Source organism: Salmo salar, chromosome 16, assembly GCF_965601325.2.
Source record: "Salmo salar chromosome 16, fSalSal1, whole genome shotgun sequence".
Taxonomy (NCBI): domain Eukaryota; kingdom Metazoa; phylum Chordata; class Actinopteri; order Salmoniformes; family Salmonidae; genus Salmo; species Salmo salar.
In genome coordinates, this window is record NC_138306.1 from 5,017,239 (window position 1) to 5,302,500 (window position 285,262).

The 285,262-nt window shown below is 42.6% G+C and overlaps 7 protein-coding genes and 1 long non-coding RNA gene across 21 annotated transcripts; 3 read left to right on the forward strand and 5 right to left on the reverse strand.

Annotated features, from left to right (window-relative positions):
- Positions 1-3,301: 3,301 nt before the first annotated feature.
- On the forward strand, positions 3,302-10,016 carry LOC106573148 (putative cartilage matrix-associated protein). The gene is made up of 5 exons (XM_014147860.3): positions 3,302-3,423; positions 3,671-3,739; positions 4,010-4,105; positions 6,661-6,759; positions 8,138-10,016. Exons 1-5 carry the CDS (start codon positions 3,372-3,374, stop codon positions 8,233-8,235), a joined length of 414 nt encoding a protein of 137 aa, XP_014003335.1. The 5' UTR covers positions 3,302-3,371; the 3' UTR covers positions 8,236-10,016.
- Positions 10,017-13,962: 3,946 nt separating this feature from the next.
- LOC106573059 (calcium/calmodulin-dependent protein kinase type 1D) lies at positions 13,963-66,255 on the reverse strand. 2 transcript variants are annotated; one of them, XM_014147711.3, is made up of 11 exons: positions 65,710-66,249; positions 30,258-30,389; positions 23,335-23,409; positions 22,368-22,506; positions 22,168-22,294; positions 21,103-21,178; positions 19,903-20,015; positions 19,314-19,392; positions 17,608-17,695; positions 17,167-17,332; positions 13,963-16,952 (listed from the first exon to the last, which is right to left on the reverse strand). In XM_014147711.3, the coding sequence occupies exons 1-11, from the start codon at positions 65,805-65,807 to the stop codon at positions 16,780-16,782; spliced, it is 1,266 nt and encodes a 421-aa protein (XP_014003186.1). In that variant the 5' UTR covers positions 65,808-66,249; the 3' UTR covers positions 13,963-16,779. The 2 variants fall into 2 exon arrangements, with proteins under 2 accessions (XP_014003186.1, XP_014003187.1); XM_014147712.3 differs by lacking the exon at positions 30,258-30,389 and having other exon boundaries at positions 65,710-66,255.
- A 10,471-nt stretch (positions 66,256-76,726) lies between these two features.
- Positions 76,727-100,233, reverse strand: LOC106573060 (2-oxoadipate dehydrogenase complex component E1). The gene is made up of 18 exons (XM_014147713.3): positions 99,949-100,233; positions 97,645-97,797; positions 86,481-86,692; positions 85,957-86,151; positions 85,368-85,637; positions 82,843-83,014; positions 82,524-82,722; positions 82,085-82,244; positions 81,674-81,826; positions 81,312-81,396; positions 80,866-81,005; positions 80,485-80,635; positions 79,983-80,089; positions 79,575-79,739; positions 79,191-79,273; positions 78,776-78,942; positions 78,216-78,301; positions 76,727-77,414 (listed from the first exon to the last, which is right to left on the reverse strand). Exons 1-18 carry the CDS (start codon positions 100,124-100,126, stop codon positions 77,310-77,312), a joined length of 2,781 nt encoding a protein of 926 aa, XP_014003188.1. The 5' UTR covers positions 100,127-100,233; the 3' UTR covers positions 76,727-77,309.
- A 7,031-nt stretch (positions 100,234-107,264) lies between these two features.
- Positions 107,265-179,376, reverse strand: LOC106573061 (CUGBP Elav-like family member 2). 11 transcript variants are annotated; one of them, XM_045696865.2, is made up of 15 exons: positions 179,169-179,376; positions 146,161-146,360; positions 138,485-138,567; positions 130,356-130,404; positions 129,453-129,587; positions 124,940-125,019; positions 119,537-119,698; positions 119,062-119,125; positions 118,443-118,568; positions 117,935-118,075; positions 117,339-117,515; positions 116,973-116,990; positions 116,334-116,477; positions 114,560-114,734; positions 107,265-113,472 (listed from the first exon to the last, which is right to left on the reverse strand). In XM_045696865.2, exons 1-14 carry the CDS (start codon positions 179,288-179,290, stop codon positions 114,607-114,609), a joined length of 1,629 nt encoding a protein of 542 aa, XP_045552821.1. In that variant the 5' UTR covers positions 179,291-179,376; the 3' UTR covers positions 107,265-113,472; positions 114,560-114,606. The 11 variants fall into 11 exon arrangements, with proteins under 11 accessions (XP_045552821.1, XP_045552818.1, XP_045552819.1 ...); XM_045696862.2 differs by having other exon boundaries at positions 117,920-118,075; XM_045696863.2 differs by having other exon boundaries at positions 117,935-118,078.
- On the forward strand, positions 174,132-180,655 carry LOC106573062 (uncharacterized). The gene is made up of 4 exons (XR_001321251.3): positions 174,132-174,264; positions 178,719-178,862; positions 179,051-179,298; positions 179,454-180,655. It is a non-coding gene; the product is annotated as an uncharacterized LOC106573062 (long non-coding RNA).
- A 7,301-nt stretch (positions 180,656-187,956) lies between these two features.
- Positions 187,957-200,757, reverse strand: LOC106573064 (transcription initiation factor TFIID subunit 3). The gene is made up of 7 exons (XM_014147730.3): positions 200,404-200,757; positions 199,067-199,318; positions 193,877-195,774; positions 193,706-193,788; positions 191,798-192,026; positions 189,323-189,429; positions 187,957-189,087 (listed from the first exon to the last, which is right to left on the reverse strand). Exons 1-7 carry the CDS (start codon positions 200,567-200,569, stop codon positions 188,973-188,975), a joined length of 2,850 nt encoding a protein of 949 aa, XP_014003205.1. The 5' UTR covers positions 200,570-200,757; the 3' UTR covers positions 187,957-188,972.
- Positions 200,758-200,782: 25 nt separating this feature from the next.
- On the forward strand, positions 200,783-210,923 carry LOC106573065 (rab GDP dissociation inhibitor beta). The gene is made up of 11 exons (XM_014147731.3): positions 200,783-200,985; positions 201,472-201,579; positions 202,000-202,099; positions 202,615-202,749; positions 205,612-205,810; positions 206,346-206,477; positions 206,708-206,807; positions 207,028-207,199; positions 207,519-207,663; positions 209,380-209,434; positions 210,389-210,923. The coding sequence occupies exons 1-11, from the start codon at positions 200,941-200,943 to the stop codon at positions 210,542-210,544; spliced, it is 1,347 nt and encodes a 448-aa protein (XP_014003206.1). The 5' UTR covers positions 200,783-200,940; the 3' UTR covers positions 210,545-210,923.
- Positions 210,924-210,972: 49 nt separating this feature from the next.
- On the reverse strand, positions 210,973-243,347 carry tasor2 (transcription activation suppressor family member 2). Of its 3 annotated transcripts, none has more exons than XM_014147727.3 (22): positions 242,828-243,347; positions 240,907-241,055; positions 240,499-240,594; positions 240,190-240,262; positions 231,384-231,475; positions 230,988-231,125; positions 230,511-230,644; positions 230,370-230,386; positions 230,108-230,207; positions 229,798-229,892; positions 224,268-224,371; positions 223,999-224,071; positions 223,833-223,904; positions 220,790-223,672; positions 219,349-220,186; positions 217,657-217,819; positions 213,363-217,235; positions 213,033-213,158; positions 212,743-212,896; positions 212,392-212,497; positions 212,060-212,241; positions 210,973-211,884 (listed from the first exon to the last, which is right to left on the reverse strand). In XM_014147727.3, exons 1-22 carry the CDS (start codon positions 242,853-242,855, stop codon positions 211,784-211,786), a joined length of 9,597 nt encoding a protein of 3,198 aa, XP_014003202.3. In that variant the 5' UTR covers positions 242,856-243,347; the 3' UTR covers positions 210,973-211,783. The 3 variants fall into 3 exon arrangements, with proteins under 3 accessions (XP_014003202.3, XP_014003201.3, XP_014003203.3); XM_014147726.3 differs by having other exon boundaries at positions 217,339-217,819; XM_014147728.3 differs by having other exon boundaries at positions 217,339-217,819; positions 219,349-219,676; positions 242,828-243,343.
- Between the last annotated feature and the right edge of the window lie 41,915 nt (positions 243,348-285,262).

Genomic DNA, 285,262 nt, shown 5'->3' on the forward strand with positions numbered 1-285,262 from the left:
AAGGTCCCCAAGAACACAATGGCCTCAATGAACACAAAACCAACAAGACTCTTCCTATAGCTGGCTTCCCGGACAAACTGAGCAATCGGGGGAGAAGGGCCTTGGTCAGGGAGATGACCAAGAACCCTCTGACAGAGCTCCAGAGTTCCTCTGTGGAGATGGGAGAACCTTCCAGAAGGGCAACCATCTCTGCAGCATTCCACCAATCAGGCCTTTATGGTAGTGTGGCCAGACGGAAGCAACTCCTCAGTAAAAGGCACATGACAGCCTGCTTGGAGTTTGCCAAAAGGCACTTAAAGGATTCTCAGACCATGATAAACAAGATTCTCTGGTCTGAAGAAACCAAGATGGAACTCTTTGGCCTGAATGCCAAGTGTCAAGTCAGGAGGAATCCTGACACCATCCCTACGGTGAAGCATGGTGGTGGCAGCATCATTAGTCCATAGAAATGCAATGAATAACAGATTCATACATGGAAAAACAGATGGTAAAAATAAATAAAAAATAAGTTTGCTTTGAAGTGTCTGTCCTATATCTGAGAGATCTAAGAAAGATCAGAAAATGATTTATATATATTTTTTTACACATATTTAACCGCTCTTTTAAGGCACTAAACTACTTCCATACAGTATATATTGTACTTCCATTTTTTTTTGAAACTGGTACCGGACTACCTTCAGACGAGTCTTGTGTGGCTTGTGGGCTTCCTAGAGCCAAACAACCGACATGTACAGTACGTGTTCGTGAGAGTCTTAGTGAGTAGCCCAAACTGTTCGGACGCTACAGACAAGTTGGCAGCTCGGTGGTACCGACATCGACGGATTCAGACAGAGCCCATGAAAAAAAATCCAGATATCTCTAGTTTAAATAGACAGATTTAGATGAAGATTTTTGTAGTACGCTAACTTGATTTCCACAGAGGCGCGGACATTGATTCTGGTTGGTTTATTAACACATTAAATCAGGTGTGCTAGCTCTGGAACGGCTAAGGTCCCCTGAGGAGAGAATTAAAAACCACTGACTGATTTAGTCAAACATTCTCAAATGACTCAAGGCCATATGTGAGTCTTTCACAATACACCGTCACTGGCCATAGTCATATGTAACATGTAACAGCATAACACAACAGATTAGATCAACTGGAATGACTCTCTGACTCACGGTTGCAAAAAAAGAGCTGTGCGAAACCACGCCCCCAGAATATGCTCATGAGCCACTGCCCTTACATTTGAATTATCACTAGAAGAGGAAAGAACCCTTTTTTGAACTGCAAAGAGCCGTTGAAGTGCTCAAATGGTTCTTTGGGTCAATATGGTTCACACATAGAAGCATCACCCTTCTCAAAGAACCCTTGAGGAACCCTCATTCTTTTGTGTGCATAGAGATGATATGGAGTTGTGTTTACTCAGCTAATGTGATATAATCCTAGCCACTAACATAATACCCACTAGTTTGATTTACAGGTTTTTCATCTCTATTTATTTGGACAATATTTATTTATTCTATCTATTTGGCACAACGTCTATTTGGGGCTTTCTTGATAAGCTTTAGAGTATAAGCAGAGTATTGGGCACATGCTTTTCCTTATAAATCCCAACTTTGTAGGAAAATAGCAGTCCATCTGTGTGTGAGATAGAGAGGGATGTTTTTTGTGCTCTATGTTGATGTACAGTAAGTCTGTACACCAGAATCTCCTTACCACTAGGTTGCTGTTATTCTCACCACAGAAAATACACACACACACACACACACACACACACACACACACACACACACACACACACACACACACACACACACACACACACACACACACACACACACACACACACACACACACACACACAAAATATCCTTCCTCCCTTTCCTCCAACTTACTTTGGACCCCTGGGAGATAATAATCCATAAAGTCCCTCCACCCTGGATAGCCTAGCATACTTCTCTCTCTCAAATATGTACACATTCACTCCGACCTGTGTCGAGCCAGCTATTCCGTGGAAAAACTCAAGCAAACAAAAGTCTGCATACTTTCCTGATGGAGTTTCTGCTGAGCAAAGAGGGCGGCCTTGTTAAAGGGGCCAGCTCTGTTCCATCTGGATGGAGAGATCTGGCAGTGTGCTTCATAATGCTTCATAATCAACAGGTGTAGACTAACAGTGAAATGACGGACCCTTTCAAACAATGCAGACAGAAAAAATTGAAAAATAATAGAAAGATAACACGAGGAATAAATACACAATGAGGTACGATAACTTGGTTATGTACACAGGGTACCAGTACCAAGTCGATGTGCAGGGGTACGAGGTAATTGAGGTAGATATATATTGTACATATGGTTCTGTCTGGATGGAGAGATTTGGTGGGAGGCAACACAGGCAAGTCAGTGCCCTAAAAATCAGTTTTGTCATTTGCTTTCCAGGACTGGGAATTGCCGTGTTGTAGTAGTTGCAAGTCATCCATTCCTTTCCTGTCTGATAGGCGTAAACATAAAAAATATACTCTAACTGTCGGTAAATCTCTGGTGTACAGCTGTATCCTGGAGTCCTGCCCAGCAATGAGCCAAAATTACACATTTGTCAACGTCAAACCCAATCAAAGTTTTACAGCTCTCCCTTAAATATGTTATGGAGCATTATGTTGAGTGGAATGATGTACAGCACAACCTCGGGTAAGACTTTGCTGCAGGTATACATTATGAAGCTGTAATATTGCAACGTAATACCTGTGGCATGAATGACCTCTCATTGAGTCCTTCCCATTTGAAATCTCTAAATGATGTCACAGGCAACTAAAAGGAGCCCCCAGAGCATGTGCTCATGAGCCTGTGCCATCTGAGACAAGGTGAAAGGTCATCTGGACCATTACCATATATTGTGTAAGTCCAGCTCCAAAGGTTAAGGGTCGGGGGTATATTACTTTTGAGGGTTTTCAGATCAAACTGTTTAATTACTTGAAAAACTGAAATGAAGTGGCTTATGTGAGGAAACCTTGATGTTTTTGTGGCGCTGCTTCGATGGTTGCCATGGATCCTCTTCCCCTCCCTGACCAACGGTTTGTCAAAGCCTCTGAAATTCCATCCAGCTGATCTTCTCCCAGGCCCCCAGCCCCCCATCCAGGGTGCCATCTGCTCTCTTTTAACCTCTGTTTCTCTCTCTCTTTCTCTCTTACTCACCTTCTTCCTCTCTCTCTATTTCTCTCTTACTCGCCTCCTTCCCCCCCGCCCTCTCTCTCTCTCTTTCTCTCTTACTCACCTCCTTCGTCTCTCTCTCTCTATTTCTCTCTTACTCGCCTCCCCCCCACCCTCTCTCTCTCTCTCTCTAACCTCACTCACCTCTCTCCTATCCCTCAACGGCTCAGACACAGCTCTCAAGATGTCCTGGTCGCATGCAACCTTTCTTGTCGCTGTGCTCCTGTCACTGTCCTGTGAGTGAGTCTGCCTGCAGGGGGACTGTATTGTCAGGAAATAATATATATTTACGAGATGTGAATGAATACTTGAGGAGGATGGTGCATGTCATATTTTCTGTGATATCGCTAGAGAAACTTAGAGTGCATTCTGAGGGCAGCGTGACTCTGTTACTAGTGATAGTGGTATGGGAACATTGTGATAGAGAGCTCAACGCTGATCTGATGTTTTGTCCTATCATCATGTACCTCTGAACCCCTGCAGTATCTCAGGAGGTAGACAATGCAGCTGTCCCCGATGATAAGGGCACTACCAAGGCAACCGACCCGAGAGGTAAGCAGCACGACCTTCACTGAACCCTCTTAATCTTCTGCAGCACATACAACCTAATTTGTTGGTGCTGGCTGGGACTTCTAACCTTACTGAACTCCCTCTTTTTTTGCCTGCTGTTAAATCTACCCTCCTCTCATCTTTTATGCGATTGTAACAGAATGGAAATGTTTTGTTGTCTTTGTTTTCCCCGATCTGGGAGCAAACTCACCCCCCTCTGCATACCAACACAACGGCTCTCAACTCAGTCTTTTCTTTATCTTTTCTTCTCAGGTCCACTGAGGGAGATCTTCATACCCGAGGCCGATGCAGCAAACTTCTTCAGACGCCGCAGCAGAAGAGCTGCCAAGTCTCAGGACGAAATTGACGGTGATTGAAGCTTTCTCTGTTTGGATCTCTTTTAGGATCTCCTTTATGTTGCTTGGATGTTTTTGGGGATGTTTTTCCACCAATGGTCAGTGGTGAACTGGCAATGGATGGTGTGGTGTTGCGTGCTTCTGTCTGTGGATGCCTGAATGAAGCATAGCTTGTGTGTGTAGCATAGATGGATGGTTTGGTCCCACATCTCTAGATCGATCAATACATTTTAAGGTCAGCTGAACGTTTTGGTTGCAGAGGTAGCCTACTACTGCATTATGCCAGAGTTTATAATACTGGATGGAGTTTATATTGCTGCAATTGAATACAGCAATGGCTTAAGTCCCAGTGTTTTATCTGTCTTTGCAATGATTCGGTCCGGCGTGGCTCAGTTGGTAGAGCAACAGCAGGGTTGTGAGTTTGATTCCCATGTGGGACCAGTATGAACAAATATGAAAATGTATGCACTCACTACTGTAAGTTGCTCTGGATAAAAATGTAAAATGATTCAGCTGAATAGGTAATGTTATGACACTGAGTGAATACTGTTATGGCTGGACTGAGCTGGAGAATAGTATTTTTACTGTGAGAAGGCTGGCCGGCGACTGGCAGCTGCAAAGCCTAGAGCCCTGGACACCTCAGGTGCTATACCCTTGCCAGACCGCCTCAGACCAGAGTTGTGTTCAGTAGGGCAGACTGTAGCAAAATGTTTTGCAACAGAAAACCAAACCCAGTGTTCTCATTGGACAAGTTTAGATATGGTACCTCTCCATTTCAAAAGTTTTCTCCCCACTGAACATGACCCAGCTGTAAACGGTAGCATATTGGAGGCTGCCGCAGGAGCCACAGGGTAGCATGGAGCATTTAGCTTCTCTCCCCCTTTTATCCTACTCATCTAAAACTGAGGAGTAGACAAAAATCTCCACTTTCACAAAGTACATGTATTATGCAGGGAAAGGTGATACTTACTATAGTCAGTTGCAAAACTGAATGCATTTTCCGCAACCGCTCAATCAGAGAGGTGCGGGAAACTGCCTTAATTGACATCATCAAGGTCGGGGGAGAAGTTGTTCAAGGGCAGAACAGCAGATTTTTCCACTTTAGGGATTTGAACAAGCAACCTTTCAGTTACTGTCCCAACGCTCTAACCATTACGACATGAGAGGAGACCTTGTGAAAGTTCCCATAAGTGAGATGTTTGATCGTTCTCTTTAACTACTCAGTTGACGGCCAGGGGAGAGTTTGGCTGGAGAAAGAGAGCCGTTGAGAGGCGAGTTACTTAATACATAAACCCAAGACAAGTTGAAGTGTTAGCTGAAAAAAAGTTCGAGCTAGAGAAGAGAAAGAGTGAGATGGAGTGATGTTTGTATCCAGTCTGGGTATGGAGAGAGCAGTTAGAAGTTAAGTGTGGAATGTGCCAACACACAGGCACAGTAGAGGGAGGGGGGTCAGAGAGATGGACAGAGTGAGAGGAAAATGTGTACTTTTTGAAAGCCACTTTGGCAGCCACATGTTGACATTACTAAGTCATATGAGAAAATGTGGATAAACCTAGTGTGTGTGTGTACATCTACATTGCTTGCTGTTTGTGGTTTTAGGCTTGTGTTTCTGTATAAGCACATCTTTATACATTTATTTGATTGTGTGTGTGTGTGTGTGTTTGGTTTTACTATCCTTGTGGGGATCAGAATTCCCCACAAGGATTGTAAAACTAGGAAAATACGGTCAAGCGTGGACATTACACCGGTCCCCACAAGGAACAAGGCTGTTTTAAGCTTCGGGGTTAGGGTTAGAGGTCAGGAGTTAAGGTAAGGGAAATTAGGATTTGTAATGGGAATCAATTGTTTGGTCCCCACAAGGATAGTATAACAAATGTGTGTGTGTGAGTTTGTGTCATCTGTGTGACCACTGAGTGGTTACAGTGAGGTTAAGCTCTGTTTCCAGGTAGGTATAATCAACATCAGTGTGACTTTCACCTGTATTCAAATGGGTGAACCTGGTTGACTTTGGGCTTTTAGGTGGCGAGGTTATGCCAGGTAGAAGTGAGTGGGCGGGTCATATACTTTATGACAGGAGTTAGGAGCATGTCACTCATGTGCCCTGTCACGTTATCCTCTCGATGTGTAAATACGTGACTTGCATACAGTGCAGTATCCCAATGATTGACATAACCCTTGGTTGATGATATTGGTGGTCACCTTTTTGAGTTTTATTTACACTGGGTCATTAGTTCACAGCTCCCTGACCACCGACCTGCGAAGGAACGCTGCAAGCTTTACAATTTCAACTCTCCATCTGATCGCTTTTCCATTTAGTTATTTACCTGACTGACCTGAATTCCCAAAATAAAATTCCAAAGGGAGTCGTTGTGCAGGCAAAGACCTGTCCCATGGAACAACAATGAAGAAAAGGTCAGAGGTCAGGTGTCAGGACTAGGAGAGGAATCCATGGCCCAAACCCAGCGTCTGCCTGTACTCTGCAGAGATCCAATCCTACGTAATGTTGTTGGTGCAGTTTGACCGCAAGTGATACAATTGAATTGACTTCCTTTTTCTCCTCCCCTATAGCTGAACAGAGGCAGGTGCTGGCTGCAGATAAGCGGAAGAGAGAGAACCATGAGGAACAGAGGAATGAGTTTGAGAACTACGCTGAGGAGGAGCATGACGGTATAATAATACAGTGTTCAAAACATTAGGAACACCTGTCCTTTCCATAATAATAATTTATTCAATTTCTGTAGCGCTTTTCAAAATCACAAAGCGCGTCATACAAAAACAAGCAATACATCATCATGAGTAGCCTAACTATAGTTAGGTTAACCCAATATAGGCCAAGTCTTTTGAGTTCATGCATCCTCCAAAGATAGAGAGGGACAGTTCATCATGCCTTGAGAAGAAGAATGTGGTCAGGGAGATGGTTGATGAAGAAGGGTCTAGTGACGATCTTATAGAGGGTTGCTCTGGGAACCAGCCTGATTCATGTAGCTACTGGACTTCTCCTCCTTCATAATGTATGTCACCCACTTGAGTGATGCCTCGACAGCTCTGGGCTCTAGAAAGCTCACCACACATAGTTCAGAGTAGTAGCCAGTTGTCCTCACTATGAGCCCTCTGCCTCAGCACTGCATTCCTCTACTGCATCTCCCATTCCTCTCAAGCTTCAGGTGACTCTTCAATTGATGCATTCAAAAGATCAGGAACCAGCAGCCAAGTGAAACAAAAAAAGCTGATAGTGTCCAGATGCATCATTCGAACAATTAGCCAGCTAGTTAGCTAGCCAAGCCAAAAAGAGTTGACCTGCCAGTCCATCTGCAAATCTGTGGATCAAAACCACCACAAACATGCAATAAAAATCAATGTTTTCAAAAACAAAACAGCTGATAAAAAACCAGTACATATTTACAGGAACTCTTTGCTTAGGCTGCTACTAGGGCGCCATGGCAACTACCATGATATAGACTGACCAGGTGAATCCATGTGAAAGCTATGATCCCTTATTGTTGAATCCACTTCAATCAGTGTAGATGAAGGGGGGGGGGGGACAGGTTAAAGAAGGATTTTTAAGCCTTGAGACAGTTGAGACATGGATTGTGTATGTGGCGCTGCTGGGTTTTTCCACGCTCAACAGTTTCCTATGTGTACCAAGAATGGTCCACAACCCAAAGGACATCCAGCCAATTTGACACAACTGTGGGAAGCATTGAAGTCAACATCCCTGTGGAACGCTTGACACCTAGTAGAGTCCATGCCCCGACGAACTGAGGCTGTTCTGAGGGCAAAAAGGGGTGCAACTCAATATTAGGAAGACGTTCCTAATGTTTTGTACACAGTGTATAATACCCTAATATACAGTATAAACAATAACAGGTTATTTTGTATTCTACTCCTGTAACAGTTTCTCTTTATTATTGGTGTATAATCAGAGCACAGTATGGCAGTAGGAAGGTAGCCTATGTGTATCAGTGAATTGATCCAGTAACACTTCTTCCAGTAGCATGATCCGTCTACCCTCTTCATCCCCTCCCATACTTACCTCTGACCTTAGAGCAAGACGAGAGGACACGGGAGAGCACCGAGCAGTGGCGAGAGTTCCACTATGACGGCCTGCATCCCCCCCAGGAGTACAACCGCCAGTCTACCTGAGACATCACCGCCCTACTGGAGAACAGTGGTATTACAGCAGGCAGGACCCAGAGGGCTACGGCCCCTACTATAGACATACCTCTACCTGTAAAATGTCACTTTTTATAATGTAATGTACGCTTCCAAAAATACTTTGGAAAGACTTTAGGTAGGTGTTCTCTTTTAGATCTGCCTTATAAATAATATTTTTAAAGAAACAAATTAATGTTATTCTTCTGTACTGGTTTGAACGTTTGCATGCGTGTTGCATTTTCACACGCTGTGTGACTATACAATGATGTAGATTTGAACATGTTTATACTTACATACAGTTGAAGTCGGAAGTTTACATACACTTAGGTTGGAGTCATTAAAACTAGTTTTTCAACCACTCCACAAATTTCTTGTTAACAAACTATAGTTTTGGCAAGTTGGTTAGGATGTCTACTTTGAGCATGACACAAGTGATCTTTCCAACAATTGTTTACAGACGGATTATTTCACTTAATCACAATTCCAGTGGGTCAGAAGTTTACATACACAAAGTTGACTGTGCCTTTAAACAGCTTGGAATATTCCAGAAAATGATGTCATGGCTTTAGAAGCTTCTGATTGACTCAAATGATGTCAATTGGCCTATTGCAGGTGTACCTGTGGATGTATTTCAAGGCCTACCGTCAAACTCATTGCCTCTTCGCTTGACATCATGGGAAAATCAAAATAAATCAGCCAAGACCTCAGAAAAAGAATTGTAGACCTCCACAAGTCTGGTTCATCCTTGGGAGAAATTTCCAAACGCCTGAAGGTACCACGTTCATCTGTACAAACAATAGTACGCAAGTATAAACACCATGGGACCACGCAGCCGTCATACCGCTCAGGAAGGAGACGCGTTCTGTCTCCTAGAGATGAACGTACTTTGGTGTGAAAAGTGCAAATCAATCCCAGAACAACAGCAAAGGACCTTGTGAAGATGATGGAGGAAACAGGAACAAAAGTATATATATCCACAGTAAAACGAGTCCTATATCGACATAACCTGAAAGGCCGCTCAGCAAGGAAGAAGCCACTGCTCCAAAACCACCATAAAAGAGGCAGACTACGGTTTGCAACTGCACATGGGGACAAAGATCATATTTTTTTGAGAAATGTCCTCTGGTCTGATGAAAGAAAAATAGATCTGTTTGGCCATAATGACCATAATGACCAGGAAAATGGGGGAGGCTTGCAAGCCGAAGAACACCATCCCAACCGTGAAGCACGGGGGTGGCAGCATCATGTTGTGGGGTTGCTTTGCTGCAGGAGGGACTGGTGCACTTCACAAAATAGATAGCATCATGAAGAAGGGAAATTATGTGGATATATTGAAACAACATCTCAAGACATCAGTCAGGAAGTTAAAGCTTGATCGCAAATGAGTTTTCCAAATGGACAATGACCCCAAGCATACTTCCAAAGTTGTGGCAAAATGGCTTAAGGACAACAAAGTCAAGGTATTGGAGTGGCCATCACAAAGCCCTGACCTCAATCCTATAGAAAATTTGTGGGCAGACCTGAAAAAGTGTGTGCGAGCAAGGAGGCCTACAAACCTGACTCAGTTACACCAGCTTTGTCAGGAGGAATGGGCCAAAATTCACCCAACTTATTGTGAGAAGCTTGTGGAAGGCTACCCGAAATGTTTGACCACAGTTAAACAATTTAAAGGCAATGCTACCAAATACTAATTGAGTGTATGTAAACTTCTGATCCACTGGGAATGTGATCAAAGAAATAAAAACTGAAATAAATTATTCTCTCAACTATTATTCTGACATGTCACATTCTTTCAATAAAGTGATCGTAAGACAGGGAATTTTTAGTAGGATTAAATGTCAGGAATTGTGAAAAACTGAGTTTAAATGTATTTGGCTAAGGTGTATGTAAACTTCCGACTTCAACTGTGTGTGTGTAATTTTATATATATATATATACACTGCTCAAAAAAATAAAGGGAACACTAAAATAACACATCCTAGATCTGAATGAATGAAATAATCTTATTAAAACCTTTTTTCTTTACATAGTTGAATGTGCTGACAACAAAGTCACACAAAAATAATCAATGGAAATCCAATTTATCAACCCATGGAGGTCTGGATTTGGAGTCACACTCAAAATTAATGTGGAAAACCACACTACAGGCTGATCCAACTTTGATGTAATGTCCTTAAAACAAGTCAAAATGAGGCTCAGTAGTGTGTGTGTGGCCTCCACGTGCCTGTATGACCTCCCTACAACACCTGGGCATGCTCCTGATGAGGTGGCGGATGGTCTCCTGAGGGATCTCCTCCCAGACCTGGACTAAAGCATCCGCCAACTCCTGGACAGTCTGTGGTGCAACGTGGCGTTGGTGGATGGAGCGAGACATGATGTCCCAGATGTGCTCAATTGGATTCAGGTCTGGGGAACGGGCGGGCCAGTCCATAGCATCAATGCCTTCCTCTTGCAGGAACTGCTGACACACTCCAGCCACATGAGGTCTAGCATTGTCTTGCATTAGGAGGAACCCAGGGCCAACCGCACCAGCAGATGGTCTCACAAGGGCTCTGAGGATCTCATCTCGGTACCTAATGGCAGTCAGGCTACCTCTAGCGAGCACATGGAGGGCTGTGCGGCCCCCCAAAGAAATGCCACCCCACACCATGACTGACCCACCGCCAAACCAGTCATGCTGGAGGATGTTGCAGGCAGCAGAACGTTCTCCACGGCGTCTCCAGACTCTGTCACGTCTGTCACATGTGCTCAGTGTGAACCTGCTTCATCTGTGAAGAGCACAGGGCGCCAGTGGCGAATTTGCCAATCTTGGTGTTCTCTGGCAAATGCCAAACGTACTGCACGGTGTTGGGCTGTAAGCACAACCCCCACCTGTGGATGTCGGGCCCTCATACCACCCTCATGGAGTCTGTTTCTGACCGTTTGAGCAGACACATGCACATTTGTGGCCTGCTGGAGGTCATTTTGCAGGGCACTGGCAGTGTTCCTCCTGCTCCTCCTTGCACAAAGACAGAGGTAGCGGTCCTGCTGCTGGGCTTTTGCCCTCCTACCGCCTCCTCCACGTCTCCTGATGTACTGGCCTGTCTCCTGGTAGCGCCTCCATGCTCTGGACACTACGCTGACAGACACAGCAAACCTTCTTGCCACAGCTCGCATTGATGTGCCATCCTGGATGAGCTGCACTACCTGAGCCACTTGTGTGGGTTGTAGACTCCGTCTCATGCTACCACTAGAGTGAAAGCACCGCCAGCATTCAAAAGTGACCAAAACATCAGCCAGGAAGCATAAGAACTGAGAAGTGGTTTGTGGTCACCACCTGCCGAACCACTCCTTTATTGGGGGTGTCTTGCTAATTGCCTATAATTTCCACCTGTTGTCTATTCCATTTGCACAACAGCATGTGAAATGTATTGCCAATCAGTGTTGCTTCCTAAGTGGACAGTTTGATTTCACAGAAGTGTGATTGACTTGGAGTTACATTGTGTTGTTTAAGTGTTCCCTTTATTTTTTGAGCAGTATATATATATATATATATATACTATATATATATACACATACATACACATATATACACATACATACACACACACCGTACCAGTCAAAAGTTGACACACCTACTTATTCCAGGGTTTTTCTTTATTTTTACTATTTTCTACATTGTAGAATAATAGTGAAGACAAAACTATGAAAAAGCACATATAATTGAGATTCTTCAAAGTAGCCACCCTTTGCCTTGACAGCTTTGCATGCTCTTGGCATTCTCTCAACCAGCATCATGAGGTAGTCACCTGGAATGCATTTCAATTAACAGGTGTGCGTTGTTAAAAGTTAATTTGTGGAATTTCTTTCCTTCTTAATGTGTTTGAGACAATCAGTTGTGTTGTAACAAGGTATACAGAAGACAGCCCTATTTGGTAAAAGACCAAGACCATATTACGGCAAGAACAGCTCAAATAAGCAAAGAGAAAGGACAGTCCATAATTACTTTAAGATATGAAGGTCAGTCAACACGGAACATTTCAAGAACTTTGAAAGTTTCTTCAAGTGCAGTCGCAAAAACCATCAAGCACTATGATGAAACTGGCTCTCATAAGGACCACCACACGGAAGGAAGACCCAGAGTAACCTCTGCTGCAGAGGATAAGTTAAGAGTTACCAGCCTCAGAAATCGGCAATTAACTGCTCCTCAGATTGCAGCCAAAATAAATGCTTCACAGAGTTCAAATATCAGACATCTCAACATCAACTGTTTAGAGGAGACTGCGTGAATCAGGCCTTCATGATTGAATTGCTGCAAAGAAACCACTACTAATGGACACCAATAAGACGACTTGCTTAGGCCAAAAAAACACGAGCAATGGAAATTAGAGCGGTGGAAATCTGTCCATTGGTCTGATGAGTCCAAATTGGTGATTTTTGGTTCCAACCGCTCTGTCTTTGTGAGATGCAGAGTAGGTGAATAGATGATCTCCGCATGTGTGGTTCCCACCATGAAGCATGGAGGAGGAGGTGTGATGGTGCGTTGCTGGTGACACTGTAGGGTATTTATTTAGAATTCAAGGCACACTTAACCAGTACGGCTACCACAGCATTCTGCAGCAATACGCCATCCCATCTGGTTTGCGCTTAGTGGGACTAACATTTATTTTTCAACAGGACAATGACCCAAAACACACCTCCAGGCTGTGTAAGGGCTATTTGACCAAGGAGAGTGATGGAGTGCTGCAACAGATGACCTGGCCCCAACAATCACCCGACCTAAACCCGATTGAGATGGTTTGGGATGAGTTGGACCGCAGAGGGAAGGAAAAGCAGACAACAAGTGCTCAGCATATGTGGGAACTCCTTCAAGACTGTTGGGAAGCATTCCAGGTGACTACCTCATGAACCTGGTTGAGAGAATGCAAAGAGCGTGCAAAGCTGTCCTCAAGGCGGCTACTTTGAAGAATCTCAAATATAAAATAAATGTTGATTTGTATAACACTTTTTTGGTTACTACATGATTCCATATGTGATTCATAGTTTTGATGTCTTCACTATTATTCTACAATGTAGAAAATAGTCAAAAAAAAAAAGAAAAACCCTTGAATGAGTATGTGTGTCCAAACTTTGGACTGGTACTGTACACACACACACACGTAGTACAACACCAACTCATTCAAGGGTTTTCTTTATTTTCACTATTTTCAACATTGTAGAATAGTGATGAGATCACTATGAAATAACACATATGGAATCATGTAGTAACCAAAAAAGTGTTAAACAAATCCAAATATATTTGAGATTTAACACTTTTTTGGTTACTACATGATTCCATGTGTTATTTCATAGTTTTGATGTCTTCACTACTATTCTACAATGTAGAAAACAGTAAAAAAGAAAAACCCTTCAATGAGTAGGTGTTCTAAAACTTTTGACTAGTACTGTATATACAGGTGTAATATTTCTGTTTTATAGTCACTCCTTTGCAATAGCACTCCACAGTAAGCCTCCTGGAGTTAAGTATATTCTTACTTTTTATTTTTATTTTATTCAAGAGTTAGTCATTTTGTAGTCCAATTTGTCACAACCTATATACAGTATATCTCAAACAAAGTGCTTTTCATACATGCTTGTGTAAAGCTTTATATTTCGTGCTTTGTATCATGCTGTTTTTGAAGAGAACATACAGTATTTGTAACGTAGAAAATCAATAAACACTACAATCCAAGCAAATATGGTTACTGAGATTTATATCTAAAAAGGACAAGAGGATCTACATCTTCATGAACATATATCTATACTCATAGTTTACTGCCCCTGAGAAGTAGTTTTTCAAGTCCTTTACATCAACATTGCACATTGAGATCTACAATCCAAAGTGACATTGTGCTCAACATTGAAACTTACTAATTTCAAGCTTTTAAATTGCATCCAGGGTTGGGGTCAATACCATTTAAATAAAGTCAATTCAGAAAGTAAACTGAAACTCTTATGTTCCTGAATTGAAATTAAATTGACATCAACCCTGGTTTCATCCATGTTGAACAGTGAAATATTAAGCAGTGGTATCACAGGTAAAACACTTGCTAGACAGATTTCCCTTCCTCCTTGCAGTGTGAACACCATTCGTTTTGGGAGAGAGGAGCGAAGACAGAGAGTGAGGACAGTGAGAGAGACAGCAACTGGCTGCTAAATTCAAAGGACGGGTATGAAAGTACACTGACCAAACAGTGTGTGAGCACTTCTGGGAACTGCCAGCGCCTGGGGGGGGGAAGCAAAGCAGCACAGCTAACTAAAGTTGGCTATACTACACAGGCTTCTACAAAATTATTCTGCAATGGCGCATTGATTATCAAATGACTTCAATCTTTATTTCTTAGTTTGTCATATGTGTTTAAATGTAACTCTATTGCAGTGGTCATTGTTATAATACGCATTATTTCAGTCTCATCCCAATTTGTCTTTAAACAACGCCCCAAAAATGGGATATATCAAACTGACCATTCCATGTAAGGTTCATCCCCACAAAACATTTAACTATGAGCTGAACTGTCCTGATGGCACGTAAGAATATGCAAAGCTTCCTTTAGTCAATACATGCATCATCATAAACTTGAACCTCAGCATCATAACTGAGGTTTCATTTCATCAAATTGTCAAAGTATCTCCCTGAGAACAGGTCACAAAGCGATGTTGTACACGGCATCCTTATGCTAAGGATGGCATCACAGTTACATCACAATTATTCATAAGTAACAACTATACATTTTAACCTATTATTGACAACATATTGTACCGTTTATACATTACAACGTAAAAGTCTAGTACACATTTACAATTTTTTTTGTAAGTAAAGTTCTTACAAGAGTCAGAATAAGAAAATAAATAATTCAATACCTTTCAAAACAGGAAAAGTGTACAATGAATGCATAACTGTCACAACCGTCACAACTGAACGTCAAAACTGCTCTTGCCAGTTGTCTCACACGACTAAAGCACTTCATTCACAGGTGTGTGCATGATTCTGCAGATAGATGTGTTTCTCGGACATTTTATATCCAGAAAACATAAAGCAAATATACATAACCGCCATGTCCTACAGTTGGGAATAATGAACCAGCGATTTAAATCAACCTTAAATGCAGCTAAAAATTAAAACTAGAAATTAGGATAATAAGTCATCACTATTTTAGCCTTGAATGCTGTTTCAGTTTCATAAAACTAACTCCACACAATGGTTTCCCACAGTTTCAGGGTGCAATTTTGAACACAAGGCATAGAGGGCGTGATGCCCCTGACACTCACAGTCTCAGAATTACAGCAGTCTCAATAACAAAGACTAATAAAAACATGGTGAGTTCCCATAGTGTCGAGGTCCCAAAAACAAAAAACGGAGGATAAGAAAACGTAATAATTCCATGCGGCAGCATTCAAAAATAAACACATTCATTGAACCAGCGCTGTTGCTGATTTTACAGGAGATAAGCATCGAAAACGTGACCAGCGGTTGGGAAATCAAGTAGTAAAGTGTCTGTAGCTCATTTTGAGAAAAAATGTTTAAACGAATAGAATGACAGTAAAACAGTTAGGCTATTTGTTTGCTGGGTAGTTAACAGAAATTCTCTACGATTGTGTTTATTTTCCACTTTGATGGCAAACTTTCTGTACCGCTAACATTCACTTCCAGTCATTTTCGCTCCAGCGCTGGTCCAATGAATTTGTTTATATTCGAACGCATCTGCATGGAATTATTACGTTGTCTTAACCTTCTCCATCTTCAACCTAGCATAGTGTGGCCTCATAACGCCACCAATGTCCCATACAAAACAGGTCTTCTTGTCTTCTGGAGGACAGTCTTACAACACGGCATGAAGTGGAATGACAAAGATGCCGGTATTCATTTCAGGAACCAGGCTCATTTTAATTTTACAGTACAATATTTTAATGTCCGTGTTCATATTTTAGAGTGAACATTCTATAAGAGGTGAACATTTTCTGTTGCAATTACTCCGTACCGAGTGCACCAACCCAATTTAAACACTGGGAAACTGGCCCGAAAAAATGAAACCCTATGGTCAGTAGACAGAGAGAGACAGAGACAGAGACAGAGGAGCAGAGACAGAGAGACAGAGAGACAGAGAGAGAGAGAGAGAGAGAGAGAGAGAGAGAGAGAGAGAGACAGTGGTCCTCCTCATCTCTTCACCACCAGACCTGTGGTCCGTTAGGAAGTAGAACGTTCAAATAGGAATGTATCATGTAGAACAGATATGATTGTCTGTTTGATAGAATAGGAACTGTGAGCCCTCTTCATTTTATTTCACATCTCTGAATACACTTACTGTGGCTGGGTACAGACAGAGTGCTACCCTGAGAACGCAGTAAGTGCTGAGCCATGGTAAATAGAAGGGGTCCTCAAGTCCTCAATCCCAACAGCTGATAATGGGCGGGATGGGCAGACTAGGAGAGAAATTCTGGAATTCTGAGGGGCCGAATTAGAATCCCAACTCAAAGCTCTGTGGTCTCCCAACTGACCTCCCGCGGAACCTGACGTCATTTAGTCCCCATGTGGATGGTGGTGACTGTGGAGGGGCGTGGCCGGGGTGGCTCCACTGCTGCAGCTGGAGCCACAACCTGGTGTTCTGCCTGTGGTTCCCCTCTGATGCTGCCAGGGGCACTGCAGGCTGCAGTGGAGAGAGGCAGAGTGGGCAGAGGTTGTGGAGGACCTGAGGGGAGAAGAGCACTAGAATCACTGAAGCCTACAGTTAATAGAAAACAATTACTGAAACAGAATTGGGAGTAAATTATCCTTCCTGAATATGGAATTGCACTACAATATAAGTCAACGGGAACCAATCGATTAAAAAGTTAGACAGGCTTGGTAGATCCAAAGTACCAGACTAAACCGGTAAAGTAACGCAAAGGCGTCATTCAAGTCACCGTCTTTGCGTGAGAGGGTGGCACAGTCTACAGACATGCTCTTGGCCAGCATAGAGTTCGGTCCCTGTTGGTCAAAGCTCATACTGCTGCCAAAGCTACTGTTCAGACTGCTGCCCAGCTGCAAGCGCCTCATATGACGAATCACTGCCGTGGCGTTAAACGCTTGCTGTGGAGGAAACGGAGAGAGAGAAGGAGGGAGAGGAGGCAGGTAAGGAGAGATAGCGAGAACAGGCATGCAAAATAGGAAGGATAACTAAATGACAGTAAACATGTTTATGTTGGACACAATTTAAAATGTGTAAATTGGTACTTTTTGCATGCTTGGGTGTTTAATATCGATGTATTATTTAATACATTTCATGTGGGATGGGCCACAGGGGGTGACAGAACCCCCCCCCCCCCCCCAAAAAAAAATGAGAGAAGAGTAAATTGTGTACCCACCCTCCATTTGCTTTTGGCAAAATTTTTCCTCATCTGCCGACTGACTGATTCATGGATGTTCTTGCAGAGAGCCGTGTCCCCAGCAATCCTGAAATACAAAATCTGTTTATTGGTTAAAAAGTATTGATAATGAACATGTAGTGTGCAAAAGTTTTTCTTTTAACATGGTTAAAATTCCTGGCCTGGGTACCTATCCAGCTTGGAGCTGGTGATAGGATGTATACTGACCAGTCTCACGTTATATAATACCCACCTGTTACAATCACCCTTTGTGAGTTTATATAAACTCTATCAAGCCACCTGCCCAAGCCACAATAGGCCCAAAGACGCAACGGCTCGATTGCAACGGACAGGCATAATTTAACCTGCTCCTGCAGGTTACCACTGCATTTCTTAAAATGTAACTAACATGAGATGACGTGCACCTGCGGCTAAACTAAGCTTGATTGCAACAAAAAAAACCACAAGGATAAACCAGCAGATCAGTTGATCTCTCGTTGTTTACCTACCGTATGAAGTGATTATGATACCAGACAGCTAGTCTAGATTCTCTATTTCAAATATCGACCTATCAGGAGCATTGGAATATGTAAGGCTGATGAATGTAAAAATACTTGTAGTAGGCCTATATTTCATTCAAACATTTCACCTTAAATGGCAAAACAATATAATATATGCCAATCGAATTAACTTTAGACTACATTTTCCTTAGAATTTATTATTATTTTTTTTTTTATTTACTTGATTTAGTTACACATTTCAAATAAGGACTGTCCAGGGATATTTTACCCCCAATCTTGATAGGAAATGACCATACCAGACAATTTTATTTTAAAGACAGTTGTACTTAATGGACTATATAAATTGGAAACAAATAAAATAATGAGTAGGCTGCACCGTCAACATTCGTTTTCCGTTTCGTACAGTGTCGGGTCAACTGCCATAGTAGATTTGCCGTGGTAAAGGAGGAAATGCTTTATTTCAGTTGTACCGAATGATTGTCAAATATAGAAATCATCCTTAGTCTGCTCATAAAGTAGGACTAAGTTGTTCCAATGATAATACCAACCAGAGGGCAAAATTGTCTTGGAAATGTAGTCATGACTAAAAGACAACCACGACATCCCCGTTAGGGAGAGGTAAATCGCTGGCCAATGTTGGTTGCAGTTGAGATCAGCTGTGTGCGTGATTTTAGCACGTATTGATGGTTTAATGAGACATCTGCTGGTAATAAGCTGGTGTCTTTCGATGGTTACAATTTTGTATATTTTGCATCCGTGGGTCTCTGTCTCCCCAACCCCAGTCTGTCTCAGACCAGCAGAGAAGAGAGTTTAGGAGGCAGGGAGGGAGTCAGGGTGACGGATGACAGTGGGAGGACATGCATGGCACTGCTCTAAGTAACACCTGCATCATCCAGACATCCTCTATCTGCGTCAGCTTTCACCACGGTGCATTGTTCCCTTTGATTGTTCGGTCCCAATTCGCTTACCACCCCTTCCCATTTTTCCTAACACTTTGATGTTCACACATCGGTAAGGTGGAAGAGATACGAGGAGGCTTTATCACTACACGGACTCTACCTACCCAGACCCTTCAGATCTGCAAACATCAAAAGGGTTAGGGCCAAGAGAAGGGGGGATGGAGTAAATTGGGACCAGCAGCTGTATGACGGCGCTCAGTCAGTATGGTGGCAATCAGACGCTCACCAGGGGTGGACTAGAGCCTGGTCACAGGTGAATCTCTTCTCTGGATCTTTCTCCATCAGAGAGCTGATGAACTCTTTGGCTGTATGTGGAAGAGAGGAAGATACAAACAATCTCACTCATGGGACTGTATACCATGTGCCATTAATTCAAGATAGCATTACACACAAACAATTGTATACGTGCACACACATACATATACAAGCCTGGCTATGTCTTACTAGACTTGTGTAGACTTTTTGGGAACCAACAATTGATTCCCATTCAAAATCTTATTTTCCCTAACCCCTTAACCTAGTCCTTACCCTAACCCCTAAACCTAACCGTAAAAATCTCCATTTTACAAGTGTCCTCACTTCACTGAATTTGAGTTGGTTTACTATTCTTGTGAAGACGTTTGGTACTGGATCCCGTGTGGCTCAGTTGGTAGAGCACGGTCCCTGCAATACCAATGTGGTGGGTTCAATTCCCACAGGGGACAAGTATGAAAATGTATGCACTCACTACTTTAAGTAGCTCTGGGTAAGAGCGTCGGCAAAATGACTAAAATGTAAAATGTGCACGCGTACGGATGCAAACACACACAGCTCACCTGAATCCGATATATCGTCCCAATAGGGTGCATCAAACTCATAGTCTGCCTTGAGTATCTGCTCAAACAACTTCGAGTCATTCTCGTCATAGAATGGAGGGTAACCGCACAACCTTGGGGACAGATAACATATACATCGTCTACAGAAATGATTCATACCCTTGACTTATTCCACATTGTGTTGTGTTACAGCCCGAATTCAAAATTGATCAAATATTTATTTCTTTACATTTACATAAGTATTCACACCTTGTAGCCAATACATGTTAGAATCACCTTTGGCAACGAATACAGCTGTGAGTCTTTCTGGGTGAGTCTAAGAGCTTTGAACACCTGGATTGTACAATATTTGCACATTATTCTTTAAAAAATGATTTAAGCTCTGTCAAGCTGGTTGTTGATCCTTGCTAGACAGCCATTTTGAAGTCTTGCCATATATTTTCAAGCCGATTTAGGTCAAAACTGTAACTAAGCCACTCGGGAACATTCACTGTCTTCTTGGTAAGCAACTCCAGTGTAGGTTTGGTCTTGTGTTTTAGGTTATTGTCCTGTTGAAAGGTGAAGTTGACTCCCAGTGTCTGTTAAAGAGTGGTACTCAGTGATGTGTTTTGTTGGATTCACCCCAAACATAACGCTTTGTATTCAGGACATGAAGTTCATTTCTTTGCTGCAGTTTTACTTTAATGCTTTATTGCAAACAGGATGCATGTTTTGGACTATTTGTTATTCTGTACAGGCTTCCTTCTTTTTCACTGTCATTTAGGTTAGTATTGTGAAGTAACTTCAATGTTGTTGATCCATCCTCAGTTCTCTACTATCACAGCCATTCAACTCTGTAATTGTTTTACCTCTCTGGTCTTTGTGGTTGAATCAGTGTCTGAAATTCACTGCACGACCTTACAGATAATTGTATGTGTGGGGTACAGAGATGAGGTAGTCATTCAAAAATCATGTTAAACACTATTATTGCACACAGAGTGAGTCCATGCAACTTATTATGTGACTTGTTATGCACATTTTTACTCCTGAATGTATTTAGGCTTGCCTTAACAAAGAGGTTGAATACATATCGACAAGACATTTCAGCTTTTTATTAATTTGTAAAAATATCTAAAAACACATCATGTCACTTTGACATTATGGGGTATTGTGTCTAGGCCAGTGACACAAAAAAAAAAAAAAAAATTATGAGGTACTTACAGAATGTAAGCGATGACTCCGATAGACCAGCAGTCCACTGCTTTGCTGTAGGGCTTCTGAGCCAGAACCTCTGGGGCTGTGGAGAACATCATAAGGTTCAGAGGGAGATTTAGAACATTGAGGCCTTGCCTTACAATCCCTGTGTTGAGCTTGAACTGACACTAGCAAAGTGTGTTCCAAACATACTTGTGTGGATAGGAAATAAGGCTTCTTCCAGATTAACCTCTAAGTAAACAAGGACACAATAGAAGTAAGGGAGAACCAAAGCTCTGTTGCCATATGTTCTTAAGGAGTGTTTTTCAGAAACCACCCACTACTTCACCACTGTATATACTAAACTCATATTCATTTTGTTTGGGTGAGGTTTCCTCCGGTCAAATTAGGTGAATTATGTTTAGGTTAACCCAGAAATCAAGATATGTTTAGATTATGTCACTACGGCAGACTTCCTTATGTCATGTCTTCCTTCCATTTTACCTAATGAAACCCATAGCAGGTTGTACTGTCACACGTTACACTATATCTCAACTAACCCGTTAAGGGCGATAAACTGGAACAAGGCTCAAGATTCAAGGCCTGTTCATTTCATGTTCATGAATGTTGCATTTTACCTAATGAAACCCATTGTGGGTGGTAACCGTAAAAAATAAAAAGTCTATACTTTACTCCAGCATACCCATTACGGGCGGTAACTATAGAAACAAGGTAGCTTTATTCTCATCAGGGGAATTCAGCAAAACACGGTTGCTATATTCACGTCAGGGGAATTTAGTGAAGTGTCATCCTATTTGCAACACACCTGTTATTGCATTTCCACTTCCTTTCGTGTGTGTTGCACTTGCATTCAGTAGTGTCTATGAGTCACATGATTATGAAGGCATAAATGAAAGCATGTATACTTTCTGTTGCATTTCCGTAGTTTTGTCTTTGTGATGTACTTGTCTATTCACATGATGTATTAGGTCATGTTTCATGTTTGGTGTGGACCCCAGGAAGAGTAGCTGCTGCTTTGGCAGTAGCTAATATGGATCCTAACAGCCCAGAGGGTAGAGAGAACAGCCTCACCCACATATCCTGGTGTCCCACAGGCAGTGGCCATCACGTCTCCTGTCCCCTCCATCTTAGACAGACCAAAGTCACTGATCATGATCTTGGCCTCATCACGGGGGTTGTAGTAAAGCAGGTTCTCTGGCTGAGAAAAGAAACAATCAGTATTGGGGAATAAGAGATTTGAGCTCCGTGTATGTGTGTGTCTCACTCAGTACCTTGAGGTCTCTGTGTACGATGCCCATAGCATGGAGGTAGTTGACAGCATCAAGCACCTGTTTAATGAGCCTGCTGGCGTCCATCTCTGTGTAGAAACCCTTCTCTACGATGCGGTCAAACAACTCCCCACCAGACACCCTGAGACAGAGACAGAGGTTTAGTCAATCTAACCCAAGCGTAACCCTAGCTTCATGTCTATATCCGGGTTCAACTTCAACCCTAACCCTGGCTTCATGTCCAGTTCCTGGTTCAACCCTAGCCTCAACCACAACCCTAACCCTTTACGATGCAGTCAAAACACCTTCCGTCCAGATACTCGGAGGAGATTGAGGACTGAATTAACCTAACCCTCACTTAGGGCTGGTTTCCCCAGATACTTAAAACACATGTAACCCTAATGAAACTTCGTGTCGAAATGTTGGGGAATAAATGATTGCGTCGGAGCTAGCGTGCAGCTTTATCTTTTCTTTCAAAGTTTTCAGACACTTCATCTTAGTCCTGAATGAAAAGGCTATTTCAATAGAGATTCTCCATTGATCATGCCTTTCTTAAAATCTGTCAAGGCTAAATCCATGTCTGGGAAACTGACCCTAGAGACTCCTTATTTAATTAGTCTTTCGCCAGACTGTGTTCGCTACAGTGTTACAACCATGACACAAAAGAAACATAGAAGCAACTCTTTGGGAATGCTTACATCCATACAGGTTGCTTTTGTATAGCCGAGGCCAAAACGCACCTCGATAGCCCTTGAACGCTTTACTGCAGCAAAACATGAGACGTTATCACAGTGATTGATTTGGACCAGTGGCTCACACGGATACAGAGTACCGGCACATCCTGTTTTCTACTGCGCAAGTACAGACACCTCTTCTAGAAATATGAACACCGGTCCTGCATTATCAGAAAGACAGACAGACATATACAAGATGCAGACAGACAAAATGGTGGTTGAGGTACTGTACTCACAACTGCATGATGAGGTATAGGTGGTTGGAGCTCTCATAGATGTCCTCCAAAGCCACAATGTTCTCATGTTTTATCCTGAAGAGGGGAAACAGTATATTTAATTGACTCACCGTTCTGCTAACCTCTGATAATTTCAATGCACAGCACAATAAAGCCCAATTTCCTCACCAAATAGTTTTATTTATTACATTCATCACCACAAAGCAATGTCAGTCCCAAACAGCACCATATTCCCTACAGTGCACTACTTTTGACCAGAGTCCCATTTGAAACGCAGCTCTTTTCATGTTAAATTGCTTTGAATCATCAAGTGTTTTCAATATTCTTTCTGTTCTCAATAGGCCATAGAAAAAAATCTGTGTGTGAGCGTGGGTGAAAAGTGTGTGTGTGTGTGTGTGTCTGGTGACAAGGCAGACAATGAACTTGTTGAAACCTCTACTTCAGTGTTTCACCAGCAGCAAGGAGAAATGTCTGAATCCCAAATTGCACCCTATTCCCCATATTGTGCCCTACTTTTGACCAGAGCCCATTGAGCTACATAGGGAATAGGGTGCTATTTGAGACACACAGAAAGAAAGTCCCTCTGCTCAGAGTTCTAACTAATCATAGGGTGTCCACCCACTCTGCCCATAGTGGGTAGAAAATGGACTTGGCGATGAAATTTCACTTCCTTATGTTATAAAACACACTTTACCAAGACAAATATGATAATTCATGTTCTGAATCATTGAGTGGGGTCTTTGTCTGACATTTAATTAACATTTTATCCAAAAAGTCAGATTTCGTAACCTAATACATCCCATAATAAGCAACGAGCTCTGTTGATAGCAATGCAGGTTTCTCGTAACAACTTCAGTCGATTTTACATTTTGTGGTCGTTGTCTTTAAATTTGTTTCCGCGGGTCGCAAAAGACAAAATCTGTGTGACACGAGCTGAAGTCAATGTAAAAGGCTTTGAAAATAGAAAGCTTAGTATGCGCTCAGAAATGTTAGAAAAACTGGAATTTTAAATAATTCTGAAAAGTGCATACAGTACTAAAATATGAAAACACTACATGTCATCTCAAAAATCGATATCCATCTTACCTCTAAATTGTTTTATGTCCTACAGATTAGAGAAGAAATATGAGAAGTTTATTTAAATCACTCAAAATTATGGCAAAGCATATTCTGTAGGAGGGGTTAATATGAATTTCTAATATTTCACAAGATTTATATGAATCGAGTCATGAACATATAGACTTTGAAATTAACATTTGGTTGCTCCCTTCCTATAGACAGAAACTCAAACAGGAAGTACCCGTGCTAAGACTATTCAACGCTGGTCTGACCAATCGGAATCCACTCTTCAAGAAAGTTTTGATCACGTGGACAGGGATATGTTCCGTGTAGCCTCCAAGAACAACATAGACAAATACACGGATACGGTGACTGAGTTTATCAGGAAGTGTATAGGAGATGTTGTTCCCACTGTGACTATTAAAACCTACCCTAACCAGAAACCGTGGATAGATGGCAGCATTCGCGCAAAACTGAAAGTGCGAACCACCGCATTTAACCATGGCAAGGTGACTGGGAATATGGCTGAATACAAACGGTGTAGTTATTCCCTCCGTAAGGCAATCAAACAGGCACAATGTCAGTATAGAGACAAAGTAGTCGCAATTCAACGGCTCAGATATGAGACGTATATGGCAGAGTCTACAGATAGTAACGAAATACAAAAGGAAAACCAGCCACATCACGGACACCGACGTCTTGCTTCCAGACAAGTTAAACGCCTTCTTCGCCCACTGTGAGGATAACACAGTGCCACAGACGCGGCCTGCTACCAAGGACTGTGGGCTCTCCTCCTTCATGGCTGATGTGAGCAAGACATTTAAGCGTGTTAACCCTCGCAAGGCTGCCGGCCCAGACGGCATCCCTAGCCGCGTCCTCAGAGCATGCGCATACCAGCTGGCTGGAATGTTTACAGACATATTCAATCTCTCCCTATCCCAGTCTGCTGTCCCCACATACTTCAAGATGCTCACCATTGTTTCTGTACCCAAGAAAGCAAAGGTAACTTAACTAAATGACTATTGCCCCGTAGCACTCACTTCTGTCATCATGAAGTGCTTTGAGAGACTAGTCAAGGATCATATCACCTCTACCTTACCTGACACCCTAGACCCATTTCAATTTGCTTACCACCCCAATAGATCCACAGATGATGCAATCACCATCACACTGCACTGTGCTCTATCCCATCTGTACAAGAGGAATACCTATGTAAGAATGCTGTTCATTGACAATAGCTCAGCATTCAACACCATAGTACCCTCCAAGCTCATTTAGCTCGAGGCCCTGGGTCTGAACTCCACCCTGTGCAACTGGGTCCTGGACTTCCTGACAGGCTACTCTCAGGAGGTGAAAGTAGGAAACAAACCTCCACTTCGCTGATTCTCAACACTGGGGCCCCACAAGGGTGCGTGCTCAGCCCCCTCCTGTACTCCTTGTTCACCCATGACTGCGTGGCCACGCAAGCCTTCAACTCATTTATCAAGTTTGCGGACGGCAACAATAGGCCTGATTACCAACAATAACGAGACAGGCTACAGGGAGGAGGTGAGGGCTCTGGGAGTGTGGTGCCAGGAAAATAACCTTTCACTCAACGTCACCAAAACAAAGGAGCTGATCGTGGACTTCAGGAAACAGCAGAGGGAACACCCCCCTATTGTCATCGACGGGACCGCAGTGGAGAAGGTGGAAAGCTTCAGCGGCGTACACATCACTGACACATTGAAATGGTCCACTCACACAGACAGTGTAGCGAAGAAGGCGCAACAGCGCCTCTTCCACCTCAGGAGGCTGAAGAAATTTGTCATAGCACCTTAAACCCTCATAGATGTACAATTGTGAGCATCCTGTCAGGCTTTATCACCTCCTGGTACAGCAACTGCACCGCCCGCAACCGCAGTGTTCTCCAGACACATCACCGGGGGAAAACGACCTGCCCTCCAGGACACCTACAGCACCCGATGTCACAAGAAGGGCAAAAAAGATAATTAAGGACATCAACCACCCGAGCCACTGTCTGTTCACCCCGCTATCATCCAGAAGGTGAGGTCAGTACAGGTTGGGACCGAGAGACTGAAAAACAGCTTCTATCTCAAGGCCATCAGACTGTTAAATAGCCATTACTAGCACAGAGGCTGCTGCCCTAAATACATCGACTTGAAATCACTGGCCACTTTAATAATGGAACACTAGTCACTTTAATAATGTTTACATATTTTGCATTACTCATCTCATTTGTATATACTATCTTAGTCTATGCCGCTCTGACATTGCTTGTCCAAATATTTATATATTCTTAGTTCCATTCTTTTAGATTTGTGTGTATTGTTGTGAAATGGTTAGATATTTCTTGTTAGATATTACTGCACTGTTGGAGCTAGAAACACAAGCATTTCACTACACCCGCAATAACATCTGTTTAACACGTGTACGTGACCAATACAATTTTGATTTGATTTATAGGATATTCCCTCCATCGCGACACTGCTGCCCAGTTGAAGAGCTTGTGATCTCCATGCAGCACCACAGCACCATTCGCCTTCAGAAAAGCCCCCCCTCAGCCTCAGAAGATGCCCTTCTGGAGGCATGCAGCCATTGTCATTATACCCCAATGTAGGCCTATTTGCCTACTAGCCAAATAAAGCACAAAACATGCATGATGCGTGCAACTCGTTAATTCAACATATTTGAATATTTAATTAATCCTTCGTTCAGTTCAGTTCAGTCAGTCAGTCATTTGTTTGAGTTGCAATAGGAACTAAATCAAAGAGAATAGAACATTCTCACCAGTTTGTTTATTGAAAAGTTCTTTAGCCCATCACTTTAATAATTCAACGTTTGATTTAGGCATATCCAAATAAAAAAAAATGGCCTTCAACTTGTAGGCATTGCAATTTAGGCTATCATTTTGGGTACTGGTATCATGCAGAATCATTTTAGAACTCTATTTGTGTTTTCATTATATGGCTCGCGTTAAAAAGAGACCCTAGCTCACAGGTTTCTAAATACATCCTCTAAATGTTAAACAAAAATTGTTGAAGAAGCACATGCAGTGGCTGATCGGGAAAACAGATCTGGCAATAAAAATAAGCTATAGATGGTCTTGACCATTTGGTACCCCTTGGCTATTTCGCTCAGGACAGGTTATAGCCAAGACTTAATATTTTGTTTTGTCTCATTTATTGAAATGGATACATGGCCTCTGCGCGATGGGGCTGTGCAATGAAAATGGCTATAACAAGCCTACATACAGAGTGGAATTCATTAATAAAACAATCAAAATGCCTAATACAAGGCCTAGAGTCCGTTCTCCCAAATACAGGAAAAAGTGCGGTCACATGATCACCATAATAGCCCCACGCGGCTATAAGAACAAATGATGCAATTATATGGCCATTAAATAACACAACAGCATGGTATATTTAGATAGTAAATATGATTTAGGCTTACTCTGCTATCTATTTTGCAGTGCAGGTGGTTATTCTAGACAAGGCTCTTCTGTGTCTTTACCATTCTCACACAAGTCATTTGCTGAAGGCCCAAGCCTATACTACGCCATCTACTGGTGTAACGTAGTTATTGAATGCGGTTCTAAAACAAGCTCTAGACTTTTAATTTGCAAATTAAACCGGAAGCTGCAAAGCAACTCTAATGTCTGGGCAAGAGTTGCTTGATTAACTAGCTAACTTCAACTAGCTACGTTCAGTTCCTGTCCTTTGCAGATTGCACATTACTGAATAAAGTTTGTCCGCATAAAAAAGATCTGTCACCGAGTAAAGGGAGAAGTAAAGTAAGAATTGAACATGTAAATATTCATTAATAGTTGTAACATAGATCTGTAAACGTACAAAACCCTATTTCAAAGTTTACGTTTTATGTTTCTTGCATGGTTTTTCTCACGATCCTAATGATATGTACGTTCAACCTTTTGACAGGTATTTCGCTCCATACCTACAGCTGAAGTCGGAAGTTTACATACACCTTAGTCAAATACATTTAAAAACTCAGTTTTTCACAATTCCTGACATTTAATCCTAGTAAAAATGCCCTGTCTTAGGCCAGTTAGGATCACCACTTTATTTTAAGAATGTGAAATGTCAGAATAATAGTTGAGAGAATGATTTATTTCAGCTTTTATTTCTTTCATCACATTCCTAGTAGGTCAGAAGTTTACATACACTCAATTAGTATTTGGTAGCATCGCCTTTAAATTGTTTAACTTGGGTCAAACGTTTCGGGTAGCCTTCCACAAGCTTCCCACAATAAGTTGGGTGAATTTTGGCCCATTCCTCCTGACAGAGCTGGTGTAACTGAGTCAGGTTTTTAGGCCTCCTTGCTCGCACACACTTTTTCAGTTCTGCCAATACATTTTCTGTAGGATTGAGGTCAGGGCTTTGTGATGGCCACTCCAATACCTTGACTTTGTTGTCCTTAAGCCATTTTGCCACAACTTTGGAAGTATGCTTGGGGTCATTGTCCATTTGGAAAACCCATTTGCAACCAAGCTTTAACTTCCTGACTGATGTCTTGAGATGTTGCTTCAATATATCCACATAATGTTCCTACCTCATGATGACATCTATTTTGTGAAGTGCACTAGTCCCTCCTGCAGCAAAGCACCCTCACAACATGATGCTGCCACCCCTGTGCTTCACGGTTGGGATGGTGTTCTTCGGCTTGCAAGCCTCCCCCTTTTTCCTCCAAACATAACGATGGTCATTATGGCCAAACAGTTCTATTTTTCTTTCATCAGACCAGAGGACATTTCTCCAAAAAGTACGATCTTTGTCTCGATGTGCAGTTGCAAACCGTAGTCTGGCGTTTTTAATGGTGGTTTTGGAGCAGTGGCTTCTTCCTTGCTGAGCGGCCTTTCAGGTTATGTCGATATAGGACTCGTTTTACTGTGGATATAGATACTTTTGTACCTGTTTCCTCCAGCATCTTCACAAGGTCCTTTGCTGTTGTTCTGGGATTGATTTGCACTTTTCGTACCAAAGTACATTCATCTCTAGGAAACAAAACGTGTCTCCTTCCTGTGAGGTATGACGGCTGCGTGGTCCCATGGTGTTTATACTTGCGTACTATTGTTTGTACAGATGAATGTGGTACATTCAGGCATTTGGAAAGTGTATGTAACCTTTCGACTTCAACTGTATACTATGTACCTGGTTTAGAGTAGTTAGTGAGGTAACTTTGGTCAACTCCGGATAACCGAGTGGGAAAAAAGGTGCTTATGCATTGATAAACACACTAAAGGTGGCATCAACAATAAGTAACACCATTGCCTGCTGAATTTGTATTTTGATGTCGGCACAAATGATAATGTGGCACTGAATCGCCCATGGATTGGTGTTTCAGTATTGTCTCAATGAAGAGTCCGGCATTCAACATGCACACGCAGTTACAAGCCTGCGAGAGAGTGGCAGGCGGATGAGCAATATCCACCGTCGTAATATGGATGAAGCCTGAGCTAGAATGTGAAGCTAACTGAAGCTGGTTTGCTTAAGAAAACCCTGAGTAAATCTAGCTTGCATTGTAGTATACCACTCTGGTGTCCAAGCAACAAGGTGTGGGTGATCAGAACACTAAAACACCATGGAAAAGAGATAAAATGACGGGCCTCCTTCAGAGAGACAGGTGGGTGAATGACGGGCAGGAGGAGTGTATGTGTGCTGACGTCGGTGACCTGAACAGTGAAACCTGTTAAACTACACTGCTGCTTCAGGGTCATTAGATAAAGGAGCAAGAGAAACAAGCACTGGTGAGAAGGAAGAGAGAAAGCCAGGATGGCGGAGTCGAAGGATGGCAGCCGTAACCAAGCAACTACTCCCCCCTTGATCGCCCTCAGGGCGCCCGGTACCTACTTCCTAAGCACGGCGATTTCATTCTCAATGCTGGTCTCTTTTCCCTTCAGTGCTTTCTTTGGGATGCACTTCACTGCAACCATCTTCCCTGTGGCCTTCTCTCTGGCCATGATCACCTCAGAGAACGCACCACTGTGGAAACAAAGGGAAAGGGAGATAAAGATGGGGGGGGGGAGAGAAAGGGGTAGTGTTAAAATGGCGCCAGAAGAAATAGCAGCAGTTTTACGGGCACCCAACCAATTGTGCTATTATGTGTTTTTTTCACGTTATTTGTAACTTATTTTGTACATAACGTTTCTGCAACTGTATCTTACGGCAAAAAAAGAGCTTCTGGATATCAGGACAGCGATCACTTCCTCGGATTAGACAAAATATTTTTTCTTCAACAAGGAGGAAGCACAGGACATTCTCCAAACACCTGACAGGGCCAACATCCCCGTTATTTGCAATAGGAGGAGACGCAGGTATAGAGTACACGGAGCGGGATGCCTGGTGAGGTCCCGCAGGAGGCGAGTGGGAAAGCTGCCGTTACCGTCAATATTACTCGCCAACGCGCAATCATTGGACAATAAACTAGACGAGGTACGATCACGAATATCCTACCAAAGGGACATCAAAAACTGTAATATCCTATGTTTCACGGAATCGTGGCTGAATGACGACATGGGTATTCAGCTAGCGGGATACACGCTGCACCGGCAAGATAGAACAGCACACTCCGGTAAGACGAGGGGGAGGGGGCGGTCTGTGCATATTTGTAAACAATAGCTGGTGCATGAAATCTAAGGAAGTGTCTAGATTTTGCTCACCTCAAGTAGAGTATATTGTGATAAATTGCAGGCCACACTACTTGCCTAGAGAGTTCTCAGCTATACTTTTTGTGGCTGTTTATTTACCACCACAATCAGATGCCGGCACTAAGACCGCACTCAGTCAGCATGTACTCTGTATAAGGAAATAAGCAAACAGGAAACCACTCACCCAGAGGCGGCGCTCCTAGTGGCCAGAGACTTTAATGCAGGGAAACAAATCAGTTCTTCCAAATTTCTCTCAACATGTTAAATGTGCAACCAGAGGGGGGAAACAAATTCTAGATCACCTGTACTCCACACACAGAGATGCGTACAGGCAACATTCGCACTGAGCTAAAGGGTAGAGCTGCCGCTTTCAAGGTGCGGGACTCTAACCCGGAAGCTTACAAGAAATCCTGCTATGCCCTGCGACGAATCATCAAACAGGAAAAACATCAATACAGGGATAAGATTGAATCATACTACAACGGCTCCGATGCTTGTCTTATGTGGCAGGGCTTGCAAACTATTACAGACTATAAAGGGAAGCACAGCCGCGAGCTGCCCAGTGACACGAGCCTCCCAGACGAGCTAAATCACTTCTATGCTCGCGTCGAGGCAAGCAACACTGAGGCATGCATGAGAGCATCAGCTGTTCCGGACGACTGTGTGATCACGCTCTCCGTAGCCGACGTGAGTAAGACCTTTAAACAGGTCAACATACACAAGGCTGCGGGGCCAGACGGATTACAAGGACGTGTGCTCTGGGCATGTGCTGACCAACTGGCAGGTGTCTTCACTGACATTTCAACCTGTCCCTTATTGAGACTGTAATACCAACATGTTTCAAGCAGACCACCATAGTCCCTGTGTCCAAAAACACAAAGGCAACCTGCCTAAACGACTAGACCCACAGCACTCACGTCCGTAGCCACGAAGTGCTTTGAAAGGCGGGTAATGGCACACATCAACACCATTATCCCAGAAACCCTAGACCCACTCCAATTTGAATACTGCCCAAACAGATCCACAGATGATGCAATCTCTATTGCACTCCACACTGCCCTTTCCCACCTGGACAAAAGGAACACTTACGTGAGAATGCTATTCATTGACTACAGCTCAGCGTTCAACACCATAGCTTAGTGATGAGCTTTGAGGGTACTAAGGATCCTGGGACTAAACACCTCCCTCTGCAACTGGATCCTGGACTTCCTGACGGGTGGTGAGGATAGGTAGCAACACATCTGCCACGCTGATCCTCAACACTGGAGCCCCCCATGGGTGCGTGCTCAGTCCCCTCCTGTACTCCCTGTTCACCCACGACTGCATGGACAGGTACGACTCCAACACCATCATTAAGTTTGCAGATGACACAACAGTGGTAGGCCTGATCACCGACAAGACAGCCTATAGGGAGGAGGTCAGAGACCTGTCCGGGTGGTGCCAGAATAACAACCTATCCCGCAACATAACCAAGACTAAGGAGATGATTGTGGACTACAGGAAAAGGAGGACTGAGCACGCCCCCATTCTCATCGACGGGTCTGGAGTGGAGCAGGTTGAGAGCTTCAAGTTCCTTGGCGTCCACATCAGCAACAAATTAGAATGGTTCAAACACACCAAGACGGTCATGAAGAGGGCACGACAAAGCCTATTTCCCCTCAGGAAACGAAGAAGATTTGGCATGGGTCCTGATATCCTCAAAGGTTCTACAGCTGCAACATCGAGAACATCCTGACTGTTTGCATCACTGCCTGGAACGGCAATTGCTCGACCTCCGACAGCAAGGCACTACAGAGGGTAGTGCGTACGGCCCAGTACATCACTGGGGCTAAGCTGCCTGCCATCCAGGACCTCTACACCAGGCGGTGTCAGAGGAAGGCCCTAAATATTGTCAAAGACCCCAGCCATAGACTGTTCTCTCTACTACCGCATGGCAAGCGGTACCGGAGTGCCAAGTCTAGGACAAAAAGGCTCCTCAACAGTTTTTACCCCCAAGCCATAAGACTCCTGAACAGGTAATCAAATGGCTACCCGGACTATTTGCAAATTGTGCCCCCCCCCCCAACCCCTTTTTTACGCTGCTGCTACTCTCTGTTTATCATATATGAATAGTCACTTTAACTACACATTCATGTACATACTACCTCAATTGGCCCTACCAATCAGTGCTCCCGCACGTTGACTAACCGGGCTATCTGCATTGTGTCCCGGGACCCACCACCCACCAACCCCTCTTTTACGTTACTGTTACTCTCTGTTCATCATATATGCATAGTCACTTTAACCATATCTACATGTACATACTTCCTCAATCAGCCTGACTAACTGGTGTCTGTATATAGCCTCGCTACTGTATATAGCCTAGCTACTGTTATTTTTCACTGTTGTTTTCATTTCTTTACTTACCTATTGTTCACCTAATACCTTTTTTGCACTATTGGATAGAGCCTGTAAGTAAGCATTTCAGTGTAAGGTCTACACCTGTTGTATTCGGCACACGTGACAAATGAACTTTGATTTGATAGAGACGGAGGTGGTAGAGAGAGGAAATGAAAGAGAGAGTACCTTGGTCAACTTTGGACTGTTCTGGAGGATCATGCCATTGCCCCGACTCCCCAGCTACCCTCTGGACGTCCCACATCTGCTGCCAAGTCACCACACCTTAACTCCCTCTGATAATCACCGTTCCTCTGGTATAAAGTAGCTTGTGTTTCCGTAGTGTTTGTTCAGTGTGTGGTGGCATGGGGCAGCCCAAGTCCCTTGTTGGGCGTCCCTCACTCTTAAGTAAGTGCCCTTTATGTGTATGGAGAATTGTACAATGCTAACGTTCTAGCCTGTATGTTTATTGCCAATCAGACCGTTTATGATGCTATACTTTCCTTAGAATACTTCCTATGTGGCCTTGTATATCCTGTTCCATAGGTATTGCGAAATGTCCTTTGTTTGGTTAGCATGCAACCTCCTATCATAATTTGTATCACAAACTTACCTACCAGCCTTACAAGCCATGTCCTTGTGCTGTGCCTTCTAAAGCTAGTTAATAAAAACCCTGAATTGATCGTGTAGCCAGCTTCCTCCATTATCTCTCCTCTCCTTCCCACTCTGGCTAGCCCTTTCTCCCGCCTATACTCGCGCTTACTTACTATATTCCCTTTACTTTTGTGTAATTTTCTTCTGTGTTCCCTGCTCTTTAACCACACAACAGAAATAAGTGCCTGAATGTTAGTCATTATCATACACAGATACACCCCTATCCACCACCATCCCTTCACACACACAGAGCAACCTCCGTGGCACTGCTGTTTTTAAATCCTTGGCTCTTGTCGAGGGTCTATTATAGGGATGGACCACTGGCTGTATGCCAGCGGCTCAATACCTCCCCACCCCACCGCAAAAAGACGGGGTCTCAACTTATTGAGAGTAGAATTGTAGAATACACCAGGAGCAATGTGGAAATGTGCATCAGCAGTTTATTTTATGTCAGTCACTGAGTCACTCAATTAGCCCACGTCAGCATTATTTACATTTTATTATTGGAAAGTCTAGCCAGCTATATAAACTTGTAATCATGGTCGAATTAGCAACCGTGGGGCTCCCATTGATTTTGTGACTCACACTCACTAAGATATGTTTAAAAACGGCAAGTATTCCTCTCCACCCTGTGGAGAAATGTGTGTAGAATGGCAGGAAATTCGTTAGAAAACCCAAAAGGCAAGTGCTGACTGACTTCATATGTGGGTATGAATGTGTGTATGCAGACCTGCGAGCCACTGTGTGTGTGTGTGTGTGTGTGTGTGTGTGAGAAAGGTGTTTCGTGCATGTCTTTACCAGAGCATTGTATAGTTTGCACTATGCTACAGTCAGAGTGAAAGGAACACAATGATTAAAACCACAGGAAGCTTGGAGGGGATGTTACAACGCACAGAAGCAAGCGTTCACCACACACACACACACAGTTAGAAAATGGTTGCTGCAGTGCATTCTACCTTCACCTCACACAGGGTGAGCCAACATCATTTCCTGCTGGTAACTACACGGCAGAACGCCGCAGAGACTTTTGTCTCTCTGCCACTACATGACACACACACGGTACATGATACACAATAGGGGCTCCCACAATATAGGCAACTCATTATGGGTGGAAGTTGGGACGCATCTTTTCTTGAGGTTAAAAGAAAACATTTGTGCGTACACACAGTCAGACGAGAGAGCGTCTACGTAAAAAAAAAAAAAAGAATAATTACTTGACACCTTATGTGACCGACTCTACCCTGTTAGACTATAATCCAAGGTGTGAGCTGGAACATAAGCGCAGCATTAATTGAGGAGAAAAGCTTCATCTAAATTTGGCTCGAGTAAAACTCCTTTCAATCCATTAGTGGATTTAAAAATGACAGCGTGGCTCCACGAACTGGCTTTGACCCAGTGTCACAATCTAGTGTGTTATCAGTGTGTGTATGTCGTAGACTAGTTTGCTTTGACCTTGAGCGCTTTACTGCCATGAATACACTGACTCTCTTTTGCTCTGCTTTCGTGGAATAAGTGGCTGATTAGCTCCTAGTCGGTTACCTCAAAAGGTCCTTCCAGAGTGAATAGGCACTTCCCTCTGTGAGCCACACTTGCAGGATAAGAAATCCTGTCTGAGACCTGAAGACTTATGTTGGCTTCCCGAGCTAATGCCTGCCTAGGCTTTAGCGGAGTGGCCTAACCCAGTCTTGTGACACACGAGATCCCGTTTCAAACCACAGTTGGGTCACATTGCTGTGTACGACTTGAGACCAGGCTAAGATGCTAGCTAAGCTGACTAATGGGTATTCCTTCTCTGTGAAACCCATTCCACAGCTGCTGCTGTATGCAATAAGCCTGTATCAAGACACCCAACCCATCCAGTACTCTGAGGCTCAGGGCACTCAAAGATGAAAAGCACTTGCACATTCTAAGATTCTTTTAGCGAGGAAATGTTTAAATGTAACTTTAGAGAAAGAAAAACCTGAGACGGGTGCAGTGTGATGGTTTTTCTTTTCTCTAAAGAGCACGGGGGCACTAGCATAATAAACCATTGGCAATTATGTGAATATAGAGTGAGTTTATGTAAATGTTAAAAAGTGTGGAGTGGTTTTGGGGGTCACGGGGGCCGAGCTAGGCTAGAGTTGGTGTGTGTGTGTGTGTGAGAGAGCGCGTGCCCTCGTCATGGCCTGTGCCGCTGCTGTAGATTCTGAGTCAGAGTAAATCACAGAGAATCATGTTGTGTAAGACGCATTACTGCTCCACTTATGTCATCTATTGGATGGAAAGTCACTGCTAGCTAGGCTAGATAATCCAGATGGGGTAGAGCATGTACTGGTCTAATGGAATTAGAATTCCCTTTAGGGGTTGAGTTCATGGTCATCGTTCAGCTGCAGAACAGTCGACGGACCACAACCTTGCTTAAGTACCGTCACTGGCGTCCTTGTCCCGTCAGGACTATTCCGTTACCAATACACAGTGTCCTATGCCAACATTCACCAAAACAAGCAACGTCTAAGGCGTATAATATGTCATGTCTCTCCGGTAGAAAATGACAAACCGACTCAAAGCGGCTATAATTTAGTCAGGATCACAAGGAGACGATAACGATATTATAAGCGGACATGCATGCTTATGACAGGTCTTACAATGTATTATAACTGAATCATAACAGCTGCAGGCTAAAGTGTTGCCAAAATTCCCTCAAAGTGGTGATTACTGCCATACTGTCTTGCAGCTACATCGATACTAGGGGAATGTCAAAGTTGGAATCCATTGCGGTGAAACTGCCATGTCCGTTTGCGATATTACATCAACAGACAATACTTCAAGCAACGAACACTGTTTTATTCCCTTGGACAGTACTGCACGTGCGTCACAACAGCAGAGTATGTACTATGAACATTTTATTTTACTACGTCGCTAGATGCTCATCTCCTTTTCAAAAACAATATAACAAAATGCGCCTGGGGCAACCAGTGGCACCTACGTGTTGGTCTACATGCTGTTATGAGCTCTCATGAATTGAACCCAACACTGTAGGCTACACTACAGTGTTATGCCAACATTCACCAAGACAAGCAAAAGGCCCCATCTGATCATAAGACAGCTGATTGACTTTGTATTTACAGAAAACAGAGAGTACTTGAGACTGGCAATGTGACAAAGGTTTTCATAAGCGTGTCAATATACAACGTGGATCAGATTATGATCACTTTAAAACAGGCATTATACATACTGTACAGCAAATTCTGTTTCGCAAAATGTTGCCTCTATAAATCCTGAGAATAAAGTAACATTCTCTCATACTGATAATTACTAACACAACTTCTGTCCAGTGTCTGCTACTGCATCAACACGGGACGTTAGGCCTACATGTTGTTGTTATGAGCACTGGCTAGGGCCTGGGGTTGCTTTCCTGGAATGTAAGCTCTGTGCTCGGCTCGCCAGACTCTTGATTAAATGAGGGAAATAATCATTCTAATCTTTCTTTCCTGGAGGTTAGTTCGGCTGAGGGGAGAGAGAGAGAGAGAGAGAGAGACAGGGAGAGACAGAGACAGAGACAGAGACAGAGAGAGAGAGAGAGAGAGAGAGAGAGAGGGAGGACAGGCGAGAGAGAGAGGGGGCGGGCGAGAGAGAGAGGGGGCGGGCGAGAGAGAGGGAGGGAGGGAGGGCGAGAGAGAGAGGGAGGAGGGCGAGAGAGTGAGGAGGGCAAAAGAGAGAGAGGGCGAAAGAGAGACAGGGAGGGAGGGCGGGTGAGAGGGAGGGCGGGCGAGAGAAGGGCGGGCGAGAGAGAGGGAGGGCGAGAGAGAGGGAGGGAGAGAGGGAGGGAGAGAGAGAGAGAGGGCGAGAGAGAGAGAGGGCGAGAGAGAGAGAGAGAGGGAGGGAGGGCGGGCGAGAGGGAGGGCGGGCGAGAGAAGGGCGGGCGAGAGAAGGGCAGGCGAGAGAGAGGGAGGGAGAGAGAGAGAGAGGGCGAGAGAGAGAGAGAGAGGGAGGGAGGGCGGGCGAGAGAGGGTGGGCGAGAGAGAGAGGGAGGGAGAGAGAGAGGGAGGGAGAGAGAGAGAGAGGGCGAGAGAGAGAGAGGGCGAGAGAGAGAGAGAGAGGGAGGGAGGGCGGGCGAGAGGGAGGGCGGGCGAGAGAAGGGCGGGCGAGAGAAGGGCAGGCGAGAGAGAGGGAGGGAGAGAGAGAGAGAGGGCGAGAGAGAGAGAGAGAGGGAGGGAGGGCGGGCGAGAGAGGGTGGGCGAGAGAGAGAGGGAGGGTGGGCGAGAGAGGGAGGGAGGGTGGGCGAGAGAGAGAGGGAGGGAGGGCGAGAGAGAGGGAGGGTGGACGAGAGAGAGAGGGAGGGTGGGCGAGCGAGAGAGAGGGAGGGAGGGCGTGCGAGAGGGCGGGCGAGAAAGGGGGAGGGCGAGAGAGAGAGCGAGAGAGAGGGCGAGAGAGAGAGGGTGGGCGAGAGAGAGAGGGAGGGCGAGAGAGAGGGAGGGAGGGCGGGCGAGAGAGAGAGAGGGAGGGAGGGAGGGAGGGCGGGCGAGAGAGAGAGGGAGGGAGGGCGGGCGAGAGAGAGAGGGAGGGAGGGCGGGCGAGAGAGAGGAGGGAGGGAGGGAGGGCGGGCGAGAGAGAGGAGGGAGGGAGGGAGGGCGGGCGAGAGAGAGGAGGGAGGGAGGGAGGGTGTGCGAGAGAGAGGAGGGAGGGAGGGTGTGCGAGAGAGAGGGAGGGAGGGAGGGTGTGCGAGAGAGAGGGAGGGAGGGAGGGAGGGTGTGCGAGAGAGAGGGAGGGAGGGAGGGAGGGTGTGCGAGAGAGAGGGAGGGAGGGAGGGAGGGTGTGCGAGAGAGAGGGAGGGAGGGAGGGAGGGTGTGCGAGAGAGAGGGAGGGAGGGAGGGAGGGTGTGCGAGAGAGAGGGAGGGAGGGAGGGAGGGTGTGCGAGAGAGAGGGAGGGAGGGAGGGAGGGTGTGCGAGAGAGAGGGAGGGAGGGAGGGTGTGCGAGAGAGAGGGAGGGAGGGTGTGCGAGAGAGAGGGAGGGAGGGTGTGCGAGAGAGAGGGAGGGAGGGTGTGCGAGAGAGAGGGAGGGAGGGTGTGCGAGAGAGAGGGAGGGAGGGTGTGCGAGAGAGAGGGAGGGAGGGTGTGCGAGAGAGAGGGAGGGAGGGTGGGCGAGAGAGAGAGGAAGGGAGGGTGGGCGAGAGAGAGAGGGAGGGAGGGTGTGCGAGAGAGAGGGAGGGAGGGAGGGTGTGCGAGAGAGAGAGGAAGGGAGGGTGTGCGAGAGAGAGAGGAAGGGAGGGTGGGCGAGAGAGAGAGGAAGGGAGGGCGAGAGAGAGGGAGGGCGAGAGAGAAGGAGGGAGAGAGAGAAGGAGGGAGGGAGGGAGGGTGTGCGAGAGAGGGAGGGAGGGTGTGCGAGAGAGGGAGGGAGGGTGTGCGAGAGAGGGAGGGAGGGTGTGCGAGAGAGAGAGGCAGGGTGTGCGAGAGAGAGAGAGAGGGAGGGAGGGTGTGCGAGAGAGAGAGGGAGGGAGGGAGGGAGGGTGTGCGAGAGAGGGAGGGAGGGAGGGAGGGAGGGAGGGTGTGCGAGAGAGAGAGGGAGGGAGGGAGGGTGTGCGAGAGAGAGAGGGAGGGAGGGAGGGTGTGCGAGAGAGAGAGGGAGGGAGGGAGGGAGGGTGTGCGAGAGAGAGAGGGAGGGAGGGAGGGAGGGTGTGCGAGAGAGAGAGGGAGGGAGGGAGGGTGTGCGAGAGAGAGAGGGAGGGAGGGAGGGTGTGAGAGAGAGAGGGAGGGTGTGAGAGAGAGAGAGGGAGGGAGGCAGGGTGTGCGAGAGAGAGAGGGAGGGAGGGAGGGTGTGCGAGAGAGAGAGGGAGGGAGGGAGGGTGTGCGAGAGAGAGAGGGAGGGAGGGTGTGCGAGAGAGAGGGAGGGAGGGTGTGCGAGAGAGAGAGGGAGGGAGGGTGTGCGAGAGAGAGAGGGAGGGAGGGTGTGCGAGAGAGAGAGGGAGGGAGGGTGTGCGAGAGAGAGAGGGAGGGAGGGTGTGCGAGAGAGAGAGAGGGAGGGAGGGTGTGCGAGAGAGAGAGAGGGAGGGAGGGTGTGCGAGAGAGGGAGGGAGGGTGTGCGAGAGAGGGAGGGAGGGTGTGCGAGAGAGAGAGGGAGGGTGTGCGAGAGAGAGAGAGAGAGAGGGAGGGAGGCAGGGTGTGCGAGAGAGAGAGAGAGGGAGGGAGGGAGGGTGTGCGAGAGAGAGAGGGAGGGAGGGTGTGCGAGGGAGGGAGGGTGTGCGAGAGAGAGAGGGAGGGAGGGAGGGTGTGCGAGAGAGAGAGGGAGGGAGGGAGGGTGTGCGAGAGAGAGAGGGAGGGAGGGAGGGTGTGCGAGAGAGAGAGGGAGGGAGGGAGGGTGTGCGAGAGAGAGAGGGAGGGAGGGAGGGTGTGCGAGAGAGAGAGGGAGGGAGGGAGGGTGTGCGAGAGAGAGAGGGAGGGAGGGAGGGAGGGTGTGCGAGAGAGATGGAGGGAGGGAGGGAGGGAGGGAGGGAGGGTGTGCGAGAGAGAGATGGAGGGAGGGAGGGAGGGAGGGAGGGAGGGAGGGAGGGAGGGAGGGAGGGAGTGCGAGAGAGAGAGGGAGGGAGGGAGGGAGGGAGGGAGGGAGGGTGTGCGAGAGAGAGAGGGAGGGAGGGAGGGAGTGCGAGAGAGAGAGAGAGAGAGAGGGAGGGAGGCAGGGTGTGCGAGAGAGAGAGGGAGGGAGGGAGGGTGTGAGAGAGAGAGGGAGGGAGGGAGGGTGTGCGAGAGAGAGAGGGAGGGAGGGTGTGCGAGAGAGAGAGAGAGAGAGGGAGGGAGGCAGGGTGTGCGAGAGAGAGAGAGAGGGAGGGAGGGAGGGTGTGCGAGAGAGAGAGGGAGGGAGGGAGGGTGTGCGAGGGAGGGAGGGAGGGTGTGCGAGAGAGAGAGGGAGGGAGGGTGTGCGAGAGAGAGAGGGAGGGAGGGAGGGAGGGAGGGAGGGTGTGCGAGAGAGAGAGGGAGGGAGGGAGGGTGTGCGAGAGAGAGAGGGAGGGAGGGAGGGAGGGTGTGCGAGAGAGAGAGGGAGGGAGGGAGGGTGTGCGAGAGAGAGAGGGAGGGAGGGAGGGTGTGCGAGAGAGAGAGGGAGGGAGGGAGGGTGTGCGAGAGAGAGAGGGAGGGAGGGAGGGTGTGCGAGAGAGAGAGGGAGGGAGGGAGGGTGTGCGAGAGAGAGAGAGGGAGGGAGGGAGGGTGTGCGAGAGAGAGAGGGAGGGAGGCAGGGTGTGCGAGAGAGAGAGGGAGGGAGGGAGGGAGGGTGTGCGAGAGAGAGAGGGAGGGAGGGAGGGAGGGTGTGCGAGAGAGAGAGGGAGGGAGGGAGGGTGTGCGAGAGAGAGAGAGAGGGAGGGAGGGTGTGCGAGAGAGAGAGAGAGAGGGAGGGAGGGTGTGCGAGAGAGAGGGAGGGAGGGTGTGCGAGAGAGAGAGGGAGGGAGGGAGGGTGTGCGAGAGAGAGGAAGGGAGGGTGGGCGAGAGAGAGGAAGGGAGGGTGGGCGAGTGAGAGAGAGAGCGGGAGGGCAAGAGAGACAGAGAGACGGGGGCGAGAGAGCGGGCAAGAAAGAGACTGAAACTCACCAAAATCTATTCTAAAGATTGCGGCTAAGCCTGAAATTCCATGTAAGTGTCCGACTGTTACTGTTTTGATACGGGCAATTACTGCCCACTCTGCTCTCTCCTCAGATATAAACTGTCCCTCTGCTCTCTCCTCAGATAGATAACTGTCCCTCTGCTCTCTCCTCAGATAGATAACTGCCCACTCTGCTCTCTCCTCAGATAGATAACTGTCCCTCTGCTCTCTCCTCAGATATAAACTGTCCCTCTGCTCTCTCCTCAGATATAAACTGTCCCTCTGCTCTCTCCTCAGATAGATAACTGTCCCTCTGCTCTCTCCTCAGATATAAACTGTCCCTCTGCTCTCTCCTCAGATATAAACTGTCCCTCTGCTCTCTCCTCAGATATAAACTGTCCCTCTGCTCTCTCCTCAGATATAAACTGTCCCTCTGCTCTCTCCTCAGATATAAACTGTCCCTCTGCTCTCTCCTCAGATATAAACTGTCCCTCTGCTCTCTCCTCAGATATAAACTGTCCCTCTGCTCTCTCCTCAGATATAAACTGTCCCTCTGCTCTCTCCTCAGATAGATAACTGTCCCTCTGCTCTCTCCTCAGATAGATAACTGTCCCTCTGCTCTCTCCTCAGATATAAACTGTCCCTCTGCTCTCTCCTCAGATAGATAACTGTCCCTCTGCTCTCTCCTCAGATATAAACTGTCCCTCTGCTCTCTCCTCAGATATAAACTGTCCCTCTGCTCTCTCCTCAGATAGATAACTGTCCCTCTGCTCTCTCCTCAGATAGATAACTGTCCCTCTGCTCTCTCCTCAGATAGATAACTGTCCCTCTGCTCTCTCCTCAGATAGATAACTGTCCCTCTGCTCTCTCCACAGATAGATAACTGTCCCTCTGCTCTCTCCACAGATAGATAACTGTCCCTCTGCTCTCTCCACAGATAGATAACTGTCCCTCTGCTCTCTCCACAGATAGATAACTGTCCCTCTGCTCTCTCTGGCACACGCCAACCCCCTGCAGCTGTACTGGGGCTTTAGAGGGCTCTGTGGGGCTGTGGTGAAGACAAATGGGCAGTCTTCAATAATGGCTATGTACTGAAGGATACATTTTAAATGCGATTTGAATGGTTTGTCATTACAATAAATAACCTATTAAATAGCGTCTTAACCTTTCAATACGATAAACTAACATTTGTTGCATAAACTAATTTATTTTCTATTCTTAATTCAAATCTGCTGCTGATGGATCTGTCTGAGCTGGGCCTCTCTGAGCTGGGCCTCTCTGAGCTGGATCTGTCTGAGATGGGCCTCTCTGAGCTGGGCCTCTCTGAGCTGGATCTGTCTGAGCTGGGCCTGACTGAGCTGGGCCTGACTGAGCTGGGCCTGACTGAGCTGGGCCTGACTGAGCTGTGTGTGTGTACAGTGCATTGGGAAAGTATTCAGACCCCTTGACTTATTTCACATTGTTACGTTACAGCCTTAATCTAAAATAGATTAAATAGTTTTTCCCCCCTCATCAATCTACACGCAATACCCCATAATGATGAAGCAAAAGCAGGTTTTTAGATTGAAAATAAAAAAACAGAAATGTCACATTGACATAAGTATTCAGACCCTTTACTCAGTGCTTTGTTGAAGCAACTTTGGCAGCGATTACAGCCTCGAGTCTTCTTGGGTATGACGCTACAAGCTTGGCACACCTGTATTTGGGGAGTTTCTCCCATTCTTCTCTGTCATGTGCCTTTTACTGGGGAGTGGCTTCCGGCTGGTCACTCTACCATAAAAGGCCTGATTGGTGAAGTGCTGCAGAGATGGTTGTCCTTCTGGAAGGTTCTCCCATTGCCACAGAGGAACTCTAGAGCTCTGAGCTCACCTCCCTGACCAAGGCCCTTCTCCAGTTTGGCCAGGCGGCCAGCTCTAGGAAGAGTCTTGGTGGTTTCAACCTTCTTCCACTTAAGAATGATGGAGGCCACTGTGCTCTTGGGACCTGTCGTGGAAAATTGCAAGATTATGTTATAATGGTTGTTTTATTCGACAGAATAGAGTATTCTGTTAACTATTGCGTGTGTTAACTCTACTGAGGATGGGCCTCTATGAGATAACACTGACGGAGGATTTATGATGTCTTTGGGTGATAAAACCTAAAGAGCATTTGAGAGAACATGAGCTAATGGTTCTGTTCTATACCGTACCAGGAACGAGATTAGAACCTCGTCTTAGGGACCAAACTGAACGGTAATTTATAGCGAATGCTATCTGGCTAAAGGATACTCCTTTCTCAATTCTAAAGTCCATTTGTGAACTGTTCCTAAGATCTGTGGTTCGTCATGTATGTTGAGAGGGGTGTATCTTGGCTATAAAAGATCTTTGTACTTTTCTGTTGTCACTTTTCAATGGCGCATCATTGAAAGTCAAGTGCTTTTGCAAAGCTCTTATTATTAGAGATGTAGTTTAAGTATAACTCTGACTGGTGTGTGAAGTTTGTAACTCTCCTCATTTGGTAATGCAGAAATTAGCCACCACAGACCTTCAATGCTGCAGAACTTTTTGGTAACCTTCACCAGATCTGTGCCTTGGCCCAATCCTGTCTCGGCGCGCTACGGACAATTCCTTTGACCTCATGGCTTGGTTTTTACTCTGACATGCACTGTCAACTGTGGGACCTTATATAGACAGGTATGTGCCTTTCCAAATCATGTCCAATCAATTGAATTTACCACAGGGGGACTCCAATCAAATTGTAGAAACATCTCAAGGATGATCTATGGAAACAAGATGCACCTGAGCTGCATTTCAAGTCTCATAGCAAAGGGTCTGAATACTTATGTAAATCATGTATTTGTTTTTATTTTTATACATTTGCAAAAATGTCTAAAAAACTGTTTTTGCTTTGTCATTATGGGGTATTGTGTGTAGATTGATGAGAGGAAAAAAAACTATAATCAATTTTAGAGTAAGTCTGTAACATAAAATGTGACTCATTTCAGGAAACTAGGCGTATGTCACAAGTCTACTTCACAGAGAGCCATTTGAACACTTTTTAAATAAAATAGTTTTGGGGGGCAGAAATGCCCCCAAAAACTGGAACATGTGAATTCTGGAACATGTGAATTTTCATGTGTCTTAATAACAAACTTGTATGCCATCTGTAAATACAAATACAATTATTAAATTAAGAACCTTGTTGGTTTAGTCACAGAAAAAAACAGCTACCTTCCCGGTAGCCATGATTGGCTGAGATAATGAGTGGGCTGGACATGCCGAGAGAAGAGTTCAGATCGGTCTGCCATGTAGCATGCTTCTATTTATAATGAGCTGGTCAGTATGTGTATGTAATCCTTTATAAATACAGCTTTTTTTTTTTAAGATATGATGTAGTAGAAATGCATAAGTGTTGCTCTCCACTTTCTGGAGGACCGAGTTTTGAAATCAGTGGAATTAGAGTATGATAGCTAAAGTGATAAAAACTCTGCAAATATGCAGCGGAGTCGAAAAGAGAACAGACCGAAGGCTGGTGTTGTATAAAACACCTGTCTCTGGATTACATCTTCAAACTCAGGGCAACCATAGCATCCGTGACAGAGGGAGAAGCGTCCATCCATGTGTACGGTAAGAGAGTCTAGCAATGCATTGCAATACATTCAGATAGACATTTCTAATTTTGTCAGAAAGTCATTCTCATTTCAAGTTCAAGTTTACTGTTAGCTAGCTAGTTAACGTTAGCTGGCTGGATAGCTAGCTAACCTTAAGTGTATGATCTGTGTAGTAACATTTTTATCTCAGGTCCATTTGCATTGCTAGTTATAGCCTAATGTTAGCTAGCTTACATTGAACCTGGTTAGTTAGCTACCTGCAGATTCATGCAAGGTAGTAACGAGTTGGGGTGATGCTTCATTGTTTAGCTAGCTAGCTACATACATGTCTTAACAAATGACTCCACTATGCAAGTAACTATTTCAATAGAATGTTTGTGTTGTCACTGTGACAGTTGTTGCTAGACGTAGCTGGTAAATTCGCTTTGGTTATCTACTCCGATTTCAGAGCACTCGTCTTTGTGTGCCAGAGCGCAGAATAACTGACAAATTTACAAATGCTCAACACCCGTTGAATATGGCCGGTGTCAGTAAACGTTGGCAAAAAAGCGCAATTAAATTTGCCAGCAGCACAGTTGCAGTCAGCAACGCTTTGGATAACATGAAAACATCCTAACCAGCTCTGCTAGGACGAGTAAAATGGTCAGATTGAGCTGTTCTCTCATTTGTGTCTGGAAGAAGCTAGCAAGCTAGCCAATGTTAGTCAGTTAGCTTGACTGCTGCTGTTAGGTCAGAACGCTCGGATCAACGCTACTCCTTGGCCAGAGCGTCAAGTGTGCTCTATGAGCGCTCTGAGAGCGGAACACTCGGAATTCACCAAAGGCAAATCTGACAAACGCACTGAGTTTACGAACACCCAGAACACACTGGCACTCCAGATTAAATGTACGAACACACCCGTAGTATATACCAGACTTTAGGTCTTGAAATCTTTGGTTGCTTAGTACATAGCCTCACATGTGAATCCTTAAAGAGATGGGTGGGGTTAAAGCGTAAGAGGGTGTGAACGATGCGGAATGGGTGTACTCAAAGAAGAGCTCTCCAGTAGGTACCAAAACACTCAAGGGTCATTTTCTCAAAAGTGAGGTTACATGTTTATCAACTTTCAAAGCAGAATTACTATCCCCATTGTTCCTCAACTGTAGTGCATGATATACCATTTTCTAGCAGTCTCTTTACTTTTATCCATTGTAAAAAACATTGGATATTTTGCCTCAAGACCGAATCGAGACGGTCGGTCACAAATGTGGAAAAAGTCAAGGGGCCTGAATACTTTCCGAATGTACTGTAAATTATGTGTATGTATTATGCAGGCATCTGATCTGAGCCATAAGGGAGACTAAGCATCTACAATATCAGATTGGGGGGCTGCAATGTAGCCTATTTGAAAATCACCATCATGTTTAGAAATCACCATCACCCACTAATAAAACTTGTCATTTTTGCAGATTAAGTGTTTGAGCCAGTCATGTATCAATATTTATCATTTACGAATTAGGTATCACATAGCCAATGAATATGTAGCACAAGTTTGGATTTCACCCCTCTCAAAATGAAACGGTTTTGACCGTTTGAAAAAATGGTGACCTTATTTTCTTCTCCCACATTGGCCATGCAGTGCGCCACGTAAAAGTGATTCTGCATTATGAATTTATCAAATTTACCCCGTATATCTAAAAATGACAATATAGACTGATTGTTTAAAGCAAAACTACCAAAACTGATGGTGAATCTTAACAATTGAAATATAATCTATTGGAAACACTGTTCAGCAAGTATAGCCAAATGAGAGTTGTTTCTGGTAGCTTACTTTTATTCCGGGAAAACAATTTTCAACAGCCCATAGATACCAATAACCTAGCAAATTACATAGCGTCTTCAGAAAGTATTCATAACCCTTGACTTATTCCATATAATATTGTTGTGTTACAGCCTGAATTCAAAATTGATTAAATATATATTTTTCCTCGCCTATCTACACACAATAGCCCATAATGACAGTGAAAACGTATTTTTAGAAATGTTTGCAAATTTACTGAAAATGAAATACAGAAAACTAATTTACGAGTCAATATATGTTACAATCCCCCTTGGCAGCGATTACAGCTGTGTGTAACTAGGCCACTCAGGAACATTAAATGTTGTACAGTATATTTGCCGTTGTATTTTAGATTATTGCCCTGCTGAAAGGTGAATTTGTCTTCCAGTGTCTGTTGGAAAGCAGACTGATAAACCAGGTTTTCCTCTGGGGCTTTGCCTGTGCTTAGCTCTTTTCCATTTATTTTCATCCTAAAAGAACTCCCTAGTCCATGCCGATGACAAGGATACCCATAACGTGATGCAGCCACTCTGTCATTTAGGTTAGTATTGTGGAGTAACTACAATGTTGTTGATCCATCCTCAGTTGTTTTCTGCCATCACAGCCATTAAACTTTGTAAGTGTTTTAAAGTCACCATTGACCTCATGGGGAAATCCCTGAGCGGTTTCCTTCTACTCCGGCAACGAAGTTAGGAAGGATGCCTGTATCTTTGAAGTGACTGGGTGTATTGATACACCATCCAAAGTGTAATTATAAATTCATCATGCTCAAAGGGATATTAAATGTCAGCTTTTTGGGTTTTTTACCCATCTACCAATAGGTGCTCTTTTTTGCGAGGCATTGAAAAACCTCCCTTGTCTTTGTAGTTGAATCAGTGTCTGAAATCCCCTGCTTAACTGAGGGACCTTATTCATAAAGGGACCTTAGTCATTCATAAATCATGTTAAACACTATTATTGCACCCAGAGTCCATGCAACGTATGTGACTTGAGCAAACGTTTACTCCTGAACTTATTTAGGCTTGCCATAACAAAAGGGGTTGAATAACTTGACTCAAGACATTCCAGCTTTTTACTTTGAATTCATTTGTAGAACATTTCTAGAAACATAATTAGACTTTGACATTATGGTATATTGTGTGCAGGCCAGTGAAACAAAATCCCAATTTAACACAAAATGTGAAGAATATAAAAGTCATGGGGTGTGAATACTTTCTGAAGGCACTTTAGGTTGTGAACTAAGACAGCCTAATATCACACAAACCATTTTAGCATTCGAATGCTGAACGTGTTGCTCAGATGAGCAAGATCAGGAACAGGCCACCTACCACACATTGGTCAGTACGCGAAGCTGGCACAGTACGCAGTTTGACTAGGTTACTGATATTTCCCAGGTGGTTGGGCATGACTGTCAAGACAGTTACATTCTTAGTTTGACCATGAAGGAGAGGACACATCAGTTGTACAAAAAATGATATTTGTGGAAGGTAGAAACAAAGAAATAGGAGCAAAACATTTGTGAATGTGTGTATCGTAACGTTTGAATACATTTTCTGACCAATGCATGCTACATTTGGATCCGTTTGGGGTCCTCGTACCGATGCAGTCATATCTTAAACATTTGAATCGTATGGGTGAATCGTTACATCCCTACTTTTAACTAGACCCATCTTTCCAGACCCAAACCAGCTCCCCTTAATATATCCTGTACTACAATCACGTCTGGGCGTAGTTATAAAGCATCTCAGAGCAGGAGTGCTGATCTAGGATCAGGTGAAGAAGTCCTATGAATACAGGACCTGATTCAAGTAATCAGGGATTAAACAAATGCATGAGGAGGCAGAGACACTTCAGCACCCACATACGGACACACACACACACACACACCTAAAGGGTCCCCATCATCATACCAATTTCCTAGCTGCAGCTCAACTCAATCCCCTCACCCCCAAAGGGCCAGCCACTCGTTTGAGGACCGACTGTGTGTCACACACACACACACACACACACACACACACACACACACACACACACACACACACACACACACACACACACACACACTTTACTCCACAGAACCATTTTACTCCACAATCCCTCATTGCCTGCCTGAAAGGAGACTAGCTACACTTCAGCACTTACCATGAAAATAGGACTGGCTAAAGGAACGCAGTAAGAGAAACCCCTTTAAAGTGGTATTAATGCTACAGAGCAGCCCAGTTACAGTGAATATGGTTATGGTGATCATTCACTTATAGTGATCTAATTGTCCTGCACAGCTGTGATAAGTAAGAGAGGAAGGCACTGTATAAGTATTTGTTTGTTTTTGGTATTAAATGCATCTCTGACATCATCATTGAGAGCATCATTGAGTGCGAGCGAGAGCGAGATGCCGGCCAGGCAGCAGATCTGACTGACTGATGTCGACAGGATCAGTGCGTGGGTAAAATCACTGGGGAAGCCAAGCCAGAACAAAAGCCTTATTACAACCCGTGTGTTCTATAACAACTTGTATATTCTTATTACAACCCATGTGTTCTATAACAACCTGTGTATTCATATTACAACCTATGTGTTCTGTTATTACAACCTATGTGTTCATTTGTTCTATAACCTGTTAGTTCATATACCTTGCCACTGTGATATATAGGCCTAAGGTCGAGACAATAATACACAGTGGCATAATAAATTCAACCACACCTTTGTTTCATCATAAAACCGTCCACAACGCATATTGGATGTAAAAAACAGTTACATAACCTACAGCATGATCAAGCAAGTTAGTGTTTCCGACATTTTCGGACCACTAAACAACTATTGATTAGAACCACAGAGTTACAGCAAGTTGTAAAGAAAACAGGAGCTGCCTCCACTATTCCAGCAACATTTCAACGTCATCAAATCACCTATGCCTAGTCTAATTGTTTTTAGTATCTTTCAGTTGTCACTTTATTAGTAAAGTGACAACTAAAAGATCGTTTTTACTATTTATTCCAATCAACATAAGTTAAATATCATGTGGCTGTCCATGGTTCGGATTTCGTGTGCGCACGTGCGCGTTCATGCAAGTATAAAAAACATGTTTACTCAGCCTACTTGTAGAGAAACGCCAATGCCAACCTCTATTTCATGTTGACGAAACGGTCTATGACTGTCATACAGTACACGCTTTTAGTTGTTGTTGTCCTAGGCTACCTGGCTAAAATGCTTGCTCACGAGCCTGACTTCCTTTCATGGGCAACAAAAAGCCAGCTAGTTAACATTAGCCTACTACATCTAGCTACATGTTGAACTTCCATCCTCTCAGCCCAGGGGCACAATGTATGAATTTATGGTTGGATCAGAATCATTGGCCAGTACGGAGAATTAAGTAGAAACACAAATCAGTCTCTCCATCCATGACTAATTTGGGAAAGGGACAATTTTAGCTAGCTAGCTAGCCACCAGAGAACAACGACAATGAGATGCAACAACTCAAGTTTTTTCTGTGTATGGCGTTTTGTTTTTGATGTGATTGGTGTGAAGCCAAATCCAAACAGGACCATTCACAGTTGCACTCACTCAGTTAAGCTCAATGCTGATTGGCTATTATTTTATACTTTATCAAGGGAGGCCAAATGCTCGCTGGCTTCCCTTGCATTCAATGCTACGGGCGGAAACAATGTCACTCTTTTTGACCAGACACCATCAGGTAGATGGGCTACATATACAGAGACAAAGGGGTGCTGTTTACTTGCTTGGATACTTTCTCCGGTGAGATACATTCAGTTTTTTGCGAACTGAAGGAAAATTGTAAATTTTTTGGGGACGCGTGGTGTCCCTTGGCATCCATGAATACATGCCACTGGATGTTGATAGAGATGGACTAGGCTACAGTGACAAAGCAGACCTCATTAGGCAACAACCTGGGTGACTAACAGCATGACCGCAACACCATTCCAGGGGTAGATACGGGTTGCGTCCCAAATAGCACCCTACATCAAGGGTCTCCAACCTTTTCTTGATCAAAAGGAGTTGAGAAATTAAGTTTCTCTTTTCTACTGTAGGTATGTAATTAAAAATGAATTTATTCTGTTGTTGCTAGTGATTAATATTGTTCACACACACAGTACAAAAAAATAAATGCAACAATTTCAAAGATTTTACTGTGTTAAGGAAATCAATTGAAATAAATTAATTAGGCTCTAATCTATGGATTTCACATGAGTACAGATATGCATCTACCTTGAAAAAAAAGATATCTTACAAAAAAGTAGGGGAGTGGATCAGAAAACGAATCAGTATCTTGTGCGACCACAATTTGCCTCATGCAGCGCAACACATCTCATTGGCATAGAGTTGATCAGGCTGTTGATTGTGGCCTGTTGAATGTTGTCCCATTGTGCGAAGTTTCAGGATATTGGTGGGAACTGGAACACACCGTTGTACATGTCGATCCAGGGCATCCCAAACATGCTCAACGGGTGACATGTCTGGTAAGTATGCAGGCCATGGGAGAACTGGGACATTTTCAGCTTCCAGGAATGTGTACAAATCCTTTCGACATGGGGCAGTGCATTATCATGCTGAAACACGAGGTGATGGCGGCAGATGAATGGCCATCGATAAAATGCAATTGTGTTTGTTGTCCGTAGCTTATGCCTGCCCATACCATAACCCACCCACAAACATGGGGCACTGTTAACCTGTTAGGGCTAGGGGGCAGTTTTGACACGGCCGGATAAAAAACGTACCCGATTTAATCTGGTTACTACTCCTGCCCAGTAACTAGAATATGCATATAATTATTGGCTTTGGATAGAAAACACCCTAAAGTTTCTAAAACTGTTTGAATGGTGTCTGTGAGTATAACAGAACTCATATGGCAGGCAAAAACCTGAGAAGATTGCAAACAGGAAGCGCCCTCTCTGACAAGTTGTTGTTCATCTTGGCTCTTTTTATTGAAGACTGAGGATCTTTGCCGTAACGTGACATTTCCTACGGCTCCCATAGGCTCTCAGAACCCGGGAAAAAGCTGAATGATATCGAGGCAGCCTCTGGCTGAAACACATTATCGCGTTTGGATAGTGGCTGGTCAGAGTACTCTGAGACTCACGCTCGTGCACGAGGGCACGAGATGTATTTATTTTCTCTCTCTTTGTACGTATACAGGCTTTCCCGGTCAGAATAGTATCGCTTTTTGACGAGAAAAATGGCATAAAAATTGATTTTAAACAGCGGTTGACATGCTTCGAAGTACGGTAATGGAATATTTAGAAATGTTTTGTCACGAAATGCGCCATGCTCGCCACCCTTATTTACCCTTTCGGATAGTGTCTTGAACGCACGAACAAAACGCCGCTGTTTGGATATAACAATGGATTATTTGGGACCAAACCAACATTTGTTATTGAAGTAGCAGTCCTGGGAGTGCATTCTGACGAAGAACACCAAAGGTAATCAAACTTTTCTAATAGTAAATCAGAGTTTGGTGAAGGCTAAACTTGCTGGGTGTCTAAATAGCTAGCCCTGTGATGCCGGGCTATCTACTGAGAATATTGCAAAATGTTCTTTCACCGAAAAGCTATTTTAAAATCGGACATATCGAGTGCATAGAGGAGTTCTGTATCTATAATTCTTAAAATAATTGTTATGCTTTTTGTGAACGTTTATCGTGAGTAATTTAGTAAATTCACCGGCAGTGTTCGGTGGGAATGCTAGTCACATGCTAGTCACATGCTAATGTAAAAAGCTGGTTTTTGATATAAATATGAACTTGATTGAACAAAACATGCATGTATTGTATATCATAATGTCCTAGGGTTGTCATCTAATGAAGATCATCAAAGGTTAGTGCTGCATTTAGCTGTGGTTTGGGTTTATGTGACATTATATGCTAGCTTGAAAAATGGGTGTTTGATTATTTCTGGCTGGGTACTCTGCTGACATAATCTAATGTTTTGCTTTCGTTGTAAAGCCTTTTTGAAATCGGACAGTGTGGTTAGATTAACGAGAGTCTTGTCTTTAAAATGGTGTAAAATAGTCATATGTTTGAAAAATTGAAGTTTTTGCATTTTTGAGGTATTTGAATAATGCGCCACGGGATTACACTGGCTGTTGAGTAGGTGGGACGCAAGCGTCCCACCTAGCCCATAGAGGTTAACAATGTTGACCGCACGCCCATACACGCTGTCTGCCACCTGCCCGGTACAGTTGTGTGATCACGCTCTCCGTAGCCGATGTGAGCAAGACCTTTAAACAGGTCAACATTCACAAGGCCAGACAGATTACCAGGACGTGTGTTCCGAGCATGCGCGGACCAACTGGCAAGTGTCTTCACTGACATTTTCAACCTGTCCCTGACTGAGTCTGTAATACCAACATGTTTCAAGCAGATCACCATAGTCCCTGTGCCCAAGAACACAAAGGTGACCTGCCTAAATGACTACAGACCCGTAGCACTCACGTCTGTAGCCATGAAGTGCTTTGAAAGGCCGGCCATGGCTCACATCAACACCATTATCGCAGAAACCCTAGACCCACTCCAATTTGCATACTGCCCCAACAGATCCACAGATGATGCACTCCACACTGCCCTTTCCCACAAGGACAAAAGGAACACTTAAGTGAGAATGCTATTCATTGACTACATCTCAGCGATCAACACCATAGTACCCTCAAAGGATCCTGGGACTAAACACCTCCCTCTGCAACTGGATCCTGGACTTCCTGACGGGCTGCCCCCAGGTGGTAAGGTTAGGGAACAACATCCGCCACGCTGATCCTCAACACGGGGGCCCCTCAGGGGTGCGTGCTCAGTCCCCTCCTGTACTCCCTGTTCACTCATGACTGCACGGCCAGGCACGACTCCAACACCATCATCATGTTTGCCGATAACACAAGTGGGAGGCCTGATCACCGACAACGATGAGACAGCCTATAGGGAGGTCAGAGACCTGGTCGTGTGGTGCCAGGACAACAACTTCTCCCTCAACATGATCAAGACAAAAGAGATGATTGTGGACTATAGGAAAAGGAGGACCGAGCACGCCGCCATTCTCATTGATGGGGCTGTAGTGGAACAGGTTGAGAGCTTCAAGTTCCTTGGTGTCAGCATCACCAACAAACTATCATGGTCCAAACACACAGACGTTGTGAATAGGGCACAACAAAATCTATTCCCCCTCTCGATGACTCAGCTGTTTCTACAGCTGCACCATCGAGAGCATCCTGACTGGTTGTATCACCACCTGGTATGGCAACTGCTCGGCCTCCGACCGCAAGGCACTACAGAGGGTAGTGCGTAAGGCCCAGTACATCACTGGGGCGAAGCGTCCTGCCATCCAGGACCTCTATATCAGGCGGCGTCAGAGGAAGGCCCCAAGACTCCAGGCACCCTAGTCATAGACTGTTCTCTCTGCTACCGCATGGCAAGCGGTACCGGAGCACCAAGTCGAGGTCCAAAAGGCTTAACAGCTTCAATCCCCAAGCCATAATATTCCTGAACAGCTAATCAAAGGGCTACCCAGACCCCTCTTTTTCACTGCTGCTACTACTCTGTTTGTAATCTATGCAGTCACTTTAACTCTACAGACATGTACATAATTACCTTAATTACCTCAACTAACCGGTGCCCTCGCACATTGACTCTGTACCGGTACCCCCGTATATAGCCTCACTTGTTATTTTACTGCTGCTGTTTAATTATTTGTTACTTTTTTCTTAAAGCATGGATGGTTAAGGGCTTGTAAGTATTTGGCCGCATGTGACAAATACAATTTGATTTGATACCTGGAATTCATCCATGGGCACACTTCCCCAGAATGCCAGTGACCATCGAAGATGAGCATTTGCCCACTGAAGTCGGTTACTGCAGTCAGGTTAAGTCAGGCTAAGACCCTGGTGACGATGATGAGCAAACACACAGTTTCATCAGCTGTCCGGGTGGCTGGTCTCAGATGATCCTGCAGGTGAAGAAGCCCGGAGGTGGAGGTCCTGGGCTGGTGTGGTTACACATGGTCTGCGTTTGTGAGGCCGGTTGGACGTACTGACAAATTCTCTAAAACGACGTTGGACGCAGCTTATGGTAGAGAAATAAAACATTCAATTATCTGGCAATAGCTCTGGTGGGCATTCCTGCAGTCAGCATGCCAATTGCACACTCCCCCAAAATTGAGCCATCTGTAGCATTGTGTTGTGTGACAAAACTGCACATTTTTGGGAGGCCTTTTGTCCCCAGCACAAGGTGCACGTGTGTAATGAACATGCCATTTAATCAGCTTCTTGATATGCCACACCTGTCAGGAGGATTCATTATATTGTCAAAGTAGAAATTCTCTAACAGGGATGTAAACAAATTTGTGCACAAGATTTGAGAGAAGCTTTATGTACATATGGAACATTTCTAGGATATTTTATTTCAGCTCATGAAACATGGGACCAATACTTTACATGTTACACTTATTTTTGTTCAGTAATAAATAAATATATATATCTCATTCAAAGAGCATACATCAGATGTTTGTTTAACACAACTTTAATTCTATTGTATTCAAATCTATGCTTATCCATCCTTCTGCTTGTATTGAGAAACAAAATGGATTACACCTGCCTGCCAAACATTCTATTGCGCTTTAGTAAAGGAATAATATTAAAGTAAATGTCAGGGACCGTGGATCAATATCAGAATCTCCCTCTCATAGCTATGCATTGTTGAAGGGTAACAGGTAAAGACTATGGCCTCATCCAAAAGCAGCCCTATAACCCATAAAGACTTCACCTCGATTCTTAAAGGGTTGAATAGGTATAAGCAATATGGTGGTAGTTCCACAATTCCCTCTGGTAAGCTAGTTGGAATTTCTGGGGAAGCCTGAAATGAAGGAGGGGAAGGAAGAGGGGTAAGAGAAGAGAATCTGGGTCTCTTCCTGTCCCTCACTCCTTTGATCAGTCTATTCTTAGTTCCCAAGCAAAGGGTCTAGGCTGAATGAGGGATTGGGAAGAGGAGAAGAGAAGACAGCGCTGTGTATGTGGGTGCTATAGCTGCAAGGGCTGGCTCACCCTGAGTGACCCGCCTACGACACGAGCTCAGCAGGCAGCTGGCTGACTGAACACACCACACCGCACACCTGCCGTCTCTGCTTATACACAACACAGCAGGAGCCCCAACCAAGGCCTCTGCTGTGTTGGCATGGGAATGTGTGCGTGGGTGTGGAAAAAAAAAAGTTTCACAGAACAAAACTGAGCACGACCGAGCTACTGCAGATATAGGTGGGCAGACAGGCAGAGGCATGGTGAGCTGTTATGTAGAGATGACTGGTTTTCAACCTATCGACTGTTTAGACAGCGACTCATCACGACGACATTCACAGGTAACAATAAAAAGAACAGATGAGGGCATCGTAACCTCCTGCCGTTACGATCGCCCACTCCGTGAATACACCGTGAGCCTTTTCAACTGTACTTATATGACTGTGAAACATTACTTCTTAACTGTATAGTACATTGTGTGTCTTATGTGCTCCTGGAAGCACAACGAATTTCCCTGCCAGGACAATATAGTTGGATGGAACGGAGTGAATGACTTAAGGTCTCTTGGTGCGACCCAATCAATGCGACTGAGCATTGATGTTTTCAATAGTGACAACTAGGCCTTTCCTTTCTTTTTCCAAGCTTGCACCCCATCTCATAGCTATGCATTGTTGAAGGGCAACAGGTGGAGGTTATGGCCTCATCCTGAAGCAACCCTACGCCTTTCACCTAGATCTTAAAATAGGTATGAGCAATATTGTTTCAATTTAACTAGGCAAGTCAGTTAAGAATTTGTTCTTGTGCTAATATAGTGCTAGTTCCACATTTACCTCTGATAGGCTAGTTGGAATTTCTGCCATATTGCTTATACCTAATAACCAATCCGTTCTGATGTAAATGTGTCTATGGGCTAGTGGGTAAATTCTAGGGTCGGGGGAAGGGGTTTAAGGTTATTCAGTCAGGGAGACCTAAAGTGTATGAGTGAGAAGAGATGATCCCTATTGGACACTGATGGGAAAGCCCGAAGTGGAGGAAGGGAAGGAAGAAGAGGAGAAGAGATAATCTACATCTCTGTCCCTGTCACCTCCCTATATCAGTCTATTCTTAATCCCCAAGCAAAGCGTCTAGGCTGAGCGCTGAACAAGGGGTCGGGAGGAGGAGGGGAAAAGACAGCGCTGTGTGTGTGTGTGTGTGTATGTGTGTGCTAAACCTGCCAGGGTTGGCTCACCCCGAGTGACCCGCCTGCTGTCAGCCTGTGACAGCAGCTCAGCAGGCAGCAAGCTCACTGAATACAACACACCACACACCCCTGCTGTCTCTGCTTATACACAACACAGCAGGAGTCCCAACCAGGGCCTCTGCTGTGCTGACATGGGACAGTGTGTGTGTGTGTGTAGAAAAAAAGTTCTACAACAGAACAAAACTGAGCACGACCGAGCTACTGCAGACATTGGTGGGCAGACAGGCAGAGGCATTTATTTTAACCTTTTCTTCTTCTTTTCTTTTTTTTAATCTAGGCACTTTTGGCTACTGGCCTAACACTCTAACCACAAGGCTACCTGCCGCCCCCAGGCATGGTGGGCTGTTATGTAGAGATGACTGGTTTTCAACCTACAGACTGTTTAGACAGTGACTCATTTAAAAAATATATATATATATATATATATATATATATATATATATATATATGTATATTTCACCTTTATTTAACCAGGTAGGCCAGTTGAGAACAAGTTCTCATTTACAACTGCGACCTGGCCAAGATAAAGCAAAGCAGTGCGACAAAAACAAGAGTTAAACAAATGTACAGTCAATAACAAAATAAAATTTGAAAAATCTATGTACAGCGTGTGCAAATGTAGAAGAGTAGGGAGGTAGGCAATATATATGCCATGGAGGCGAAAATAATTACAATCCAGCATTAATACTGGAGTGATAGATGTGCAGATGATGATGTGCAAGTAGAGATACTGGGGTGCAAAAGAGCAAGATGGTAAGTAATAATATGGGGATGAGATAGTTGGGTGTGCTATTTACAGATTGGCTGTGTACAGGTACAGTGATCGGTAAGCTGCTCTGACAGCTGATGCTTAAAGTTAGAGAGGGAGATATAAGACTCCAGCTTCAGAGATTTTTGCAATTCGTTTCAGTCATTGGCAGCAGAGAACAGGAAGGAAAGGCGGCCAAATGAAGTGTTGGCTTTGGGGATGACCAGTAAAATATACCTGCTGGAGTGCGTGCTACGTGTGGGTGTTAAGGTGACCAGTGAGCTGAGATAAGGTGGGGCTTTACCTAGCAAAGACTTATAGATGACCTGGAGCCAGTGGGTTTGGCGACTAATATGTAGCGAGGGCCAGCCAACGAGAGCATACAGGTCGCAGTGGTGGGTAGTATATGGGGCTTTGGTGACAAAACGGATGGCACCGTGATAGACTGCATCCGATTTTTGAGTAGAGTGTTGGAGGCTATTTTGTAAATGACATCGCCGAAGTCAAGGATCGGTAGGATAGTCAGTTTTACAAGGGTATGTTTGGCAGCATGAGTGAAGGAGGCTTTGTTGTGAAATAGGATGCCGATTCTAGATTTAATTTTGGATTGGAGATGCTTAATGTGAGTCTGGAAGGAGAGTCTAACCAGACACCTAGGCATTTGTAGTTGTCCACATATTCTAAGTCAGAACCGTCCAAAGTAGTGATGCTAATCGGGAGGGCGGGTGCTGGCAGCAATCAGTTGAAGGGCATGCATTTAGTTTTACTTGCATTTAAAAGCAGTTGGAGGCCACGGAAGGAGTGTTGTATGGCATTGAAGCTCGTTTGGAGGTTAGTTAACACAGTGTCCAAAGAAGAGCCAGATGTATACAGAATGGTGTCGTCTGCATAGAGGTGGATCAGAGAATCACCAGCAGCAAGAGGGACATCATTGATATACACAGAGAAAAGAGTCGGCCCGAGAATTGAACCCTGTGGCACCCCCATAGAGACTGCCAGAGGTCCTGACAACAGGCCCTCCGATTGACACACTGAACTCGTGAGAAGTCGTTGGTGAAGCAGGCTAGGCAGTCATTTGAGAAACCAAGGCTATTGAGTATGCCGATAAGAATGCGGTGATTGACAGAGTCGAAAGCTTTGGCCAGGTCGATGAAGACGGCTGCACAGTAATGTCTCTTATCGATGGCAGTTATATCGTTTTGGACCTTGAGCGTGGCTGAGGTGCACCCATGACCAGCTCTGAAACCAGATTGCATAGTGGAGAAGGTACGGTGGGATTTGAAATGGTCATTGATCTGTTTGTTCACTTGGCTTTCGAAGACTTTAGAAAGGCAGGGCAGGATGGATATAGGTCTGTAAACAGTTTGGGTTCAGAGTGTCTCCTCCTTTGAAGAGGGCGATGACCGCGGCAGCGTTCCAATCTTTAGGGATCTCAGACGATACGAAAGAGGTTGAACAGGCTAGTAATAGGGGTTGCAACAATTTTGGCGGATAATTTTAGAAAGAGAGGGTCCAGATCGACTAGCCCAGTTGATTTGTAGGGATCCAGATTTTAGAACATCAGCTGTCTGGATGTGGGTGAAGGAGGGGGGGGGGGGGGGGGGGGTGGCAGCCAGGTGGAAAGCATGGCCAGCCGAAGAAAAATGCTTATTGAAATGCTCGATTATCGTAGATTTATCGGTGGTGACAGTGTATCCTAGCCTCAGTGCAGTGGGCAGCTGGGAGCTGGTCTTATTCTACATGGACTTTACAGTGTCCCAAAACTTGTTGGAATTTGTGTTACAAGATGCAAGTTTCTGTTTGTAAAAGCTAGCCTTAGCTTTCCTAACTGACTGTGAATATTGGTTCCTAAACTCATGACGACATTCACAGGTAACAATAAAAGAACAGATGAGGGCATCGTAACCTTCTGCCGTTACGATCGCCCACTCCTTGAATACAACGGGAGCCTGCAAGGAAATATAGTTGAATGGAATGGAGTGAATTACGTAAGATCTCTTAGTGTGACCCAAGTCGGGGGTTACAATCACACTAAAGCCATGTGTTCAAATCAAGAGGCTGATGGGAACATTGATCTCTCCTCCCTGATGGTAATGAGAGGCACAGCCTGTACCTCAGGAGGACAGGGTCGAACACAGATCCATTAGGGGACATGAAGGGCTTTCACGCTGCACGTTCTTTCTTAGCCCTGGGCTAAGCCAAAAAGTGTGCAGACAATGGGACTTAGCCTAAGAGATGTAGCATATTGAGAATGATCTTAGACTCTCAACAACCAATAGGCTATGCCGTGATGAAGGGATTGCTGTGTGTGTCATCACTCCAAATAGCCAGGAAGTAAACAGATTCCAATTCCATTTTTATTTCAGTTTATTTCCTGAATTGACTGAATCAAAATGGAATTGACCCTAATCCTGATCCCCATATTGTCCAAGTTTACACAGCTGAAAGGAGACCAGCATTGCCAGTTTACTGAAGCTAAGAGTGGCCTACTTTTCCAGCTTGACACCGTTCTCCAAGGGGCTGGCCAAAAACAGCCCCCGAGAATTCCCTTCTCTGACACAGGCTTCCTACAATACCCGATCAAATTACATTCTCCCCAAAAGAAGGAGTGCTGATGCCTGTGTCGCTGCTTAGATTGAAGGAATTAAATAGTACATAGCTTATCAATTCAACCTCTATCAAACATGTTGACAGATTTTTACTTCAAGTTCAAAACGCACAAAAAAAACGAGTTAGTCATTGGACAGGGAGCCGAACCAAATCAAGCTTTATTTATACAGCACATTTCAGGCATGAAATGCAACGCAATGTGCTTTACAGCAAAAATTTAAATAAAAGCTGAAATATTTAATACACAAACAAAAGATAAAACAAAAAGAATGGCAAACTGAACTACTAATGAGCACCCTAAGGAAAAGCAAATCTAAAAAGAGGTTTTAAGTTATTTTTTAAATATGTTCCCAGTTTCAGCCCCCTCAGGTTATTTGGCAGGTTATTCCAGAAGCTGGGGGCATAATAACTAAAGACTGCCTCTCCATGCCTCTTGGTCCTAGGCTTTGGGATAGTTAAAAGGCCAGTACCAGAGGACCTGAGGGACCTACTGGGTACATAACTTAAAAACATGTCTGACATGTGTTGGATTGCACAATCTTGGATTGATTTGAAAACCAATACAAGAATCTTAAAATGAATTCTAAAACTCAGCCAGTGCAGAGACCTTCAAACCAGTGAAATATGTGTTCTCCGTCTGGTCTTGGTCAGTACCCGTGCTGCAGCATTCTGTATGTTTTGCAGTTGAACAATGGCTTTCTTGGGTAGGCCAGACAGGAGAGCATTACAGTAGTCAAGCCCGCTTGTAATAAAAGTGCGGATTAGTCTCTCTGTATCAGCCTGAGAGAGAAACGGCCGCACCTTGGCAATGTTCCTCAGGTGGTAAAAAGCTATTTTGATCACATTCCTAATGTGTGATTTGAAATTTAGTTCAGAATCTAAAATAACACCTGGTGTTTTATCTTTGCCTGTGAATTAAAAAGTGTGGCTAGATTATCACTCTGTGCTTTGGCTCCAAAAACAAGAAACACCTACAGTATGCATGTAACACCCAGGCCATTGATGACAATCTTGAAGAGGGAGAGAATCTTTTGAAGAACTGTCTTCCAGTCTTCCATTTGAGGAATATGCCCTTCAAAGTGAGTACTAACATGCTCCCTGTGTGCATCATAACTCATCCACAGCAGAGCAGGCATCAAGTCAAGCAGCACTAACTGTAGGGCAGAAATAAACTCTGGTAGAATGTGTCTGCACTGAAAAAGTATAGTAGTTCAAGCATGAGAGAATATGTTGTGAGAATAACAGAACTGTGAGCAGAACTTTTGTCCCAACTACAACAAACAGTACTAATGGGATGAAACCCATCCCCATATGTGTGTATTTTTCCTTTCCCAGTTCAAAGGTCAGTCTAGCTTTAATAAAAGCCTCTTCAGCACCTCCAATGTTTTGAGCTTTTGTAGACTTCTGACCTGTGTGACAGTAATGAGTGATTTACGTTGAGGAGTAAAATAGGCATTTTTTTGGTTGCTTGCTCATTTTTATTTTGACCTTTTTTGGAAGTACATAACGGACGTAAATGAAGATTTTTGCTGAGCAAAACTTCATAATTAGTGAGTAATAAGTATTTTGACATAACGCTTGCAAAGCTGTCTAATGGGAGTTTGAATCGGAGCTTCCTGGGCGTTAGACAGGAGACACGTCATACTCATCTTCCACATCCTGAACACACAGATTCCGGGGAACTGAACACCAGAGATCTGAAGTGATTTATTTACGCAGAGCTGGTATTTAAATATCACCATCATATTTGAAAGTATGTGAACACCCCTTCAAATTAGTGGATTTGGCCATTACAGCCACACTCGTTGCTGACAGGTGTATAAAATCAAGCACACAGACATGCAATCTCCACAGAGAAACATTGGCAGTAGAATGGCCTTAATGAAAAGCTCAGTGACTTTCAACGTTGCACCGTCATAGGATGCCACCTTTCCAACAAGTCAGTTTGTCAAATTTCTGCCCTGTTAGAGCTGCACCAGTCAACTGTAAGTGCTGTTATTGTAAAGTGGAAACGTCTAGGAGAAACAACGGCTCAGCTGTGAAGTGGTAGGCCACAGAACAGGACAGCTGAAGCGCGTAGTGCCCTGTGCACAAAGCGAGGTCTATTTAGAAATGAATGGTTTGTCGAGATTGGTGTGGAAGAACTTCACTGGCCTGCACAGAGCGCTGACCTCAACCCCATCGAACACCTTTGGGATGAATTGGCACGCCGACTGCGAGCCAGGCCTAATCTCACAACATCAGTGCCCGACCTCACTAATGATCTTGTGGCTGAATGGAAGCAAGTCCCTGCAGCAATGTTCCAACATCTAGTGGAAAGCCTTTCCAGAACAGTGGAGGTTGTTAGAGCAGCAAAGGGGGGACCAACTCCATATTAATGACCATGATTTTGGAATGAGCAAGACTTTTGGTTATATATATAACCAAAAGTGTGTGTATATGTATATATATATACACACACACACAAGGTTCTGACTTAAGAATGTCAGCATTCAAAAGAAAAAAGCCTTTCATTAGGCAAAACCTGTCTTAACCAATAAGCACAGGTGGGTGGCTCAGATACAGCCTCCCTTTGAGTTACCAAAAGGTGAACTAACTAGAACATCCCCAAACACATCCCCAAACACTTAAATACATTTGGCAACACCTATTCTTGGCACCCAGGCCAGGTATATGTATGCATGCTACAGTGCGTGCATTCACACAACATTAAACATGGAGAAACCAGACACATGCTCCCCAAACAAAGACTACGAAGAAATTGACAGTAAACTGGTAAATGTAATTAAATTAACAAGTTCATCACAATTGTTGCGCAGTTTTGAGCTCTCCAAAAAATGTTTCCACTCGGAGAATGAAAATGGTAGGAATGTACTATATTTAATGAATGATCAAAACGACCATAACCCAACAATTGACACAATTAAACAAATAGCGCGCACGAATTGGAGTGAGTTCGAATAAAGTGGAGAGAGACGTGCCTACAGCGCATCTTCGCCACACAACCCCTACCCTTATTCTGATCGCCATTTTAAATTGTTTGAAACAACTTCCTCACACATAAGCAGTAACCTCATACATTGTCAGTCATTTTCCCCCTTCAACTGAAATCATTACGGTTCAGTATTTCTAACCGCTTCCCTTAAAAACGAACCCAAACTAATGGACATGTGACAGCAAGGCAGAATGGCACATTCCAAATGAGCACTGGGTATCATCATCATACATATTGACCAACATGGTATGTTCATTTGGTGAATGTAGATTGGTGGAGCAAATAAAGTATCATCATAGCATTTTCCCCAGGGCAGATGAAGACTTTGCCCAGGCCCTAAACACTGTCCACTAACCTTTTGGCGATGCGGGGGGCATAAACTTCCCTGCATGGGCCTTTGTTGAAGCAGGTAAGGGAACATTCTCTGCCTAATGATGCACAGTGGACACGGGATGTCTCCAGAGCCCCCAGCAGTGACAACTTCCATGCCACACCCAGGAACATTTTGCGGTACAGTTATTTTCTCTCCAAGACCGGGGAAAGGGTCAGAGCACACAGCTCGGTCATAATCAATTCAGTGTCAGTCAGTAACTAGGTTTCCATCCAATTGGCCACAGATTTTCATGCGAATATTCAAAAATCTCCATAAATCAGTGTGATGACGTAGTGCACAAAATGCCCTTTTTTTCTTACGTTTTTATGTACCTAATAAAAAGTTGTTTCCATTACATTTTCAACTCTGATAGTTTGTCACCAAAACTGTTGCGTTAAAATACCGACCAGCTCAATTCAGTCTTATGTAGCAAAATTTGAAATTGTTATTTATTCTTTTTTTTTACATTTTTTTTTTTACATTGGATAAAAGTATATCATACACTACAGTTGAGGAACAATGGGAAAGTAATTCTGCTTTGAAAGTCAATATAGATAGATGTTTTTTGGAGCCAACCTTTCAATCATTTGACCTTTTATTATATAGGGACAAACTAAAACTGAAGGGGGCACAGGTTTGAACTGAGGGTGCTAAGCCCCCTTCAACCCCCCTCTTGAAGCCGGGTACAGTCTGGTCTTTCCCCTGCATGTAGGTGAAATTAGCCACTTAAAGTTTTCAGGCCAAGTGATCATAATCTTCTGGCAACTAAAAAAAATACCCCTGACTTGCCCAATGGGCAAGTGCCTTTCGTGCACAGGAGGCTGCTAAGGGAAGAATGGCTCATAATAATGGCCGGAACGGAACCAATGGAATGGCATCAAACACCTGGAGACCATGTGTGTGATGTATTTGATACAATTCCACTCATCAAGCCCTTTCTCCCCAATTAAGGTCCTACTAACCTCCTGTGCTTTCTGTTATCATACATGAAATACAGCATAGACGTGATCATAAATCAGCACAAGTATTACAATCTTCTGCATATATTCAATGTTATCCAGTCTGACCAGACAAGAACTTAAGTCAATGCATTTAATAAACAGGTGCTGCCATATTTCGGCTTATAGACTCAATTTGATGTACACGAATAAAGAAAAGCTCAAGAGAATCTATTCTGTAATCCAGGTGCATTGAGTTGAGGCACCACCTTGGGCAAGCGCCATAACCTACCAGAACTAATCTCTGACCAAAATAACCTTCCATGCTATGAGAGATAAATTGAGATAACGTCGTATTATACAGGGTCGTGTCCGATTATCCATCAAACACCTGCCACCATAGAATAGACCGATTATTGACCGTTTTCGCACGTGCTGTCGAATTGTTGCATCCAGAAAGTAACTTTCGATTTCAGAAACATTTGTAGGAAATCATAAAGCGTTAATTAACATTTGTAAAAAAAATATTGCAGGTAGGCTGGCTATTGGTTATCACAGGCCATATCGTTTATACGTCGTTGACAACAGTGGAAATCCGACTAGTTCATCTAAATGTGCAACGGAACACGATGACAATTGCATTTCCGCTACGGTTACATTGTATTATTGTCTTGTCTGTCAAGTAAACCGAGTCGAAGACAAAAGTTTAAGTGTGAACACCCTCGGTTCTAGAACGGAGTAGGATAAACCACATTACTCACGTCCCAAGGACTTCTTTGAACTCGAATACATGCTTGATATCATCGACATTCTTCTTCCAAGATCCATCCCCGCCCGACTCTCCGTTCTCCTTCGCCATGTCGCCACCAGGGAAGACCGAAGTGATTAGATTCACCGTTTTCCCACCTCCTTGTGCTGACCCAGTGAGGAAATACGGCCCCGACTTAAATTCGTGACTGATATCACAGAGTTTCTGTCTGAGTGTCGCCCAATTCTACCGCGCATCGCTCAGCCAATCCATACAACAGGTCTCCTACGGTAGCCCTACCACCAAATCACACGTAGCAGTCTACCTGCACGTTATCAGACTAGCCTCATCTTGACGGAATTCAACGGGAGCTTCCTCGTTGTTCTGTCTCCTTTTGGTTTGGAACAATTAATTCTACCTCTTCAGATTCTGTTTAGGCAATGCTACTTGATCGAAAGATGACTCCGGTCGGCGGAGTTGATCGGTGCGTGTATGTGAACTGAACCGCTATTCTAGTGAGTCACGCTGCCTGCTGACCGCCCCCCTTGTTGTTATACCAATAAGGGGGAGTGGGAGGCTGCTCTCCTCTATTGTCCATGTAGCCGACAGAGTGCGTGGGGATGAGGATAGGTAGGCTACGAGTGAACGATTGGTGTTCGCATTGCACCAAATCCATGACCCACTGACTTGCCTAGTTAAATAAAAGATTAAATAAAACAAAAACAAATTGTAGTACGTAATGGCTATAGTTGACATGCAAGTGGGCTTTTCCATGAATACAACTATGGTGACAGTGAACTATGTGAAGTCCTTCTAACAACATGATTACTCTGATCCAACCTACATGGCCTCAACTAAGCCAAAAGGTGTGTACGTTTTCTGCATGTACACTATATGCATGTGCCTGGTCGATGTTATCACATTCAGCAGTCATCCTTCTCTAATATATCATTATGAGACAGATACTTTTTATTTCCCCAAAGCAAAAGGGACATCGCCATTGCTGTTAGCTGAGATGATTATATAGAAAACCAGTTAAATCTGTTAATTAAAGTGTCAGAGATTCTGAAGGAAGTGCAATTGGTCTTCTGGTCATTGCAATGTGTTAATGAGATGGTGGCGCCTCACCGGTCTGTCTCACTGGGACAGACTGGTTCATCTCGGAGCAGAGCACTGAAGATCACATCCTTAAGCTTTAGGCCTGACCGCTGCACACAGTTTAATAGCCAAACAGAGAGATCAGGATGGCCGAATAAGGCTACCACAAAAAGCTTCTTTCTCTAAATTTTTGCACAAATGTATTTACATCCCTGTAAGTGAGCGTTTCTCCATTCCCAAGATATTCGATTCACATTACATGTGTGGCATATCAAGAAGCTGATTAAACAGCATGATCAGGTGTACCTTGTGCTGGGGACAAAGGCCAAGCTAAAATGTGCAGTTTTGTCATAACACAATGCCACAGATGTCTTAAGTTGAGGGAGTGTGCAATTGGCATGCTGACTGCAGGAATGTCCAGCAGAGCTGTTGCCAGAAAATGTAATGTTCATTTTTAGGGATGCACGATATAACGGAATCGGCTGATATTAGCTAAAAATGGCAACATCGGCTCAATGTCTAGTTTAACGCCGACGTGCAAAACCAATGTCAAGGCTGACGTGCATACCTGTATAACGTAGGTAGATGACGTAATGACGGCACGAAAAATACAGCGCTGCACGTGCAAAACACAGCATTCCTAACCTAGCCCACAATGTCTGCTGTGTGGATATATTTAAGTTTCAAAAGGAAGATAACAAAAAAGGCCATATGCAAAGTTATTCTGCTATTATTTCCCGAGGAGAGAAAGTGAAATTAGTGAAAGTGAAATTGTTCAATACCACAAACCTAATTACTCATTTGAAAGTGCATCACCCCCAGACGTTCAGCAACTACTTAGAACAAAAGCAGAAAAAAAACTAGGCGCACACTTCCAACAACTACACAAGTTCAAGTCGAGCAGTCATTTGAAAGAAAAATACAATTTCAGTGAGACACCTCAAAGGCGAAATCCATTAACGCCAAGATAATGGAATTCATTGCCCTTGACAATCAACTGTTCTCTGTCGTGGAGGATGTTGGCTTTCGCCGACTGGTCGAGTACCTCAAGCCCCTGTACACACTACCAAGTAGGCTCTATTTTTCAGATGTTACCCGACAGAAGTTACACAGTATAGTTGAAACGCACATCCATGAGCTACTTGTTATGGGAGTCACTGCTATTAGCTTCACGACTGACATTTGGACCAGCGAACAGCCCCATGAGCATGCAGAGTCTGACAGCACAGTGGGTCGACAAGGATTTCGTACTGAGGAACGCTGTATTGCATGCTCAAGAATGTGCTGGTTCTCATACCGCTGCTGCCATTTCAATGGCATTTGAGAACATGTTTGAAACTGGGAAAATCCCCAAGAACAAAGTACATGCTGTGCTACGTGATAATGCACGTAACATGACAAAGGCTTTGGAAAAATGCGGACTCGCCAATTTGCCATGCATGGCACACACGCTGCAAATGGCTGTGAACGAAGGTGTTTTGGCCCCAACGTAGCATATCTGACACAGTGGCAACAGGTAGGAAGATAGTGGGTCATTTTAAACACTAGCTTACAAGCAATACAGGAGCAGCTTGGAGTGAAAAGGAAAAGGCTTAAGCAAGACGTTTCCACCAGATGGAACAGTACTTTTTACATGATGGAGAGCCTGCTGGAACAAAAACGAGTGCTTGGCGTGTACACAGCTGACTAGGAGTTACCTGCAACAATCAGTACAAACCAGTGGATTCTCATTGGAAACATGAACACACCCCTAGCTCCAACTGACTCGAGAAACTGACTCAACTGCGTCTGCAGCAGACGTGATACCCTCTGTCAAGACATTGAAACGCCTGCTCAACAAAACTGCCGACAGACCGTGGGGTTAAAACTTGCAAAAGAACTCCACTAGAGGATTCGTTGGCAGTCTCTCTGAGCCTCTACAGTGTCGCCACCATGCTCGATGCTAGGTACAAGGACCACTACTTTGATGCAGACAAGAAATGTTAGATGCAGACAAGAAATGTTAGATGTTTACGTGAAATGTTAGACAGCTGGACATGATGGAAAACGGACACACTGACAGTGCGCAACGAGGAAGAAAGACCACGGACAGACAGAGCTGAAACTTCACTGCTTGATGTGTATGATGAAATCCTGGTTGAGAAAGAACAGCGAAACAGCACAGCAAGTAAGTGAAAGAAATAGGTTGATTATGTTTTACTGGTAATGGGGACATGCATAAATGCCAACAAAATACTTTTTTGGTCAGTGTATGTACAGTTGAAGCCAGAAGTTTACATAAACTAGTTTTAATGACTTCAACCTAAGTTTTTCAACCACTCCACAAATGTCTTGTTAACAAACTATAGTTTTGGCAAGTCGGTTAGGACATCTACTTTGTGCATGACACAAGTAATTTTACCAACAATTGTTTACAGACAGATTATTTCAGTTATAATTCACTGTATGAAACTACCCAGTTCTTCCATGGACTTCATACTGTTAGGTTATAAATATCAGAGTAAGAAATTGACTGACACTATGAAAGCTCCAACCAAGTTTATTCACCCATTGGGTCAACACAGCTGCATAAGACAAAAACTATTTCCACCAGTTGTAATAAACTCAGCAAAAAAAAGAAACGGCCCTTTTTCAGGACCCTGTCTTTCAAAGAGAATTCATAAAAATCCAAATAACTTCACAGATCTTCATTGTAAAGGGTTTAAACACTGTTTCCCATGCTTGTTCAATGAACCATAAACAATTAATGAACATGCACCTGTGGAACGGTCGTTAAGACACTAACAGCTTACAGACGGTAGGCAATTAAGGTCACAGTTATGAAAACTTAGCACACTAAAGAGGCCTTTCTACTGACTCTGAAAAACACCATAAGAAAGATGCCCAGGGTCCCTGCTCACATGCGTGAACGTGCCTTAGGTATGCTGCAAGGAGACATGAGGACTGCAGATGTGGCCAGGGCAATAAATTGCAATGTCCATACTGTGAGACGCCTAAGACAGCACTACAGGGAGACAGGACGGACAGCTGATCGTCCTCACAGTGGCAGACCACGTGTAACAACACCTGCACAGGATCGGTACATCCGAACATCTGCGGGACAGGTACAGGATGGCAACAACTGCCCGAGTTACACCAGGAACGCACAATCCCTCCATCAGTGCTCAGACTGTCCACAATAGGCTGAGAGAGGCTGGACTGAGGGCTTGTAGACCTGTTGTAAGGCAGGTCCTCACCAGACATCTCCATCAACAACGTCGCCTATGGGCACAAACCCACCGTCGCTGGACCAGACAGGACTGGCAAAAAGTGCTCTTCACTGACAAGTCACGGTTTTGTCTCAGCAGGGGTGATGGTCGGATTTGCGTTTATCGTCAAAGGAATGAGTGTTACACCGAGGCCTCTACTCTGGAGCGGGATCGATTTGGAGGTGGAGGGTCCGTCATGGTCTGGGGCGGTGTGTCACAGCATCATCGGACTGAGCTTGTTGTCATTGCAGGTAATCTCAACGCTGTGCGTTACAGGGAAGACATCCTCCTCCCTTATGTGTTACCCTTCCTGCAGGCTCATACTGACATGATCCTTCAGCATGACAATGCCACCAGCCATACTGCTCATTCTGTGTGTGATTTCCTGCAAGACAGGAATGTCAGTATTCTGCCATGGCCAGCGAAGAGCCCAGATCTCAACTCCATTGAGCATGTCTGGGGACCTTTTGGATCAGAGGGTGAGGGCTAGAGCCATTCCCCACAGAAATGTCTGGGAACTTGTAAGTGCCTTGGTGGAAGAGTGGGGTAACATCTCACAGCAAGAACTGGCTAATCTGATGCAGTCCATGAGGAGGAAATGCACTGCAGTACTTAATGTAGCTGGTGGCCACACCAGATACTGACTGTTACTTTTGATTTTGACCCCCCCCAATTGTTCTGGGACACATTATTCCATTTCTGTTAGTCACATGTCTGTGGAACTTGTTCAGTTTGTGTTTCAGTTGTTGAATCTTATGTTCATACAAATATTTATACATTAAGTTGGCTGAAAATAAACACATTTGACAGTGAGATAACTTTTTTTTTTGCTGAGTTTATACATCTCCTCCTCTCTAAACATTACATCTTTATTGCTAGGCAGGAACTTAAGCGATACGTGCAATAAACTGTTCCTTCTCCCTTAATGTGACCTGACCTCGACCCCCGTTTCCTCACTAATCCACAGCTCTCCACCCTTATCGGTGCCTGCCAACATGTGATCGTCTTCCCTGCGCTCACTACATTCCAAGCTTAATTGCTTCTACCGTATACATTCCTCCTACAGATACCCATTAAATTCTGGTGTATAAACCAGACTATGGCACTCCTCATGTCTCTAGTATAAAGATGAACAATATTTAAAGTTTAGAAATCCAAACCCATCAATACTCACCAGACATGTCATCCATTGAGCTTGTTTGGGATGCTCTGGGTTGACAGCATGTTCCAGTTCCCGCCAATATCCAGAAACTTCGCAAAGCCATTGAAGAGGAGTGGGACAACATTCCACAGGTCACAATCAACAGCCTGATCAACTCTATGCAAAGGAGATGTCGCACTGCATCAGGCAAATATTGGTCACACCAAATACTGACTGGTTTTCTGATCCACACCCCACTTTCTTTTTTTACAGGTACCTGTGACCCAGTCATGTGAAATCCATAGCTTTGGGCCCAATTAATTTATTTGAATTGACTGATTTCCTTATATGAACTGTAACTCAGTAAAATCTTTGAAATTGTTGCCTTTATATTTTTGTTCAGTTTATATGAAAAAAGGAGACGCGCGATGCAGGTGTGAATGGCTTTAAAGACAAACAAAAAGGTGAAAATATAGTTTATTTATTTGAGAAGATTGAATGTTGCCATTTCATTATACTGTTGTACAGTGCATTCAGAAAGTATTCAAACCCCTTGACTTTCCACATTTTGCTACGTTACAGCCTTATTCTAAAATGGATGAAAAAATATTACCCTCATCAATCTAGACACACAATATGGCATAACGACAAAACAAAAACAAGTTGACATTTTTGCAAATGTATTAAATTAAAAAACTGATGACATTTATTTAAGTATTCAGATCCTTTACTCAGTACTTTGTTTAAACACCGTTGGCAGCGATTACAGCCTCGAGTCTTCTTGGGTATGACGCTACAAGCTTGGCACACCTGTATTTGGGGAGTTTCTCCCATTTTTCTGAGCAGATCCTCTCAAGCTTTGTCAGGTTGGATGGGGACTATTTTCACGTCTCTCCAGAGGATGTTCGATCAGGTTCAAGTCTGGGCCACTCAAGGACATTCAGAGTCTTTTCCCGAAGCCACTCCTGCATTATCTTGGCTGTGCGCTTAGGGTTGTTGTCCTGTTGGAAATCAAATTGTATTGGTCACATACACATGGTTAGCAGATGTTTTTGCGAGTGTAGCGAAATGCATGTGCTTCTAGTTCCGACAGTGCAGCAATATCTAACATGTAATCTAACAATTCCAAACAACTACCTAATACACGCAAATCTAAGTAAAGGAATAAGAATATATACATAAATATATGGATGAGCAATGACAGAGCGGCATAGGCAAGATGCAATAGATGGTATAAAATACAGAATATACATATGAGATGAGTAATGCAAGATATGGTGAACCTTCGCCGCAGTCTGAGGTCCTGAGTGCTCTGGAGCAGGTTCTTATCAAGGATCTCTGTACTTTGCTCCGTTCATCTTTCCACGATCCTGACTAGTCTCCAAGTCCCTGCTGCTGAAAAGTATCCCTGCAGCGTGATGCTGCCACCACTATTCTTCACCGTAGGGATGGTGCCAGGTTTCCTCCAGAAGTGACACTTGGCATTCAGGCCAAAGAGTTCAATCTTGGTTTCATGAGACCAGATAATCTTGTTTCCTATGGTCTGAGTGAACTTTCAGTGCCTTTTCGCAAACTCCAAGCGGACTGTCATGTGCCTTTTACTGATCAGTGGCTTCCGTATGGCCACTCTACCATAAAGGCCTGATTGGTGGAGTGCTGCAGAGATGGTTGTCCTTCTGGAAGATTCTCCCATCACCAGATGAACTCTGGAACTCTGTCAGAGTGACCATCGGGTTCTTGGTTACCTCCCTGACCAAGACCCTTCTCCCCCGATTGCTCAGTTTGGCCGGGCAGCCAGCTCTAGGAAGAGTCTTGGTGATTCCAAACTTCTTTGATTTAAGAATGATGGAGGCCACTGTGTTCTTGGGACCTTTAATGTTTTGGTACCCATTCCCAGACCTGTGCCTCGACACAATCCTGTCTCGGAGCGCTACGGACAATTCCTTCGACCTCATGGCTTGGTTTTTCCTCTGACATGCATGGTCAACTGTGGGACCTTATATAGACAGGTGTGTGCCTTTCCAAATCATGTCCAATCAATTGAATTTACCACAGGTGGACTCCAATCAAGTTGTAGAAACATGTCATGGATGATCAATGGAAACAGGATGCACCTGAGCTCAATTTCAAGTCTCATAGCAAAGGGTCTGAATACTTATGTAAATTAGGTATTTCTAAACCAGTTTTCGCTCTGTCATTATGGGGTATTGTGTGCAGATTAATGAGGCATTATTAACAATATTTGGACTGATGTTGAGGATGAAAGTTAAACAGTAAAAACTATAGCACATCATTAAGAGAACACTAAAGAATTCCTCAGCCCCCAACCTGAGCCAATCTTCTACTTTGAAGAAAAAAGATGATAAACTAGATGATAGGTCATTGAAATGAAATCATAATACTCTGATGTGTGGCTACATATGAGCAACTAAAAGTGCCTTCATAATACGATCATGTTATAAACTTAGTGTCTAAGGCAGGGGTGTCAAACTCATTTTGTGCCGGGGTCCGCATTTGGTCCTCAATGAGGTCTGGAGGGCCACACTGAAAATGTATTACATTCAGCGATGTCGTGGTAACAAAAAAAGTTGGTGGGTAAACTCTGTTCGCCAGTCACGGTGAAGGAAGTAAGGCTCCCAACACGTTCAATGCATTTTTCCGCAAAAGGTGGGTATGCCGATGATCATTTCTACAGTTTTGATTTGGTTTTAGTCATTTGAAAGAATATTGAGTTCATCTTCGTCCCCCCCCCCCAAAAAAAAATGATATACACAGTGGGGAGAACAAGTATTTGATACACTGCCGATTTTGCAGGTTTTCCTACTTACAAAGCATGTAGAGGTCTGTAATTTTTATCATAGGTACACTTCAACTGTGAGAGACGGAATCTAAAACAAAAATCCAGAAAATCACATTGTATGATTTTTAAGTAATTAATTTGCATTTTATTGCATGACATAAGTATTTGATCACCTACCAACCAGTAAGAATTCCGGCTCTCACAGACCTGTTAGTTTTTCTTTAAGAAGCCCTCCTGTTCTCCACTCATTACCTGTATTAACTGCACCTGTTTGAACTCGTTACCTGTATAACAGGACACCTGTCCACACACTCAAACAGACTCCAACCTCTCCACAATGACCAAGACCAGAGAGCTGTGTAAGGACATCAGGGATAAAATTGTAGACCTGCACAAGGCTGGGATGGGCTACAGGACAATAGGCAAGCAGCTTGGTGAGAAGGCAACAACTGTTGGCGCAATTATTAGAAAATGGAAGAAGTTCAAGATGACGGTCCATCACTCTCGGTCTGGGGCTCCATGCAAGATCTCACCTCGTGGGGCATCAATGATCATGAGGAAGGTGAGGGATCAGCCCAGAACTACACGGCAGGACCTGGTCAATGACCTGAAGAGAGCTGGGACCACAGTCTCAAAGAAAACCATTAGTAACACACTACGCCGTCAGGGATTAAAATCCTGCAGCGCACGCAATGTCCCCCTGCTCAAGCCAGCGCATGTCCAGGCCCGTCTGAAGTTTGCCAATGACCATCTGGATGATCCAGAGGAGGAATGGGAGAAGGTCATGTGGTCTGATGAGACAAAAATAGAGCTTTTTGGTCTAAACTCCACTCGCCATGTTTGGAGGAAGAAGAAGGATGAGTACAACCCCAAGAACACCATCCCAACCGTGAAGCATGGAGGTGGAAACATTCTTTGGGGATGCTTTTCTGCAAAGGGGACAGGACGACTGCACCGTATTGAGGGGAGGATGGATGGGGCCATGTATCGCGAGATCTTGGCCAACAACCTCCTTCCCTCAGTAAGAGCATTGAAGATGGGTCGTGTCTGGGTCTTCCAGCATGACAATGACCCGAAACACACAGCCAGGGTAACTAAGGAGTGGCTCCGTAAGAAGCATCTCAAGGTCCTGGAGTGGCCTAGCTAGTCTCCAGACCTGAACCCAATAGAAAATCTTTGGAGGGAGCTGAAAGTCCGTATTGCCCAGCGACAGCCCCCAAACCTGAAGGATCTGGAGAAGGTCTGTATGGAGGAGTGGGCAAAAATCCCTGCTGCAGTGTGTGCAAACCTGGTCAAGAACTACAGGAAACGTATGATCTCTGTAATTGCAAAGGTTTCTGTACCAAATATTAAGTTCTGCTTTTCTGATGTATCAAATACTTATGCCATGCAATAAAATGCAAATTATTTACTTAAAAATCATACAATGTGATTTTCTGGATTTTTGTTTTAGATTCCGTCTCTCACAGTTGAAGTGTACCTAAATAAAAATGACAGACCTCTACATGCTTTGTAAGTAGGAAAACCTGCATAATCGGCAGTGTATCAAATACTTGTTCTCCCCACTGTATGATTTAGTAATTTTTTTGTATTCTTTTACTCAAACCACCCACGGGCCATATGTTTGACACCCCTGGCCTTGATTTAAACTTAAACATACTTTGGTTGCGCTCTCTCTCAGTACCCTGATACGGCCCCATATCTACACTGAACAAAAATATAAACGCAACATGTAATGTATTGGTCCCATTTTTCATGAGCTGAAATAAAAGACCCCCGAAATTTTCCATACACACAAAAAGCTTATTTTGCTCATATTTTGAACAGAAATATGTTTACATCCCTGTTAGTGAGTGTTTCTCCTTTGACAAGATATTCCACACCTGTCAAGAGGGATGGATTATCAAGAAGCTGACTAAACAGCATGATCATTACACAGATGCACCTTGTGCTGGGGACAAAAAAGCCACTCAAATGTGCAGTTTTGTTACATTACACAATGCCACAGATGTATCAAGTTGAGGGAGCGAGCAATTGGAATGCTATCTGCAGGAATGTCCATCATAGTTGTTGCCAGAATTGAGTGTTAATTTCTCTACCATAACCCTACGTCGTTTTAGAGAATTTGGCATTACGTCCAAACTGCCTCACAACCACTTGTATGGTATCGTGTGGGGGCGGTTTGCTGATGTGAACAGAGTGCCCCATGGTGCCTGTGGTGTTTTGGTATGGGGCAGGCATAAACTACGGACAACAAACACAATTGCATTTTATCGATGGCAATTAGAATGCAGAGATGGTGACGAGATCCTGAGGCCCATTGTTGTGCCATTCATCTGCCGCCATCACCTCATGTTTCAGCATGATAATGCACGGCCCCATGTCGCAAGCACGGATCTGTACACAATTCCTGGAAGCTGAAAATGTCCCAGTTGTTCCATGACCTGCATACGCACCAGACATGTCAGCCATTGAGCCTGTTTGGTGCTCTGGATCGACTTGTACACCAGTGTGTTCCAGTTCCAGCCAATATCCAGAAACTTCGTACAGCCATTGAAGAGGAGTGGGACAACATTCTACAGGCCTGATCAACTCTATGTGAAGGAGATGTCACGCTGCATGAGGCACATGGAGGTCACAACAGATAATGACTGGTTCTCTGTCCCATGCCCCTACTTTTTAAAAAAAGTTATTTGTGACCAACAGCTGCATATCATATTCCCAGTCATATGAAATCCATAGATTAGGGCCTAATGAATTTATTTCAATTGACTGATTTCCTTATACGAACTGTAACTCTGTAAAATCTTTGAAATTCTTGCATGTTGCGTTTATATTTTTGTTTCAGTATAGTAAATTGAATGCAATCACATTGCATGTGAAATTAACTTTTGCATAAAGTTAAAAATTCAATATTACAATAGAAATGAACACTCAGGGGAATATTGAGTTGCTTTACGATGCAATCTCAGACCATTTACATCACATTGTTTTTAGACAGCTACAGCTCCATTTAATAATGCTCGATAAAACAGCCCTTACAAACCATCAAACAGTCTTGTTCCACTCAGTACCTGAAGCCCCCTGCACAATGAAGAAGCAGTCTTTAGCACCTGTGTTTTTGAGAACATTTAAACATACAGGAAGAAAAGAGATCCTGGACTCTATTGTTTCATCTCACCAATTCATAGAAAGTTGAGTGAAACAGAGATAAATTCAGCCTGGAGGTCCAGGCTAGAGAAGAGATGTAATCTGGTTTTACTGGAGCAGGGAGGGTCCATCCATTTTGGGGCCCTGCAGGAGCAGCCATCTTGGGGCCCAGTGGCTCAAGAGGAGAAGGTGGCAGTGAGGATGGCCTCGTTCTGCTGGTGGTGGAGCGTTCCGATGCCCACAGCCGGGGCGGGCAGAGTAGGCCGACTCACCAACCGGAGCTGGAGGAAGAGTAGATGGAGGAAGAGTAGATGGAAGGGTAAATGAAAATGGTCGGTTAATTATTATTATTATTTTTTAAATCAAACCCAGTCAAATATACACAGAGTACAAAACATTGGGAACACCTTCCAAATATTGAGTTGCACCCCCTTTTGCCCTCAGAACAGCCTCAATTCGTCAGAGAATGGACTCTACATGGTGTCGAAAGCTATCCACAGGGATGCTGGCCCATGTTGACTCCAATGCTTCCCACAGTTGGGTCAAGTTGGCTGGATGTTCTTTGGGTGGTGGACCATTCTGGATACACACGGGAAACTGTTGAGCGTGAAAAACCCAGCTGCGTTGCATTTCTTAACTCACTCAAACAGGTGCGCCTGGCACCTACTACTATACCCCGTTCAAAGCCACTTGCCCATTCACCCTCAATGGCACACATACACAAATCATGTGTCAATTGTTAAAAATCCTTCTTTAACCGGTCTCTTCCCCTTCATGTACACGGATTGAAGTGGATTTAACAGTTGACATCAATAAGCACTCATAGCTTACCTGGATTCACCTAGTCAGTCTCATGGAAAGAGCATGTTTTGCACACTTAGTTTATTGTGCATGTTTGAGATCCACTACATTGACGTCGGACTGTGCAGAATCACTGACCTACAAATCACCTTGCATTCCAAATAACTACTCATTATCTGATCAAAATGAGCAATTCTGAGCCTCGCCTTGCTTGCTCAAACTGATCCCCTCAAACACATAAACAGTATTTCTCTGATCATTCAGACAGGGGCAGGACTCACCTTGCACCCCAGCTGCTTCTCAAACCTAGGGGCCACGAAGGACCAGGGGCCCATGTTCTGGGGCTCCTCCTGGCTCCAGACAAACTCTGTATGGGACACAAACACATGAAGATTACATTAAAAAATGATCTTGAAGATGGCAAAATACTAGGGATGGGGACAGTTAATCAAATATCTGACAAAATGTAATGATATTATTCGAATAGTAAAATCATTTCAAATGCCCATCCCTACCAAATACAGTTCACAAAATGATTTATTGATCCGATGCTGCGGCACAATCTCTGGTAAGCAGTGTTGAACAGTAAGAGCCTAATCCTGGAATAAAAAGCATGCTAAATGGAGAATCTCCAATGAAATAGCTTTTTAAACCAGGGTTAATGTATGTCTGGGAAACAGGCCTATAGTGTCTGTGGTAAGAAGTGAAGACCAGTGCAGGCCAGGCCAGGGGTCACTTATATACATTTGTTGTTGGTGTTCTTGGATAAAAGCGACTGCAAAGTGGCGTTTTAGATATTAGATGTTTGAGGAAAATAGTGGCCAGGTCAGGTATAGCCTACCTTTGGCGTTGGTATACTTGGTGAGCTCCTGCTGCAGGGCTTCCAGAGGGAAGGGACACAGCTCCTCCAGTCTGATCAGTGCTGTGGTCTGAGTGGCTGCGGATGCCTCCCTCTGCTTCAACAGGGCATAGTAGTGCTTCCCTGAACACAGCACCACCCGCTGGACACTACAGGGATAGCAGGAAAGGACAGTTAAAGCAGTTGGGTACATACTGTAATGGGTTGGGTCGATTGCATTTGAATTCAGCCAACCCTGTAAGGTGCAACATGTACAGATGTATTTACACTTTACTATTTGATCTCGTAAATAAAGTCCAAGAAAGTGACACCGTAACAAATGACAACATTTTTAAATGAGATACACTTATCAACCGGAAGCAGAAGAGCGGGTGTAATGTTGTGGATACTTCTTTACCTGGCTGGAGTGACTGAGGTGTCACCAATCACAGGTTTGAAAGAGGTTCCAGGAGCCATGTCAGCCAAACTGGATGTTGCCCCCTACAGGTAGAGACAGGAACTCATCAACTCAAGTCACCAAATATCACCATAAACATGTTCACAGTATCCCTGTTTGAATACCTTAAAATTAACCCTTTCTTTCCTTGAGGAAATCATTGATATGACATGGTAAGATTGGTGGAAGCAATGCAGTGAAAACAATGCCTTCACCTAACCACTCACTCACCTACAGATCAGTGATTACCTGAAGAGGGGGAGGAAGGATGCATTTTAAAAGGTATTCAAAACAAGCCCATTTAACTCTAATGGCTTGTATTAGATGTGTTATTGAGTAGCTTACAGAGAATCGGAGCAGAGTCTTGGGCCCGGCAACGATGAGTGGCTTGCGGAAGTTGCGTATCATCTGTCGTCTCAGCAGGTGGAAGTACTGTGCTGGAGTCGTAGGGTTGACCATGCCCATGTTGACATTGTCACCATCCACCCCCTCCTCCTTACTGTCACACAGCTGGGAGAAAGAGATTTAGACACAGATACAATAAATATTACAAGAGACAGTGAGAGTAGACAGCGGTATACAGTAGCTATAACAGAGGTAATTCTATCTGGTATTTGTAGAGGTATTTGTTTCCAAAGAGTTCTTAAAAGTCTGTTCTCCTCATTTCTCACTGCCACAAAATGCAGAGGAGAAGATCAGAGGTTCCCCGCTCCTTTAAAATTGTTTCCATGTGATTTGTGTTCCCCTATTCACCTGTAGGAACCTCTCCATGCGGCAGGAGGAGTGTTCCGGTCCTGCTCCGTCGTAACCATGGGGAAGCAGGATCACCATTCCACACTGCAGCAGCCACTTAGCCTCGCCTGGGAGAGACACATTTCAAATCAACACCTAGTGGAACCAGAATGTGGCGTCTAACGTTTATGAAGGCTTTATGAATGCTCCATAGAGCTTTTATATTAAAGTGTAGATTGTGTTCTACTGGGACCCATGATTTACTGATCATGTTGACCAAATATCCAGTTTAATCTTAAATGTATACTAAACAAATGTGTTGGCTCCATTCCATGTATCCCCTTCCCCCTAGCCCTTGTTAACCTGTGTTCACAGAACTGAAAGGACTTGATAGGTGTTCGCCAGGGGCTAGAAGGAAACTGGTTTATGATATTCAACTATCTGCAACCTCAAATGAGGTGACCTAAAAATAGCCCTTGGCTGACTTCAGAAAGTTATTGACCAGAGTATCGGCATTCATTACCTCCAGAGAGGAAGGTGTCGAATATGATTTGAGCTCCGTTGAAGAAGTCTCCAAACTGAGCCTCCCAGATAGGCAGTAGTTTAGGCTGGGCGATGGCCATGCCATACTCAAAGCCCAGCACGGCCTCCTCAGACAGGGCACTGTTGCACACCTAGAACACACACACACAGAACACGGCGTATCACAGGTGGGTGTCGAAGACACTCTTATACAACTTAGAAGTACAGCAAGTAAACAAGTCATGAGGTCCAAGTCTCCAGTGAGTAAAAAGCGTTGAATCTCAAGTCCCAAGTCGTGCATTGTAAGTGCAAGTCGAGTCCCAAGTTATTTTGTATCAAGTCTCATAGTTTTTTTCTCTCGTTGCAATAAGTCATTATTTACCTCCATGAATCCTTTCTGTTCAGGGTCTATGTGATTGAGGGGAATGTACATGTCATCTGTGTCTTGGCAAACTATCATGGCATGTCTCTGACTGAAGGTGCCCCTACCAACATCCTGTCCACTGATACGAATGTTGAACCCTTCAAAACAAATGAAAAACAAAACACATTCTTACAGCCAGAGACATGAGAATTACATATAGAAATGAGTATACATTTGTAAGTATTGACATAGTATGGTAATAACAGGCCTGGAAAACACAAATCTAACAAGCAATTTCTGTAAAAAAAATGTTATCTATGAAGATCAATCCCTTTTCACATTACCATGCAAACCCTTACCAAATTGTGCTGCCTAGGATACTCTAGCAACTAAAGTGGATGCAGAACCAGGCCAGCTCAGTACAGCTTGGTTTGGCTCAGTAGTGTAAAAAGCCGTTGACTGACCTTGGCAGAGCAGAGAGCCAAACGCCATGGCCTCCGCAGTGGACCAATCCAGATTAGTTCCCTTCTCCACCTTCGCACGGCGACCCTGAGAGAACAGAACAGATCTGTTTTCATTGAGCTTCAGAGAGTCTTTAAAACAAGGGGGAAAACAACAAAGCCCTTTATCCCTTTTCCCCCAGAGTCAGATGAACTTGTGGATACCATTGTCTCTGAAATCTCGAACTATCCCTTTAACTCAACACCTAGCAAACTTGTAGAGGTTGAGATCTGTTGGCGTAATGGCTAATGTGTTGGGTTGACAGTCGGTGGACCTGGGTTCCTCCCCCGAATTAGCTACACACATCTCCTGTAATTGTTATTACCGCCACATGCATCTTCCCAAGGTGGCTGTGTAGCTGGACCTCGTCGGGTATCTCCACAGACTTAGCCCCTACATACTGCAGCAGGGCGACAGGCACCCCCGTGTCCCAGTGGGTGACTCTGGCCTGGGGCTCCTCCAGACCTCCCCAGCGCCCCTGTAACAACAACAACAACTTTATAAGTCCATTTGTTACAGCAAAGAATGGAAATCTGCCTTCTGTTAGTTTCTCAACACACCAAAAAGCACTCCTCACCAGACCTAGGAACAAACATTTTGAGCGTTCGCTTGAGTCTGCCTGTAGTGCCAGATGGGTGGGGTTTGCACTTTTGCAACTATTAAAGTTGATTCCATTGTGCCAGGTAAACTCAATCAAGCCCAGCTAAAGTATGTGAAATGAGTGCACCTCACAGACCTGCAGGTTGGTGGGTGGTGGGCTGTATAGGGTCATGTTGGCCAGCTTGTCGTTCAGCATGCCGTAGTGGGCTGTCCTGATGGCACCACACTCCTCCTCGGTCATCAGGCCCTCTGAGATCAGCTGGTCAGCGTAGGAGTCTGGGATGCTCTTCCTGGAGCTGGGGGGGGGATGAGAAGTGGGTAGGATGTCATGGTTAGTTTTTTGTTGTTATTTCGGCATTGTTCTGTAATCAAGGGTATATCAACGGCAAATAACGTAAAGCAAATATACAATTGTAGGTAAACAATATTTTATTTTGTTCATGGTTGTGGGGAAGTGTTTCCCATTCAATACAATTGAGGTAGTTTCTGGACAATATTTCTGTCCATTTAGTGGACCCATTTTGGCTCAAGATTAGCCAGAGAGGGAAGAGTATAGCAAATATACCCGAACTCACCGGATAATCTTGTACATGGCAGGGTTAGTGAAACCAGGTTCGTCCAGCTCGTTGTGTCCCCACCGTCTGTAGCAGAGCAGGTCCAGGATGACATCCTTCCTGAAGCGTCTCTGATACTCTACCGCCAAACGTGTGGCACGCACCACCTCCTCCGTATCATCACCATTCACATGGACCACCGCACAGCCCACCATCTTACCTGGAGAGGGGAGAACACACACATGGTGAGATGGAGTATTGAAATTCCCATAAAAAAATGGATTGGTGATTATAATTCCCATAAAGATCTATTATAGTTAAAGCGATAGATTTCACATACCAACATCACTGCAGTATAAAGACGATCTCCCTCTCGCAGATGGAGTGGTATAACCCACTTGGTTGTTTACAATGAGGTGGATGCTCCCACCGACTCTGAAGTGGGGGAGTAGTGAAATGGTGAATGTCTCTGGAACAATCCCTTGACCAGAGAATGAGGCATCCCCATGGACCTGAGAAAAGTAAGGAGAGTTTCCACAATGATCACCAGGCTTGAAATTCAGAAAATATCTTGACATCAACAATGGATAATGCCATTATGACCCTATAAACTGTACTTCAGCGTAATAATCCCTTCCTACTATCCCTCTCTTTTACATATTGTAATACACGTACAAGACAAATTCACGAGAGGGCAATTAACCTGTTGAGGTGTAGGGGGCAGTATTTTCACGGCCGGATGAAAAACGTACCCAAATTAAACAGGTTACTACTCTGGCCCAGAAACTAGAATATGCATATTATTAGTAGATTCGGATAGAAAACACTCTGAAGTTTCTAAAACTGTTTGAATGGTGTCTGTGAGTATAACAGAACTCATATGGCTGGCAAAAACCTGAGAAAAATCCAACCAGGAAGTGGAAAGTCTGAGAATTGTAGTTCTTTTGATTCTCTATCAAAACTACAGCGTCTGTGGGGTCACGTTGCACTTCCTAAGGCTTCCATTGGCTGTCAACAGCCTTCAGAAAGTTCTTTCAGCATTCTCCTGTCACTGGGCAGAATATAGGAGCTCAGTCACTGAGTGGACTGCCTGGAGACAAAGGGATTGGATATGCACGATCCCGCGAGCGCGCCGTTCCTTCTTTTTCTTCTTGAATGAATACGCTATTGTCCGGTTGGAATATTATCGCAATTTTACGTTAAAAATACCATAAAGATTGATTTTAAACAGCGTTTGACATGCTTCTAAGTACGGTAATGGAACATTGACTTTTCGTCTCTGGTACCGCACTCGCGCGTTATGCCTTTGGATAGTGCTCTGTACGCACGAACAAAACGGAGGTATTTGGACATAAATATGGATTATTTCGAACAAAAACAACATTTCTTGTGGAAGTAGCAGTCCTGGGAGTGCATTCTGACGAAGATCAGCAAAGGTAAGAGAATATTTATAATACTAATTCTAAGTTTAGGTGACCCCGAACTTGGCGGGTGTCTGTATAGCTTGCTGTGATTGCGAGCTATGTACTCAGAATATTGAAAAATGTTCTTTCTCCGTAAAGCTATTTTAAAATCTGACACAGCGGTTGCATCCAGGAGTAGTCCATCTATAATTCTTTAAAAAATTGTTAAATATTTTGTCAACGTTTATGATGAGTATTTTTGTAAATTGATGTGCACATTCACCGGACGTTTTGGTGGGAATACATTTTCTGAACATCACGCGCCAATGTAAAAATGCTGTTTTTGGATATAAATATGGACTTTATCGAACAAAACATACATGTATTGTGTAACATAATGTCTTAGGAGTGTCATCTGATGAAGATCGTCAAAGGTTAGTGCTTCATTTAGCTGTGTTTTGGGTTTTTGTGACACATGTCCTTGCTTGGAAAATGGCTGTGTGATTATTTTTGTCTATGTACTCTCCTAACATAATCTAATGTTTTGCTTTCGCTGTAAAGCCTTTTTGAAATCGGACAATGTGGTTACGTCAAGGAGAAGTGCATCTTTAAAATGGTGTAAAATAGTTGTATGTTTGAGAGATTTGAATTATGACATTTTGTTGTTTTGAATTTGCCACCCTGATATTTCACTGGCTGTGTTCCGCAGGTGGGACGCTAGCGTCACACGTAGCCCATAGAAGTTAAGTATACTATTCTATAGCAGTGTTACTCAGTGAATGTGTTTCTAGTTCAGGAGTGTCAAACACATTGGCCTGAGGGCCAAGCTGCAAATTATGGGGGAAGCAGGGGGGGCTCAGCTCCCCTAAATTAGACGTTAGCTCCCCTAAATGCAACAGCAGCTTAATTAAATAGTACCCACCAAACACCAGTCTCAACGTCAACAGTGAAGAGGCGACTCCGGGACGCTGGCCTTCTAGGCAGAATTCCTCCGTCTAGTGTCTGTGCTCTTTTGCCCATCTTTTTTCTTTTTTTGGCCAGTCTGAGATATGGCTTTTTCTTTGCAAATCTGCCTAGAAGGCCAGCATCCCGGAGTCACCTCTTCACTGTTGACATTGAGACTGGTGTTTTGCGGGTACTATATAACGAAGCTGCCAGTTTCTCAAACTAGACACTAATGTACTTGTCCTCTTGCTCAGTTGTGCACCAGGTCCTCCTACTCGTCTTTCTATTCTGGTTAGAGCCACAACTGGCCCAGCATTGTCTGGGTTAGGGGAGGGTTTGGCCATCATTGTAAACTAAGAATTTGTTCTTAACTGAGTTGCCTAGTTAAATAAACGATATATACATACACACACACACACACACATATATATATACACACACACACACACACACACACACATATATATATATATATACACACACATACATACATACATACATACATACACACACACACCTGGAGACATACGACTTTATTCCCAGGCTGTGCGTTCTCGTCTGGTGAGTAGTCTCCCTCCTGTTTGAGCTGCTGCCGGGCCCTGGTCTTCCCCTGGGTGACTGGGTTGATGGCCTCCAGGTGGGAGGGGTTGGGCAGCATGGTCACTTTGAGGAGGTGGGCAGCACCGAAATCCAGCTCTACAGAGGTGGTGAGGTGGGAGAGGACGTCACCGATGGAGGGAGAGTCCGCTGGGAACTCACTGAGGCCACACATCTTACGGAACATCAGCTGGAGGTGGGGGGGAGAGGCACATGAAACAAATAAATGTTATACTGGGGTTCCATATTTCACTTTTACCTCTCCCAAAACCTGTTCACCTCAGTAAGAAAAACAACAACAAAATTCAAGGTCCATCCACAGAAACTTTTTACAGTCACTTTCTGATAAGGTAACCCTGGATTCTCTCTTATCTTTACACTGCATAGCGCATTGCAGCTGACAATTACATGGAGTTTATTGGTAATCCCCAGTTAAGTGTGGTTAATTCAGGTAAACATTACAGCCATGAATTTGACCTGGAAGTGATCGATAGTGTCTGAACCCTGACCTCTGGTGGGAACTGCAGCAGCCCCGTGAGGAGGTTGAGTCGCCCGCGATGAGGCATCCCCATGACAATGTCCGTCACCCCACTGTGGGCCAACAGGCGGAACATCTCATAGAACACTCCCATCATGCTCTCTGCTCCCTCACCACCGTAACGCTTCACTGTGGAAAACTTGTTTGCCAGGAAATTGTCAAACTCCTGAGGTAACAAGATGAAACCGGTCATTTCAGGTTATTGTAAAAAGAGAATGTGTTCTCAATGACTTATCTGGTTAAATAAAAGCAAAATACATAAATAAGTCAGCAAGATCAGTCGTTCTTGGAAATATGAAAAAAAATGTAATTAACATTGATAAAACCAATACCATCACATTCTCGCTGATAAGATAATGACTTTATTCCCACAGAAAAATGTTAAACAAGATGCCAATTACTGTTAGATAAGATACACATTTTTCATTAATTAGGCTATGAAAAGGTAATTCGGCTGTAATACTGTGTGACGACGTCGACCTTTCACCCACCCACCTGTGACTCCAGCATGAGTTTGGCCAACTTCTTCCTTTCCTCCGCCGTAAATGTCTCCTTCTTTAACTCCTCGAAGCGGTCGGCGAACCACTCCCTTTCCTCCAGACTGGTCAACTGACTGGTCTCTATGGAAATGCGGCCACAGTAGGCCTCCTCCAGGTAAGCAAGCACCTCCTCCACTGACGCCTCAGCCTTACCAAAGTGACGCAGTCCTGGAGAAGAAAGGAATTTATGTAGGAGAGTGTGAATTTCAGGTCAGTTGAAAAATAGCACGTTTGTTTAGGAGGACCTGGTTGGTTGCAAATGTGTTGCAGTATGGGACCTGCTAGTCTGCCTGCAGGACAAAAAAACAGGTGTGAACACAGACTAAAGACCAAGAGCTCTGATAGTCTGACAGGATGAGGCGTGTGTGTGTGGGACATAAGGAATTATCTCCATGAATGGGTATCATAGGAACCCTCAAATCAATCAAATGTATTTACCATCTAAATCATATCCACCAAGTCACATGTACTTTCATTTGATTGATCTACTCATTTGTGAGTGATGATAGTAATGACTGAGGTATGAGATACTGTTGACTGTCATTGAAAATGCCTCATCCCTGGAGGCACCATCCACTCTAACCGAGTGCCTGTGTTAAACGCATGTGCTGTGAGTGAGTCACCACACAAATTAGCAGTTTGGGGCATTTAAAGGCAATGATTTCCTTAAAACCTTTATTGGTGCCATACCATTGCAATGGGTGGTTTAGCAATTCAAATGTTCGGTTTTACATTGACTTAAAAGGGTAGGAGGCATGAGTTTTTACTCACCAAAGTAACAACACAGTGTGGTCAAAGACTTAGTAATTTGTAGTCACATTCTGGTTACCTACAACTACAAAAGTAGGTATGTTTTGGGTTTTTTACATATTTATTCACTTATTTACAGATATCTTCTAAACTACCCGTAGCGCACTATTTCTTAACGTCATATGGAGAATCTACTCTGCGTTAGCTATCTTGAGCTGGCTAACGTTAGCCACTAGCCATGCAAACAGAGTGCTGGCAGTGGTGAGCTAAAAGAATTGTCCACCACACGGTTCAGTTGTCAGAGAATTGAGCGCTAAATGCATCTGGGCATTGCATGCATATACAGGGCCTTCAGAAAGTATTCACACCCCTTGACTTATTGCAAATTTTGTTGTGTTACAGACTGAACTCATTTTCCTCACCCATCTACACACACAACACCCCATAATGACAAAGTGAAAACTTTAGATATTTTTGCTAAATTATTAAAAATTAAATACAGAAATATCTGATTTACATTAAAAAAAAAAAACTTATTTCACCTTTATTTACCAGGTAGGCTAGTTGAGAACAAGTTCTCATTTACAACTGCGACCTGGCCAAGATAAAGCAAAGAGTTCGACACATACAACAACAGTTACACATGGACTAAACAAACATACAGTCAATAATACAGTAGAAAAAGTCTATATACAGTGTATGCAAATGAGGTAGGATAAGCGAGGTAAGGCAATAAATAGGCCATGGTATAGCAAATATAGCAATTAAAGACTGGAATGGTAGATGTGCAGAAGATGAGTGTGCAAGTAGAGATACTGGAGTGCAAAGGAGCAAGAGAAATAAATACAGTATGGGGATGAGGTAGTTGGATGGGCTATTTACGGATGGGCTATGTACAGGTGCAGTGATCTGTAAACTGCTCTGACAGCTGGTGCTTAAAGCTAGTGAGGGAGATAAGATTTTTGCAGTTCGTTCCAGTCATTGGCAGCAGAGAACTGGAAGGAAAGGCGGCCAAAGGAAGAATTGGCTTTGGGGGTGACCAGTGAGATATACCTGCTGGATGGCATGCTACGGGTGGGTACTGCTATGGTGACCAGTGAGCTGAGATAAGGCGGGGCTTTACCTAGCAGAGACTTGTAGATAACCTGGAACCAGTGGGTTTGGCGACGAGTATGAAGCAAGGGCCAGCCAACGAGAGCATACAGGTCGCAGTGGTGGGTAGTATATGGGGCTTTGGTGACAAAACGGATGGCACTGTGATAGACTGCATCCAATTTTTGAGTAGAGTGTTGGAGGCTATTTTGTAAATGACATCGCCGAATTCGAGGATCAGTAGGATGGTCAGTTTTACGAGGGTATGTTTGGCAGCATGAGTGAAGGATGCTTTGTTGTGAAATAGGAAGCCGATTCTAGATTTAATTTTGGATTGGAGATGCTTAATTTGAGTCTGGAAGGAGAGTTTACAGTCTAACCAGACACCTAGGTATTTGTAGTTGTCCACATATTCTAAGTCAGAACCGTCCTGAGTAGTGATGCTGGACGGGAGGGCAGGTGCGGGCAGCGATCGGTTGAAGAACATGCATTTAGTTTTAATTGCATTTAAGAGCAGTTGGTCGCCATGGAAGGAGAGTTGTATGGCATTGAAGCTCGTCTGGAGGGTAGTTAACAGTGTCCAAAGAAGGGCCAGAAGTATACAGAATTGTGTCGTCTGCGTAGAGGTGGATCAGAGAATCACCAGCAGCAAGAGCAACATCATTGATGTATACAGAGAAAAGAGTCGGCCTGAGAATTGAACCCTCTCTCACCCCCATAGAGACTGCCAGAGGTCCGGACAACAGGCCCTCTGATTTGACACACTGAACTCCGTCTGCGAAGTAGTTGATGAACCAGGCAAGGCAGTCATTTGAGAAACCAAGCCTGTTGAGTCGAAAGCCTTGGCCAGGTCGATAAAGACGGCTGCACAGTAATGTCTCCTATCGATGGCGGTTATGATATCGTTTAGGACCTTGAGCGTGGCTGAGGTGCACCCATGACCAGCTCGGAAACCAGATTGCATAGCGGAGAAGGTACGGTGGTATTCGAAATGGTCGGTAATCTGTTAGTTAACTTGGCTTTTGAAGACCTTAGAAAGGCACGGTAGGATAGATATAGGTCTGTAGCAGTTTGGATTTAGAGTGTCTCCCCCTTTGAAGAGGGGGATGACCGCGGCAGCTTTCCAATCTTTGGGAATCTCAGACGATACAAAAGAGGTTGAACAGGCTAGTAATAGGGGTTTCAACAATTTTGGCAGATAATTTTAAAAAGAGAGGGTCCAGATTTTCTAGCCCAGCTGATTTGTAAGGGGTCCATATTTTGCAGCTCTTTCAGAACGTCAGCTATCTGGATTTGGGTGAAGGAGAAATGGGGGAGGCTTAGGCGAGTTGCTGTGGTGGGTGAAGGGCTGTTGACCGGGGTAGGGGTGGCCAGGTGGAAAGCATGGCCAGCCGTAGAAAAATGCTTATTGAAATTCTCAATTATAGTGGATTTATCGGTGGTGACAGTGTTTCCTAGCCTCAGTGCAGTGGGAGGAGGTGCTCTTATTCTCCATGGACTTTAGTGTCGCAGAACGTTATTGACTTTGTGCTACAGGATGCAAATTTCTGTTAGGAAAGCTAAGGCTATCTTTTTCAAACTGCCTATGTATATTTGTTCCTAACTTCCCTGAAAAGTTGCAAATCACGGGGACTATTCGATGCTAATGCAGAACGCCACATGATGTTTTTGTGCTGGTCAAGGGCAGTCACATCTGGAGAGAACCAAAAGCTATATCTGTTCCTGGTTCAATTTTTTTGGAATGGGGCATGCTTATTTAAAATGGTGAGGAAAGCACTTTTAAAGAATTACCAGGCATCCTTTACTGACAGGATGAGGTCAATATCCTTCCAGGATACCCGGGCCAGGTTGATTAGAAAGGCCTGCTCGCTGAAGTGTATTAGGGAGAGTTTGACAGTGATGAGGGGTGGTCGTTTGACCGCAGACCCATTACGGATGCAGGCAATGATCACTGAGATCTTGGTTGAAAACAGCAGAGGTGTATTTGGAGGGCAAGTTGGTTAAGATGATATCTATGAGGGTGCCCGTGTTGACGGATGTTGTTGTTGTACCTGGTGGGTTCATTGATCATTTGAGTGAGATTGAGGGCATCAAGCTTAGATTGTAGGATGACCTGGGTGTTAAGCATGTCCCGGTTTAAGTCACCTAGCAGCACGAGCTCTGAAGATAGATGGGCAATCAATTCACATATGGTGTCCAGGGCACAGCTGGGGGCAGAGAATGGTCTATAGCAAGTGGCAATGGTGAGAGACTTGTTTCTGGAAAGGTGGATTTTTAAAAGTAGAAGCTCAAATTATTTGGGTACAGACCTGGATAGTAAGACAGAACTCTGCAGTAGATTGCAACACCGCCCCCTTTGGCAGTTCTATCTTGTCGGAAAATGTTATTGTTAGGGATGGAAATTTCAGGATTTTTGGTGGCCTTCCTAAACTAGGATTCAGACATGGCTAGGACATCCGGGTTGGCAGAGTGTGCTAAAGCAGTGAATAAAACAAACTTAGAGAGGAGGCTTCTAATGTTAACATGCATGAAACTAAAGCTTTTATGGTTACAGAAGTCAACAAATGAAAGCACCTGGGGAATAGGAGTGGAGCTAGGCACTTCAGGGCCTGGATTAACCTCTACATCACCAGAGGAACAAATGGGGAGCAGGATAAGGATACGGCTAAAGGCTATAAGAACTGGTCGTCTAGTACGTTCGGAACAGAGTGTAAAAGGAGCAGGTTTCTGGGTGCAATAGAATAGATCCAAGGCATAATGAACAGACAAAGATATGGTAGGATGTGAGTACATTGGAGGTAAACCTAAGCATTGAGTAATGATGAGAGAGATATCGTCTCTACTGACATTTAAACCAGGTGATGTCACGGCTTATGTGGGAGGTGGAACTAAATGGTTGGTTAAGGCATATTGAGCAGGGCTAGAGGCTCTACAGTGAAATAAGACAATCACTAACCAGGACAGTAATGGACAAGGCATATTGATATTAGGGAGAGGCATGCGTAGCCGAGTGATCATAGGGGTCCAGTGAGTGGTTGGGCTGGCTGGAGACACGGCGATTCAGACAGCTAGCAGGAGGGACGTCGCGATGGAGGAAAGTCTGTTTTAGCCTCCTCGTGCGGTTATGTCGATAGACCAATCGTGATGGATTAGTAGTGTTCCGAGTAGCAGAGGGGTCCAAGTCCAATTGGCAAAAATAGGTATAGTGGCCCAAGAAATTGGCCGATGGATCTATTCAGCTAACAGTCCAATATGCTCTTGACAGCTAGCGGGCCGCGGCTAGCAGCTGGGCATTCAGGGGACATCGCAACGGAGGGACCTGTTGGAAAAAAAACCCTCAGGGAGATTACATCGGTTGTCCAGTCGTGATGGATAAGCAGAGCTTCGTTGAGTAAAAGGGGCCCAGGCCAATTGGCAAAAATAGGTATAGTGGCCCGAGAAATTGGCCAATGGGCCTGTTAGCTAACAGTCCAATATGCTCTGGACAGCTAGCGGGCCGCGGCTAGCAGATGGGCATTTCAGGGGACGTCGCGAAGTAGGAGCCAGTTGAGTAACCCCTCGAGCAGATTACATCGGTAGTCCAGTCATGAAAGATCTGCGGGGTTACACAGTCGTCCGGAACATCTTGTGCTCTTATGCATAGTTCAGTGTTGCTTTCCTCGAAGCGAGCATAGAATGAATTTAGCTTATCTGGTAGGCTCGTGTCACTGGGTTCCCTTTGTAATCCGTGATAGTTTGCAAGTCCTGCCACATCCGACTAGTGTCACCGCCGGCATAGTAGGATGCGATCCTAGTCCTGTATTGACGTCTTTACTGTTTGATGGCTCGTCTGAGGTCGTAGCAGGGTTTCTTATAAGCGTCCGGATTAGTGTCCTGCTCCTTCAAACTGGCAGCTCTAGCCTTTGGGTCAGTGCGGATGGCATCTGGTTTGGACATGTACTTATGGTCACTGTGGGGATGACATTGTTGATGCACTTACTGTATTAATGAAGCCGGTGATTGATGTGGTAAACTCCTCAATTGGATTAATCCCAGAACATATTCCAGTCTGTGCTAGCGAAACAGTCCTGTAGCTTAGCACCCGCTTCACCGGACCACATCCACAGGTACTTCCTGTTTGAGTTTTTGCTTGTAAGCAGGAATCAGGAGGATAGAGTTATGATCAGATTTGACTAATGGAGGGCAAGTGAGAGCTTTGTATGTGTCTCTGTGTGTGGAGTAAAGGTGATCTAAAGTTGTCACCTCTAGTTACACAGGTGACATGGTGGTAAAAATGAGGCAAGATGGATTTCAGTTTCCCTGCATTAAAATCACCGGCCGTGTCCGGATGTGCATTTCCTTGCTTGCACGGCGCGTTGAGTGTGGTCTCAGTGCCACCATCGGTTTGTGGTGGTAAATATTCAGCTATGAAAAATATAGATAAACTATACTTAACAAAAATATAAAAATGCAACGTGCAACAATTTCAAAGATTTTACTGTTACAGTTCATAAGGAAATCAGTCAATTTACATTAATTCATTAGGCCCTAATCTATGAATTTCACATGACTGGGAATACAAATATGCATCTGTTGATCACAGATATCTTCAAAAAAAGGTAGGGGCGTGGATCAGAAAACCAGTCAGTATCTGGTGTGACCACCATTTGCCTCATGCAGCACGACACATTTCCTTTGCATAGAGTTGATCAGGCTGTTGATTGCGGCCTTTGAAATACTGTCTGTGCAAAGTTGCTGGATATTGGCGGGAATTGGAACACGCTGTCGTACACGTCAATCCAGAGCATCCCAAACGTGCTCAATGGCTGACATGCCTGGTGAGTATGCAGAACTAGGACATTTTCAGCTTCCAGGAATTGTGTACAGATCCTTGCGACATGGGGCTGTGCATCATCATGCTGAACCATGAGGATCTCGTCACAGTATCTCTGTGCATTCAAATTGCCATCGATAACATGCAATTGTGTTAACTAAGCTTTTTGTGCGAATGGAAAATTTGGGACCAATACTTGACATGTTGCGTTCCAATTTTTGTTCAGTATAGTCCACAGCTTATCATGAAGTAGTCTAACAGAGATTGCACGCCAGCTGTTGTTACCAAAGAGACACACACCTACCCCCTTAACATTACCCAGCTAGTACCAGTCAAAAGTTTGGACACATACTCATTCAAGGCTTTCTCTTTATTTTTACTATTTTCTACATTGTAAAATAATAATGAAGACATCAAAATTATGAAATAACACATATGGAATCATGTAGTAACCAAAAAGTGTTAAAGAAATCAAAATATATATTATATTTGAGATTCTTCAAAGTAGACACCCTTTGCCTTAATGACAGCTTTGCATGCTCTTGGCATTGTCTCAAACAGCTTCATGAGGTAGTCACCTGGAATGCATTTAAATTAACAGGTCTGCCTTTTTAAAAGTTATTCTGTGGAATTTATTTCCTTCTTAATGCGTTTGAGCCAATCAGTTATGTTGTGACAAGGTACAGTAGGGGTGGTATACATAAGATAGCCCTATTTGGTAAAAGACCAAGTACATATTATGGCAAGAACAACTCAAATATGCAGAGAGAAACGACAGTCCATCATTACCTTAATCTTACATCTAGATGTTCCGCTAGCGGAACGCCTCGCCAATATCCAATGATAGAGCGTGGCGCGAATTACAAACTCCTCAAAAATCCCAAAACTTCCATTTTTCAAACAAATGACTATTTTACACCATTTTAAAGACAAGACTCTCCTTTATCTAACCACATTGTCTGATTTCAAAAAGGCTTTACAACGAAAGCAAAACATTAGATTATGTCAGCAGAGTACCCAGCCAGAAATAATCAGACACCCATTTTTCAAGCTAGCATATAATGTCACAAAAACCAAAACCACAGCTAAATGCAGCACTAACCTTTGATGATCCTCATCAGATGACACTCCTAGGACATTGTTATACAATACATGCATGTTTTGTTCAATCAAGTTCATATTTATATTTAAAACCAGCTTTTTACATTAGCATGTGACGTTCAGAACTAGCATACCCACCGCAAACTTCCGGTGAATTTACTAAATTACTCACGATAAATGTTGACAAAAAACATAACAATTAATTTAAGAATTATAGATACAGAACTCCTTTATGCAATCGCGGTGGCCGATTTTAAAATAGCTTTTCGGTGAAAGCACATTTTTCAATATTCTGAGTAGATAGCCCGGCCATCATGGCTAGCTATTTTGACACCCACCAAGTTTGGCACTCACCAAACTGAAAAATTGGATTACCTTTGCAGTTCTTCGTCAGAATGCACTCCCAGGACTTCTACTTCAACACCCAATGTTGTTTTGGTTCCAAATAATCCATAGTTATATCCAAATAGCGGCGTTTTGTTCTTGCGTTCAAGACACTATCCGAAGGGTGACGCGCCCGGCGCGTCTCGTGACAAAAAATGTCAAAATATTCCATTACCGTACTTCGAAGCATGTCAAACGCTGTTTAAAATCAATTTTCATGCGATTTTTCTCATAAAATAGCGATAATATTCCGACCGGGAGACGTTGTATCCGTTCAAACACTGAAAGAAGAAAATGGTGTCTTCACATGCACGCACGCGCGCACCCGTGTCATTGTTCTCAGATTGACCACTTTCCAAATCCCCTACTGTTTTTTGCCCAGGGACTGCAGAGTCATCATTCCCCGTTCTGGCGCCTTCTGAGAGCCTATGGGAGCCTTAGAAAATGTCACGTTACAGCAGAGATCCTCTATTTTCCATAAAGAGGCTATAGAAGGACAAGAAATGGTCAGAGAGGGCACTTCCTGTATGGAATCTTCTCAGGTTTTGGCCTGCCATATGAAACTTTAGGGTGTTTTCTATCCAAATCAAACAATTATATGCATATTCTAGTTTATGGGCTGCTCTTTTACGGGCTCCTAACCAAGTGTGCTAACAAAGTACTAGCGAATTCTCAATGTGTACGCTAGCTAAATGCTAACAAGCGCAAGGAACAAACAAATCTCAAGGACAGACACCCCAGATCATGAAGTCATACAACTATCTCAAAAGGTTTGCTTCAAGCGCAAAACAGACAGCAAGGATATTGATCCCGGAGTGGATTGATTGTCTCTGCTGTAACCAAGAAGATTGCTCTTCCAAGCTAGCCACTTAGCAAACCAAATGCATAGCTAGAATTTATTTTGGCACATCTTAGATAATTAAACTTATAAGATAATAGCCTTGCAAACATTAGTAGTGAATTTCAAGTGTAAATTGATCCCCCTCTCTTGTGATGCACAATAGTGGGTTGTCAAGCCACAAAAGCTTTCGTTTTCTCCGTGTGCTCTTTGTAAACAAACAAACAATGTGACTGGCTCAATCAGCTTTGGGGAACGGCTTCATAATGAAAAAATTATACAACAGGCGAAATAAAGAACGTGATCTGCTTTATTAACCTAGTGCACAAATATATTTATTTGAAAAACAAGCTAAAATAGTTTGTGGTATTGACGTTATTAAAAAGTATTGACGGTATTGAAAATCATACTGTGGGTATTTCTAAATGTGACTAGTTTCAGGAAACTAGGCGCATGTTGCATGTCACTACTTTACAGGAGAGGCATTTGAACATAAACATTTTTATTTTTTTTTATCAGAAAATGCATTTTGGCAGAAATTCCTTCTGGAACATCTGACCCTTTCATGTGCCTTAATAACAAACTTGTGGGCCTCCCGAGTGGCGCAGTGGTCTAAGACCACTAGAGACCCTGGGTCGAGTCCAGGCTCTGTCGCAGCCGGCCGCGACCAGGAGACCCATGGGGCGGCACACAATTGGCCCAGCGTCATCGGGGTTAGGGGAGGGTTTGGCCGGCTGGGATGTCCTTGTCCCATCACGCTCTAGCGACTCCTGTGGCGGGCCGGTCATGTGCACGCTGGCACGGTCGCAGGTATACAGTGTTTCCTCCAACACATTTTTATAAAGAAATAAAATAAATTGTACTCCATCTGAAAATACAATTGTTAAATTACAAGCCTAGTTGGTTTAGCCACGGAAAAGGACAGGAACCTTCCCGCTAGTCATGATTGGCTGAGATAGATGGGCTGGACATACCGAGAGATGAGTTCGAATTGGTCTACCATATAGCATGCTTCTGTCTATAACATGACATGCTCAGTATGTGTAGGTAATCCTTTCTCACAATATCACGAAGAACTGCAAAAGTGTTGCTAATGCACGCCACTTTCTGGAGGACCGAGTTTTGAAATCAATGGAATGCCCGGTGGAAGCAGAGTATGATAGCTAAGGAGATGGAGTAAAATCTGGTGTTTGATTGCAAATAGTCGAAGAGAGAACACACCAGAAGGCTGTTGTATAAAACCCCTGTCTCCGGATTACATCTTCAAACTAAGGGCAACCATGGCATTCATGACAGAGAGGGAAAAGCATTCATCCATGTATACGGGTAAGAGAGTCTACCTAGCTACATTTTCAGATATTATACATTTCTAATTTTGTCAGAAAGTCATTTTCATTGCAAGTTAAAGCATACTGTTAGGTACGTAGCAACGTTGGCTGGCTGACTCGCTAGCTAACGTTACATGTATGACGTGTGAAGTAATATTATTTGCATCTTAGAAAGCAATTTGCTTTGCTAGTTATAGCCTAATGTTAGCTAGCTAGCTAACTTAGAATCTAGTTAGTTAGCTTTAGCTACCTGCAGATTCATGCATGGTAGTTAAGTTATGAGTTGGGGTTATGGTTCATTGTTTAGCCAGCTAGCTAAATGTCTAAATAAAAGACTCCACTATGCAAGTACCGTTTACAACTTTTGTATCCTGTGCATGTGACAAATAAACATTGATTTTATTTGATATAGTGTGCGTTTACCAGAGATGGTAATGTGAAGAACATGACCTGCACCAAAATCAAATTAGGATATAACGCTAGGCCAACGAGAGTGTCCAATTCCTAAAATTCTCCGGTAGAATGCCCTGCTTTTATTTCATCACTCACACAACCATAAGCTATTTTCTGTAATTAGCCCTCCATTAACTTTGCCAGGTAACTTAATGTATCTTTAGTATTATGCCCATTAAAAAAAAAAGTTTGTGCACAGGAGGTTCAACGCTCCCTGTAAAAAAAAATCAATAATTGTTCAGCTGTGCACTTCTTTATTGCCAAATTTGTTATATGCAACGTTTTTGGAACACATTCTAAGGAACATTATTGAGAATAATACCATCCTCATATGAATCTCCCAATAGACCACATAGCCTACCAGATGTGTTGAGGGGTCCTTGTACAGCCCCAGTCAACATGTTGATCTCTGGCACAGTGTCCTCCACAGGGTCCTCTGGCAGTAGAGGGTTAATTTTAGCAGCCTTGTGTCCATGTGCTCGGTATGCCTCCACCAGGCGCATGAGACCATGATCTGTGTAAACAGAACAGCCTTTTTAATGTAAAATTGATGTGAAAACTGATGTATTTAAATGAATTCATCTATTATTATTGTAAAATGTGGGGGAAAAGTCAATAAAGATTCAAAAATAACATTAAAATAAGACATGGGGTAGGAGGATATACCTCTAGGCTATGAAAAATGTTAGTCTACAGTTAAATGCAAATTAAAGCAAGTAGTAAAAGTATATGATATGCAGTGACAATAAGGAATATAAGAACAACACTTAATCTCTTCTGCAATTACAATAGGTGAATTGATAGGCCTACAATCAATTATAAATGTAGAATTCACTTTGTGCAAAGGATGCTTAGTTGTTAATAGTCTTAAGTCTTGCTTAGTTGTTTTCCCCATTGAGAAAGACAATGATTTGAGTTTAATGTTCATTATCTGCAAAACATGAGCTGTGTTCGAATACCCATACTAACATACTACATACTATTACTTCATTTTAGTATACAGTAAACGAACGGTATCGTTTCAGTTGAGCATACTAGAGCTTCGCATGTCTACTGGAAGTTGATGTTGTTGTTATGCAACCTCTTGCTAACTTGTTTGCATAACAAATGACTAGCTAAAAATTGTACGATTTTGTGTGTGTTCATCAATTCAATCTGGAGTGCCAGATTGCGCTCTGGGCGTTCGTATATCCAGAGCATGGTCAGATTGTCTGCTCGTAAATTCAGAGCGTGAGTAGGGTTGATCCGAGCATTCAACGGCAGTCAAGCACCCAAACTAACTGGCTAACGTTTTGCTAGCTACTTCCAGAAACAAATGAGAGAACATGTCATAATTAGTAAAAGTTATGAATTTGTATCCTCTCGTCGGACTTCGGCTGCATATTTTCCACCATTTTCTTCCAATTTGAAAAGTTATGAAGCCACGCCCATTTTCTGAAGAACGTATTACATGGAACCCAAACCGGCTGCGCGGGTGCGCCATCGTGCATAACTGTATTTTGTCCCCCCACACCAAACGCGATCACGACACGCAGGTTAAAATATCAAAACAAACTCTGAACCAATTGCATTAATTTGGGGACAGGTTGAAAAGCATTGAACATTTATGGCAATTTAGCTAGCTAGCTTTCACTTGCTAGCTAATTTGTCCTGGGATATAAACATTAAGTTGTTATTTTACCTGAAATGCACAAGGTCCTCTACTCCGACAATTAATCCACACATAAAACGGTCAATCGAATTGTTTCTAGTCATCTCTCCTCGTGCAGGGCTTTTTCCTTCTCTTGACTTAATATTGCAGTTGGCAACTTTCATAAATTAGGTGCATTACCGCCACTGACCTTGTTCTCTTTCAGTCACCCACATGGGTATAACCAATGAGGAGATGGCACATGCATACCTGCTTCTATAAACCAATGAGGAGATGGGAGAGGCAGGAGTTGCAGAACTGACATCTATTTTAGCCCTTAGCAACGCAGACGCTCGTTGGCACACGAGCAGTGTGGGTTAATTTTAATTGAATAACATAGATTTCGAAATTTATTTTGCAACGCTCGCGTTGCGTAGTCAGCCTGTTATGGGTCCTAAAAGCACGGAAACAGCGTCCACTGCATGTATTTTTATTTTTCATTAAACAATAACATGCAAAACACAAAAAAAACATCCTGAGGAATTACCAAGAAATAAGCGAGAGATCAACAAAGAAATTATACAAATCCACATTATATCAAGTCAAATACAGACATGTAGCGAATTTGACATTTTGCTTTATAAATGTAAAACATTTATGATGCTTCTAAATAGTTTTCCAAATCAGATAAACATTTTCAAAGGGGTCTTTTTCTTCATAAATGTTGATTTGTTTATGAAACATTTTCCTAATAAGAAGAGATTTATTACATACTGACAGTCAATTATGGAATCAGTGTAGTAAAATAATATGTAAAACTTGGATATTTCAATGGTGGTATGTATTTTGTTGCAAAGATTTTGTTTTACATCAGTCCACTTCATGAATACTTCGTATTTTGACGAATTTAGTACGATATCAGGTAACTTTTGGCATACTAACTATATCATACTATGCCCAATTAGCATACTATATCCTCAATTCACGTCACAAATAATACGGTTAGTATGAGTATTTGAACAGAGCTCTACTGACCTTGATTGAGTGTAGCGATATGGTCACTCTGCAACTTCGGGTCCCCCTCGATTTGTTTGGGTCGGTAACCGTAGACTCCTTTTTCGGTGTGATATAGACAATCGACGACCGGGCGCGCGACACTCAGAGGAACTTTGCTGACGCAGTGCAAGTTTTTCAAGAATAGTAGCACTGACATGATTTAAAATTAATTAAACAGGTCAACACTAGTTAGAAGCTTACACACACTACAGAACGTCAGCCATACTGCTTGACAAAGATGGGAGGTGACACCCCACTGCAAGCTGATTGGTTGAGCCGTTGGAGTACTTCATTATGCCTATTCTGTTGCAAAACGTGTCTTGAACGGAAGCTAACGGAGCGAAACGGGGAGGGAAACTACCCGATTTTGTCCAATAGGAGCTCTCGTTTTCGTTGCAAAACGAAACTGTTTGGACTTATAATTAGGCCCACGGTATGGTTTTGAAACTGTGGCATGGTCGTGCATCAAACGGATGGCATTATCCATCCAAAGTACATGAAGGGAGTTCGATTAGAATGGACTGGGATAAAACCGGTCTATTGCCATGTTCAAGTGATAATCGGAACTAGGAAACTGACATTTCCGACTTGCTATCGGGTTGTGATTATACACGTCCCGCGTTACCAGTTAGTATGTCGGACATTTCAATGACCTAGTTCTGACTAGCACAAGAACGTGTCATATGGCCCGGCACGTCACCGGGCAAGAACCTGGCTCAAATCGAGCATATGTCAACAAAACAGTGTGATGACTCTTTAAGAAACCCAAGGCATGTATTTTCTATAAACTATAATATAATAATGTATTATGTTACAATGTTCAAAGTAGTTTAGGTAAAGCGATAGGCTATATGCGTTTTTATAATAATAAAGAAAAGCAAACTTAAATGACCTTCGCTTGAAAAACGAAAAAAAAGCTGTAATTTTACAAGCTAAACTTTCACTTTTACTTGAGTCATTTTCTATTAAGGTGTCTTTACTTTACTTATGTATGACAATTGTGTACGCTCCAGTGCGCACATAGTTGTTTTCCATTGCGTTTTCTTGATATGCATCAGTTCCAGCTTATTAATATGTTTTATGAAAAAAGAAATCTGTCAACGATTTTGACGTTTTTGCCGAGGAGATATTAGTCACGCAATTTTAAATCTAAGATGTTTGGTGCAGTAGCTTTCTCAATAAAAAAATGTGCATGAAAACGAGTCATCTCGTTTAATGACAACAAATACTTTATTTAAGAATCCCTACTGTTGACCAATCACCGACGAAAGGGCGTAGACTTCGTCTACTTACTTCCGCTTGCCTCGAGAAAAAATGTCGTGTGCCGAATGGCCGAAAAAAAACGAACATAGTACAAAACGAACAATAAAGTCACAAAATGTCGACATATGAACGAACTCTTTCTTCTGGGAAGCATGCGACGCCAATACCCGCAGTTTTCATGCAAAATTGGGCTTCTTTGGAAACGATGTCGCAGGTGAAAATGTATTGGTTTCGGGTTTTTTAGGCTATTTCTAAATTGCACCTCGCACGCCATGGCATTTCTATAAAAAAATATTGAAATATATATATATATATTTAACTGTGGCCTGCTGCTAACTGTCAGGCAGTGAGGAAAGATGTTGAGGAGTAAGCGAGTGAGAAGAAAAATATAACTTTTTACCAGTTGTAGGAAGGTTATTTAGATAGGTGTCTCCATAATGTCAATTTCCAAACTTTTTTCATAAAACATATTAATACGCTGGAACTGATGCATATCAAGAAAACGCAATGGAAAACAACTATGTGCGCACTGGCGCGTACACAATTGTCATACTTAAGTAAAGTAAAGACACCTTAATAGAAAATGACTCAAGTAAAAGTGAAAATCACCCAGTAAAATACTACTTAAGTAAAAGTATTTGGCTTTAAATATATTTAACTAACTTAAGTACTTTTGGGTGCCAGGGAAAATGTATGTAGTAAAAAGTGCATTATTTTCTATAGGAATGTAGTGAAGTAAAGGTTGTCGAAAAAATAAATAGTAAAGTAAGGTACAGATACCCCCCAAAACTACTTAAGTAGTACTTGAAAGTATTTTTACTTAAATACTTTACCCCACTGTATATATATATTATTAATATTTAATTGAGTGATTGAAATTATAACCCCATCCTCAGTAGCCAATACAACTCTCCTGTCAGATTTATCTATAGTTATGAATATGCACACAGGATTTATTTACAATCAAACCTGGTTCGAGCCCTGAATGCTGATTGGCTGAAATCCGTGGTAAATCAAACCATATACCATAGGTATGACAAAACATGACTTTTTGCTGTTCTAATTACGTTGGTAACCAGTTTATAATAGCATTAAGGCACCCAGGGGTTTTGCGGTAAATGGCCAACATACCACGACTAACCGCTGTATCCATGCACTCTGCGTTGCGTGAAGCTTAAGAACAGCCTTTATCCGTGGTATATTGGCCATATACCATACCATCTGTACCTTATTGCTTAATCATAGTTAAATTGACATCCATTGATGGAAAATGATCTGGTGAGTTTAATAAGGGCGAATAATCTTTTCTCTTGCCACATTCAAATTCCTTTATTACACCATGTCATAGCTTGCAATAATTATTATTTTGAGGAAACCCAAATTTAGCTTCTAACTTTATTACAAGTTACTATGATATCCCTTATTACTTGGCTTGATACGGTTATGGAAAAAGGGTTTATTGTATAGATATGACCAATGGAAATTTTAGCATGTAAATCTTGGTGGGGGGGGGAAATAAAAAAGTGGGATGCATGCCAGCAAAGCCACTACACAACACAACACTAAACAATACAGATAATTGCACTATAACAGTGACAAACAGTGCCCACAAACTGTTAGGGCCTACTTAAAGCTGTCCCAACAGCAGTCCCAACATCTTACCACTGCTACACCTGGCTATCAGCTGAGCCTTGTCTGGCAGCGAAACAGTTTATTCAGCCTTAAAAAACATAGCTAATATGTCTGACTTGCTTAAACAAATGTGGTTTCTACTGACAATTGAGATGTACAAACTATGGCATAAGGGGGGGACAAGTGGATAAGAGGCAATCCATAATTTTGATTAAGACATTAATGAGCGAGCTAGGATGGACGTAGTCAATATAACTATATGTTTAGCACTTTCGAAATGTACATCGACAGAATTCAGAACATGGGCCGTTCTTACAGTATTCTCCCTGTACACCAAGTCAGAATCGTAGGATAAATAAAGGGGGCATATAAGCAGACAATGAAAGCTCTTACAATATTAGATGATTACATTTCTCTAAAACAGGTTATAGGCTACATGTGCACCACCAAGTCGGAACGGTAGGCGAAGTTAAGAGGGGTAAATAGACCAAATTATTAGGGTGAGGCACATAGGCTACTAACATCTTACTACACAACATACACTTAGTATTACTTTCTTAGCTACAGTATACTGTACATATCTCCCTGGCATATTACATAATTTATGCAGCAGCATACAATACATTTTTGGACTCACCTTGTTGTGCTGTGCTCACTTGAACAGGAAGGTGGCGCTGCGGTCCTTTGTGGGCAAATTTTGTCATCAAAGTCTGGCATTCAATGGATTTATGGTGCTTCAAAACAAATGGGAACTCTGAAAAAAACAAGATCGAATCATGATGATGTCATTGATCTTCAGGTCGTAGCTCTAGAAAGAGGCCGGATTTACAATTCTGAGTTGGAGTATTTTCACAGTCAGCGCTCACTTATTCCCAACTTCCCAGTTGTCTTGAACTCACTGAAGTCAAGTTTTCGCCGGTTACGAGTTCATAGTTGTTTTGAGCATGGCACATATCATGCTTCATTGACAGCATGGTCAATGTTGAATGTTTATCATTTAAAATTTGGAAAAGAGCCACTTAATCCCAGATTTGGGTCCACACAGCCACTCCACTGAATAGCAGGCTAGTGATTGCTTTGCAATGCTTGCAGTTAGCCGCTGATTCCTTCCAAACCACTCATTGTAGAATTTGCGATTTCCAACTTGTTGTGTAATGTTTATGTCCAATGGCCGATGAGCACTGATACGTTTTATCTATAATTTCTCTTCATATGACAAGGATTAAAAAGGATTTGTCAGTAGATTGTAGACTTGATTCATGATGATGACTTCTAGCTAAGATTTTGAAAGTATGATGTTGACATGATCAGTCCAATCAAAGCTACTGTACATATAATGTGTTTTGACGTAATTTTATCTGTGGCCAATGACATTGAGCCTTACATTTTCTAATGTAACTCTATGGCAGCACCCAAGGGGATAGAATTTTCTAGCTCTACCCTTAGACTTGGCGGTGACCTAGGGTCCCCATGAGTGACAGAACACTGAGCCAATCACGGCGCAACACTCCGCATTTTCTGCTGGCTTGCCCCACCACCACAGAAAGCACTGAGCTAAACTGAAACACCTGCATTTTGGAGCTGCCTTACTCAAGAAAACAAAAAAGAGACCATGTTTGTATGCAGCTTTATTAACTCAATGATATATATATATATATATATATATATATTTACATTGTTTGCAAACATGTATTAAAGCCAAAGTAACATGCAAGAAATGTGAGTCTCAAAACAGTGGTGACCCTTCACCCCCCTGAATGACGGGTCGCCACTGTGAAAAGAAAATTGGGTGAGTTTTCAGGTCTTTTGTGTCTGTTTTGAGTGATAATTGGGCTATAATTTTATTGACCTGGCAACCCTGTATACCCGGCTAATTCCCCCAGATTTAGGGTGACCACATGGCCCGGATTGTGCGGGACAGTAAAGCGTTTTGGCGCTTTGTCCCTCAACCTAACAATTATGTCCCGCATTTTATCAATAAATTAAAACACAACCAATTTGGAAAAAAGGTTGATTTGTTCAGTATTTCAGTCAGACTTCGTATTCATTTTCATTTTATGAGAATTGACATTCCAACGTATATTTTGCAGTCACGTTGCATTTATGACAATATATTATATAAGGATGTGGCGCTGGTGATGTTAAGCATTTCTCCAATCATTGTTGAGATCTCATATTCTGCGCAGCTCAAGAAACGTAGGCCAATGTCATACCAATCACATTTGTCAAATCCTGTTAGGCTCAATTCCAGCTAAACTTGGAGAGGACAGTTAACTACCAGTAATTTCAAAACGTGTACGTCTAATGAAGAGCTCTCCATAACATTCTCCAGACCAACCAGAAATGTTTCATTGGCCACATATTCCCAGATTTTCATAAAACAGCCACACAAGTGGTCTCTCGTTTCTAGATCCCCAAATTTTGCAGGAGGCATAAAAAGAGTAGGTTACGTGTGCTTTAATATTCATGTGTTGGCTACACTATACTTCGAATGTCCCTCAAAATCTTCCCATTGTCCAGTGGTGGAAAGTACTTAAGTAGTACTTTAAGTATTTTATTTAAGTCGTTTTGGGGGGGGGGGGGGGGGGGGGGGGATCTGTACTTCACTATTTATATTTTTGTTCACTTTTACTTCACTACATTCCTAAAGAAAATAATGTGCATCTTTCTCCATACATTTTCGCTGACACCCAAAAGTACTCATTACATTTTGAAAGGAAAATTGTCAAATTCACACACGTATCAAGAGAACATCCCTGGTCATCCCTACGGCCTCTGATCTGGCAGACTCACTAAACACAAATGCTTCGTTTGTAAATTATGTCAGTGTTGGAGCATGCCCCTGGCTATCTGTAGATAAAAACAAACAAGAAAATGTTGCCGTCTGGTTTGCTTAATATAAGGAGTTTTAAACTTTTACGTTTACTTTTGATACTTAAGTCTATTTAAAACCAAATACTTTAAAACTTTTACTCAAGTAGTATTTTACTTGGTGACTTTCACTTGAGTCATATCTTTACTGTTACTCAAGTATGACAATTGAGAGCTTTTTTACACCACTGCAGTTGTCCCGCATTTGTGTATTTTAAATGTGGTTACTCTACCTAACCAGGTTCACCAGGGGTATAGGTCCGTGGCATTAATCGAATCCCACATGTGACTCGATAGCTTCATGTTGAATATATCAAGGGGCATTTGTAGTCTGTAGAGTGTAGTGTATAACTTTCACGTTCGTGCTTATCACATATGATTTACCGCCTAGATTATGCGCAACACGTGTCTCCGTCGTGCACGTCCATTTTGCCCAAGGCCACTTTCGCATGCAGTCACGGACATGCGCGTAGACGCAAGCACATATTGCAGTAATAGGACCACAGTAGAAACGCAGATATTTGGCCAGCAATGCCCTTTTTATGATTGAATGTATGGGAAAAGTGTATTGGTTATACATTTAACCAGAATGAAAATGCTTTGAAACAACCTCAAATTACTCCGATTTGAGGTAGTTTCAGTTTTGCATGTTCTGTTCTAAAAGACTGACGATGATTAGACCTACCCCCTCAGAAATGCACTATATAACGCATTGATAAGTCAAGTAATTAGAAACGATACTTTTTATAATTATGAAAAACAATGAGCGTCTGGGTTTTCTACGCGATAACAGATCAACTGGTCCTCTTATTCAGTAGCATGTCGTTATGATTCTTGCATCAATTAATACTGTATATGAAATGTAGTTACACTAGTGAGCACTAGATGGTGCCACTGCAGCTTATTTTGCCTCAGTCTTTCTAAGCAGAGTCCAATGATGTATAAACACAATAACCTTTTTCAATAGTGTGGCAAAGGGTACTTCAGCTGTTCCTGGCCATCAGTAGTACTTACACTGATGTTCTTGCAGTTCAGTTGCTAGTAAACATCTTGACACCAAGACATTTGGTGGCATCCTCAGAACCGGTCCCAAATCTGAACCTGCAGTGTTAGAATGCAATGTTCCTTTTCAGACAGAGTACTTACGCTACCGGTGGTGCTTCTTTTGATCAAAATCAGAACACAAAACGAATCACACACTCACAACCTGCAAAACACTAATGTGTATATAGGCTTCTGTATATTAGACAATTAATATACTAGTAAACCTTTCATCCATAAACTATAGCAGCTTCTTTCATTACAACCCCCAAATCCATGGTATGCAATTAGGCTACTGTATATTAGAAAATCAATATACCAATAACCTCAAATTATATCAGCTATTGATTGCTTGAAAGAAAATAAATAAGCAAAGAGAACGACAATGGAGAGAAACAAGTTAGGGAGACAGACACTGGGGAGTTTGTAAATGTCTTCACAACACTGGACAGGTACTGGGACTACACAACAGACAAAGACACATTCAATATTAGGGGAAAATGGTTTAATTTTGGAGACAGAGGCAAAGAAACACCACACATGAACAAACATTTACCAAATAAAACATCGACTTGGCTTTCCAACTACACACCACTCATTCTATGGTAAAAACAGAAAAATCTAACGACACAGGTAAAAAGCAAAAAGCCCAGAACTAAAACAACAAATAATTAACTTTCTATTAAACTAATACATTTATTTATCCATCCACACAAGTTGCCTATAATCAATCCGGATGGTCATTTATAATAACCATGTGGACAGAGCACAATACTACTAACATGAAACTTACCACAATTTTAGAGGACCCCCCCCCCCCCCCAAAAAAAGTGAATAACAAAGTGAGGAACATGTAGAGAGCAAGTTAATGAAATCAAAATTAAGGTTATTTTAAGAAATAAAACATACTACCAAAACTGTTCTCATTGACGACCACCAAGAAGCCTAACTCAGGACCCACATTCAAGGCGAGGCCTTATAGAGAGGCCAGACATTTTTTTCCAATATAGATTTTTTTCTTTAATTATTTCCAATATAAAAAAGCTTCACTGGTACAAAATACATATCAACAACCAGTATTGTAGAAATTGGAAAGAGCCTGTTTTTGTCATTTTGTTATTTTCAAATCCCACCCAAGTTTTAAAAAAGTTTGTTAATTAAAACAGAAAATCACTACTGTAATAATGCTTTACAGATCAGATAACATCAAGATGCACCGCGACTTTGGTTTTTCTCAAGACAACACAAACATCTATCAAATCATTTATGTGGAGAAGAACATGAACAAAGAATTCATATCAATTATTAATCAGACAATAAAAAATGGTACAGAACGAGGACAGATAGATTGTTGACCAAGACAATATCTAAGAGACGCAAAGCTACCACATACTTTGTCAAATAGCACTTCAGAGTATGAGAGAGCAGTGAGCAGTGACAGAAATACTGAGACGACATCCAATATGGCACCCTATTCCCCATGGGCCCTGGTCAAAAGTAGTGCACTATGTAGGGAGTAGGGTGCCATTTGGAACGCAATCCAAAAATGGTGGTTGTGACAGAAGCCCCCGAAGTGAGTCTCAAGTTCCTATACCCTGACCCATGTGTGATTTTATATTGTGCTTATATTTCAACATTTTCAGTAACACTTCTTTTTACAATAGTTTTAGAACTAACTACCTGTTATAATCAATTCAATATTAACTAACATTAGTTATCAGTTTGTTGTAGCCTACATACTAAATCATTTTTTGAAAACTGTCAAAGACAAATCAATGTTTATAATATGGCACACTTCCCAGGTTTTGGTTGATGCAAAAAATGATATTTCTATTATAATCAATAAATCAAAATACAACCACTACCATTTTGCCCAATAACAAGCATTCATAATATACATAATCTGTGACCGTACCTTAAAGTACTCAACTCTGTCACTCACCAACAAGGGGATTTTATCTTCGAAAGTGTCGGGTTTTTCTTGTATAATAATTTTAAAAAATGACTTGCCAATGTGTTAAAATTCACACATCACATTACATTTGAACCAATAACTTGACACAAAGTGGGGGGAAAAACAGAGGGTGATTTAGCCTTAATGACACACTGGTATCAATATAATAACAAGCATGCCAAAATAAAAAATAAAAGAGCGTGACCTAACTTCAGCAATCTCTAATAATAACAACCTTGGCCTAATAGTATCTGTGTAGGCAGTTTCTAGACATAATATGGCACTTTGATTATTGTATTTGGATATAAAAACACACTGCAAAAAGCACATGCTCCATCATATTGAACGCAAAATATTGTTTTATTAGTAGTACCTTGGTAGTTCTGGGAAGTGCCACCAACCCATGCTTCAAAGACAAAAAGATTAGCAAAAAAGTGAACATTTCCCCTAACATTTCTGCTAATAACTGACATAAACCACTCCCATTCAACAAACAAAACTCTAAACTCCTCTCAACAAGTGCTGCTAGAACTCCCAAGCTAAAACTGGTGCCATCTGTGGTGATAAAAAAAAAATAAAGTGTTTAAAATGGCAACAATTGTGCATTTTGTGTCTTGTTAATCCCAAATCTGTTGCGAAAGACACCTTACGCAGTGCTTGCATCTTCCACACAGAGCTGAATCTCAAACACAAAGGACCCTGAGTTGACAACCCTTGTTTAGAACCATTTGGGTCGTAGTCATTAGGGCACACCGTAGCAAAACGTTTTGCAACGGAAAATGAAAACAAGCCGATCTTATTGGGCAAGTTCAGATAGTCTCCCATGCTCGATTCTGTTTTGTGCCTAGTGAATACGACCCCGGTACACATTTTTCTTTTTGGGGAACCTTTCTTTGGGGGGGCTGAATGTAAATGATTTGAGCTGACCCATCAGCTTCGCAGTTCAACTGACAGAAAGTAGGCTAGTCCATTATCACCCCTATAAAAGACACACTTCTGTTTGGAGTAGTAAACTTTATGCTGAACCATGGAATGCTTTTGTAAACCAACACTGTTTTGGTGGGGGTGAGTTGAGCAGTGTTAACACATAGATACTGTGCGTAAGTTTTGAATAGAAAATAGCTTTTTTAATGTGTGATAAACTAATATCTTATCACCAACAAAGAAATTCAATGTGTGTGTGAGTGACCAAATAAAAATTCTCGCTCACGTTCAGGGGCTCCGAGTGTTTTTTACTGTCACAAAACAAAGTGTGTGTGTGTGTGTGTGAAAATGGGCACCTTCACATATTGTAAGAACTTAAAATACTGTGTGTGTGAGTTTGACACATGGGCACTTTAAACAAAAAAGCATTCTCTGTCTTCTGTGTTAAGAGACATTATATTTCGATACGAGGCATCTACACTAAACAAAAACTGAAACATCCATTTATCAAATAAATTCTCATCAAGAAGAAATTCACCAAAAATTCTCAAGTACCTTAAGTAAGAATTTAATACTAAGTTTTAATCGTTGTCTTTTTTTAAAGTAGGAAAAAACAAAAACAAATTCAGTCTATATACTCCCCAAGATGACAATGACAATCTATTAACTGATGTGTCCAAAAAAAGCTAATAATCCATAAAGGAATTCTGACAATACAGTGACTTCAGAAAGTATTCACACCCCTTTGACTTTTTCCACATTTTGTTTTGTTACAGCTTGAATTTCAAATATAGATTTTCTTGGTCCATGGCCTACCCACAATACCCCATAATGTCAAAGTGGAATAACGTTATTCGAAATTGACAAATTAATAAAAACATTTTTTTTTTTAAATCTGAGTATTCAACCCTTTTGTTATGGCAAGTATAAATAAGTTCATAAAATAAGTTGCATGGACTCAGGGTGCAAAAGTGTTTAACATGAATTTTGAATGGCTCTCTCTGTACCCCACACATACAATTATCTGTAAGGTCCCTCAATTGAGCAGTGAAGTACAAACACAGATTCAGCACAAAGACCAGGGAGATTTTCCAATGCCTCGCAAAGAAGGGCACCTATTGGTAGATGGGGCAAAAAAAACAGACATTGAATATCCCTTTGAGCATGGTGAAGTTATTAATTACACATTGTATGGTATATCAATACACCCAGACACCACAACTCAGTTGCCGGAGAGGAAGGAAACCGCTCAGGGATTTTCCCATGAGGCCAATGGTGACTTTAAAACAGTTAATGGCTGTGATAGGAGAAAACTGTAGTTACGCAACAATACTAACCTACTAATTGATAGAGTGAAAAGGAAGCCTGTACAGAAAAATAAATATATTCCAAAACATGCATAATGTTTGCAACAAGGCACTAAATTAATACTGAAAAAAATTAGCAAAGCAATTCACAAAGTAAATCATTAAGGACTGAGGAGTTTTTCAGGATAAAAAAAAAAGACAGAATGGAGCTAAACACAGGCTAAATCCTAGAGGATAACCTGGTTCAGTCTGCTTTCCACCAGACACTGGCCGATGAATTCACCTTTCAACCTCACACACAATGCCAAATCTACACTGGAGTTGCTTACCAAGAAGACAGTGAATGTTTCGGAGTGGCCAAGTTACAGTTTTGACTTAAATCTACGGTAAGACCTGAAAATGGTTGTCTAGCAATGATCAACAACCAATTTGACAGAGCTTGAATTTTTTTTTTTTTAAGAACAAATGGTCAAATTTGCATGCTTCAGTTAGGCTGGCACCTAGCCGAACTCGGCTAGCCTAGTTAAATGACCTTCACTTGAAAAACGAGAAAGAAGCGGAAATAGTACGGTTAGTCTATTTTGAGACGCCGTAGTCAGTATACACTTCCTCAGTAAGAATTCATCTAAGATAACTCAAGAAATCTGTAATTCATTTTGATGAAGATTTATTTTAGTCGGGCAATTTTACATCTAAGTTGTTTCGTGCAGTATTTTTCAATTAAAACATTTGCATGAAAACAAGTAGTCTCTTGTTGAATGACAAAGACTTTATTAAAGAATCCCTACTGTTGACCAATCACCAAAAAAATCATCACAGAAGTCCAAACGAACAAAAACGTCACAAAATGTCGTCATAATATATTCAAACTCCACTGAACTGTTTCAGCTGGGAAGCATGCGGACACCTTTACCCAGAAAGACTCACAGCTGTAATCGCTGTCAAAGGTGCTTCTACAAAGTATTGAATCGGGTGCAAATACTTATTTAAATTATATATTTTTGTATTTAAATTTGTCAATAATTTGTGCCAAAATTTCTGAAACCATGTTTTCACAGTCACTTTATGGGACATTGTGTGTAGATGAGTGAGGGGAGAAAAATCTAGTCATCCATTGTGAATTCAGACTAACAAAATGTGGAATAAGTCAAGGGGTATGAATACTTTCTGAAGGCACTGTACATGTAAGTTAAGTAGGAATTACATCACCACTCGTAATGACATTTATTTTTCGAAAGGTTGTGTTGATCGAGCAAACATTTTTTTTATTTTTTTTATCCTCTTTAAAAACTTGAAACACTTAGACCCTAGCAGATGACATTACAACATAATCTACAAAATAACCCCAAAGTTAACCTAAACTTCTATAGATTCAATGGTATAAAATATAGGTAATCTAAGTGTGCATTTAAACCACAGATTGTCTATTTGTGAATCAGTTCTAAAAAGTTCATGTAGGTAGTCATAGCAAATCTACCTTTTAATTGTGCCGTAAATATTTTTTGGGGGAATAAAGAATAAAGCTAAATAGGTAAATAAACTGTTATATTTTCATTAATGAAAACCAAGTCACCAACAGCCTTAGCGAGAAAATTGAAAATCTTTACAATGCCTTCTTGAATATTAAATGTGAAAAACCTTAACAACGCTCTGAGGGGCATTCTGGTTGATAATCAGACTTGTTTTCAAAATTGTTTTGCTAGTCGAGTGGTCTTAGGGTGCCGAAATGGCACCCTTTTCCCTACATAGTGCACTACACTTTTGACTAGAGCTCTGGCGGCGAATAACAATCTGTGCACTAAATAGGGAATAGGGTGTCATTTCAGACACAGCCTTATAGTATGTTGTTTCAGAAGCCAGCATATTGCTAATGGCACAAAGTAGCACCGTGCTGTGCTAGTCCCTGTATTAAAACTTTCAAGTGAACTTTAGACCGAGAGAAGAGGTTAAAAGAAACAACATAAAAACAAGCAAATTACAAAATGTAAAAAGAAAGAATAAACTATCCCACAGGCTTTTAAAACAATGTTTTTTTCTGCATTTGCTAAATAGTCTCTTAAATGAAATAAGCGCAGGTAAGATTTCACATTGATTTTGCTTGTCCTCCCTCCCTTCCCTCCCATTACATTTATACAGAAAAACTAGAGAAAAATGAAGTTACATGCGAAAGAAATTGGACTTATCCAAAATGGCAGCCTATTCCCTATATAGTGCAGCACCTAGCACTGATCAAAAAGGCTTTGGTCAGAAGTAGTGCACTATACAGGGTGCCATTTTGGATACAACCAATCAGGTTGAGCTATGGTCAAATTTCATATGTCAAAGGTCAGTGGGGGGGGGGTGTGGTCAGGTAGCCTATTGGTCAGGCGAGCTTTAGCGAGACATCAGAGACAACAATGGTGGGAGGATGATGAGGAGTAGCCGGGAGGAAGAGGAGGAGTTTTGGGTTGGCTTTCAACACCATGAGGACATGCTAGGCTAACGATGAGCAAACAGGCATGGAGATTTTTTCTAAAAAAGGGAAGAAAAAACACGAAAGGAGAGAGGTAGAGAGAGCGAGAGAGAGAGACAGAGAGAGACAGAGACAGAGAGGGAGAAAGAAGTTAGCCACAGCACAATAACCTTTCAACCATGAGGCACCAACAACGACAAACAATGCCAATCACCACATATAACATAATGACAATTGGGGATGTTTCCCCACACACACACACACAAAACAATACAAACAATACAGTTTGATACAGGAAATGACATCATCAGATTAGGAAATTACATCACTAGACGTATGTTAGACAGTCAGACATGCACATACACTTGGCACTCAAAGTGATCCATCTCTAACCAGTCAGTCCCTTCAGGAGAGACATGGATGGATGGAATGATTGGAAGAAGTTAATTATGAAAAGAAGTGAGCAGAGGTAGCCCTAGCAGCTTGGCATTGCTTGGTTCTAAGAAAGAAAAAGAATGAGAGATGGAAGCAGAGAGAAAAAGCGAAAGGGCTTCACATATTAAGAGGTGACAGATCAATGCAACAGACTGAAGCCCAAGAGCTCTGATAGTCTGACAGGATGAGGTGTGTCTGAGCCTTAGTCAACCTGTCCATTTTAAACCTAGTAAGTAGATACAATGAAATGGTACAGAAATAATCAAATCTGGTGCTCCCTCTTTTATATCACAACACAAAATACCATTTTGAACACTGGCTCTAGTGATAGCTATAAATAATCATAAATTAACACACTTTATACCACTCTTAAAAATGACATGATGAAACTGTAAAAGGAATGGATGCAGTAACAATAGACATGTAAAGAACGTAACAGTTTTAAGATAATAAGACCCCAGTGGAGTGAGTCTGAATGACACCCACGATAGTAGTACGGCGCCCCTGGAGCCAATTAGGGTTAAGTGCCTTGCTCAAGGGCACATCGGCAGATTTATGACATTATCGGCTTGGGTATTCCAACCAGCGACCTTTCGGTTACTGGCCCAACACTCTAACCTCTAGGCTACCTGCCACCCTATTAATTAAGTCTCTGCTGTGGTGATCAGATGGCCTTGGCTTTAGTCGTAGGTTGGGTAGACTTAGACTTACCCTTGTAATGCTAACATAGAGCCTGGGGAAAAAGGCCCTGGGTAAGATCAGTAGGGTTTGCTGTCGTTCTTAGAGCGCTTCAGCTGCACCTTGAGCCTCTTCATGCCGATCTGGAAGCCGTTCATGGCCTGGATGGCGGCCTGTGCCGACACCGGATTGTCGTAGCTGACAAACCCTGAGGAATGGAGGAAGGAAATTAGGGCTAGTGACATACCAAACTCAAAACAATGAGGAAAAAAAAAAAAAGTCTTCAGAGATTTCCATGACATACCAGGGGGCTGTGATCAATGAGTTAGATAACAGTCCTAAATATTCCTAATCTTTTCCAGAAATATAGACTTCAAATCGGAACGGTATCATTGGTTTGACAACCAGCAACCCTATTTAATAAAGAAAATCAAGCGATATGACTGTTTGTCAAAATGTACAGTGCATTCAGAAAGTTCAGACCCCTTGCCTTTTCCACATTTTATTAAGCTAAAACCTTATTCTAAAATGGATTAAATACTACTTTTTCCTCATTAATCTACACACAATACCCCATAATAACAAAGCAAAAAACAGGTTTAGAAATGTTTGCAAATGCATAAAATAAATACCTTATTTCCACAAGTATTCAGACCCTTTGCTATGAGACTCGAAATTGGGCTCCGATGCATCCTGTTTCCATTGTTCTTCCTTGAGATGTTTCTACCAAGCCATGAGGTCAAAATAATTGTCCGTAGAGCTCCGAGACAGGATTGTGTCGAGGCACAGATTTTGGGAAGGGTACCCCAAAAAAATTCTGCAGCTTGAATGTCTCCAAGAACACAGTGGCCTCTATCATTCTTAAATGGAACAAGATTGGAACCACCAAGACTCTTCCTAGAGCTGGCTGCCCAGCCAAACTGAGCAATCAGGGGAGAAGGGCCTTGGTCAGGGAGGTGGCCAAGAACCCCATGGTCACTCTGACAGAGCCTCAGAGGTCCTCTGTGGGGATGGGAGAACCTTCCGGAAGGACAACCATCTCTGCAGCACTCCACCAATCAGGCTTATATGGTAGAGTGGCTCAGTAAAAGGCACATGACAGTCCGCTTGGAGTTTGCCAAAAGGCACCTAAACAAGATTCTCTGGTCTGATGAAACCAAGATGGAACTCTCCTGCTCCAGAGTGCTCAGGACCTTAGACTGTGGTGAAGGTTCACCTTCCAACAGGACAAAGACCCTAAGCACACAGCCAAGTCAACACAGGAGTGGCTCCGGGACTCTGAATGTCCTTGAGTGGCCCAGACAGAGCCCGATCTAACATCTCTGGAGAGACCTGAAAATAGCTGTGAAGGGACACTCCCGATCCAACCTGACAGAGCTTGAGAGGATCTGCAGAGAAGAATGGGAGAAACTCCCCAAATACTGGTGTGCCAAGCTTGTAGCGTCATACCCAAGAAGACTTGAGGCTGTAATCACTGCCAAAGGTGCTTCAACAAAGTACTGAGTAAAAGTTCTGAATACTTATGTAAATGTAATTTCAGTTTATTTTTATTTTTATAAATGAGCAAAAATGTCTAAAAAACAGTTTTGCTTTGTCATTATGAGATATTGTGTGTAGATTGATGAGGGGAAAAAAACGATTTAATACATTTTAGAATAAGGCTGTAACGTAACAAAATGTGGAAAAAGTCAAGGGGTCTGAATACTTTCCGAATGCTCTGTAGCTGGTTAATGATCCTGCTTTCTACCCCAGCGGCCATTGAGCCAGTTATTTCTCATGTTTGGAGGCAGCAGACTAGACTACATACCGAAGCACTTGCTCAGATTGGTCTGTTTGTCGATGAAGACTTTGGCAGAGACGACACTTCCAAAAGGCATGAACATCTGAAGGACATCCTGGTCTCCAAACTCCTGGGGCAGGTGGTAAATGAACAGGTTGGCTCCCTCAGGACCTGAGGGAGAGAAAGCGGAAAGAGCAAGAGGGGAGAGGATCGCAGGGGAGGAGAGAGGGGTGGAGAGGAGAAGAGGAGAGGTAGAGAGGAGACAGATCAAGAGACCGATCAAGAAACAGAATCATGTGGCATGATGCACAGCTGTGGCCATCAGACTGACATGGGTTCAAAATTGTATTTGAAATCTTTCCAATACTCAATCTGTGCTTGATTGCACTCGCCTGGAACCAATGGAATAGTCCCAAGAGCACCAAAGCCTGCCAATCTGGCACTCGAGGGCCCTGGAGTGAAGTTCCCCTTAGGTGCAGATCTAGGATCAGCTTCTCCCCTCCCCCAATCCTAACCACTGCAAAGCTGACCAAAGATCAGCTTCCAGGCCGGGGCAACTCACCTTATTCCCACTAGTGGCAGGCTCAAGCAAATGCTCAAAGTATTTGAAAGAAAACCAATACTACCTGACCCCACGTTGTGGTTAGTGTGTGGACTGAGACTCACCCTCCCTCTGGCTCCCGGCTGAAGGAGCAATGAAGGAGAGGAGAGGACGGAGGTTTAGATTTGTTTTTTGAGAAAGAGAGATACTGGTACTAAGTAAATATGTGACACTGTGCCCTATGGGTTAGTCGATTATTTTCTTTTAATGTCATACATATTTTACTTGCAAAGCCCATTTGGGCTTACAAGAAACTAGTTGAGACACACATGGCCAAAACATTTATATTTACATTACATTTTGGTAATTTAGCAGACTTACAGTCAATGCATTCCACTTAAGGTAGCTAGGTAAGGCAACTATATATCACAATCAATGTAAGTTAACAAGACAACATTTGCAGCCTAACTGGTGTGTGGACTGAGACTCACCCTCCTTCTGGCTCCCGCCGGCTGCTCCCTGCAGTAGGGACTGGCTGTAGAGGGAAGGCAGAGCGGAGGCCGTGTACTGCTGCATCCCTGAGTAGGCCTGAGTCAGTGCGTCCATGGAACTCGCCCCCGAGCCGTTCGCCATCGAGGCCCCCAGTCCTCCGTTCATAGCCGCCATTCCTAACACAGTAGACGTAAAGATATCATTTATTTTGTCAATTCAAAAATACACATTACATCCATGCAACTGGATACAGCAGCCAGCAGAAAGTCCTCGACACCTAAAGTTCTCTCTACCATACAGACTGGCATACATTTGAGATTAAAATGACACTAGTCTAGCCCTATACTAAATAGCTATTTCAATGGATATTCTCCTAAGCATGCTTTTTAGTCCAAACCAGGCAATGTATCCGTAAAACCAGCCCTTAATCCAACATTTGACAATCATGAATGTGGACTACCATACAGGTAAAGAAGCTTGAACATCAACAGAATTAAGGTATGATTTTTGAAAGGCCGAAAACAAAAAAAAAGGCTGAAGAAAAGGTAGTAAAAGTCATTGTTTTTAGTGCAGTACTCACGGTTGGAGTACTCACCGCTGACACCCCCAGTGAGGGCGTTGAGGTTGTTGAGACCCATGGAGGCCCCCGTCAGGCCCCCGCCGAGGCCCTGGGTCAGGCCCAGAGAGGCCAGGGTGTTCATGGCTGCACCAGCGCTGGAGCCTACCGTCTGGCCTGCTGCTGGGGAGGAGAGGGGTCAGAGGTTACCATCAGGTGCCGTTTAAACCTAGCAAAGACGTGGTATAATGGAGTAGATAGAGCAGGCCAAGCAACTGAATAAGAAGCAGGTGCACTCATAGGTGTTTTTGTTTTTTTTGGGACACATAATCTTAGTCCTGGACTAAAAAGCAAGTTCAATGGGGAATCTCCATCAAAAAGTTTATAGTCCAGGACTATGTTTAATCTGTGTCGTAAGATTAAGCGCCGTGGATTTTTTGGTGAGCAGCACATTTTTTATAGAGCGAAAAATGAAGGGAGAAACTAACATTGGCCTCAGACTGCTAGATTACCTGGACTATAGAGAGAGAAACTGGGCTATAGTTACCTGAGTTATAGAGATTACCAAGAGCGCCGTTGGCTGACAAGGCATTGGAGCCGCCGCCTGAGTTCTGGGCTGCAGAGGCAGCAGCAGCTAACGTGGCCAGGTTCTGCAGCTGCAGCTGGTTCACACCTGGAAGAGGTGAGTGAGAGAGAGATTGTTTTATTTCAACTTTATTTATTCAGGTATGTCAATTAAGAACAGATGCTTATTTGCAATGACAACCAAGAGGGGGGAAATGGAGCTGCATTAGCCGTTCTTATGGGAGACCAGAAGAGCGGAATCATCCGCATACAGAAAGAAATGGCAAAAACAAGAAGACTTCGTAGCATTGACATATAAACAGGAAAAGAAGTGGCCCTGGCACACTGCCTTGAGGCACTGCACCGGTTCTTGATTTTCACCCCTATAAATTAGTCCCCAGCAGACTTGTGTCTCCTAGAATAGCTCCTCTGATTAATGTTCCAATCTTACTCAACGGTAATGTGATTTTAGTGGTTGTGAAACTATGTGGGAGTAAAGCATCGTGACGGAAGGCTGTTTACATGAACAGTTGTATGTTTATCAGAGTGGGTTTGAGTTGTGGAGGACGGGAACAGGGACAGGAAAAAAATGAGTGACTCACCTCCTAGCCTCTGCATGCCACCAAAATTACTCTGGTTACCGGTAGATGTCGCCTGTTGGAGCAACTGTAAAAGAAAGAGAGAGTTCTAGAACAGAGTAAAGGAGACTTGTGCTCTTTCCAAATAATTTTTGTCTTTCCTTGATTCCCCACGTCCTCTCTCCTCGCCTTCTTTTTCAAAACTCATTGAAGGTCCGCGGGTAGGGACCTTCTCAAATGCGGTTTGAGAAAAAGGCGAGGAACCTCTCTTCCAATGTAGAGACAGAGGGGAGGCGACAAGGACCCGAGAAAAACTAATTGAGAAAGAGTATGACTTCTCAGAATGTCATGCTTTCCCAACAATGATAAACACGCATGTAGCCTATATTTATGAATATGTATCTCAATGGTTTCAACTTACTGCCAGGTACTGTGCTGTGAGGCCACCCAGCCCTGCCAGGTTACTGTGGCGTACTATGGTGTATTAAAGTGTACTTACTGCCAAGTACTGTGGGGTGAGGCCTCCCAGCCCTGCCAGGTTTCCCCAGGTGGAGGCGCTGTTGAGCTGCTGCATCTGTTGGGCCATCTGCTGCTGCAGACGCCGCTGCTCTTTGTCCCTCTGAGTGTCCGCAAACTTACACACCATGGGAGAGGAGCAGCCCTGTAGTGGGGGAGGGGGAGGAACGAGAGTTAGATTTCACACACACTATCAGAAAACACAGACACTATCATAACAGTCGAATCTGCAGGGCCATTTTTCAGGAATACCCATTGTGGAGGGTATACTATGCCCTGTGGTAATCTGGGAAATGTATTTCTTTAAGTGTTGCATTCAAAATAGGAAATAAACAATTAGAACATTGTCATGCGCGACTAAGCCAGGCTACATTCCACAGACAGAACCAGGAAGGGATAATGTTTAGACAGAAACAAAAAGACAGACAGTTACACTTTATAACACTGGAGGGTATGGCTCAAAAGGAGGATTGGGGCGGGGGGCGGTTGGGAGGGACTGAGGCTGAGGAGAGTCAACGCAAAATACACACACAAAGACAGATGGGAGGGACATAACAGAAACATATAAAACAGAGACAGTCAAACAAGGAAGGACGTGTATGCCAAGTCAAGACATAACGAGATAAGACATTTAGCTACAAAAAAAAACATACATAGGATAGCACTGTATTCCGCTGTAACAAACAGACAAGCCAGATATTGACATATCACTAGACAGACCAGACGTAATGTGGTATCAATGTTGTGAATTGGAGAGAGCCGGACAAGGGGAACAGGCTTGACAGGGAATTACTTTCTACACTAGTAGAACCTCCCATAGCATCAGGGAGATACAGTAAAGACTAATACACTAGTAGAACCTCCCATAGCATCAGGGGGATACAGTAAAGACTAATACACTAGTAGCACCTCCCATAGCATCAGGGGGATACAGTAAAGACTAATACACTAGTAGCACCTCCCATAGCATCAGGGAGATACAGTAAAGACTAATACACTAGTAGAACCTCCCATAGCATCAGGGAGATACAGTAAAGACTAATACACTAGTAGAACCTCCCATAGCATCAGGGAGATACAGTAAAGACTAATACACTAGTAGCACCTCCCATAGCATCAGGGGGATACAGTAAAGACTAATACACTAGTAGAACCTCCCATAGCATCAGGGAGATACAGTAAAGACTAATACACTAGTAGAACCTCCCATAGCATCAGGGAGATACAGTAAAGACTAATACACTAGTAGAACCTCCCATAGCATCAGGGAGATACAGTAAAGACTAATACACTAGTAGAACCTCCCATAGCATCAGGGGGATACAGTAAAGACTAATACACTAGTAGAACCTCCCATAGCATCAGGGAGATACAGTAAAGACTAATACACTAGTAGAACCTCCCATAGCATCAGGGAGATACAGTAAAGACTAATACACTAGTAGCACCTCCCATAGCATCAGGGGGATACAGTAAAGACTAATACACTAGTAGCACCTCATCAGGGGGATACAGTAAAGACTAATACACTAGTAGCACCTCATCAGGGGGATACAGTAAAGACTAATACACTAGTAGAACCTCCCATAGCATCAGGGGGATACAGTAAAGACTAATACACTAGTAGAACCTCCCATAGCATCAGGGAGATACAGTAAAGACTAATACACTAGTAGAACCTCCCATAGCATCAGGGAGATACAGTAAAGACTAATACACTAGTAGCACCTCCCATAGCATCAGGGAGATACAGTAAAGACTAATACACTAGTAGAACCTCCCATAGCATCAGGGAGATACAGTAAAGACTAATACACTAGTAGAACCTCCCATAGCATCAGGGGGATACAGTAAAGACTAATACACTAGTAGAACCTCCCATAGCATCAGGGGGATACAGTAAAGACTAATACACTAGTAGAACCTCCCATAGCATCAGGGAGATACAGTAAAGACTAATACACTAGTAGAACCTCCCATAGCATCAGGGAGATACAGTAAAGACTAATACACTAGTAGCACCTCCCATAGCATCAGGGGGATACAGTAAAGACTAATACACTAGTAGAACCTCCCATAGCATCAGGGAGATACAGTAAAGACTAATACACTAGTAGCACCTCCCATAGCATCAGGGAGATACAGTAAAGACTAATACACTAGTAGAACCTCCCATAGCATCAGGGAGATACAGTAAAGACTAATACACTAGTAGAACCTCCCATAGCATCAGGGGGATACAGTAAAGACTAATACACTAGTAGAACCTCCCATAGCATCAGGGAGATACAGTAAAGACTAATACACTAGTAGAACCTCCCATAGCATCAGGGAGATACAGTAAAGACTAATACACTAGTAGAACCTCCCATAGCATCAGGGAGATACAGTAAAGACTAATACACTAGTAGAACCTCCCATAGCATCAGGGAGATACAGTAAAGACTAATACACTAGTAGAACCTCCCATAGCATCAGGGAGATACAGTAAAGACTAATACACTAGTAGAACCTCCCATAGCATCAGGGAGATACAGTAAAGACTAATACACTAGTAGAACCTCCCATAGCATCAGGGGGATACAGTAAAGACTAATACACTAGTAGAACCTCCCATAGCATCAGGGAGATACAGTAAAGACTAATACACTAGTAGCACCTCCCATAGCATCAGGGGGATACAGTAAAGACTAATACACTAGTACTGACTGTAAAGGGTGTAGTAGGGTTGCCAAATTCCCAGAAACTTTCCCCAAATCTCCAGGTTTTCCAGAAATCGCCATCGGAGGATTCCCGGATTCAGGAGAAGCAGAAAAGGAATACTCCAACAGGGATTTCTGGAAATGTCTCCAATTGCAACCCTAAAATGGTGCCATCACTACTGGGACCTACTTCTAAATTCCGAGGCCCAGAGCTGAGCTAGTTTTATTCTGTGGTTCCTAATTAGGGATTGGTTGGCTGCTTCCCCAGGGAGCCTCTGACCTGTTAGCAGTCTCATTACTCTCGCTCCAGTTCCTGAGCACTGAACTGATTCAACGGGAATACCAGCCCAGTTTTGAAGAGACTTAGTGGGACAGTTACTCTTATACAGCACACGCATGCCTACAGTACATCTCAGTTAATGCCTAAACGATAGTGGAGAATCGAGGCTGCCTGATCTACAACGTTGTGAAAGGACCCACTAAGACAGTTGCTCTAATACTGTAGCCTTTATCTCTGTTCACTTCAAGTCTATTCAATATAATGAGTGGAGTAATGATTTACTATGCAGGTTAAACATGGGTAAATAAATACTTTGTAATGCAAGAGGTTATACAGTTGCTCTAATATAGGACTATATCTCAGTTAATGTATATTGAATATAGTAGTCTATGCTTTACTATGTAGGCTAAACAACATGGGTAAATATTTTGTAATGTAAGGTTTAACACATTGCCGGGCGCGTTGCCGCTTTGCAACTGGCACGTCACAAATAAATAAAATTAGTGGGATATTATTGAGTCATTAGGCTTCTGCTAAAATATAGATTCGAAAATATGTTTCTCTCCATGGGTGCCCTCTTAAAGCTCCAATATCTAACTTCTTGGACGACCCGACTAAATTCACATAGAAATGTGAGTTCTAGATCCGTCAATCATTGAAAGCAAGTCTAAGAAGCGGTATATCTGTTGTATGTGCGCTAATTCTATGCTTCCCATTACAAATATTGATATAACAACCATCATACCAAAGTAAACTTGGAGTCACGCGATTACAAGTTGTGTGGTCCTCCCTCTACAACTCGTCGGGAAAGCATGTAGTTTATTAGGCTACAGATGAAATAAGTTATGATGAACTTCACAGGCTGGCGAAAGTGCAATGTGATTAGCTTGATGCTCCTCTCCAATAAATATTGATGGTCTTATTCTGGTGACATGATGATCGATGCTTGGCTGCAGTTTAACAAATGAAAAAAAATCTCGCTCTTTTGGCCATAATAATCTCCTCATGTAGGCTATACCCGCACTGCATCTGCGAGCTGTTGGCAGTGTTGACAGTGCTGAATAACAACTTAAACATGAACTTACAGAAAATAACTGCTGTTTTTGAGTATTTGTTGAGTCTCTAGTCATGGTTTTGAAAAAGTTTTGAAATATCACAGTATCATCTTTGATGTGCGGGCCTCCCGAGTGGCGCAGCGGTCTAAGGCACTGCATCGCAGAGCTTGAGGCGTCACTACAGCCTGGGTTCAATTCCCAGGATGTGTCACAGCCGGCCATGACCAGGAGACCCATGAGGCAGCGCACAATTGGCCCAGCGCCATCTGGGTTAGGGGAGGGTTTGGCTGGCCGGGATGTCCTTGTCCCATCGCGCTCTAGCGACTCCTTGTGGCGGGCTGGGCGCCTGCAAGCTGATATCTTTTGCCAGTTTTAAGGCGTTTCCTCCGACACATTGGTGCGGCTGGCTTCCGGGTTAAGCAAGCAATGTGTCAACAAGAAGTGCGGCTTGGCAGGGTTGTGTTTCGGAGGACGCATGGCTCTCGACCTTCGCCTCTCCCGAGTCCGTACAGGAGTTGCATCAATGGGACAAGACTAACTACCAATTGGATATCACGAAATTGTAGGCTGAGTTCTACTTTCAGACATATGAAATGGTTCAAAGTGGAAACCCTTTGCCTTCCCGGTGCTTGGGCAGCCGAATCAAGTGCACCTCCCGCCAACAGCGCGAAAATAAATAAATAAATGAACGCATGGCTTTATAGTTTAACAGAAATGTAAATGAATGGGCTTAACATGCTGTATTATTTTCCCTTCCGTACAGACTAATTAGCATATGAAGTATAGAATTTGCATAAAGTATTATAACAAGTTTATTCTAATTTCAGAAATTGTTTAAAATTGTTACAAACTCACAGTTAGGCATTAAGCATAAAGATTTGTTAATAATAGGACCAGCCTACTTTCAATTATTGGGCTGAAATTACTGTAATTATGTATTCCGTAGTGCCTAATTTGCATTGCAGTCCTATCCTTATAAAATGAGATGCTTCTCTATAACATGGAATACAAAGTATAACACCAGCACTACACTTTCATTTTGTCTTTCAACACCCTAATAATATTGGCCAAGTATGCTTTGCGTTGGTGTATGACTAATGTTCTGTGATATGACGTCTGCTTCCCAAATGGCACCCTATTCTTTTTATAGTGCACTGTTTGACCAGATAAGGTCAAAAGTAGTGCACTATAAAGGGAATAAAGCTTGATTTGGGACAACCTATAAAATCAACCAACATGTGTTTCCTTGTGAGATACAATTCTCAATTCGCACTTAAACCACAAGGGGGCAGCAGACTGCATAGAGGGAGAGGGGAGAGATGAGAAATAGGTGCTAAGGGGTACAGTACCTCCATAGTCTGAGAGTGATGCATGGTTTTGATTGCATTCGCGGCCTGAGCCCTGGTAGAAAATGTGATAAACGCACAGCCTGTAAGGGAGGGGAGAGGGAACAAGAGGAGGAGGAAGGGAGGGACAGACAAGAGGAGGGAGGGTAGGAGGGAGGGACAAAGAAGAAACAAAACAAGACAAAAAGGTTTTGGGACACGTCGTTATGAAATCCCAAATAACACATTACAGTAACATAGAATGAACGGCACTCCAAGCACACAGAAGAACGACCGCTCTCACTGGTTAGCACATGGAAGTAACATAACAATACAGTCACAACAACCACACGAGCACATTAACGTAACATTGATTGACGCATTATACCACAATCAAGAGAAGCTGTGGATGAATTGGGCTAGTTGGGGATGTGATTACTGGGTGGGTGAGACACTAATTGAGATAACTACAGAAAACACACACTCCTCTCACACAACACACACACTAAATGGCTATTATGGCGATTTCCTAGCAAAAAGATAAATATTCATTTTAAAATGACATAGCAACACATGCTACAACGATGATGACAGAGACTACAGGGTGAACTGCTGCACTGACAGTTGAGCTCTGCATATTCTTCTATTACTTAGGGATGGGCATTTTGACTGTTCCGAGTACTCGCATGATTTCTTTCTGTACTTGAGTACACAAATAAAACATTTTTTTTTTTTAACACACTGGAAAGAAATATGAGCGCATTTATCTATAAGCTTGTGCCAAAAGTGCGTGACAATGCCTAATTTATAACCATTACAGAGACCAAATCCTAATTGTAATAATACACTATATATGGAAAGTATGTGGACACCCCTTCAAATGAGTGGATTCGGCTATTTCAGCCACCCGTTGCTGAAAGGTGTATAAAATCGAGCACACAGCCATGCAATCTCCATAGACAAACATTGGCAGTAGAATGGCCTTACTGAAGAGCTCAGTGACTTTCAACATGGCACCGTCGTAGGATGCCACCTTTCCAACAAGTCAGTTTGTTAAACGTTCTGCCCTGCTACTGCTGCCCCGGTCAACTGTAAGTGCTGTTATTGTGAAGTGGAAAAGTCTAGGAGCAACAGCGGTTCAGCCGCGAAGTGGTAGGCCACACAAGCTCACAGAACGGGAATTCCGAGTGCTAAAATGCTTAGCGCGTAAAAATCTGACCTCGGTTGCAACCCTCACCACAAGTTCCAAACTGCTTCTGGAAGCAACTTCAGCTGTTCGTCGGGAGCTTCATGAAATGGGTTTCCATGGCCAACCAGCCGTGCACAAGCCTAAAATCACCATGTGCAATGCCAAGCGTCGGCTGGAGTGGTGTAAAGCTTGCCGCCATTGGACTCTGGAGCAAGGGAAACGCGTTCTCTGGAGTGATGAATCACGCTTCACCATCTGGCAGTCCGACAGATGAATCTGGGTTTGGCAGATGCCAGGAGAACGCTACCTGCCCCAATGCATAGTGCCAACTGTAAAGTTTGGTGGAGGAGGAATAATGGTCTGGGGCTGATTTATTTTCATGGTTTGAGCTAGGCCCATTAGTACCAGTGAAGGGAAATCTTAACGCTACAGCATACAATGACATTCAGAAATGGTTTGTCGAGATCAATATGGAATAACTTGACTGGCCTGCACAGAGCCCTGACCTCAACCCCATCAAACACCTTTGGGATGAATTGGAACGCAGATTGCTAACTAGGCCTATTCACCCAACATCAGTGCCCAATCTCACTAATGCTCTTGTGGCTGAATGGAAGCAAGTCCCCGCAGCAAATGTTCCAACATCTAGTGGAAAGCCTTTCCAGAAGAGTGGAGGTTGTTATAGCAGCAAAGGGGGGACCAACTCCATATTAATGCCCATAATTTAGAATGAGATGTTTGACGAGCAGGTGTCCACATACTTTTGATCATGTAGTGTATATTCAGTCAATAAAAAAGCAAGTGACATTTCAGACGAATTTATTGAAATCGTAATATAAACTGGTTATATATTACACAATCTCCAAAAAGGCAGTAACCTTAGCAGTGGTGCGTGCTTGTAGAAGCTTATGGCTGTGTAATGGCATAGCCTTGCTTTGTTCATTTAGCAGACAAGACGCTCTTATTTCCAGAGCCCTTACCACAGTCAAGTCACCTATTTTATAGTAAAAAAAAACATGTAATAATAGAATACATTTAAAAAATCCAAATGGAAAAAGTTGAAATAGTGACTATTTGAAATGGGGCTCAATTTGGCGAGTTGAAAGACCGTTTTTTCAGGGTTACAAAACAAAATGGTCTTCTTTTCGATATACAGACGTTCAATTTAGTTTATTCTGCCTGTTCTTTGGAAATGTCTAAATGGATTAACAATTCCACATTGAACAAGGCACGGTGATGAATTACGGCCACGACGTCGGTTTGGTGAGAAGGCCTAGCCTTAATGATTCGGATGAAAATCTCTCTTTAAAAATATGTCTTTATCAAACTAATGTTTTTGTGTATTCACAGTGTGGAACCTGTCTATGTTTAGGGGGGGGGGGGGGGGGTTATAACCTAGGCCAGGGGTATTCAACGCATACCCTACGAGGTCTGGAGCCTGCTGCTGTTCTGTTCTACCTGGATTAAATTGCACCCACCTGGTGTTCCAGGTCTAAAATCCGTCCCTGATTAGAGGGGAACAATGGAAAAAAACACAGTGGAACTGGCATCGAGATCCAGTGTTGAGTTTGAGAGGCCTAGGCTAACCAACTCCAAACGGCACAAGCAGTTTGCAAAGTAGCCTAAGCGGAAAATAGACAGGTCACATTTTATTCCAAAACCGCTGCAACGGTTGTTGGAACACATTTTCCTACTTCAAATCTACCAGTCCATTTGAATTTGGTAAGAAATGGAGCTTTTGTTTCCCATCAGTTAGATACGTTTTTATAGGCATTTACTTCTGTAGGCCTAACAGGAGCTTGCGTGCGCACTCAGCATGCGCATGTGTAGGGAGCGGTCGGAACGCAATTGAGTGAATGAGACACAGGGGGGAAAGGACTTTTAGGGAGAAGAACTATGTGATCCTTAAGGCTCGGTTTCTTTTTTGTTGTGCCCCGCAAATGCACATGTTCAAATGGAACACTAGAGTCAAAGCAAATTAACGTCGTCTTTAAGACAACATTAAAAAAATTAATTAAAAAATAAATTGGGACAAAATTTTGCTTGTACGAGCTGCTACAAAGCACATCCACCAAATAGTTTTTACACTATTTTTTCCCCCCCTCTGGTTAATGATCGAGCTTCGTACTCGATAATTCATGCCCATCCATACTATTATTGCATTTGTCGGTCTCACTTGCTTTTATGGCGTCTTATGCGGCACAGATAGAAGTTGTGGCAGGCAGAGGTGGAGCAGTGGAATAATCCCATCCTTTGTGGAGCACGGTGGGGGCGGTGCGGTACTGATTGTGTGTGTCCTGTGTTGCCTGCCAGCTGAGGCCGGCCTAGAACACCAGCAGCCATGGGGTTGCCATGGCGACGGCTGGGACTATTGTTACAGGCGGGAGTTGAGAGCTGTGAGTGTTGATGCACCCCCTCCCTCTGCTGCAGAGATGTAGGAGGTGGTGAGTGTGTCACGGGGAGAGTCATATCGGGGTGGATTTGGGAGGGGGGGGGGGCGAGAGAGAGCGAGGAGGGGGCCAACTTTGGGTGAATAGGATATGAATATTGGGGCAGGGTGGGAAGGGTGGAAATAAAAGGTTTGGGAGCAGTGTAGTAAGGCAGGCACTAGGCAAGTCTGTGTTCTTTTATCGGCGGGTGTAGTAGTGGACTACTCTAGTGATGAATTTCAAAATCAAACGCTAGCTCCTATTTCCTACCCACTATTGTGATCTGAGAAGATTGGATCGGTGGAAGCAATATAGCGACATTTAAAGAGGAAGCCACTACCATAAATACCATATATCTGGGCCTCCCGAGTGGCGCAGCTGTCTATGGCGCGGCGCACCATTGGCACAGCGTCGTCCGGGTTAGGGGAGGGTTTGGCCATGGGGGCTTTACTTGGCTCATCGTGCTCTAGCCACTCCATGTGATGGGCAGGGTGCCTGCAGGCTCAGTGTGTCCTCCGACACATTGGTGCGGCTGGCTTCCGGGTTAAGCAGGCGGGTGTTAAGGAGCGCGGTTTGCCCGGTCATGTTTTGGAGGACGCATGACTCGACTGTCGCCTCCCGAGCCCGTTGGGTAGTTGCAGCAATGACACAAGATCGAAATTGGGGGGGATGAAGAGAGTAAAATACTAAAAATCTCATAATATATACAGGATGGCCTAGGGTGCGTTTTATCTAAAATGACTTTCAGTACATTTGACATACATTTCTGGTATGTGTATTATGATCCCTGTAGGAATTGAACCCAAGACCTTTGCTTTGGTTCCGAGTGCCACGCCCTTACAAACTGATCCACTGACACAGGACCACTTGGTATAACGGGAGCGTGGAGCAGAAGGACACGGCGTTACCCACAACCCACCTCTGCTCAGACCGTCAGGTCCTCTGAGAATTCGGCATTCCTCTATCTGTCCAAAAGCAGAGAACATCATCCGGACCTCGTTCTCGCCGTATTTCTTTGTCACCATTCCAATGAAGAGCTTTCTGTCTTCCACCGCTGAAATGGAGAGGAAAGAATGAGTGACAGCAAAACAGCGATAGCAAAATGGGCTATGCAACCTTCCACCTCTCTTTTTGCTAGTTCAATCTCTCCTCTCCCCTCCTTGCAACCCTCTCACTCAATGAGTCAGCTCGCCCCTTTTCGTTCTCTAAATCTCTATCTTACTGCTTCATCTCTCCCTCCTCCCCAATCTCTTCTTCTTCAGACGGATGACTGCTTTATCATCCCCTTATCCTCCCACCAGATCCCTCTGTACCCGCCTTCCTCTCGCTCCTCTCCCCCATCATAAAGCTCCTTTAAATCCTAGTAACCTCTGACACCCCTGAAATACTGAATTTACAGCACAGAGCACAATTTCGGCAGCCTGGTCCCAGATCTGTTTGTTCCATAATAGCCAACTTCTATGGTCGTTGTCATGCCTTGGCAGCACAAACAGACGAGTACCATTTGGGCCATCGTGTGGGAACTAAAACATAGAGACAGTCTCCTTTTTATTTCCTTTCCCAATCTTAATTCTTCTTGGTGCAATTTCCTCACTTCCTCGGAGACTTCATGGTAGCTGTGTTCTGTTCTCAGGTTGTGACCCAAATGGCACCCTATATAGCCCACTACTTTTGACCACAGCCCTGGTCAGAATTAGTGCACGATATAAGGGAATAAGGTGTCATTTGGGACGCAACCCTTCCCTGTAACCGGCCAGCCGCTACGTTTTGTTTATACACACTTTAGCCTGTGTCACAGCGCATCTGCAATGATGTCACTCACCGTTTGTTTTCTCGCTGTCAGCGGGTTTCATCTGGATGGGATGATGCATCTGGAAGGAGGAGGAAACGGTAGAATCATGTTAAACATCAACCTATCATCAGGCCTGTCATCACAATGACACACACTAACCAACCGTTAGTTACCACGACGATGAACAGGCCAGGTGCTTGGCTATGTTTTTTGTTTTCTCTTGCTCCCTGGCCCTTTAGCAATTGTTTAAACATTTCGTTCTCTCCTAGCCTCCTCTCCTTGACTGATCTGAAAGAACTGACAAGGTGAAAGCCAGCCCAATAAAGAGCTCGACTCCATATTGTTTTCACCTGTCAAGTCTCACAGGTCAAGTTACCTTTTCCAATCAGTGCAGATGAAGGAAAGGAGGTGAGGATGGATTTTTAGACAAGTATTGCTCTCTTGCTCGTTATTACCCTTCTTCCTCCACCTCATCCTCCTCTGTCAGCATCTTTCTCATTCGATCGCCCCCTCTCAGATTCTATTATCCCTCACACTATAGTGAGCTATAGAAAAGGATATGTCCACTGGCTAGTATTTGGGCTCAAATTCTCTCCTCTTTCTTTGGGTTGGGCCAGAGCAGTAGTCATATGATCGCAGTTATTGATTCTCTCCGTCATCATCCTTTCAGGATCCATTTAAGTTGTCCCCCCCCCACACAGTCCCCAGAACAAATTCAAGGTAATATACTAGGGCTTACCCCATTTAGTTGACTGGTCGATTGTTTGGTTGATAGACTGTTGGTCAACCGATATTTCTTTAGTCGAGCAGTACATTTAAAAAAATCATGGTGTACAAAACACCTGTCTGATTGGCGCCTGTCTGAGTGGACTGATCCATTGTGGAGGTCGTGGGGATGGCGCAGTCCATCAGTCTAAGACATGTGCTACTGAAATTGTATATGGTTATATTATGTAAGAACAATGTTGCAACACAAATAAAAGTTATATTTTTTTTATAACAAATGAGCTTTCTTCCGTGTTGGATAGTGGTCGCTGTCTGCGGTTCTGAATCACATCAGTGCGCTGTCGAATTGGTGCCTTTTCCTAGACCATGCTGCTATGTGCTTAATAGCAAAGTTAACCCGCATATTGGTGTTGAGAACAATGCGGCGGAGGCAACAGCAGATTTAGGAGAAGAGAAAACAGCCCTTGGCTTAATTGTCTCAGAAAAGTGAGGCGAGAGGAAACCAACTTAATTAGGTCTACAATCAATAGCCTAACTGTTAAATGTGCCTGGCTTTATAAATCATCCATTTATATCTACAAAAATAAGACAGATCCTGCTTCTGTTGCCTGTTTGAGTGTTTAATAGCCTACTGATTCCGTGAGCACCAAGCCTCACGCAACAATTTCACAAATTCGGCGGGTTTTTAATATTTGCTATGCTGTAATAAAGGCGTTACACTTTATTTTCGTTAGACCAGCCTCTCTGGTATTATGAATAATTTATTTAGTGTTTACACTTCCAAATTGTCAGAAATAATTTTATTTATAATAACAACAACAAAGACCCTCCTTTTTCCTTGATCTCATTGTTACTATTATTATAATCATTAATAGGGTTAGTATAGCAGCCTTGTATAACCACCATCGAGCTGTAGGTCTAAGAGCACATCCTAAATACTGTAACTTACTTACAGTAGCTTATATGAGCATTGAAATAGCCTACTGTATCAATCAATCATTTATTTGTTAATGTCATCACACAGCATACAAATCATTCATGATGTGAAACGCAATCAAGCATTTTAGTTTTAAAATAAAATAAAGCGACCATGGAATAATTAGCATAAATCGTTCCATTTTGGGAAAATTGCGTTCACGAATCAATGAGACCGTTTTTAGTCTTTGATGTAATAAAAGCGTTACAAAAACCAAAGTTACACTCTGGTACGCTTATAATTGATTTAGTGTTGTTTGCAATATATTTCTGACCGTCTGGAACAATGTAATCTAACAGCACCTGTTTGGCACACAGAATATGCGCGCAATGCTTACCCTATACTTTTATTTACAGTATTTTCTACAACTAGTCAAAATGATTCCAGGGACAGCCCTAAAACACACAGTACTATACAGAGCCATGGAACTCCCTTCCATCTCATATAGCGCAAGGGAACAGCAAACCTGGTTTAAAATACAAATAAAGCAACACCTCACCACAACACCTCCCCCCCATGTGACCTACTTTTTGTGTGCATGTATTGACCTTTGTGTCTAACTGATAGATGCACACACACAGCCACCGCCCACACCCCCTACATGTTAATGTATGTAAATTGTAAAGTATTTTGTCTGTAATGTCTTTTTTGTTATGTGTCGAACCCCATAGGACTAGCTGTCGCCATTGGCATCGGCTAATGGGGATCCTAATAAAAATCTAACAGCGCTGCTCTCTTCTAGCCTGCTTCTTAATGACTGCATCCTAAATGTCACCTATATTAGTGTTTTCATGATACCAACATTTTACTAAGGATCGCGATAACAAGAAGGGAAAAATTCAGTGGCATAGCGTACTGTTCACCCATCTCCAGGACGCTTGTTCCCGTTTTCTAAACGTTATGCGCCTATGCTACACAAAAAAACAGGCACTAATATTCACACTTATTGAATTGAATTTCACACACATTTAATTTCACTCACTCTTCCCCACACACACACACTCTCCCACTCCCCCACCCACCCCCACACACACACTCTCCCACTCCCCCCACCCCACCCACTCTCCCACTCCCCCACCCACCCCCACACACACTCACTCTCTCCCCCACACTCTCACTCTCCCCCACACACACACACTCTTCCCCCTCACACACACACACACACACTTTCACCCCCCCCCCACACACACACACACTCAACCACCCACACTCACTCTCCCACACACTCACTCCCCCACACACTCACTCTCTCCCCCACACTCCCCCCCACACACTCTCCCCCCCCCCCCCACACACACACCCACCCTCCCCCACACACACCCACTCCCCCACACACACCCTCTCCCCCCCACACACTCTCACTCCCCCCCACACACACCCACCCTCCCCCACACACACCCACTCTCCCCCACACTCACCCACTCCCCCACACTCACTCTCTCTCCCCCCCACACACACACCCACACACACCCTCTCCCACACACACCCTCTCCCACACACACCCTCTCCCCCAATACTCCCACACACCCTCTCCCCCAACACTCCCACACTCCCCCCAATACTCCCACACACCCTCTCCCCCAACACTCCCACACTCCCCCCAATACTCCCACACACCTCCCAACTTTAAAAACATTAGACACCAAAAATAATGTGTGGACCAGAAAGATATATATTTTTGATATAGTTAGGCCTAGTGGTTAGAGCGGCAGGAAGCCTAGTGGTTAGAGCGTTGGGCCAGTAACCTGAAGGTTGCTGGATCGAATCCCCGAGCATTCTGCCCCTGAACAAGGAAGTTAACCCACTGTTTCCCAGTAGGCTGTCATTGTAAATGTAACAAACGTTGTCATGGAGAGAAGACCAAGGCGCAGCAGGTATGTGAATACTCATATTTAATTTCCAAAAAAGGAGTAAAGCATCCACTTAACAAAACAATAAAGGTGACAACAGCAACAGTTCTGCAGGCTATTAAACGCAGTGCAAAAACAACCACCCACAACCCCAAAGAAAAACACACACACCTATATAGGACTTCCAATCAAAGGCAACTCAACACACCTGCCTTCAATTGGAAGTCCCAATCAACAACACAATCATTCACATACACAAAAACTGCCACGTCCTGACCCCAAAACGAATACAATAGCTCCACCTGCTGGTCAGGACGTGACAGTAAATAAGAATTTGTTCTTAACTGACTTGCTTTGTTAAATAAAAGGTCAAATAAAAATCCTACCTTTGAAGCACATAGCATGATCTTTTCCTTTCTTCCAGTGCCACTCAAATTTGCCTAAACCTACTGTCAAGCTACCAGGTTGTTAGCTAGCTAGGTAACATGACAAACGTTGTTCAGTTATCAAACCTATAATTAGCGGGCTGGGATTAGTTTAAAAACAGCCCGGTTTGTGAAATGACAAAAATGTGCGTGAAATCGCGCAGGAAGAAAAGAGGTAGCGACGGTTATAAGAGGCATATTCTTTATCTCGTTTGAGCTAGAGACAAAACGGTGTCTGTGTTGTAAAGATGTAAGCATGCCTGTCGCGAAGCCGTTTTCCTCTCTGGCACTGCTGCGTGACAAACTTGCAAACGCCTATACTCAGACTGGCCTGTGCCCTTGGCTCATCAATGATGAAATGATATACAATGTATCAACTTTACTCGCTCTTCGTGCTGCTCCAATTTAAAAAATGTAACAGAAGACTGATCAGGGTCTCTATCCCCACTCGCCATCACAGCTAAATGACATTTTAAAAACTGATGGAGGAATAGATGTGCAGTAAGAGAGGACGGAGAGAAGCAGGTGAGTGAGGGCTGGTAGGTGGATGCTGAGAGAAGCTGGTGAGCGAGGGCTGGTAGGGCGATGCTGAGAGAAGCAGGTGAGTGAGGGCTGGTAGGGGGATGCTGAGAGAAGCAGGTGAGTGAGGGCTGGTAGGGGGATGCGGCTGGCTGATCACAGCTGACACACGTGATACGCGCATGAAAGTGAAGTTCACATTGGACCGGCGCATAGCATACAAGAGACTAATTGCGGTTGCTTAAGCAACTGACTTTCTAAACATTTACTGTTTATAAAGTCACCTGCAGGTGCTTTAGATCGGTAGGGCCAAAAAAAGTTGGCAGTATCATATGGAACGGTACTATGGTATTCTAAAAATGTTTTGGTACTATGATATTAACGTGGTACCGGATTACCATGCAACACTACCCTATATAGTGCACTACCTTCGGTCAAAAGTAGTGCACTATATAGGGAATAGGGTGCCATTTGGGGCGCACACAATGTCCACGGGTCTTTAAAGTGATCATTTTCCACTTGGGAATGGAATGCTAGCCATACCGTCCAGTATTGCTAACATGTTCCAGAAATGAGGGGCCATATCTGAGCAACAGCTTGAGCTACAACAAGAAGTTGGCAGAAAATCCAGTCCATCTGCAAATGACATATTTCCACCTGCGATTTATTTCCCCTGGCTCTTCCACTAGATCCCTTAATACGCTAAGGAAGAAGTGGATCTGAAGAGCTAATCTTTTGGATGGGATATCTACACCTGCCACATTGGCACAGAGAAGCCAGAAAGGGAATAAGACAAATATGGAGTGAAGTGGCTAGATTATAAGCCAGGGGAATTAGGATATGAGCAGAGGGCAAGGTTTCAAGTTAAACGTATTTGTCATGTGTAAAGACTAGATATTTGACTCACTTCTTGCCATTTCTATAAAAACTAAAACTGGGGAGGCTGGCTGTATGTAATGGTGTTATTTTTCAAGAGAAGGGAACCAAGAGAAATAGACAGTTGAAATAAAGATATCATGAAAGTAGTTTGGCTTCAAGTTTATTTACCATGTGTTATGATGACATGGGAAATCTTACTCCCTCATTTGAGTGCTCACGATAAAAACAAAAACAGGAGAGGCAGTTATGAAACGTGTTGTTTTTCAGAGAGAAGGGAACTAAAAGAAATGGACAGATGGCCCTCTCGGTATGGGGACTGGCGTCACTTGCCAAGGAGAGGGAGGCACAGGAGGAGGGAGTCCGTGCGACAGACCTACCTGGGTTCAAATACTATTTTAAAAAAATCATTCAAATACAATAAGTATTTGCTTTAGCCTGCCTGGAGGGCCAGATAGGCGGGATCCGGGATGTGGACTTGTGTGACTTTTCTATTGGTTCCATTGCAATAGGCAAACTCAACCAAGCAGAGATCAAGTATTTGAAATGATTTCAAATGGTATTTGAACCCAGGTTTGGCGACCCGAAAGGGACCGCAAGCTTTTCCACCAACGGGCCGTCGGACTTCAGTCAATGCCAGGAGCGGCATGACTGGCTGTGGTAGGGTTAGGGAGCAGCTGTCAAATTACATACACTTTATTTGAAAATGCTTTACTGATTAATGACACTAGATACAGTGCTGTTTATAATCTAGGTTTGTAAAGTATGTAAAGTATCTAATCTCACTTCGATCATCACGCTACTGAAAGTGTCAGGGCTGGGGTCAATTCCTTTTCAATTCAGGACTCAAATGGAATTGACCCCAGCCATGAATGGTATAATTTAGTCCAGTATCCCTTTGCTTATCACACAGGTACAAATTCTTCAACACTTAGTCATTCTCCTGATTACTGGGAACTGAAAATGTCTGCAGAGTGGAGTTACTGATTTAATTGAAGACTGCGGTAGTTTAGTATTGATTTAATTGAAGACTGCGGTAGTTTAGTATTGATTTAATTGAAGACTGAGGTAGTTTAGTATTGATTTAATTGAAGACTGAGGTAGTTTAGTTTTGATTTAATTGAAGACTGCGGTAGTTTAGTATTGATTTAATTGAAGACTGAGGTAGTTTAGTACTGATTTAATTGAAGACTGAGGTAGTTTAGTATTGATTTAATTGAAGACTGAGGTAGTTTAGTACTGATTTAATTGAAGACTGCGGTAGTTTAGTATTGATTTAATTGAAGACTGCGGTAGTTTAGTATTGATTTAATTGAAGACTGAGGTAGTTTAGTATTGATTTAATTGAAGACTGAGGTAGTTTAGTATTGATTTAATTGAAGACTGCGGTAGTTTAGTATTGATTTAATTGAAGACTGAGGTAGTTTAGTATTGATTTAATTGAAGACTGAGGTAGTTTAGTATTGATTTAATTGAAGACTGAGGTAGTTTAGTTTTGATTTAATTGAAGACTGCGGTAGTTTAGTATTGATTTAATTGAAGACTGAGGTAGTTTAGTACTGATTTAATTGAAGACTGAGGTAGTTTAGTACTGATTTAATTGAAGACTGAGGTAGTTTAGTACTGATTTAATTGAAGACTGCGGTAGTTTAGTATTGATTTAATTGAAGACTGCGGTAGTTTAGTATTGATTTAATTGAAGACTGAGGTAGTTTAGTATTGATTTAATTGAAGACTGAGGTAGTTTAGTATTGATTTAATTGAAGACTGAGGTAGTTTAGTATTGATTTAATTGAAGACTGAGGTAGTTTAGTATTGATTTAATTGAAGACTGAGGTAGTTTAGTATTGATTTAATTGAAGACTGCGGTAGTTTAGTATTGATTTAATTGAAGACTGCGGTAGTTTAGTATTGATTTAATTGATTGGAAGCAGATAGAGTAACATAGGGGACAGGGGAGGCAGATTTACGAAGCTTTAACAAGCAATTGCACTTGTTCCAGTTGACTGAGCTTTAATCTCTATCAGATAAATCAGGTTAGAATTAAGACTCCCTCTGTTTCTCTGTACAGCTGTCGCCCTGTTTTCTCTATCCTTCTCACACTCCCTCCATCGCTCACAGCAGATTCCATTGTTAGGAGCAACATTCTTCAAACACTTTCCTTTTGTATTCCTTTTTAAATATTAAATGTCGTTTTGCATCTATGATTCATGAGGACAAGCACAATGAATAATTTGTTCCACTTTATAACTGGGTAGCTGTGTATGTGTGTGTGTGTGGGTCTGGTTGCGCTTCAGTGAGTTGGCTAGCTAGGCTCCCCTCGTGCAAAGCACTCTTTACCTGACTCTCCGTGTTTGGGTCTTGGTGTGCACACGACTGTGTGGTTATTACTTCATCAGAAGAGGGAGCAAAGTTCAGGTCAGTTCTTGTGGATAGGAATGGCATGGCAGTGCCTATACGGTGTGTGTGGGCTGTGGTTATTACTTCATCAGAAGAGGGAGCTAGGTTCAGGTCAGTTCTTGTGGATAGGAATGGCATGGCAGTGCCTATACGGTGTGTGTGGGCTGTGGTTATAGTGAGCTCATTAGGATACATCCATCCACATGCAGTCCACAGCAGCAACACAGGGCAGCAATGAAGGGCTAAAGGTGGCACACACACACACACATACTTCCTGCTTACTCACCCCTGTTAAGGTCTTTTATGTTGTGCAATGCATTCTGGGCCTCCAGGGCAGCAATGAGGGGCTAAAGGCGGCACACGCACACACACTTCCTGCTTACTCACCCCTGTTAAGGTCTTTATGTTGTGCAATGCATTCTGGGCCTCCAGGGCGGCTTTTCTGGTATAAAACGTTACAAAACAGCATCCTGCAGAGAGAGAAGGGGTAAGATGATTTTTTTGAATGTAATAACAGAACAATCAGAGTAACGCAACATTAAACACAAGTGCTGTTTCAAGACAAGGAATGGAATCACTATTAACTGGTGTACATACAGTACACATTACCGCACAGCATGCTAGGTACCTATACAGCACACACACAGCATTTGCAGTGAGAGTAGGCTATGGGCAAGATAAGGAGATGGGCTGATGGCTCAGGGTCATAGTTGACACTCATGACTGTGCAGTACTGCCACAGAGAGCAGAGCAGGAGACCAAGAGGCTGTCTGTCTGTCAGGGTCACTGAGGTGTGGCAGAGAAAGGCTACAATGAGGCTACTCAGAGGCAGGCAGCCACTGTACTGACAAAACTATTGAAAGGCGCTCCGTTACATAAGTGTGCATACACACACATAGGCAATACATCCACAGACACGATAAGAATGAGAGGAGAGAGCAAGCAAGCAATAGAACAAGAGAGGGCGATGGGGGAGGGGTAAGAGAGGAGAAGAAGGAAAAGAATACTCTCATCCTTCAGTCCCAGCAGACCGCCAGTGGCGTTCCAGCCTGTCAGTTTCTCTGGGCTGGCAGAGAACACAAACACACACAGAAGTGGAGAGCACACGCACACACAGGGAAGTAGAGTACTGCAGCGTCTCTGACCTACATAGTGTTGTATTGCTGCTGCATACTGTAGAACTCCCTCTCAGGCTGTGCCGTGCGCGTGTGCTCGAGTTATGTTACTGTGGAGTGGAGCTCCCCCTCTCTCCCAAGCCTCGACTGGGAGCTGCGATATGCTAACATGCATCAAGCTGCTCCGTTCTCATCTCTAAGAGGCTGCTTCAGTGTTTCCCCCTATATTCATTTAGCAGCGGTGGCATATGAAGATATGTTTTATATACAGTACCAGTCAAAAGTCTGGACACCTACTCATTCCAGGATTTTTACTATTTTCTACATTGTATAATAATATTGAAGACATCAAATCTATGAAATACCACATATGGAATCATGTAGTAACCAAAAAACTGTTACAAATCAAAATATATATTATATTTGAGATTCTTCAAAGTAGCCACCCTTTGCCTTGATGACAGCTTTGCACACTCTTGCCATTCTCTCAACCAGCTTCATGAGGTAGTCACCTGGAATGCATTTCAATTAACAGGTGTTCCTTGTTAAAAGTTCATTTGTGGAATGTCTTTCCTTCTTAATGCGTTTGAGCGAATAAGTTGTGTTGTGACATGTTAGGGTTGGTATACAGAAGATAGCCCTATTTGGTAAAAGACCAAGTCCATATTATGGCAAGAACAGCTGAAATAAGCAAAGAGAAATGACAGTCCATCATTACTTTAAGACATGAAGGTCAGTCAACACGGAACATTTCAAGAACTTTGAAAGTTTCTTTAAGTGCAGTCGCAAAAACCATCAAGCACTGTAATGAAACTGGATCTCATGAGGACCGCCACAGGAAAGGAAGACCCAGAGTTACCTCTGCTGCAGAGGATACGTTCATTAGAGTTACCAGCCTCAGAAATTGCAGCCCAAATAAATGTTTCAGAGTTCAAGTAACAGACACTTCAACATCAACTGTTTAGAGGAGACTGCGTGAATCAGGCCTTCATGGTCAAATTGCTGCAAAGAAACCACTACTAAAGGACACCAATAATAAGAAGAGACTTGCTTGAACCAAGTAACATGAGCAATTGACATTAGACCGGTGGAGTGTGCAAAGCGGTCAAGGCAAAGGATGGCTATTTGAAGAATCTCAAATATAAAATATTTTTGATTTGTTCAACACTTTTTGGTTACTACATGATTCCATACGTGTTATTTCATAGTTGATCTCCACTATTATTCTGCAATGTAGAAAACAGTAAAAATAAAGAAAAACCCATGAATGAGTAGGTGTTGTAAAACTTTTGACCGGTAGTGAGTGAGTGTGTGTATGTATATACACTACCGTTCAAATTTTTGTTCATTAAAATAACATCAAATTGATCAGAAATACAGTGTAGACATTGTTAATGTTGTAAATGACTATTGTAGCTGGATGTTTTTTATGGAATATCTACATAGGCGTACAAAGGCCCATTATCAGCAACCATCACTCCTGTGTTTCAATGGCACGTTGTGTTAGCTACTTTGAGAACTAACAATTAACCATAAATGAAATGGCATGGGGCTCCCATTGATTTAGTTATAATGGTTGAGTCACTGAGATGGCAAAATACATGGCAAAATGTGTAGAATTGCAGGACCTTATCTTTACAACAGCTAAATGTTGTCATTGGCCACCCCCCCATGCTAACTTTGCCACCACTGCAGAGTTGCACCACCCTTCCTCTCTGTGCCACTCTCTCTCCCTCTCAGTTGTTCAGTGCTACCCCCCTAGCACTCTGCTGACGCTAAATAAACCATGAATCTTTCTCGCTCTTTCACTGTCTTCCCTCCGCTCTCTCGCTGTGCTTCCCCTCCCTGCTGCATAGAGGCTAAATAAACCATAGGGCTAAGAGCTAAGCATGATGGTTATCATGTATTTATACCCTGCAGTCAGATACCCTGGCATCATCATGACCTAAAAAAACAACGCTACAAATTTGACCATTCTCAAAATAGATAGGGGCTAGAACAAACAGACCCAAATTGAAGTGGGGATTTAAATGGATTGATTCCAACAGAATCGGGAGGATTCAAACAAAAGCAAGATGGATGATACGAAGAGGAGGGGGAAACGGCATTGAGGGGTGTATTATCGACTCACACAATGTGCTTTATATTAGGCTTCGGCAGTATATCGTATATATCGCATACCGGGGTATTTGGAAATAGCCACAGGATGGTTTTTCAATACATTTTCATATTGGTAGTTGGTTACTTTTGAAGTAAATACCTGCAGTCAACTTGTACAATACGTTAGGAGATAAGGCAGATAGCGTTTTTGACATTATGAAGCTTACCGTAAGTTCCCAGGAACGGTGTAGGCAGTAACGTGTTTGTTTGTAAATAGCACAACGGGAGAAAGCGGGAGCAGGTGAGTCTAGCAGTGTATTGTCAGAGGTCACCTTTTATATTGAAAGTCAAGTGTTGTTTTGCTTCAATAGAGTGATCAGGGACATGCAACTAGTTTTCCTTCACAGAAAATACATTAATGCAACACATTCGGCAGAAAATAGCTTCATTTTCATCAGATGACAACAGAAGAGCAACGCTATTTGGCTGGCAGCCACACAAGTTAATGAGCATACAATGAAAAAGCAAGGTCTTCTTGGCAAAAACAATGCATGGCCATCATATTTCTAATGTTTATCATAGAAAGAATGTAGCCAGCTACATTTCCTTATGTTTTGCTTAAAACTTCATCTTGCATTTTACCAGAAAAGAGTTCGCTGGCTACAGCGAGAAAAGTAGTTACACATCAGTTAGAGAGCCGGAGAAGATGGCTGCCGTTTTATGTGCTCTTAACCAACCTTTCTATATTGTTTGTTTTTTCGCATTGTTTGTTACTTATTTTGCACATAATGTTGCTGCTACCGTCTCTTATGACCGAAATTAGCTTCTGGAAATCAGAACAGCGATTACTCACCTTGAACTGGACGAATAATTTATCTTTAATGAGTCGGACTAGAGGGATTTACTCCAGACAGCCGAACAGGCCCTCATCTTTTCAGTCTCTTTCTCCTGCGAATGACAGGGATATCGCGGAAGGAGATCGGGGTGCCTTGTGAGGATCCGCCGACGAGTGGCTAATCTGCCGTTGCCATCAGTACTATTGGCCAACGTACAATCGCTGGATAATAAATTGGACGAACTGAATGCACGTATATCCTACCAACAGGACAATAAAAACTGAAATATCTTGTTTCACAGAGTCGTGGCTGAACGACAACATGAATAAACATACAGCTGGCGGGTTATACACTGTATCGGCAGGATAGAACAGCAGCCTCTGGTAAGACAAGGGGAGGAGGTCTATGTATATTTGTAAACAACTGGTGCACGATATCTAAGGAAGTCTCGAAGGTTTTGCTCGCCTGAGGTAGAGTATCTCATGACAAGCTGTAGACCACACCATCTACCTGGAGAATTTCTGTATTTTTCGTAGCTGTCTACATACCACCACAGATCGATGCTGGCACTAAGACTGCACTCAATGACCTGTATATCACCATAAGCAAACAGGGAAACGCTCATCCAGAGGCGGAGCTCCTAGTGGCCGGGGACTTTAATGAAGGGAAATTAAAATCAGTTTTACCAAATTTCTTCCAGCATGTTAAATGTGCAACCAGAGGGGGGGACTGTAGACCACCTTTACTTCACACACAGAGACGCGTACAAATCTCTCTCTCGCCCTCCATTTGGCAAATATGACCATAATTCTATCCTCCTGATTCCTGCTTACAAGCCAAAATTAAAGCAAGAAGCACCAATGACTAGATCAATAAAAGAAAGTGGTCAGATTAAGCAGATGCTAAGCTACGGGACTGTTTTGCTAGCACATTGAGGAGTACACGACACCAGTCACTGGCTTCATCAATAAGTGCATCGATGACGTCGTCCCACAGTGACTGTACGTACATACCCCAACCAGAAGTCATGGTTTACAGGCAACATCCGCACTGGGCTAAAGGGCAGAGCTGCCGCTTTTAATTAAGGAGCGAGACACGAACCCGGACGCTTAAAAGAAATCCCGCTATGCCCTCCGACCAAACAATCAAACAGGCAACCGTCAATACAGGACTAAGATCGAAACGTACTACACCAGCTCCGACGCTCGTATGATGTGGCAAGGCTTGCAAACTATTACAGACTACAAAGGGAAGCACAGCTGAGAGCTGCCCAGAGAGCTGCCCAGTGACACAACGAGCTAAATTATTTCTATGCTTGCTTCAAGGCAAGTAACACTGAAATATGCATGAAAGAACCAGCTGTTCCAGACGACTGTGTGATCACATTCCATAAGCAAAGAGCGTAACAGGAAAAGGCAGCCATACCCAACTCTCTGGAGATCGCATGGGCCTCAAGTGTAATCCATGCTTGAGACTTGGTTTTAGGAATTATAATTCTAATGTTGATGAGTGATAAATAAGATAGATTATTCAGACGTGCTTTACAGACAAACAAGAGAGCATGTTGTTGTCGTCTCATGGACAGCAAAGTCCAACCCACATGTTGATATAAAACACAGTGGTGAGTTCTGTAGCTAGCACCCATAATAAACCTAAGAGCCCAATGATAAGTAGCATCCAGAGATTTAAGTGTTGATGCCATAGCATGCGGGTAGATAATATCCGCATAATCTATAACAGACATAAAAGTAGCTTGCATAATTTGTCTTCTATTTGTAGAGGACAAACATGTCCTGTTTCTATGGAGGAAGCATAGCTTGATTATTACCTCGACTAACCGGTTCCCCTGCACATTAACTCTGTACCGGTACTCCCTGTATATAGCCTCACTATTGTTATTTTACTGCTGCTCTTAGTTACTTTTATCTCTTATTTCGATTTTTTTTAAGGTATTTTACTTAAAACTGCATTGTTGTTTAAGTAAGTATTTCACTGTAAGGTCTACCTGTTGTATTCGGCGCATGTGACAAATAAAAATGTATTTGATTTGTCTGCTGATAGGATTGCCCGTTAGTCTGATGCGGAGCAGAAACTACAATAAGAAACATTTTACATCTGAATTAACTTAACCCCTAAGTTTAACTTGCTAGTTATCTAAGTGAGTGGCTAAATTAATAAGGAGGCGGGGCATCATATAGTGTTAGTTTTCTGCTGTGTCATCCTTTGGATGAGTTATTTCTAGAGCTGCCACCATCTTGATTTCCTTGTGTTTTTCCTCCTCTCCATTGTCAGTCTGTCTTCTCCTCTCCACTCTTCTTTGAACAGAGCAGGCAGGCCTGTTGCTCTAGCGACTCCAGACTCCACACAGACAACAGCGTGTAGCCTACACATGCTGCTCCAGAGCCAGTACGGTTCTTCCTTCAGAGAAGCATGCGTCAAAGCTTTGTTCATTTGCACAATGTCTCTCATTCAAATTCGCTTGTAAATGTCCAAACTCACCAAAAATGACATTCGGTAGCACCTACACACACACACACACACCTTTATGAGCTGGATTGCCTGTCTTTAAAATTATTTTATTTTCATTGGCGCTTGTTAGCATACTTAGCTAGCAGCCTACATTGAAATTAGCTATCATTTATGCTAATTTTGTTAGCATTCAGGTCAACACCCAATTTGTTTGTTTTTGCGTTTTTTGGCATCGCCTTGTGTACTAAGCCGGTAGTACGATATATTCCGTATGAGAGAAGGACAGTATGGCGATGTGAAAATGTGGATACCGCCTCAACCCTACTCTATATTAAACAGCACCCAGGAGACACTGGTCTAAGTACACAAAAGACTAATTTGGTGTTTTTGACAGATGCCTGGGTATACATGTACTTACAAGTTTATACAGAGGTCTAATAGGCAGATGAATTCTCATTTCAGGGGGGGGGGGGTTCAATTTCAATGCAGGCTCTTGCTTAGAACAGTGCAGTGTAATATCACCACAGCTCAGAGGTACAAAGTTGGGAACAACATACCTGAGCAAATCCCAATGACAACTCTCCAGCCTGCAACTGTGAGATTAGGCCTAGCTCCCCCCTCCATTCATCCCTTCTTCCCTCCCTCCCTCCCAGCTCTGAGGACTGGCAGTGACAGATAGACCAGACAAAGTACCAACATCAAAGAGAGGGTTCCACAATCCACATCAAAACCACCAGTTGGAGGATTAAGGCTTTCAATCCTTATTGAATCCCTCACATCAGGATTGAGACAGTGAATTAAATAATGGGAATATGCCTGGCCGCCATAAAACATATTTTCACTTCACATCAAAGACCATATTTACATGTGGTTAATTCCAGAGGGCCGGGCACTTTCAGTGGCGTGCACATGCACCCCACACACAGTCGCAGAAGCTTTCAGATCTGCAGGCTTCTACTTGGCTGTCTCGGCTAATTGCGAGCCTAAACAGAACCGCTCGACTCGAGCACTCTAAGGTGAGTGCGTCGATGGATGTCTTAATGGAAAATTGCAGGCAAATAACACTCCTTTCTCCCGTCTTTCCCTTGCTCACTCACTTCTTTACACATCTCTTAACCACCCGAGGAAAGAAAATATGTTTTCCATAATGCACAGGAGTAAGAAGGGTTGTTATTTGGTATAACCCTGAAAACATGACAGAAGTTTCTATTATGTTCAAAGTAATAGACTCAGGAATATAGTGCACACACACAGCCTACTGCGCCTGTTAACACCGACATTGAGTGACAGCACTGTGTGTGTGTGTGTGTGTGTGTGTGTGTAGTGAGCCACAGGCCGTGTGCTGTATTGAAGTGACCTCTTGGCTATTCTTTATTGCTGTCATCAAACAAAGTGAGTTTGCGTGAGCGTGTGAGTTGTGACAGCTCCTACGCCTCTGTTTCCGTCTTCTCTTTGGCTTCTAGGGCCTAGGCTATTGTAAAGTTACTTCTGCTGCTATAGAAAGGGCTTTATTAAAAGACATTTTAAAAAAAAATGGATTTACCTTTGCTTTGGGGGGGTGTGGCAGTGCGGTCTCGGAGGATGTTGATCTGGTGCACGGCCCCGTATGGCTCGAACAGCTCCTTGAGCTCAGTTTCCGTCCAGGAGCGGGGGATCTGGCCAACGAACATCTTGATGGAGTCATGGTCAGGGGTATCCAGGTTCTCCATAGAACCATTCATCTTGCTGCTGTTGCTGCCGTTGCTGTGGGGGAAGAGGTGGAGAGGGAAGAAGGATTTAGTACAATGTTTCGTTTAGGATAATTTAGTACCAGGGCCAACCATCTTATTGCTAGCTTTTTGGTGGCGCAGCTGGCTAAGGTGTTTCAAGAGGGCGGTCACGTGTGTTTGCAAGACAGAGGACGCAAGAACCAGTTTCAGTGCGAGCAGGTGAGCAAGGAAGCTATACTGTTGAGCAGCAGCGTGTTGGCAGTTACACGTACAAAAAAACAAAATCTGGTTGCACCGTGGTATTGGTAGAAAATGTTCTGCAAAGCATTTGCAACATGGCCATCATGGCCATCTCCTAGCGATGGGCTAGTTTTTCACAAAAACCTGTACCATAGTACTACAGTTGTTTTTTTTTGCTTACATTTTAGAGAACACAACTGTGGCCAATCTTGGCTGACGGATGACACACTGTTCTGCAACGAAGGTCTACAGTAGCCTCAACAGCTCTCTCTAGGGTAGTACCATGATGTAGCCCAAGGACAGCTACAGTTTTCATCCTCCTCTGGGTACATTGACTTCAATACAAAACCTAGGAGGCTCATGGTTCTCAAACCCTTCCATAGACTTACAGTAATTACGACAACTTCCGGAGGACGTCCTCTAACTTATCAGAGCTCTTGCAGCATGAACTGACGTGTTGTTCACCCAATCCCCCCCAAAAATTGGGAGAATTAATTTAGAACTGAAAGCATAAACTACAGCTAGCTAGCACTGCAGTCCATTAAAATGTGGCGAGTAGTTGACTCCAAGAGAGAGAACAAAAATAGTTGAACAGTTATGAACAAATTCATTTCTTCAAAAATGAAGGAGAAGTGAGAGAGAATGCAGCTAGCTAGCCTACTCAAACACCCGGCTCAAACAGAGATGGATACTATGTTAGTTAGCTGGCTATGGCTATCCAACACTGTCTCTTCCAAGTCAAGGTAAGCTTTAGGTTTTATTAAATGTATTGCTGGTTTACTAACACATTAGTTCTAGTCGCTATGTTGACTATGACATTAGCTAATATGGTGACTATGATGTAGGCTGCGTGTAGTGGTTAGTGGTTATGGTACGAAGGTTTGGCTTGGAAATGTTTTTTCGCCTGGTCACAGACAGCTGTTTTGTTGTGCACTGAAGTCCAAAAGCGAAGGGAAAAGGTGAGAGGAGAGCTCATAGATGCGAGAAGGAATTATACAACGAGCAAAGTAATTATACTGTTTGTTTGTGGCTGCAATGAAAGTGAACGATGTGCGCGGGTGATCAGGGTTCTACTGATTCTGCCAATTCTGTTGAAAAATGTGTCCAATAGAAACTCTCGATTGCAGCTGTTTGGACTAATCATTATACCCTAGATCAGCTAGATGCAGGCAATAGCGTGCAAGGTGGTATTGAATGTGTGTTAGTCTGTTGCCTTGATTACTCAAATTTCGCTCTCGACCTGTGCACCTAGATTGTAAACGTTCATTTGTAGGCTAGGTTGTAGCAATCTCATGATGGGTATAGGGAAAAACGTGAGTATTATGTAGTGGCCTAAACTTATTAAATGCCACATTGAGCTGGGTGAATGGAATATGAATAAAAGTCATCCAATATGCTTTAAACTAAATAAATAAAATATGGTCCTCCCTAATCTTAAAATGGCACCAACCGCCACTGGTATATACCGTATACCGGGGTATTTGGAAATAGCCGCGGGATGGTTTTTCAATACCGTTGAGATTATTTAACGTTTTTAAATAAAATGTTTATATTTGTAGTTACTTTTTAAATAAATATCTGCAGTCAACTTGTACAATACGTTAGGAGATAAGGCAGATAGCGTTTTTGACATTATGAAGCTTACCGTAAGTTCCCAGGAACGGTGTAGGCAGTAACGTGTTTGTTTGTAAATAGCACAACGGGAGAAAGCGGGAGCAGGTGAGTCTAGCAGTGTATTGTCAGAGGTCACCTTTTATATTGAAAGTCAAGTGTTGTTTTGCTTCAATAGAGTGATCAGGGACATGCAACTAGTTTTCCTTCACACAAATAATACATTAATGCAACACATTCGGCAGAAAATAGCTTCATTTTCATCAGATGACAACAGAAGAGCAACGCTATTTGGCTGGCAGCCACACAAGTAAACAAGCATACAATGAAAAAGCAAAGCCTTCTTGGCAAAACCGTTGCATGGCCATCATATTTCTAATGTTTATCATAGAAAGAATGTAGCCAGCTACATTCCTTATGTTTTGCATTTTACCAGAGAAATGTAGGCTGGCTACACTGAAAAGTACCGGTGAAAAGTAGCTACACATCAGTCACAGCGCAGTCTGCTGGTAGAACAGAAGCACAAAATTAGTCTGACGCCAAGCAGAAATATTAAGAAACATTTTAAGATCTGCGTTTACAAAACGTAGACAGATATTTCTTATGTGCTTTCTTTTTTTCTGCGTGAAAAACACACCAACAATCATATTCGGTAGCTCATACCTTTACATGTATAACTTTATGAGCTGTATCGCCTGTCTTTGCAATTTGTATATTTTGTTTGCATATTTAGCTAGCAACCTCCATGGAAATTCACTATTTCTTGTGCTAATTTTGTTAGCAGTCTGGTGATAGATGACCAATGGGCTTTTTTTAATTTTCTTTGGTGCCCTTCGTGTACTAAGCTAGTATTAACGTAAATCCCAGCATGTGAGAAGGATGGTATGACGATATGAAACTCTGGATACCGCCCAACCCTATGGACAATCCCCATTTGTATCATTGAATCAAGGCTAAATGTGCTAGTGTTTGGAAAAGTGTCCCGTTTTCAGTCAGTGTGAAATGAGTCCTTCCAAAACTTGGAGTTGATTAGTACCTGGTGTATTAATGTGAGTGGGAGAGAGGCAGTGCCTAGTTAGACAAGGATGAGATGTGTTTGTATTGTTCCAACAGTAGTCAGGGATTTTTTTGCCATTGTGATCCTTGGACAGGCTGCCTAAATGTTTTTTTTCGGGTCGCCTAAGTACAAACAGCGTAAAAAAAAAAAATGGGGGAGGGGAATACATTTTCGGGATGATTTTTTTTATTTTAAAGTCACCGCCAAGATGGGGTCCACTAAAATTCTCAAACAAGCCAACAGTGCTCATTGCCACGCCCACCACCTAAGCCCATTTTTGATCCAGAATAAACCCTGGTTGTGTACATTTAATCCTTGTTTTAGCCTTTCAGGGGATTTTTGTGCCTGATGAGTGTTTTTCTGTATTTCATTCACCAGCCAACAAACAATGCAATAGTACTTTGACTGCCGCTGTTTTAAAACAAACTATTTAGAGAGACAGTAACACAAGAGCCACACACACAGCTCTCTTTCTCTCCCTCAGTGCCATGCTGCATGGCCAGGCCCTGAGAGGGGATCAACATTCTCAGGGTGATTAAGTTAGGACCAGCCTTAAAGGGACTTATGGAGTGTCCGCAGGCCAGACCACTGAGGCCAGGCAACGTACCACAAAGTCTACCACACAGACAATCAGAAGCCTCTCTGGCCCCCACCGAGCCAGAAAAGCAAATATGCAGCAGGCCAGACCAGGCAGGCAGCATAGCGTAAGTATCACACTGTGCCCACTGCCTAGACCACTACACACTAGAAGCCTCTGTCAGCACATGCCCCCACTGAGTTAGGCTAGGAGGCTGAAGGGGCAGCCTCTTACAAGCGCTGACCATATACACACAAACACCTCCCCCACCCCCGACTGAGCCAGGCTGGGAGGGGCCAATACTCGCCGACTCTGGCCCCACATTTAGCTGGGAGGGATGTTAGCTGTGAGACTGGTCCTACTAGTCTACTAGGTACAGGGAAGGTATTATTCACTCACATTGCACATGCACACAAAAGACTGGGCCAAAGGATCACTTTTATGTGGGTGTGTGTGCGCGTGTTAGGGCTGGGCGATATAGCCAAAATATAACACGGTGTTTAATTTTTTGGAATAATAAAATTTCTAAATTTGCTTTAGGAGTAGCACGTGACCCAAAGGTGGAAAAATATACATAAGTGATTTCAATGGGTCTTTCTCCATTGTGATTAATTGTTTTATACTGTTCAAACTTCAACCCCCCTCCAAAAATGTCTACACTTTCATACATTTCTGCATTTCCTGCACTCATTTGAGATCCTTTCTACACTGCCAAGTATGGCTGAACGATATGGGCAAAAAAAAATTCTAGGCCATATTTTTTAACCAAATGTTGCAATTGCGATTTAGAGCAAAACACTTGGGTGAACTGTTGGTATCATGGAAATAGAATGATTATTCAAATTCTGTAGAAGAGTAGGCACTTTGAATACAGTGTTGTTTGACAATGAATGTAAATGCCACAGAAGTTATTTTGACAGGGTAGGAACCAAAGGAAAAAGGGGATACCTAGTCAGTTGAACAACTGAATGCGTCTTCTGCATTTAACCCAACCCCTCTGAATCAGAGAGGTGCGGGGGCTGCCTTAAATCGACGTTCACGTCATCGGTGCATGGGGAACAGTGGGTTAACTGCCTTGCTCAGGGGCAGAACAACATATTTTTACCTTGTCAGCTCAGGGATTCGAGCCAGCAACTTTTACTGGCCCAATGCTCCTACCCCCCAGGCTACCTGCCGCCCCAAAGTGTTGATCAGTTTCCTAGAGGACCCTGTAATCTTTGGCAACATTAAATGTTTTCTCTTTAGGTACTTCATGTAGCCAACATATTCATGCTTCATCTATTCCTCTTTGATTTAGAATATACTGTTGCACAAACAACATGCGGTTTTAGGTCTACACCATAATTGGTATCAGGCTGTGTAGCTAGCTACGTTTGCTCGATTTAGCCGCAACTTGGTAAGAAAAGACAAACTTGCGGGTTGCAGATAAGAAAAACAAATAGTGTAATAATAGAACACTTGTGGATTTATATTAAGAAGAAAAGAGGAAAAAGCATTGTCGTCATCAACATTGTTGCATGACCATGCAGACTGAAAGCAAGTGTATCGTGGTCGAGCAACAACAAAATCCTTGAGTGACAGGGGGCATGGCTAGGTCTGTCTGGAAAGTGGCATGGCGAGAGAGCGGAGAGAGATGACTGAAGTAGCGGAGAAAACTATGAAAATGTACGTTATAGAGGACGACCGATTAATCAAAATGGCCGATTAATTAGGGCCGATTTCAAGTTCTCATAACAATCGGTAATTGCCATTTTTGGACACCGATTATGGCCGATTACATTACACTCCACGAGGAGACTGCGTGGCAGGCTGACTACCTGTTATGCGAGTGCAGCAAGGAGCCAAGGTAAGTTGCTAGCTAGCATTAAACATATCTTATAAAAAAAACGATCTTAACATAATCACTGTTAACTACACACGGTTGATGATATTACTAGTTTATCAAGCTTGTCCTGCGTTGCATATAATCGATGCGGTGCCTGTTAATTTACCATCGATTCACAGCCTACTTCGCCAAACGGGTGATGATTTAACAAGCGCTTTCGCAAAAAAAGCACTGTCGTTGCACCAATGCGTACCTAACCATAAACATCAATGCCTTTCTTAAAAATCAATACACAAGTATATATTTTTAAACCTGCATATTTAGTTAATATTGCCTGCTAACATGAATTTCTTTTAATTAGGGAAATTGTGTCACTTCTCTTGCGTTCTGTGCAACAGGGTCAGGGTATATGCAGCAGTTTGGTCCGCCTGGCTCGTTGCGAACTGTGTAAAGACCATTTCTTCCTAACAAAGACCGTAATTAACTTGCCAGAATTGTACATAAATATGACATAACGTCAAAGGTTGTGCAATGTTACAGCAATATTTAGACTTAGGGATGCCACCCGTTAGGTAAAATACAGAACGGTTCCGTATTTCACTGAAAGAATAAATGTTTTGTTTTCGAACTGATAGTTACCGGATTTGACCATATTAATGATCTAAGGCTCATATTTCTGTGTGTTATTATATTATAATTAAGTCTATGATTTGATAGAGCAGTCTGACTGGGCGGTGGTAGGCAACAGCAGGCTCGTAAGCATTCATTCAAACAGCACTTTCCTGCGTTTGCCAGCAGCTCTTCACTGTGCGTTTCATGCATTGTGCCGTTTATAACTTTAAGCCTATCAACTCACGAGATCACGCTGGCAATACTACAGTGCTTATAAGAACATCCAATAGTCAAAGGTATATGAAATACAAATGGTATAGAGAGAAATAGTCCTATAATAGTTCCTACAACCTAAAACTCCTTACCTGGGAATATTGAAGACTCATGCTAAAAAGGAACCCCCAGCTTTCATATGTTCTCATGTTCTGAGCAAGGAACTTCAAGTTAGCTTTTTTACATGGCACATATTGCACTTTTACTTTCTTCTCCAACACTTTGTTTTTGCATTATTTAAACCAAATTGAACATGTTTCATTATTTATTTGAGACTAAATTGATTTTATTTATGTATTATATTAAGTTAAAATAAGTGTTCATTCAGTATTGTTGTAATTGTCATTATTACAAATATATAGGAAAAAAACATAACATTTTTTTTTAAATGGCCGATTAATCGGTACCGTTTTTTGTCCTCCAATAAATCGGTATGAAAAATCATAAATCGGTCGACCTATAGTACATTACCCCGTGTGTATCACATTTAACAAACCAAACATTAAAATAACATTATAGAAGGTAAAGTATTAACCCAAACCGGTCTGTGCATCAATACCGGTAAATAGTAAAATAAGGTATACCGGCCAGTTCTAGTGTGTGTGTGTGTGTGTGTGTGTGTGTGTGTGTGTGTACATCCAATTGAGGACCCAAGGGACTCCTGGTGTGAGAAAGCTGGCGACTGGCACACAGACCTGGTGATTAGTTAATGGGATAGTAAGCAGAGGGACTGAGGGAGACAAATAAACAGGGAAAGGGTGACTAGGTTAAATAAAGGGACAGAGAGAGTTACAAGTATACAGACCTTTGGACACGAGCCATCCATCTCTTACACATAGAGCCCAAACGCTCGGCCGAGACGCCAAGGGACGACCTAAACGACATTCTGACTCCTCACTGTCGGTCCTCTGGAAAGCCAACTCTTTAAATAACCCAGATCCAACACACTTCACAAATAACTCTTCTTTCAGGGGAATTTTTTTTTTTTTTTTTTACTTTCCTACTGGAGCCAATACATCCAAACGACAATTTAAAGACACTCACAAAGCCAAGGGGCGACTTCACTGCCCCTCACCAACAACCCCGACAGATATCTGTACAGGATCCACTCAGCAGCAAGGCCTCGGCACAGCAGTGTTGTGGTCAGTCAGCACTAACCAGAAGATGGCAGTCCTAAACACAGTGAAGCAGGGAGGTACTGTACTATCTGAAATTGTCCAATAAGAAAAGCTCCCTTTCTATTGTTGTTGCAAAATGTTTTACCCTCTTAACGCCTCTCTAAAAACGCTGGGAGTTAGCAGAGAGAGGATTGTAGCCCATCACCATCTCCCTCCTCAGGCGCTGGTCTAGCTTGGCGATGGAACAGGGAGTAACCTACCAGCTTCCACCATCAGCACTTAGAAATACAATCACTAGAATAGACTAACGCCATTTTACAGTAATCCTACTGTGATGGTGCCCAATCTATGAATTCTCTCTGTGCTATCCCGAGCGCAGCAACAGCGGAAACAATTGCATATTGTTCGGATGCTGGAGAGAACACTATTCACAGATAGATCCCCTATACAGTAACAATGGGCCTGTGGTGAGTCAGAGGGACGCTTTGTAATCCTCCCATCCAATGCTACGTCTCACTAAACCACCGCAACGGGCAGTGGTGTGTGACACCATTTATCTAGTTGCCAGATCCAGGCAGCCTTTCTCTGACGCCATTTTGCTGAGAGCTTTGCCTGCCTTCTCATACATCTAAAATCTCAGACACAGCTGCCTGTCACATAATTATGTCTGTCCCCGACTAAAACAAAACAAAAAAACTTGGTCGACCGAAAGGAGTGTGTTCTTTTGACCAACCGATTGGTTGAAATTTTAAAACGTGTATTTTTTCCATATTATTTATAAATGTGTGTGAGTGAGTGAAAGAGCTCCTACTGGCTTTTGTAGTTTCTGCCGTTACTCTCCTGAAGTTGCCTATAATAGGCTACACGAGGAGTCAGCCAACTTTCATGTGGAATGCCAATTTATTTCTGTGGAACAGTTTCATATCATTTATAATAACTTCTCCATATCGCAAAATCATTGTCATGTAGTTAATCAAAATGCTATCTAAATCTACAATGAAAATGATAAACCTAAAAACTAACTTCTATTGCCATCTATGTAAAAATAGCAAACAAATAAAAACATTACAGCCTGCAGGTAAAACATATCCTGAAAAAAGAAAATATCCTATATATCACATTGGCTACTACGCATGGCCTGGCTACGCATGGCCTGTCTGCAACGAACTTGAAACATTTTTATCAACAATTAACTTGGTTCCTGCCTGAAGCTCCTTGCAACATTGCCCATTTGGGGAAATAAAATATTCTGGGCCCTCCGTTTCCCGCTACAGCTGTAGGCTATTTGAACAGGGGATATGAAGTAATCAGGTAGGCCTATTTTATAATGTTTCCACTGGATCAGAGAATGATATTTATCCCTTTCACGCTGAGTGGTTATGAAAGGGAGAGAGCTGGAACGATTTCTCAAATACATTGGAATTGTCATTCTCAACAGATGTAAAAACAGACTTTGTTAGCTTGCTGTTTGAGTTGAAGAATACATTACTCCACAGCTCATGAGTGGTGGTACATTACGCCTATAGGCCTACTTCTATGCGTAAATCAGGTGCACGTCCTTACTCAACATTGACAGGAGCGCTCCAAACAAAAGACAATGACAAAATTGACAAATCTCCTAAATGGAATTAAATAAAACAAAACAATAATTCCCACAAGTGTAGCTTAGTTTGTGCGCTCAAACTAAACTACACAATGTGTCCACTCACTCCAACATTGAGAACGGTAAAAAGACTGGAATAATGATATATTGAATGCATTAACAGACATTACAGTAACCAAACAAACATTGAAGATTAGAAATGAATGGGACATGGCTTGCAAAAGTGGCTTGCAAAAGTATTCACCCCCCTTGGCATTTTTCCTATTTTTTTGCCTTACAACCTGGAATTAAAATTGCTATTTTTTTTTTGGGGGGGGGGGGGTTGTATCATTTGATTTACACAACATGCCTACCACTTTGAAGATGCAAATAAGAAAAAAACTGAAAACTTGAGCATGCATAACTATTCACCCCCCCACCCCACCACCAAGTAAATACTTTGTAGAGCCACCTTTTGCAGCTGTAATTGTTGCAAGTCTCTTGGGGTATGTCTCTATAAGCTTGGCACAGCTAGCTACTGGGATTTATGCCCATTCTTCAAGGCAAAACTGCTCCAGCTCCTTCAAGTTGGATGGGTTAAGCTGGTGTACAGCAATCTTTCAGTCATCTCACAGATTATCAATTGGATTGAGGTCTGGCCTTTGACTAGGCCATTCCAACCAGTTAAATGTTTCCCCTTAAACCACTCGAGTATTGCTTTAGCAGTATGCTTAGGGTCATTGTCCTGCTGAAAGGTGAACCTCCATCCCAGTCTCAAATCTCTGGAAGACCGGGATGAACACAGGTTTCCCTCAAGAATTTCCCTATATTTTGCGCCATCCATCATTCCTTCTATTCTGACCAGTTTCCCAGTCCCTGCCGATGAAGAAAATCCCCACAGCATGATGCTGCCACCACCATGCTTCACTGTGGGGATGATGTTCTCGGGGTGATGAGAGGTGTAGGGTTTGCACCAGACATAGCGTTTTGCTTGATGGCCAAAAAGCTCAATTTTAGTTTCATCTGACCAGAGTACCTTCTTCCAAATGTTTGGGGAGTCTCTCACATGCCTTTTGGGAAACAACAAACGTTTTTGCTTATTTTTTTCTTTAAGCAATGGCTTTTTTCTGGCCACTCTTCTATAAAGCCCAGCTCTGCGAAGTGTATGGCTTAAAGTGGTCCTATGGACTGATACTCCAATCTCTGCTGTGAGTTTTGCAGCTCCTTCAGGGTTATCTTTGGTCTCTTTGTTGCTGCTCTGATTAATGCCCTCCTTGCCTGGTCCGTGACTTTTGGTGGGTGTCCCTCTCTTGGCAGGTTTGTTGTGGTGACATATTCTTTCCATCTTTTAATAATGTATTTAATGGTGCTCTGTGGGATGTTCAAAGTTTCGGATCTTTTTTATAACCCAACCCTGATCTGTACTTCTCCACAACTTTGTCCCTGACCTGTTTGGAGAGCTCCTTGGTCTTCATGGTGCCGCTTGCTTGGTGGTGCCACTTGCTTAGTGGTGTTGCACACTCTGAGGCCTTTCAGAACAGGTGTATATATACACTGAGATCATGTGACACTTTATTTAAGTCCACCTGTGTGCAATCTAACTAATTATGCGACTTCTGAAGGTAATTGGTTGCACCAGATCTTATTTAGGGGCTTCATAGCAAAGGGGGTGAATACATATGCACTCACCACTTTTCCATTTTGCATTTTTTTGAAAGAAGTATATATTTTTTCATTTCACCAATTTTGACTATTTTGTGTATGTCCATTACATGAAATCCAAATAAAAATAAATTGAAATGACAGGTTGTTATGCAACAAAATAGGAAACATGCCAAGGGGGGTGAATACTTTTGCAAGGCACTGTACTACTGGTGATATATGTAAATAGACACTAACAATCAAAACTAGAGGTCGACCGATTATGATTTTTCAACGCTGATACCGATTATTAGAGGACCAAAAAAAGCCGATACGGATTAAAAATTTAAAAAAATCGGACATTTAATTTTTATATATATATATATAAAAATAAATAAATAATGTAATAATTACAACAATATAATTTGTAATAATTACAACAATACTGAATATACTTATTTTAACTTAATATAATACATAAATAAAATCAATTTAGACTCAAATAAATAATTAAACATGTTCAATTTGATTTAAATAATGCGAAAACAGTGTTGGAGAAGTAAAAGTGCAATATGTGCCAGGTAAAAAAAGCTAACGTTTAAGTTCCTTGCTCAGAACATATGAAAGCTGGTGGTTCCTTTTAACATGAGTCTTCAATATTCCCAGTTAAGAAGTTTTAGGTTGTAGTTATTATAGGAATTATAGGACTATTTCTCTCTATAGCATTTGTATTTCATAAACCTTTGACTATAGTATTGCCAGCCTAATCTCGGGAGTTGATAGGCTTGAAGTCATAAACAGCGCAATGATTGAAGCACAGCAAAGAGCTGCTGGCAAACGCAGGAAAGTGCTGCTTGAATGAATGCTTACGAGCCTGCTGCTGCCTACCACCACCCAGTCAGACTGCTCTATCAAATCATAGACTTAATTATTATATAATAAACACACAGAAATACGAGCCTTAGGTCATTAATATGGTCAAATCCAGAAACTATCAGTTCGAAAACAAAACGTTTATTCTTTCAGTGAAATATGGAACCGTTCTGTATTTTATATAACGGGTTGCATCCATAAGTCTAATTATTGCTGTTACATTGCACAACCTTAAAATGTTATGTCATAATTATGTACAATTCTGGCAAATTAATTACGGTCTTTGTTAGGAAGAAAAGGTCTTCACACAGTTCACAACGAGCCAGGCGGACCAAACTGCTGCATATACCCAGAATTTCCCTAGTTAAAAGAAATTCATGTTAGCAGGCAATATTAACTAAATATGCAGGTTTAAAAATATATACTTGTGTATTGATTTTAAGAAAGGCATTGATGTTTATGGTTAGGTACACATTGGTGCAACGACAGTGCTTTTTTCGCGAAAGCGCTTGTTAAATCATCACCGTTTGGCAAAGTAGGCTGTGATTCGATGATAAATTAACAGGCACCGCATCGATTATATGCAACGCAGGACAGGCTAGATAAACTAGTAATATCATCAACCATGTGTAGTTAACTAGTGATTATGTTAAGATTGATTGATTTTTTATAAGGTAAGTTTAATACTAGCTAGCAACTTACCTTGGCTCCTTGCTGCACTCGCCTAACAGGTAGTCAGCCTGCCACGCAGCCTCCTCGTGGAGTGCAACGTAATCGGCGTCCAAAAATGCCAATTACCGATTGTTATGAAAACTTGAAATCAGCCCTAATTAATTGGCCATGCCGATTAATCGGTCGACCTCTAATCAAAACACAAACAATTCACACAATGAAGTTATTTAACAATGAATGTGCACAAATTGGTGGGAGACCGTGCATTCTGGAGACGTGCATTGTGCAGCCACACTCCCCTTCTTGGACTGTGCCATCCCCGTGGCTTCCGCAATGGATTAGTTCACTGAGATGGGCGCAAATAAGACAGGCCATAACAAAATACAGATATCTGCTACTGCTCGACAACAACAAAAAAGTCGACCAGTCAAATAATTGGCGTCAGCCCTATACATAATACAATTCTCTTTAACTAGATGCATGTGGTGTGAATTGCTGAAACATAATAATGATCTCAATGCTGGATAAACACTTCAACACTACCCAAGCTAGACGTATGCGTGGTCCCGGGAATCGAACAGTCAGTGCCAGTGGTCATTTGCCCAGCCACCACACCAAATGCAAGTTCCAATCGAAATGACTCACAACCTTCTTCCTTTCTTTACTCCCCTTGCTTGGAAAGGGCTCCCACATGTAAAAGCCATAAACCGTCACTGGGGAGCTCACTCCAGTGGGGATCATTTCAAATGAAACTGGCTCCAGCTTGTCCAATAAGAAACACTCGTTTTCAAGTTGCAACTGTTTTGCTAGTGTGCCCCAATAATGATGACCCAGACCAGAGAAAGTCAGTTAGGCCAGGAGGGCCTGTCGCTGTGATGTGGCAAGTGACCTGGCTCCAAGACACCTCGGAGCAGCTGACAGGTCCTAGAGCAGCTGACAGGTTCAAGCTGACATTAGCATAACTGCTGTTGCTCCTCCCACAAAATACCATGATTTACCGGGACCATATGCCTGTAGAATTGCTGTGGTCTGAGCGCAGAAGCATGTCAGCTGCACTGCTACACTTTCCCTAGTTGCTCCCATTATAGAGACGGTCACTGAGGCAGCACTGAGCCACCGATATCATATACGAGAATACATGTCGTCAGCCACCTTCTCAAAGCGTCACACGTTTGTTGGGTTCTGTATGCATCCTAAATTAATGGCCAGTTAACACCTTCGACTTGGAATATATGGCTTTTACTTAGCTTGGTTGGGATCGTTTCAGGAATCACATGACTCTCTGCCTATAACATTTTTTTCAACATTCATAGGCCCACACCCTGTGATATAATCCAGTGCTGCTTTATGTGTTGGTTCAATTCAGAGTTGTGGTAAAGAAAGATGACCAATGTTTGTAAGGAAAGGCTCTCCCTCTTTGGGTAATAATTAGGCTTGGGCGGTATCCCGTACATACCATATACCGGGGTATTTTGAAATATACTTTTTTTGTATTGAAAATAATAGTTCACTCAGTCTATGCCACTGCTTAAAACTATGTAAGATGTGCCAAATAAATTCTCTCCAGCTCAGGGTGCCAGCTATGCATTTGGTTTGCTAACCTGCTAGCTAAATGGCTAGGTTGCAAGAGAAAGCTTCGTTACAGCAGAGACAATCAATCGCCTATGGTATAGGAACGGTATTTTTTTTTTTACTTCACCTTTATTTAACCGGGTAGGCTAGTGGAGAACAAGTTCTCATTTACAACTGCGGCCTGGCCAAGATAAAGCAAAGCAGTGCGACAAACAACAATACAGAGTTACACATGGGATAATCAAACATACAGTCAATAAAACAATAGAAAAAGTCTATATACAGTGTGTGCAAATGAGGTAGGATAAAGGGAGGTAAGGCAATAAATAGACCATGGTGGCAAAATAATTACAATATAGCAATTAAACACTGGAGTGATAGATGTGCAGAAAATGAGTGTGCAAGTAGAGATACTGGGGTGCAAAGGAGCAAAATAAATAAAAGTATGGGGATGAGGTAGTTGGGATGGGCTATTTACAGATGGCTGTGTACAGGTGCAGTGATCTGTGAGCTGCTCTGACAGCTGGTGCTTAAAGCTAGTGAGGGAGATATGAGTCTCCAGCTTCAGTGATTTTTGCAGTTCGTTCCAGTCATTGGCAGCAGAGAACTGGAAGGAAAGGCGGCCAAAGGAGGAATTGGCTTTGTGGGTGACCACAAATACCTGCTGGAGCGCGGTGCTGCGACGGTGACCAGTGCGCTGAGATAAGGCGGGGCTTTACCTAGCAGGTATGACTATCTGGATACTTCCCACACTTAGTTATAATTCATGCTCCTTTCCTCAGGAGGGCTCTTGCGCTCTCGTTTTATTTGGGGATGAAAAGTCGCAGTTTACATTGTGGAGTCGTGGATGAGCGCTTAACATTTCTGAGGAAGGGCAGACAAGCGAAACAGACATTTTCTGAGAATAACCAGACTATCCTGAATAGTGATACTTGTTCTTCAAGAAAGCCATAGTAATTTATAATGCCACTGAGTGCTGCTTCGACATGACCAAGAGAGAAAACCACATGTTGGAAGGGATCAGTTTGAGCAGGGCAAGGCACAGAAATCACTTATCTTGATCCATGAGTAGTTAGATTTGGGATGAAAGATGATTTGTAGATCAGTGGTTCTGCCCAGTCCAACTGCAATGTAGCCTTGTCACTCTCAAACACAGATAAAAGCTCTTCTTTACCCCCCCCTAACATCAGACCGCTGTCAAGTGTATAAAGGGTGTCCATCTCGCTTCTGATTCTCTTTCCAACCTGACAAGTCAGACGGGAAGGGCCCAGCCAGGTATTGGTTGTCAGAGTGGATGAATAACTACTATCTCAGAATAGAAATACCACTCAACCAGAGATGCAGAAGCCACAGGGCTGAGTATTCTAGCCTTGGTGCGGAGGCAGTTAGATCACACAGGCATAGCAGTCTCCACATCACTCTCCCTCCAGAAAAGCACCTGACACCAAGGAAGTAGCCATGTCTGTTTCTGGTGTGATGTCTGCAAGTCTTTCTGGCCGATGTTCTGTGATATCTGACCAATTTCCATACGAGGTGGCGGTTAGGCGCAGATCACACAGGCAGGGCAGGCTGCACCTCCAGTCACCCCGGCTACGGGCACACACACAGCTCTGTGATATCTCATCTAATTTCCATACGAGGTGCTGCTGCCTGCTGGAGGACCATCACAGTTGTCCATAATCAGTACATCAGTGCTCTGATGAAGGCCCCATTAAGATGTTTTCATCCCAGCATTTACTCCAATTCTGCCTCAATATGGCCTAATTTTCATTGTTGCATTTCCCCTGATGAAGACAGACGTGTCCAATCATGCTGTGAATAGGGCTTCATGTTGACAAGAGGCAGCCAGGGCCTGATGACAAGACCCGCCCCATTAGCTCCATAATCATATGGAGTATCCCTGGTGACGGTGGTTATGGATGAGGAGGGATACAAATTAGGCTGAGTCAGGGTGTGAACGTAGCGTGTCCACCCACTCGGCCCAGAGTAGATGAAAACTCGTTTTGGTAATGAAATTTCACTTCCTTGTGTTATAAAACACATTTTACCAAGACAAATAGAATTTCTTCATGTTTTGAATCGTTCAGTGGGGTCTTTCTTGAACATATCATAAACATTCAGCATCTTAAAAAAAAAGATTTTGTAACCCATTACATCCGATAAGCACCGAGCTCTGTTGACAGAGCGGTGCCACGTCGAGTAAGCATCTTAAGGATTTTGTATGTTGTGGTCTGCAAAATCGTTTTCAAGTCGCAAAAAGCCAAATAAAAACGACAAACTGAATTAAAGTTTAAAGGCTTTGAAAATAAAAAGCTTGCCGTACGCTCAGTGCTCTGTTGACATTTCACAGAGTTATGCTTGTTTTTGTGAGAAATATTTTTAAAAGAACAGGAATTTTGCATTAAGATGAAAATATCACGTAATATCTATTTTACCTTTATATTGTTTTATGTCCTCCGGATTTGAGAAGATGACAAGTTCAAAGGTTAGCCTGTTAGTTGGCCTTAATTCTTGCACAGCTTTTCCATTTTTTTCTCTGGCCTCCATTGATTTAGTCACCCAATTTCTGGCCCCCCTACAAAAGGTAAAAAACTGAAATAACTTTTGATCAGATTATGATAGGAGACACGAGGTTTGAACCAACGGATTTCTTAGAGGATTATAGACAATTTATTTTACGTATTGGTCAAAAGATGTCTTTGATTGGACACCCTAGTGAATGGATTAACAAAGATAGGCAAGTAGGAACCTGGCTTAGGCTGAAGCAAGTCAACTGTGGTCTAGCTGGAGGTAGAATGCAAATCTAGCGTCAGGTGAAGAAGATTGTTGCAGGGATATAGAAAGACTGTTACAACCAGCTACTACAGACCAAGATACACTGAAGGCAGACCCAGATAAAACAAAAGGTTCCTAGTCTGGTGTATTTATGGCTTAGAAAAGCCCTCCAAATAAAGAAAATAAGCTACTACGGTAGTTGTTGAAACCAGAGTAAACTGCTGTTTGAAAAGGGCCCTTAACAAATAAGTCTTCTAAAACTAAAAATAAGCAACATCCCAGAACCCCAGTCGAGTCCAGTTATTTTTGTTTACAGTCTTCTGCTTAGATGGCGTCCCTCCAATGCGTCTTAAGGCGGTCAGTCACCAACTAGCGAGCGGCTTTCTGCTCCACTTAGGCCTCTGTCCAAGAGGGAAAGGTTACCCAGCCAACCCACATGCCCTCCTGGCTCCTGCTGCAAATCCAAAGCTGCTGCCCACATTATTTTAGGGTTCAATCAGTTTTAATATTGCAGATAGAGTGTGGGTTGTATCAATGTACAATTGAAGTCAGAAGTTTACAGACACCTTAGCCAAATACATTTTAAATCAGTTTCACAATTCCAGACATTTAATCCTAGTAAAAATTCCCTGTCTTAGGTCAATTAGGATCACCACTTTATTTTAAGAATGTGAAATGTCAGAATAAGAGAGAGAATTATTTATTTATACTTTTATTTCTTTCATCACATTCCCAGTGGGTCAGAAGTTTACATACACTCAATTAGTATTTGGTAGCATTGCCTTTAATTGTTTAACTTAACAAACATTTCAGGTAGCCTTCCACAAGCTTGTCACAATAAGTTGGGTGAATTTTGGCCCATTCCTCCTGACAGAGCTGGTGTAACCGAGTCAGGTTTGTAGGCCTCCTTGCTCAAACACACTTTCAGTTCTGCCCACAAATTTTCTATAGGATTGAGATCAGGGCTTTGTGATGGCCACTCCAATACCTTGACTTTGTTGTCCTTAAGCCATTTTGCCACAACTTTGGAAGTATGCTTGAGGTCATTGTCCATTTGGAAGACCCATTTGCGACCAAGCTTTAGCTTCCTGACTGATGTCTTGAGATGCTGCTTCAATATATACACATAATTTCCCTCCTCGTGATGCCATCTATTTTGTGAAGTGCACCAGTCCCTCCCACAACATGATGCTGCCACCCCCGTGCTTCACGGTTGGGATGGTGGTCTTCAGCTTGCATGCCTCCCCCTTTTTCCTCCAAACATAATGATGGTCATTATGGCCAAACAGTTCTATTTTATTTCATCAGACCAGAGGACATTACTCCAAAAAGTAAGATCTTTGTCCCCATGTGCAGTTGCAAACCATAGTCTGGCTTTTTTTAATGGCAGTTTTGGAGCATTGGCTTCTTCCTTGCTGAGCAGCCTTTCAGGTTATGTCGATATAGGACTCGTTTTACGGTGGATATAGATACTTTTGTACCGATTTCCTCCAGCATCTTCACAAGGTCCTTTGCTGTTGTTCTGGGATTGATTTGCACTTTTCGCACCAAAGTACATTCATCTCTAGGAGACAGAACGCGTCTCTTTCCTGAGCGGTATGACGGCTGCGTGGTCCCATGATGTTTATACTTGCGTACTATTGTTTGTACAGATGAATGTGGTACCTTCAGGCATTTAGAAATTGCTCCCAAAGATGAACCAGACTTCTGGAGGTCTACAATTGGCTTATTTCTTTTGATTTTCCCATGATGTCAAGCAAAGAGGCACTGAGTTTGAAGGTCGGCCTTGAAATACATCCACAGGTACACCTCCAATTGACTCAAATGATGTCAATTAGCCTATCAGAAACTTATAAAGCCATGACTCCATTTTCTGGAATTTTCCAAGCTGTTTAAAGGCACAGTCACCTTAGTGGATGTAAACTTCTGACCTACTGGAATTGTGATACAGTAAAGTATAAGTGAAATAATCTTTCTGTAAACAATTGTTGGAAAAATTACTTGTTTCATGCACAAAGTAGATGTCCTAACAGACTTGCCAAAACTATAGTTTGTTAACAAGACATTTGTGGAGTGGTTGAAAAACTAGTTTTAAATGACGCCAACCTAAGTGTATGTAAACTTCCGACTTCAACTGTAATTGTCTATCAATTTCCAATCCCCCCCCATATACACACACACACACACAAAATCTTTGTATATTTTTTTTTACCCTAATCCTACCATAAATTGATTAAAATAATGGACAACAATACATAGGCTTCTACTTACATCTAATACATACATGGCCACCTGAATGTTACTGCTTGTATACTGGTTCTGCGTCCCAATAATGTGTCATTTTCCCTGTAGCGTGCACTTGTTCCATCTGGGTCCTGTTCATAAGGCACCAACGGGAAAAAACTAACTGAAACAGGGATGGACTGGGACTACCTCGACTTGTCCAATAATAAATGCTTATTGTAAAACTTTCCATTGCAAAATGTTTTACATTTTAGTCATTTAGCAGACACTCCAGAGCGACTTACAGTTAGTGCATTAATCTTAAAATAGCTAGGTGGGACAACCACATCTCAGTCATAGCAAGTACGTTTTTCCTCAATAAGATAGCTATCGGGAAAGTCAGCGCTAGTAAAAGGGGGAAAGTGTCAAGTGCGAGCACACAAATTACTCTTTGAAGAGGTAGAGTTTCAGATGTTTTCAGAAGATGGGCAGGGACTCTGCTGTCCAAATTCAGCGGGAAGCTGATTCCACCATTGGGGTGCCAGGACAGAGAAGGGCTTTGACTGGGCTGGGCGGGGGCTGCCCTCCCGTAGGGTTGACCAGAGGTGGGAGAACTAAGTTCTCAGGTTGGGATGTAGGGTTTGATCGTAGCCTGAACGTAGGGAGGGGCAGTACCTCTTGCTTCTCCATAGGCAAGTATCATGGTCTTGTAGTGAATGCGAGCTTCAACTGGAAGCCAGTGGAGTAGCAGGGTGACATGGGAGAACTTGGGAAGGTTGAACACTAGGCGAGCTGCAGTGTTCTGGATAAGTTACAGGGGTTTGATGGCACAAGCGGGGAGCCCAGGCAACAGCGTGTTGCAGTGGTCCAGATGGGAGATGACAAATGCCCGGATTAGGAACTACGTCGCTTCCTGTGTGAGGTAGGGTCGTACTCTACGGATGTTGTAGAGCATGAACCTGCACAAGCGAGTCAATGCTTTGATGTTTGCAGAGAATGACAGGGTGTTGTCCAGAGTTATGCCAAGGTTCACTGCTCTCTGGGAGGGGGACACCGTGGAGTTGTCAACCGCGATGGAGAGGTCTTGGAGCAATCAGGCCATCCCAGAGAGGAAGATAAGCTCCGTCTTGTTGATGCTGAGCTTGAGGTGGTGGGTCGACATATGTCAGGCACGCAGAGATGCGTGTCGCCATCTGGGTGTCAGAAGGTGGGAAGGAGAAAAGTAGTTGAGTGTCATCCACATATCAATGATAGGAGAGACCATGTGAGGATATGAGTCGAGTGACGGTGCATAGAGAGAAGAGGGCCAAGAACCGAGCCCAGAGGGACAACAGTAGTGAGTACGTAGTGCAGACACAGATCCGCTCCACGTCACCTGGTAGTAGCTGCCTGCCTGGTAGGATGCAATCCAAGATTGTTCAGAGCCTGAGACACCCAGCCCTGAGAGGACGATCTGATGGATGAGAACAAAGGACCTAGAGTCCGCTTTGGCAGTGCAGTGCCTCAGTGCCACAGACGAAATCAGTCTCGGGTGAGTGACAAGTCTTGAAGCCTGACTAGTTACGGTCAAGAAGATCATTGAGAGAGAGATAGCGAGAGAGTTGGTCAGACAGCAAACTCAAGTGCTTTGGAAAGAAAAGAAAGAAGGGAATACCGTTATGTAGTTTGACGTCAGAGGGGTCGAGTGTTGGTTTCTTGAGGAGGGGAGCGACTCTGGAGTCAGAGGGGACGCAGCCAGTGATCAAGGATGAGTTGATGAGGGAAGTGAGAATGTTTCCAGAGATTGTCTGGAGAAGGGAGGAGGGGATTGGATCGAGCAGGCAGGTAGTTGGGCGGCCGGAACTCACGAGTAGCAGGATTTCATTTTCCCGTTGCGTGCCCCAATCATGTACACAACCCCTGGACTGGCAGCTGATTTAGTGTTGCACGGTATACCAAAACTTTGGTACTTTTTGGATACTAGAACATGAAAAACGGTTTGGTACTAAAATGTATTACTTTCAGTACTTCTGTCAAATGTGTGTCACGTTGTCTACTGATTGAGGATCTGTATCAGCGCAGCCGATGTCCCCTTATAGTGCGAGAGCACCGTGCCTGCTGCACTTACTCCTTGCATGTCCTGAGGAACAACTGCACTCAGTGGGAGTCTGGGCTGCGTCACCACTTATGCTGCACAGAAGTTAACACAATTGAATAATTCAACACGGCATGTGGAAATGTTGAAGCTTATTGTTCACTCCTATTCAAGATAATCTTTGCTCGAGCCTCGAACTGAGTGTGTGTGAATGACATCATGGGTCTTAAAGAGAGACCACGCACACTTTTATAAAAAGAGAGATTTCTTCTTCAATGCAAATATTGTTGATCAGTACAATAAGTCCCAAATGGAAGGGGAACAGATTGGTTTTCATCTCTAGCCCCATGAATTCAGCCAGAAAATGCTAAACTCAATGAATGCACACAATCCTATTGAATATTCATTCACCTGTATTGTAAATAGGTCTAGGCTACATCTTGATATATACAGTTTATCAATAGACTAGAGATTTAACATACAAAATAAATTATGACATTATGTTATGGTCGTTAAATCGTTTTTTTTACCAAAGTCAAATTGATTGGATAATTGTTTTATCAAAAAATTCAAATGTAATGATATTGAACTCAAAAGATCTGTCTGGATCAAGTGCCATTCTGTGACTTTGGCTAATATGCCTTCTTTTTCACTTTGGTATCGAGATGGTATCGAAGTAAAAAAAAAACTAAAAAAACAGACGATTGTATTGTGACAATACTAAGCTGATTCCACTCACCTTGGACAGTATACCCTTCTAACTCATCCCATGTGTTGTAGAGCATATACATGCCATCGCATTCTTCAACATTTTATTAGCAAGGCCTATAGCATGTGCCACTGCCACAGGGATGCTTCATACAACCTAACGTGATTTTGGGATTTACCTTGGTTGGCTGAAGTTGACTCAGTTTCGGTCGTGGTGGTTTACATTTTTCAAACTTTCAGCCCTCAAAATATAGCCTAAAGTCATGCACATTGATATTACACTGTATATCCTGTTCATGTGCTCTGTAGTATACCAGCCAACCAGGCGTGCTGTATATGGGTAAATAACTAGCTATCCCACTGTGTCAATTACAGAAACACCCTGGTGAATGTATCTGATCTTTGCTAAATAAACACGCCATGAGGCCATCTGAGCGTGAAAGTCGACTACAATTACTGAATACTTTGTTGCGACCTCAAACCACACAAACAAAACTTGGAGGCGGCTTTGGAAGAGGAAAAAAAAACAGCGAGAAAGAGGGTTGAAGAAGATGAATGCCCATGTAGTTTGCCTCAAACCACACCACACAACTTGGGGAGGAAAAATGAGAGAGCGGTGGATATGTACATTAGGCCTATGTAGTTTGTTGCAACCTCTACTCAAACCAAACTTGGGAACTAGGAAGAAAGGAGATGGGGTGAAGAAAGACGTAGACATGAGCCTAGTATTTTGTAGCAACCTCAAACCACACTTGGACAAACTTGGTAGAGTAGGAGGAGAGGAGTAAAGATGTAGACCTAGGCCCATGTATGTAGTTCAGACGCAAGTTTCTTATTTTAAATCCTTTGCATGTGTTGGAGAAATTGTCAGCTCTCTTACAAGCCTCAAGTCAGAGAGGTCAAAGATGAGAGGGCCACAGTGCTGTATGCCCTGTGAATGCCAGACCACCATACTAGACAGAGTGTCTGAAGGGAGGGGAACAGATTCTTATTTAATTAAACATAGTGCCATTGCGCATTGCCACACCAGCAGCAGGAAGTTGTAGAACAGGTGACAAGCCTCTCCCAGCCTTCAACATCAGTCTACATGGCTCACGCAGGAGATGATTGTGGACTACAGGAAAAAGAGGACCGAACATACTCCCCTTCTCATCGACAGGGCTGTAGTGGAGCAGTTTGAGAGCTTAAAGTTCCCTGGTGTCCACATCACCAAACTAACATGGTCCAAGCACACCAAGACTGTCGTGAAAAGGGCACGATAAAACCTATTCCCCCGCAGGAGACTGAAAAGATTTGGCATGGGTCCTAAGATCCTCAAAAGGTTGTACAGCTGCACCATCGAGAGCATCCTCCTGACTGGTTGAATCACTGCCTGGTATGGCAACTGCTCGGCCTTCGACCGCAAGTCACTACAGAGGGTAGTACGTATGGCCCAGTACATCACTTCGGCAAAGCTTCCTGTCATCCAGGACCTCTATATCAGGCGGTGTCAGAGGAAGGCCCTAAAAATTGTTAAAGACTCCAGCCACCCTAGTCATAGACTGTTCTTTCTGCTACCGCATGGCAAGGGGTACCGGAGAGCCAAGTCTAGGTCCAATAGGCTTCCTCACCGCTGCTACTCTCCGTTGTTTTCATCTATGCATAGTCACTTTAATAACTCTACCTACATATTACCTCAATTACCTCGACTAAGCGTGCCCCCGCACTTTGTACCGGTACCCCCCTGTATATAGTCTTGGGTCTCGCTATTGATATTTTACTGCCGCTCTTTAATTACTTGTTCATACATTTTTTTTACTGCATTGTTGGTTAGGGGCTCGTAAGTAAGCATTTCACTGTAAGGTCTACACCTGTTGTATTCGGCACATGTGACGAATAAAATTTGATTTGATCCCCACACACTATGTGAACAGCTGGCCCTCTCTCAGCCCTAGGAATCAGTGCCAAGAGGCCACACTTTGCCCAGATCAGACAGCCACCCGACCCCTGTCAGTGTCCACAACAAAAGGATCACATCATCATCACACTTAGCGTAGCCCAGATAACACCATGTGTGTGTTTCAAATAGCACCCTATTCCCTATATAGTGCACTACTTTTGGCCAGGGCCCATAGGGTAAAAGAAGCAGTGCTGAGAAAAAGTAGTACCTGGGCAAAAGTAGTGCACTAGGGTGCAATTTGGGAGACTCCTAATCTCAGTGTTAGTTGCCAAAGGATCAAACTTAAGCCCAGATATTCACTATCTACTATCAGAGGCTCAATCAATCACAGAACACACACACAAGTTAGGTAGAAATGGTCACCTTTGTGTGTGTGCGCGTCCAAAGCCAAAAGATATGATGAATGTAAGGAATCCTTCCAGTCCCAGACCACCCCAAGCCTTTAGACCAGGAGTGTCAAATATGGACCATGGAAAATAATGGACATGCATTGAAACAGTTTCTTGATTGTGCCCACCTTGCCAATAATCACCTACATTAAAGCTAGACAGTCAGGGAGTATCAAAGTTCCCTATCCATCATTTTTGGAATGATCTTTTGCAAATTTCAACGGCGAGAAAATATAACCAGTTTTCAGTGCGGCCCTCCGATCCTCATCGAAGAGAAATTGCGGCCACTTGGTCAAAATGAGCTTGACACCCTGGCTTTAGACTAACCACAATTCAATTTCCAGACAGCCATGATCACATTTTCCCTCAGTCAATCATCCCTTGTTGATATTAGCCTAGGTGATACTATTACCAGTCAGTTCACTCTTGGCTTTTCAATATGTGTATGCAATGTGGGAAATGCATATCAAATGGATGAAGCTGCTACAGGATACTTGCTGTTAAACTCAACGAAGATGAGTGGTGAGTGATATGCTGGAATCACATTCACAAAAAGATTGTTTATTATATTTACAAGATATTCAATTGACCGCTCTAACAATTGAAATATAAATGCCTGGAAGGCAGGACGGAGGAGGGACCATTGGTGGGGCCATTCTAGCCAATGAGAGGGCAGATACGCATGTGAACAACAGGCCATAGAGATAGGTAGAGGACTCATCTTTGTATATGTGCCATTATAGCATCTGTGACAGCATGGGCAGCAACATTTAGGCCATCTCCATTGTAAAGTACAGATGTGACAAATTGCCCGTTTAAACTGCAATTTTTAAACATTAAAATGAGAAAATGTCATAAAATTCCATGCGAATTCACAATGCCCTTTCAGATGGTTAAGCATTGCACATGTACTACTATTACTGTACAACAATTCCACCTTAAATGAGAAGGAAATGCAAACTTTCTAACTTCTCAAAGTATTGCCATAAAGGACTTTGCTGCTGACGCTTGCCTTTCTCTGCCATTTTCCCAACTGTTTAAGACGATGACGTAGTGGTGAAGAGCTTACTCCGAAATATAAACTCTCGACTCCAATCATTTATTCCTCGATTCCCCTGGTGTCATCTTCCATTTCTGATTTTTCAAGATTTGATTCCGCTAGGAATCAACTCCTAACTCCGTACTTCTGAGAATTATTGCATTACTCATCTCATATGTATATACTGTATTTTATACCATCTATTGCATCTTGCCTATGCCGCTCTGTCATTGCTCATCTATACATTTGTATGTAAACTCAGCAAAAAAAAGAAACATCCCTTTTTCAGGACCCTGTCTTTCAAAGATACTTTGTAAAAATCCAAATAACTTCACAGATCTTCATGTTAAAGGGTTTAAACACTTTCTTGTTCAATGAACCATTAACAATTAATGAACATGCACCTGTGGAAGGGTCGTTAAGACACTAACAGCTTACAGACGGTAGGCAATTAAGGTCAGGTATGACAACTTAGGACACCAAAGAGGCCTTTATACTGACACTGAAAAACACCAAAAGAAAGATGCCTAGGGTCCCTGCTCATCTGCGTGACTGTGCCTTAGGCATGCTGCAAGGAGACATGAGGACTGCAGATGTGGCCAGGGAAATAAATTGCGATGTCCGTACTGTGAGACGCCTAAGACAGCGCTACAGGGAGACAGGACGGACAGCTGATCGTCCTCGCAGTGGCAGACCACATGTAAAAACACCTACACAGGATCGGTACATCCGAACATCACCTGCGGGACAGGTACGGGATGGCAACATCAACTGGCCGAGTTACACCAGGAACGCACAATCCCTCCATCAGTGCTCAGACTGTCCGCAATAGGCTGAGAGAGGCTGGACTGAGGGCTTGTAGGCCTGTTGTAAGGCAGGTTCTCACCAGACATCACCGGCAACAACGTCACCTATGGGCACAGTTGCTGGACCAGACAGGACTGGCAAAAAGTGCTCTTCACTGACGAGTCACGGTTTTGTCTCACTAGGGGCGATGGTCGGATTCAAGTTTATTGTCGAAGGAATGAGCGTTACACCGAGGCCAGTGCTCTGAAGCGGGATCGATTTGGAGGTGGAGGGTCCGTCACGGTCTGGGGCGGTGCGTCACAGCATCATCGGACTGAGCTTGTTGTCATTGCAGGCAATCTGAACGCTGTGTGTTACAGGGAAGACATCATCCTTCCTCATGTGGTACCCTTCCTGCAGGCTCATCCTGACATTATCCTCCAGCATGGCATTGCCACACTGCTCGTTCTGTGCGTGATTTCCTGCAAGACAGGAATGTCAGTGTTCTGCCATGGCCAGCGAAGAGCCCGGATCTCAATCCCATTGATAACGTCTGGGACCTGTTGGATCGGAGGGTGAGGGCAATTCCCCCCAGAAATGTCCGGGAACTTGCAGGTGCCTTGGTGGAAGTGGGGTAACATCTCACAGCAAGAACTGGCAAATCTGGTGCAGCCCATGAGGAGGAGATGCACTGCAGTACTTAATGCAGCTGGTGGTCACACCAGATACTGACTTACTTTTGATTTTGACCCTCCCTTTGTTCAGGGACACATTATTCCATGTCTGTTAGTCACATGTCTGTGGAAATCGTACAGTTTATGTTTCAGTTATTGAATCTTATGTTCAAACAAATATTTCCACATGTTAAGTTTGCTGAAAATAAACGCAGTTGACAGTGAGAGGACGTTTTTTGTTGTTGCTGAGTATATATATATATATATATATATATATATATATATATATATATATATATATTCTTATCCCATTCCTTTAGTTAGATTTATGTGTATTAGGCAGTCGTGGAATTGTCAGATTACATGTTAGATATTGCTGCACTGTCAGAACTAGAAGCACAAGCATTTCGCTATACTCGCAATAACATCTGCTAACCAATTTGATTTGAGACGGGAGGGGCACAGCATAGTATAGGCAGGTAGGCCACCAGGCAGACTAAGTCAGAACCGTGCACTAGGCCAATGTATCTATTGCAATGGAATACTGTATCTTGCAATTTATTGTCTTGAAATGTCTCGCAACTTCAGTAAAGCCGGGCCCATCAACAATGAATAGGCTAGTATATTCTTCTCGCAACAGACCGAAGACATGAACACACACTTTCATCATTAGCGAAGACAAAGAGCAGAGGAGCAATCGTTAGTCCAAACAGTTTGCAACTAAAACAAGTTCTATTGGACAAATTCAGGTAGGTCCCTACCCCTTTCATTCCGTTTGCTTCCACCCCGAAAACATGTTGCAACAGAATTGGCTTTAGGAATACACCCCCAGGGAAGCCAGCACGAGGGAGAGAGAAGAGGGGGCTGGCAGAAAGAACCTGGGTGCGCAATGTCTTGGTAATCTAAATCTTGCACACCTCGCAAATTCACTAAAGTAGCCTAAAGTTTGCCTCTTCCTCTCTGGTTTTATTTACAATTACACAACTTTCCCCAGGCCTTTATAGCATAACGTCTAGGTAGGAAAATAATATGTTTTGTGATAACTGCACTATCATTTAATTTTGTGGACACACAAAAAAAAACAGTTAAGGATTTTTCTTAACTTTAAGGATCACAATCTTGTTTAAACGTTCACACCCCTATTTTAAAGTAGTCAATTTTCTTCTACATTCGCTGATTGCTCCAACTCTGGAATCCCCACACAGTTAAAAGTTTAAAATGGTGGATCCCTCAATGGCAATGCTCATGCTAAAACAGTTGTATCAATGATGAGTCCTCTAGCTATCTCTATGACAACAGACACAACTATGAAATAAAGCAATTTACCCCAAAACGACTTTAATGCCACGTGCGTCCACTTATATAAATCCATTCGTAACAACTTAACCATTAAGAAACTAATATTCTATCAAATAAGCTTCATGTAGCAAATTAGCAATTACATTTTTTGTTGACCATATTCGACAAGCTCATTGACCTTCATACATACATTTTCGTGGAGAGACTTTGGGCGGAGTAAAACCTCTCACATGAACATGCATAAATCCATCATCCAACAACAGCTGCGAGTTGGACAGGTCGGGGGAGAAAGATTTCCCGTGAGCATTATGACAAACGTATTTGTTGCCACTACAAACATTTTTTTTTTTATTCCGTCTTGCATGGAAAAAGGAAACTGGTGAGAATGCTTCCCGTCTGTTCTTATCTAGTAGAAAAGCATATTTATTTGTCAGTCACCGTGTTAATGCAAATCCACTGATCAGCCCATTTTATAATCAATATCTGGGCAAAGGATTTGTTGTAAAAGGTTTACGTTTGTAGCCATGTAGGCTATGCATGTCCCGTATGTTTCAGGAACTTAGCTACAGAGCCAAGCCCAGATCTAGATATGGCCAGGAGGATTTCAGAGTTAACTGTGACTAGCAACGTAGAGCCTTGAGCTATGGGTGTGGGTTGAAATCCACTCATGGTAATCCGAATTAGCCTGGGGGCATTTCTGAAAACAACACGTCTGTGTTGACTGGCTTCCTTTGCTAACAATCTATGTGGCGGTCACACGATTCTCATTAAAATCGCTCACAAATAAAATAAAAAATGGACCACGTGTTCTGCAAGCCACCCTACACGAACCTCCATTACGGGAAATCGATTTGTTGAGGGGGGAGAGAGAGACTAGCTACAAAGGCGTAGCGAACTGCCTCTTCGTAAAACACGCCGAGTACAGACGCAAGAAATATCTCGCCCCGGAAAAAGACGTAAACTGTTACGTTACATAGCGACTGTTGTGCAATGCTTGCCATCAAAAGCGCTGCCACGAGTAGTAACATTGTTAGTTGAAGTAATTTACTATTATGACCTACCCGAACCGAAGACTCCGTTGCTGTTCTGCTCAAGCAAGCAGCATTAAAACAAAAAAAACAAAGGGCGGCTGCCGCGTGTGCACGTTTCTCCCGCTCGCCCGGTAAACACACCAAGCAACCCCGGTTGGTATAAACTTTACAATGACGAGTCCGATAATGTCTGGAACGTCTTTAACTCCGGAAGCAAATGTCACTTGACTAGCATTTCCTTAGCTAAGCGGTAAACACGTTTCGGTGAACTACTGTGTAACGTTAGCGAGCTTCTACTCAAAACATGTCGATATTTGTGGCGCGTTGGACGCAACAAATTTATTTGCAATTCATTCCAACAACAACAAAAAATGTTGACGAATACATGTCGGTTATGAGTCTTAAAAGAAAAACAAGGCGTTTGTTACTTACTTTGTGTCTTCCGAGCTCATCAACCGGCTTTCTACCGTCCTATCCGGAAGAAAATCCAGACCGCTGTACGCCGAAGTCATTTTAAAACGAGCTACAGTACAACCCTCCACGCCGTAGTCTTTCAACAATGAAAGTAATGGCTTCGAGATTCAACTGCTGCGCGACCACAAAACGGAGGGGGGGGGGCTTCTACTCCAAGCAGCAGAATGCTAATACTAAGTCATATCAGAAGCGATTGACATTCGTCTTCTGCATCCCTCAGCTCATTTCTCCTCCAATTCCTAATTGAAGAATAAACTACAGGCGAGCTGTCAACTGCAGGGAGAGGGAGGGAGTGGCTACTTCCATTCCCTGTCAACATTTTTTGGGGGACTAGGCCGGGCTTCCAGTTATTTTGTTTGCACGTCCATAGAATCCATACTTTATTTGATTAATTATTGTCAGTCTATTTGAAGTAGGCACCAGTTTACACAAGTGTATTGGTACTCTAACCACCCATGGCTCAATCTGACCTGAACGATATGCTTGTGAAATATGGCAGGTATTGATCGAAGGAAAAGGACATCCCAATAATCCCCTGGCAAGACTACTACAGAACCAAGACAGATAAAAACAGAAAGAGATGGATGTTTATATGTAACAAAAAAAGCTGTGAAAACAACAAAAAAACTATTTTTGTATGCCGAAGAGGGTGGGCGGGTTAACAAAAAAAGGGGGAAAGAGATGGACATTTTGTGAGAGGTAAGAGATTATCAGAGAAAGGAAAATGATATAGCAAGCTTTACCCAACCCCATTTCTTGAACCTTGACTACAGACCCAATAGGCCAATACCGTTTGCGAGAGAGGTAAGAGATTACCAGAGAAAGGAAAATTATAGGCTATGGCAACCCCATTCCACGAGTCCTTAGCTCAAGCACTTGGCTATTATTGAACCAGTCAAGTAGAAATAGGAAATCCCCTTTCTATAATACTCTCCAATAATTCAAATGAAATGCTAAAAATGTTTGGTTAAGGTACTCAAATCCGAGTCCCACCCTATTAGTATCTGGGCCAGTATTCAAAAAGCTTGTCAGAGTAGGAGTGCTGATCTAGGATCAGGTCGCCCCTGTCCATATAGTGATATACATTTTTATCTAAAAGACAAAAGGACCCAATATCAGCGCTACTACACCGAGACGCTGTGTGAATATTGGCCAAGAAGAAAAGATCATTCAAATGCGTTTTTTTCCCAGTCATCCTGAGTTTTTGGGATGTGTCCCAAATGGCACCCTATTCCCTATGTATTGCACTTCTTTTGGCCAGAGTCCAGCTTGCCATTTGGGACATAACCCTTGCTTCTATAAGGGTCACAGGTCATGTTCCCCTTTTGTGGTATTGCTGTTGTTTTCTTGGGGAGGGGGAGCCCGTTTTTCTTTGTTGAACTCAACTTGCTGGGCGAGGTTTCCCTATACAAACCCCCATCGAGGGGGGACAGATCACAATTGTCAAGTACTGTTTGTACCACAGCAGAGCAGAGCAGGCACCAAATGGAAGAAAACAGACTGAAACAGAGAGGGAAGGACTAGCTGAATTGTTTAATAAGAAACGCTTGTTTTCGCTTTCTGTTGCAAAACATTTTGCTACATTGTGCCCTAATGAATTCAACCCATAGCAGAGAGGGGCTGGCTGCCTAATTAACTGGACTGGAATTGTTCATTCTAGCACTCGCAGCAGCTGCACATTCACAACCCCCCAAAATATTATTGGGAGTGTCTCACCAAGTTTCAAATTTCAAGTTTTATTAGTCATATGGGATACGCATGGTATACATCGTCCAACAAAATTCCTACTTGCAGATTCCTTCTGCAGACTCACTGATAATAAATATCCTATTTGTGAAATCCTGGTTAATCCTTGTATCCAAAGCAATTTTCAAGGCAGACTACAGTGCAGATTGTGTTGATTTTAGCGTTTCAAAGTGTTATGCGCTATGCATAGCCTGCATGCATACAATATGACTGACCTATTTTACTATGTAGGCTACATTCAGACAGGCACATACAGTCTATTATGAACGCCCATTAGGATTTAGGGGCTGGGGCTGCTATATAAAGCATCTATCAAAGCATCTCTTGGTTCAGATATTATGTTGGAATGTTATGCATTTGGACTCTAATCTTATATTACTATCTCACACAGCATCAAAGTATGTGTGAGCTTTTGACTAGGCTATAATTGTGTTTAATAATTTTAGATCTCTGAAAATCTCTCTAAGAAGATACATTGCAAGAGGGACATGACAGCCCCCTTGTCTGGCCATTTTAATTGACAGCCCCCTTGTCGTGTGGGGGTTATTAGTCTTGTGGAACCAGACAAGTAAGTCTCTGAATATTACACATAGTCTGGCATATGAGATTAGTTGGGTAGCCTACAGTACATTACAGTTCCCCATTGTACACTAAATGACCCATCTATGGAAGAAAGTATAAAACATATTGTGCTGGAATATAAAAATAAAAAATACTATTTTATTGTTGCAATGGAAGCATGTTGCTTGGAATGGATTGTATAGTTATTGTTTGCCGCCTCTTGACGTTATCCTCACATGTTTAATCTCTCAGATTATTACTATCGTAATCCTATGGTAATCTCTACACGTACCATGCCGCCTTTGTTTACATCTTTCTGTTCTGTGGTATTCTTTTGCAACGTGGGACTATCTGGACGATCCATGCCCCCTACAAATCAATTCATCTAGCATTTGATTTGCACCCCTTCTTAACCAATGGTGGAGCGGGTCAAGTAAAAATAGGCCAACTGTACAGAGCAACCCAAATGGGTTACATCACCTATGTTTGTATATATCGCCATGCCTGCCTATCTGCCTGGCTGACATCATTTCTCTCAGCTCTGAAAGCATTTGCAGAATGGCGACCAACTGAAGCTGGTGCTCTCAAAATGGAGAAGGAGTGGGAGAAGATCTGTGTATGACTCAATGTTCTAATCTGAAAATAAATGCAGATTTTTTTATAGCTCGGCTGGCAGTTATGTTGGTTAACACTAACCTTATCAGATTAGTTTGAGTTAGGTTTTTGGTGCTGGTAATACTGGTTTATGCAAATGTCTTATTGGATGATGTAAATGTTTCTGTGCCCTGCAGTAGATTTGCAGTTTATATTGGTTTTGTATGAAGGTGTTAGGGCAAGGCCTGGATGGATGGACTTGTTCGCACCACTGTCCTGTTCAGTGGCCTCTCTTTCATACAGTGGTAGATCCCTGTCCCTGCGTCACTGACCGACAGACTGACTGAGACCCATTTCTTCATTGTTTAATTGTGAGTGAAAGTCACGCCTATTTTTCATTTATTTCTTCAACTTCTTTTAATTTCAGGGAGACGCAACTTTCCCGATCCCTGTGGACCAATATATCAGTATTGTGTGTTCACAACACATTGGTTTTGAGTCAAATAATATAACAAGGTAAATGTATTTTCACATTTGATTTGATGATAACTTCAATCAACAGGATCAATAGGTGAGTTTGTGAAGAGGACTGAAGGGGGTGGATTTTCCCCCAAATCACAAGATAGCGTGTCTCTTTTCCTTTCAGTGAAATACATACACATCACAAATCTACCCTAACCCACCATGGCGTGAGAATGAATAGTTCAACTGAAAACAATGAATTGGTCCTATAACAATATCTATTATTCACCACCACAGGGACAAATAAGCATTATAAACACTGGCTAAAGCCCCAACCACAACAAAAGCCAGCCAGGCTCGAGCTGATTCATTCATTCTGAATGAGGGGCCAACCCAACATCCAAGGACAACGTACCTCAGAGATCCTAGGTCCTCATTCCTGACGGGGACACCGGCGGCGGAAGCAGAGGGGGGACAGCGCATGCTGTTGGCGTATAAGCTCTGCACCAGGGCTAGCTCCGATGAGTGTTCCAACATCGCACACGGTACTCTTCCAGAAAAATCCACCTTATGTGTGTTAAATGGACACTTGTCTTCTTCTCACTATTTCTCCCTCTCTCTATCTGGGTAGCTTTTTTTCTCTCTCTCTATTTCTCTCTCTCTCTGTTTTTCACTCCCGCCCCTCTCTTTCTCTCCTCAGATTTAGTGCAGTAGAGCGGCACACACCCCTTTTGCTGACTGACGTAGCTGAAGTAATCCTTTTTGACAGCTCATCATGGGCTAATGCATTGTGCAGCCCGTGGCAGCCCGGTTTCGCAGGCTGCAAAGCTGCGGCCACAGTAGTACTCTTCCTCTAATTGACACCCATATTAGGAAGAGTCCAGGAAATTGGACAAGGGTGATTTATTCCTACTGTCACACTGGGCAGACTGGGATACATGGTGTAAATAAGGGGAAATGTCTGCAAAGTTTGCCAAGGGATCTCTGGATCTGCTTCTTTCTCAGGTCCTGGGGTTGAGTGGGTTGAGGTATGATCCCTGTTTCATGTTTTGCATGTATTTGAGTGCTTGGATACAGGGGAAATACAGGCCAAATGAAGGTCGAAACCAGGTGTTATTGTGACAAAGCAAATACTGTATATACAGGTTAAACCTCAGGTACTGCACTTGTGGCAGGAATCATTACATTTACATTTAAGTCATTTAGCAGACGCTCTTATCCAGAGCGACTTACAAATTGGTGCATTCACCTTAAGATATCCAGTGGAACAACCACTTTACAATAGTGCATCTAAATCATAGTGTGGTCCAACCAAAGTCTGTGTAAAGCAGGGGAATCAATCCAACAAGCAAAGCACCACACCCTTTTTATAACAGACACATGAATTTGTATGTAAAAACTGGATTCTGAAGTGTCAAACTTCAAATGTTGAAATTATAAAAATGTTCTAACAACTCCGTATACTAACTCTGCAGTTACATGCAGATCTTTTGGTCAAGATTTCATCCGTGAAAACACCAAATATTTAACACCAGGAAATATTTATTGGGGCACGGCTTTTATCCAAAACCCTTATCCAGTCCAGTCATACCATCACTTTCAGGAGGATGCGCATATGTCACATTCTTCACATTCCCTGGACTGACTGATGATAAACCAGAGGATGAGAAGAGGGAGAGGGGTACGGGGAGAGACAGAGGAGAGGGAGAGGGTGATAGAGACCTTGTGAGAGGGGGAGACAGAGCAAACCCTGTCTACCTCTGTACCCTCTCTCTCCAACTACAATATGCTGTCATTATTACACTGGTGCAGAGATGGATAGCATAGCTTGCTGTATGTTTAGTCAGTAAGAAAACATTCTGGTAAGCATGGTTATCTTTTAATAAAGGAAGGATTACGCTAGTCTCCTCTCAGATGGCATTTTGTTTGTATGTTGAGCCTGACGTGAACAGAAATCTCTCTGCAATACTTTGCTATATGAAATATAGCTCCAGTTTACGTTTCAAACGGCACCCTTATTCCCATATAGTGCACTACTTTTGATCAGAGCCCTATAGGTCCTGGTCAAAAGTAGTCCACTATAAATGGAATAGGGTGCCATTTGGGATATAACCGTGATCATATCCCATGGCAGTGTAGCATATTAGTTGTTTGACCATGTCAAATAGTGTGGTCCGTTGTCGTATCTGCTTGTAGTAGAGCCAACGGTTCTTCTAACGTGCGTCTATTGTCTTGTTTGGCATGACGACACACGGTAGAGACGTTGGCTATAGCACAAACAGATCTGGTAACTAGGCCAGTCAAATGCATTCTCAACTTCTTCACATAAGACACACATATACACACACACACACACGTGAATGGCAGGTACATACAGTTTTACATAGTGTTGTCACAGACCCTGGAGCCATTGGCCACCATCAACTGACAACAGGAACAAAAACATGAAGAGGCATACCCTTATGTCGTTTCAAATTACTGCCCTAATTTGCATAGCTTATACACCTACAATAGAGTTACCAAAATTAAAAGAAGTATGGCATGCAGTCAGATCATTTCCTGTTTATAACTTTATGTAGTTTAAAACTACTGCTTTAGTACAGTAATTTGCATGGCAACTCATCGTAGTCCATCCGGACTACACCACAGTGTTATCAAAGTGAAGAGTATGGCAGAAAGGAGTACAGTAGGCAGAGGAAATCAACTAGAAAATATTTGACTATGGCATGCAGCCAGATGATTTCCTGTTGATGCGTGTAGTTCCTCCTTTCATTCCAGGTACATAAAGAAACAACCTAGTGTTTCAGTCTTACAACTTTAAGCTGAGATTTGCTCCGTAATATCCTTCTCTGACTCTGAGAGCCCAGGAGAAAATAAATCTAGGTCTCCGACCCCCATAGGCGTTCTCTCTTGCTCTCTCTTTCTCGTTCTCTCTCTGACTTTAAGTAGGAAAGTCATTTGAAACAGGGTCGTGTATGCTGTGCAGTACACGCGGATGTGTGTGTGTGCTGCATGTGGGCTGGGTGGGAATCATAGGGGATAAGACTGACATTGTGAAGGGGATCCTCTATTCCTCTGGTCTGAGCATAAATCCCTCTGGTTTCAGCCCTGCTCTTACATATTTAGTTTCCGCTGACATAAATATTTTAACGCTGATGTTGAAATCCTAGCTAGTCTTTGTGATGTGTTGCTGCACCATATAAAGCAGAGAGCAACTAAAGCTATTGTATTCTTGCACTAAGGGAACTTACAGTATCTCCTGAAATACCTCTGATCCAAGTGATACATTCAACAGTGGGCTTGATTCTAATGGATGAAAATTGATTTTGAAAGTAAAGCTGTATCTATTACAGAAACATTGAAGTTAAATTATTCAGGAAATAACATCCATTTCAAAGTAACACTTTCCAGAAGGTGAATAGAATCTGAAAGGAAAGTCTGCACATCCGTAAACCAACCACGTGTTAGGCTACTGAAAGACACGTGAAAGGGTTTGAGACGTCTGTCTGCCTCTCTCACTCTTTGTTTCTCACTCACGTGCTCCCCATGACCCAAAGTGACAGGGTCGGTTTGTCAGGTGACTCGATGTTCACTAGCACTGCAGAAAGGCTTTTTTTATGAAACCGGAAAAATACCACCAGCAACTTTCTACGGTCTGATTGTGAAAACAGATTGTGAAACTGCTGTCTGTCTGTCTGTCTTGTTTTGTTGAAACCTCCATGCATAGGCTTTGGTTCTGGGTGTTGGAGGTGTCTGATAGCTTTCATTGGGTAATCTCAAATTGCATTGGTCACATACACATATTTAGCAGATGTTATTGCGGGTGTAGCGAAATGCTTGTGTTCCTAGCTCCAACAGGGCAGTAGTATCTAAAAACTGATTCACCACGATACACACATCTAAAAGTAAAATAATAGAATTGAGAAATGTATGCATATTAGATCCAGCAATGTCGGAGTGGCATTGACTAAAATACAGTAGAATAGAATACAGTGTATATACATATGAGATGGGTAAACATTATGTAAACATTATTAAAGTGACTAGTGTTCCATTATTAAAGTGACAAGTGATTCCCTGTCTGTATATAGGGCAGCAGACTAAGGTGCAGGGTTGCGTAACCGGGTGGAAGCTGGCTACTGATGGCTGTTTAACAGTCTGATGGCCTTGAGATAGAAGCTGTTTTTCAGTCTCTCGGCCTCAGCTTTGATACACCTGTACTGACCTCACCTTCTGGATGATAGCGGGGTGAACAGGCCGTGGCTCGGCTGGTTGATGTCCTTGATGATCTTTTTGGCCTTCCTGTGACATCGGGTGGTGTAGGTGTCCTGGAGGGCAGGTACAGTGCCTTGCGAAAGTATTCGGCCCCCTTGAACTTTTCGACCTTTTGCCACATTTCAGGCTTCAAACATAAAGATATAAAACTGTAATTTTTTGTGAAGAATCAACAACAAGTGGGACAGAATTATGAAGTGGAACGAAATTTATTGGATATTTCAAAGTTTTTTAACAAATAAAAAAACTGAAAAATTGGCCGTGCAAAATTATTCAGCCCCTTTACTTTCAGTGCAGCAAACTCTCTCCAGTAGTTCAGTGAGGATCTCTGAATGATCTAATGTTGACCTAAATGACTAATGATGATAAATAGAATCCACCTGTGTGTAATCAAGTCTCCGTATAAATGCACCTGCTCTGTGATAGTCTCAGAGGTCTGTTTAAAGCGCAGAGAGCATCATGAAGAACAAGGAACACACCAGGCAGGTCCGAGATACTGTTGTGGAGAAGTTTAAAGCCGGATTTGGATACAAAAAGATTTCCCAAGCTTTAAACATCCCAAGGAGCACTGTGCAAGCGATAATATTGAAATGGAAGGAGTATCAGACCACTGCAAATCTACGAAGACCCGGCCATCCCTCTAAACTTTCAGCTCATACAAGGAGAAGACTGATCAGAGATGCAGCCAAGAGGCCCATGATCACTCTGGATGAACTGCAGAGATCTACAGCTGAGGTGGTAGACTCTGTCCATAGGACAACAATCAGTCGTATACTGCACAAATCTGGCCTTTATGGAAGAGTGGCAAGAAGAAAGCCATTTCTTAAAGATATCCATAAAAAGTGTTGTTTAAAGTTTGCCACTAGCCACCTGGGAGACACACCAAACATGTGGAAGAAGGTGCTCTGGTCAGATGAAACCAAAATCGAACTTTTTGGCAACAATGCAAAACATGTTTGAAGTAAAAGCAACACAGCTCATCACCCTGAACACACCATCCCCACTGTCAAACATGGTGGTGGCAGCATCATGGTTTGGGCCTGCTTTTCTTCAGCAGGGGCAGGGAAGATGGTTAAAATTGATGGGAAGATGGATGGAGCCAAATACAGGACCATTCTGGAAGAAAACCTGATGGAGTCTGCAAAAGACCTGAGACTGGGACGGAGATTTGTCTTCCAACAAGACAATGATCCAAAACATAAAGCAAAATCTACAATGGAATGGTTCACAAATAAACATATCCAGGTGTTAGAATGGCCAAGTCAAAGTCCAGACCTGAATCCAATCGAGAATCTGTGGAAAGAACTGAAAACTGCTGTTCACAAACGCTCTCCATCCAACCTCACTGAGCTCGAGCTGTTTTGCAAGGAGGAATGGGCAAAAATTTCAGTCTCTCGATGTGCAAAACTGATAGAGACATACCCCAAGCGACTTACAGCTGTAATCGCAGCAAAAGGTGACGCTACAAAGTATTAACTTAAGGGGGCTGAATAATTTTGCACGCCCAATTTTTCAGTTTTTTATTTGTTAAAAAAGTTTGAAATATCCAATAAATTTCGTTTCACTTCATGATTGTGTCCCACTTGTTGTTGATTCTTCACAAAAAATTACAGTTTTATATCTTTGTTTGAAGCCTGAAATGTGGCAAAAGGTCGAAAAGTTCAAGGGGGCCGAATACTTTCGCAAGGCACTGTAGTTTGCCCCTGGTGATGCATTGGGCAGACCGCACCACCCTCTGGAGAACCCTGCGGTTGCGGGCAGTGCAGTTGCCGTACCAGGTGGTGATACGGCCCGACAGGATGCTCTCAATTGTGCATCTGTAAAAATTTGTGAGGGTTTTAGGAGCCAAGACAAATTTCTTCAGCCTCCTGAGATTGAAGAGGAGAGGGAGAGGGGGGGGAGAAGTCTTAACCACCCAGCACCATAAGAGCAACTTGGCTAAGATTATCAACAGGACTAGGCAGTCATGGTCATCACGAGAGGAGGAGGTCATGTACCTGTCTACTGTCTCGTATATCACACCAGAGAGGATACAGTTTGCTTGTGAAAAGGATTTGCACGACATTTACATTAGCAGGGAAGAGCTTGTATAAGTCCAGTTTAATTTCAAATGCCAAACTTGTGTACAAAATGTTTTGCTTGCACTTAACTCTGTACATATAATGCTTCATGGCTTATGAGCATGTATGAGCCTACCACACTTTCTTATAAAGGCTGTTGTATCAACTTTGTTACTTATTGAAAGATTTGTGTGTTGTTGAATGAATGCATTGTGTTGCATAACCTGTTAAAGCGAGCAGAGAGCCATGAAAGGACATTTTTATTTACCTGTACAAACCACCTTAGGTCATTAATGAGCTTATTTTGCATGTGCAATAGGACACTTTTTACTTCTCTTTTTCCAAGGCCAGTCCCCTTTCACTTCCTCCTTGATTTCTTTACATCAGACAACCTCATGTGTCTCTTCTCCATTGAGGGCCAGCTGTGTCACACACACACAAACCTTCTCTATCTCAGAATGTTCTCTAAAGGCCTGTGTGCAGAATTACATTTTTAGCTCTCACCCACCCACTCACCCAGCCACCCACACAACACAACACAGCCCAAGCATGACAGTATAATGCATCAGTTCTGCTTCCGGCCTGGCCAAAATGGTCAGTTTACTGTGAAGATTTCATCAAGATGAGAAGAGCCCACATCATCTGGCTCAACTGGTCTGAAATAGACCAAGATGAAACGCCCAGCGTGAGAAGTACCAAGCTGTGACAGGCAGCAAAAATGTATACTGTAACTAGTTTTCTCCTTAAAGGTGTCAATTAATCTGCAATAGTTACATCTGTTCAATGGTTGTTTTATTGAACAGCTGTAACTATTGCAGATTACACCTTAAATAATGAAATGTTTGCCCATTTGGAATACAGATTGTGGCTTCAAATACCTTCAAGATGTGGCAGACAGCAGAAACTAATACTGTAGCTTCTTAAAGGTGCAATCTGTGATAGTTCCCGCTGTTCAATGGTTATTTTAAATGAATTATATATGATATACCCATTGGAGTACAGATTGTAGCTTTAAATACCATCACGATGCAAGTTACAAACTAAGTGCCTTCCAACTCATGGGAGTGACAGAAAATTCAAATATTGCCTGTTACTATGGACATGAGTTCCCATGCTGTTGCTATTCTTATTATTTGCACAGATACTCTTATACACTGTACATACGTGAGTGATAAGTGATCTGGAGCTCAAAAACAAACAGCAACATGCTTTCTCCCTATACAGACTGCAAAACAGAAACCTAAATTCTGTTTTTAGTAACACCAATCACCGGGGATCAACAAATTTATTTTGTGATCTCTGGAAGTGTTTGGTTTTCTTTTCTGCTGTTCAATCAAACATTACGCTCAGCATTTTACCTTCAGGTAGAAAAGCAACAAAATATTCCTCTGCATTATGTAGGCCTCATTATAAACCAATCAGAAATCAATTTACTAGTCTATTATCAACCCCATAGCACCTGTGGTTTGTTGCGTCATGGGGGAACAAGAGACAGACACTACAAAAGCAAGTGGACTGTCATGATTACAGTTCAAAGGCAGTAAATGGAGTTCTCCATATGGGCCAAGCTGTATACCAGAGAGACATTCATTCCCGTTTCTACATTCAGTATTTGGGAGCACATGCTTTTTTTGATGAGCATGCTGTGAGCAAAATGAATTCCACTTCGTCATGCACCAGAATCCAAAACATTGGATAAAGAGCTTCTCTCTCATGTCTTCTTGGCATGTGAAGATACCTGCTAGTTCCTGCATTAAGAATGACACCATGTGGTCATATGGAGAAATGCAAAATCTGAAGAATTGCTGTGTAATGGTACATAACGGTGCTACATATTGCCTGACAGGAAAACCATGAAATGGGCAAAATGTTCACGTACACCCATCATATACCCTGCTCTTACTCTTATCTATCCTGATGCCTAGTCACTACTCCCCTACCTACATGTACATATCTACCTCAATTACCACATATCCCTGCACATTGATACTGTATGGTACTGCTGTATATAGCTTCCTTCCTGTTTTTTCTTTTTCTTATTTAACTCTGCATCATTGGGAAAGAGCTTCTAAGTAAGCATTTCTCTGTTGTATTCAGCACATGTGGTGAATTCAAATAGATTTCATTTTGTGTATTACCACACCAGGAAGACATTACTTCTTAAACATTCTGAACTAAGCTTTACTTTAACATCCTACCTACCTTAGGCTTTTTAAGCATTATAATAAAAAATTATGAAGGTTCATACATGTTTATAACAAGAGATAAAGCATTACACCAGTTGGCTTTAAGTAAAATGTTACCGGAGAGTATACTTGAACATTCTGCACTAGGTTTTAGTACTTGAACATTCTATTAAACTATACACTAGACTTTTGGGTGCCAGTCCATTTCTGCTCTCTTACCAACTCCTTATGGTATTTGGACATGCATAAGGAGTTGGCAAGGGAGCAGAAACATTTACTTGAACACTCTGCACTAGACTCTTCTTGGTTGCTTCAGCTGAGACGGCTAGTGATTCACCTCCAGCTGGTGACACGGATATGTTTTGAGCAGTATGACTCCCTGCTCCTCAGACAGAAATCCAAAGAAGGCAAAAATGACATACTACTTCTTCATCAAAACATTTTCTGATTAATTTAACAAATTCAAATTCACTGTTTTGTTAAAATATTTCCACTGTATTTTCATTAATTAAATGCATCAAAACAAAGGGAAAAATGTATAAGGAAAGGTTCAAAATTGCACAGAACAATCAATGTAAATGCATGAAGGAAGATAGAAGTGCGTATGCCCTCAAATGATATCAAAGTAAAGTTGCGTACAGAGAAGTTAGGTACAAATGAGTGACTTCTTTTGAAAAAAAAATTGATGGCAATGAGACGGTTAGGCTTTAATATTGTAAATATCAACAAAATGAGATACGTGTACAACGAGCACAGCTACAGTATAACTCTGATTGGGGGACAATTCATAAGAAGGGGAAAAAATAAAAAGTTAATTAAAAAAAATAATACAGAAAATCATTAAAAACCAATCATTTGGAAATTGATTTAACAAGTCAGAAGACTCCTAAGAACAGAATGCACTTGGCTTGGTTGGAAGTTGGTATTTACGCATTTTATAATACACACAAATGCAGTTACCTTTATATACATGACATATTTAAATGATACTGCAGAAAACCAGGGGGATCTGAATCTGTCATTCAGTTCGATGTTATTGACCTTTTTGTGGAAATACTAGCCTTGTTCCCAGATATGTTTGTGTTGTCTTGCCATCTCCAACTCAAGCCAAAGGAGTTGGCAAGACAGCACAAACAGATAACGGACCAGGCTATGGAAATACTAACAAAACAACAAGAATAATATGAAGATGGATGAATGTAGATTTTTCTCTATGCCGTGCCAATGCTATCTTTGACACATTGAACTCAACAGTGATCGGTTTGTAACCACGATGATGGAAAGGCATGATCTCTGTGACGGCATCACACCTACTGAACGCTGGGCCAAGGGCTCTCACAACAAAGACTGCGTCCTAATTCTCTAGATTTAAACAATGGTGGAAACTCTCTCCAGCCAATGCTTACATCAATCCAATGCTTTTAGTGTGCAAGCCACATGCACACTTTGGGAGAAGGGTACAGAACTAGGACGTAGCCTTAAAAGCTGAGGTTGGATATGTGCTGGTTAAAGAGTCTGTTAGGCTCATGTCATTCACTAAAAATCATCAGGATGTGTGAATGTCTTATCTGTCATGTTTTTAATTTCTTTGTTTTCTTTTTTTTTTTTACAGCAGTGCCAAGAGTGTTCCAGTATGGCTTGAAGAAGCAGTCAGTCCAGCTAATGAAAAGTCCAAAGTGTGCTTTGTTTTGCATAGTCTCAATGCACTTTGTGTTTCCGCTTCTTGTGTTTTTTGTCCTTCTTCTTGCCAGCACACTTCACACAGAACCACTGCTGGTCCTCGGGAGGGGCCGAGACCATCCCAACACATGGCCTGAGGAGAGAAGAACGGAGTCAGTGAGTGAGTGAAAATAGGAGGGAAGTTGGAGGGATATAAAAGTAAAAATGGATATCAGCTTTCCACAGCGCAGCATAAGTATATTTTTTAGTTTTCAACAACTAGTATCCTAGTAAATGTTCCTCACTATGCTTCTACAGCAATAACTAGTCATATCAGCTGGACTGAACCACAGTAGATAAATGAATGAATGAAGCAAAACCTTTCTTACCAATGGTACCAGTCATCGCAGTCATCACAGCCGATCATGGGACTGCCGTCATCAGGCTTGTTGCAACCAGGACAGATCCAGATCTGGTTCCCCAACTCATCACGAATCTATGGAGAGAAAGTGTAAGCAACAAGACACTCAGGACTAAAATAAGAATATACAGTTGAAGTCGGAAGTTTACAAACACCTTAGCCAAATACATTTGAACTCAGTTTTTCATAATTCCTGACATTTAATCCTAGTAAAAGTTCCCTGTCTTAGGTCAGTTAGGATCACCACTTTATTTTAAGAATGCAAAATGTCAGAATAATATTAGAGAGAATGATTTATTTCAACTCTTATTTCTTTCATCACATTCCCAGTAGGTCAGAAGTTTACATACGCTCAATTAGTATTTGGTAGCATTGCCTATAAATTGTTTAACTTGGGTCAAACATTTCAGGTAGCCTTCCACAAGCTTCCCACACTAAGTTGGGTGAATTTTGGCCCATTCCTCCTGACAGAGCTGGTGTAACCGAGTCAGGTTTTTAGGCCTCCTTGCTCAAACACACTTTTCAGTTCTGCCAACAAATTTTCCATAGGATAGAGGTCAGGGCTTTGTGATGGCCACTCCAATACCTTGATTTTGTTGTCCTTAAGCCATTTTGCCACAACTTTGGAAGTATGCTTGGGGTCATTGTCCATTTGGAAGACCCATTTGCGACCAAGCTTTAACTTACTGGCTGATGTCTTGAGATGTTGCTTTAATATATCCACATAGTTTTCCCTCCTCATGATGCCATCTATTTTGTGAAGCGTACCAGTCCCTCCTGCAGCAAAGCACCCCCACAACATGATGCTGCCACCCCCGTGCTTCACAGTTGGGATGGTGTTCTTCGGCTTGCAAGCCTCCCCCTTTTTCCTCCAAACATAACGATGGTCATTATGGCCAAACAGTTCTATTTTTCTTTCATCAGACCAGAGGACATTTCTCTAAAAAGTACGATCTTTGTCCCCATGTGCAGTTGCAAACCGTAGTCTGGCTTTTTTATGGCAGTTTTTTCTGGCAGTTTATGAGCAGTGGCTTCTTCCTTGCTGAGCGGCCTTTTAGGTTTTGTCGATATAGGACTCGTTTTACTGTGAATATAGATACTTTTGTACCTGTTCCTCCAGCATCTTCACAAGGTCCTTTGCTGTTGTTCTGAGATTGATTTGCACTTTTCGCACCAAAGTATGTTCATCTCTAGGAGAACCCATCTCCTTCCTGAGTGGTATGATGGCTGCGTGGTCCCATGGTGTTTATACTTGCGTACTATTGTTTGTACAGATGAACGTGGTACCTTCAGGCGTTTGGAAATTTGTCCCAAGGATGAACCAGACTTGGTAAAAAAAAGAGAGAGATTTCGGTAATTCTGTCAAATGTGTCTCACTCATCAAGTCTGTATCAGTGCAGCCGATGTCCCCTGAACACTTTACAATGCAAGAAAATACTGGTAGCTTCCAGATTTGTAGGCTAACTTTCCTTGCTAGCTTACAGCTGAAGCTAACATCAATTCACTACCCTAGTACTTTGTTTGTGATAATATGCAAACAAAGCAAAAAATATACTGATTTTAAAGCTGATTGCCACCAACTTTATTAATTCACTTAAAATCGTTCTCTCTCACGTGTCTCTCCCAAAGATGACATATTGCCTCAGCGAACTGACTGTGTGAGAGTAGGGCTCAGACCACCGCCCCCCTCTTGCCTTGTGAATGACTCATTACTGGTTAAAGAGACAGCGCGCACTTTTAGAAAATAAGCCACTTCTATGCAAATGTTGATGATCAGTACAATAATATAAGTCCCAAATGGAAGAAAAACAGATTGTTTGTAATCTTTAGCCCCATGATATCATCCAAAACATGCTCACTAACTCAATGCAACACACACTCCTATTGAATATGTATTCACCTGTAGTGTGACTCTGCCTAAGCTACATCCAGTTCATCAATAGAGATTTACCATTCAAATAAATTGCCATTATTTTATGTAGTTAGATTGGTAAAAACAAAGTCACATTGATTGTATAATTTATTCATTAAAGCATACATGTCTGTCTCTGAAAAACTTGACTTAAATTATTTTTTAAATGTAATGATGTTGAACTCAAAAGATGCCCAGCAACTGAACAGAGCAATAGCTGAGTTCCCCTGTCTGGATCAAGGGCCATTCTGTGACTTTAAACTAATATGCCTTCTTTTTTTGCCGTGGTATCGAGTATTGTGATACTAAACCTGGTATCGAAGTCAAAATTCTGGTGTCGTGACAACACTAGTCCAGCCATGCACTGCAGACATCACAGTCAAACTCCTTGTAGGCTATTCCCTGATGAAGTTGCTATCACAAAAGGGGTCCCCGGCCCCAAAAAGTTTGAGAAGCCCTGAGATAGAGGATAGCCATGACAGATACATCATTTTGTATATGGTTGAGGTAGAGGGTCTGACTGGGACTCACCACGTATGTTCTGACAGTTTCAGTGATCACACTGCGTACAGGCAGTTTGCTGGAGGACAGAATGGAGGCGGGGGAGAGCAACGAGGGTACAACTGGGGACAATAGTGGTGGAGGTGGTGGGGGCTGAAGGCGACTGCCAGGTCCTGATTTAGTGGCGGTGATCTTGGGTGCTGGCATCTTGGGTGGTGGCAGCGATGGCTCGGAATTGGGAACCACCTTACTGATTACTCTGGAGATGGATATATAGAGAAACAGGGGGGGGGGGGGTCAAACCAGAGCCTATGACACATTACTGCATGCGGATCAACAATACAGCTGCCTTGCAGCGCAGAGCCAACAAGATTTGTTAGGTACAGTATTTCTATGTATGGTTTCATATGTGTTGTATGTGTTTGATGTACCTGTATGATGTGGACAAATTACAGTGCATTTGGAAAGTACATTACAGCCTTATTCTAAAATTGATTAAATTGTTTTTTCTCCCCTCATCAATCAACAAATATTACATTTACATAAGTATTCAGAACTTTTACTCAGTACTTTGTTGAAGCACCTTTGGCAGCGATTACAGTCTCGAGTCTTCTTGGTTATGAAGCTACAAACTTGGCACACCTGTACTTGGGGAGTTTCTCCCATTCTTCTCTGCAGATCCTCTCAAGCTCTGTCAGGTTGGATGGGGAGCGTCGCTGCACAGATATTTTCAGGTCTCTCCAGAGATGTTCGATCATGTTTAAGTCCCTCCTCTGGCTGGGCCACTCAAGGACATTCAGAGACTTGTCCTGAAGCCACTCCTGCGTTGTCTTGGCTGTGTGCTTAGGGTCGTTGTCCTGTTGGAAGGTGAACCTTCGCCCCAGTCTGAGGTCCTGAGCGCTCTCTGGAGCAGGTTTTCATCAAGGATCTCTCTGTACTTTGCTCTGTTTATCTTTCCCTCAAACCTGACTAATCACCCTGTGTCCCTGCTGCTGAAAAACATCCCAACAGCATGATGCTGCCACCACCATGCTTCACCGTAGGGATGGTATTGGCCAGGTGATGAGCGGTGCCAGGTTTCCTCCAGGCGTGACACTTGGCATTCAGGCTAACGACTTCAATCTTGGTTTCCACAGACCAGAGAATCTTGCTTCTCATGGTCAGAGTCCTTTAGATGCCTTTTGGCAAACTCCAAGCGGGCTGTCATGTGCCTTTTGCTGAGGAGTGGCTTCAGTCTGGTCACTCTACCATAAAGGCCTGATTGGTAGAGTGCTGCAGAGATGGTTGTCCTTCTGGAAGGTTCTCCCATCTCCACAGAGGAACTCTGGAGCTCTGTCAAAGTGACCATCGGGTTCTTGGTCACCTCCCTGACCAAGGCCCTTCTCCCCCGATTGCTCAGTTTGGCCAGCTCTAGGAAGTGTCTTGGTGGTTCCAAACTTCTTCCAATTAAGACTGATGGAGGCCACTGTGTTCTTGGGGAGCTTCAATGCTGCAGACATTTTTTGGTACCCTTCCCCAGATCTGTGCCTCGACACAATCCTGTCTCGGAGCTCTACGGACAATTCCTTCGATCTCATGGCTTGGTTTTTGCTCTGACATGCACTGTCAACGTTGGGACCTTATATACAAGTGTGAGTGAGCCTTTCCAAATCATGTCTAATCAATTGAATTTACCACAGCTGGACTCCAAGTTGTAGAAACATCTCAAGGATGATCAATGGAAACAGGATGCACCTGAACTCAATTTCAAGTCTCATAGCAAAGGGTCTGAATACTTATGTAAATAATGTACCTCTTATTTAATCCATTTTAGAATAAGGCTGTAACGTAACAAAATGTGGAAAAACTGAAGGGGTCTGAATACTTTCCGAATGCTCTGTAAGTTAAATGAAGGGACATATATATGGACAGAAAGTTTAATTGAATTGAGAAACATACATTTTGTCCTGGCCAGCCCCAACCCTTAGGGTAAGCCTGGGGATGACTGGTGATGGGACAGCCACTGGAGTCTCCACCCTCACCTGTGACAGAGGGAAGAAAGGAGAGCAACCAGTTAGTCACTGTTATAAACGCTACACTATAAATCAATACTGGAAAAACACAACTTACCTTTTCGAGCCTAATCCTCTCTTTTTCCTTCTCTTTCTCCTTCTCCCGTTTTTCCTTGTCTTTCTCCTTCTCTTTCCTCTTCTCCTCTTTCTCCCTCTCCTTCTCCTTGGACTTTTCCCTCTCCTTCTCCTTCTCCTTGTCTTTATCTTTCTTCTTCTTCTTCTCCTTCTTGTCTTTCTTCTTGTCCTTCTCCTTGCTCTTCACATCCTTTTCCTGGAGAATAGGCGGAAGAGGAGGCAGCATGGAGGGTAGGCGGAGACACGTCGATGGGCTGAACAGGGCAGGCGTGTCAACCAAACCGAACGGGGTGAGGGAGGATATCTTCTGCCGGTCCTTACCCTTGTCCCGCTTGTCTTTGCCCTTCTTGCTCTTCTCCTTGTCCTTTTTTTTGTCTTTGTGTTTGTCCTTCTCCTTCCTGCCACTGCCATCCCCTCCATCTCGCGACTTGATCTTGATCATGGAGCCCTCTGGTCCGCCAAACCCTGACCTCTGACCCAGGAAGTGTTCCCTGAGGTCATCGTCCTTGTTACCGAAGTCCTTCCACGGCATCTTGGCCTCCTTGGAGAAAGAATCTTTGCTCTTATCCCTGTTCTTATCCTTGTTCTTCTCTTTCATCTTCCCCTTGTCCTTATCCCTCTCTTTATCTTTTGGCTTCTCTCCTTTCTCCTTCTTCTTCATCTTTGTCTTCAGCTCCTTCTTGAGTTTCTTCTTGATGTCAGCCGAGGAGACAAGCTTGTTCTTCTCCTCGTACATCTTGAGGAGGGGCTCAGGGGTCGGGGGCGAGGCGGATGCTGAGGACAGGTATGATTCGCCTTGGGGGTGTCCTGCATTGGGACCTCCCTGGTTTACTTTACGTAGGACCTCGTTGATGGAGTCGTCCATGGTCCAGTTCCCGGGGCCACCGCCTGCGTTGAGGTGAAGCGGCGTAGAAGTGTCTTTACCCAGGCTGTTGGCACCCAGCGAGAGCTTAGGAGTTCCGCCTGGCTCCATGATAGTAAGCCTCCGTGGAGAGGAGAAGCCATCACTCTCCGACTCAGAGCCTGATGAGAAGGCAAACGGGTCAGGCTCCCGCTCAGCGCATGCCCTGGCAATCACAGCGTCGATAGAATCGTCAATATCAGCGTTGTCGCCGCCAGGTTCGCAGAGTTTATCAGAGACGAAACCCGCCGGGTCGCGGTCCTCCAGGCTTTGCCGCACGTGGATGTTTTCCTTTCCCATCCTCTCGCTGAGGGCCGACAGGGGAAGTCTCTGTAGGGCCAAGGCCTGAGCCTCTGCTTTTCCCTGGGAGTGAGAACCAGACTTGACTCCAGAACCCATCTTGGGGCTCTTGGGACTTTTAGGGCTCTTGGTCCGGCCCGGGGACTTTTTCCGCTCCTTGGAAGATTTGGGCGAGCGGATGGGGCTGCCTGACATAGCCCCACCAGCATTGACCCCCTTTGGGGACTTAGTCCGTGGCCTACCAGGGGATGAGCCTTTGGGCCCTTTGCGGCCTTGACCGCCATGAGACTTATGATCAGAGTGTCTCCCTGGGGTCACCGGCTGGGGTCTGAACAATGTCGGAGGCCCAGGTGTCTCTGGGGACAGAGACATTGAACCCATGCTGTCGTGGGAATGGGAGGCCATCATGCCTGGAGGGACACGCTGAGGGTTGAGGGAGGTGAGGGGCTCCCTGGGCTCCATGCTCCAGTCCGGGCTGAAGCCAGGGTGCATGCGAGGCCTCTTGGAGGTGGGCATCATACCCATGGCGGCATCGGGGCTGTCCAGGTGTCTCTTCACAGGGTGGTTCTCATCGTTCACCACCTCGTCGTCATCCATGTCCTCATCTGTATCGTCAAGCGGGACCTGCATGGCCTCGGCAGAGGTGCCCATATCAGCCAGGGCTTCTTCCTCCTCCTCTTCTATAGATGGGAGAAGGGAGAGAGGATGAGACACAGCAAAGAGAAGCAGAGGGAGAGTGAGAGAAAGTCAAAGGTTCATTACTGTCATTCAATCAATCTCACCCTCTGATTAGTATTGTATTAAAGGACAAAGGGGGGGGGAAGCATTGATTATCTGTCCATCGTAACCCCATTAACACACGAATGCACGCACACGTGTCTCATGTAGGGCTGTTGCGGTGAACATATTACCGCTACCCCAGCAGTCATGAGTCATAACCGCAGTCAAACGGTCACGGTGATCTCCTCTTAGGCACTCTGGACATGCATTCAGTCCCCAACTCGTTAACAACTGTCAGGTTGCTAATGGCCTGGTACTCAGCGCTCTATTGTCCCTCTAACCACTCTGACATCAAAGCAAATGCAATCGAAAATCCCATCAAACACTCATCAGAACAGTATCATGCTTTTTAAAACTGACCTCACTGTGATGATCAATTTGAAGAAAGAAGTTCAACAACAGGTTGAAACTGAGTGGAAAACATGGTCGTTGTGGATGTTGTTTCAAAGCCTAACACAACTAAATGGACAGCGCTCTCTAAGATTAAATCAAAACACCCATAAGCATTCAGTGCCTTCAGAAAGTATTCATACCCCTTGACGTTCCAAATTGTTTTGTGTTACAGCCTGAATTTACACACTATACCTCATAATGACAAAGTGAAAACCTGTTTTTAGAAACTTTTGTAAATGTATTCAAAATGGATACTGAAATACCCCGTTAAGGAATCACCTTTGGCAATGATTACAGTTGTGAGTCTTTCTGGGCAAGTCTCTAAGAGCTTTGCACAATTGGATTGAACAATATCTGCCCATTATTCTTTTCAAAATTCTTCAAGCTCTGTCAAATTGAATATTATTATTCTGTACTTCCTTCTTTTCACTCTGTCAATTAGGTTAGTATTAAGGTCTTACGACAATGTTGTTGATCCATCCTCAGTTTTCTCCTACCACAGTCAATAAAACTCAAACTGTTTTAAAGTCACCATTGGCCCGATGGTGAAATCCCTGAGTGGTAACTGAGTTAGGAAGGACGCCTGTATCTTTGTAGTGACTGGGTGTTTTGATAAACCATCCAAAGTGTAATTAATAACTCCACCATGTTCAAAGGGATATTCAGGGTTTTTTTATTTATTTTTTAAACCGATCTACCAATAAGTGCCCTTCTTTTCTTTGCCCCTGGTCTTTGTGGTTGAATCTGTGTTTGAAATTCACTGCAAGACTGACGGACCATACAGATAATTGTATGTGTGGGGTACAGAGATGAGGTAGTCATTCAAAAATCACGTTAAACACTATTATTGCACACCGATTGAGTCCATGCAACTTATCTGACTTGTTAAGCAAATGTTTACTCCTGAATTTATTTAGGCTTGCCATAACAATTTTTTATTAATTTGTAAAAATATCAAAAAACATAATTTCACTTTAACATTATAGGCCTGTGACACAAAATCAGATTTTAATCCATTTTAAATTCAGGCACAAAATGTGGAAAGAAGTCAAGGGTTGTGAATACTTTCTGAAGACACTGTATATGCTCTGTGTGAGTGCCATTTGGATCTCTGGACATTTTCTCCCTTTGGTTTAGATTATCCCCATTATGCAAAGTAATATTTCTAAATGGGCATGTTCAATCTAGTATCAACATTGGGATTTTGTATCACATTAGTATCTAGATGTTCTCTCATTAACCGCAATGCACTGCAACAACTTTCTTATTTGTGAAACTATTCCACCTGATTACCTTAACAGCATTCACACCTTACTAGTATTGGATAATGAGGCGAGGGGATTCTATTCTCGCTATCGAGCAGTTTGACTAGAGTTAATTGATTCGGCAGCTTAATTTTTATTTTACCTTTATTTAACTAGGCAAGTCAGTTAAGAACAAATTCTTATTTTCAATGACGGCCTAGGAACAGTGGGTTAACTGCCTTGTTCAGGGGCAGAACGACAGATTTTTACCTTGTCAGCTCGGGGATTCGATCTTGCAACCTTTCGGTTACTAGTCCAACGCTCTAACCACTAGGCTACCTGTCGCCCCAAATGTAGATGTAGATGCATTTGTCAGGGCGGCTTTTAAACATTCTGAAAAACATAATTCCACTTTGACATTATGGGGTATTGTGTGTAGGCCAGTGGGAAACAAAAGTCAATTTAATCCATTTTAAATTCAGACTATTTTTTACAAACAAAATGTGGAAAAAGTTAACGTGTGAATACTTTCTTGAAGGCACTGTATTAGAGCTTATGCATAGGCCTATAAAAAAACAGATTTAAAATAATGATTGTGCCTTTATAGCCGAATACGCATGGCAGAAAAACATATATTTTTTAAAATAATGATTTAATTGGTCTAGCCTATACTCCAAAATTAAACTAATTATAGTACTGGACTGTATTATGCATACTGGATGGGCTGGTTACCTTATGCTACGTTCCAAACTTTCTATCCATGAGTCTAGGAGAGAACCTATAGGCCTTGGTGATGCTGTTGGCTCATTGATTGTGCAGGGCGGCTTCGAGTTAGCCTACAATTATAGTGCATTTGTATTTGATTTTGAATAGCCTAGTAATAAAGGCATTTTTTATATTTTCATAATTAATAGGCTGACATTACCTTTGGCAACAGAATATCTCACCACTGTTCGTTTCCATCTCCGCCTCTCTCTCCTTCATTCCTTTCTCGAGAGGGGCTGTCAACAGTTTAATGCAATATGTTTCATTGTGAAAACATTGCTATCGACGTTCCAGAACAGATTTCAGTTGGTTTCGCAAATTAAGCACTGGGTAGCTGCAGGAACGCTGTTGGCGAGTCTATGGCATACAGAGTTTTGGCGGAATATAACCTGTCACACAGCAAGAGGCTGCATGCTCCTCAAACAGTGGTTGATACGTGTAGTGAAATAGGCTAAGCATATAACATACATTCTGTTCTTCTGAAATACATTTTCTTCATATCATGATTCTTTAGACCTGCCTAAAATAAATAATGTATTTATTGTGATGATGTATATTAAACTAATTTATTAGACTTTAAATGTAGATGTTCCAAAGGCGCACATCAGCGGCTTGTATGTGTGGAGGCCTGGAGATGTTAATGTCCTTATGTTAATTAACGGTCAATTACCGAGGCCAGCAGTCATTTACATGACAATAACCGGCTGACGAAATGTCATGACCGCCACAGCCCTAGTCTCACACACACAGTTCCCTCACACACACAATTAATATTGTTAAAAGTCCCCACCTTCTTGCAAAGAGACCAAGGGTGGCATATAATCTGGAATGTATTCCCTCCTCTCCTCGGCATCCCCTCGTACCCCCGCTCCAGGCTGAGGGAACTGCAGCATGTTATTTTTGCTGAGGGGGAAGAGAGGTGTCTGCTGGGAGAACCCCACAGGCTCCAGGTTATGGACATAGTCCTCCAGCTCAGACAGGCTCACACCCAGCAGTCTGAAGGCCTGGCCCACGTCCTCCAGTACTGGGTCTGTTCGCCCATCTAGGACGAGAGGAAAAGTGCATGCATGAGACGTGATCAAACCTTTATGTTTCCTTCTATGCATGCATATATGATACATGTACTATAGATGGGTTAGCTGATAAAGTAAAAAACGATACGCATGCTTCAATGGGGCAGACGTCTGTGTTATTGTGATTCTGGATGGCCAGATAGCTGGCAACAATGACTAGAAGCTGCTATGTGGGGGATCGTGGGTGGCTTGTTTCAGTTAGTTTTATCTTGTTCTTGATACCATGTTTTGTTTTGAGGTGTTTTGACTGAAGTCACGCCTATGCAATATAGCTCAAATTAGCAAGCTGGGAAACCAACAGCTGTAAGTACACATTTGAGAGACAAGTGCTCATGACATTGTGAAAATGTACTTAAGTTTTCAATAAAGTTTACATGTTGTCAACAATCTAAGCCAACATTGTCTGTTTTTGCCCCACAGTTGCGCATGCGTCGGTTGTTGCTAAACAACCAACCCGTCTATAGTGTACACACTATAACAAACTAACTGAGTCTTTTACACCATTGCATGACGTAAGAGATTTTCAAAAATCAGACAAAAGTTATTTTTTTTAGACCATCAATTATGCCTTCAGCAAATCATTGATTAAATTCAACCCAGGAAAGACAGTGCCATTTACAGCTAACGTTACTTAGTCTTTTTTTAAGCCCATTTCTAAACAAGATGCCACACTGTTTTCATTGGAACTACAGTTATGTTAGAACACTCCCCCATGTTGACATCTGAGCTAGCTAGTTAGCACCCACACCACAGTATGACCCGTTTCAAATTAAGAAACAAACATGGTCATAAGCGACTAAATGTATATAATGACTGTAGTTAGCTAAACATTAAATCAATGTAATGTTTGGGAAATGGCTTTTGCAAACCAACCTAGTCATTGTTTACATGACTAACGGCTAGGCTAACTTTACTGTACATGTCCCTGACAACCTCAGCACTAGGCCTTGATTGGAGGGGGCGCTAGTCACAGAGCGTGGAATAAACAACGCGACCCAATACCTAGATATATTAATTTAATTTACAGTGGACATGTCTGAAATACAGTACTTACACAGCTCCGAGTATCGATGACAACCCCTAGCTAACTGCTGGATATATCTGTGAAGAACATCGGAGAGCAGGTCGCAGGCTGTGAGCTGCACTGCATCCCAGCCCAGCGCTTGGCAGATCTGCGCCACCGACACACGCAGCAGCGAGCGAGCATAGCTCTCGCACATCTTGCTGACTTTAATAACGGTCCTAGTTTATTCAATCCCTACTATAAAACATCCTCCTGGTCTTCATGATGCATGAAAGACGTGCAGGTTGTGAACAAAATGCTCGATGAGGGATACTTCTGACATCTATTCGAGTATATATGTTGGCGCTCTTGCCAGAGCCGCCATCTTGTTTCCACCGACAAAAACCCATCCCAGAAAACGTCGATTAGACATGCGCAAAAACATCCGCCAACCCACAAAGAAGGGTACGTTCACGGGTATCATTACCTGCGCTGTGCAGCCGAACAACTTCTTAACTATCAAACAGCCATTCCATTTTCACTAACAAAAATATATATTTAGGGATAAAGTACAGAAGGACACTCAGTATGGATGAAGAATACGATGTTATTGTTCTCGGGACCGGCCTAACGGTGAGAACTGACAAAAGCAATATAGTACAACCGTCCAACAATGGTCACAGCTACTAACCTAGGTGTGTAGGCTAATCTGTAGGCTAATGTCATGGCCAACAAGCCGCTAACTAACGTTAGTGCTAAATTAGCTTGCTTGCTCGTTTGTTAGATCTCAATTTTCAGATTTTGTTTCTCGGGAAATCGGTGTCTACTATGTTTCTCAGTAGTGTTATCCGAGTGTGGTGATACTTTCCCCAGTCAGCAACAAGGGACAGCTCCCATACAACAGTATTTCCAGTTATTTTCCCTATAGTAAAATGTAGCTAATTAGCTATGCTAAGTAGTTACTGTATCAGCTAGCTAGTTGTGTTGTTAGCTAGCTGGGCTTACATTTTTCTTTACTGTGTTGTTTAAATTGTTTACACATTTAAAACATAAATGACAATTTTTACATTTCTTTTTGTGTAGCTACCTAGCTATCTGACTTATCTTTTTCTTCCATAGGAATGCATTCTGTCTGGCATTATGTCAGTGAAGGGGAAGAAGGTGCTTCATATGGACAGGAACTCTTACTATGGAGCAGAGAGTGCGTCCATCACACCACTGGAAGATGTAAGCAAAGGCACACAAGATGAATATGACCCTTTTCATACTATAATGCCGAACCATACTTGGCTCACTGGGATATTTTCTTTACACATATTCCCTTCCGGCAACTATGGTGGATCCTTAACTAGGCCAGCCCAGTAATTGGTTTAACTTGGCTCAGTAGTGTCAAAAGGGTTTTAGATTATTAACCTTAGGTTCCACAGCCCCCACTGTGTGGTGCTATCACACAGATAGTAATATGTTATATTGTGAATGCTATCACTCACGTCTCAGTGTTATATCAATAGTTGAGGCACAGCTGAGTTTCACATACTCAAAATCTGACAGTTTTATTGTTAAATAAACTAAGTCATTAATGAAATTGATGAAGTAATAATACAAAGTTTAATCATTTATGTTTGTCTTCTTCTTGTCCCCCTCCAGTTGTACAAGCGCTTCAGTCTTCCAGGCAAACCTCCAGAGTCCATGGGAAGAGGTCGGGACTGGAGCGTGGACCTCATCCCAAAGTTTCTGATGGCCAATGGTAGGAAAGCAATGTGGAGTCTATTCAATTCACTAGGATCCCAAACAGAACCAAACGGAATGAAACTGTGAGGAACCAACGTGCATTTGTCCAATAGAAACTTTTGTTTTTGTTGCAAAACGTTTTACATTTGGAGTAAAGGGCTTCTGTTGCACAATGTTTTGCAACTGTTTGCTACGGTCATCGTCTAATGAATACACCCATGGTATTCTAGATATAATCCTCAGTGATGGTTTGTGTTCATTAGCCACGACACAGAAGAAAGGGGACTGTACAGAAAGGGACTACTTGGACTTGTCCAAGAAGACGTTTTCATTTTCTTTTGCAAAATGTAATAAAATGTTTTCCATCGCATGCCCTAATGAACACAACCCACATAAACTACTTTTTATGAATGTTATCAAAGGCCTCTCCCTCAGCAGCTTGTTTTGTCTTGGTATACATCAGGATCGTTTTGACATGTTTTCCATTGCATGCCTTAACAAATATGACCTCTTTTTTTTCTTCTATACCAGGTCAGCTTGTGCGAATGTTGCTGATCACTCAGGTGACCCGTTACTTGGACTTCAAGGTAATCGAAGGCAGCTATGTCTACAAGAAGGGAGCGATCTACAAAGTGCCGGTTACTGAGACAGAGGCACTGGCCTCCAGTGAGTATATCACTGGGATTTTCATTTGCCTTTTTCTATAATATAGGCTATACCAGATGCTTTTATCCAAAGCGACTTACAGTACAGTGAGTGCATACATTTTTTGTAAAGTTTAGAAAAAAAGATTTGTGTCACTCCTAGGCCTGTTGAGGTGCAATATTACCGCCAAACCGGCGGTCGAAAATCATGAAGTCAGTCAAATTCCATGTGACTGTTTAGTCATGGTAATTAGGATTCTCCAATTAGGCTACTCAGCACTCTATTGTCCCTCTAATCACTGACATCGATGCAAATCTAATCAAACACTTAATGAGAGCCCATGAGCTCATGTTGCACAGTAGTTTTGACAGGCTATGCAATTCAGGCTATGCAATAGCCTCTATTAAAAAGAGGATCAGCTTTCTATATTTATTTATCAACTTTCCTAATAAACTCAGCAAAAAAAGAAACGTCCCTTTTTCAGGACCCTGTCTTTAAAAGATCATTCTTAAAAATCCAAATAACTTCACAGATCTTCATTGTAAAGGGTTTAAACACAATGCTTGTTCAATGAAATCATCATTGGGAAACATGTCAATCCCCCCGTTAGAAATATGATTTGCCCAAACGGTAAGCTTCATCTTGAAGGCATCCACTTCGTCCCTCTGTTCAAATCGATTGTGCCCCCGTCCCTTGCTTTGACACAGTGACCGAATTCAGATAACCAATATCTGCCAGGTAGGCAACCATCGTGAGCTACTTCTCACAATCGGAATGTTCAGCCAGAGGTGACTTGTTTTCCGAAAGAAACGCAGCAATCTCCACTTGAAGTGGGTATGTGTGGGGCAAGAACATTATTGTTTTACTCAGTGAGTATGTGCAGCGCGAAAACCCTCTGAGTCCAAACGTAGCTAGCCATTTCATCACTGCACATGCAAAGTCAGCAACAATAAGCGGTGCGGCGGTATCCTTTCAAATATCCTTTCAAAATAAAAGTTTAGGTGCGGCGGTTACCATTCAAAATAATGTATATATATTTTTTATATATTCTTGCACAAGTCCCGCGACACCCCCCCCCCCCCCGTTGAGATTCACTGCTTTAAGAGATACAGTTATGTGTTTTTCCTGTCCTTCATGAGATCACCAAATGAAACACACTCGACATGACTGTCCCTTAAGTGTCCACAGATCATTCCCACATTCTCAAAAGTAGAAATATTGTTTAGTTCTCCCATTTTGGGGATTAGGGGTTTTGAACTAAGAGAAGCTCTTTGTTCTGGTACCAGGTATTTATGACCTGTCGTAAAGTCATAAAACTGTAGAGAGGGGGGGCTATGATTCTCCCCCGAGGGCACGTCATGACAATAGTTTATCAACATTTTAAGCTAAACGTTCTTATCTTTTGCTTCAGGCTCATTGCTAGTGGTTGTATTCATTTTGGGTCTATCGCATCCCACAACTATCCCGGACTATGTTTGGAATATTTATTTCTCGCACAATAGAATAGGTGAACTTTTTTGTACTATGGGGGATAGTAGATTGACATAGGCTAGTGCTTTTGCTGTTCGTTAGGCCAACTCATCTTGTTGGCTGATGAAAAGTAAATCTGGACAATTCATCCAATATCTTCAATAATCGCCTCGGAATTGGATAATGACGCACGCAGTTCAGTCCTCAATGTGTCTGTCTTCACTTGTAGCCTGTGAGAAAGACCCAATCACATGACTGAGAACCATGTGAGTGAGAGGTGCTTCGGCACGCAGTGGGGAGAAGGGAATTATAATTATTATATTCAGCCCAAGGGCATAATGGCCACTGGCTGCATAAAACAAAGCAGAGCTCATGCCTTTCACGCAACTTTTTTCCAAATCATCATTAGAGTCACATTATGCAGCCTTAGAATGTATTAAAAATCAAAACATATAGGCCAACATTTGTATCACAACTTAAGTTACATAAATAACTCTAAATTAAGCATATGAAATTAACTGTTTCTTTGTTAAGAATAGCCGCATGGGCGCACTCCCTCATTGTTTGGAGAAAATATAGGTTCTATTTTATTCAGCTATGTTCAATTGTATTCTTCATACTATAAAATAATTATACAGAATTCTAAGCAAATCTTGTCTGCTAAATGAACTAGTGTAGCCCACAGCCATGTGGCATAGCCAGATCAGGGCCTAACATAAGGACAACTCAGAGTATGCTATTCTGTTCTGAAATACACTACATTTTCTTTAGACCTGTCTAAAATAATGGATTTATTGTGATGGTATAGGCTATATTACATGGATTTATTAGACTTTTTAAAATGTAGATGTTCCAAAGGTCTGCATCAGTGGCTTGTAGGCTTTGCGTGGAAGACAGGACATGCTAGATGTGTTTATGTTAATTAACGGTCAATTACTGTGAGACCGGTAGTTATTTGCTTGACAATCACCAGGTGACACAATTTCATGACCGCCACAGCCCTAGTTATCTTCTCAGTTGCTTATTTTTATAATAACGTGGATTACCTATGCTACTCGATTAGCAAAAGGTTTTATGACGAGTAAATCAAGAATTCTATTAACTTATGCTATACAGAGTGTACAAAACAGCTTTCGTCACCTTGTAGAGTCCATGCCCCGACAAATTGAGACTGTTCTGAGGGCAAAAGTGGGGGGTGCAGTTCAATATTAGGTGTCCAGTAATGTTTTGTACACTGTGTATACCACTTAGCAGAAGCTTTTATCCAAAGTGACTTAAGGTGAGTAAGTGCAGGAATTTAAGCCACAAATGAACCCACAACCTTTCGACTTGAGCCACACAGAACCACATTCTTAGTCTTATTTCAAAAGGTTTTTCTTTTTCTGTCTCACTGACTTTTTTGCACCCGCTCAGGTTTGATGGGGATTTTCGAGAAGAGACGTTTCAGGAACTTCTTGATTTTCGTTGCCAACTATGATGTGAACGACCCCAAAACCATGGAGGGTGTCGACCCCAACAAGGCGACAATGCGTGACCTGTACAAAAAGTTCAGCCTGGGCCAGGATGTGATGGACTTCACTGGCCACGCCCTCGCGCTCTACAGGACAGACGAGTAAGTGGCTGTGTCTGAAATGGCACCCTATTCACAATATATAGTGCACACATTTTTACCAGGGCCCGTAGGGGTCTGGTAAAAAGTAGTGCACTGTATAGGGAATAGGTTGCCTTTTCGGACACAAGACTGTGCCGTCATCACCACCACTACTTGAGTTAAGATGGCACATAGGCTGTTTCACTTCCCTTACTACTTGTGTATCAACTTTAATATATATTTGTATGTTTCTTGCTGTTCTATTTATCATTTTATTTATTGTGAATGCCCATATATGGTAGTAAGTCACATGAAAGATTTGTAGGCACCAATCAATAGCCAAGATAGTCAGCTTTCCGCAAACACCCAGCTTTTGCTGATAGGGGTACCGTTCTCATACCAGACTGAATTGAATAAAACAAATCTAATAGGGTCCCCAAATATGCGGACTTTACAATTTAACAAGTGTCAAATTTAAAATATTTAGAAGCATTTATTATGGCTTATTCATGAATGTTATAACGAAGTGTTATAATCACATTGTTTGATCTCTCAGCTACCTGGACCAGCCCTGCATCGACACCATCAACAGGATTAAGCTCTACAGTGAGTCTCTGGCCAGATACGGCAAGAGTCCTTACCTCTACCCTCTCTATGGCCTGGGGGAGCTGCCACAAGGCTTTGCCAGGTAAGATTCACTTGTTTACCTCCTCCCTGCCATTATCATTTGTCCGTCTTAAGCCTTTTGGTTGATGAACCCAAGGTTTAATTCCTGCAGGGATCACATACTCACACTGAAAATGTGTACACTCACTGCACCATAAGTTTAAAAGCGTCTGCTCAGTGGCACTAATAATATGAACCCATCCCATGCTCCACTATTCACCAGTGTCTTTGAATTTATCTCTCTTCCTCTAGGTTGAGTGCTATCTATGGTGGGACCTACATGCTGAACAAGCCCATAGAGGAGATTGTTATGGAGAATGGAAAGGTAGTGGGGGTCAAGTCAGAGGGAGAGGTGAGATTTTGTCAAATGTGTATATATAAAATATTGTTTGATATTAGTTCTTAATGGCGATTTAATAAGGGCGGTGTATACAACCAACACATTTTGAATGTTTCCAGATGGAAGTTGGCTAACCCTATACCTTACCCAAAACGTAAACTTCACCCTTACTCTAACCCATCCTAACCTTAACTATAACCCTAACCACTACCATCTCTCCTTCCCTCTCTAGATAGCCCGCTGTAAGCAGCTGATCTGTGACCCCAGCTACATCATGGACAGAGTCAGCAAGGTCGGCCAAGTGGTCCGTATCATCTGTGTCATGAGCCACCCCATCAAGAACACCGGCGACGTCAACTCCTGCCAGATCATCATCCCTCAGATCCAGGTCAACAGGAAACATGGTGAGACTACTGGATACCTAGCCTACATAAATACTTAATAATATATTCGTAACCATACATACCACATTCATAAGCAGTAGATAAGCGTTTCATAAATCCTTGTGTTGAAATGAAGTTGTCACAGAAATATGTTGTGGCTTTTTGAATGGTATTGACCGTGTTCATTAGGCACCAAATAGAATAAAAAAATGGGGAGGGACCTGGAAAAAATGCCAATTTTCAGTTTCAAAACATTTTGCTAGTTTTTATATCCTACTGAACACCGCCTAGTAGAGCTTAGTGAATAATATGTCACTGATCTGTTGTGTTTTCATTTTAGACATCTACGTGTGTATGATCTCCTCGGCCCACAACGTGGCAGCGCAGGGCAAGTACATTGCCATCGCCAGCAGCGTAGTGGAGACCAATGACCCAGAGAAGGAGCTCAAACCAGCCCTGGATCTATTGGAGCCCATTGAACAGAAGTAGGTCTTTGATTCTATGATACTATACAGTGCATTCGGAAAGTTTTCAGACCCCTTCCCTTTTTCCACATTTTGTTACGTTACAGCCTTATTCTAAAATGGATTAAATAACATTTCCTCATCAATCTACACACAATACTCCATAATGACAAAGCGAAAACAGGTTAAGACATTTTTTCAAGTTTATTCAAAATAAAAAAACAGAAGTACCTTATTTACTTAAGTATTCAGACCCTTTGCTATGAGACTTGAAATTGAGCTCAAGTGCCATTGATTCCATTGATTATCCGTGAGATGTTTCTACAACTTGATTGGAGTCCACCTGTGGTAAATTCAATTGATTGGACATGATTTGGAAAGGCACACACCTGTCTCTATTAGGTCCCACAGTTGACAGTGCATGTCAGAGCAAAAACCAAGCCATGAGGTTGAGGGAATTGTCATAGAGCTCCGAGACAGGATTATGTCGAGGCACAGATCTGGGGAAGGGTACCAAAAAAGGTACAGCATTGAAGGTCCCCAGGAACACCGTGGCCTACATTATTCTTAAATGGAAGACGTTTGGAACCACCAAGACTCTTCCTAAAGTTGGCCGCCCGGCCAAACTGAGCAATCGGGGGAGAAGGGCCTTGGTCAGGGAGGTGACCAAGAACCTGATGGTCACTCTGACAGAGATCCAAAGTTCCTCTGTGGAGATGGGAGAACCTTCCAGAAGGACAACCATCTCTGCAGCACTCCACCAATCAGGCCTTTATGGTAGAGTGGCCAAACGGAAGCCACTCCTCAGTAAAAGGCACATGACAGCCCGCTTGGAGTTTTCCAAGGGCACCTCAAGACTCTCATACCATGAGAAACAAGATTCTCTGTTCTGATGAAACCAAGATTGAACTTTTTGGTCTGGAGGAAAGATGGCATTATCCCTACGGTGAAGCATGGTGGTGGCAGCATCATGCTGTGGGGATGTTCTTCAGTGGCAGGGACTGGGAGACTAGTCAGGATCGAGGGAAAGATGAACGGAGCAAAGTACAGAGAGATCCTTGATGAAAACCTGTTCCAGGGCACTCAGGACCTCAGACTGGGGCGAATGTTTCCAACAGGACAACAACCCTAAGCACACAGCCAAGACGGCGCAGGAGTGGCTTCAGGACAAGTCTCTGAATGTCCTTGAGTGGCCCAGCCAGAGCCCGGACTTGAACCCGATCGAACATCTCTGGAGAGACCTAAAAATAGCTCTGCAGCGATGCTCCCCATCCAACCTGACAGAGCTTGAGAGGATCTGCAAAGAAGAATGGGAGAAACTCCCCAAATACAAGTGTGCCAAGCTTGTAGTGTCATACCCAAGAAGACTCGAGGCTGTAATCGCTGCCAAAGTACTGCACAAAGGGTCTGAATACTTATGTAAATGTTTTATTTAAGTTTCTTTTTTATACATTGACATTTTTGCTAATGTCATTATGGTGTATTGTGTGTAGATTAAAGGGGGGGAAAACTGTTTTCATGAATTTTAGAATAAGGCTGTAACATAACAAAATGTGGAATAAGTCAAGGTGGTCTGAATACTTTCCAAATGCACTGTAGTATGTTATACTACTAGCACAAGGGCTCACATCACTGGAATTCAATGCTGTAATATTATTTTCGCATGACTGAGGTGTAAAGCACTTTGTTGGTTCCAAATTCATGTTTCCTTACCCTGTTGAAACCTTCTCTCCTCAGGTTTGTGAGCATCAGCGATCAGTATGCACCAACTGACATGGGAGAAGACAGCCAGGTGAGTGCATATTTCCTAGTCCTCTTGTTGGGCTGCACTTTGAAATCGACAGGAGGCGCAAACATTTTCTGAACACTAACCACGTTTCCATACAGTTTTTATACGAGTAAAGTCATATTTAAAAAAAAAAATAAGTAGAGCTGTAATGGAAACAGGAAGTTTTGGTGTAATTTTATAAATGCCGACAGATAATTTGTTCGTTCGACATGGTGGGATCTTTTTGTGTCTGAAATGGCGGTGGTAACGACTTTATGTAAAAATATTGATATAAAAACCAGCATATCGAGGTAAATTTGGAGTCAAGTGATATGGTGTGTGGTCCTCCCACTACGACTTGGGAAACCATGCAGTTATATTAGGCTACAGATGAAACACTATAAATGATGATAATGCGGGGTGATAAGTTTGATGCTGCTTTCCAATAAATATCAAGGGTCTTATTCTGGTGACATGATTGATGCTTGACTGCCGTTTGACAAATAAAAATGTTCTCGCTCTTATCCATAATAATCTTATAATGTAGACTAGCCAACCCACACAGCCTACCCGCACTACAGTATCTGCAAGATATTGGCTAGAGCGCAGGTGCCAAGACCAGGAGTAGGCACATTTTGCTATATAACATACATTTATTTTTTAGGTAGAGTTGGAAACGCATTGAATTTTAGATTTTTATTTGCTACATGAACATTTAAGTGAAAAAGTACATTGTGCACTGATTTTTATCGGCTACACATCCATTTGGTGGAAACATAGCACTGGTGGGAAAATCCTGATATTTTCTTGGTTCATTTTAGAATATTCGCATGAAAATCTGTCGCCAATTGGATGGAAACCTAGCTATAGACTTACTTAGCCTATTCATTCATAGGCCTGTAGACATGTTTTGTATACATCATTTGTTTAGACTTTTTTCCCCCCTTTTTCCCTTCTATGCATCTGGGATATCTGCAGATATTTATCTCCCGCACGTATGATGCAACGACCCACTTCGAGACCACCTGTGACGACATCAAGGACATCTACAAGCGCGTGATGGGCACTGAGTTTGACTTTGCAGAGATGGAGCGCACGAAGAATGACATCTTTGGAGACGCAGGTGATCAGTGATAGTATAGTGTAAGCAACATGTTAGTGTCCAGACAGCTCCAAATCTTAACAAACTGGTTTATAATCCAAAGGCATTGTTGGAATCTGTATCTATGACCCTTTAAAACAACGGAAATATGTTTGTAGAAAAAAATAAAGAAATATTTTGGATGGCTGCGTTTTTATAATGAATTTGACAGTTGGTTAAGAACATGCAATGATCACATTGTGTACCATCATGAAGGTTTCTTCAAATTCTGACATGTGAATGTCGCCAAAGAGCTTTATTCAGGGGTTTATACGTAGTCAATAATTGTGATATAAATTGTATTTTTACATAAGGCAATATTCTGTGTTAAAGTGAAATAAACAATTATTTTATCTGTAATCGAGAAAATAACCTTGGTCACTCTTTTTCTGTGTGTGTATGTCAAAAAAGACAGGGAACATTTAGTCAATTTCTTTATCGCAAAGGTGCAATAAATGTATTTACAAACATACAAATAAATACACTAACACAGAGCTTGTGCATTGAAGCGGATGTCATCGTTAATCTATACAGAATCTACCTGTCATAGAAAATTATTAAGAATAAATAAATCTACACAAAATGTTACTAAATAGTGCAATGATCTACACTAAGGAACCCCCCAAAAAAGAGACTAAAACAGCAATACACAAAGCCTTGCTATAAACAATTTACAGATAATTATTTTAATCTTACACCACAATGATTTAGATCAGTGTGTCAAATTCCCAATGACTCCCTAAAAAGCAGATTTTGGAGTGAAGGGGCATCCCCTTTCTGTGTGTGGTTCTTCTCGAGGTTACAAGGTTTCCCTTGCCACTGTTCTTCTGCTTGCTCTTTGGAGTCTGGGTCAGGTTCATTTAAATCACTTGGTGACAGCTGTTGATAATGTACACTGAATTTCTGTCTGTAATAAATCCTTTTTGTGGGGAAAAACTAATTCTTATTGGCTGGGCCTGGCTCCCCAGTAGGTGGGCCTGGCTGCCAAGTGGATGGACCTGGTTTCCAAGTGGGTGGGCCATGGCTGCACCCCTGACCAGTCAGGTGAAATCCATAGATTAGGGCCTAATTAATTAATTTAAATTGACTAATTTCCTTACATGAACTGTAACTGAGTAAAATCTTTGAAATTGTTGCATGTTGCATTTTATATTTTTGTTCAGTATAAAAAGGGCTTTATAAATCAAATTTGATTGATGTACTGAAGACTTCTGTCAGGCTTTCCTGTCAGTTTAAGAAATAGTGCAATTGTCACTCTGAGAAATCAGCAAGAAGGAGTTAATATTCATTGTGAATATCCCATGTTTTGCAAACGCTTTGTCTGCCGTTGTGTCTGCAAAATAAATAAATAATTGTCAGAAACTAGCATTCTTGCGACTAAGAATCCCTATGTATTACAAAAATTGAAATTCTTTCAATGTTAAAGGTCCTAATTACCCCCAATCAACCCCAAAATACTAGAGCTAATCTTAACGAATGCAGTATAGGGAAAAAGTCTGATCTCTCACCAGTTATAAATACAGGTAGACGAGCTGATACATTCTGGACCTGCAGGCGGATTAGACAGTGGAGGTAGTTGGGTCGTGTCCTTGAAATGACGTCACATTCATGGTAGGGTAAGACCTCAACCATTCCAGCCTCCTGGCAGATGTCCATGAAGCTCTTTTTACCCTGTGCCTCAGCACTAGAACTGTAGAGGGAGGAATGATCAGTTCTGGCAGTTCATTTGAATCTTAGTTTCCTTGAATTACAAAAATGACACTGGCTTGGATTCAAACAAACACAGTGGTTTGACTACCTGCACTGTGATGAACAATTACAAGCGCAAGAATAAGCTTACCGTGCGTTCTCTTTCAGCTTCCGGCTGTCTTTGTAGTGCAAGAGCCATTTCCACTTCCCCTTTTTATTCAGCCCCTCCAGGAAACCAGACATTTTCTTAATGTTGCCTGGGAGAAAGAAAGAGACATTGAGTAACTCACACACATCTATGCAATGTTGGAGGGGACATCATAGCCTGGCCCCAGATCTGTTTCATGCCAAACATCGGCCACAGCAGTTGGCAAGATGACACAAACTGATCTGGGACCAGGCTAGGGACATCATAGTTGCTTATAGAGATTGACAGTTGTGGAAACATAATGAAATGTAACAAATGCACTTTGTTCTCTTGCAAATTGTGAAGTGTCCATACTGAGACTGAGTGTGTCCAGTGCTGCTCCCTCAAACACCACAAAACCGCCTTTGCTGAAGAGTTCTTGGTGAGTCAGGTTCACAATGTCATCAGGACGGTCAATACCAGCAAACAACACATTCTGAGACTTCTTCAATTCAAGCAAGTGAGGGACCTGAGGGTGAAACAGAAATCTCAAAATGACGACAATGTAACAACGAAAACCGATTCAAAAGGCTGGATTTCAAACCTGGATTGCTTATTCTTTTCCAGGAGTTTGAGATACTTTTATAAGTCTACAACAGTCTTACCTCACAAATGTGTTCAGCAATATCTTCGTTCCTCAAGATAATGTATAGAGGGGATGAGGGAGTATCCTTTCCAAGGCAGAATTGAGACTCTTCTACTGTTATGTGTCCCTCTGCTTCTAACAGCTCCTACAAAAATAACAAGCTTGTTTTTAAACATGGTGCAAGAATGAACTTTGGCTTTCATTGTTGTACAGCTTATGGTACGGTTTCGTACCCTGGTCCCAGATCTGTTTGCGCTGCATAGGCTATGGTCATTTGTGACTGACCATAGAAGTTGGCAAGACAGCACAAACTGATCTAGGACCAGTCGAACATTTACGTTCATCTTACCTTTGTCTCTTTGAAGAATGGGTCATCTGATGTCACCAGTATGTAGAACCTGAACTTGTTCTTACATGACTGTTTCACAACAGAATTCAGATTATCATGCAGGCTGTCATACATGTCCTTCTTCATCTGACCACAGAAGTCTTTGTCTTTGCTTGGGGCTCGAGACTTTGGCAAACTGTTCCTCTTTGCTTCTTCTCTCTTGAGTCTCTCAGTTCTGTGTGGGTACTTTCTGCCTGCACAGACCTCAGTCATCATGGCATGGTACGCCTTGAAACTTTCCGCCACCAGATCTGAAACTTTGACATGCGTCATCTCACTGCCCTTTGTATAGGAGAGTTTTTGAAGATGCTGTGGCATATCTCTGTCTGTTTCTTCAGGCATACCCTTCCTTTCAGGCATATCTATTTTTAACTTCTGCCCTGCGAGTGAAGGTAGTCCCTCCCAGTGTTCCTCCGAGCTTTCCTGTTCCTGCAGGCTGGAAAAGTGCACTGTCACAGCCGGGCTACAGGAGGAAGCTCTTTCTTCTACATTTGACCTGTGGTGTCTTGATCGGTTGTACCTGCTGCTGCTACTCTTCCTTTTACGTTTTAGCATGTGGTTCATTCTCTCTGAGAAGATGAGGGTCTCCAGATCCACAGAAGACTGAGTGAGGTCAGATTCATCAGCGTTGTGTGTATCATCCCACCTCTTGGAGAACTCCACAAAACTGCTCGAGCCCTGTCTGTTTGAGTTCGGAACTGTCCGTGTGTGCATGCTTGTTGAAGGTTTCAGAACGGGATAGTTTTCATAGGTGATTCTGTTTCCTTTGTGGTCCAAAACTGTAACTAGGCATGGCTTTGCAAATGAGGAAACGTCCTCGTGCTCATCGTCCAAATTGATTTGGCTTTTGGAGGTGTTCCTACTCCTCTCTGACCTACAATACTTTAACCAGTCCTGTTTGTTCTCTTCCATATGGGTAAATATTTTGTCTGATTCTTCAGACTGGAAGGTGACTGAAGAGGAAGTGCCTTGCTTGCTGAAGTCCAAAACATCATCAAATTCCCGTTTATCCCATTGCTGATACTGGCGTAAAGAGTTGATGAAGTCAAGTTTTGTTTTATTCAACTGGGATGTATTACTTGTGTGTTGGTCATCTGATATCCAATTTTTCTCTAGACTAGATTCAATGTTGTCTTGCTCTACGGCCTCACTTTCATCCATAACGTAATCTTGCAAACTTGCAATCTGTCTCCTCATTTCGCTGACATATGGTGTGTTATAAGGGTGAGGATTAGTGTTTGAGTGGACAGGGGCATCGGTTTGTTTGCTTTTGAGAACATCTGAAGACATAGGGTCAATATTCGTCTGTCCTTCTTTCCAGCTGTACTCGCCTCTGCTGCCTTCACTCTTGGAGAGATTCACAGCCATGGCAAGCTGTTGGCTGTATGGATGGGGCTCAGTAAAGTTGTGCCCTGAAAGGTTCTGAGAAGCTGCTGTAGGTCCACTTCCTCCTGGGATACTCTGACAGATGGACTGTATGATCATCTCTGTTGAGGCAGGACACAAGTTAGTGTCTCCTTCCAAAGCGATTTCACTCAAGTCCCGAGTTAATGTTCTTTCTGTTGTTTCATTGGACAGGACTTCAAGGTGGATTGATGGCACAGAGAATGCTGCTTTCTGTGTTAAGGTGCTATGGGTTTTGGGATAGGAGTCAGGGAACCTATGCAGTGAATCGTGACTTGAAAGAGCATACAGGTCTTGTTCAGCAGGGGTAAGTCGCATATTTGAATAAGGATTGTAATCGTTTTTTTCCTTTGAAGAAGTATAGGGAGTGTTGAGAGGTGTGCTAGTGGCGATTGGCTTCTTGCGGGGTTCAGTCCATAATTGAGAGAACTGTTTACCAATGGCTTCCAGATGATTTGGTTTGCTATTGTTGTTGCTGGATTTACGCAACTCATGCAACATATTCGCTACAGTGCTAGGGCTGCTACCAAGACTTGGTTCATGTGGTTCACGATAAGCCTTTTCATTTTCAATAAGAGCAAGACCACTATTGAGGTTGGGACTGTTGGTGTCTTTTGAATCAGGCAAAGAAAACGTCTTCGGTGTGTGATGGACATAAGACAATTCTGTAACGAAAGGTGGCTCATCTTGTGTAGGTGTTGGGCATCTGCTGAGGGGTTTGCTGACCCCACCGGCATCGCAGATAACCAAGCGGCCACTGTCGATGTCAGGAATCGGAATGTAACCATTGTCCACGATAGGGGTTGGGCATCTACTGACAGATTCAGTTCCCTTTGAAGCTATTCTAAACATTTCACCTGAAAACAAGTTATCCCCATGACACACTGAAGATATTGGTGTCTCTTTCTGACACAGGTGAATGTCGTGCCCCTCTGGGTGCATGAAATCCTTGCTATCCTTCTCTACTCCAATGAATGGTAATTCTACTCCAATAAATGGTATTTCTATCTGAGCACGCACTGTCTCTGATGTCTGACTGTGTGAATGTAGAATATCTGTGTGTGAGATATCTTCCCTGGGAATTCCTACTCCAATCAGTGGTATTTCTACCTGGCCTGTCAGTACTTCTGATGTCTCGTCTTGAGAATGTTGGGGTCCTTGTGTGTCAATATCAGATTTACTCTGACCCGATATTGATATCTGTTTCTGATCTTTAGAATCCCTAATGCCATTGAAATCAGTCTCAACTACTGTTGTTTTAGCCTCTCCTGAAACATCCTTGGACTGACTGGGTGTGTCGAACTCACCTACACAAGGCGTGTTCCCATCACATAGTGGAAATACTCTCGTGGTCAGTACCTCATCTTTAGATTTAATCTCACCCTGCATCTCTAGCAGTACTCTAGTAGTGCCAACAGAAACATTCCCAACCTGCTCCATTGGTTGTACCTCATCGGTGGAAGCATTTCTATCGTTCACTGCAGTGGGTTCTTCGTCTACATACAGCTTGCTATACATTTTCACAGGTAGTGTCGAATCATTCCCACCATGCACCACTGACGGTGTTTCTTTTTGGGAATCATTTCCATTATGTGATATCTCTGGTGGTGTTTCAGCCACAGAATTATTCCCACCACATACTGCAGGTGCTGCTTTATCTCCTGAATCGTTTTCATAATTCACCACTGGTAGAGCCTCATCTCTAGTATCATTCCCTTCCTGCAATGCAGTTTGCACCTCATTTTTGGAGTTCCCATCATCCCGTGACACATCTTTGGGAATATTTTCATCATGCATTTCTTTGAGTGCCTTATCAATGGAATCATTCCCAGCAGGTTGTGCATTGATTTCCTTGTTTGTGGTGTCTTTCCCAACATGCACTGCTTGTGATTTTGCTGCTTCAACAGAATCCTTCATGCTATGATATGCGTTGTGCGTTTTTGACTCACTGCCATCACAGATGGCAACGTCAGACCCATCTCTGGATTCACTTGCATTACGCTCAACTCTGTCAGCCATATTGGTAATGTCACCATCCCCCAGCACCTCTGTGCATGACATTGTTTTGACTGAATCGTTATCTTTAACTTGTTGCGCCTCATCAACATCTTTAGATTCCATGGTTTTAAGACTTGCTATGTTTTGTTCTCCATCATGGCTCCTCTCTTTCTTTTGGATTTCCTTTTTGGCTTTGCCCTCCAAACCCTGGGCAATTCTTTGAGTCTCCAGGGCCTTTTCTGGATTAATGTACACACTTGCTGCCTGTTCACACAAGAGAATGTACGATCCATCACTTTCCAAAGATCTTCTGTTAGGGGACACATCATTTTGGAGGGTACCATTGCTGTCATTCTCATGGTTGTTAGTTTCATCATCATCCAGTTCACTCGCTTTGTCTGACATCATGCTGTCCACACGGTCTCTGTAAACCTGAAGAGAAAAGAGACAAGCAAAATAAACAATTATGTGTATTATGTCAACAAAATATTTATTGGAAAACATTTGTGCTTTACATATATATTTATTTTCTAACCTTTAACTCAAGACCTGTACTTTGTTTGTGAAAAGAGATGATTTCCTTGTGGAGTCCACTTTCTGGTTGGTATACTGAAGGATTTTTTAAATCTATTCTTTGCTTGGACTCAGGGGAATCCTTTGTGTCTACAGTGAAATCTAACACAGTCGAGGTTGTTTTCACTGAAAGGTCCAATACCTCAGGTTCCAAGCTTAATGGTTGTGATTCTTTTTTACCCACATTACTAAGGTCCAAAACTTCAGGTTCTGGGATCCTGGAAAGGGCAATATAAGCAGGGGAACTTGTCTTGGTCTCAGATGTAACCTGGGCTTGTACCATTCCATGATCCACTTCTGTAGAATCTTTTTCCTCCATACATAGAAGACTTGGGTCTGCCTGGAAGAATCTAGCAGTGGACCTGCTGTAGAAAAGACCTATCCACATGTGGATGATGAGCTGAACCTGTTCGTTTGTGTCGTCAATGTTGAAATCCCATGGGCTATACAGAGAGAGGGTGCAGAGGGGTGAAGGAAAGGGACACAGAGAAATCAAAATCCAGTTAAACAATTAGTCTGTTGAGTAATATAGAATAAGCTTTCTGTCTCTAGCAAGCTCTTCACTTATGCATCTAGTAGTTAGAAGAAAAAAACTAAAGACATTTTTATTTACACTGAGCAAAATTATAAATGCAACATGTAGTGTTGGTCCCATGTTTCATGAGCTGAAATAAAAGATCCCAGAAATGTTCCTTACGCACAAGAAGCTTCTCTCAAATGTTTTGCACAAATTTGTTTACATCCCTGTTTGTGAGCATTCCTACTTTGCCAAGATAATCCATCTACGTGACAGGTGTCGCATATCAAGAAGCTGATTAAACAGCATGATAATTACACAAGTGCACCTTGTGCTGGGGACAATAAAAGGTCACTTAAATGTGCAGTTATGTCACACAACACAATGATACAGATGTCTCAAGTTTTTAGGAAGCGTGCAATTGGCATGCTGACTGCAGGAATGTCCACCAAAGCTGTTTCCAGATAATTGAATGTTAATTTCTCTCTACCATAAACCGCCTCCAATGTCGTTTTAGAGAATTTGGTAGTATGTTCAACCAGCCTCACAACCGCGGACCACTGTCAGAAACCGTCTCAGGGAAGCTCATCTGCGTGCTCATCATCCTCACCAGGGTCTTCCTGACTGCAGTTCGGCATCATAACCGACTTCAGTGGGCAAATGCTCACCTCCGATGGCCACTGGCACACTGGAGAAGTGTGAACGTCACGGATGAATAGACGGCAGATAGCATGTACGGTGTCGTTTGGGTGATCTGTTTCCTGATGTGTGAACACAGTGCCCCATGGTGGTGGTGGGGTTATGGTATGGGCAGGCATAAGCTACGGACAACGAACAGAATTTAATTTTAGCGATGGCAATTTGAATGCACAGAGATACCGTGACGAGATCCTGAGGCCCATTGTCGTGCCATTCATCCACTAACATCACCTCATGTTTCAGCATGATAATGCACAGCCCCATGTCGCAAGGATCTGTACACAATCCTGGAAGCTGAAAAGGACCCTGTTTTTCCTTGGCCTGCATACTCACCAGGCATGTCACCCATTGAGCATGTTTGGGATGCTCTGGATCGACGTGTATGACAGCGTGTTTCAGTTCCCGCCAATATCCAGCAATTTTGCACAGACAATGAAGAGGAGTGGGACAGTATTCCACAGGCCACAATCAACAGCCTGATCAACTCTATGCAAAGGAGATGTGTGGCGCTGCATGAGGCAAATGGTGGTCACACCAGATACTGACTGGTGTTCTGATCCACGGCCCTACCTTTTTTAAGGTATCTATGACCAACAGATTCATATCTGTATTCCCAGCCATTGAAATCCATAGATTAGGGCCTAATGCATTTATTTAAATTGACTGATTTCCTTATATGAAGTGTAACTTTTTGAAATTGTTGCATGTTGTGTTTATATTTTTGTTCAGTGTAAATTACAAATTCTAAGTACATACCCATGTAGGGCTCTAATAACTGTTTTATCCATAGGGTCGTTGGTAAACTTGCTGTCTGAATTAAAGTCATAGTTTTCCTTCCACAGCCTTGTCACTTGAACTGAGCTGTCTTTTTCGATGAACCGCCGTAAGCGCCGGAACTTCTGCCTGCGTCCAATGCCTTTCATCATGGATTCTGGAGCCATCCCGGGTTCCTCCCCGAGTTCCTTCCTGTTCTGGTCCTGCTCCTGACACAGGACGGCCCGTAATGCTTGAGTTCCGTCATCATAGACCATATCCTTGCGATGCGGCTGAAGTCCCTCTGAAATGGGGACTTGGAGGGTTGAACCTGACAAACCCAATAGTAGAGAGGAGGATGGCGGCAGTGAGTAAGAATGCTCTTGTGAGACTAACACAACCCGCTCCCCACTCCCCACCACCAGCCCCTTGGGTGACGGAGACTGAGGGGGAAGTTTAAGCCTAGCAGCAGAAGGCTGCTTCAGCAGTGCATGAAGGACAGACTCTGGTTCACCATCTGGCTCATGAGGAGAGCCACCATCTTTGACACTGTTGTCACTTATTACCAAACTTGGACAGCATTCTTGTTGCTGAAGAGCCAGGTGGTCTGACTGCTGTTCCAGTACTTTGTCGTTACTGGTACTGAGGGCCAAATCGGCCAAAAGGGTCAGAGCATCTGCTGGTGGGCATGATGCATCACTGGCATCTTTCTTCACTGTGCGAGGCCTACCCCTACTGACAACACGCCTGACATCAGGGTTAAGTGTCAGTAGTTGGGAGGACATAGGTTGTGCAACTTTCTCTTTTTCAAAAGAAGCTGCTGTGTGATAGTGCAACCACCCTGTAGAAACAAAAGAGAACAGAGAAAAGAGACAGAAGAAACAGTATGAAAACAAAAAACACGAAGTAGCGCATAGTGATAATTAATACTTTGAAATTCAATTGTCGTAAGGCAGTCAGTCGCCTGCATGCAAATCTCCTCGCCAAAATTGAACCAAATTGTTTTATGATTTGTATCAGATTGAAATGGGGGACAGTAGCACGACACGCAGCAAGACAAAGCAGAGGCAAAGGAGGTGGCAAGAGGCTAGCCTGGTCCAAGATCAGTTTGTGCTGTCTTGTCAACTACAGCACAAACAGACCTGGGACCAGAATAGCAAGAAGCTATTAACATATTACTTCATAGTGTTGCTTTGCAGTTCAGATAGAAAAAGAGATATAGAAACGGAATCATCAGGAATTCAAGACAAAGTGATTATTTTAACATTTCAGCATATTTCAACATTCAGCACATATTAACTGCAATCACAACTCAATTATCAAGATTACAAATATCTAATTAAGTGTGTGGTTTAGGAGAACAAAACAAAATCAATCTGCATGTTTTGTTATTTGCATGACGTGAGGTTGACAACAACTACATGGCTTCCCAAGAGGAACTTACATTTTTTCCTTATGGAGTCTGCAGGCTTGCATTTCATTTTGAATGGGCTCCCCCGACCCGTTAAGGTTATTGTTGCTGAAGGGGAGCTAGGCAACGCCTCAGACGTTTGGTCAGATGTGGCTTGAGGTGGGACCAGGTCCAGTCTGCTCTGAATGTCTTTCTTCAATGGGATATCACTTTTTTCTGGAGATTTGGGTGCATTATTATGCAACTCCCTAGGAGTCAAGCCTAATGCTAGTGCAAATTTTGGGTCTAGGCCAAATGTCTGTTCCTTTGCAACTTCAGCAGCACATGTGGTTCTGTCCGGGGTATCTTTGCAGGAATTACTCAAATGAACACTTTCCATTTTATCCATGCCAGCATCGGCCTTGCTTTTCTTGTCCAATGGTAACATTTGATCTCCTGAAACAGGTTTGAGAGGTGTTTTCCTCTTTCCCCTTCTTGAAAAAACTGTCTTTAGTTTACTGAGGGATATTGCAACAAATTGACAATTATTTTTGTGTTTTTCTAAGGAAGGAAAATCCATGTCTTTGCTCTGGACCAGTTCTGAGGGTTTCTGAGAGGCCATCTTGTCTACATCAGCCATTTTGACCTTTGGTGGATGGTCTTTACTGTCTGAACTCCATATGTGCGACTCTTTGTTTTCATCTGACTTTATCAACTCTAGGCCAGATTCATCTCCTGTTTCTATGGGTTGGGGTACTTTGATACAAGCTTCAACCATCATCTCATCAGCACATTGTTTGTGATCTATCACTTTCCCCATAACTTTCAAAGATTCTATATCCTTGGCGATAACTTCTGAACCATGAGGGACAAAGACTCTACCGCATTCGGAGATGATTGCCTTCAAGTCCCACCGATCCGTCTTCTTTTTCAATGGGTGGCCGTCTTGAATTAGATCAATACTTTCCTTACTTTTGAATGGGTAAAAGTTAATTGAATCTTTCCTTTCCTTCTTCTTTTTCAAAGGCAGATCTTGGATCAAATTCATCACTTCCCTCTGCATTTTCATTGGGTGAACCTGGGTTACATCCATTCTTTCCTTCTTTTTCAATGGGGGATCTAGGGTCAAATTCATCAGTTCCCTCTGCATTTTCAATGGGCGAACCTGGGTTACATCCATCGTTTCCTTCTTTTTCCATGGGTTAAGTTGAACTAAATCTGTCATTTCCTTCCTCTTTTTCAATGAGAAGACTTTACTTGAACCCAAACATCCCTTCTCAGTTTCTTCCTCTTCAAAGTCAGCTGCTGAAGACCTCAAGACCCGTTTACCCAACCCGCTAAATCTACGCCGTTTCCTTGGCCGTTTCCTCCAATCTGATGTAGAGACATTATTGACCTCATTGGCCTTGCCACATTGCCCATTGAGAGCACTTCCATCCCTCTCCTGTACTTTGGCTGGTGGCAAACTGGAGGAGTTCTTTGTGATCGACTCTGTATTGATCAAGCCAAAGTTGTCATTATGAGGTACAACGGTTGCAGTTCCTTCAGTGGCAGTGATGACTAGCACTGTTGGGAGGTCACCTGATGCAGGTGAGGTTGAAACCTCTGTCACCTCTGTGGCCTTGGTCATCACTGTCATACCGGCTATTGCAAAAACCTTTGCCGACACTGCATCACATGGAACCTCCTCTAGCACCTCCTTAGGCAAATCCCCCCCTTTATCCTCTACTCCTGTCTCTACTGCTTTAATGTTGGGCTTGGTTGCCAGGGCCGGCCCAGGTTTCTTCAATTCCTCTTCAGAGACTGCAGGCTGTGAAAGACCAGAGGGCATATTCTTTTGCACCACTTTCAGGTGCAAGTTTGTCCCTTCATTCGCTACTCCTTCCTCTGGTGCTTTACAGTCTGCCTTACCCAACGCTGCTGGGCCAGCTTTCCTAAAGTTTTCTGCAGAGACTGCAGGCTGTGAAAGATCAGAAAGCATATCCTCGTTCACCTCCTTTTGCCTATCCACTTGGACTTCCTCTGGGTTCAAATGTGTCCCTTCATCCTCTACTCCTACCCCTGGTACGGCCTTGTTCTTCCCAGGTTTCCCAGAATCATCTGCCAACACATCAGGCTGGGAAAGATCACAGGGAAGCTCCTTCTGCACCTCTTTTGGAATCAAAGTTGTCTCTGGTGCATTACTGTCAGCCTTCTTCAAGACAGGTTTCCCAAAGTCCCCTGCTGGGACGGCAGGCTTGGTAAGATCAGAGGGCACTTCCTCCTGCACCTCATTGGGTTGCACATGTTGCACCTTGTCTTGCACCTCCTTTGAAGACAAGTTCTTCTCTTCCTCTACTCTTTTATTTGGTGCATTGCTGTCTGCCTTGGTCATACCAGGTTTCTCAAAGTCCTCTGTAGATACTGCCGGTGCATTACTTATGTATGTGGCTGTGTCAGCTGTGTCTCCTGGTGACTGTCCCCCTGACTGCTCCTCCTCTGGGCCACCCAGACTAGCAGGAGTCATGGGGGGGCCTTCTGGAGATGATAGACAGTAGTAGACGTCATCATCTGGCTCATCCCCTCGCTCCTCTCGTCCAGCCGCCAGGAGCTCCGTGGCCCTGGATACAGAGAGCTCGAAGGAGCCCGGCTGGTGGAAGTAAGACTTGAGACATTTCCATCCCATTTCAGTCCACTTTGGGGTGGAGTAGAGATATTTGAGGGCGTCAGGAACATCAAACTGATCTGGGAAGATGCTGGCTTCCCTGGATGGACTGATAGTAAGCCCAGGGTGGATGAGGGCAGCGTAGCTCTGGATATGCTGCTCTAGTAAACCACGTAGCTCCCCACTCTGTTCAGGGAGGCACTTTTCCACCTCTGTCTCTGCGTAGTTCAGTGCAGGCACCACCTGGAGGCCCTCTGGTGAGAGGGAGGGCTTCTCCGAGCAGATCTTGGTGTCTGTGGTAAAAAATAAATGACATTACGTAAGTATAAATTATAAAAGAATAGACAAAAACCTTACTGTATACAAGGGCATAGGTGTTGGCCACACACACACACCCACACACCCACACACACACACACACACACACACACACACACACACACACACACACACCTCGCTGTATAGCTCTGGAATCTGGAAACACAAACATCCCCTGCAATACCTCTGGCTTATTGGACCCAGCATCTGAAATGTACAATTATAATGTAAAGTTAGATATTTAGCTTCTATCTATAATATATTTAAATGCAATATGTTGCGTATACAGGTTTTGTCTTACCTTCATATGTGAGGAAGTGAGATGAATGTAACAGTATAAGGAAACCACTATCATTCAGTTGTATTGCGAGGGCCTGTTGGTAAGAAAAAGATTTATTACAATCAAGGTCTGACAACACAACAATGAACTGCATTCAGAGGGGTTGGGTTAAACGCGGAAGACACATTTCAGTTGAATGCATTCTATAACTGACTAGGTGCCTCCCTTTCCCTTTCCATTCCGGTCTTCCAATAACCTGTCAGCCGACTTTAAGATCAATGAACGCTCACCAGGTCTTTCTCCTTGAGCTCCTGTGTGAGCTGAGAGAGAGAGGTGTCCTCAGCCTCACTGGGTGCCAACTCATACAGACTCCAACACATTCCTTCCAGAGAAACTGAAAAACCGTACAATTCAATATCATTAAATGGTCAAAATAAATAAAAAATAAAGCTCTGTAAAGCTCACACAGCTGGATAAATATTCAGATCAGCAACACATAAAAATATCCTTGGGTAGGGTTGCAAAGCTAATGGTAATTTATCAAAGTTACAGGAATCTTCTGTAATTTTCATAATTAACTGAAGATCTATGGTAACTTTGGTGATTTATAGTTGAATAACTTAAAAACATATATATTCGTAGATAGTGTATATTTTTTTAGATCTGTGTCCATGTATTAGATAGACCAAATAGCCTAATTAATGAAAAAAGCATCTAATCAAATCGAATGTTATTTGTCACATGCGCCGAATACAACAGGTACAACCTTACCGTGAAATTCTTAAAGCCCTTAACTCTATTTCTTGAACTGCATTGTTGGTTAAGAATATATTTACTAAATAAACTAAAGTAAAAAATGTAATAAAGTCGACACAACAGACGGGGAAAAAAATATTAGATAAAAAAACATGAGCTGGCGCACACCCAGAATAATAGCTTGTGTGGAGGTGCTGATTAATGGGGAATAAACTATCAAAATAAAGAAAGTCGCACACTCCATGTATAATCTCCCAGAAATCTAATGGGTATTTACCAACGTTTCGGTATCACTGTGCCTAAACGTTTCGGTTGGTAAATACCCATTAAATTGCTGGGAGATTATACATGGAGTGTGCGACTTTCTTATTTTGATAGTTTATGGGGAAAAAATATTTTAAAAAATGAAGTCAAAAAGTAACAAGAATATTACATAAGTCGCTCTGGATAAGAGCGTCTGCTAAATGACGTAAATGTAAATTACATAACAATAATGAGGCTATATAAAGGGGGTACTGGTACCGAGTCAATGTGCGGGGGTACAGGTTAGTCGAGGTAATTTGTAAAGTGACTATGCATAGATAATAAACAGCAAGTTACAGCAGTGTAAAAACATATGGGGGCGAGGGGGGTGGTGTCACTGTAAATAGTCTTGGTTACAATTTGATTAATTGTTCAGCAGTCTTATGGCTTGGGGGTAGAAGCTGTTAAGGAGCCTTTTGGTCCGAGACTTGGAGCTCTGGTACTGCTTGCCGTGCGGTAGCTGAGAGAACAGTCTATGACTTGGGTGACTGGAGACTTTGACATCTTTTTGGGCCTTCCTCTGACACCACCTAGTATATAGGTCCTGGATGTCAGGAAGCTTGGCTCCAGTGATGTACTGGGTCGTACGCACTAACCTCTGTAGCGCCGTATGGTCAGATGCCAAGCAGTTGCCATACCAGGCGGTGATGCAACCGGTCAGGATGCTCTCGATGGTGCAGCTGTAGAACTTTTTGAGGATCTGTGGACCCATGCCAAATCTTTTCAGTCTCCTGTGGGGGAAAAGGTGTTGTCGTGCCCTCTTCACAACTGTCTTGATGTGTTTGGACTATGATAGTTCGTTGGTGATGTGGGCACCAAGGAACTTGAAACTCTCAACCCGCTCCACTTCAGCCCTGTCGATGTTAATGGGGGCCTGTTCGGCCCTCATTTTTCCTATAGTTCACGATCAGTTCCTTTGTCCTGCTCACATTGAGGAACAGGTAGATGTCCTGGCACCACACTGCCTGGTTTCTGACCTCCTCCCTATAGGCTGTCTCTTCGTTGTCGGTGATCAGGCCTACTGTTGTGGCGTCAGCAAACGTAATGATGGTGTTGGGAGTCGTGCTTGGCCACGCAGTCGTGGGTGAACAGGGAGTACAGGAGGGGACTAAGCACGCACCCCTGAGGGACCCCAGTGTTGAAGATCAGCGTGGATGATATGTTGTTGCCTACCCTTACCACCTGGGTGTGGCACGTCAGGAGGTCCAGGATCCAGTTGCAGAGGGAGGTCTTCAGTCCCAGGATCCTAAGCTTAGTGATGAGCTTTGTGGGTACTATGGTGTTGAACGCTGAGCTGTAATCAATGAACAGCATTCTCACATACAGTGAGGGAAAAAAGTATTTGATCCCCTGCTGATTTTGTACGTTTGCCCACTGACAAAGAAATGATAAGTCTATAATTTTAATGGTAGGTTTATTTGAACAGTGAGAGACAGAATAACAACAACAAAAATCCAGAAAAACGCATATCAAAAATGTTAGAAATTGATTTGCATCTGCGATCTGGATTTGGGTGAAGGAGAAGCTCGGGCAAGTAGCTGCGAGGGGTGCGGAGCTGTTGGCCAGGGTTGGGGTAGCCAGGAGAAAAGCATGGCCAGCCGTAGAGAAATGCTTCTTGAAATTTTCGATTATCATGGATTTATCGGTGGTGACCGTGTCGCCTAGCCTCAGTGCTGTGGGCAGCTGGGAGGAGGTGCTCTAGCTTCAGAGGTAAGCCAGCAGTGGGATGCAGGGTAATATGTTGCTGGCTTAAAGTTGAAGATTAATGACAAAACATTGATAACATACATATTGACATAGTGTGTAAAAAAAATAATAGAAAGGATATTTCATGCTGAAACCTTCATATTAAACATCAATGGTATTCACTAAGATGATGGTTTATACACTGAACAAAAATATCAACGCAACAAGTGAAGTGTTTGTTTCATGAATTGAAATAAAATATCCCATAAATGTTCCATACGCACAAAAAGCTTATTTCTTTCAAATGTGGTGCACACATTTGTTTACATCCCTGTAGTAAGCATTTCTCATTTGCCAAGATAATCCATCCACCTGACAGGTGTGGCATATCCAGAAGCTGATTAAACTGCATGATCATTACACAGGTGCACCTTGTGCTAGGGACAATAAAAGGCCACTTTAAAATGTGCAGTTTCGTCACATAACACAATGCCACAGATGTCTCAAGTTGAGGGCGAGTACAATTGACACGCTGACTGCAGGAATGTCCACCATAGCTGTTGCCAGAGAATTGAATGTTCAGACCACATGTATGGCGTCATGTCGGCGAGCGGTTTGCTGATGTTAACGTTGTGAAAAGAATGCCCCATGGTGGGGTTATGGTATGGGCAGGCATAAGCTACGGACAACAAACACGATTACATTTTATTGATGGTAATTTGAATGCACAGAGATACCGTGACAAAATCACCTCGTTTCCGCATGATAATGCACAGCCCCATGTCGCAAGGATCTGTAGACAATTCCTGGAAGCTGAAAATGTCCCAGTTCTTCCATGGCCTGTATACTCAGATATATCACCCATTGAACATGTTTGGGATGCTTTCGATCTAAACTCAGCAAAAAAAGAAACATCCCTTTTTCAGGACCCTGTCTTTCAAAGATAATTCATAAAAATCCAAATAACTTCACAGATCTTCATTGTAAAGGGTTTAAACACTGTTTCCCATGCTTGTTCAATGAACCATAAACAATTAATGAACATGCACCTGTGGAACGGTCGTTAAGACACTAACAGCTTACAGACGGTAGGCAATTAAGGTCAAAGTTATGAAAACGTAGGACACTAAAGAGACCTTTCTACTGACTCTGAAAAACACCATAAGAAAGATGCCCAGGGTCCCTACTCATCTGTGTGAACGTGCCTTAGGCATGCTGCAAGGAGGCATGAGGACTGCAGATGTGGCAGGGCAATAAATTGCAATGTCCGTACTGTGAGACACCTAAGACAGCGCTACAGGGAGACAGGACGGACAGCTGATTGTCCTCGCAGTGGTAGACCACGTGTAACAACACCTGCAGAGGATTGGTACATCCGAACATCACACCTGTTGGACAGGTACAGGATGGCAACAAAACCAACTGCCCGAGTTACACCAGGAACGCAGAATTCCTCCATCAGTGCTCAGACTGTCCGCAATAGGCTGAGAGAGGCTGGACTGAGGGCTTGTAGGCCTGTTGTAAGGCAGGTCCTCACCAGACATCACCGGCAACAACGTCGCCTATGGGCACAAACCCACCGTCGCTGGACCAGACAGGACTGGCAAAAAGTGCTCTTCTCTGACGAGTCGCGGTTTTGTCTCACCAGGGGTGATGGTCGGATTTGCGTTTATCATCGAAGGAATGAGCGTTACACCGAGGCCTGTACTCTGGAGCGGGATCCATTTGGAGGTGGAGGGTCCGTCATGGTCTGGGGCAGTGTGTCACAGCATCATCGGACTGAGCTTGTTGTCATTGCAGGTAATCTCAACGCTGTGCGTTACAGGGAAGACATCCTCCTCCCTCATGTGGTACCCTTTCTGCAGGCTCATCCTGACATGACCCTCCAGCATGACAATGCCACCAGCCATACTGCTTGTTATGTGTGTGATTTCCTGCAAGACAGGAATGTCAGTGTTCTGCCATGGCCAGCGAAGAGCCCGGATCTCAATCCCATTGAGCACGTCTGGGACCTGTTGGATCAGAGGGTGAGGGCTAGGGCCATTCCCCCCAGAAATGTCCGGGAACTTGCAGGTGCCTTGGTGGAAGAGTGGGGTAACATCTCACAGCAAGAACTGGCAAATCTGGTGCAGTCCATGAGCAGGAGATGCACTGCAGTACTTAATGCAGCTGGTGGCCACACCAGATACTGACTTATTTTGATTTTGATCCCCCCCTTTGTTCAGGGACACATTATTCCATTTCTGTTAGTCACGTCTGTGGAACTTGTTCAGTTTATGTCTCAGTTGTTGAATCTTGTTATGTTCATACAAATATTTACACATGTTAAGTTTGCTGAAAATAAACGCTGTTGACAGTGAGAGGACGGTTCTTTTTTTGCGTGTTTCAGTTCCCGCCAATATCCAGCAATTTCACACAGCCATAAAAGAGGTGTGGGACAACATTCCACAAGCCACAATCAACAGCCTGATCAACTCTATGTGAAGGAGAGTGTCGCACTCCATGAGGCAAATGGTGGTCACACCAGACACTGACTGGTTTTCTGATCCACGTTCCTACCTTTTTGTAAGATATCTGTGACCAACAGATGCATATCTGTATTCCCAGTCATGTGAAATCCCATAGATTAGGGCCTAATGAATTTATTTAAATTGACTGATTTCCTTATATGAACTGCAATTCAGTAAAATCTTTGAAATCGTTGCATGTAGCCTTTATATTTTTGTTCAGTATATTTAGGATAATGTTTTACAGCTTTGTCATTCCATTTACTTGTATCATCTTATTTCATATATTTTGCATGTGATAAGGCCACACAGAGGGCCAGATTACAAACACCTGTGATAATCTGAAGTATCCAAAAGAGCCACTTGATGTCTTGTGATAAACAACATAAAATCTTTGAAAGATATGAAAATTCTGGTAGTTTTCAGTAATATACCCTCCCTTTGCAACCCTAGTCCTGGGAAAGTTTGTTTGTGGTGACACTGCTCAAGCAAAATGCTATCACAATGAAAGCACTTTTGAGTGGCCTACATTTACATTTGTAAACATATGTAACACATGTAAACGTACCTTCACCGATGAAGCAGGTTTCAAATATAGCCTTTGGTAATTTCTGCCTCAGATCTGACATTTTAATGGCTCCGTCAACTGCCATTACTGTTGGACTGAAATCAAACAAAATGACATTCTCAGGTTGTTACATGAAAACAGGTAGTTAAACGTTTTTTTTGTTTTGTTGCCTACTGTCTTGCTATGGTGTGCCCTACTAAACACGACCCACATCAAGTAAATTGGAGAGATATTTACAAGATACTGTATTTATAAGTCATAGCATAGGGAGAGACAGTGCACCTTCACACTAGGGTTGCATTGAACTTACAGTTTAGCTGGAATCAGGGGTCCAGTGCTAGACTTCAGACCCACATGGTAGACCTGGGAGCTGATTTGGAGCTGACCCCTCCAGGGGTAGTAGTGAAACACTGTAATAATATTTACATTTTAGCAGACAATGTTATCCAGAGCAACTTAATGCATTCAGTTAAAGTAGGAATGTACTGTACTGTAGTAGTAATGATAAGCCATTGAACGGCACCATAACATTATCCAAAAGCACCTTTGTAACAGTTTGATTCATTACTCACCTGTTTTTTCTTCCTCACTGCAAAAGAGAAGAAAAAAAACAAATCAATAATTTTGTACGTTTTAGAAGATGTTCCTTTTCATCAAATATTTTCTATGAATCTGGAAACATTAAAAACCCCATGAGAAAGAGGGAAATGTACCTTTTCTCTTGGTCCTCTGATGCAGGTGTCTTGGTATCCCAATAGGAAAAAGCCACTATAGCGAATGGGCAGACATGGCTGGGAGGCTGGACTGTCGAGTCAGCCCCTCCACCAGGCAGCTCATACATGTAGTACTGCAAAGACCAACACAAATCTCTTCAGCTTTGCTATTGTATTGTATTTATCACTACTGTGTCTACAGGTCTATTTCATCAACTTTTCTAAATGCCTGGAGCAAAAACACGAATAAATTGTAACTTTTTGTGCATTAGAGAGGTAGCTTACTAAATTCATTTTCGTTTTATTGCTTTGACACACAGAGTGCACATTTGACAATTGAAGGCAACAGAACCCGAAACCCAGCAGGCAAAGCTGGTTGAAATGACGTCATTACAACGGTTTTTTCCCTACTGGAAAAGTACACAGTGTGACATGGATGGATGAATGTTAGAGGGATGATGGATGGAGGAATCTCACCTGTGTTCTCTCAAAGGCCAGGAAGGAGCTGGTGTTGGCTGACACAGCACTGAGCTGCTCTGATACATGACAGTCAAACCCATTAGAGGGAGAGGTGTAGTTCACTGTGTAGTTCTCTGTCACATCTCTCACTCTGCCCTGTAGAACCCCACAAAAACAGAGAGAATTAAATGACAAGCCCTTTCAACAAACAAATCAATCAAATGTATTTATGAAGCCCTTTTTACATCTGCAGTCGTCACAAAGAGCTTTGCAGTAACTCGACCTAAAGCCCAAAGAGCAAGCAGAAGCAGGGGGCAAGGAAAAACTCCTTAGAAGGAAACAAAAACCTAGAGGAACATTCAACAGTGAAGTTACACATAGCAACGCCTCTGTGGCTCGTAACTATGTAAATACCTTGGTGAGTCTGATGATGGCGATGTATCCAGACTTCCCGTGGTACCAGCGGTTTAGGTCCAGGCAGTCTGAGTACTTGGACACGTACACACCTGAGTTAACAAGAAAGTTCACATTCTTGACAAGTCTGTTCCCACAGCAAGAACATGGGGCGGTGAGTGTGCCAGCACCCTCCTCTCTGATAAAACCAAAACAACAATATTCAGTGCAGAATAAGGCGTGAGGATCTTGAAAGATGTTAGCTGAACTAAATATTTGTAGTACAAGGAATACAAATATATGTAGGTTTAATTACATTGAAATATTTAATTTGAGAAGTGGGAATATAGATATTATAATAAAAATGTTATTGAATAAATGCATCACACAGTCAAGGGGTTTTTGGTTTATTTCTAAGTGTGAATATGTTATTTGTGCTCATTTTCCCAATGGCCAATCATGACAGCCCAGAGAACTAAAGCCACACCCTAAAATATGTTTTTTTTATACACCTGATCTGACATAAACGTCCTTAGTACGTCCTTAGTATCAAAGTACCAAGGCACACCCAGTCAAGCCTTACCCAAAACAATTAGCAATATCCTCCAGTGAGGAAGTTCCAAAGCCTTTCAGCGAGTTGTCTGAAGACATGTCAAAGATATTTTCAATGCGTAGGAGGACTTTCTATACTTTGGCGCCAACTGCCAAGCCCACCACAGCCTGTGTTCCCTTTCTAAAACAATGAAGTGAGGACTTTGGAAGAGGCTGTGAAACTTAACACTGGTTTTCAGGTTAACTGGGATGGCAGGTAGCCTAGTGGTTAGAGCATTGAGCTAGTAACAATAAAGGTTGCTAGATCAAATACCTGAGCTGACAAGGTAAAACTTGGTTGTTCTGCCCCTGAACAAGGCAGTGAACCCATTGTTCCTAGGCCGTCATTGTAATAAGAATTTGTTTTTAACAGACTTGCCTAGTCAACACTGCATAATGTAACAGGTGGTTTGGCAGAATTGGCACCACACTCACATGATGATGTTGTGTTGGCCCCCTAAGCTAATGCTCAGGCTTTTTCTCAGTAGGCTAACACAGTCTTGCAGCATACAGGTACATGCTATGGATATGTGGTTAGATATTTTCTTTAGTCTGAGCAGAGAAGGCTGTGCCATGTCAATTTCTCTATAGTGAAAAAAAAAAACTAGATTAAGCACATTCAAGCAGTGACAAGTGACGAAACCATACAGGAATGAAAAGGGCTTACAAAAGACCGCTTGTACTTGCACTGAAAAAAATAGGCTTCAACTCTTTTTGTAAAAAGTTGCCTAAGATCTCTAAACAGTTCTCTAGTTTTTTTACAGATCTTCTATGGCGATGTCGTACACATTTAGAATTGTTAACTTTTGAAAGTGCAAAACAACACACAAGGAATTTGACCACTGTTTCCTTCCTCCATAACTACGGCAGTTATCTCAATCCGGTCCTAGTAGATATACAGCTAGCAGACTTTGTTCTACCGTAGATACTCTTACATCACCCTCCCCCTTTTCGAACTGCTAGGGACTGCCTCCGCACCTTGAATTCTATTCAGGAATGCATTTATGAAACTCCAAACAAAGTTAGATATGTACTGTATGTTTGAAGCTAAACTCTCATAACAGTACTAACATTCTGCTGATAAAAGTAGAATCATTCCAATGAGTTAGAATCATATGGAATTTCTACACCGTTCAAACATTTTTACTGTATGCCTAAGTATAGGCTAACGCTACTCACTGCCTCAGCAAACATTACTAGAGTTAAGGTTCACTGGTCTCTCCCCTCTTTTCCACTCTACTTCCACTTTCTCTTTCCAGTCAAAGCAGTCATATCATATGTCTGTGAAGCACAGTTTCACTTTCAAAAGCAGAGGGACACTTGAGCAAACATGCACTGAAAAGTTAACCAGCAGCTTGGTAAGAAAACTGCTTTCAATCTCATTACTTATGTTATGAAGTGTATTTAGCCATTTACTGCACACTCACGGATAGCATAGTATAGATTATGGTCACAACTTAGACAATTGCATGTCATTTACTGTGTGAGCAAGTTGCCTCTCTATAGGCCTAGCTAGCCAAACAGAGCATGTCCATTATACAAGCTTAGAACTGTTCCTTTGTTTAGTTGAGGCCTTGTGGATGACAGCATGAAGAGTTTTCATTAATAGTCAAACTACACATTTTTCTCTTATCCCCTTGTTGACCTAGTGTATTTAACTTCCGCGCTGCGAACCATTTAGTCATTTCCACTTGGTACTTTGCCAACACAAAGCCAGGAAATGGGTTTTGGTTTAGCGTCCTGTCTGACCATTGGGCACAAACTGGTTGAATCAACGTTCTTTCAACATCATTTGCCAACGTATTGTGACGTGGAATCTACATGGAAAATACATTGGATGAAAAAAATCACTACGTAAATTGTTGTTTTGAGGGTGACATTTCAAACACAGGATTACGTGATCATGGTTTTAAAAAACAAAACATATACACACACCTTGTATAAAATATGTTGAATTTGTACCGTTGAAATAACGTCAGATCTCCAACGTTATATCCACTATCAGAAAAAAAACTATAGGATGAGCAGCACCTCCTACTGGAGAACCAATCAATCTACAGTTATCCATTTGGTCCCCCATCCAAGGTTTTAATGATGCCCAGCCCTGCTTGGCTTTGATATTTGTCACTGACTACTACCAATATGCTATCATGAGAATCAATATTGAAATCTCTTAATAACTATATAGATTCACCGTTGTTATCAAAGTCATTCCAAAACATAGGTTTAACAGAGCAAATTAAATGTACCCATACTTTATAAGTCATATAGCCTAGTGGTTAGAGTGTTGGATTAGTAACCGAAAGGATGCAAGATTGAATCCCCGAGCTGACAAGGTAAAAATCTGTCGTTCTGACCCCTGAACAAGGCAGTTAACCCACTGTTCCTAGGCCGTCATTGAAAATAAGAATTTGTTCTTAACTGACTAGCCTAGTAAAATTAAAATTAAAAAATATCATCAACAATACTATTTAGGCCTATATAGCATTTGCGAAATCATCAACATCTATTGTTTTAAAGGCCCCCGCCAGAGGGCAATGCCTCCCCTATTTCAATGTAATTCCTGTCCCAGAGCGGAAATTCTCGTTTAGGTTCCACCTCTGAAGAATGACAAAGGCTGCTAATACATATCCGCGAGTTAGGGGTGGGAACATTGTGGTGATTTCCACGTGGAGTGGAAAAATAACAACAAGTAGAGGCACAGACAGCAGTCAGCGTAGCTAGCTAGAATGCTATCCTTATCTAGCTAGCTAATATTATCTGTTGTTGCTGAGGTTTTTTACTATACCGTATTCAAAGGATTAGCCAGCTGGCTAGGCTATGGCTGGTTCTGGATTTCTCATAACAAGCAATTAGGGAAAGCTTTGCCACAGATGGATAGGGGAAGCCAGTATCTCTGACTTTGCCATGTATTGTTATCTCCAAAGTTTTGTCATCTTCCATAAATTGCATCCACGAATCCGCCATAGAAATACAAAGAATAAGATTAATCTCCGGTATTATCGATTGCCAAACAATTGAACGGTTTCGACCAGTTTAGTTTTTCTACATTGTAATGGACACGGTGCAACCTTTGGTATGCTACTGGCAGTCTATTCAGCTGCAGTACAGCAATGTCAAGTCAGGCCATGCTCATGCCATGGTTCACAAAGCTAGAAGAAGTGAAATGATAGACTACAATGACCTTGCTCATGATGCACACCACAAATGATACACTACATCACCAAAAGTATGTGGACGCCTGCTCGTCGAACATATCATTCCAAAATCATGGGCATTAATGTGGAGTTGGTCCCCCTTTTGCTGCAATAACAGCCCCCACTCTTCTGGGAAGGCTTTGCAGCGGAGACTTGCTTCCAGTCAGCCACAAGAGCATTAGTGAGGTCAGGCACTGATGTTGTGCGATTATGCCTGGCTTGCAGTCGGCGTTCCAATTCATCCCAAATAATTGGAAGAACAGAAGAGTCTACAATGTCATTGTATGCTGTAGCGTTAAGATTTCCCTTCACTGGAGCTAAGGGGCCTAGCCCGAACAATGTAAAACATCCCCAGACCATTATTCCTCCTCCACCAAACTTTACAGTTGGCATTAGAAGAGTCTAGAATGTCATTGTATGCTGTAGCATTACGATTTCCCTTCACTGGAGCTAAGGGGCCTAGCCCGAAAAATGAAAAACATCCCCAGACCATTATTCCTCCTCCACCAAACTTTACAGTTGGCATTATGCATTGGGGCAGGTAACGTTCTCCTGGCATTCGCCAAACCCAGATTCGTCTGTCGGACTGCCAAATGGTGAAGCGTGATTCATCACTCCAGACAATGCATTTCCAATGCTCCAGAGTCCAATGGCAGCAAGCTTTACAACACTGCAGCCGACGCTTGGCATTGCACATGGTGAGCTTAGGCTTGTGTGAGGCTGAAGCTTCATTTAATGAAGCTCCTGATGAACAGTTCTTGTGCTGATGTTGCTTCCAGAGGCAGTTTGGAACTCGGCAGTGAGTGTTGCAACCAAGGACAGAAGATTTTTACGTGCTATGGGCTTCAGCACTCGACGGTCCCGTTCTGTGAGCTTGTGTGGCCTACCACTTCGCGGCTGAGCCATTGTTGCTCCTAGACATTGCCACTTCACAATAACAGCACTTACAGTTGACCGGGGCAGCTCTAGGAGGGCAGAAATATAATGAACTGACTTGTTGGAAACGTGGCATCCTATGACAGTGCCACGTTGAAAGTCACTGAGCTCTTCAGTAAGGCCATTCTACTGCCAATGTTTGTCTATGGAGATTGCATGGCTGTGTGCTTGATTTGATACACCTGTTAGAAACGGGTATGGCTGAAATAGCCGAATCCACTAATTTGAAGGGGTGGCCACATACTTTTGTATACATAGTGTGTATGTAACAACATCCTGAGCGCATCGAACACATCAATACAAATGTGAAAACAACACAACAAAATAGATAAACAAGTTTGTGTAATTTTCTTTTGCGGGTGCCTTTTCAACATAGGATAGACACCAATCAAAGCAGCATGGTCAAAACCATTCATCTTGGGGGGAGCGTGGATCCAAAATGCAGTCATGTCACACACAATTTAATCATTTATAAAATTATCTTTGTTTTATACAGACTAGCTAAATAATAAGTGAAACTTGCCAAATTATCTAAAGGATTATGATAATTTGCTGGTAAAAAAAGTGGAGCTCAGGCAGCCAAGTGTAGGCTACGGCGAAAAGTTGTTTGGCTCAGTCGCGAGGAAGAACTTCGCATGTGTTTCTGATTAATAAACAATGCCATGCATTGTGGTGGTAACATTCAAATAAAACCCAGACCCGAAAAGAAACGTAGACTGAAAAGTACTAGCACGTCATCTCATAAGGGAAACACATGGCAGTAACACGGAAAATATCTGAAGTTACAACTTTGGTTTTCCCACTTCAAGCCCAAATATATCATACCTTGACTAAAACGATGACTTGTTGACGTAAAGCGTTGTGCAACATCATGTGTGAGCTATGGGCATCATCTTTCAGCTAAAAAGAAATGCATTTCCGCTCTTGTGAGCATTTAAATTCAACCCAGGGTTCAACTAAAAATACACAATACATACAGTTGAATTCGGAAGTTTACATACACTTATGTTGGAGTCATTAAAACTAGTTCTTCAACCACTCCACACATTTCTTGTTAACAAACTATAGTTTTGGCAAGTCGGTTAGGATATCTATTTTGTGCATGACACAAGTAATTTTTCCAACAATTGTTTACAGACAGATTATTTCACTTATAATTCACTGTATCACAATTCCAGTGGGTCAGAAGTTTACATACACTAATTTGACTGTGCCTTTAAACAGCTTGGAAAATTCCAGAAAATGATGTCATGGCTTTAGAAGCTTCTGATAGGCTAATTGACATGATTTGAGTCAATTGGAGGTGTACCCGTGGATGTATTTCAAGGCCTACCTTCAAAATCATTGCTTGACATCATGGGAAAATGAAAAAAAAATCATCCAAGACCTCATAAAAAAAATTGTAGACCTCCAGAAGTCTGGTTCATTCTTGGGAGCAATTTCCAAATGCCTGAAGGTACCATGTTCATCTGTACAAACAATAGTACGCAAGTATAAACACCATGGGACCACACAGCCATCATACTGCTCAGGAAGTCTCCTAGAGATTAACGTACTTTGGTGCAAAAAGTGCAAATCAATCCCAGAATAACAGCAAAGGACCTTGTGAAGATGCTTGAGGAAACAGGTAAAAAAGTATCTATATCCACAGCAAAACGAGTCCTATATCGACATAACCTGAAAGGTCGCTCAGCAAGGAAGAAGCCACTGCTCCAAAACCGCCATAAAAAAGCCAGACTACGGTTTGCAACTGCACATGGGGAAAAAGATCATACTTTTTGGAGAAATGTCCTCTGGTCTGATGAAACAAAAATAGAACTGTTTGGCCATAATGAACATCGTTATGTTTGGAGGAAAAAGGGGGAGGCTTGCAAGCCAAAGAACACCATCCCAAACGTGAAGCACGGGGGTGGCAGCATCATGTTGTGTGGGTGCTTTGCTAAAGGAGGGACTGGTGCACTTCACAAAATAGATGGCATCATGAGGGAGGAAAATTATGTGGATATATTGAAGCAACATCTCAAGACATCAGTCAGGAAGTTGAAGCTTGGTCGCAAATGGGTCTTCGAAATGGACAATGACCCCAAGCATACTTCCAAAGTATTGGAGTTGCCATCACAAAGCCCTGACCTCAATCCTATAGAAAATGTGTGGGCAGAACTGAAAAAGCGTGTGTGAGCAAGGAGGCCTACAAACCTGACTCAGTTACACCAGCTCTGTCACGAGGAATGGGCCAAAATTCACCCAACTTATGGTGGGAAGCTTGTGGAAGGCTACCCGAAACGTTTAACCCAAGTTAAAAAATGTAAAGGCAATGCTACCAAATACTAATTGAGTGTATGTAAACTTCTGACCCACTGGGAATGTGATGAAAGAAATAAAAGCTGAAATAAATAATAATAATAATAATTTACTAGGATTAAATGTCAGGAATTGTGAAAAACTGAGTTTAAATGTATTTGGCTAAGGTGTATGTAAACTTCCCATTTCAGACTTCTGACTTCAACTGTATATAGGCCTAGGGTTGTAAACTTTGGTTAAAATGTCATCTTCAAGTTAATAATTAATATGTTGTATTCACGTCTCCATCTCAACCAAAAATGTAAGTAAAATAATAGGAATAAATCAAATCAAACTTTCAGGAGTATTTTAAATAAAGTTTGATTTGATTTAGTCCTATTCCTTACCTTTGATTTTTGGTGGAGATGAAGAGGTGATTCCGACATATCAATTATTAATTTATAGACAAACTGGATATTGAATTGTGGTTGGTTGTCAATGCAACCAAATATATTTTGAAGGAGATGTATCTTCTGCTTGGATTGTTCTATTTGTGCCACTGTCTTTGTCTGGCTTTAATTCCAGTTTGTCTACAAATAAATAAGTGACATGTTGAATTCACGTCTCCATCTCAACCAAAAATCGAAGTTAAAGAATATGCCTAAATCAAATCAAACTTTAAATGCACTTTTTAAATAGGATTTAGTCCTTATCTTTAACTTAGATTTTTGGTTGTGATGGAGACGTGAATCCAACGTATACATTTTGTATTTGTAGACAAACTTGAAATAAAGCCAGACTAAGTCAGTGACACAAAAGATAAATCTCCTTCAAATGTTGATATTTGGTTGCGTTGACGACTAAACACAATTCAATATCACTTTTGCAATACAGTAAATAGCCTAATAACTTTCAAGTTATCAAATTATATGCTGGATTCACTTCTACAAATAAACCCAAAATAAAAGTTAAAGAATAGGATTTAGCCAGTGGCTCAGATGAAACTATCCAAGCATTAGATAAATATTGATATTTGGTTGGTTGTTAACCAAACACAATTCAATATTACTTTTGTAATACAGTAAATAGCCAAAGGTTAAGACTGTCTTACAAACTAATGTAACAGTATTTATTCAACCTTAAAGTAACACATCCATGGCCACATATTGAGGTTACGTTTACTATGTCTTCTTATGTAATCATAGAAATCATGCATGTTCAACATGCATGATGTACCCTTCTATGTACCCATGTACCCTTCTATGACAAGAAACTAACTTCAACAGAAACATAACAATGAGGTTGATTATTATTTACATTCAAAACTAGATTCAACTAGTGTAAGAGACACACAAAGGTCGCAGGTCTGTGAAAATCTTCACAATTGCTATAATAATCTGCGCACTCTTAAAAAGCATTGATCACTTGCACTTTTAATGTAATCTCTGCAATCCAGGTCATTTGGTTGTGCTACTAGATGAAGCACAGTAATAATACATTAAGTTGTTGTATAAATACAAAATGTCTGACATTGTATTCCTATTTAAACTTTGTTGCTTTTTAAATGGTTGAAAGCACAGTGATAACACATTTAGATGACATTGTTTTTCCATTGGAATTTGGTTGTACTTTTAAATGGTTGAAAGCGTAGTGATAAAATATTGGGAATTCAGTGGGTGAATAAAGGTTTAAATGTCATTGATCAACGTCTCAACCAAATATGACCCAAATTTCCACGTTGAAATTATCTGGTGTGCCCAGTGGATGACATCTCGTTTTCTATGGCGGAGGAGTTATAAAACAACATAGCGGAGCTCATTTACCCTTTGAAGGATCTCCAAGCGTTGAGCATGTACTGTGACCAGGGAGTACACCAGTTTCTCCCAGTTTATTTGCCTTTAAAATAGAAAAAAAATTGATTAGTAGTGATCAGTAACTTTGCTTGGGATGTTTTGAGGTATTTTCTATGACAAGAAATTACAGATATGGGTTTCTCCATACAAAAAGGGAATCAGTGTGTGACTTTCTTTCCTTTTTTATCAGAAATATTCATGTAGATATGGTTATAATTGTGTTTAGAGTGATATTATTCTGGTCTTCACTGATATTCTTTTCTTATTTCTTATTTTCACCTTATTTTTGTCGTCAAACAGTAAGAACCCATAGGACTCCTCCAGTTCTTCCTCTGAGTATCCCATGCCTCTCCTTTCCGTTCGGAAGGCCTCATACTGTCCAACAACAAGAAAGAGGTCATTCTTTATGTCGCATGCGACCAACATCTTGCTAGCAGAAGTCAAGAGATTTTATGTAAACATGTATTTAACTGACTGAACAGCACAATAAATACTAAGTATTACAGATAGTGTGTACTATCAAATATAACACATTTACTATCATGTAAAAGTACAAGTACAATCATGTATTATCAAGTATTACAAAGATATTATCATGTAATAACTGAACTCTCTGGTCAGGGGGGGCGGCGCACTGAGGGGTAGGCAGGTGGATTGAAAAGTTACCAAGTCGTCAAATATACTGACCCGTTCTTGCAGGGTGGTATTCTTTATCAAGAAAGCAGCGTTGTATCTGAAAGACTGCTTCGACTCCTCATACATGTACATGTTCTGCAGTGGAGGCAGAATACTGTTGTTGAAGGGCTCAGAACCTGGTAGTACAGGTAACAAAACACCTGGTGGTTGGAACAGGATGAAGATTAAAAAGTGACTTTACCGCAGGGTTGTAAATTGTTATGTTTTGTACCAACAGTTGCCATGCATTTGTAACTACCATATTGATATATTATATAATTGTTTCTATTATATTCTAGTCTATTCTATACTAGGTGCCTTGCATTGGTAACTACCATTATATATATATATATATATGATAGTATTTTCTATTACATTCTATTCTAGGTGTCACACATTTATAACAACCATACTGATTCTATTCAGTTTTCAAATCTATTCTAGGTGTCATGCATCTGTAATAACCATACTGATTCTATTTAGTTTTCAATTATATTCTAGGTGTCATGCATTTGTAACAACCATATTGATTATATTCAGTCTTCAATTCTATTCTAGGTGTCTTGCATTTGTGACAACCATTTTCATTCTATTCTATATATTCTATTTTGAGGTCGGCGTAAATACTGGTGAGCATGTTGTTAAAAGAACAATATACAAGTATGTGGACATCCCTTCAAATGAGTGGATTTGGCTATTTCAGCCAAACCCGTTGCTGACAGGTGTATAAAATCGAGCACACAGCCATGCAATCTCCATAGACAAACATTGGCAGTAGAATGGCCTTACTGAAGAGCTCAGTGACTTTCAACATGTCACCTTCATTGGATGCCACCTTTCCAACAAGTCATTTCGTCAAATTTCTGCCCAGCTAGAGCTGCACCAGTCAACTGTAAGTGCTGTTATTGTGAAGTGGAAACGTCTAGGAGTAACAACGGCTCAGCCGCTAAGTGGTAGGCCACACAAGCTCACTGAATGGGTCTGGTAATTGCTGAAGCGTGTAGCATGTACAGAGTTCCAAACTGCCTCTGGATACAACGTCAGCACATTAACTGTTCGTCGGGAGCTTCATGAAATGGGTTTCCATGGCCTAGCGGCTGCACACTAGCCTAAGATCACCATGCCCCCGTGCACAAAGCGAGGTCTATACACAAATGGTTTGTTGAGATCATTACAACAACAAAAAAACACAACAAAAAATGTACAAAAAATACAAAAAATTATAAATAAAAAAATGCATGAAATGAAATGTATGCATGCACTACTGTAAGTCGCTCTGGATAAGAGCGTCTGCTAAATGACTAAAATGTAAAATCATTGTGGAAGAACTTGACTGGCCTGCACAGAGTCCTGAACTCAACCCCATTGAACTTTGGGATGAATTGGAATGCCGACTGTGAGCCAGGCCTAAGCGCCCAACATCAGTGCCCGACCTCACTAATGCTCTTGTGGCTGAATGGAAGCAAGTCCCCACAGCAATGTTCCAACATCTAGTGGAAAGCCTTCCCAGAAGAGTGGAGGCTGTTATAGCAGCAAAGGGGGGGACCAACTCCATATTAATGCCTATGATTTTGGAACGAGATGTTCGACGCGCAGGTGTCCACATACCTTTGCTCATGTAGTGTATTTATGCCAAAAATAGTGTTTTACCTATGGAACTGCACTATCTGGAGTGCTAGCTAGTGTCTCGCCCATGTGTACGCATTTTCTAGCTGCTTACGAATTCTAACGACAGTGAAGTTAGACCAGTAACCTATGCACACGTGACAAAATACAGTAAACACTGTAACACTCATAAATAGACCTAAAACCCAATGATGTATGACTACAACCAATTCTCGAAATAGTCAAATGTAAATCATGAATAGCTATCATATAAAAGTGTTAGAAGAGTGATAACGAATTATGGTTGACCAAAAACTCTATTCGTCACCTCTTGCGGCACCATTCTCGATTTCCATGGTTGAAAAAAAAAACGTATGAAATCAGTTTGTGCCTTTTTCTCCTCTTGACATTCGCAGACCACCTCCGTCTTCCATTGACATTCCGATACTTTTAATTTGTCTATTACGAGAAAAATGTAGCCAATCCATATGAATTATTTGGCGAAGTCTTTGTGCCAAAGGCAAGTTTCCACATACGTTGCAACCAGGAAGAAGTACGAAAAAGAAAAACGTCACGATTAGAACACACTTCGATATTTTGTGAATTTTTCTGACACTATACTCAGATATTTGTCACAAATAGCATATATATAGATATATTCACCGAGTAATGTAACATTAACTCAACGTAAAGTTGTGCTTCCAAAAAAGAAACAGAAACTTATGTCACCCCGCATCCATTTTGAGACTGATTTTGCTTTCTTGTCTCCACTCCGCTAGTAGACGCAGTTGAGTAGATGCTTGAGCTTTTGAACATCAAGCACAAACTGAAAACTGTCCATGAATGGATACATTATGTCCATTAAAATATTTTATGGTGTGGCAAACATATGCTGTACTAGGCATTTAGAGCAGACTGTCATTGACAGTAGGCCTGCATTTTATACCGACATTTTACAAATAGGAAAATGAGTTAGAAAAGTTCCACTTCTTCACTGAATATATCTCATCTATGTGGCGTTATACATGTCTACACCTCGATTGTAAAACGTAACATTCATCTAACTGAAAAGGCAAAGCCGCAATAGAGTGATTATTAGAAGACTCGAACTGCTAATGCAACGAGAACCGGAAGTGACGAATGCAAAAAGGGGAGGAGAGTGGACGGTTGAAAGTGGAAACTTCCGCTCAATCTTTGGAAGGCTGAGTGCATTCCAAACCTTTAAAAGACACACCCTATCCCCTCAGCCCTCAAATTAAGTGGACACTTCTGATGACGTGTCCTGACGTCTGACGAGTATACACTTGCAGGGTGAGGGAGGAACGGAACGTTGACGGCAGTACCCCTCTGTGCGATGCATGTTGGACTGTGAGCCTGGAGTGTGTGAAACTGCTCGTACAGCATGGGGCTACGGTCAACCCTCCATTGTTTACCTTCTCACCCATCCCCGAGGCCTGCGTGGGAGGTCCATTTTGGTTTTGATTACAACAATGTTCATGTTGTGGGAGAGGAGGGCAGCTGTCTTGGGCACCACACACTGTATAAAGACAGACACACTCTGATGATTTGTTGTTTACTCCCCTTTGTTAACCAAGTGTCTTAAACTATGACTGGCGTTTTTGTGTGTGTGTGTGTGTGTGTGTGTGTTACAGGTAACTCTTGAGTGTGTTCAGGTCATGATAGATGTAGGAGCTCTGATGGAGGCCCATGACTGCCACTTTGTAGCAGCCTCCCAAATATATACATAGTAAAATAAATGTGTGTAAAAAAAAATAAAGGATATTTCATGCTGAAACGCTCATTAAAAAATGGTATTCACTAAGTTGCTGGTTTATATTTAGGATAATGTTTTACAGATTTGTCATTCTATTTGTTATTTTAAAATAATCTTATTTAATTATTTCATATATATTTTACATGTAATAAGGCAACAGGGACAGAGATAATTTGACACCTGTGATAATTTGAAGTACCAAAAAGGGCCACTAGATGTCTTGTGATAGATTACATAAAATCCTTGAAAGATATGAAAATTCTGGAAGTTTACTGGTAAACTTCAAAGGTTTCCAGTGATATACCCTCCCTTTGCAACCATTCTGCAAGACAGCACAAACAGATCTGGGACCAGGCTTGTCTCGTCCAACCTGAATTCTTAAATCTTCTAGCTAAGCTTTTAGGATTGTGTAAATAATACAAGTAATTTATTTGATTTGTGTAAATTCCATTAATACTGTATATGTATGTGGCCAAATGCAAGACTATTAAGTTTATAAGTGTGAAATTGTCTTCTGCATGGTCTCTGCATGATTGGAGTGTTGAAAATGTGGGTGTTACGGGTGTCAAGTACATCCCTTCAAATGAATATCTGCAGGTTATCATATTCAATCATGTTATTACTTTTTACCCTTCAATTTTTTTGCTTTACTGAAGTTACATTTTAAATAATATGTTAAAGGTTGAAAAAGAAAAAGTGCCATATTCAGTACTTTTTGAGGACGAGAAATTCAAAACTATGACAAACTGTCACACGAAACGCTCTGTTTGAGAAGAATGAGGAAGGAACGTCTTGTCTGATGGTACGGATGTGGCCATGGAAGTAGGGGCTTACCATGGTTAGAACAGTTGCACAAGTAAGCATGGTTTAAAGGTCACTGTCAGCGTCCGAGCATGCTGATACACACAGACCAGAGTACTTCCTCTTTCTTCACATTAGATGACTTCTGTTCCCTCTCCACCAGTGACAGCTGTGACGCATGCACAAACACAGAACATGTGCGATTGTTTATACTGATCTGAAATGATGCATGGATATATCTTTTGTTTGTCTCTATTATATTCAGAAGCTGAGCTAAGGTGTCAAAGAAATTGGACTTTGCTTGGGAAGTAAACTCATACAATGTGTCACTGTCACGATCAATTGATCTATTCATTTTCTGTAAAAGAGAATATGTATAATTAAATTGAGTGTTCATTATACATTTTCATAATAAAACATTTGGTAGTGGAATTGGGGAAATCGGGTCTAGACTTTAATATCCATTATTATTTTTTATCATTTTCATTAAATAGCCTACCTAAAATATGTAATGAGTCTTATTAAACTATGTAGAATTGCAGGATATTAGCAGAAAAACAACAATTTTCTTAGGTACAGTAGCAGTCAAAAGGTTGGACACACCTACTCATTCAATAGTTTTTCTTTAGTTTTACTATTTTCTACATTGTAGAATAGTACTAAAGACATCAAAACTATGAAATAACACACATGGAATCAGGTAGTAACCAAAAAAACACATAAAAATATATTTTAGATCCTTCAACGTAGGCACCCTTTGCTTTGATGACAGCTTTGCACACTCCTCGCATTCTCTCAACCAGATTCACCTGGAATGCTTTTCCAACAGTCTTGAAGGAGTTCCCACATATGCTGAGCACTTGTTGGCTGCTTTTCCTTCACTCTGCGGTCCATCTCATCCCAAACCATCTCAATTGGGTTGAGGTCGGGTGATTGTGCAGGCCAGGCCATCTGATGCAGCACTTCATCACTCTCCTTATTGGTCAACAGCCTGGAGGTGTGTTGGGTCATTGTCCCATTGAAAAACAAATGATAGTCCCAATAATAACGCAAACCAGATGGGATGGCATATCACTGCAGAATGCTGTGGTAGCCATGCTGGTTAAGTGTGCCTTGAATTTTAAATAAGTCACTGACAGTGTCACCAGCAAAGCACCATCACACCTCCTCCATGCTTCACGGTGGGAACCACACATGTGGAGATCATCCATTCACCTACTCTGCATCTCACATAGACACAGCGGTTGGAACCAAAATTCTCACATTTGGACTCATCAGACCAAAGGACAGATTTCCACCAGTCTAATGTCCATTGCTCGTGTTTCTTGGCCCAAGCAAGTCTCTTCTTATTATTGGTGTCCTTTAGTAGTGGTTTCTTTGCAACAATTTGACCATGAAGCCGTGATTCACGCGGTCTCCTCTGAACAGTTGATGTTGAGATGTGTCTGTTACTTGACTGCTGTGAAGCATTTATTTGGGCTGCAATTTCTGAGGCTGATTGGTTGGAATTGAGAGAGGCGATTGACAGGTCTAAAGGCTAGTCAGGTTCTGTGTATTCAAATGATTTATTTTAAACTTACATAATTCCATAGTTCATTTTTGTCAGGGACCATGTATACGGAACAAAATTATAAACGGAACATGCAAAGTTTTGGTCCCATGTTTCATGAGTTGAAATAAAAGATTCCAGACATTTTTAATACTCACAAAAAGCTTATTTCTCTCAAAGTTTGTGCACAAATTTGTTTACATCCCTGTTAGTGAGCATGTCTCCAAGATGATATGCCACACCTGTCAGGTGGATGGATCAAGAAGCTGATTAAACACTTTGATCATTACACAGGTGCACCTTGTGCTGGAGACAATAAAATACCACTCTAAAATGTGCAGTTTTGTCACACAACTCAATGCCACAGATGTCTCAAGTTTTGAGGGAGTGTGCAATTGGTATGCTGACTGAAGGAATGTATACCAGAGCGGTTGCCAGATAATTTTATGTTAATTTCTCTACCATAAGCCGCCTCCAACGTCATTTTAGAGAATTTGGCAGTACATCCAACTGGCCTCAAAACCACAGACCACATGTAACCACGTCAGCCCAGGACCTCCACATCCAGCTTCTTCACCTGTGGGTTTGCACAACCGAAGAATTTCTGCACAAACTGTCAGAAACCGTCTCAAGGAAGCTCATCTGCATGCTCGTCGTCCTTAACAGGGTCTTGGCCTGACTTCCATGTGTTATTTCATAGTTTTGATGTTTTCACTATTATTCTACAATGTAGAAACTAGTAAAAATTATTTAAAACCTGGAATGAGTAGGTGTGTACAAACTTTGTACATCGAGTTAAACAAAATAATACAATTAATAAAAGCGTGATATTTTTCAAATGTGAAAAAGGTGGTTAAGATGTGTTGGTATCTGTACTGATGGCGCAAAAGCCATGACAGGGAGACATAGTGGAGTGGTAACGCGCGTGCAAGAAGTTGCTCCCGACGCCATTTGAGTACACTTCAGCATCCACCGAGAGGCTCTTGCTGCCAAAGAATGCCTGACAGCTTGAAAGACGTTTTAGACACAACAGTGAAAATGGTTAACTTTGTTAAAGCAAGGCCCCTGAACTCTCGTATATTTTCTGCATGATGACGAGTTTCTCACATGATTGGCCTATCTGGGTGATGTTTTTTCTTGCCTGAATGATCAGAATCTAGGATTACAGGGACTTTCCGCAACTATATTCAATGTGCGGGACAAAATTGAGGCTATGATTAAGAAGTTGGAACTCTTTTCTGTCTGCATTAACAAGGACAACACACAGGTCTTTCTATCATTGTATGATTTTTTTGTGTGCAAATGAACTCAAGCTTACGGACAATGTCAAATGTGATATAGCGAAGCACCTGAGTGAGCTGGGTGCACAATTACGCAGGTACTTTCCAAAAAGGAATGACACAAACAACTGGATTCATTATCCGTTTCATGCCCTGCCTCCAGTCCACTTACCGATATCTGAACATGAGAGCATTATTGAAATTGCAACAAGAGGTTCTGTGAAAATGTAATTTAATCAGCAGCCACTGCCAGATTTCTGGATAGGGCTGCGCTCAGAGTTTCTTGCCTTGGCAAATCGCGCTGTTAAGACACTGATGCCCTTTGCAACCATGTACCTATGTGAGAGTGGATTCTCACCCCTGACTAGCATGAAAACTAAATACAGGCACAGACTGTGTGGAAAATTATTTAAGACTGAGACTCTCTCAAATACAACCCAACATTGCAGAGTTATGTGTATCCTTTCAAGCACACCCTTCTCATTAACCTGTGGTGAGTTATTCACAATAACTTTGATGAACAAATAAGGTTTTTGTCACACCCTGATCTGTTTCACCTTGTCTTTGTGATTGTCTCTACCCCCTCCAGGTGTTGTCCATCTTCCCCATTATCCCCTGTGTATTTATACCTGTGTTCTCTGTTTGTCTGTTGCCAGTTCGTTTTGTTCATCAAGCCTTTCCCTCTGTTCCTGTCTCTCGATTGGTTCCTGTTTTCTATTTTTCCCGATTTTGACCTTTTCTGCCTTCCCTGAGCCTGCCTGCCATCCTGTACCTTTGCCCCACCTATCTGGATTACTGACCTCTGCCTACCCTGAGCCTGCCTGCCGTCCTGTACCTTTGCCCCACCTATTTGGATTACTGACCCCTGCCTGCCCTTGACCTGTCTTTTTCCTGCCCCTGTTGGATTAATAAACTGTTGTTACTTCAATGTTGTCTGCACCTGGGTTTCACCTGAAACGTGATAGTTTTATATGTAAGATGGCTAAATAAAGAGCAAAATGATTGATTATTATTATTATTTGTGCCCTTGTCCAATAAGAGCCCCTTGTCACTTCCCACGAGCCGGTTAAAAAAATTAAATGTTTTACCCTTATTTAACTAGGCAAGTCAGTTAAGAACAAATTCTTATTGTGACAAAAACTCACACTCATTCTTACGTTTAACAAATGTATCGTATTGTGTGTGTGTGGCAGGCTTACAATGATGGCAAAAAACAACATTTGAGAGTGCGCTGACCCTGGTGAAGGGGTACGGAACTATAAAAAGTTCGGGAACCACTGCTCTACAATAAACCACCTCCAATGTCATTTTAGAGAATTTCGCAGTACATCCAACTGGCCTCACAATCGCAGACTGCTGGTTTCAACATTGTGATAGAGCGCCCCCATGGTGGCAAAGGGGTTATGCTATGGGCAGTCATAAGCTATAGGCAACGAACACAATTGCGTTTTATCGATGGCATTTTGAATGCACAGAAATAACGTGACGAGATCCTGAGACCCATTGTGAGGCCCATTTTAAAAAGGTATCTGTTACCAACAGATGCATATCTGTGTTCCCAGTCATGTGAAATCCATAGATTAGGGCCTCATGAATTTCTTTAAGTTGACTGATTTCCTCATATGAACTGTAACTCAGTAAAATCTTTGAAATTGTTGCATGTTGCGTTTGTATTTGTGATATGTTACGTTTGGTATGGTTACTTCAAGACAGATGGTTACTTGTAGGGTGGTTGATTGACCTATAACGCAACCAAATGGTTTTCGAGTTCAAATCGCATCATGGACATCTTTAGCATTTTAGCAACTTTTCATCTACTTACTACTTTTTAGCTACTTTGCAACTACTTAGCATGTTAGCTAACCCTTCCCAAAACCCTTTTAGCTAATCCTTCCCCAAACCCTTTTAGCTAATCCTTCCCCTAATCTTTACTCTTTTAGCTAACTCTGCCCTTAACCCTTTAACCTAACTCCTAAACGTAACCCTAACCTTAACCCCTAGCTTAGCAAACATTAGCCAGCTAGCTAACGTTAGCCACATAACTAGAATTTGTAACATATCATACGTTTTGCAAATTCGTAACATAAGGTACGTTTTGCAAATTCGTAGCATATAATACGAATTGTAATTTGTTACATATCATCCACAAATGAATACATACCATACGTCTCACATACAGATACAGTTGAAGTCGGAAGTTTACATACACTTATGTTGGAGTCATTAAAACTCGGTTTTCAACTACTCCACAAATTTCTTGTTAACAAAGTATAGTTTTGGCAAGTAGGTTAGGACATCTACTTTGTGCATGACACAAGTAATTTTTCCAACAATTGTTTACAGACAGATTATTTCACTTATTTCACTCACTTTCTTACTTATTTCACTGTGTCACAATTCCAGTGGGTCAGAAGTTTACATACACTAAGTTGACTGTGCCTTTAAACAGCTTGGAAAATTCCAGAAAATGATGTCATGGCTTTAGAAGCTTCTGATAGGCTAATTGACATCATTTGAGTCAATTGGAGGTGTACCTGTGGATTTATTTCAAGGCATACCTTCAAACTCAGTGTCTCTTCGCTTGACATCATGGGGGGAAAAAAGAAATCAGCCAAGACTTCAGAAAAAAATTGTAGACCTCCACAAGTCTGGTTCATCCTTGGGAGCAATTTCCAAATGCCTGAAGGTACCACGTTCATCTGTACAAACAATAGTACGCAAGTATAAACACCATGGGACCACGCAGCCGTCATACCGCTCAGGAAGGAGACGCTTTCTGTCTCATAGAGATGAATGTACTTTGGTGTGAAAAGTGCAAATCAATCCCAGAATAACAGCAAAGGACCTTGTGAAGATGCTGGAGGAAACGGGTACAAAAGTATCTATATCCATGGTAAAACGAGTCCTATATCGACAGAACCTGAACGGCCGCTCAGCAAGGAAGAAGCCACTGTTCCAAAACTGCCATAAAAAAGCCAGACTACGGTTTGCAACTGCACATAAGAACAAAGATCGTACTTTTTGGAGAAATGTCCTCTGTTCTGATGAAAACATTTTACTGTTTGGCCATAATGACCATCTTTATGTTGCAAGCCGAAGAACACCATGCCAACCGTGAAGCACGGTGGTGGCAGCATCATGTTGTGGGGTGCTTTGCTAAAGGAGGGGCTGGTGCACTTCACAAAATAGATGGCATCACGAGGAAGGAAAATTATGTGGAAATATTGAAGCGACATCTCAAGACATCAGTCAGGAAGTTGAAGCTTGGTCGCAAATAGGTCTTCCAAATGGACAATGACCCCAAGCATACTTTCAAAGTTGTGGCAAAATGGCTTAAGGACAACAAAGTCAAACTATTGGAGTGGCCATCACAAAGCCCTGACCTCAATCTTACAAAAAATGTATAGGCAGAACTGAAAAAGTGTGTACGAGCAAGGAGGCCTACAAACCCGATTCAGTTACACCAGCTCTGTCAGGAGGAATGGGCCAAAATTCCCCCAACTTATTGTGAGAAGCTTGTGGAAGGCTACCTGAAATGTTTGTTAAGTTAAACAATTAAAGGCAATGCTACCAAATACTAATTGAGTGTATGTAAACTTCTGACCCACTGGGAATGTGATGAAAGAAATAAAAGCTGAAATAAATTATTCTCTCTACTATTATTCTGACATTTCACATTCTTAAAATAAAGTGGTGACCTAATTGACCCAAGACAGGGAATTTTTATTAGGATTAAATGTCAGGAATTGTGAAAAACTGAGTTTAAATGTATTTGGCTAAGGTGTATGTAAACTTCCGACTTCACTTGTATCTAGTTTTATCTGTGAAGATGGTCACTCAGTCGAGCAGTGTAAGAAAGAAAGGAAATGCACAAGGAGACGATCACCTTTCTATAGAAAGAGGGAACTATTCTGGATGCTCATAGGAACCTTGCTGCCTGCCTCTTAACCAAACCAAAAGCCAATAGCCCTTGCTAACCGTGAAACATCTGGTCATGTTGGGGCCAGGAAGAAAGTGTAAGAACTGGACACGCACTGAGGAAGGCACAAGCTGAAATATATCTGTGCAGTGTACTAAGACATTTTATTACTATGAATTTAAGAAAATAAACACAAACTGCAAATCATATCAAGTGAGTGCTGGTCCTTTCCTTCAGGCTAGGATCTATTTTTCTCCACTTCCTGTTTGACTGACTTGCCCAAAGTAAACTGCCTGTTACTCAGGCCCAGAAGCCAGAATATGCATATAATTGGTACTATTGGATAGAAAACACTTTGAAGTTTGTAGAAATGTTAAAATAATGTATGAGACTATAACACAATAGATATGGTAGGAGAAAACTCAAAGAAAAACAAACCGGACATTTTTTTTTTGAGAGCCCATGCGCTTACAATGGAAAGTATAGGGGCATATCCAAATCCAGCTTCCAGATTGCAATTCCTATGGCTTCCACTAGATGTCCAACCATCTTTGTTCAAGGTTTCAGGCTTGTTTCTTCCAAAACGAGGAAGAATTATGAGTTTTAGTACTGGGACTCAGAGTTGTGCTCGCACAACGAAGAGGACACTCACCTGCTAACATCATTTTCCTATTGAACATACTTCTTTCCGTATGAAATATTATAGTTTAATTACATTTTAGGGTACCTGAGGATTACATAGAAATGTATTTTGGCTTGTTTTAACAAAGTTTAGCGATAGCTTTTTGGATTCCTTTTTCTGCATGTTGAACGAGTGGATTACTCAAATCGATGGCGCAAATTAAACAGAGTTTTTGGGATATGAGGAAGGATTATATCTAACAAAACGACACTACATGTTGTAGCTGGGACCCTTTGGATTGCAAATCAGAGGAAGATTTTCAAAAAGTAAGTGAATATTTAATGGCTATTTGTGATTTTATGCAGCCTGTGCCGGTGGAAAAATATATTGATGTGGGGCGCCTTCCTCAATCAATCGCATGGCATGCTTTCGCTGTAAAGCCTATTGTAAATTGGACAGTGCACTTAGATTAACAAGAATTTAAGCTTTTAACCGATATAAGACACTTCTATGTACCTAAATGTTTAATATCCATAATTTTTATGATTATTTATTTGAGTTGCACGCCCTTCAATTTCACCGGAAGTTGTCGGCAGGAGTCCCGCTGGCGGTACGCCTAGCTTTATTTATATCTAAACAAGATAAACCATTTGCTAGACCAGCAGGATAAGTCGATTGAGTCGATTGATGCACCAGTTACATAACAAAAAAATCCCCATCAAAATCGGTCAGTTTAATTAAGCTAGAGATGTCTGTTGTTTTGCATAGGATCTATATCACGAACACGATAGTGTTCTGTTTTGCTCTACAACCCCAAGTGTCACGGTACTTGTCTGAAGGTAATCGGTACCTGTTACAAAAAATAAATAGTTTTTTTGCCTACTTATATATGTGCTAAAAATATATATTTCCTGAGTTTTTTTAATGTAGCCTAGATTTAGGACAGACATGTCAAAACCTTGTTTTCTATTAGTTATTTTGACTGTCCTTTTTGCCATTTAGGAATGTGTTATTCAATGTGTTTCTATGGGCTTTAGTAGTAAAGGCCAAAATCAATATTTTATCAAAAACTGCTATGGGGCGGCAACCACTAGCCTAGTGGTTAGAGTGTTGGACTAGTAACCGAAAGGTTGTAAGTTCAAATCCCCGAGCTGAAAAGGTACAAATCTGTCATTCTGCCCCTGAACAAGGCAGTTAACCCACTGTTCCTAGGCCTTCATTGAAAATAAGAATTTGTTCTTAACTGACTTGCCTAGTTAAATAAAGATAAAACAAATTTGTATATATATTTTTTGATACCTAAAGGGGTCCTAAAACTCCAAACGTGGGTTATGTGGATTTCAGCATAGCTATGATGTGGTCAAAGTTACAAAAACGGGTACTAAAGATTTAGACAGAGACACAGGGTTGCAAAAACCGTTCAATAATTTCCCTGGTTTTCCAGAAATCCTGGTCAGAGGATTCCAGATTTCCCTTCTGATTCTGGGAATCCTCCAACCAGGATTTTAGGAAAACCGGAATTTTGCAACCCTAGACAGACATATACACTGAGTGTACTTCATTATGAACACCTGCTCTTTCCATGACATAGACTGACTAGGTGAATCCAGGTGAAAGCTGTGATCCCTTATTGATGTCACTTGTTAAATCCACTTCAATCAGTGTAGATGAAGGCGAGGAGACAGGTTAAAGAAGGATTTGTATGCCTTGAGACAATTAAGTGCAACTCAACATTAGGAAGGTGTTCTTATTGTTTTTTACACCCAGTGAAGGTTTGTATCGAACCTACTGGTTATTAACCAGCATTTCACCAGGTCTTGGAAGGATCGCTTCTCCCTCCTCCCTCTCAAGCTGTAGTGTTTGAGGACATCATTGGTAGCAATTTTGAGCTCAGGTGCATCCTGTTTCCATTGATCACCCTTGAGACGTTTTTACAACTTGATTGTTGTAAATTCAATTGATTGGACATGATTTGGAAAGAAACACACCTGTCTATATAAGGTCCCACAGTTGACAATGCCTGTATTCATTCTATGTATTCATTCTATGGAGTCTCACTGGGGTGTAATAAACATTTGTAATTCAATTCTTAAATGTTTCCATTAGTAGAGGAGCAGTATACCCTGACGCAAACATTCGCCCATAACTCATCACTGATAGTCAGACAAAGATCCTTTTCCCAGATTCTTTTCAAAGGAGTAAATTATTCTGTAGATATAGGAGATTTTGCCTACGATGGATTGTGCTGTAACAAGAAGGGTCTCTTGCTTCGTTCAGCTGAGCTCTAAACCTCCCCTTGGAAGTGAATGAGGAAATTACGTGTCTAATTTGAAGATGAATAAAAAAATAAATGTATCTTGGCACATTGAATTCACTGCAGAGGTCTTGAAAGGATTTCAGTGTAGTTGTGTTCTGTTGAAACAGGTCTGAAAAGGTCCTGATCCCTAGAGTATGCCAAAGATTAAATCAAATCAAATAACCAGTAGGTTCAATACAAACCTTCACTGGGTGTAAAAAAACATTAAGAACACCTTCCTAATGTTGAGTTGTACTTAATTGTCTCAAGGTTTAAAAATCCTTCTTTCGAGACTTGCCAAAAGCCCAAAAGCCCTGAGTAATGCCAGGGGTCTTCTGTGTTTACTTGATCTATAATATAAAAAAAGACGGCGAATGTTATCAGAAGAGTACCTGTCTCTAATACATCTGGTTTTGTCCACTTTTATTATTTTGGGAAGAAGAGTGTTTCGTCTTTTAGCGAGTGATTCGGTAATTATTTTATAGTCGAAATCCAACAAGCTTCAGGAGGGAAAGCAGGATAGAGGGTCCTTTTTTATTTTTTGAGAAACACTGTAATGCGGGCTGTGTACATAGTCTGGGAGAGCTCAGTTTTTGCAAAAAATCATCCACTATTGGCATGAAAATAGGGCTAAGCTGGGGCCAAAAAGCTTTGTAGAACTCTCTAGGAAATCCATTTGGGCCTGGGGACTTGTTAAGTGGCATGGAGATAATTGCCTCCAGGACCTCCTCAGGAGTGAAGGGGGAGTTGAGATCTTCTTGGTCGGTCTCTGATCATTTTGGTAGCAAGATTCCCTCTAGTAAGGAATGGAGTTCTGCATCTGTATGTTTTCTCTCATAAGTATATAATTTGCAGTAAAAATCATGAAATGTTTAATTTATCTTATTTGGTTCATACTGTATGTGACCTCGTCATGTGCTGTTCGGATGGCCATGATTGTACGCTCTGACTGTTCTTTTTTTAATTGGTATACAAGCAATCTGCTAGGCCTATTGTTATACTCATGGTATTTCTGTTTAGTAAACTTTTTTTTATCTCCCGAGTATAGTCCAAGTTTAGTTTGGCTTTGGCTGCTTTAAGTTGACTCCAGGAGGCGGTGTCTGGGGATTGTTTATGTACTTTTTCGCAGCGTACCAGCTCCCTCAAGATCTAACTTGTGTGCTTCCATTGCTTTTTTCTTAGAGGAAGCATATGCAATTAGATGACCTCTTACTGTGGCTTTGGCAGAGTCTCACATTGTGGCCGGAGAAACAGGAGAGTCTTTGTTGTCTTGTATGTAGTTGTCTATCCATGTAGTGACCAATGTATGGAATGCTTCATTGACGCCCAGTGACGCGAGCCTACCAGATGAGCTAAATGCCTTTTTATGCTCACTTCGAGGCAAGCAACACTGAAGCATGCATGAGAGCACCGGCTGTTCCAGACGACTGTGTGATCACGCTCTCCGTAGCCGATGTGAGCGAGACCTTAAATAAACAGGTCAACATTCACAAAGCCGTGGGGCCGGACGGATTACCAGAACATGTACTCCGACTGGCAAGTATCTTCACTGACATTTTCAACCTCTCCCTGACTGAGTCTGTAATACCTACATGTTTCAAACAGACCACCATAGTCCCTGTGTACAAGAAAGCGAAGGTAACCTGCCTAAATGATTACCGACCCGTAGCACTCACGTCGGAAGCCATTAAATGCTTTGAAAGGCTGGTCATGGCTCACATCAACACCATTATCCCAGAAACCCTACACCCACTCCAAATCGCATACTGCCCCAACACATCCACAGATAACGCAATCTCAATCGCGCTCTACACTGCCCTTTCCCACCTGGACAAAAGGAACATCTATGTGAGAATGCTGTTCATTGACTACAGCTCAGCGTTCAACACCATAGTGCCAACAAAGCTCATCAATAAGCTAAGGACCCTGGTACTAAACACCTCCCTCTGCAACTGGATCCTGGACTTCCTGACGGGCCGCCCCCAGTAAGGGTAGGCAACAACACATCTGCCACGCTGATCCTCAACACTGGGGACCCTCAGGGGTGCGTGCTTAGTCCCTTCCGGTACTCCCTGTTCACCCACGACTGCTTGGACAAGCACGACTCCAACACCATCATTAAGTTTGACGACACAACAGTGGTAGGCCTGATCACCGACAATGATGAGACAGCCTTTAGGGAGGAGGTCAGAGACCTGGCAGTGTGGTGACAGGACAACAAACTCTCCCTCAATGTGAGCAAGACAACGGAGCTGATCGTGGACTATAGGAAAAGGAGGGCCGAACAGCAACTCATTAACATCGACAGGGCTGAAGTGGAGCAGGTCGAGAGTTTCAAGTTCCTTGGTGTCCACATCAAATCAAATGAAATTTATTTATAAAACCCTTCTTACGTCAGCTGATATCTCAAAGTGCTGTACAGAAACCCAGCCTAAAACCCCAAACAGCAAACAATGTAGGTGTAGAAGCACAGTGGCTAGGAAAAACGCCCTAGAAAGGCCAAAACCTAGGAAGAAACCTAGAGAGGAACCAGGCTATGAGGGGTGGCCAGTCCTCTTCTGGCTGTGCCGAGTGGAGATTATAACAGAACATGGCCAAGATGTTCAAATGTTCATAAATGACCAGCATGGTCAAATAATAATAATCAAAGTAGTTGTTGAGGGTGCAACAAGTCAGCACCTCAAGAGTAAATGACAGTTGGCTTTTTATAGCCGATCATTGAGAGTATCTCTACCGCTCCTGCTGTCTCTAAAGAGTTGAAAACAGCAGGTCTGGGACAGGTAGCACGTCCGGTGAACAGGTCAGGGTTCCATAGCCGCAAGCAGAACAGTTGAAACTGGAGCAGCAGCACGGCCAGGTGGACTGAGGACAGCAAGGAGTCATCATGTCAGGTAGTCCTGAGGCATGGTCCTAGGGCTCAGGTGCTCCGAGAGAGAGAAAGAAAGAGAGAAAGAGAGAATTAGAGAGAGCATACTTAAATTCACACAGGACACCAGATAAGACAGGAGAAATACTCCAGATATAACAGACTGACCCTAGCCCCCCGACACATAAACTACTGCAGCATAAATACTGGAGGCTGAGACAGGAGGGGTCAGGAGACACTGTACCAACAAACTATCATGGTCCAAACACACCAAGACAGTTGTGAAGGCACACTACCTTTTTCCTCTCAGGAGACTGAAAAGATTTGGCATGGGTCCACATATCCTCAAAAGTTCTACAGCTGCACCATCGAGAGCATCCTGACCGGTTGCATCACCGCCTGGTATGGCAACTGCTCGGCATATGACCGTAAGGCGCTACAGAGGTTAGTGCGTATGGCCCAGTACATCACTGGGGCCAAGCTTGCTGACATCCAGGACCTATATACTAGGCGGTGTCAGAGGAAGGCCCCAAAAATTGTCAAAGACTCCAGTCACCCAAGTCATAGACTGTTCTCTCTGCTACCACATGGCAAGCGGTACCGGAGTGCCAAGTCTAGGACCAAAAGGCTCCTTAACATCTTCTACCCCAAAGCCATAAGACCGCTGACCAATTCATCAAATGGGCACCCGGACTATTTACATTGACCATGGATAATCACATCATATTTAGCTTACGTTGATTGGACTAAATTGTTTTGGTGTCTTTTAGTTGTCACTGTATTAGACTAAGCAGAGGTGATTTGATGTTTAAATTGTCACGGCTGTTTGAAGGATCGGACCAAAATGCAGAGTGTTCGTAGTTCCACATTTTTATTTATTCGTGAAACGTAATGCAATACACTAAATAACTGCATATACAAAAACAAACCGTGACGCAGAGAGAAACCAACGCTACTCAAAAGATAATAACCCACAAAACAGGAAGCGAAAAACCCCTACTTAAATATGATCTCTAATCAGAGGCAACGAGGGTCAGCTGCCTCCAATTAGAGATCAACCCAAACAATCCCAACATAGAAATAGAAAAACTAGAACTTAAACATAGAAATAGAAAACATAGAACAACCCAAAACACCCCCTGTCACGCCCTGCCCTACTCTACTATAGAAAATGACATCTTACTAGGGTCAGGACGTGACTGAAATATTGATGTTGAAATGTTGCTGGAATAGTGGAGGCAGCTCCTGTTTTCTTTGCAACTTGCGGTAACTCTCTGTGGTTCTAAATCAATGGTTGTTTAGTGGTCCGAAAGTGTCGGAAACATTAACTTGATTGACCATGCTGTAGGTCCTGTAACTGTCTGTTACTGTTCATGTAATATGCTTTATGGACTTCACTGTACAGAGGTTGCTATCCGGTTTTATTTATTCTGCCACTGTGTCTTCCTATTGTGTCGGCCTTTAGGCCTATACATCACGGTCGTAAGGCATATGAATTAACAGGTTATAGAGCAAACAACGCCATTATCACAAAACATAGGTTGTTTTGTGATAATTGTAATATATGGCTTTTTGGCTTCCCCAGTGATTTTACCCACGCACCGCTACTGGCCCAATCCCAAATCAACACCATTTGGTAATAATTACAATTGGCCCTTTGATAAGCTAGGTGGAAGTTTCACCATATTGTTTAGACCCATCAAATCATCTCAGATCTCCTCAAGTGCATAGGGTCTAGGGGTTCATTTGGGATTGGACCTATGACAGAACAAGATAAGGTACATTGTTTTGATGTGAACGCTTCAATGTTTTTAAATATTATGAAGTTAATGTAACCCATTTACATCTGCTGTGGGACTGTGTTGCGGTACGGTTGGGTGGAGAGATGTATTTGAGACAAAATGAATCACGTTAACATTATAAAACGTCTAATGTATGTCACAATTCATTTGAAACTTCCGACTCCTAAGACACAACAAAATAAGGTCCACTGTTTCAATGTGAATGCTTCAATGTTTTTAAATATTATCACGTTACTGTAAGCCAGTCTTCCAGGTGCGCTTAGCAGAGAAACCTCTGAGACAAAATTAATCATATGTCAACAATCATATGTCAGACAATGTATGTCACACTTCATTTGAACGTTCCTAATTTAGCACCATTAAGTTGAGTACAACTAGGGCTTAAAATGTACTTTTTGGTCCACCAGCCACTGTGGCAGATAGTAGATTTAGAAATCTACCTGTCACTCATATTTCTTTCTGCAAAAATTACACCAACAAAATACAAAAAATGGATGAGCATGCTTTGTAATGTTTCTAAAAACAAATGTATTACTAGTAAGAAGCAATGTGTTATATTTGTTTGTTTAATTTCATTTTTTGTGACCAGTTTTAACCAAAATATCACAGACAAAAATGTTCACCTGCCCCTTTAAAGGTGTGAGGTTACCATGGTAACGCGACTCTAGTCATGTTGTGCCTGTGAGATTGAGTCTGACTACTATCTATGTTGCGTCTCATCCCTAGCAGTTGAAACTCAAACATTGAAAACAATCTAGTTTGTGAACAAAACTAAATAGCCAAGAAACACAAAGAAAATGTCTCACTTCAATAGACTTTCGTTTCAAGTAAATTAGACCAACTTTTATGCCTGTGCTCTGTGTTTCTAAAAATGAATCGGTGCAGAGTAGATTAACGTTTTACCTGGAGGCATTTTTTTCTCATGATGATCTGTCTCCAAATTAGATGTCTCCTCTGCCCAGTCATGAGTGTTTGCTCTGTCATATATAATCAGGTGACAAATAATTCTACAATGTTTTTTTTGTTTTAAATGATAGGCCAAACCCCAATGTAAAATCCCATACTGGAGATGCACTATTATATTCAAATAAAATGTCTTTGTCACATGCGCCTAATACAACAGGTGTAGACCTTACCGTGAAATGCTTACTTACAAGCCCTTAACCAACAATGCAGTTCAAGTAATAGAGTTAGGAAAATATTTAATAAATAAACTAAAGTGAAAACCCCCCCAAATCAAATCAAAACGATAACAAGGCTATATACAAGGGGTACCAGTACCGAGTCAAGGGTCTGGGGTTTCCGGCATGATGGTGTTGATGTGAGCCATGACCAAACTTTCAAAGCACTTCATGGCTACTGACGAGTGCTACAGGGCGGTAATCATTTAGGCAGGTTACCTTCGCTTTCTTGGGCACAGGGACTACTGGTGGTCTGTTTGAAACATGTAGGTATTGTCATACTGAATCCAGATTTCATACATACTAACACTCTCAAAACATATTTCCTTTACCATGTTATCTCCAGAATTCTGTCCCTTTGCATTTTCCATGTCTTGTTGGGTCATTCAGTTTTTCACTTTTTGGGGTTACCTTTTTTGGTCCAATAGCAATACACACCCTGATGAAGAGGTTACAGTGTATTTCATAAAGAACAAGAATAGAGGTAGCCTAGTGCAACTTCTACAAAAGTGTGTGGGAAAATACCTACAAACTGTGTTATGAGAAGCGTGCTGTATAAACTGCTTTTCCAAACCAGCATTAAGCTCCAATTAACATGAATTATCTTGCCCTGGACAATGACGAAGATACGTTGAATAAGGGTGGTGATATCCATTGGTTCCCAGCATTGGCTCACATCCCATTTCCTACATAGTACACTACTTTTTGACCAGAGCCCTATGGGTCCTGGTCAAAAGTAGTGCACTATATAGGGAATAGGGTGCCATTTGATATTATTCAGCATGGCATTGTCCACAATGATAATCATATGATGTATTCTACAAACTCTCAGATACAGGTTGCATCCCAAATGGCACCATATTCCCTACATAGTGCACTACTTTTGATCAGGGCCCATTGGGAATAGGGTGCCATTTGAGATGCCGTCACAGTGCTGTGACCTTCAATAACCAGAGCCTCTTCAGTAATTGCTGTTTGGGGTTTTAGGCTGGGTTTCTGTATAGAACTTTGTGACACCTGCTGATGTAAAAAGGGCTTTATAAATACAGTTGAAGTCGGAAGTTTACATACACTTTAGACAAATACATTCGTACGTTCCGGAACTCCAATTTGAGCAGCAGCAGCTGAAAAAATGAGCTCCTACAAATATTGAAATTTACATGGTTTTTAGAGTGAAGTACATCGGAAAAAAGCAAAAGAAAACTGCAAGACTGAATAGGAGAAAAAACAAGCAACAAACAAAAAGATAGGCTTTTGAAAAATAACTAATTTTCATAAAATTGTAGTTATCTTAGCTAGCTGAATTGTTTACCAGTTGCTAAGCAGTTGCTAGGGACTCTTTTGGAAGAAGCTAGCTAGCTAACGAAGAACAACAAAGAATATCTAGTTAACAGAAGAAAAGAAAGAGAAAATCAGGACAGAAGAAAAAGGATATCAAAGTGAAACAGTTCTCTAAAGACACAAGAGACAATAATACAAGAAACAAAACTTCTGTAGCTTGTCAACTATGTGTCTGTCTATCCCTGTTCTCTCCTCTCTGCACAGGCCATACAAACGCTTCACACCGCGTGGCCGCTGCCACTCTAACCTGGTGGTCCCAGCGCGCACGACTCACGTGGAGTTCCAGGTCTCCGGCAGCCTCTGGAACTGCCGGTCTGCAGCCAACAAGGCTGAGTTCATCTCAGCCTATGCTACCCTCCAGTCCCTAGACTTCCTGGCGCTGACGGAAACATGGATTACCACAGATAACACTGCTACTCCTACTGCTCTCTCTTCGTCTGCCCACGTGTTCTCGCATACCCCTAGAGCATCGAGCCAGCACTGGAATCCTCATCTCTCCCAAGTGGACATTCTCTCTTTCTCCCCTGACCCATCTGTCTATCTCCTCATTTGAATTCCATGCTGTCACAGTTACCAGCCCTTTCAAGCTTAACATCCTTATCATTTATCGCCCTCCAGGTTCCCTTGGAGAGTTCATCAATGAGCTTGACGCCTTGATAAGTTCCTTTCCTGAGGATGGCTCACCTCTCACAGTTCTGGGTGACTTTAATCTCCCCACGTCTACCTTTGACTCATTCCTCTCTGCCTCCTTCTTTCCACTCCTCTCCTCTTTTGACCTCACCCTCTCACCTTCCCCCCCTACTCACAAGGCAGGCAATACGCTTGACCTCATCTTTACTAGATGCTGTTCTTCCACTAATCTCATTGCAACTCCCCTCCCTCTCATCCAACACTTCTCACTCTGCCCCTACTCGGATGGTATTGCGCCGTCCCAACCTTCGCTCTCTCTCTCCCGCTACTCTCTCCTCTTCCATCTTATCATCTCTTCCCTCTGCTCAAACCTTCTCCAACCTATCTCCTGATTCTGCCTCCTCAACCCTCCTCTCCTCCCTTTCTGCATCCTTTGATTTTCTCTGTCCCCTATCCTCCAGGCCGGCTCGGTCCTCCCCTCCTGCTCCGTGGCTCAACGACTCACTACGAGCTCACAGAACAGGGCTCCGGGCAGCCGAGCGGAAATGGAGGAAAACTCGCCTCCCTGCGGACCTGGCATCCTTTCACTCCCTCCTCTCTACATTCTCCTCTTCTGTCTCTGCTGCTAAAGCCACTTTCTACCACTCTAAATTCCAAGCATCTGCCTCTAACTCTAGGAAGCTCTTTGCTACCTTCTCCTCCCTCCTGAATCCTCCTCCCCCTCCCCCCCCCCCTCCTCCCTCTCTGCGGATGACTTCGTCAACCATTTTGAAAAGAAGGTTGACGATATCCGATCCTCGTTTGCTAAGTCAAACGACACCGCTGGTCCTGCTCACACTGCCCTACCCTGTGCTTTGACCTCTTTCTCCCCTCTCTCTCCAGATGAAATCTCGCGTCTTGTGACGGCCGGCCGCCCAACAACCTGCCCACTTGACCCTATCCCCTCCTCTCTTCTCCAGACCATTTCCGGAGACCTTCTCCCCTTCCTCACCTCGCTCATCAACTCATCCTTGACCGCTGGCTACGTCCCTTCCGTCTTCAAGAGAGCGAGAGTTGCACCCCTTCTGAAAAAACCTACACTCGATCCCTCCGATGTCAACAACTACAGACCAGTATCCCTTCTTTCTTTTCTCTCCAAAACTCTTGAACGTGCCGTCCTTGGCCAGCTCTCCTGCTATCTCTCTCAGAATGACCTTCTTGATCCTAATCAGTCAGGTTTCAAGACTGGGCATTCAACTGAGACTGCTCTTCTCTGTGTCACGGAGGCTCTCCGCACTGCTAAAGCTAACTCTCTCTCCTCTGCTCTCATCCTTCTAGACCTATCTGCTGCCTTTGATACTGTGAACCATCAGATCCTCCTCTCCACCCTCTCCGAGTTGGGCATCTCCGGCGCGGCCCACGCTTGGATTGCGTCCTACCTGACAGGTCGCTCCTACCAGGTGGCGTGGCGAGAATCTGTCTCCGCACCATGCGCTCTCACCACTGGTGTCCCCCAGGGCTCTGTTCTAGGCCCTCTCCTATTCTCGCTATACACCAAGTCACTTGGCTCTGTCATATCTTCACATGGTCTCACCTATCATTGCTATGCAGACGACACACAATTAATCTTCTCCTTTCCCCCTTCTGATAACCAGGCGGCGAATCGCATCTCTGCATGTCTGTCAGACATATCAGTGTGGATGACAGATCACCAGCTCAAGCTAAACCTCGGCAAGACGGAGCTGCTCTTCCTCCCGGGGAAGGACTGCCCGTTCCATGATCTCGCCATCACGGTTGACAACTCCCTCTTGTCCTCCTCCCAGAGTGCTAAGAACCTTGGCGTGATCCTGGACAACACCCTGTCATTCTCCACTAACATCAAGGCGGTGACCTGATCCTGTAGGTTCATGCTCTACAACATTCTCAGAGTACGACCCTGCCTCACACAGGAAGCGGCGCAGGTCCTAATCCAGGCACTTGTCATCTCCCGTCTGGATTACTGCAACTCGCTGTTGGCTGGGCTCCCTGCCTGTGCCATTAAACCCCTACAACTCATCCAGAACGCCGCAGCCCGTCTGGTGTTCAACCTTCCCAAGTTCTCTCACGTCACCCCGCTCCTCCGCTTTCTCCACTGGCTTCCAGTTGAAGCTCGCGTCCGTTACAAGACCATGGTGATTGCCTTCGGAGCTGTGAAGGGAACGGCACCTCCATACCTTCAGGCTCTGATCAGGCCCTACACCCAAACAAGGGCACTGCGTTCATCCACCTCTGGCCTGCTGGCCCCCCTACCTCTGAGGAAGCACAGTTCCCGCTCAGCCCAGTCAAAACTGTTCGCTGCTCTGGCACCCCAATGGTGGAACAAGCTCCCTCACGACGCCAGGACAGCGGAGTCAGTCACCACCTTCCGGAGACACCTGAAACCCCACCTCTTTAAGGAATACCTAGGATAGGATAAAGTAATCCTTCTAACCCCCCCCCCCCTTAAAAGATTTAGATGCACTATTGTAAAGTGGTTGTTCCACTGGATATCATAAGGTGAATGCACCAATTTGTAAGTCGCTCTGGATAAGAGCATCTGCTAAATGACTTAAATGTAAATGTACATTTAAACTCAGTTTTTCACAATTCCTGACATTTAATCCAAGTAAAAAATCCCTGTTTTAGGTCAGTTAGGATCACCACTTGTCAAAATAATTGTAGAGAGAATGATTTATTTCAGCTTTTATTTCTTTCATTGCATTCCCAGTGGGTCAGAAGTTTACATACTCAATTAGTATTTGGTAGCATTGCCTTTAAATTGTTTAACTTGGGTCAAACGTTTCGGGTAGCCTTCCACAAGCTTCCCACAATAAGTTGGGTGAATTTTGGCCCATTCCACCTGACAGAGCTGGTGTAACTGAGTCGGGTTTGTAGGCCTCCCTGCTCACACACACCTTTTAATTTCTGCCTACAGATTTTCTATAGGATTGAGGTCAGGGCTTTGTGATGGCCACTCCAATACTTTGACTTTGTTGTCCTTAAGCCATTTTGCCACAACTTTGGAAGTATGCTTGGGGTCATTGTCCATTTGGAAGACCCATTTGCGACCAAGCTTCAACTTCCTGACTGATGTCTTGAGCTGTTGCTTCAATATATCCACATAATTTTCCTCCCTCATGATGCCATCTATTTTGTGAAGTGCACCAGTCCCTCCTGCAGCAAAGCACCCCCGCAACATGATGCTGCCACCCCCATGCTTCACGGTTGGGATGGTGTTCTTCGGCTTGCAAGCCTCCCCCTTTTTCCTCCAAACATAACAATGGTCATTATGGCCAAACAGTTCTATTTCTGTTTCATCAGACCAGAGGATATTTCTCCAAAAAGTACAATCTTTGTCCCCATGTGCAGTTGCTTTTTTATGGCAGTTTTGGAGCAGTGGCTTCTTCCTTGCTGAGCGGCCTTTCAGGTTATGTCGATATAGGACTCGTTTTACTGTGGATATAGATACTTTTTTACCTGTTTTCTCCAGCATCTTCACAAGGTCCTTTGCTGTTATTCTGGGATTGATTTCCACTTTTCGCACCAAAGTACGTTCATCTCTAGGAGACAGAACACATCTCCTTCCTGAGCGGTATGACGGCTGCGTGGTCCCATGGTGTTTATATTTGCATACTATTGTTTGTACAGATGAACGTGGTACCTTCAGGCGTTTGGAAATTGCTCCCAAGGATGAACCAGACTTGTGGAGGTCTACAATTTTTTTCTGAAGTCTTGGCTGATTTCTTTTGATTTTCCCATGATGTCAAGCAGTTAGGCTTTGAAATAAATCCACAGGTACACCTCAAATTGACTCAAATGATGTCAATTAGCCTATCAGAAGCTTCTAAAGCCATGACATCATTTTCTGGAATTTTCCAAGCTGTTTAAAGGCACAGTCAACTTAGTTTATGTAAACTTCTGACCCACTGGAATTGTGATACAGTGAATTATAAGTGAAATAATCTGTCTGTAAACATTTGTTGGAAAAATTACTTGTGTCATGCACGAAGTAGATGTCCTAACCTACTTGCCAAAACTATAGTTTGTTAACAAGAAATTTGTGGAGTGGTTGAAAAACGGGTTTTAATGACTCCAACCTAAGTGTATGTAAACTTCCGACTTCAACTGTACATGTGATTGATTGACACTAGACAAAGAATGACAGCAGATGCTGAATTGTGATATATTTTGATTATGTAATCTTGGAATAGCTCTTGCCTTTCTTTCTGCCTCAATAATTGACTCTGACAAGTAATCCACATATGCTCCATCTAGGAGAAACAATAGAGATTAGGAAAGGACATGTTGTCCTTCTGGTAAAGGTTCTCATATCGCTTGTCGGTTTATAGTAGCACCACAACATGGGAATCGCTTTTCCCAGTAGCGTTTGGATAACTTCCAAAATGTAGTTTGTCTTTTCGGCAATTCCATGGTAACAGAATGAAACTGAGACTTTTCACTATAAAATGTATGCCAAACTGTCACGTTCACTCTCTTCAAACTCCCGATCATAAATAAACCACTGCGCAGCGTGCATGGAATTCCACATCTTTTAATGAAGATGAAACTCACCAAACAACAAAAACAGGAGAAAAACAAAACGTGCCATTCTGTGCTGCTCACAGGCAGCTACACAAAAACAAGATCCCACAATCACAGGTGGGGAAAAAAACTGCCTAAGTAAGATTCCCAATCAGAGACAACGATAGACAGCTGCCTCTGATTAGGAACCATACTCGGCCAAAAACAAAGAAACAGACAACATAGAATGCCCACCCCACATCACACCCTGACCTAACCAAATAGAGAAATAAAACGTCTCAATAAGGTCAGGGCGTGACACAAACACAAACCATTGATTGCTAAGTTTAAATAAACAGAGAACTCTATGCACAAGGACTGCTTTAATTTTTTTTTTAATTACTGTTGGATTGGAGGGTGAGGGCCATTCCCCCCAGAAATGTTCGGAAACTTGCAGGTGCCTTGGTGGAAGAGTGGGGTAACATCTCACAGCAAGAACTGGCAAATCTGGTGCAGTCCATGAGGAGGAGATGCACTGCAGTACTTAATGCAGCTGGTGGCCACACCAGATACTGACTGTTACTTTTGATTTTCACCCCCCCTTTGTTCAGGGACACATTATTCCATTTCTGTTAGTCACAAGTTTATGTCTCAGTTGTTGAATCTTATGTTTATAAAAATATTTACACATGTTAAGTTTGCTGAAAATAAACACAGTTGACAGTGAGAGGATGTTTCTTTTTTTTTCTGAATTGACAGTATTCTGACCTTTTTCCACATTTTGTTGTGTTACAGCCTGAATTTAAAATTGATTATATTCATATTTTGTGTCACTGGCCTACACACAATAACCCATAGTGTCAAATTGGAATTATGTTTATCAAAATATTTACAAAATAATAAAAAATGAAAAGCTGAGATGTCTTGAGTGAATAAGTAGTAAACCCCTTTGTTATGCCAAGCCTAAATAAGTTCAGGAGAAACATTTACTAAACAAGTCACATAATAAGTTGCATGGTCTCACTCTGTGTGCAAAATAGTGTTTAATGATGATTTTTGAATGGCTACCTCATCTCTGTACCCCACGCATACAATTATCTGTAAGGTCCCTCAGTCTAGCAGTGAATTTCAAACACAGATTCAACCACAAAGACCAGGGATATTTTCCAATGCCTCACAAAGAAAGGCAGCTATTTGTAGATGGGGGAAAAATCTGACAATGAATAGCACTTTGATCATGGTGAAGTTATTAATTACACTTTGGGCGGTGTATCAATACATCCAGTCACTACAAAGATACAGGCGTCCTTCCTAACTCAGTTGCGGAAGCTCACAGATTCCGCAACTGAGCTCACAGATTTCACCATGAAGCCAATGGTGACTTTAAAGCAATTACAGAGTTTAATGGCTGTGATGGGAGAAAACTGAGTGCATTAACAACATTGTAGTTACTCTACAATACTAACCTAATTGACAGAGTAAAAAGAAGGAAGCCTGTACAGAATAAAAATGTTCAAAACATGCATCCTGTTTGCAATAAGGCACTAAAGTAATGCTGCAAAAAATGTGGCAAAGAAATTAACTTTTTGTCCTGAATACAAAGTGTTTTGTTTAGGGCAAATCCAATACAACACATTACAGAGTACCACTCTCCATATCAAGCATAGTGGTGGCTGCATCATGTTATGGGTATGCTTATAGTGTAATCTTTAAGGACTGTTTTTCAGTTTAAAAAAATAATTGGAATGAAGTTAAGCTCAGGCCAAATCCTAGAGGAAAATCTGGTTCAGTTTGCTTTCCACCAGACACCGGGAGATGAATTAACCGTTCAGCAGGACAATAACCTAAAACACAAGACCAAGTCTACACTGGATTTGCTTACCAAGAAGACAGTGAATGTTCCTGAGTGGCCGAGATACAGTTTTGACTTAAACCTGATTGAAAATCTATGGCAAGACTTGAAAATGATTGTTTTGCAATGATCAACAACCAATTTGACAGAGCTTGAAGAATTTGGAAAAGAATACTAGGCAAATATTGTACAATCTAGGTGTGAAAAGCTCTTAGAGACTTATCCGGAAAGACTCACAGCTGTTCACCTGCCTCACCTAAAGCCTATTATTGTGGGAAATTGCTATAGACCAACAAGTGCTAACAGTCAGTATCTCAATAATATGTGTGAAATGTTTGATAATGTATGTGATATCAACAGAGAGGTATTTGTTCAGGGTGACCTAAATATTGACCGGCTTTCAAGCTGTTCACTTAAGAAAAAGCTTCAAAATATAACCAGTCCCTAAAAGCTGGTTCAGGATATCATATACCACAACAGCACAGGAATGAAATCATCCAAATATATTGATCATATCTTTACTAATGCTGCAGAAATCTGCTCTAAGCAGTATCCACATGTATCTGATGTAGTGATCACAATATAGTAGCCATATCTAGGAAAACCAAAGTTCCAAAGGTTGGGCCTAATGTAGTGTATAAGAGATCATACAAGAGGTTTTGTACTGATTCCTATGTTGAAGATAAATTACTATTGGCTGGTATGTTGTGTGTAATGAGGAGCAACGAGACGCTACACTTGACATATTTATGAAATTGCTTATTCCAGTAAGTAATAACAATTCATCCATTAAGAAAATGTCTGTAAAAACTGTTAAATCCCCATGGATTGATGAGGAATTTAAAAATTGTATGGTTGAGAGAGACGAGGCACAAGGAATGGCAAATAAGTCTGGCTGAACAGCTGATTGTCAAATGTACTTTAAACTGAGAAATCATGGGACTAAACTAAACAAAAAGAAGAAGAAACTGTGCTATGAAACAAAGATAAATTATATAAAGAAGGATAGCAAAAAGCTGTGGAGCACCTTAAATTACATTATGGGCAAAAAGGCAAACTCCTTCATTGAATCAGATGGCTCATTCATCACAAAACCCACGGATATTGCCAACAAACTCTGAACCTATCCATCCATTCTTAACTGACCAAATTATGAAATACATTGTTAATTTTGAATTCCGTAAAGTGAGTGTGGAAGAGGTAAAAAAAAATATTGTTGTCCGTCAACAATTACAAGCCACCAGGGTCTGACAACTCTGATGGAAGATGACTGAGGATGATAGCGGACTATATTGCCACTCCTATTGGCCATCTCTTCAATCTAAGCCAACAGCAAAATGTGTGCCCTCAAGCCTGGCGGTAGGGCTGGGCGATATGGCCAAAATATTGTATTACAGTATTTTAAAAAATGTTGGCGGTATGGCGGCTTTTGATGGTATTTTGTGTTTTTGAATAATAAAAGTTCAAAATGTGCTTTATGAGTATTGCATGTCTCTAGGGTGGCAACACATACAGTACAAGACAAACGTTTGGACACACCTACTCATTCAAGGGTTTTTCTTTATTTTTACTTACTATTTTTACTATTATCTTATCCTCTGCAGCAGAAGTAACTCTGGGTCTTCCTTTCCTGTGGCGGTCCTTATGAGAGACAGTTTCATCATAGTGCTTGATGGTTTTTGCGACTGCACTTGAAGAAACTTTCAAAGTTCGTGACATTTCCGGATTGACTGACCTTCATGTCTTAAAGTAATGATGGACTGTCGTTTCTCTTTGCTTATTTAAGCTGTTCTTGCCATAATATGGACTTGGTATTTTACTAAATAGGGCTATATCTGTATACCACCCCTACCTTGTCACAACACATCTGATTGGCTGAAACGCATTAAGAAGGAAAGAAATTCCACAAATTCACTTTTAACAAGGCACACCTGTTAATTGATATGCATTCCTGGTGACTACCTCATGAAGAAAAACCCTGAAATGAGTAGGTGTGTCCAAACTTTTGACTTGTACTGTATATATTTATTATTTCATTATTATATTTTTTTTCCTGCCTCTTAGGCCAAGGGGCTTCAGCCCCGGTAATCCCCTGAATTAATCTGTCCCTGTAAATAATGGAGTCATACATACATACACAATTATATTTGGTGTACTAACAAATTAGAAGTCAATACAGAATGTAGCTTCAAACAGTAAGAACTTTATTAGAAAACCACTCAAAGAACACTTGTCATTGTACCTATTGTATACATGGACAAACACATGCAACAACACACTATGTCAATTTCTCACTTTCTTACCTATGGCTTGGTCCGTTTCCACGAGCTGCTATTCTACCTTCCAGAACACTGATTTCATATGGTGCTAGAACAGAGAACACACATCTAAACCACCATAGGGAACCAGCTTCTGGGGGGAGCAATTTAGTGTTTTTTCCCGTGTGTATGAGGTCATTGAACTTGTCTTCATTCTACCAGAAGAGGTCACTGTCTGCACATATGTGTTGTAGGCTATTCGTGGTTTGAAGAGCAATGCAATGGCCTGGCGTGAGATCAGCTTGTTACTAAAGTAGGATGTAGGGAAGTCACAGGTTACCTAGGTCACGGGTTGGAGAGAGAAAGAAACTGTCCTTTATCTAATTTCACTTGTGCATGTCTGTCCCATTCTAAAAATGAACAGCAGAGGTTGTGATCTGGTCTAATGTATAATTCAGAAACCAAAAAACATGAACAGGGAAACAAGGAGGGTGGGGTCTTGGAGAAATTCTGCAAGCTTGCACTCTAGACAATACAGTTACAGTGGGTAGTATTTCCTACATACACACGAGAGCAGGCTACAGTTTACTTCAACAGGAGGGAGAAGCAATACATGGATATTTTGAAAGTTTGCACTTTAGCAATACAGTTGGCAGTATTTCATACATCCATAAAAGAGTACAGTTTCCCTGAGGAGGAGAGAGGTCCAGTACAGTACCATTGCAGCATCAGGAAAGCAGGACAAGAAGCTCTGGGGTGTTTGGGAGGTCTCCGACATGCGAGGAGTAAGAGGGAATAGAAAAGAGAGTGAGTTTGTAAGAAAGAGAGGAGTTGTGTGTTATAGTGAGAGTCTATTAGTCTTAATGCAAGCATGTGCATAAGGGTTGTGTTCTCTTTCTGAAAGTGATATTTCTATGATTTTGAGTGACGTTGCGCTCACATCCCAGCTAACAACATGTTCCCACATCTTAAGAGTCTCATTAGGTCGTTAACTAACGTTTTCATAGGAATGTTCCCGTGATGCGCAAGGAATGTTTCCAAGAGACCATTCCCTTAATGTCAAATAAAACCTACCCAGAACGTGGTTACCATGTTCTCTTAAGATATTAATGTTCTAGATATGTTTCATGGGAACATTGACATGAAGTTGACCAAGGGGTGCAGGAGGTAGTGTAGTTTCTTGAGTCAGGAGATTTGGTGGTGTCAGAATGAGGGGATAGTCAGGGTCTGTGGAAACGGGAACTATAGGTCTCAAGTTGACTTTGACAGTAATCCCAGCCATGAAGGTGGTTAGTAATTCGCCTTGTAACTCCTATAATGTGTTCTCAACTGCCTCCCATGTGAGATGAGTATGGGCTTGTTGAAGATCTACGTACAATCTTGTCCACTCAGGTACCTGTCTATCTTATCATTGCCATTTTTTGAGTCAATCTTGAGCTCTTTGCAAGTACCAATAAAGTTCCCACTGGGTACACACTGGTTGAATCAATGTTGTTTAAACGTAATTTGTCAACGTATTATGACATGGAATCAACATGGAACATAAATTGGATTTGAAAAAAGTCATCAAGCAGTACTTTTTTCATCTAATTTCAACCAGCGTTGAAAACATTGAAATTAGGGTAAAACTTCAACTTAAATACATTGACTTAACCTGACTAACATGTTGTTACATGAATCTAATTTCAACATAATCATCAGAACTACTGTATGTATATATTGAAATTGTGTTGAAAATTCCACATAGAAACGTGACCAATCCTTTTTTAATATTCATTATACATTAGGTAGTTGAAATGATGTCGAATTTTATATCTGATTAGACTGTTTCAATGTTGTGGTATGTTTGAATCAATGTAATTTTCCTAACGTCATGCCATCAACCTAAATAAAGAGATAGATTGAAATGCCACAGTCCAACGATTCCTGCCTGAACAGTGACTCCTACTGGTATATGAGGAGTAATGCACTTCAGTTAGAACAAGTCTACTGTCCAGATGCCTACCGCTATGTACCCTGCTTAGCAAACAAGCTGTGTACATTTCAGCTGAGCCATCACGTCAGCACATTCAGACATTGATCAGCATCCATACTCATTTGTGTAGACTTCATAAATAACATTGAATAGTTGAAAGGACCACCTAACTTTTCTTACAGAAGCGTCATGTTAATTTGGAGTGAGTTTGGGTTTATGTAGGCTACATTGGCATCTGATTTGCCCAACAAAAGGACACCAACATGTCAACGTGTAGCTAGATACAGGGCCGTAACCAGGGTTTGAGTTTTAGTGAGGTCCGGGAAGGGAGCTCATTTACTTCATTTATATACAATTAAAAAAAACCTTAAAATGCTTTTTGGAGAACAGCAAAAACAAGCAAAAGTGACCCCAGCCATTATCACCATGGCTGCTTTTGGTTCATTCAGCTCAGTCGATCTACAAACACATAGCCTATTCGCTATACAATTGTAATGTTATAACCCTGAAAGCGGGGACATATGAGAAATGATTCAAATTGACATGCAGCTTCAGCGACTGTTCAGTCAGTTGTGATGATGAATTGCATAAAATCATCAACTCTTTACATAGATATCTTGTCTCAAATTACATTTGTATTGCTAGGCGTGACTAATTACCAAGCTCTGCACAAACAGAGATAAGACAAACAATCACCGACATGAACAAAAACGTATCACATTTTTACAACTGTATTGTTTGCATTTTTTATGCATTTTTAATGTAGGTCTGTAGGGAAGAAATGGCCATGTGGAGATGTTCATATTGAAACATCAAAATTTTTAAGTTCCTAACATGTTTGATAAGATTAGTACAGATTTTCTCAGGGGACCCCAAAATGTAGAATTTTGTAACATTTCATGCAATTGTACTTATTTTCCCAAGATACATTTTTTTGTAGTTTTTAAGCAAGTTTTCTGCAGTTCTACATATTGACCCATGGGGCGGAGAGAAATATTTGCTGTTTTAAAGCTAATTTCCTGCAATTCTACACATTTTGCAATGACTTCTGCCATGTTAATGATATCTGAGTGAGTGACTAACAAAATCAATGGGAGCCCCTGGAGGCCAGGGCCCCTGGGCACATGCCCTGCGTGCCCGGTCGTTATTTGGCCATGATTACTACAAGTTTAGATAACTGGCTAGACTAACTTACCAATCTAAAAACTGTTAGCTGACATGTCTAATTGAGTGACTGTCAGTGACTGACAAAACAAGAGAAAAACTGCTGATGCACAACCAAATTTCAAACGTACACCTTGTGTATTCTACTATTCTAACTCTCAACAGTAAGTTGAGACCACGACTGAGTTCCTAAAATAAAAAAAGTGGGCAGGGGGCCCTAAGCGACCGCTCATGTCGCTTATTCCTGGAGCTGGACCTGTGTATAAGTGACAACCTATTTACCAGTTGTGCACTTATTCTCCAAAAGTGGATTTTTGTTTGTTTGGGGATGTCTGTAGACACGGCAGGAGCCACGGGATGTTTTTAAAATCGCCTTTTGTCCGGCATCTCGCAAACATACTGTCAAGCAGCATCTCTAGTTGCTTACTTGAGCCGGCTCCTAGCTGGTGTGGTTCGTTTCACGTCTCAGGGCCTCGGACTGTGTCGCAAGAGGGCAGAATTAGCCGTTTGAGAGAATCTTAAAATGTGCTGCTAAAAAGGCAAACCCGGGAGGCAAATCTGGGGGATGCAGGCAAACATAACGAACAATCCAATGTTCCACTCATTCGCGAAGAGGCAGGGGCAATTTAGAACTCACCCAGCTAACACATTTGGTTCCTTGGCTGTTGTGGGAACGTACGTTTTTGGTTTTCCATTGGTTCTGAGAAGGAAGCCATAAGTTTCCTGACCGGTAAAACTGAAAGCTTTTTAAACGTTATTTTTAAAACAGAAGTGAACATTTTGTCTGTTCTGGGAACGTTAATCTTTTTTGTTGCAGGGAGGTCCTGAGAATGTTTTAACATGGTTCCATGAAAGTTTTACTGGGAGGTTTTATTAATGTTCAGAGAACAGAAAATATAGGATATTTGGAGGTTTTTGAATAACTTCTTAAAACTTTTACTGAACGTTTCAATAAGACTTTGTTAATAACACTGCTACTGCCTTAGATCGCTGCACCACTCGGCAGCCCATCATCACGGTAACCACATTCCCCGTAGTGAGTAGTGTCTATTTTCGGACCGCATATCTGGGGTGCGAGGCGTGTGGGGCATGGTGTGTAGTGATGATCGACTACACACCGCGTCCACCAAGTAGTGCCACGCGAGAGTTGAATTGGCTACACTAGCTAGCTAGCTAGCTATTTCCCTTGTTGTAACAGAACTGCGGGAAAGTGGTACTCGGGAAAGCAGTGCTCGTGGGAGCGGCATGTAGTAACCGTAGTCCGCAGACAGACATTATTGGCCAAGGCTGCCTGCTAGCAGTGAGTCTCTTTATTTTAGATGGCAGTGAAGTTTTATTTACAAATAAAGTCATTGGGTCGGTGTCCATCTCAAACCTCTCTCTTTCCCAAAATGGACACAAAAAAGCTTTACTTAATATAAATTGTCAAACAACTCTCCCTTCCTCTCCTCTCATTTAATATGCAGACACAGCATCATTTCCCAGCCTTGCTTCCCTCAGGAATACACACTCACAGAGAGAGACTTCAGGGAGTGTATTTTCTGAAAAATGGGCCCGTCTCAGTGGATCCAGGCCCATTCTGTGATGTCTACAGACATTTTTAGAGCAAACCTACCAGCCCCGCGTTGCTTTCTCCTATCATTGTCAACACCTCAACTGAGATGTCAAAGTGGCGGGCGCACCAAGTAATGGAAATGATTCACTCCATTCTACTGACAAAGAAAAGCAATCACAGGGCTATCATTGTGCTGGATCAGTCAATATTACAACATGGATTCTCACTCCGTGTTTTTAACTTCAATGGACAGCTTCAGAGCAAACACGGTCTGTGACCATGTAAGACAGATTGTAAAGCCCATATGTAATGATATTAACCATCTACATAGAGAATTCTTGACATTACGAGACGCAAAAACATGCAAAATACCTATCAAATAAATGGGGAAACTGCCCAAGGGCATTTCCTAGTATTTGATGTATGGGCCAGCCAAGAGTCCTCAGCTGTACAATAGGTACGGACACTAATGTGAGGACAGTAATGTATGGATGGGAGTCGTTTATAACTATACTGTCTCTGAGTTAAGCTACACACCGAGAGAAAAGCCAGTTTGTAGTTACCCGCACTACAGATCAGTGAGTATACAGACAGAGGGACCCACCACATACAGGATAGAACTGACAGAATGAGGCTCGCCACTCTGAGGAAGAAAAATAGCTATAAATATGCACAGCCAATGTAGTACAAGGTCCAGATGTGGTCACCTAGCACTTATATTAGCTACGTGGATACAAGAGAAAGAGACAGAGAGTCAAAGTGAAACTTACACACATGTCACACATACATACACACACACACACACACACACACACACAATGCACAGTGAAACCAGAGTCTGAAAGTGACGCACAGAGAGCGAGAGTGAGAGAGCGAAATACTGAAAGTGAAACAAACACTGCTTACACACACCCCCCCCCCCCCCCCCCCACACACACACACACATTCTGGTGTCAACAGTACAGTACATGACAGACTCCCAGTTAGTTAGCGTGCTTGTCAGAGCATGCCCAGAGAACATGAGATTGATTTACAGTCTTGTGGCTTGACTTCTGTATGCACTACGTGTTTCAAAGATCTACTTAACTACACAAACACACTTCATTCTACCACCATTATATGAGCAGTTACTACGTCTATAAAAAAAACTAAGACAAACAGCTATTATAAATTGATAAACTATAAATGCTGAATCTTACTGAAAACATAAGCTACTTTTAGATGACCCAATATAACAATGTAATTGAACTTAACATACTTGTTATAACAGTCCATTTCAGTTGCATTTCTAGTCTTGAATAAAAAAGTAACATTTACACAAACACGCACAATGCCACTCTATACCTGTTTAAAAATCGCCCACGGTGAGCCATGTGAAGTCGCTCAGGCATCATCTCCATGCTGCCTGTGTTGCTGTGCTGTCCGGTTGTACGGAGAGGAGCCCGGCCACCCAGCCTATCCATAAAGATATACTATACTGTAGCTCCCAGAATCCTCATGTCTGTCTCTATTCAAGCCCACAGAAAGAGTAGGGAATAGATGCCTTGAGTCGTAGGTACCAGAGAGACTACTGTACTGCTAGCCTGTCTCTTCCTCTCTTTGCCTTCCTCTCGCCTTTCTCCCTGTCTTCTTCTCTCTCCTCGTTCTGTCTGCCTTCCTCTCTCCCTTTCCTCTTCAATGTAAGTGTGAGGGTGTGATCTGTTCATCCAGTACTCAAGCAGTCATTCTTACACTGAGTCAACAGGCTTTGCCGCACACTCCCTCTCTCTCGCTCTCTTTATCAGTCTCTCTCTCTCTCTCTCTCTTACTCACTCTCGCTTTCTTACTTACTCATACACACACGTGCGTGCACACACACGGACACACCACACACTCTCTTACATAGTGACACCGTATCTTATCCTCTATCTCATAAACAAACAAAGGAAATGCGTACTCACTTTGTCACACACATATTCACACATACTCACACACATACTTTTAGAATCACTGCCGGTACACTTGAAACCGAGTCTGAAACTCTCCCAATGCAGCGCCATTCATCACATGGTGGAATTGTTGTCAATCAAAATATGAGCAAACAAACATTGTTTTGGTGAAAGAGATTTATATACACTACGTGGCCAAAAGTCTGTGGACACACCTTCAATTTGTGGATTCAACTATTTCAGCCACACCAGTTGTTGACAGGTGTATAAAATCGAGCACACAGCCATGCAATCTCGAAAGACAAACATTGGCAGTAGAATGGCCTTACTGAAGAGCTCAGTGACTTTCAACGTTGCAAAGTCATAGGATGCCACATTTCCAACAAGTCAGTTCTTCAAACTTTTGCCCTGCTAGAGCTGCCCCGGTCAACTGTAAGTGCTGTTATTGTGAAGTGGAAACGTCTAGGAGCAACAACGGCTCAGCCACGAAGTGGTAGGCCACACAAGCTCACAGAACGGGACCGCCGAGTGTGGAAGCGCGTAGCACGTAACGCGTAAAAATCATCTGTCCTCGGTTGCAACACTCAGTACCGAGTTCCAAACTGTCTCTGTATGCAACTTCAGCACAAGTACTGTTCGTCGGGGGCTTCATGAAATGGGTTTCCATGGCCGAACAGCTGCACACAAGCCTAAAATCACCATGCGCAATGCCAAGCGTCGGCTGGAGTGGTGTAAAGCTTGCCGCCATTGGACTCTGGAGCAGTGGAAACGCGTTCTCTGGAGTGATGAATCACGCGTCACCATCTGGCAGTCCGATGGACAAATCTGGGTTTGGCGGATGCCAGGAGAACGCTCCCTACCCGAATGCATAGTGCCAACTGTAAAGTTTGGTGGAGGAGGAATAACGTTCTGGGGCTGTTTTTCATGGTTCGGGCTAGGCCCCTTTAGTTCCAGTGAAGGGAAATCTTAACGATACAGCATACAATGACATTCTAGATGATTCTGTGCTTCCAACATTGTGACAACAGTTTGGGGAAGGCCCTTTCCTGTTTCAGCATGACAATGCCCCTTTGCACAAAGCGAGGTCCATACAGAAATGGTTTGTCGAGATCAGTGTGGAATAACTTCACTGGCCTGCACAGAGCCCTGACCTCAACCCCATTGAACAACTTTGGGATGAATTAGAACACCGACTGCGAGCCAGGCCTAATCGTCCAACATCAGTGCCCGACCTCACTAATGCTCTTGTGGCAAGTCCCCACAGCAATGTTGCAACATCTAGTGGAAAGCCTTCCCAGAAGAGTGGAGGCTGTTATATGAGCAAAGGGGGGACCAAATCCATATTAATGCTCATGATTTTGGAATGAGATGTTTGACGAGTAGGTGTCCAGATACATTTGGCCATGTCGTGTATGAATTTATATAAATTATCAATGAGGGACACTTGTTGAATTATATACACCCACCACTACTTCATTCACCACTACTTACACTACAGCCCCAGTGACTTTCATCATGTTGAAACCACACAGAAGGGGAAATTCCTGGGAAGACATAAGAGGAAGTAATGGGATCCATGTGGTGAAAGTTAGCAGGTGAGTGGGAGAGACTAACAGGACAGGAATCCTGCTCCAACATTCCAATCATGTGACAGGAAATATAACTAATTGCAGCCCTGGCTGTCAGACCAAAGGCATGGTAACACACACCCACACTGCATGCACGCACGCACACACACACACATACACACACTTCCAAATGTACATGCTTCCCACCGTTCCTGTGGTCTGAGTCAGCTGACCACACGATGAGTCGCTCCCTCTCCCTTCCTCTCCTCCTTTCATGTCTCCATCTCTGCCATGCTAGAGCCAAGGATGTGTGGGCTGAGTCAGAGCTACCCTTAATAACACCTCACCCAGATTGGCCTCCATCACCATCATTCATGCATCCACACGCTACTATCATCCATCATGGCACGGCACCTCATCCCCTTCACACCACACCACTACCAAGTGTCAGAATCAGGTTTAAGACCTGGTTTCCTGGACATAGATCAAGCTTTATCCTGGAAGCATGTTCACTGGAGGTGGGAAATTGTTGCATTAAGTTTTGCCACCCACGATCTAACTGTCAATCATCAGTGACAACCCATCAGCCTCCAGTGGGATAGTTCCATTGCGTGTGTACCTGCTGCTCCTCTCCTCCTCCTCTCCCTCTGTGTGCTCTTACCAACTGAGCTGGGGGATGTTGCAGCATTGTTAGGAATGCTTTGGGTGGCTGGTGTACCAAAAACAGTCAAAACATGCCCCACCCAAACCCGTTACCCGACATCCTGACCATCCCTCCCTATGTCCAAAATACAAACCAGCTGCACTATCTGGAACCTAGGAAGGGGAACTTTCAATTATTTCTCTATTACACACGCACGCACACAGTGTTACTTGGATCGCATTGACATTTCCATGTCTGTCTATGACACCCACTTGTGATCTGTTCAAAATGCATATTCATTAAATCGGTCCAAATCAATCAAATATCATTGAACATACAATAGCACATTCCAGCCGGTGTCTATTCCACAAGTCTATGACGTTAAAATGCCTATTTACTCTGTTCCATCTGACTGCGCAATCCACTGTCTCATCAAGTTATAAACCTGATCTCCATCTAGACATTATTTCACACTTCTTTTAGACTAACATTTAGTTTTCAACAGCGGAGATTTGCATAAACCTTGCGGTCTGTCTCTCAGACATTTGCAACATTGTTTCAATATTCAAATTCGATCTCCAACTGTCCCATAGTAATGAACATGTAGGGGTCGGGAGTCGGGACTACAGAGAGGCAGGCAGTGTTTCTCAGCCAGTTGAAATCATGAATCAGCTGGCATCATTTTTATGGATATATACAACAAAAAAATGTCTATTGGAAAAAGGTAAAACAAAACGAAGTGCACCTAGTTTGCGGTCTTTCCAGCTTCAGTTTGAAGTTATTGTGTAGCTATGTTGTTGGCTAGCTCCTCTGAACAACAGTGTCCTAACGAGAGAGCACATTTTCTATGCTAGGCGAAATCGGTGCTCATTAGCTTATTGGTATGGATCTATCCAAATAAATGTCTCTAGAAAACAGCTTAAACAAATGCAGCTACTGTTGTCATTCTGTCTGCACTGTTTGACTTGACTGTAAGTTAGCTGTAGTTGGCTAGCTAGCAAGCCAGGGATAAGAACGTTGCCAGCCAGTATGTCAATGGAACATTTAGAACGAATGACTGTGTCACATCCATAGATATAGAACAAAAAGACTTAACGACTGGGTTGCGCCCATAGATACAGAACAAAAAGACTTAACAACTGGGTAGCGTCTCTGGCAACCAAACCAATAGAACAAATGACCAGCTGGCTTGGATAGTAATCCTAGATTTGTGTCGGGACTATATCTTGTGGAAGGATAAAATAGTATGAAGAAATTCATCAAAAAAACGTTTTTAAAGAAAATATGTCAATCATTATTCAATCATTATTTAAATAAGTTGGTAACCCTTTGTATTCAAGTGATATTGCCCTCGAAGCCAGTGTTTGGAGGATATATTGGCACGGATAGTGATCCTTGACTTCGTCTCGGGCCTAAAAACACCAATGCAAATATATCCTCCAAACACTGGCTTCGAGGGCATCATCAATTAAATAAGGCCAGAGGAGGTGTGGTATATGGCCAATATACCACCGCTAAGAGCTGTTCTTATGAAGGATGCAATGCGGAGTGCCTGGACACAGCCCTTAGTTGCCTGAACACATGACATTTTTGACAATGCTTTTTTCTGATAAAAACTAGTTCATTGCATCTGCCGTGGAGCCCAGTTTCATAATATTACCATATGTCCTAGCTACTTGCCATAGTTTTGAAGTAATCAAGAAAAAACAGGCCTTCATTTAGGGCATTTTTCACCCTGCCAGCTCCTATTAGTTCACCGTGGTACCAACTCGCCTTCCGAACGTTCTTTTCATAGCCCATTGTTCTACGTCACAATGCCTGCTTCGCTATTGTTGGCAATGAGACCTGCCAATGTTGAAACAATTGCTGGTAGTTAAAACATCAACAACAAATTACTCATGTAACTCTGAGGTCTCTGAAATATAGGTATGTCTGTCTATTTCGCCAAATATCTTGTAATGTGAATATTTTTTCCTACTTCCTCGTTATGCAGACATAAGCACACTTGGCATCATTGAGGTGCGGATGTTTACTTTCTACACAAATTGTTATTTTAAGTTTCGTCCTAAGAACAGATTGTAGTGGTAAAATAAAAAGGGATACATTTTTTTGTGCCATTTAGGCTAAATGGAATTCTAAGCATCACTCCAGTCAGAAGAGGCTCTGCGAATGTTGGATTCAATTCATTTGCTATGGCCTCGTGCTAGTGTTCCAGCTCAGCCAACGTTATTTTGCCATTTTTCAGCCTTGGGTGAATTTTGACTCGTTCTATTGTCCAGCCTACCCTTAGCTGTACTATATTGGCCATAAATCACAAACCCCCGAAGTGCCTTATATCTAGATACCAACATAATTAGAGCAGTAAAAATGTATATTTTGTCATACCCGCAGTATACGGTCTGATATACCACAGCTGTCAGCCAATCAGCATTCTGGTCTCAAACCACCCTGTTTATAATGGCAATTAGGATAGCCACAACCTCTATAATCCCACAGAAAAATAGCAGTGCGGTCTGATATGATTCCATCATGTTTACCCTGCCGCTGAGGGCCGGGTGACTGAGGCAACATAAACACTGGTGTTACATAAGATTGCCCCGGAGAGGTCTGCAGGCAGCATACAGACAGACAGACAGACACATCCTTGGTAACAATCACTATAGCCTGCCAGGCAGCGTACAGACAGACAGACAGACAGACAGACAGACAGACAGACAGACAGACAGACAGACAGACAGACAGACAGACAGACAGACAGACAGACAGACAGACACGTCCTTGCTAACAATCACTATAGCCTGCCAGGCAGCCTACAGACAGACAGACAGACAGACAGACAGACACGTTCTTGGTAACAGGCAGACTACAGGCACATCCTTGGTAACAATCACTATAGCCTGCCCTGCTGCATCTATGAAAACAGATCATTATATATTTCCCCAGGTCAGTTGACTGAGAACACATCTCATTTACAGCAACAACCTGGATAATAGTTACAGGGAAGAGGAGATGAATGAGCCAATTGTAAGCTGGGGATGATTAGGTAGCCATGAAGACCAGATTGGGAATTTAGCCAGGACACCAGGATTAACACCTTTACAATAAGTGCCATTGGATCTTTAGTGAGCACAGAGAATCAGGCCAACCGTTTAAGGTCTCATCCAAAAGACGGCACCCTACACAGGGCAATGTCCCCAATCACTGTACTGGGGGATTTGGATATTTTTTTTAGACCTGAGGAAAAGGTGCCTCCTACTGGCCCTCCAACAACACTTCCAGCAGCATCTGGTCTCCCATCCAGGACCAACCCTGCTTGGCTTCAGAAGCAAGCCTGCAGTGGGATGCATGGTGGTATGATGCTGGCTAAGAAAATTGGATCTCTTATAAAAGTCGTCTATACAGCTGGAGAAGCAGCTAAAGATTTTAACACACAGGTCCGAGGTGATAGTGATACTTGAACAATGTGGGTATTATTTGGTTGAGACGTTGATCAATGAGATTTCAAACTTTATTCACCCACTAACAAAATGACAGCCAGAAGATTGTTGAATTCCCGGGGCTCTATTTTCGGCTGGAGTTTAGGCAGCGCTAGTGTCAAACACACGTTACTTTGAAATTTCGTCATGTAAAAACTGATGCACAAAACAAATATTTTTTGCCATTTTGTTTTATTTGATTAAAAATCAAGCATAGCTTGTTGTTTGTCCAATGCAATCGAAAAGTAGTCAAGACTGTCGATAAATTGTTTGGCTCCTGAGACCGTTAGGAAATACATCTTAATCACCAGAGCTTTATTTCTAGAGCAAGCATAAATTGGCTTTTACCCGCAAATATAGAAAATGCGTTATAGGCTACAGTCAAAGATTGCGGAATGATTTTTTGACAGAGTGTGCAGGAGTTTTTTGTTGCCTGATTTAGATATGTTTCTGCTTATAATTTCCGACATTTTGGTAGGCTATTTGTCAGTCAACTTGTCTATAATTAGATACATGCACATTCTCTTGTCATTATATGTTACCCTAGAAGATTAAGTAAACCCTTGCTCGCCAGAATAATGTCATAAATTCTTAGAATGAATGCTTCGATCTAGGTGATATCAGTAAAGTTCTTCTTTCGCGGAGCGAAGACGTTTAGGGACCGGGGAGAAAATGCAATAACAAATAAAACTGGAAAGAATGTCTACGCAAAATATCTAAATGACAACAGCCTGAAAGGTTTTAAAGAAATAGAAAGCTGTGAAAACAACCCAACATGTTTCTTATAAGTTTTCAGTTCGGCTTGGATGCATATTTGATGTGGTTGAAATAGTTTAAGCTTTTATGATGCTGATAAAGACCGCACCTCTACAGATGGTATCTAACTGAGCATTCGCATTCACTCAAGAGGCTGAATTAAATAAATAATTTTTCTCCACTCGAGTCAAAATTTTGCATACATTTGGTGTATCATTTTACTGCAAGAAATGCTTAATTCTGAAGGAGTTCATATTTAGGCTATGTGAGAGGTTATATAGACCAACAGTCAGTGTCAAGATTTCAGTTTCCATTTAACCCATCTGAACAGTAGGCTACAGTTCCCTTGACATGACAGAGTCCTAAGTCCCATCTTGTGATTGTCGAATTTGTATAGCGCCTCACAATCATCACATCACAACACTGCTATCATCCTCTCTTACCACTTCACCAAATATTTCCCAAACATTACTTTTCTGGCCCTCCCTTCTCTTTAGTTTCAACTCTCCTTTGACAACTTTTCTCTTATTGAATTAAACTCCGACATTGTCTTTTTTGGGCGATTTGTGTGTAGACTACTTGGCGTGCGTACAATTAGGCCCTAAAGTTTAGGCTTATGCACTAATGCCAGAAATAATGAAAGAAAAACATAAATGTAGCTTATAGATGTAAATTGCACAAGAATGACACACATTATGGATTTTTTTAAGGTATTATTTTTCTCTTTATTCAATCCGCCCACTAAAAAATATGATAATATATACAGTATATATTATGTATGTGGTATATATGTGTTTTTTTCCTGCAACGGCCAACCACAGGACTCAGGAGCCCACTCTCAATGAGTGTAGACAGCCTGCTGCTGCCTGCTGAGGGGAGGAGAGGAGGTAGGGGTCCACATGGTAACTGGGGAGGGCCTTGCCTTGATTGGGTAACTAATAAATACAAATATTTAAATAAACTGTATAATAAATAAATGTGACTGGTCAATTGTGTGAGTCAGGGGCTG

Excerpts from the sequence above, each read along its gene's own strand:
- LOC106573064 (XM_014147730.3), bottom strand. The coding sequence starts at position 200,569 with ATGTGCGAGAGCTATGCTCGCTCGCTGCTGCGTGTGTCGGTGGCGCAG. Across the intron at positions 192,027-193,705 it reads GGGGCTGGCCAGGACAAAAT|AGTAATCAGTAAGGTGGTTC; the intron begins GTATGTTTCTCA and ends ATCCATCTCCAG. Across the intron at positions 189,430-191,797 it reads AAACTGTCAGAACATACGTG|ATTCGTGATGAGTTGGGGAA; the intron begins GTGAGTCCCAGT and ends TTCTCTCCATAG.
- LOC106573060 (XM_014147713.3), bottom strand. The coding sequence starts at position 100,126 with ATGTCAGTGCTACTATTCTTGAAAAACTTGCACTGCGTCAGCAAAGTT. Across the intron at positions 80,636-80,865 it reads AACAGAAAGGATTCATGGAG|GTGTGCAACAGTGCCCTGTC; the intron begins GTAAATAATGAC and ends TGTGTGTTCTAG. Across the intron at positions 77,415-78,215 it reads AGAAGCAGCTGGGGTGCAAG|CTCCGGTTGGTGAGTCGGCC; the intron begins GTGAGTCCTGCC and ends CTCTTCCTCCAG.
- LOC106573148 (XM_014147860.3), top strand. The coding sequence starts at position 3,372 with ATGTCCTGGTCGCATGCAACCTTTCTTGTCGCTGTGCTCCTGTCACTG. Across the intron at positions 3,424-3,670 it reads TGTGCTCCTGTCACTGTCCT|TATCTCAGGAGGTAGACAAT; the intron begins GTGAGTGAGTCT and ends GAACCCCTGCAG. Across the intron at positions 6,760-8,137 it reads CGCTGAGGAGGAGCATGACG|AGCAAGACGAGAGGACACGG; the intron begins GTATAATAATAC and ends CTCTGACCTTAG.
- LOC106573061 (XM_045696861.2), bottom strand. The coding sequence starts at position 179,290 with ATGTTGGAACACTCATCGGAGCTAGCCCTGGTGCAGAGCTTATACGCC. Across the intron at positions 118,569-119,061 it reads TGGCATGCAGAGGCTAGGAG|GTGTGAACCAGCTGCAGCTG; the intron begins GTGAGTCACTCA and ends CACCTCTTCCAG. Across the intron at positions 117,516-117,919 it reads CAGCGGTGAGTACTCCAACC|GAATGGCGGCTATGAACGGA; the intron begins GTGAGTACTGCA and ends CTACTGTGTTAG.
- LOC106573059 (XM_014147711.3), bottom strand. The coding sequence starts at position 65,807 with ATGGCGAAGGAGAACGGAGAGTCGGGCGGGGATGGATCTTGGAAGAAG. Across the intron at positions 21,179-22,167 it reads TGGGACACCAGGATATGTGG|CCCCAGAGGTTCTGGCTCAG; the intron begins GTGAGGCTGTTC and ends TGTTCTCCACAG. Across the intron at positions 20,016-21,102 it reads GGAGTCATCGCTTACATTCT|GTTGTGCGGTTACCCTCCAT; the intron begins GTAAGTACCTCA and ends TCTGTCCCCAAG.
- LOC106573065 (XM_014147731.3), top strand. The coding sequence starts at position 200,941 with ATGGATGAAGAATACGATGTTATTGTTCTCGGGACCGGCCTAACG. Across the intron at positions 201,580-201,999 it reads CCATCACACCACTGGAAGAT|TTGTACAAGCGCTTCAGTCT; the intron begins GTAAGCAAAGGC and ends GTCCCCCTCCAG. Across the intron at positions 202,750-205,611 it reads GACAGAGGCACTGGCCTCCA|GTTTGATGGGGATTTTCGAG; the intron begins GTGAGTATATCA and ends GCACCCGCTCAG.
- tasor2 (XM_014147726.3), bottom strand. The coding sequence starts at position 242,855 with ATGGAAATCGAGAATGGTGCCGCAAGAG. Across the intron at positions 229,893-230,107 it reads CCCCTGATTCCAGCTAAACT|TCCAACAGTAATGGCAGTTG; the intron begins GTAAGTTCAATG and ends GTTTGATTTCAG. Across the intron at positions 224,072-224,267 it reads AGCTCAAGGAGAAAGACCTG|GCCCTCGCAATACAACTGAA; the intron begins GTGAGCGTTCAT and ends TCTTACCAACAG.